This window comes from Rattus rattus, chromosome 4 (assembly GCF_011064425.1).
Source record: "Rattus rattus isolate New Zealand chromosome 4, Rrattus_CSIRO_v1, whole genome shotgun sequence".
Taxonomy (NCBI): Eukaryota; Metazoa; Chordata; class Mammalia; order Rodentia; family Muridae; genus Rattus; species Rattus rattus.
The window spans coordinates 147,849,594-148,126,375 of record NC_046157.1 but is presented as its reverse complement, the minus strand read 5'-3'; the positions used below and the strand labels follow the sequence as shown (position 1 = coordinate 148,126,375).

At 43.5% G+C, this 276,782-nt stretch overlaps 9 protein-coding genes and 1 pseudogene across 20 annotated transcripts; 4 read left to right on the top strand and 6 right to left on the bottom strand.

The window, feature by feature from the left end:
* Positions 1-3,936: 3,936 nt before the first annotated feature.
* On the bottom strand, positions 3,937-40,306 carry Ttll4 (tubulin tyrosine ligase like 4). Its single transcript, XM_032901365.1, has 20 exons — positions 40,063-40,306; positions 29,862-30,028; positions 23,637-25,208; positions 22,693-22,802; positions 22,272-22,335; positions 19,679-19,803; positions 19,155-19,265; positions 18,750-18,826; positions 17,696-17,887; positions 17,530-17,612; positions 17,237-17,365; positions 16,807-16,929; positions 16,426-16,524; positions 15,633-15,767; positions 14,964-15,110; positions 12,888-12,990; positions 12,110-12,320; positions 11,911-11,981; positions 11,449-11,534; positions 3,937-11,296 (listed from the first exon to the last, which is right to left on the bottom strand). The coding sequence occupies exons 3-20, from the start codon at positions 25,112-25,114 to the stop codon at positions 11,047-11,049; spliced, it is 3,594 nt and encodes a 1,197-aa protein (XP_032757256.1). The 5' UTR covers positions 25,115-25,208; positions 29,862-30,028; positions 40,063-40,306; the 3' UTR covers positions 3,937-11,046.
* Positions 40,307-58,286: 17,980 nt separating this feature from the next.
* Positions 58,287-86,203, bottom strand: Stk36 (serine/threonine kinase 36). The gene is made up of 27 exons (XM_032901364.1): positions 86,024-86,203; positions 85,445-85,617; positions 84,296-84,436; positions 84,106-84,183; positions 81,549-81,679; positions 80,703-80,952; positions 79,166-79,259; positions 78,756-78,925; positions 78,430-78,617; positions 77,637-77,736; positions 75,385-75,528; positions 71,709-71,888; positions 70,650-70,747; positions 70,059-70,164; positions 68,359-68,509; positions 67,858-67,985; positions 67,356-67,460; positions 66,601-66,699; positions 66,418-66,506; positions 65,977-66,040; positions 65,702-65,812; positions 63,697-63,771; positions 62,155-62,326; positions 61,851-61,998; positions 61,516-61,663; positions 60,243-60,989; positions 58,287-59,260 (listed from the first exon to the last, which is right to left on the bottom strand). The coding sequence occupies exons 2-27, from the start codon at positions 85,526-85,528 to the stop codon at positions 59,117-59,119; spliced, it is 3,945 nt and encodes a 1,314-aa protein (XP_032757255.1). The 5' UTR covers positions 85,529-85,617; positions 86,024-86,203; the 3' UTR covers positions 58,287-59,116.
* A 47-nt stretch (positions 86,204-86,250) lies between these two features.
* On the top strand, positions 86,251-93,174 carry Rnf25 (ring finger protein 25). Of its 3 annotated transcripts, none has more exons than XM_032901361.1 (10): positions 86,251-86,312; positions 88,771-88,845; positions 89,097-89,196; positions 89,289-89,356; positions 89,462-89,531; positions 90,784-90,855; positions 90,952-91,083; positions 91,399-91,491; positions 92,221-92,355; positions 92,520-93,174. In XM_032901361.1, the coding sequence occupies exons 1-10, from the start codon at positions 86,272-86,274 to the stop codon at positions 93,096-93,098; spliced, it is 1,365 nt and encodes a 454-aa protein (XP_032757252.1). In that variant the 5' UTR covers positions 86,251-86,271; the 3' UTR covers positions 93,099-93,174. The 3 variants fall into 3 exon arrangements, with proteins under 3 accessions (XP_032757252.1, XP_032757253.1, XP_032757254.1); XM_032901362.1 differs by having other exon boundaries at positions 91,402-91,491; positions 92,520-93,170; XM_032901363.1 differs by lacking the exon at positions 86,251-86,312 and adding an exon at positions 86,319-86,452 and having other exon boundaries at positions 92,520-93,170.
* Positions 93,175-94,150: 976 nt separating this feature from the next.
* LOC116899506 (mitochondrial chaperone BCS1) lies at positions 94,151-98,113 on the bottom strand. Of its 2 annotated transcripts, none has more exons than XM_032901357.1 (9): positions 97,725-98,113; positions 96,485-96,877; positions 96,264-96,403; positions 95,899-96,093; positions 95,624-95,687; positions 95,243-95,412; positions 94,636-94,753; positions 94,264-94,522; positions 94,151-94,231 (listed from the first exon to the last, which is right to left on the bottom strand). In XM_032901357.1, exons 2-8 carry the CDS (start codon positions 96,802-96,804, stop codon positions 94,273-94,275), a joined length of 1,257 nt encoding a protein of 418 aa, XP_032757248.1. In that variant the 5' UTR covers positions 96,805-96,877; positions 97,725-98,113; the 3' UTR covers positions 94,151-94,231; positions 94,264-94,272. The 2 variants fall into 2 exon arrangements, with proteins under 2 accessions (XP_032757248.1, XP_032757249.1); XM_032901358.1 differs by lacking the exon at positions 97,725-98,113 and adding an exon at positions 97,509-97,717.
* Positions 98,114-98,183: 70 nt separating this feature from the next.
* Positions 98,184-119,599, top strand: Znf142 (zinc finger protein 142). Of its 8 annotated transcripts, none has more exons than XM_032901353.1 (10): positions 98,184-98,349; positions 98,611-98,739; positions 100,657-100,970; positions 105,687-106,286; positions 107,583-107,747; positions 109,580-110,404; positions 112,423-112,600; positions 113,729-116,660; positions 117,553-117,658; positions 118,677-119,599. In XM_032901353.1, exons 3-10 carry the CDS (start codon positions 100,685-100,687, stop codon positions 119,144-119,146), a joined length of 5,562 nt encoding a protein of 1,853 aa, XP_032757244.1. In that variant the 5' UTR covers positions 98,184-98,349; positions 98,611-98,739; positions 100,657-100,684; the 3' UTR covers positions 119,147-119,599. The 8 variants fall into 8 exon arrangements, with proteins under 8 accessions (XP_032757244.1, XP_032757243.1, XP_032757242.1 ...); XM_032901352.1 differs by having other exon boundaries at positions 98,580-98,739; XM_032901351.1 differs by having other exon boundaries at positions 98,184-98,405.
* Positions 119,600-120,049: 450 nt separating this feature from the next.
* Plcd4 (phospholipase C delta 4) lies at positions 120,050-144,888 on the bottom strand. The gene is made up of 18 exons (XM_032901360.1): positions 144,658-144,888; positions 140,395-140,450; positions 139,993-140,151; positions 138,625-138,853; positions 136,845-136,974; positions 135,535-135,766; positions 131,060-131,261; positions 129,849-129,993; positions 128,671-128,823; positions 125,656-125,832; positions 124,085-124,180; positions 123,792-123,960; positions 123,185-123,301; positions 122,237-122,409; positions 121,507-121,642; positions 120,830-120,979; positions 120,644-120,751; positions 120,050-120,278 (listed from the first exon to the last, which is right to left on the bottom strand). Exons 2-17 carry the CDS (start codon positions 140,414-140,416, stop codon positions 120,645-120,647), a joined length of 2,397 nt encoding a protein of 798 aa, XP_032757251.1. The 5' UTR covers positions 140,417-140,450; positions 144,658-144,888; the 3' UTR covers positions 120,050-120,278; position 120,644.
* Positions 144,889-152,585: 7,697 nt separating this feature from the next.
* Positions 152,586-176,638, bottom strand: Cnot9 (CCR4-NOT transcription complex subunit 9). Of its 2 annotated transcripts, none has more exons than XM_032901348.1 (8): positions 176,203-176,638; positions 166,348-166,527; positions 164,993-165,108; positions 161,715-161,824; positions 160,726-160,835; positions 156,807-156,905; positions 156,222-156,313; positions 152,586-154,793 (listed from the first exon to the last, which is right to left on the bottom strand). In XM_032901348.1, the coding sequence occupies exons 1-8, from the start codon at positions 176,224-176,226 to the stop codon at positions 154,625-154,627; spliced, it is 900 nt and encodes a 299-aa protein (XP_032757239.1). In that variant the 5' UTR covers positions 176,227-176,638; the 3' UTR covers positions 152,586-154,624. The 2 variants fall into 2 exon arrangements, with proteins under 2 accessions (XP_032757239.1, XP_032757238.1); XM_032901347.1 differs by having other exon boundaries at positions 153,995-154,796; positions 176,203-176,637.
* Positions 176,639-176,824: 186 nt separating this feature from the next.
* Positions 176,825-238,490, top strand: Usp37 (ubiquitin specific peptidase 37). Its single transcript, XM_032901345.1, is given in 27 exon segments — positions 176,825-177,005; positions 182,877-183,021; positions 185,283-185,350; positions 187,165-187,388; positions 190,738-190,909; positions 195,070-195,170; positions 195,990-196,168; positions 196,710-196,784; positions 203,100-203,197; positions 204,692-204,776; positions 206,105-206,135; positions 206,137-206,267; positions 206,831-206,962; positions 207,099-207,222; positions 207,784-207,974; positions 210,550-210,667; positions 211,923-212,002; positions 217,088-217,252; positions 219,018-219,083; positions 222,488-222,629; positions 224,485-224,740; positions 225,719-225,885; positions 227,379-227,439; positions 233,563-233,678; positions 236,016-236,085; positions 237,079-237,217; positions 237,720-238,490. Coding segments are annotated over 24 exon segments (2,943 nt in total). The 5' UTR covers positions 176,825-177,005; positions 182,877-183,021; positions 185,283-185,350; positions 187,165-187,232; the 3' UTR covers positions 237,808-238,490.
* On the top strand, positions 229,445-229,742 carry LOC116899502 (annotated as a pseudogene).
* A 3,191-nt stretch (positions 238,491-241,681) lies between the features above and the next one.
* Positions 241,682-270,073, bottom strand: Vil1 (villin 1). Its single transcript, XM_032901344.1, has 20 exons — positions 269,869-270,073; positions 263,984-264,069; positions 263,178-263,252; positions 260,455-260,651; positions 259,343-259,451; positions 259,112-259,222; positions 257,599-257,801; positions 257,421-257,499; positions 257,166-257,264; positions 256,172-256,325; positions 255,496-255,596; positions 255,269-255,406; positions 253,938-254,096; positions 252,893-253,072; positions 252,259-252,404; positions 251,992-252,136; positions 251,351-251,539; positions 248,718-248,786; positions 246,842-246,982; positions 241,682-242,463 (listed from the first exon to the last, which is right to left on the bottom strand). The coding sequence occupies exons 2-20, from the start codon at positions 264,056-264,058 to the stop codon at positions 242,350-242,352; spliced, it is 2,484 nt and encodes an 827-aa protein (XP_032757235.1). The 5' UTR covers positions 264,059-264,069; positions 269,869-270,073; the 3' UTR covers positions 241,682-242,349.
* Positions 270,074-276,782: the final 6,709 nt, after the last annotated feature.

The window sequence follows — 276,782 nt, the reverse complement described above, 5'->3', positions numbered from 1 at the left end:
TATTTATTTATTTATTTATTTATTTATTTATTTATTTATTTAGTTTTTAAAAAATACATTTACTGGCCATTTTTAGGTTTTGGGAGTTTGTATATTCTAGATATCAATTTTCTACATATGAGTAGTTTTCCATTTTGCAGGATGTCTTTTCATTCTTTTTCCTTTGCTGTTCAAAAGCTTTTTAATTTTGCGATTCTACTTGTCAATCTTATTATTTCTTGGACTATTGGAGTCCTTTTCAGAAAGTTCTTACTTTGTTATGCCTTAATGATACACACCTTTAATCTCAGCACTAGGGAGGTAGAAGCAAGCAGATTTCTGAGTTCCAGGCCAGCCTGGTCTACAAAGCAAGTTCTAGGACAGCCAGGTCTACATAGACAAAAAAACCCTGTTGAAAGGAAGGAAAAGGAAGGAAGGAAGGGAGGGAGGGAGGGAGGGAGGGAGGGAGGGAGGGAGAAAGGAAGGAAAGAAGAAAGAAAAGAAGGAAGGGAAAAAGGAAAAAGGTCCTTGTCTCTGTCATTTCTGAAGAAAAAAATTTAACTTATGTGTATGGGCATGTAGCTGCTTGTATGTATGTATACATACCTACAATGTGCACTACACCTGTACAGCTCTCAGAGGCCAGAAGAGGGTATCAAGTGCCCTGGAATTTGAATTTACAGACTTTAGCAAGCTACCACATAGATGCTGGGAACTGCCCTTAGGTCCTCTGCAAGAGCAGCAAGCTGTGCAAAGTGCTGAGTCATCTCTCCAGCCCTGTGTCCATTTCTGTATAGAAGGCAACAGGGATCTTGCTCCATTCTTCTACTTACAGTTGTCCTGTTATCTGGACTGTTTGGTGAAGAGTCTTGTCTTTTCTCCAAACATCTCTTTGGTATCTTTCTGAACATCTTGTGTATGCAGTCACATGATTTTATTTCTAGGTTCTCTAATCTATTATGGTGATTTATATGGTTTTGGGTTGTTTTCATTGGAATTTGTAGATCACTTTAGGTACTAGTCATCTTTATGATGTTAATTCTACCGGGCTTTAAGAATGGGAGGTCTTTCCATCCTCTAGTGTCTTCAACCTTTCTGCATTTTAAAGTTTTCATTGTAGAGATCTTCCTTTGAAGAGACTGTACTCCAATGTGTATTTTGACATCTTTAAAAGGGGTGTGTGTGCACGTGCTATAAGTGCATGGTTGTATCTGGGTCTTCCATTCAATTCCATTGATCTCCATGTAGGTGCATGGGTTGTCTGGGTCTCCTATTCAATTCCATTGATCTCCATGTTTATTTCTGTGCCTGTTATCAGACTATTTTTGTTAGTTTACTCAAGCTGGACCCAAGACACATAGCTTCTGTGACTTTTCTGTACTTTTCTTTCCTACCTCAACTCTACAACCCAAATGATTCTTCTAGTCTTAGGAGCAGTGGTTCTCAATCTTCCTAACACTGAGACCCTTTAATACAGCTCCTCGAACTGTGATGACCTCCAACCATAAAATTATTTTTGTTGCTGCTTCATAACTGTAATTTTGCTACTGTTATGAATCCTAATATAAATATCTGATATGCAGGATATCTGATATGTGACCCACAGGTTGACAACCACTGATTTAGATAGAGCAAGGGAAACAGGTTGTCAATAATCTAATAGTTTGTAGGGCTTATTGAAAGAATCTGCACGAGGCCAGGACTCTACGGACCAAGTTCTGAGCACAAAGGAGGGGCAGAGGGCAGGGAATGAGAGACAAAGACAGGAGATAGAGGACAAGGGAGAAGGGGAAGGGAATGAGGGTGATGGGGAAGGAGTATTTGTTCTGGAAAGGGACAAAGGAGTGTGTCTGGATAGAGAGGAGACAGACATGGCTTATAGGAGAATGGTTTATAAAGGTAAAGAGGGAAACCCTGCGTAAGGATGGGGTGTTTAATTTTGATTTGGTATGTTGACTAGGTAAGCGAAAGGGGGGTTTGATTGTTGGACTTTGATATTTGGATCTTGGTAGTCAACATCAGGACTGGAAGTGGCCAAATAAGAGAAAATCTTGGCGCCTAGCTTTAGGAATGTAATCTAACAGGTTTGTAGCAAGGCAGAGGACTGGAGGGAAGGGCAAGGCCTGCCAGAGCCGTGTGTGACTCGTGCTTTGCTCGAGTTGGCCAGAGTCCCTTCATTTATTCTGCTCTAAATATCTCATTCTGCCATATGATCCACTTAAATGCAACATAACTCAAACACAAGGTCAATGCAGATGACATTTATTGGAATCAAGCCGCTATCATCAATTAGGGCCTCAGAACAGACTCGGGAGATAACTGCAACAAGGAGCCAGAATATCACAGAATATGAAAGCTGGCAATTCAAACATTTGTGCCAAGTTATTGTTACAATTCTGCACCAATCAGGATAGGAGTTGGCTCCTGGGCCTGGGAACATGAACTTGTTTAACTCTGCCAGCGAGAAGAAATCGTTTGAGATAGCTGGACTCAGACAACTGACTCCTAATGACAGAAGTTTCTCAGCTATTGGTAAGTCCCCAACTCCCCTAGGGCCTGGGACCTTAAACTTTGTTCCCCTTATATTTAGAGCACACTTCTTCTGCTTGTTCCCAACAGTTCTATGTCTGATCCTCAATTTTTACAAAACCAAGTTAACTATTTTTGTTAACAGCCATGTTAAGGACCCACATGTCTAAAGAGAATGCCATAAAATGTGCCAACCACTCACTGCACCCTCCGTGGCTGGGCCTGCAGGGGCAGACCAGGAGGGGAATGACAACTGGATTGTAAAACAAGATTAAAGATAATTAAAAAAAGAGTACAGATTACCCTTGATGAGAAGGCCTTAATGACATGCCTTAAATGTGTGGCACAGGGCTGAACAACAGGCATGATGGACTGATGGCACCCGAGCTTTGAAGTGTCATTTTGTCAATGACTTCTGGATTTTTATGAGGCTATCCTTTTAAGAGATTTGTAGAATACAGTCTGGACTCATGACTGGTAAACCAAGAAGTTTCCTATGGTTGAGAATTGTGTAGATAATAAGTCTTCCAAGACAAACTTAAAATCATAGTTTTTGTATGTAGAAATTGACTTGCTAAAGGTGCCTTTTTGTGTAACAATAAAAATAACTGTTAATGTTTAAAAAGAAACAAAGGAAGGAAGGAAGGAAGGACGGACGGACGGACACTGGGAATATGTTCTAAGCACTTAGGGATAAGGTTTCCTATCTTCTAGCTTGGAGGGTTTCGTTTTGTTTTTGAGGCAGGATTCCACTGAATAACACTAGTTGACCTAAAACTCTCTATGTAGACCAGGCTGGCCTCGAACTTACTGTGATTTTCCTGCCTCTACCTCTGCTGGGATGATAGGCATATGCCATAATGCCCAGCTAAGCTACCTATTTTGAAAACAGAAGAATTTACTAAAACAGGAGATACTGTATGGGGAGCTGAGGAAGCTCTGAATGTGTGTATTGTTAATATGGGCATAGCCATGTTAAGGACCCAATGTCTCAGTCAGACACTCCAGAACAACAAAACCTTCTAGTCTAGTGTGAATGTTGACAGTGTGTGCAAATACAAGTGTTTAGAGATGATTGACCAGTGTGTGTAAAACCCAGCAACTTCAGTGTCCTTCTCCCGGGTGTTTATAGTCTAAGACTATTCTCTGGTTGTTCCCCCACTCTATGCTGTACATTATAAACAAGCTGGGTTTCACCATCATGGTGTAGTCTGTGTGCTCTATCAGAGCCCACGTGAACCCAGTCTTTCTGCATCACTGTGTGTGTTTCCTCACTTGCCAGAGTCAGGTTGAAGGGTCAAGCCCTGGTGGATGCAGAGACACTGGGGAAAGCATGGGTTTCACTAAAATGCTGACAACATTTCATTAAGAAGAGACAAAAACAAGTCAGCCACTCTCGCATGACTGGAAGTATACATAGAAAGTTGGTAATGGTGATAAATCACACACTTTATTTTCCTTATACTTCCTGGTATGTTTAAATAAACTATTTTAGAATAAGAAAAAAAATTCTAACATCAAAGTACATGGAGCATGAAGTCTTTGCCAGTTTTACTTGTGATAAGATTAATGTTTGAAATACATAAAGAACTAAATGTTTGCTTTTTAATCAAACACCAATATCCCCAATGAGCTAATCAATAAATGGGCAAATAGACTGAACAGACTGTTCCCAAAAAGAATTACAAACAGTTGCATTACTACTTAATTAAAAATATTGATAGCCAATAAATACATCTTAAAAACTGTCCAGTATCGTACGATCATAAAGGCTGGACGTGAAGTTTCAGCATGTTGGCACCAGCAGGATAGGGCTGCATCCATGACACAGAAGGCAGTACGCCACTTTCTCCTAGCAGCTCACTAGAATCCAGGCATTATGGAGAGGCTATGCTTTGAGGAAGAAAAATGATTGCACAGAAATTAAAGCTATTTGACGAAGCCTCTGAGGTGTCAGCAGGAACGTGGAGGAGGAAAACAAGCTGTACAGAAGAACTGAGCGTGCACTTCATTCATCACCTGCTCACATACAGACACTCATCGGCCACTCTGGGTGCGATGAACCTGGAGGTTGTTACCAAGTTATCTCCACTTTGCTGTGAGAACATGACTGAAAGCGGAGCGCTCTCTGCGATCTTTGTTGTAATCCAAAGCTGTAATCGTAGTGTTCCTTGTATGGAAGTTGTTGGATATGCTGTCCAAGCATTGCTGAATGGGGCAAAGTATGATCTCAGCCATTCGCGATGCTGAACACTGTGTGGACACACTGCTGGAGCTGCTGCAGGCGTACCGAGGACAGCCTGCTGACTGAGTTGCTGAGAAGCGTACCAGCATTTTCACAAGAACGTGCTGTTTATTAGCTGTGCTGTTGGAAGACAGAGCAGTGTGCTTTTGATGCACAAAGTAAATCAAAAGTCACTGATCGTATTTACATATTTATCTTCTCTACAGGGATTATTTGATAAGCAGAGGCAGAATTCTTGTATAAGCTTTCCTTTTATACCAGAAGGATCTATAAAGACCAGGATAGTTTCATGACTTAAGCCACAGAGGGTTTTGAGGCATGATAATATGGAAGAAATCACAAATTCCCTGCAAGCTATTCAACTGGTAATGGATACCCTTGGAATTCCTTATTGCTAAAAGGAAATATTTTCAGTGTGGGACACCCCCCCCAATATGCCAATCATGGATATCTGGAGCAGTTTTTACTCTCAGTGTAAACTGTTTGGATATGACTGTGTAAAAATAAAAATTACATATTAGAAGTTAAAAAACTGTCCAGTATCCTTAACCATCAGGGAAACACAAAACTATGTTGAAATTGCATTTCTCCCAGTCAGACTGGCTATTAGTAAGAAAACAAATGCTATTGAAAATGTTGGGGAAAAGAACATTCACACAGATGGTAGGATGTAATTAGTGCAAACACTGTGGAAACGAAGTATGGGGTTTCCTCAGAAAGTGAAAACTAGAACTACCAAATGGCCCAATGGAATATATCTGGAGGACTCTGAACACACAGCACAGAGACCCTTACATCTCTGTGACGCACAGCACAGACAAGCACCACAGCCAGATACTGTCCATCAGCTGACAGATAATACACCACACGTACACATTAATATTTATTCATCTACAAGAATGCAGCTGTGTCATCTGCAGGACAATGGATCGAATAGGAGACCGTAATGTTAAGCAAAATAAGGCAAGCTCAGAAAGATAAACACCAAGGCTGGTGTGCTGGCACATACCTGTTAATTCCAGTACTCAGAAGGCTAAGTTAAGAGGACCGCTGTACACTCAAGGCCAGCCTGGGCTGTGAAACCAAACCAAACCAAGTGTTAAGGCTCAGTGGTTAAGAGCATGTCCAGCTGTAGCAGGGAAGCCAAGCGTGGTTCCCAGCACCCTATCATGACTCAGGACTGCCTGTAACTCTAGCTCCAAAGGGGTCTGACCTCTCTGGCTTCTGAGGACATCTGCCCACACAAATTAAAAATAAATGTTTTTTTTAAAAATGCCTTCCTTCACACACTCTTCTCACACTAGTGTATCCTTTATTCAAAGAGCACACACATCCACACAGTGACTGTCAGTGAAGAGGAAAGGGACATGGGAGATATAAACATATGATGAAAATGTCATGGCAAAGCCAATCATTTCCTACCACTAACACGTACTGGTAACAAAAATGAAGTGTCAACTTGTTTTACAAAGTCAACATTGGAGTCATGCTAAGTCAGATAAGCCAGATGCAAAAGATCACAATTCTACTTGTGTAGAACATCCAGAATCTGTGAACCTACAGAAACCGAAAGGTCAGTGATTACAAAGGGCAGGGAAAGGGGAGGGAAGGAGGAGCATTCGCTTAGGGGGTACTTTGCTTTCATGTTTAGAAAAATACTCTAGAACCAGGGGAAGTGAACGTTGTAGAATATAAACTTAATGAATACCACTGAAATGTACTTAAAATGCTAATTTAACACATCAGTTTTTCTTCAGTTATAAAACGAGGCCTACAATTGCACAGGTCTCATGTGCACAGTTCAGTGTTTTAATACTTGTGTTAACCCCAAAACCAACAGCCAAGGTATAGGGTTGCTATCACCCCACAAGGTTCCTCCTTGGCAACCGTCCAGATGTCAGTTAGCCACACAGTATGTCCTCCTATACCTGGCTTCTCTCAATGTTTTGGGTAGATGTGCTCTTTACAAATAACTGCAAGGGTTCAATTGTGACCAACGTCTTATGCTCACACAAGTCACATGTGCAAACTGCAATGGCTTTGTCCACTCCAAGTGGTCACAGCTGTCTTTCAATCTTAACTGTACTCCATTACTTCATTGTAACCATGGCTTTAATTTCTACATCAACAAAGTAGTAATGGCTGTGTGTGTGTGTGTGTGTGTGTGTGTGTGTGTGTGTGTGTGATTTGGGCCAGGAGTATGGCTCAGCAGTACACTTGTCTAATACTGTTTGAGACCCTGGGTTAGATGCCAGCACTGAAAATAAAAAAAAATTAAAGAAAATCAGCTTTATTTATAAAATTTATGTATAATACTCATTTCAACAGGACAATTTTGAGGTCTGCCAACTATATACAGTTGTTACCACAGCCACAATTAAGACAAAGAATATTCCCATGTGCCTCTTTACAGTCAATCCCTCCATCTCTACTCCCCCAGGAGTCCCTGCCTTCTATGAGAAGGTTTCCTCTTCTAAACTGGAACCTGCATATTCGCTTGCTTCTGGCTTCTCTCACTCCAGTTGTAGCATCGGTTTTTCCTTTCTGATGTTTAGACAGAATCTACTAAATAGTTTGTTCTTTCACTGATCGCTGGCAACATGGGCTGTTCTACTTTTTAGTGTTAAGTTTTACTTGTGCCTCTCTGGCAGCAGACAAGGTTCTAAACTCTTAAGCTAATTATCTCGATCAAATCTCTAGCTCTGATCTTCCACAGCTAGCAATCTTAGCACAGTTCTCCAGCCTCTGTGGGGGATTGGTTCTAGGACTTCTCAATCCCAAAGCACACAGATTTTTCAATTCCTTAGGTAAAATGGAGTTGCTGAAGTTTAACCTGCACACATCTTCCTGTGGACTTAAAAACTACCATACCCCACACAATGTAAACATTATGTAAATAGCTGTACAGTTTAGGAGCTCGCACAAGCCTGGTCCTATCTAACACAGCTACCACAGGCCTTCGCTCATTTGCAGAGCTGTCACAGCTCCGTCACAGAACCGCTAAGAGCACTGCGACCCCTGGTGCTGCTCCCGATACTCTGAGGAAATGGTTTGGGGGAATCACTTGATATTTTAGAATTTATTTGAAATCTGCACTGTGAGGCACTTTTAAAGATGTTGTACACACAATTTAATCCCTATAACTACATCTAAGACATGATATCCCTGGCTAATAAACTGAAACTTAGAGAGATGCATTTCTAACGTTGACTTCTGTGGTAATCCCTGGTATTCCAAATCTCAGTCCATTTTGATGACTAAAGCACAGATAGGTCTTAGAATGTCACATGGCTACTGATCCTGCTATGATCGTTCACTCACATAGGAAATTCTATGTCTGCTTGCTGCTTCCACTGAACTGAAGCTAATAGAGGGAAGTCAAATGAGTACACACTGGTTCCCAGGAACTACAGATGAATGTTCAAGGCTAAGCCCTGCTGGAGAGGCTTGGATCAAAATTCCCAATGACAAGATGCAGCTTGCTCAAAACCATTGTTTCCACGCCCAAAGCAAACTAGACATTTGTTAGAGCAGCAATCAGTGGGGTCCTTTGGCACTAACAAGAAGCCAACAGGGGAATCTCTCTAGCAGCCTATCTCATCTTATCCCAGATAACACATTCAGTAGGAGACGAAATCACTGTGTGAATTAGCCCCCATCACTGGCCCACAGAAGCCACCAAGAATGTTCTTTGGCTTCGGTAATGAGATGTCACTTTCAGCAAAAGAGCTGCCGCCCTCAAATGGGCCTCAAGTGACACAATCCCCTGCTATGTCCACATAGCAGTCCTTACAGTCTGTCATCTGTGCTGTTTTTGTCCTAGACACCCTTGTTCTTCTTTGCCAATCTAGGCTCTTGGGACAACCAAATTATTGACTCACACATGTCCTAGGATGCTGTAAAAATGAAGCCAGACAAGAGACCACACTGGAGTGAAATTTGAGGGATTAATGAAAACTGTGCTTCGGCAAGCTCTAGGTGAAGGTTGACAGTGAGGTACCTAGACACTGTTCTGGCCACTTCTGAGGTCTCCGTAGCTGTTCCTTCTTTAAAGGGACGGTTTTATCAGCCCACCTCTGCCTTCCCAGAGTGGCAGGAGTAAGGGCATGAGCTACCACACCCAGTTTCAAGGGGAGGTTTTTACATTGCTTGCACAGAACAATGTTTGGATGATAAACCAGCAAATTGGAAACTCCAATCCCCAGTACTTTGGCTTAGCTTACTAAACAACCCTGCAGGATTAGGTCTCATATTCCTATTATAAAGGAAAAGACTACCTCATTCCTTGTCTCAGGAGCCTTTTCTTCCCTTCCTCCAAAGGCTGGGTAACGTATCAACTTGGGAAAACAACTGATGCACCGATAAATGTGTTTTCAACTACTCTTCCAAATTTAAAACTTTCAAAAGCTATTACTTAAAAAAAAAAAAAAAAAAAAAAAGCCTCATTCACCCGAATGCTATCTATTGTTGACTAGCTAATGCTAAAACATTCATGTGAAATAACTTAAGATTTCACTCTCTTGAGAATAAAATGTGATATTCAAGTCCTACCTTTTCTCCCACTAGCAAAACAGATCCATCAGCCTTCAAATGTAACAAAGACTGAATACTGTGTATTTAGCTGAGCACAACAATATTCCCAGACAATCTGGCATTTTTGAGGCAAAGATTACAAGTCCCAGGCAAGCCTGTGTCATCTCAGAACTGCCGGTATACTGCTGTGTCTTGTCAGGGGTTCCCATATCCTCCCTCTGGTGGACTTCAGGCAGCTATACTGTGCTGGTCAAGGCTGGCCTTTCTTTCTCTGCAGCTGCAGAGTTGGAAACTGACTATGATGGGAGACTCTTGGAGGGCAGGCTAAGGAATTAAGAGTCACTTTCAAGGATTAAATCAGCTAAAAGAGGCCTCTTTGACACATGTGCACTGAAATACTGTAACCAGGACGAGAGGGTGTTAACTGCTCATGTCAGAACAGATTTTCTAGGATGGCTTAGGTTCCCACTGTGGTCTGGCTTTGAAGTCTTTATTATTGAGCAGGAAGTACTGGCTCGGACTTTGCTATCCGGAGTTCTTCACAACTGTCAACAGAGCATAGGACTGACTGCCTTGTTCACCTACTCTGTGGCCCTGAACCCAGTTAGGTCTCTCTTATACTATCCAGGGCTCCATGCCAACTGGCCAAGGACTTCAGGAGTCATGTGGAAAGAAGACTTCCGCTTTCTAAAACTCAGAAGCATGAGGGCAAGGCCAGCAAAGACAGCCAGCTTGGTGTACAAAGAGCAAATCTAGATACAGAGCCAATTGGCTTTTTGTATGCCCCTCTGCTGGGAACAGTAGACACAACTATAGGTCCCATGGAGGTGAGCGCTGCAGAACGCTAGGCTAAGGAAGACCATGGTAGCGAAACCTCTTCCATTCCAAACTGTCCCATCTTGGCCTTCTTGAGCTCCACTTCCCCACACTGAGGAGAACAGTAGTGCTTCAGGGGCCAGTGTCCTTGGAGATCTGTATGCACATTTCACTCAGTGTTTATTCAATGCTCAGTGTGGACTGAGTCTACGAGGGAGGTAGATGCAGCTGAGTATTAACTGTCAGAGATGAGAAGCCTGTCCTATAAGAGTAACTGTGCTGAAATCTACCTACCAAGGCACCAAACCCCTCAAAGCAAAAGAGACTACAAGATTTCCCCACATTGAGGAAAACACAGCTCATTCCACCTTCCTCTACATAGCAGCAACTAAAATTATGGTATGGAGGTCTCCCCAAGACCAGGAGGCCAGGAAATGGGTATAGCCTATCGTAGTTTCTCTTGCTAATCTGAAGAAGTCTGAAGGTTTCTAAAACTGTCTCTTCAAGACAAAGGTAAGTAGGGGACAGAAGGAAATCAGGACCTTCAAGGAATTCCTCTCAGTTACAGAACAAGAGACTTCTGTGTTTAGCATGTTTTCTCCTCTTGAGCTACAACTCAAGCCCTGTACCAGGGCCTCAAATAAATCACACATGGCTCTCAGTGTAGAAACCAAACCCTGCTTTATAAGGCTGCTTGGCTGTCACTGGCTTCTCTACTGAGATATGAGGTGCCAGCCCAACCAGGCAGTAAGGTGACAGAGGGTGAACCTTCCTCACCTTCTCCCCATCACCACCACCCCTCCAGCCTTCCAGATGCCCATATCTACAATAGAACCACTTCAAAAATACTCTGATGAGGGGCAAAGTGGAGGCGGGAGTAGAGGCTCAGGCTGGTCAGCAGGCTGGTTCCCTTGAGGTAGCTGAGTGCTCCCGTGTAGGACCAGTCATGGGCTCACAGCAGTCAGGAGGGAGTCAGCAATTGACTGGGAAGCAGAAGAAGCAGAAAGTCTGGAGCCCTGCCCAGAGTACTTGAGGACAGGCAACCCCTGGGCAGAGCGCTTGGACTGTCTGCTGGTGTTCTCACTGGTCTTTGAGGACAAAGTCTTCCTGGATATGGGGGACAGGCCAGCTTGACTCTTCTTGGGCTTAGATGTGGGCCCATCTTCGGAGTTTCCCTCGGAGCAACTTTTCTTTCTGAAGGGGAAAACACAGCTGAGGCTAAGACTAGCACAGCGTGGGAGGATATTGTGGTTGTAGATTCTGGAGAGTTTCTCTCCCTGTCCTGATCTGGGGAAAGAAGAGACTCCTCAACTTCATAAGCCTTCTCTTGCTGGACTAGTACTCACCTTGACTTGTTGTGATCCGATCTGCTGACAGCATTTGGTGTCCCATCACCCTTTGAGGCATTCATGAGCGATGTTGGCAGAGACCACTATAACAAAGGAAGCAGTGAGTGTAAGGGGCCAGGCTGAGTCCACGAAGGCATGCTCAGGGTCTTAGGACTCTTGCTTAGCTCTGTCACTCTCATCTGTGAACACAGGATCTCACCTGCTCTACACCACATCATGAATGGAATCATGTGAATAACTCTTGATTCTCTCTCCAAAGATCAGAAAGTTAAGGCTACTGACCACTTTTTGATCCTTCAAAGACAGGCACTGAGGGCATTCTGCCAGTAACTAACATTTTTGAAAGTGAGACAAAGAGGTGGGACTGGGAGAGAAGAAAGGAGGGTACCCAAAGGCCAACCATAACACACTACACTCAGGAGCTGAGAAAAAGCTGTGTTCCTGCACGGCATCACATACCAGTGGAGCGGAGTCAGAGACAACCCCCGTGTGGAAGCCTTTGTAGCACCAATTCCGAAGCAGATCTACTCCTGGACAAGATAAGCAGAGGCTGAGACTTAATGGGGAACAATCATTGCCCACCTTCTGTCATAGAAACCTATTTCTTGGCCTAATGGGATTTAAATATGGCCTCCTGTGGGCCAGAAAGGCGTATCACCTTTGAGCTTGTTTCCATGGTACTTCTGTTCCCACTGTGTGGTGAGAATGTTGAAATATCGTGGCTGCTCGAAAAAACGAAGATAGCGAGAAGAGATTCGGGAAGGAAAAATTCTTTCAAATTGACCACGACGAGAAAACTCATCTTCCATCTCCACCAAAACCCGAACGTCATCTGGTGTCAAGACATCCAGCACAGACGAATAGAAGTCCTGTGCCCCAAGGAATAGGGAGAAGGACAATGTGACAAACAATGAGAGACATGAGCCCTGAAACAAGCAGCTGGGGTAGGGAGGGAAGCTCTAGTGCTCTAAGTCTCTTGTGAGACTATAAGCAACACCTGATCTGAGGTATACGTGTGTCTAAAGCCAATGGACTGAGCTGCTGGAGAAAGACACTCTTGGCTAGATCCAAAGAACCATTTGGGCTGAGTGGAGTGTGTGTTGTTGAGTTAAGGATAGCACCCAGCAGCTCAGATTTGGCAGCCTGGCCCACCTCTCTCATACCCAGACCCTAGACCTGCTTTGAGAAACTCAAGCCTCCTAGGTCTGCAATGGCTCTTGGGAAGAAGTCCAAAGGGTTACAGGTTGATGGTTCTCACAAGAGCGAGCGAGCCAGGAAAACCACTGCTTTGCCAGAAAGATACACATGCTAACAAATGTCTGATATCACATCACCCCACTTCCTGGTAAGAAACTGTAGACAGGAAAGCTGATCTCCCTGAGTGTGGATGCTTCACTGAGGGCTGTTGGTAACTTGAGGGAAGATAAATTTCCTACCTGGTCAGGAATTTTCTGGGTCAGGTAATAGGCTTTCTTCATCTTTTGTGCAGTGAAGTGCTCTGGAGTCATTTGACATTTTTCTCTAGGAGAGCTTGGCAGACTAAGGCAGATGTAGACAAAAAACAAAAGACGGGTCAGCAGCTTCCTGTGCTGTGAAAACTCAAGAGGATCTAGTGCAAGACTCCTTTCCAAGCACAGATGAAGACACAAAGAGATACTTACTTGCCCCTTAACTACATCACTCTAAGTGTACTACACTCAGCTTGCTACACACAACTAAAGACCCACAATGACCCAAAGCGGCAAGGCTCACTAATCTGACAGAAGAAGCTGCAGTGAGCCCAATCATGGGATGCTGCAGTTAACACTCACTACAGACCAAGCGTGTAGAACCCTATGCAAGAGACTTCCTCTCTGGTACTTCAGTTTCATTATCCACATCACTATGATTACTATATCAATACACACACACACACACACACACACACACACACACACACACACACACACACAGAGTAACTTTTTAGTGAAACACACACACACACACACACACTGTAACTTTTTAGTGAAACACACACACACACACACACACACACACACACACACACACACACACACACACACACTGTAACTTTTTAGTGAAACATAGTCTATCCCTGAAACTCCAGATGGTTAGGAACTCACCAAGTAGTCCAAACCTAGCCTTGATTTCAGGTCAATCCTCCTGCCTTCTGATTTATGGGCCACTCAATGGCTACGGTCACTGAGATATGAAAATGGCTAGAAGGCCAGTGAGACGACTCAGTGGGTAAGGGTGCTTGCCACTAAGCTGATGACCTGAGTTCAACTTGGGGGACAAGGAAATTCTTTTTCTCAAAAGACAGGACCCAGCATTCCTTCAGTGTTGGAGAAAGACACTACTTGCTAAAAGAGTCATTCTCCTTCTCTCTAGCAAAGGGATCTACCGGCTCTTTCATTAACCTCTGACTGGTGCTTGCCAGGTCCGTTCTAGCCTCTAGTCTCATTCAGTTGTGCTCACAAGGCCCACCCAGGCTCACAAGCTCACTCTCCATGAGACCATAGGAACCTTTCCCCATCACTTCTCTCTGCTTCCCTGGGAGAGACAGCCTTGGCACTTCAGAATAAACTTCTCCCTTATACCAGGAGCAGCTTTTCTTTACTGAGCCCATTTTTATCCATCTGGGGCCAAAGCTCCATGAGTGGCTTAAGTGAGCTCCCTTCCAAAAGACTCACTGTGCTGAACCAAGCTGCTGACCTAAAGTATATACGGATCATCTGTTTCTGCTGGCTTTGCCTCATTTCAAACTCTAGAATCTACCTCTCCTCATCTCTTGGTTCCTCTATCTCCTAGAGCCTACTGCATGGCCACTATTGGTCAGCAGGTAAGTGCCACCCTGGGGCAGCCTGCTTTGTCTATTACTACAAAAGCCACACCAAGAGTACCAGAAGCTCCTCTCACTCCCACTGGGTCCCAGTCAAAAGGACAAAGAATGCCTTTCCTCTGTGACTTGGAGCATTGCTGCTCGACAAGGTTCCCATTCTGTTGGGGACGCCCCAGATAGAAATTCTTGTCCCAACAACACTTTATCCACCTCAGCTCAGCTAGTTGTCTCTCACCTCCCCCTAGAACTGCAGCTCTTGCTACAGTCCCACCTATGCCATCTCTTGCTCCCTGCTGTCTTTCCTTGAGTTCTCCTAGGCCTCTCCTTCCTTAGGCAGAGCTTCTCTAAGCCTAGGTCATCTGGGCAACTATGCTCTCAGTTGGAACCTAAAGAAATTCCCATCTGCAGAACTTTGTTTTATGACCCTCTCTCTCCTCAGATTGTAAACTACTTGCAATCAATACAGATCAATGGCCAAAGACTGTATGCTCCATTTCAAATTCTCTCATATGGCAACAACTGCAGGGTACTGATGTGGCGGTGGTGTATGGACAGACAGCAGAGGCAGATGGAGACCAACTGGAGAGAGGCTCCAGAACCCATTTCCTCCCCAAACCACACTGGGCTGCTCGTGCTACCATCGCAACCTCAGGGAAGGAGAGAAGCAGACCTGGTGCTGGAACCGCTGGAGCTGCTGGGGCTGCTGGAACTAGAGAGGATATCCTCCATGTTGGGCAGAACAAAGCCTGCCAGGTTCAGGAGATCTCGGATCATTTGGCCTTTGATGCTGATGTCCAGGGGAGAATTGGAATGGAGGCTTCAGGGCAAGAATGCAACACAGGGTCAAAGTAGCACTCCAGGATGATGTGGGCTTCTACACCCAAACCAGCGCTTCTTACAACCACAAAACTCCAAGATCCACATTTGTGGAACATCAACAAATAACCTCAGGTGTGTATGGTGGCTGGCACATGCCTTTAATCCCAACACTCAGGAGGCAGAGGCATGTGAATCTAAGTTTGAGGTCAGCCTAATCTAGAGTTCCAGGACAGCTAGAACTACACAGAAAAAAATGAATACCCTCAAAGACAACAAGTACCCTTATTCAACTTGGTGAACACACCTGTGCCCTTGGTTTGCTAGAAAATGGTAGGGATCAACAACTTTTAATAACCCTTCTCTAATCTTACAGATCCTTAATAGCAAAGAAAAACCCCAGTGAGTCAGTAAATATAGATCATGAAGGGACAATATATACCCTAATGAAGGAAAGACCTTCTTACGTCAACAAGACTATAATGATGAAAGATTCTACGGAGTAACTAAAAATACCACCTACCTTGGAGAAATGTTGACTTCTAGGACCCAGGGTTTAAGGTTTTCATCCAGCATGATGTCAAAACCAAAGAGCTCATGGCAGCTATAGGGGCGGCGCACATATAACTTCAGTAGGTTGGTCACATAAGGCTCTGACCTGCCGGTGAGGTGTCTTCAATTAGGAGAGCAGAAGCAACTTTCTCTTCCAAAGTGCCTCCTCAGAGCCAACATGGGGATACATGCATGCAATCCCACACTTGAAAGGTAGATGCAGAATGGTCAGGAGTTCAGGGCCAACTGTGGCAGTATCTGACCATCTTAACCACAAGCACTACCCCTTCCCACCCCAACAGTGGCTCTTTTTTTTTTTTTTTTTTTTTTTTCTTTTTTTTGAGCTGGGGACCGAACCCAGGGCCTTATGCCTTCCTTGAGATGCTTCTATAGGTTCATATATTTGAACAGTCGATCCCCAGTTGGTGGAACTTTTAGTGAAGGATTAGAAGGTGTGTCCCTAGGGGTGGGCTTTGATGTTTCTAAAGTTCAACCATTCCCAGTTAGCTCGCTCTGCCTTGTGCTAACTTCCTGGAATCTTAAGCCCCAAAGTAAATACTTCCATTTCTAAGTCGCCTTGGTCATGGTGTTTTATCGCATCAACAGAAAATAACTAACTTTCTAAGAAGACTTTAACTCTTCTTCTTCCTACCCCATCCTCAGAACTGAAACACAATGGGCACAGCATAGAGCACAGCAGAGAGGCAAGGAGAGAACATGAGGCTTCATGGAGCACCCCACATCTAAGCAGCACTGTGACTCACGAGATGATGGTTTTGACAACAACATCCTTTATCTTCTCCCAGATGGCATCACTATTAATTCCTTTCTGGCTCAGATAGTTCCACAAAGCCTTCAACGCCCTGCAGGTAAAGGGTAAGTAATTAATTGGTGTTATATCCTAAAAATGAGTGACGAGAAGAAAAAAAGGAGTAGGAGGCATACAGATACTTCCTTTGTATCTCACCAATGATATTTTGTAATAGGAAAGAGACACACGTGAATGCAAACAGACCAATTCTGAAGTGACAAGCACTTACATAACTTCCAGACTAATACTCAGCAACTGCCCCAAACCTCCCAAAGGCAAAGCCCTTCCCAGGTTCAAGATGGGAGTCTGTTAGGGACACAACTGCCCTCAGTACCATTTGTGGCCTTGGCATGCGGTCTCATCAGCATTGGCCTGGTACTCTGCATTCTTTTTATTGACACTGTAGTTGGTCAGGTGCATGAACTTGTTGCTAAGACTCTTCATGGAAGGGGAATACCTGCAAGTGAGAAGAACAGCAGAGCAAGACGGTGAGAACAGAGAAGCATCAGGCCAAGCGTCTCCCCAGGAAGGAGATAAAGGATAAGTGCACAAACACGTTCAGTTCCTGAAAGGCCAAGGTAAGGAAAAACAACTAATCATCTCCTCAGCAATCTCAGTCCTGCCGGAAAACTTTACCCATTTCCTAGCCTCCCACCCTCCCCGCTACTGACAAAAGCCACCTTCTTGTTAGTTTTGCTCAGTGTCCTCCTCCCAAGGAAAGGAAATCCCCAGTATCAGGGGAATGCCTCATCACCAGCACATACTTGCAACTGGCAAAGCGGACGAGTCCATCCGAAAAGAGGTAAATCCGTAGAGGATCATAAGAAGTCACGTAAACATAGATCCGAAGATCAAATTTGCTGCCACTAATGAGGTAGGGCTTGTGTAGATACCTATAGAAGGAAAGGCTAACTTTACTTCCAGCCAGATGACCCTAAACAGATGACAAAGGAAGGACTTTGGCTAGGAGGTCACAAGGTGCAACGCTATAAGAAGGTTATTCAGAGACCAACAAGACAGGAAGATGGAAAGAGGAATGTGAGCTAGATGGGCTCACCTCTGTACCAGGAGGGGCCTGCGCTTGGGGAGCTGACTCCATTTGTGAATGACCTGAATGCCAATGCCTCGAGCAGATGCTGGCTACAAGTCAAAGGGGCAGGAGATGAGATCTGCTGTCTCTCCACTCTCATCCCACCATCCACTTCTCCTTTTGCCTCACTTACTGGCTTCACAATCCACTTCTGGCGGCTGCTGCTCTCCCAGGCCTTGCGCAAGAGCTTGGAATCCTGGGGCAAGATAAAGGACTGAGGAAAGAAACTGAACTCCTTCTTGCCAAAACGGCTTTGCATGCGAGACAGGTTCCGCCACAGCCGGTCCTTCCTCCCAATCTGGAAGGAGCCTGGGAAGTGGTTTAGCTGCAGAAGGGACAGAAGGCAAGTAGAGGAAAAGAGGGAGAGAGCAGAGGTGAGACTGTGAGAGGAATAAAATAAGCCCCAGGTCATCATTTCAACATCTCCAGCAAATCATGTTCCTTTTTATCTTTTAACCACCACTGACACAAACTTACCTGGAAAGAGTGAACTGATTAAGAAATTGCTTCAACCAGGCTAACCTATGGGCATGTCTGTTGGGGCATTTTCGTGATTAACTATGGATGTGAGCGGGCCAGGCCTACCTTGGGTGGAGTCATCCCTAAGTAGGCAGCTCTGAGTTGCATAAGAAAACTATTGAGAATGAGCTGGTAAGCACTGTTTCTTTCTTCACAGTCTCTACTCGGCTCCTGCCTTGGCTTCACTCAGTGATGGACTATAAGCTGTAAGCCAAAGTAATCCTTTCTGCCCCAAACTGCTTTGGTCAGTGCTTTCTCACAGCACCAGAAAAGTAAACCAGGACAGACATGAGAGTCACCTTGAGTACAAAGGATAAAGCTGTTAAATATACTTCTGTGATAGGAAACCACCAGGCTACTAGGGAGTCTAGGAGCAGGAAGCCATACTGTTCTAACAGAACCATAGAATCCTCTTTACACATACCTAGCTTGGGGAGTAGAAGCAGTTAGCCATGGTAATGGGAAATACACCCAACTAAAAACAGACAATGCCTCTCAAAAAATGGACTGAAAAGCCTCTGAGTAGCAACAGGACCCACTGTAGCCTCTCTAGAACATTGCTCTGTAATTGTCCTCAGATAAGTGCTCTTCCCACACTACCCCTCACTACCCTAACAACACCCTCATGGTGGCCTAGCCCAAGGGACAGGCTTCTTGGAAACCCCCACCTTCTGATGCTCTCTAATGGATCGAAAACCAGGAGACTTCATGTGGTGACCCCAGCAGCCCAGCCAGTCATCATTTCCTGCAGAAGACAAAGGAGGTCCGTCTCACAGAACAGCTCAGACTTGGGACAAAACAAGACCTCCCCACTGTACCACCAAGCTGATTTAAGGGATTTAAGGTTACCATGGAGCTGCCCTACATGAGGCCTTAGGATCAAGACCAGAACAATGTTCCTCGGGCTCCCCATTCTGGGTAGCTGGGTGAGCCCAGAGGACTTTCAGAGCTACACCCTTCCATGAAGTTAAAAGCTTCAAGACAGGATCCTCACATACAACAGGACCTCTTCCTGTCCAAAACCCATTTGGCAGGGCAAGGGGGTCAGGCTCACAGTGTGGGGAGAAACTCACTCTTGCTGATTTTGAAGTGCGACCGTCCGATGGTCTGCTTGACAATGTTGGGGGTCACTGTACTCATCTTCCACCGAAGTAGCCTCCTCTGTTCCCAAGGCAGTTTCTCCACTGGGGAAAAGCAAGGCAGGATTGAAGGAGAAGAGCAAGAGTGTCACAGGAGGAGATAAAAAGATGGCACTGGTGCCCACACCCACCCTTTCCTGGGAAGGCAGATCACTACAAACTGTTCCAGGTCATGTTTTAGAGGAGTATACTTTATGGAGGGGCTGTGCAGGAGTGAGGAGCAAAAGAAAGGTTGGAAGGGTAAAGAAACTGGATAGAGGCCATGAGTTAAGCCAGAGAGATTAGAGACTGAGAAAGGCTAATGAAGGACAGAAGAGCAAAGTCCTCCACTGAACCTACGTCCCTGTGTGAACTGAGCACAGCCATTCTGGAGGGCTCTCCCACCTTGTCCCCTTCACCCAAGTTAGTTGGGATCCTCCTGCAAGGTCCTCTGGATTTTGTCATATGGTTATACTTACCTCTTTCATCCCGAGTCCCAAAATAGATGGTAGGGGATACGTTGGGGAAGAGACTGTAGATGAGGGCTGGCCGCACAACTTTCTCATGATTTGAAATGGATTTGGACATCAAATCCACACAGTTCCTGTAATGAAAAATAAACATGACAGAGAATGGGAAAGCATCAGCTTTGAGGTGCTAACAGGACTGCATGAAACTCTGAAAGCATAAGTGTTTGATATTCTGCAAACATGGACTCACACAGTGCTAGAGCTACCTATAGTTACATACACCGCTAAATGTCACCAAGAATCAGAGATTGCCAACACTCTATAGTTTACATACACCGCTAAATATCACCAAGAATCAAAGATTGCCAACACTCTATAGTTACATATACCTATAGTTATATACACCGCTAAATGTCACCAAGAATCAGAGATTGCCAACACTCTATAGTTACATATACCGCTAAATGTCACCAAGAATCAGAGATTGCCAACACCCTGACAGCATCTCCAATACACCCTGTGAGAAACCACAGGTCAGGGAAGACCCTGAAAGAATTCTGAAAGGGAGAGTCTAGGTGAAGACGAGAAGTCTGAGACACTACAACCCAGCAGAAGAGAGAGAGGAGGGCACTGAGAACTGAGAAGAGCACAGAAATGTTTTAAATGAGGAAAGAGCAACAGAAAGGTAATCAACAGCGTAATTTCTGCCTTGTCTTATGCTTTAGATCATGTGAAAAAAAATGTGGTCATGTCCTCTTCCACCCTGGACAAGAATCCTAGCAATGCTGGCACTGCAGGTCCAGATCTTACAGACAGAGGGAGAGGGACCCCGACTGGCCAGTGGGCTGTGGAGGCTGCACTGCTGAGCTAGCTCTCCACAAGCATCAGCTGTCAGTCAGATACAAGCCACTGGCCCAGACCATTTCTTTAAATAGCACTGAAAAATGGAGAGGTTTTCCTCTTTTTCCTTCTTCTTCTTTTTCTTTTTTTCAGAGTTGGGGACCGAACCCAGGGCCTTGCGCTTGCTAGGCAAGCACTCTACCACTGAGCTAAATCCCCAACCCTGAGGTTTTCCTCTTTACATTGAACAAATACGAGCCACAAATATTACTGCAAGATTAGTTTTCACCTTATTAACAACAACAACAACCCCACAACTTTTAAAGGCTGGGCATATTATCTTACTGGAAAGAGCCCTTGACTAACAGAGAAGGCCCTAACTAACTAAAAATGTTTGGTAATTTGGCTGGAGAGATGGCTCAGTGGTTAAAAGCACTGACTGGGGATTGGGTTCGGTCCCCAGCTCCGGAAAAAAAAAAAAAGCACTGACTGCTGTTCCAGAGTCCTGAGTTCAAGTCCCAGCAACCACATGGTGGCTCACAACCATCTGTAATGAGATCTGATGCCCTCTTCTGGTGTGTCTGAAGACAGCTACAGTGTACTTATATATAATGAATAAATCTGGACTCATGTTATGGGTGGTTTTGTTTTCTTTTCTGCCATTTTCCTAATACCTCTGCCTCTACCTTGCTGGTTTGGTGCTGTAGAGTCAGTCAATAAAGCTACTGCCACACAACATGTACAGAGACATGAGCAGTTTTATTCATGCTAACCCAGAGGCAGAGCGTTTTCTCAGCTATAGGTAAAGCAGACTGGATACAAAAAAAGCAGTACACTGGGGATGCCCTGACAAACAAGGCTAGATTTTAATTAAAAGTGAGAACAGATATTTTGCACGTGTGAGAGAGAGACAGAAAGGGAGGCGGGGGGGGGGGGAGAAAGAGAGAAAGAGCGCAAGCGCACACACGTTCAGAGGTTAAGAGCACTGACCACTCTTCCAGAGGCCCTGAGTTCAATTCCTAGCAACCACGTGGTGGCTCACAACCATCTGTAAATGAGATCTGACACCTTCTTCAAGTGTGTCTGAAGATAGCGACAGTGTATTCATACACATAAAATAAATAAATCTTTAAAAGCCAATTTTCATTCTTTAAGTATTTATAATGGGGTGTGTGTGTGTGTGTGTGTGTGTGTGTGTGTGTGTGTATGTTTGTGTGTGTGTGTGTGTGTATACATGACTGCCAATGTGCATTCAAGCCAGAGGACAGTAGAGGGACTTCTGGGGACCAAACTCCCACTGTCAGGCTTAGAAGCAAGCACCATTATGTGCTGAGCCACCATGTAGTCCAAATGTGTTTTAAAATGTCTAAAAGATCTATGTCCTTTTACAGAATGACATGCTTTCAATATCTCTTAACACAGCACTCCAAAGTATTTGCTCTACGAAAGGACTTAAATGAATGGGCATGATATTGCTCACCATTAATCACAGCCCGAGGGAGGCAGAGGCAGGCATATCTCTGTGAGCTCAAGGCTAGCCTAATCTACATAGTGAGTTCCAGCACAGCCAGGGCTATGCAGAGACCCTGTCTGAAACAAACAAAACAGACACTTAAACTATAGTTTCAACACAAAAAACAAGCAAACAAATAAGGAGCTTGATGAAGAGTGAATTAGGGTTGTCAGGGCCCGTTAGGAAAATATCGTTACAACCTCCAAGCCACAGAAATGAGCATCTGCCACAGAAGTGCATAGCACTCACCGAGATATTATTGCCACCGACTCGCTGGGGGACACAACGCTCAAAGAAGAGCACTCTGAGTCTCCTGTAGAGAAAACAGAGCAGTCATCACTGGAGGGCGGGCAGAGGCGGTGCTGCATGGGCACGCTCCTCTCCAAGCCCAGGCAGCTGACCATTCCTGTAACATCCCGAGCACTGCCCTACCTGAGGGAGCAAGGAGCATCCCTGCTCTGCACTGCATTCCTGGAACTTAACAGGAGAGGCGGTAAGACCAGTAGGACAACAGGGTAGAGACCAAAGTCCCTTCCCAATCCCCAGTTAGGCCCTCAAAGCAATTGACTGATGCAGGTGATAATGTCATCAAGCCTAGCACAGACTGTCATCCCTGCTCCCTAGTAGATGGTAAGCCCTACAGTTGGAAGCAAAAGGATTCCTTACTCACCTTCCTCTTCTTCATTCTCATCATGACTGCAGCTGTCTTCCAAACCATCTCCCAGTTCATCTTCTGAATCTTCAGGCTCCAGCTGGTTTGGCCTGAGGTCAGTAGCTGAACTGAAAGAAAAAAAATGCTGCCACCCAGGCCAACCCCTAAGAAGTCACTCTGAGTCCCATTCCTTCATTGTCTCCCAGTAACAGCCTCCTTATCACCAATGTGTTACCTCTTGCCTGGACCTCATAAACTACTGCTTAGGTCATCAGAACTTAGGTCTAGCCATAGTTCCTCAGCTTCACAACCTCATCTGCATATCACTATCTTCCATTTTCTTTGAAGTCTCTTAACAGTATATAATATAAAATTCTGCGTACAAAAGTTAACGAATATCTGGTAATTCACATGTTCTTGGGATGTTCAGTGGGCCTTGCTAGAAGGTTCTAGAAAAGTAACAAGACACAAGAGAAGGAACCAACTACATCTGTCTTCCAACTCTGAGTTGCTATCATCCCAGAAATGCCAGGAACCCAGTTTGGTTTGGAGTAAGTAGGAAAGTTAACAGACCCTAAGAAGTGGTACCTGGAACTCTTACTTCCCTCCTGGGAGAACCTAAACAGGAAGAGGCAAACTCTCCAAAGGGCCTATCAGTAAACATCTTCAGTAGATCAGCCGCAACTTCCCAACTCTACTGTTGCAGCAAAAAAGCAGCCAAAGGCAACAATAGATAAATAAGCAAAGGTGCTTCCCAGGCAAAACTTAATTTTAAAAAAGCAAGATTTAGTCTGCAAGCTAGTTTTCTAATCCCCACCTTACAATAAATCCCTACTTAAAAGTGAAAACTAAAACTTCTAGGACAGCTAAAAAATAAAGCCAACTCTCAGAGACACAGGGCATCAGTGTCTCCAGACTACACAGTACCGCTCCAAATAAACCAAAGAGAGGGTGCAACTTACCAATCACCCTTAGTACAAGAGTTCAGGTCCTTGGCTTCCTCAGGTTCCTTCTCAGGCTGGCCAAGATGGACAGAAGAAAGACGAGTGGCCACTTCAGCTACACCAAGAGGCTGGAGGGAAGAAGAAGGGGGAACAGGAGCTCTGTCTTCTCCAAGTAATTGGGGGTCAACTACAGACCCACAGGTAGGACTGGAGTTAAGCCCGTGAACATGTGAGGCAAGGAGGTGAATGCTGATCCTTTTGGTACAAAAGACTGTACTGTCCAACCCCAAGGTGTCTGAAGCACCAGGAAGGATCCCACTGTCTAATCCAATATCCTCCTGAGGAAACCGCTGGCCCATCAGAGGTTTCCACCGCCTGCTTCTGTTGAGAAGACCCCACTGGAAGCTGGGGTTCACAAAACAAGCCTGTTCAAACTGGTAGCCTTGCCGTGGCATCTTCTCAAAGCCTTTTGCAGCCAGCTTCCTCACAGCCTCAGTGAAGTGTACCTCTTTAGTAGCACTCTGGGAATCCGTGTTTTCATCCAGGCCACAGGGATGCGCCTCCCTCCTAAAGTTACTCTGACTGCACTGGGAAGAGGCAACACTGGCTGTGGATATGTTGAGGGTGCTAGGGGTAGATGGGGCCATAGGGGCAGTGACATCATCTAAGACGGTAGCAATGCTTTGGGGCACCTTATGGTCACCAGGTTGGGGTACACAGTCTCCGGTACCCCCTGAATGATGCCATGAGACAGGCTGGATCTTGGGTGAGGATACTGGCTTCAGGCCATCTGTGGCTTGTGATAAGGGCACTTTAGTGCTATTTGGCCTCATGAAGGAGTTGTTGTTCAGCATGGGCTTGTAGGAGGACAGTGGAGATGCAATCTTCCCTGAGATGGCAGAGGACAGGCTCTTCCTTGAAGGATTTTCCCCAGCTGCTGCCAGTGAGAGGTATGGATCAGTGGGTGAAGATGCCATGGGCTGGGCCATGGGGAAGACTGTAGAAGATGTGGCTTTATTGGCAGTGACACTGACAGGGAGACCCTTCTGAGGGAGAGAAAAAGATCTTTTCTCTGATGGGTTGGAACGCAAGCAGAAAGATTCCAGTTGCTGGTATGGTTTTTGCCTCACGTTGGTGCGGCGGTACAGCAGAGTATTGCTGAACAAGTCAGGGAGAGATTGCAGGTAACAGGGATTGCTGTGGCCTGCAATGACAGCTGTGGTCCCAGAGCTACATAAAGTGCTAGGGCAAAAGAAATAGGCTGGCTGGGATGGGACTCCCAAGAGACTGGTGCCCAGCCCTGCTGACAGTGTGCCTACGTGCTTCCTTTCGAGTTTCCAGATTGGCTTCACCTGCTGATGGGCCTGAGACCAGACTTTGACCTCCGAGGGTTTCTCAGATGGTGAAGCAGACACTGTGCCTGAGGGTTGTCTCTGCTTGAAGCTGTTTCCTCGGCGCAGGCCAATACTGTAGTGCTCTGTTCCTGCTGAGGCCATGAGGGGCCCACATCATAGCAGCATGGCCTCATGGCCTAGCTCAGGTAAGGTGCCACACACCTCTAGCACCAGCCTCATCCTTGAGTCCGTCAGCCTGCAGGGAGAGAAATGATTAGAAACACTGCCAGACTGTGAGGATGGGTCCAATGCTAGATAAGTAATAGGGTTTTCCTCAGCTTTACCAACCAGTCTTAGTCATCATTTGGGGCCCTGGGTGAAGAACACATTTTCAGGGAGCTTACAGTGGCCTTCCTGAGGCCTTCTTAAGATCAAATCTGGTTTTAAGAAGGACTAAGCCCGGGGTTGGGGATTTAGCTCAGTGGTAGAGCGCTTGCCTAGGAAGGCAAGGTTGGTCCCCAGTTCGGAAAAAAAAAAAAAAAAAAAAAGAGCCAAAAAAAAAAAAAAAAAAAAAAAAAGGACTAAGCCCTTAAAGGTCTACAAGCACAAGGCTACTCATGTATCCATACTCTCAGAAAGTTTGCCTCTCTTCAAAGAAATGTAGTTGTTAGTTGGATAGGATCAGGAACCATCCTCTGAGTGTGTAGGAGAGAGTGTGTGTGTAACTATCAAAGAAAAAAAAATAAAATAAAGTACATGGTTTTAAAAAAAAGAAAAAAAGTTATCTATCACTATCCCAGACTTGACCTTTTGTCCTTATAAGGCAGGTCTGAAAGCAGCAAAGATCAGTCTGCACTCCCTTCTTAACTGATTCGGAAAGCTCAAAGGCTGTTCAAGAACACATCTCTTTTGTTCTGTGCTTCAGCTCTCAACTATTTTTACCTTTACCTTAGGCCTGAAAGAAAGAACGAAACAAACAAACAAACAAGGAAGGAAAGAAAATTCAGACAGAAAGAGCAGACAGCAATTTCATCTCCTCAAGAATCTTGTCAACCATGTAGACTACTAAGTTCCAAACCATATATTGGTGGGACAACCAGGAATGCAGATGGAACTAATCATTAACACTACCTCACTTACAGGAACTTCATTCTCAGCAGCCATAATGGATTGAGAAATAAGGGAGCAAAAGAGAAAGGCAACAAGAGTGGAGCAGCTTTCACCCCAGGCCCCAGACTGTAGTTGGCTGCTCTCTGGGGTGGGGAACCTGCCTTGTATGTCTTCTCTTTCAATATTTCCTCTAAAACAGCGTTTGAACCAGTCTTGTTTCACAACAACTTCTTCAGTATGGAACTCTCTAAATAGACTCACAAAACATTATTGAGTTTTCAAAGCTGTAGGGAAAGGTGTCTACCTGCACAACCACACCCACAGGGAAATAACTCACACCTGCCTACTTAATTCTGATCATAGTACTACCATCCAAGAACCAAGTTCCTGTCTACAACTACTAGAAGGATACCAACGCAGAACCTGAAAAAAACCATGTGCTGTTGCCCTCAGGCAACAAATGTTGACCCACAGGCAGTCCTTTTCAAGCATACAAACAGGTACAACACAACAGAACAACAATAGTGAGTGGAAAAAACAATGTAAATGCTAAAAACAGTATTGAGGTCAATGTCCTCAAAAAGACAAGACAAAGTACACCTCCACACAAGTCCAAACATGGAAACAGCATATGAGGAACAATTACTCTGTACACGTACAATAGAGAGGCCTAACACTGAAGGAGTTGCACCTTACCGATGACTTTGTAAGACGTTGTGTGTGTGTATGAATACTGGGTACACTCAAAAGGCTAACAATTCAGCTCAGTCCTCTTTCAGGAACCCACATCTTACCCTATCAATGCAACATGATAGATACACCAACACAACAGGACACAGGAACTACAGAAATAAAACCCAAAAGCAACTAAGTGCCCTATAAAAGCAAACTAATGACTTCACATTCATCTCCATGCTTTGTAAGTTCTAGTGCAAGCTTTCATGAATGAAACATCTAAGAACACTCCATACATTTCTTACTAATACCACAGACAGTCCCACCTTCCTCCACAGCTGTCAGTCCGAACCACTGCATAACTTCCTCTCTGCATCCTACCAGGTAATTATGTGTGCAGGAACACTGAACACGTTGGCCTGACACTCAGACACCAGCTGGTTTGTTCTTTGTTATTTTTTGTTTGTTTTTTGACAGGGTCTCACGATACAGCTTTGGCAATTCTGAAACTCATTATGTAGACCAGAATAACCTCCAGCCCACAGATAATTTGTCTGCCTCTGCTTCCTAGATCAGAATTAAAGGTATATGCCACTATACCCAGATGGTTTGTGTTTTAAGAGCCTAAGGATAAACTCCCATCCCCTTAAAGTCTAAGGGTGGTTCTCTCCCGGACAATGTCAAGCTGGCAAGCCGGGTCAGCTCCATGGAGGTGAGTTCTCTTCTAACTGATGAAGGTGGGACCAGCACTTATGTCTCTGGAATGATCATTTTCACTCCTCCTCCTCTTCTCTCATAAGGGTGTGTAGGGTAACAACCGGGGGAAGGCCATGTATCTTTAATTGTATGCAAGGGCCAGGGAGGTGAGATGGTTTCTTTAACCATGACCAAGAGTTCCACAACTCATAAAAGATGTTGGTTAATGCGGCAGTGTATGAAGAGCCAGACAAAGACATATCTGCCATGTATATACTTTGCAGACAGTAGCACCATGAACACACAGTAAATAGTACCAGTCCACAACAGTATCACAGAGGTGCCTCAATATGGTTTTAGTTCACAAGCAGTTCCTGGCTCAAACAAGCAAATGGTATTTGCTAAAAGCAACTTCTCTTTGTGGAAATTCCTAATGAAACCAAAGCTCAGTGTCATGGGAAGCAGACATTTAGTGGTAATATTCAAGCAGCCCATGTCCTCCACCACTGCCACAGGTCACATTTTCTCATGTGATGTGCAATGCCCAGAGGAATGTGATCTCAAACTTAAAAAAGCCTGAGACAGTCCAAATCCTAATAATTTGAGGAAATAAAATTATTTCCAAATCAGTTTGAAAAGTTTCCAAATAGTTTCAAACGTTAACACACTAAAAAGGCTGAGTTCTAGCTGGGAATGGTCTTGTACACCTTTAATCCCAGCACCCAAGAAAGCAGAGGTAGAGCTCTGTGAGTTAAGGACAGCCTAGTGTCTATACAGTGAGTTCCAAGACACGCAGGCCCTACACAGAGATCCTGTCTCAAAACAAAATAACAAAGGCTGATGAGTTCTGTCATCTGGTCAAAATCCATATAGGCAAATAACACCTGGTGCCCAGACCAGACAGACAGCAAATACTCTCACAAGATAGCTTTCTACTGGGTCAAACCGATCTCTGATGTATTCTCTTGACTTCAGCACACTCTTAAATTTTTAAGTATACCATGGAGACATCCTCCATGTATCTTTCTGTATGCTTTTAGATTCAGGGGACGGACTGACTTTCTCCCAAGCAAAACTTCAGGATGAGCTACCAAAAGAAAAAGAACAGGGAGGAAAGCCATGCACAGACTATTGGTGGAAATCTTATTTCACAATACCCAATTTAGCTGGGTGTGGTAGTGGCACACCTTTAATACCTGGATTCAGGAGGCAGGCTGCTCTGAGTTCAAGGATAGCCTGGCCTACATACTGAATTTTAAACCAGCTGAGCCATATAGTCTCAAAACAAAGACAAATACCCAGTATAGACAGGCATGGTGTGAGTGTCTTTAAACTCAGCTCTTGGGAGGCAGAGCCAGGCAGAGCTCTGTAAATTCCAGGACAGCTAGGACTACATAGTGAGATCCTGTCTCAAAAAAAAAAAAAAAACCAACAAACAACTTAGCCTGCACATGGTATACATACACACATGTGGGCAAACTCATACACATAAAAGTGTTTTAAGATTAGTCAACTTAAATTTCATAAAAGCAAATTAAGCAAAATTAAGCAAATTAAAAAGAAATTAAATTAAAAATTAAATTTTCTAAGGCTAAAGAGATGGTTTAGTGGTTAATAGCACTGGCTACTCTTTCAGAAAATCCAAGTTCAATTCCCAATACCCGAATGATCGCTCACATCCATCTATACCCCACTTCCAGGGGATCTGTTGTGTTCTTCTGGTCTCCATTGGCATCAGCCACACACGGATGTACATGCAGGCAAAACAGTCATATATATATAATTTTAAAAAGAATTTTTCATAAACTCTGTTATTTTCACTTAATTTGCATACTTTTACACCCCCCCCAAAACCTAAAGACAGGCAAAGGCATACTTATTGTTTCTGTCTATAACCATAGGATCCAACATTGCCTGATCCTCCAATCAGCACCTTACTTAGGAAGCCAATAAGTGATCTCACCTGAAAAATAGCAGTTTAAATAATCTAACATTTTTAAAGAGTCAATAAAATCACATGATTCTTGTCCCTATATATTATTGTTGAGGAGCTCAGTGATCTAAGAGGAAGAGGGTGTACAAACACTGATCAGAGCTACACTCTTCAGAGTTCAAGTTTAAAAGAAAACAAGTCTGTTTTTGTGGCTAAGCTCCTCCAGAGAGGTCCAAACAGGAAACTGCCCATCTGAAAGGAAAGAAGTTTATCAAGAGCACAGTGGTAGTCCAGGAAAGGATTCTTGGACAGCTCTCAGGGCATCTGAATCTACTTGTGTAAATCCACAGCATACCCCCTTGTTAGTGGCAAGTCATCCTGGGCAGAGGAATGGGGTGAAGGATTGAGCAGGGGAATGTTAAGGGGGGTATTATCTGACAATTTACTTCAAAACACCTGCTTTGTTTGACATTTGCAAACAAAAACATGCATTACTTGTATGAAGTTTCCCGAGTCTCCAGGGCACTCTTCCTCTTCCCAACCTCGCTGCATCAGCAGCCACCACCTCACAGGAGCGCCTGCCAAGCGCTAGTCAGCAGTTCATTAGGTCCAGGGCTCAGCAATTAATCACTTTCAATGCAGGGCCTCACAGTTGCAGTATTCTGGGAAAGACAGGAGAGAGGAAATACCATAACCCCACTGAGCAGTTATGTGAGAAAATTCACATGAGACACAATGAAGCACAGTGTACCAACTAGAATGACCCATAACCATAACCATAACCCTAGCATTAGAGAAGCAAAGGGTTGTGAATGTTAGACTAGCACAGTATCTGACCCACAATAAATAACAGTAGCATGGTAGTTATTATTTTTATGTTGATATCTGTCCCTTTTTTGATTTTGCTTTGTTTTTGTTGACTAGACACAAGCTAGAATCATCCGAGAAGAGGGAGCCTCAACTGACAAAACGCCTCCACCAGCCTGGCCATAGGCAATTCTGTGGGGCACGTTCTTAATTATGATGTGGGAGGATCTAGCCCACTGTGGGCAAGTGGTTCTGGGCTGTGAAAGAAAGGCAGTTGAGCGAGCCATGGAGCACAAGCCAAGTTAGTAAGCACCATTCCACTATGGTCTCTATCTCAGTTCTTGCCTCTGGTTCCTGTTTTGAGTTCTTGTCTTGACTTCTCTGCAGGATGGACTACAGCTTAAGATGAAATAAACCCTATCAGCCCTTAAGCTGCTCTTGTTCATGGTATTTTATCACAGCAATCTAAGGCTAACTAGGGCAGTACCCAAAGATCCCATCTTTCCTCTCAGTCTTTTTATAAGCTGCCATGAAAGGAGAAAAATACAAGAAAGAGGTAATAATTATTCCACTAGAAATTTCAAAATCAACTAGGACAAGTTATGTTCCCTTATGTTAATCCCAAGTACTTGGAAGGGAGGCTGAGTTAGGATGAAGGTCTCAAGTTCTAGACCAGGCTGGGATATGTAGTAAGGTCAGTCTAGACTAAAAAGGTGAGACTGTCACAAAACAGTGACAGTGGCTGATTCTAGTGTCAGGAAAAGCAAGGGACGGGCTAGAACATTTGGTTCCACCAGAAAAGGAAAGAAAAAGGTAAATCAAAAAGTGGTACTATTCTACAGTTGACAGGAACATCAAAAGATCCCAGAACACCCATCAAACTAATAGTGAGACAATGGGTGCTTTCCTGGGAACACTGGGAAGGAAGCAAGGAGGGCTACTTGTCAGAGTTAGTCAACTCTGTCCTGGAAGGCAAAAGGAAGTCAAATACAAACTGAAAAGGGACAAATAATTTTTTGGGCAGTAGAAATAGAACTAAGAAATCAGAGCAACACAATGATTCAGAGGGTAAAGGTTCGCTACCAAGCTTGAAGACCACCTGAGTTCAAACCCATAACCCACATGAAAGGAAAAGAATCAACTCCTACAAGTTGTCCTGATTTCCACACACACATCATAGAACATGCTCACTTGCACATGCACATGAACAAAATAAATGTAAATAATAATAGAAAGTCTATAAGTATGTCTATAAAGAAGATATCTAAAAAATACCGGGGTTGGGGATTTAGCTCAGTGGTAGAGCGCTGTTTAGGAAGCACAAGGCCCTGGGTTGGGTCCCCAGCTCCAAAAAAAAGAACAAAAAAAAAAAAAAAAAAAGCCCAAGAAATCAACAAAAGAAAATCTACTAGAATGAAGAAGCAAGTTTAGTAAGGCTAGAGGGTACAAGACTGATACACAAAGACAACTTAAAATTTTAAAATTCATTATGCATGTGTGTGTGTATGTGCACTTGTGTGTATGAAGACACATGTATTCAACAACCTGTGTATGGAAGTCAGCTTCTACCTTGTTCAAAACAAGAGCTCTTGGATTTTGTTGCCTATGTCAGATATCTGCAAACTCCCAGGGAGTCTCTGTCTCTGCTTCCTACCTCCCTGTAGGAACTGGAATTGCAGAAACCTGAGCTATTGCATCTGGCTTTCTTGTGAATTCTGCAGACTGAAACTTACATTTCAAGTTCACACTTGAATGGCAAGTGCTTTTACCCACTGAGCCATTTCCCCAGGCCCAGAGGGGGAGGGGAAGAAAAAAAAAATCAAATAAAACCCTCAGCCTCACCCCATGCAGCTCCTTGTTGACCACCATTGCTAAACCTGTGATTGTTTGTATATGCTCAGACCAGTGAGTGTCACTATCAGAAGGTGTGGCCCTGTTGGAGTAGGTGTGTCACTGTGGGTGTGGGCTTTAAGACCCTAGGCCTAGGTACCTGGAAGTCAGTATTCTGCTAGCAGCCTTCAGATGAAGATTTAGAACTCTCAGTTCCTTCACCATGCCTGCCTGGATGCTGCCATGCTCCCACCTTGATGATAATGGACTGAACCTCTGAACCTCTAAGCTAGCCCCAATTAAATGTTGTCCTTATAAGAGTTGCCTTGGTCATAGTGTCTGTTCACAGCAGTAAAACTCTGACTAAGACAACCTGCCTGCTTTCTTGTACTCAAAAAGCACTGCTATTCCTTCCTCTTCTCCATTTATCTCCTCCTGGCAGTTGCCAAGACTTACAGCTTGCCTGTCCAGTTTTTCTCTCAAACACTAATGGGGGGATCAGTTGGTAGAGTGCCTGCCTAGAGTGCAAGAAACCCTAGGTTCAATTTGCAGTATCACATAGCACAGTGGCCCTTACCTGTAGGTAGTCTGAGATGGGGGTAGGAGGATCTGGAGTTCAAGATTAATTTCAGGGCTGAGAAGTTGGCTCAACTGTTAAATAAAAGTACTTCTTGGAAGACCTGTGTTCCATTACCAGAATCTACACAGCAGCTTATAACTATAACTCCAGTCCCAGGATAGCCCATACCCTCTCCTGACCAATTCTGGGTACTAGGCATGTACATGGCCCCCGTACACACACACACAGGCAAAACAATCATACACAAAAACTAATTAATAAATCTAAACAATTTTAAAATGTTATTCTCTGTTCAAGGCCAATGTGGGTACATCAGACTCTGTAAGAACCAAACCAAACCAATCCAAGACTGACCATAGTTATGAGTGTGAGCACTTAGCTAATGCACAGTCCCCAGCTGTAATCTCTGGTGTCATGCACACAAATGAACAGTTTCATCTACAGTATCCTCAAAAAGAATTAAGTCACCTAGGTTCTTTTTGGGTTTTATGGTTTCTTTTAGGTCTTGCTGTGCTGCTCAGGCTAGGTTCAATCTCCTGGGCTCAAGCTGATCTTCTGCCCTACTCTCCTAAGAAAAGAATACCACTATGCCGAGACTTAGGAATAACTTTAACAATAAAAAAAAGTATAGGTCTATACAATAAAAAATACAGGAACTGTTAAAAAGAAAATAGATGTAAACATACAAAACATACAAAGATATAACATGTTCATAAATCAGAAGTCTTTCTATGAAGTTGGCAATTCTTTCTGATAGAGTAAATGCAATTCTTATCAAAATTTCAAAAAGTTTTCCTGAAGAAACTGACAAGCAGATATGAAAATCTGTCTCAAATATAACAGATCTAGGAGACAGAACAGCTAGGAGACGTACTCTGCCTGTTTCACAATCTAGAACAAGGCCACATCAGTGTTAATAATAGACATGTAGGCCAACAGTACACAACAGAGTCTAGAAGTAAACTACAATTCAGTCAGTTAAAAGTTGCCTCAGCAATTTCCTGAAGAAAGGCATTGTGTTCTACCCAATGGTATTGAAGCAACAGGATGTTAAAATACACTCTACACCTAAAGTAGGATTAACTGAGGAATCCACCTGTCTTGCTCTAAGGGTACAGAACGAGGTCACATGGCCACATGAAAAGTCTCCTAAATCTGCCTGCCAGTGGACTTGCAAAATCTGGTTCAAGGCAAAACTTAACAGAAGCACTTTCTGAGGCCAGTCAACATGCTATGGGTTTGGGGTCTTCACTGCTGTCATTAAACCCGATTCTCCATGGAAACCTCACTGCCCACAAAACCCAAGTCTTGTCTAGAGATACCAGATATTGTCTAACATAGTTGAAAAGCAGGAACCTGAGTGGGGAGTTCAAGGGTTTCTATACCCACTGTCATTCAAAAGGGGAACAACTTACCTTGTAATCTGTTTGAAAGTGGATGGGAATGTTGGCCTTTAGGCAAGTCACTCTGAAGGACAAGAAAGCCAATGACACCAGAATGAAGCCATCTTTTTCCCGCCCCATTAAACTTTAATAAACTAAAAATCCAAACCATGTGGTGACAATGGCATGAAATTTCAGCATTCTTGGATTTGAGGCCTGGGTTACATGGTGAATGAACTATCCTTAAACAAAGTATCTAGAGGAAAGGGAGGGTCTCAGCCTAGGGACAGGCAACACAGAAATTTCCAACCCTTCTAGAGTAATGAGGATTTCACCCTGACTTCTGCTGACTCTCTTCCACTCAATCCATCACCAAGTGCTTCCAACTTCAAAGCTGTTTTTTAAATCTGCTATTCCCCATCTCCAGTCATTACCTTAATAAGCCACCATCATCTGTCACCAGCTGAATTCTATTTCTACACTCAGCCTCCTTACAATCTTTTTTTTTTGTGCTAGTGTGTGTGCACCCAAGTACATATGCCACAGTACTAATGTGAGGTGAGAGGACAACCTCAGGTGTTGGGTCTCACATCCTCCCGTGTAAGGCAGTATTTTTCTACTATGCATACTGGCTGGTCCATGACCTTCTAAGTATCTCTTGTTTGTGTCCTATCTCCTCATAGGAGCACTGGGATTACAGATGCTTGTGTTAACCATCTAGTTGTTACATGGGTTTTGAGGACTCAAAGCCAGGTCCTCACTTGCCAACTGAGCTATATCTTCCCAGTCCTGTCCCATGTCCACTCCCCCATCCCCACCCTGTTGTCCCCATCCTCCATGGCTCACAGTGCTCTTTTTAAAATACAGCTTAAAGCCAGATATTCCTGAGTCTGCCAGGCCTGATAGTGCACACCTGTAATCCTAATTACTCAAGGATGATCACAGGTTCAAGGATTCCAGGAGTTACAGAGTGAATGCAAAGCCAATTTCGGCAACTTCTTGAAAGACTACTTCCAAATAAAAATTAGTGCTGGGATGAAGCCTAGTGATTAACCCTTAGTTACCGGTTATTAGTGAAGCCATAGGTTCAATCCCAAATCATTCTTTCTCACAGACAACAGACAGACACACAGACACAGACACACACACAATCTATTCTGTTCTGTACAATCTGTAGGGATACTTGCCCTGTTTCCTATGGCAAAGAACCTATGCTCGACCCATCAACTCTCTAGGGGTTAGTCCCAGCTAAACTTAGACAAGCACCTATTTCTACAGAAAAGAATTATTCATTACATACTGATTAAATCACTCTCTTGGATGTGGCACTGAGATCTGCAGTTTCCTTTACCTCCTCCATCTAGATGTTTCTGTAGGTCACCTAGGAAATTTGGGACACTGGAAATGGCTCATCATTTATATACAAGGTCCCTGATGGAATCACTTGATGAAATGCAACTTATGTGGTACTGAACAGACAGGGATCAGACCCACTTCCTCTGACAAAATCCTAAGCTAAATCCTAAGCTCTAGCTCCCTAAAGTAACTTGGAGAAGTAATGAATTTAATAATGTTTGTGGGATTTATTTTAATTTGTCATTACATGTATGTGTTAGGTATACGTTTGAGCATGTGCACATCAGTGCAGGTACCTTTGGAAGCACCTGGAGCTGAAGTTACAGGCAGTTGTGAGCCACCCAATATGGGTGCTGGGAAGTGGAGGCAGGTCCTCTGCACTTAGGTTATAGGCTTTAGGCCTAGGCAAATGGATTTCTGAAAGATACAGAGAAAGATCAAACTCCAGCTTTAAAGAAAGGGAAGGTGAAATCTCAGGCAGTTTGGAGGAGCACAGTGCAACAAGGTGAACTGAAAGAGTAAACCAAGAAAGATACAGGTTATAACAGCCAGACTAGAGAGGGTAACACTACTCTTGGGTCTCCTTAGAATCTGACAAGTGAAACCAGTAAAGGCTTTCTATCGCCAGGTGACTAGCTCTTTCTGAAGCTTTGGTTTTTATCAGTTTCCACAGGCACCTCCTACTTCCTCAGGTGAACAGAGGTCCTCAAAAAGTGATCACAGAACCTGAGGGAGCCCTGAGACTCTTTCAGAAGTTGTGCTAGGTCAGAACTGCTTGTATACCAGAAATAAAAGGGCATTTGCCTTTTTCACTGTGCTGACGTTTCCACTGATGGTGTAAGGAAAGTATCCATCCATGAGGAAAGTCACTGGCACCTAGGCCCAACTTAAGACAATGGCAGCTTCCATTCTTCCACAGGATGTTTTAACTGGCTACACAGTGAAAGAATGCCAATTTTACTGCATAACACGAATACGTTTTAAATTTTTACAAAATTTCCTATGTGACAAAATGAGCGATGGGGTCTGAGGGTCTAGCTCTCAGACAGCACTTGCCCAGCAAGTTGCAAACTCTAGCTTCAATCCCCAGCACCTGAGTGGAGGAGGAAACGCGCATGCAAGACACTCTAGTGGAGCACAGGGGCCCGAGCCTGTAATCCTAGCACTTCCAAGGTAAAGGCACAGGTAGGTCAAGGTTATTCTCAACCACAAACAGTTCCAGGACAGCTTGGACTACAGAGACTCTCATCTCAAATAAAACAAAACACAATTACAGCTCCATAAAGACAACTGTCTCTAAGCAAAGCACTTGTGTGACTGAACTGTAAGATTTTTCAGTGGAACACCATGTTTACTTGAAAGAAAAAGTGGAAGTGAAGTAAGTGATGAAGTCCTTCAGACTTTGGTATCTGGCACCCATTTCTGGAAAATGAAACAAAGGAAAGCCTGTCACTTCAAGTAAAACAGCTGACAGTACTTACTGCCAATAAGAAAACTTCCAAGAGAAAACCAGAATTTTGGCAAAACAGTATCTGCCACTCAAAGAGTGACTGCTTTTCTAGAAATTGTAATGCTGATACAAATGTGACTTTTTATTTTACTTTATATAGAATTTTAACATTCACTTATCCATTCTGAGTTTGTGGGAGTGTCACAGCATCATTGTGGAGGCCAGAGGACAAACTCATGATTCTTCTCCCTATTACGTGGGTTCCAAAGACTGAACTTAGGTCATGAGAATTGGCAGCAAGTGCCTTTAGCTGATGAGCCCACCTCAGTGGGCCACTTAGGTGTCTTCAGGCAAGCTCTTGCTATGTAGTACAGGCTGACTCAAATTCATAGCCCTCTTGCCCCAGCCCCCCAAATGCTGGGATTAATGGGTCTAGTGGTACCATCATCATGCCTACCTTCAAATATGATTTTTTTTATATTGTATGAAATATTTTTTATATTTTATTTAGTAGAGCTGTATAACATAGTCATTGCCTACCACACGTTGTCACAGAGTCAGGAATACATACAAGCCTACCAGCATGGTGGTGTACACCCATGGTAATACCACACTTTTTTGAGACTGATCCAGGAAAATCTTAAAATTCTGGAAAAATCTGGGCTACCCAGTGAAACCGCAACTCTAAACAAGCAAATAACAAAGCTCAATGAGCGAAGCTGATCCTTCTTTTTTATGACGCCACAGCACAGTACCTACAAACTTGAGTGCTGTGGGCCCTCTTCTAACCATCTAAGGCTAAATTATCTCTTTTCATATTTCTGCTGTTTTATGTATTTAAATATTTTGTCTGAATGTATGTCTGTGCACAACAGGATGCAATGCCCAAAGAGGCCAGGAAAACTGTGAACAGCAATGAGCTTGGTTTCTGGAAGGACAGCTGGTAATCTTAACCACACTAGTCCCTAAATCTTAACTCAAAACTGAACTTATCAAAATAGAGTGAATGCAGAAATAAGTATGAAAATCCAGTTATCATCTCGTAATAGACGATAAAAACCACACCCGGTTCTATTCTTCTTAACATTTTCATTTAAAAACATATACTATCCATAATGTGTTAATAATAGATCTACTATTTTTTCCAAATGAAGTAATATTTCAGTTCCTATAATATGGTAAGCTTGAGATATACCTTCTACATTTAAAAAAAAAAATCAGTACTGTGTAATATTGGAACAAGCCTGTAATCCCAGCACTTGAGAGGCAGAAATAGGTGGAGGCCTCTGTGTTGTAGAGGGTTTTTTCCCCCCTGTATTTCTGCTGTGAGCATGTTTCCTCAGCCTCAATAAATGTCTTCCTCTAACTGGTTTTCTTTTTGTGGTGCTTGGGACTTCTCTGCTGCTACCTGTTGTACTTCAGATTTTCCCTGCCTTTTAATTCTTTAACTGGCAGAGAAAATGAACCAATCAAAAACCCTAACTATCATTTCTATACTCTCACTTGGCTCTAGTCTGAAATCTTTCCTGATCAATCTACCTACCACCCTTTCTGTACTCTTAAACACAAACCTGATATTATTTTCCTGCTTTTTTAACCTTTACATAGAATATACCCATCTCTTCCCCTAAGAATTTTTTAAATTATATATTCCAAGCTGGACTAATAAACAGCCAGGACTACATGGAGAGAACCTGTCTCAAAAAACAAACAAGCAAAAAGAAAAAGAAAAAGAAAAAAAGAATCATAGCTGGGAGGTGATAACATACAGCTTTAATCCCAGCATTCAGGAAGGAAGCAGAGGCAGGTGGATTTCTGAGTTCAGAGGAGTTCCAGGTCAGTCAGGGCTACACAGAGAAAACCTGTCTAGAAACAAAATGAGAGAGGGGGGGAGCAAAATACTTTTGCTCAAGTTTTACTTAAAATAAGTTTTAAAATCCCATGGTCCCACAGGAACCTTCCAGGTCTGGACTATATAGTTTGGTGGTAGTGATTGCCTAGTATAATAAGGCAAAGGGTTCAACCCCTAGTACCTTAAAAAGACAGAAAGGGTGGGGCATGCAGAGGCAGGTGGATCTACAGAGTGAATTCCACGACAGCCAGGGCTACACAGAGAAACCCTATCTCAGAAAAAGAAAGTCACTTGGAAACTACAAGTCAGGAAATAGATTCATTTAAACTTAAAGTGAAGTCTTGGGCCCTAATATACCCAGCTCACAGAATGGTGTCCAACAAACACAACTGAGCTCCGATCTCAATTCAGGTCATGCTGTATCTTTTCTAAAGCAACTTTGTAACTGGAATATCTTCCCATTTCTTCACTCTCAGAGAACATTAGATAACTTTCAAGGCCAGGCTTAGAATCCAAACAGTAAGTAGCTAGTAACATTCCCCACAACAAAGGCAATAAGTTTTAATGCAAATAATCCCAGATTTGCAACAACCCAAAGCATTAGGGTCCAGTGGTACCTTCTCTCAAAGGTTCCTCCAGATTACTGCTGATAGGCCACATCAATAGGCGCTGAAATTGAGATTTGGAATATCCAAAACGACTCCATAAAGGAAGGGTTTCAATTACTGATTAAAACATTTCCAAAATTCAGAACCAGAATGTGAAGACTGGAAGTGGGGTGACGTATTTTTCCTAACAAATCTCGATTAAGAGCTTCACTGCTATCACAGCACATACAACAGTATGGCAAATGCTTACTTGCTTAAAAATCTCTCGTTCTGTAAACTCTCGAAAACACGTTTGTCTTGCTCACCAATGTACCCTCCCTAGGAACCTTAACTTACATAGTGGCTCCGCTCGTTACCTATTTGTCGATGTTTATAAAAACTAACTGATTAAATAAAAAAAAGGGGGGGGGAAGGCCGGATAAATGAGTTAAATTAGGATCTCAGCTTCTGATAGACTCTGGGATGTAGGAAAGTGTGTATGGATAATTCAGAGTGAGGTCGGGGGAAAGCAGGCCTTGAAAAGAGCCTGGATTTCAACTCAAGTCAGAATTTAAACCGCAGCGCGGCGGGAAAGAGGGCACGCTGAAACCAAGACCCAGTAGGCTGTGGGGCTCGGGCCGCCCGAGGAGAAGCCAACGAAGTTCTCCCCGCGTGGAGGCTGCCGAGAAGGATTCCGGAGCGAGTCCGGGAGGAGGCCGCGGCCTCGGTCTCACCGGAGAAAGGCAAGGTGGCGAACCGGAAGCGGGGCTGGGGGCCCGTGCCATGGGCTGGGGCCGAGGCACGCGGGAGCGGCCGACAAGGGTCGGACGCCAACTCTGCGGCCACACTCACCTAGGGTACCCCTGCGTCACCGTGGCTGGACGTCGGCTCCGCGCCGCTTCCTCGAGGCGCCTGCTGGGCGAGCGGGCGACCTCAGGTGTCCCTAGCAACCAGGCTCCGCCACGCGACCCACGCTCTGCCGCTTTCTGCCCGGCAAAGAGCGCGCCCCCAGCGGACAGACGCAAGGCCAGAAAGGGATGGGCGGGGGAAGGCCCGAGGGAAGCGCGCGGAATCCGAGCTCTTGCGCTACCTAGAGAATGGGGGAAGGGGGAGGGATTTTAAAGATGGGGGGGGAAGTGCAAGGAATTTGCGCATGCGCAAACTTGTCAGCATGATGGAACTCTGAGAGCGGAATTCTGGGAGCTGTAGTCCTGTAAGTAAAGGCTCTCTCCGTTCTGTGAATCCACGATTCATTCTACCTAACCACTGTGGACTCTCTGACCATGCCGCGCCCAGACTCTATTAAAGAACTCCCACTAAAATTCCATGAGTTTGAGAATGGTAAGAGGAGATGGCTCAAGGCACTTTAAATCTCTCCCACTCACCTTTCCCTAAATCCAACCATGGAGCGGGATGAGACAAAGCGAGACCTAACTACAACTACCAGCTTTATGAGCTTCGAGTGAGAAACTTTACTAAAGTGTGAGTCCTTTCATTATCTCTGCACGCAGAGTAGATCCGCCTGTTTCAGATGTTGCTGGATCTACTGAATTTAGAGAACCATAAAGACAGCTGGATGGCAAAAGGATCTTTCTCAAACAAGCTAGGATAATCAACGATAAAAGTAACCTGATGAGGCCTGGGCACTCCTTTCATCCCACCATTCGGTTGGCTGAGGCAGGTAGATCCCTGAGTTATCAGGGCAGCCTGGTCTACAGAGTGCCTTCAGGACAGCTAGGGCTACACAGAGGAAAAACTAGCTCGATGAAAACAGTTTGAACCATAGCAAAATCCTTAAGCAACGGTCATTGACGAATGTTGAACTATGAAAGGATTACTTATCAATTTTAGATCAGGAAATCTAGGGCAATTGTCTAGTTTGTCTCCTGATAAGATTTGGATTACACAGTAGTATTCATGAAGTATGGCTTATTTTACAAAACGTTAAATTTTAACAATTTAAAAGCTGAATCTAATCAAATATTGGCTCTAACTTCAGTATATAGGGTATTAAAAAAACAATTGAGTAATGCTATAGAATCAGATAAATTCAGAATATGAGCCAATATACAGTATAAATGAACTTTTTTAGACAAAATGGGGGAGATAGAACTGAAGAAAAAGTCACTTGAACATAGCCACCCGCCACACGCACACGTGCACACACACAAACACTTTTTCTTTTAAAGAAGGGAGAGAAATGTTTTAGGTGATAAGATGTTAAGAGGTCAGCTAGATGACTCAGTAGATAAAGGTGCTTACCACCAATCCTGAAGATCTAAGTTTGATCCTGAGTACTCACACGGTGGAAAGAGAGAAGGAACCTCACAAAGTTGTCGTCTGACCTCCAGGGCTGACACATTTGTAGTAACTTTTTATGAAAGCCACAGGAAATTAAATTAAGAATACGTTTTGGTGATATAGGAAATTGTTTTCTGAGAAGCACAGACAGTCTGAAGGTATAAGTGACATAGTACTAGAGGTTTGCTAGTTTTAAATGCAGAAAGGGAAAGGGGAGGGTAACTTAGTCTGTAAAAATATGTTGAACAAGTATGAAAAACTAAATTCAGTCTGGGTGTGTTGGCACATTCTTTTAATCCCAGCACTTGAGGGGCAGAAGCAGGTTGATCTCTGGGAGTTTCAGGCAAGCCTAGTCTACGGAGTAAACATTAAGTTCTTATCTCCATCACCCACCTAAAAAGGTGGGCACAATTTTGCAGGCCTCTTGCAAGATATTTGATCACACAATGAACCCCAATAATGTGTTATTTACTGAAAATACCTGTTTCTAGTTGAGCTGTGGCTCAGCCCTTAACACACACCTTCAATCCCTCTGACTGGAATACCCACATGCCCTTAGTACTGGCATTTAATTCCAAATAATAAAGGTACAATTAGTTTGTAGGAGGAAGCACCCATGTTCGTGATGTCTAATTGAGTGGCAAATAAAGTGATGGCTCAGAGAAAATTTTGACTGAATAGGGTATGCCCAACTCTCACAGGAAGAGAGAAGAAAAGGAAGCTACTTAAGGGAGCAGCAGCTACTTAAAGAAAAAAGAGGAGAGAGGTGGTTTTACTGGATAATAATGGAGAGACAGGGTGCAAAAGGAGAACAAGCTAGACAGACACAGGTGGAGACAGAATGAGGCAGAGAATGAGACGGAGCCGGAAGATTAGAGCAGAGAGTTTGAGGCCAAGCAGAGCAAAAGGTCAGAGGCTGAGAGGAACCAGATTGAATCAGTCACCTTGAAGAGGAGTCTTGAGCCAGGACAGCTGAGTTGACCATCCGGCCAGAGATCAGAAAGGACAAGAAAGGGTGAGCTTCTTCAGCAGCAAGCATCAGAGGCTGAAAACATTGTAGTGCTAGATTCGATCGCATTCGTTAGATGCTTCCAGAACGAGGCCTCGGTTAGCAGATGGAGGCAGTGAGACTTGGAGATGACAATTTTTACAGGAGAATAAAAGATACTTTTACTGGGCCTGTAACCCCAGTGCTTGGAAGGCAGAGAGACAGGAGGATTCCTTCAACTTGCCGCCAGTCCATCCAGCTTATCGGTAGGCTTTAGGTTCAGTGATAGACCCTATCTCAAAAATGAAGATTCACAGTGCTAGAGGAAGCTGCTCCGTACAGAGTACACATGTACACACATAAAAGTGAAAATAACCAATGAAGTGCTATAGGACAGTCAAGGGATATATAGCTCAGTGGTAGAATGTTTGCCTAGAGAATATGCATGAGGTGATGGATTCAATTCCCATCACAAAAACAAACAAACAGCTGGTCATGGTGGCATACACTTTTAATCACACCACTCCAGAGGCCAGCATGGTCTAAATAGAGAATTCCAGGTAATCTAGAATTACCTTGTGACTTTCTGCTTCAATACATACATACACATATACATACATACATACATACATACATACATACATACATACATACATACAAAAAACCCCAATACCTACAGAAAACATACCTTAGTAATAAGGAACACAATTATCATTTAGGTTATAGATTCTAATATATTTTCCATGAAAGGGAACCAAGCCTCTTTGGAGAAGAGAATGACTCTAGGCTCCAGCAGGAAATATATGAGCTTAAAAATCTCTTGTCATCAGAGAAAGAAGCCTTACATATGGCCACACACACACACACACACACACACACACACACACACACACACTCCACAATGATAGGAAGAAGTATGTCCCTGAAGTTAATTGAAGGAGCTCCCAACAGACAAATTAAGGAACAAAATAAAGCAATACTACTTCCTAATCCAAGTAGTTGTGTCCATGGAATCATTTGGTACCATAACAGAAAGGACAAATCTATAGAGAAGAGATCTATGCATGTAGACCCTCTATCCTGAAGAAGGGAGGGGCAAATACATTGTTTTATAGTGGAGAAATCTGATGAACTAAGTTAAATATGGGGTTGTCTGCCTATAATCCCAGCACATGGGAGGCTGAAGTGGAAGGATTGTCTGAGGCCAATTTGGGATACATGGCAAGTTCCATGATGATTAGAGCAATATAATGAGACCATGTCTTAAAAATAAAATCACACCAAATACTTCAACTGGTTGATCAAGGTCAGCATCAAGACATGAATCATGTTAATTGAATGTACTTTGAGCTGGTGTGGTGGCACACGCCTTTAATCCCATCACTTAGGAGGCAGAGGCAGGCAGATCTCTAGGAGTTCAAGGCCTGGTCTACAGAGTGAGTTTTAGGACAGCCAGAGGCTACACAGAGAAGCCATGTCTTGAATCATACCCACCCCCCCACACACATACACCTTCAAAAGAAAGAAAGAAACAAAGAAAGCAAACAAGCAAAAGAAAATGTACTTTGGATATTGCTGTGATAAAAAAAATTACACTATAAATTGGGCATTCTGTGTTTGCTGTCTTATGTGACACTGGCTTCTGGTTTGTATATGTGTGTATTTATGTGGGAGTGACAGTAAGCATAGGTGACGATCAGAGTCTGGTGTGATGGCTGAGCTTGGTTGTCAACTTGACTGGAATCAGGAAACGAAAATCAGAAAATGTAAACTCGAAGTCCCTGTGTGGGACTTTCTTGATGAGATTACTTGAATCGTAAAGTCCCTCCTGAATGTGTGCAGCTCAGATAAAGGCCAAGGAAGAAGAAAAACTGCCTTTTTTCTGCTCTTCTCTGCTCTTGCTGGAAAGTTCATCGATCCTGATACTACACTCTTTTACTGATATTAAAACCAGCTTCCTCAGGCTTCCAACGTAGACCAAAGGCCAGTAGCTCTCCAGGAATCTTCCAGATCTTTACACCACATTGGGACCCCTGAGACACCCTGCCTCATGACTGAAAAAGTAAAGGATTTCAAGTTCTCTCTTGTGAGGCAGCCATTGTTGGATTACCCAGACCATATTGTGTGAGCCAGTGTATAAGTCCTTTTTGATACATGCATATTGTTCCTTTACAGCAGTGGTTCTCAAGCTTCCTATTGCTTCAATACTTCCTACCTGTGTTGTGGTGACCCACAATCATAAAATTATTTTCATTGACAGTTTGTAACTGTAATTTTGCTACTGTTATGAATTGTAATGTAAATAGATGATATGCTGGATATCTAATATGCAACCACTCTAGAAAGGTCTGTTTGACCCCTAAAGGGATGGAAATCCACAGTTTGAGAACCAACTGCTTTAGAGATCGCTGTCTACTCCAGAAACCACAAAGAAGCAAGGTCTAAGGAAGAGGGTGGAAAGGATAATAGTACACATGACACATGAAAGCAGAAAGGTGGAGATGCAGAGATGGCTCAGTGGTTAGGAACACTGACTGCTCTTCCAGAGGTCCTGAGTTCAATTCCCAGCAACCACATGGTGGCTCACAACCATCTGTAAAGAGATCTGATGCCCTCTTCTGGTGTGTCTGAAGACAGCTACAGTGTACTTATATATAATAAATAAATAAATCTTTAAAAAAAAAAAAAGAAAGAAAAGAAAGCAGAAAGGTGACTATGGGGATGGAAGGCTACAGGGGTGGCATGGGAGAGAGGACAGGAAACAGAGCAACCGGAACAAAGTATCTATGAAAATGCTGTAGTGAAGCCTGCTGTTCTGTATGATAAATATGCAAATTAATCCAGGAATGAAGGCACATGCCTGCTCAAGAGACGGAGGCTAGAAGACGCTGGATTCCAGGAGTTTGAGCCCCATATTAATAATAATATTTTTAAGTGCTTCTTCGTTATTTGATATTTCTCTTTTGAGAATTCTGTTTAGATCTGTACCCCATTTTTTTCAGTTGAATTATTTAGTTTGTTGATGTGTTGTTTCTTGAGTCCTTTATGTTTTGGAAAGCAGCCCTCTATCAGATGTGGAGTTGGTGAACATCTTTTCCCATTCTATGGACTGCTGTTTGGTCTATTGACAGTGTGCTGTGCCTTATAGAAGCTTTTCAGTTCCATGATGTTCCGTTTATTAATTGTTGATTTTATTTTCTGTGCTATTGGTGTTCTGTTCAGGAGTTGAGATCAGAGATGGTGATACCTCCGGATGTTCTTTTTTGTATTGTATTGTTTTATCTATCCAATGAAATGCTCAAAATCCTTAACCATCAGGGAAATGCAAAGCAAACAACTTTGAGAGTCCATCGTTCACCTGTCAGAATAACCAAGATCAAACACACAAGTGACAGCTCATGCTGGCAAGGATGTGGAGCCGGGGAAACACTTCTCCACTGCTGGTGGGAGGACAAACGTGTACGGCCACTTTGGAAATCAATATGGCAGTTTCTCAGAAAATTCGGAATCAACATACCTCAAGACCTAGCCATGCAACTCCTGGGCATATACCCAAAGGAGGCTCCATCCTACCACAAGGACACTTGCTCAACTGTGTTCATAGCAGCTTTATTCATAACAGAAACTGGAAATGTCCCTCAACTGAAGAATGGATTTTTTAAAATGTAGTACATTTGAACAATGGAGTATTACTCAGTTGTTAAAACAAATGACATCATGAGTTTTGCTGGCAAATGGATGGAACTATTAAAAAAAAACGTCCTGAGTGAGTTAACACAGAATCAGAAAGACAAACATGGTGTGTATTCACTTATAAGTAAATATTAGCTGTAAAGGAGAGGAAAACCATGCCACAGTCCACAGACCCAGAATAGCTTAGTAACAAGGAGGGTTTAAGGAGAGACACAAGGATCTCCCTGGGAGGGGAAATAGAATAGATTTTCAAATGCTCTTGAAAAAGATTGGGGTGGGGGAGCTGACAATTCTCTTGTGTTAGAGAAGATTGCAGAGTTGGCTAAGCATTTAGAGTTTTTTTTTTTTTTAAAGATTTATTCATTTATTATATATAAGTACACTGTAGCTGTCTTCAGATACACCAGAAGAGGGCATCGGATCTCTTTACAGATGGTTGTGAGCCACCATGTGGTCACTGGGAATTGAACTCAGGACCGCTGGAAGAGTAGTCGGGTGCTCTTAACCGCTGAGCCATCTCTCCAGCCCGCATTTAGAGTTTGTGAACAGAGTTAGAAGTGCTTGGGAAGTAAAAAGAGCCAGTGGGACAACAACAGGGTTGTCTTGAGGTCTGAAAGTGGCAATGTACCGTGCGATGAAAAAGGGAAGCAGATAAGCTGAAAGGTAAACTGCCACCTCACCACGCTCCACACACAGCAGGAAATGGTGCAGGTACAACCAGATAGTGTTCAGCTGAGCGTACAGTAGAGTATCTGCTTGGGCCTACGACACGAACCTTCAGCCTTCCCAGTCTTTGTACAGCAATGCCTGCTAATGATGCGGTCCCGCCTATAATGAGCTGACCTGGCATCTGATAGAAATGCTAGATCCAAAGGATTTTAAAGAGGATATGGTGGTGTATGGCTCACACTCTCCATTTGTTAAAGAAATGTTAGATACTTGGGCTATGGAGAATAGGGCTATCTCCATTGGAGGGATTGGTGTCAGATGTTCTAGAAGCTGGACAACAATTACAGTGGTTATCGTGGTGGAGGCACAAAGCCACAAAAATATAACGACACACCATAGTGAGGGGAATAAATGTTACTAAAGACTAACAAACTGATCAGTGAAGGACTTTATGCTGATTTACAAGAACAAATCCCATCTCATGATGGTGTAATTGAACAATGTTGTGTTGCAGCTTTAAGAGCCTAGGATATGATTAAGGAGTCAGGGGGAAAGTCCACCTCATTTATGAAGGTAATACAGGGACCTACAGAAGCACTCACTAATTTCTTACAGGGATTGGGTTCAACTGTGAATAGAGCCATATTAGACCCTGAAACCAGACAGTCATTGATAGAAATACTGGTCTTTGAAAACATGAATACTGAATGTAAGAGATTGGGGAGCCCCAATAGACCAATGGGTAAGAGAGAGAACTGGTATTGCTTTTCAGGAGCATCATCCTAATATCATAGGGCAAGTCATAGCTATATATAAGTCCTAGAAATCAAAATGCTGGGCTGGAGAGATGGGTCATTGGTTAAGAGCACTGACTACTCTTCCAGAGGTCCTGAGTTCAATTCCCAGTGGCCACATAATGGCTCACAACCATCTGTAATGGGATCCGACACCCTCTTCTGGTGTGTCTGGAGATAGAAATCAAACATGTCTGATGCTTTTATTGTGGTGAATTTGGCCATTTCCGAAGAGATTGTAAGACTAGAAGATTCAGAGCTCAAAATAGCAGGTACATTGACTCTAGAGAATATGGTATTCATAAAAGAGAACAAGCAGGTTCTATAGACCACAAAGGTTTCCAGGGTATTGTAGCCACTGTGGAAAGGACAAACATTGGTCAAAGGATTTCTGGTCCAAGAAAGACATTCAAGGTAACCTTTTGCCGTGGGGACATGAACAAAGAAACCTATCAGCTCGAGCTCCCACAGTAAACAATATGAACCATCTTCTTTTGGTCAGCCAGAAGACATTAAGCAGGCAAGAAAATCAAACATCAGTATTTCTGATCCTATAAATGCTACAGAAAGGAGTGCAGCTTTGGATCTGGCCACAGAAACACCTCTTAACAAATACCAAAACCATGAATGTTACAAATTAACTACTGATGTGTATGGTCCTTTACCCTCAGGAACAGTGAGAATAATCTTGGGAAGGAATGGGTTAACTTCTCAAGGATTTACCGTGCATCCTGGTATAGTAGATGGAGATAGCAAGGAGGAAATTAAAATCATGGCGTATGTGGTAAAGGAGATGCAAACTGATGCAGGGGATAGAATTGCTCAACTGTTGTTGTTTCCTTACATCAAGGACAATGCTGCTCCAGTAGAAAGGACAGGAGCTTTTGGGAGTAGTGGAAAACATGTGTTCTGGCAAACAATGGTTAATGATCAGAGACCCAAAATTAATGGGTATAAATGAATGGTGTTGACATGAACAGTTTGGTAGAGACAGGGTCTGATGTTAGTATACTTTCCCAAAGTCTTGGAATCCAGATTGGCCACTTTAGAAGATTTACACAATTTGTAGGAATTGATAATTATGAGGAATAAGACAAAGTATCTGATGGATTACCTGTGTGGGATCAGAAGGGCAAACAGAAAAGCTGAGACCTTAGGCAGCTGGCATACCCATAAACTTATGAGGAAGGGATCTTTTACAACAATGGGGTATGTTTGATATTCCTGCAATTCTACAGACAGCAAATGAGGAAATTAAGTGTGATGTGATAGATGCTCCTGGGGAAGGTATTGATACAAGTGATGGTGAAGAATCACGAGCTGTGCCCATGTTCCAAAACCAGGACATCACAGGTATTGAATTCCCAAATTTATAAAAGGGGCCATTGCTGAATACCAACAACTTTGCCCCTAAAACGGTTATCAAACAGATCTGTATGGTAATAGCAGTGGCCCATAACGAAAGAAAAATTGCAGACACTTGAATGACTATTACAAGAGCAACTGGAGGCTCAACATATAGAAGAGTCTACCAGCCCGTGGAATTCCCCTGTATTTCTTGTTTAAAAGAAAAAAAATCAGGAAAATGGAGGATGATAACGAACTTAAGGGCTGTTAACAAAGTAATTCAACCAATGGGCCCTTTACAGTCTGGACTTTGTTTACCATCTTTGTTACCAAGGTCTATAATAATAATTGACTTGATAGATTGCTTTATCACAGTGCCCTTGCATGAGCAAGATAGGGAAAGGTTTGCTTTCTTAGTACCTCCTTCAAATGATAGTCAACCACTAAAGAGATACCACTGGAAGGTAATTCCACAGGAAATGTTAAATAGTCCAACTTTATGTCAGTATTTTGCACCACACCCATTAGAAATAATTCATAAGAAATTCCCTCAATCTATCATTTATCATTAATGAATGACAAGTTTGCTGATTCTGACAAAGACATTTTAAAGAATATGTTTAAGGTAACACAAAGAATTCTGCCATGCTGGGAGTTACCAATTGTTTCAGGAAAAAATTACAAAGAGGAGATTCACCTAGTTTTGGGGTTTTGATTTTATTTTATTTTTTCACTAATAATGGGACTAACTCATCGTTTATGGTCCCTTTATGGGAAAAAAATTTTAGGGTGAGCTAAACCAAACACAATCAAGGCATAAAATACTAAGACAATGCTGTTTAAATTTCCAAAGGTGTTAGTTATTCATTATATGGATGATATTTTACTGGTTGATTCAGAAAAAAATGTTTGATGAAATAGAGAATTTTGCCTTGTTGGCGATTACAAATTGCTCCTGAAAAAAATACAAAGAGGAGAGTCTATTAATTATAAGACAGGTTTACAAAAATTCATTGCTGAATTAAATCAGCATATATACTTTAAGGAATGGAAGTCAGGGAATGTGTTGCATTGGAGAAAAGGAGGAAACAGAAGGTTATGGATTCCTTCAAAATTAATTAAGATTAGATTTGACCAAGGGAGGCCTCCTGACAATCTTGGCTGCTGACATGGATGAGACCAAGAACAAGAAGACAGGTGACAGTGAATGCTGATTCCTCACCCAGAAACTGCTCAGGAGACTAGCTGAAACACGAATGTCTCTGCAAAGCCAAAGAATCGTTTTGGTCCTCATGACTTATTACATGCCATACTTTCATATGACATGGATGGAAATTTATAATACAGTTTGGTTATGCAGTCCAAATGGACTTATAAAGTTACCAGATGCCTTTCACCTGCTCAAGCATAGAGCATAGAATCATCATTAGCTGATTGGTGCACACAGCTCATTCCATATATGTGTTAATGAAGAAATGCCCTTACAATATTACCTTTAAAAGTTTGTGTTTTCAAAGCAAAAACAGACCAGACACCAACTAAATCAAAGCAAGTAGCCTCAGATGGTCCAGCTCACACAGACTGCTTCAGCCAGGACCTCAGTTAAGCCCTGCACTTTCCTGTCCCACAGAGCAGCAAGTGAAACAGCCCGCTCTCCCAGGGCTTGGCCAATCTCCAAATTTTCTTAGGGTCCCAGAAGATGTCTTCACTTCCAGACAGCAGGAAGCAATTTAAAGAAAATGACACACTCATTCCCAGAAGTGGGATGGATGGACGGTTTGTGTCTTTTAGTGGATAATGGATATTAGTTGTCATTTAGGGGGGTTGGTGTAAGTTGTTTTTGTTCTTGGTCAGGGAGGAAACAAAGTAAACAAGGTTAGATTCAGGGATCTCTTTCTATCTTTTTCTCTCCTGTATCCTTGGTTCTTTTCTATCTAGCATTAGGGGAAAGGGGGGATGAAAGGACAAAGCGGAGGTGAAGGGGTATGATGAAAAGAAGGGTGGATTATTACATCTACTTTGAGACTAAGAAAGCAATGAGTCTCATATTTTAGATTGATTTGAAACTTTTTTTAAAATATTTTTTTATTATTTTTATTTATTTGAGTACACACTAGCTGTCTTCAGACGCACCATAAGAAGGCATCAGATCTCATTACAGATGGTTGTGAGCCACCATGTGGTTGCTGGGAATTAAACTCAGGTCCTCTGGAAGAGCAGTCGGAGCTCTTAACCGCTGAGCCATCTCTCCAGCCCGATTTGAAACTTTTATATGATGATAGGAATAGAGTTGCTGCAACATACTGTATATATGATTCAATTATTGCTCAAAATATATATGCTTGTGCAACTCATTTAAATACATAGCATAAAGGTCTAATCCCATAAAACCTACTGTTGTAAACTGTTTAGGATAATTAGGGACTATAGGTCAGTATCTAGTCGCATGTATAGAATCAAACTTGTAGTCATGTTAGGTACCAGTTTAGTTAATTACTAGAATAAGCTTTATTTAGCCTCCTGTATATGTTTTCAAAGTTAAACCGAGAGTATACAGCTAGAAACAACATTTCTTTATTTAGATATACTTTAGATGGATAAGTGGTCCTCAAAGACTTCAGAGATCTGGAGAATATGTAAGATGCTTTAATAATAAAAGGGTTTTCTGACAGACATGTTAGCTCCTGGCAACACCTTTCTACTCTGAAGATGATGGGCACCAAAGAAACCTCCAGCTGGAGTTTGCTTCAAATGTGCCAAAGCTGGCCATTGGGCAAAAAAACTACCGCTTATATTGACTGCTAACAGCATGCTGTCCAAACTGTGGGCATCAGGACACAAGGACACAGGGAAGTAATTGACTCACTTTCCCGAGATGAAGTGTGACAGTCCTTCAAAATTAACTGCTTCACAGATCTGTCAGATCTTCTGGTCCTGACAGCCAAAGATGGATACCACAACACAGAGAAGCCCTGGGTGACTCTCTCTCTCTCCTCTCTCTCTCTCTCTCTCTCTCTCTCTCTCTCTCTCTCTCTCTCTCTCTCTCTCTCTCTCTCTCTCTGTGTGTGTGTGTGTGTGTGTGTGTCTGTGTGTGTGTGTGTGTGTGTGTGTGTGTGTGTGTGTGTGTGTAAAGTGCATGCCCACCACAGCACTGCTGTAGGTTAGAGGACAGCTCTCAGTAGTCAGTTCTCTCCTGCCATCTTGTGCCTGCCGTCTTGTGGGATTCCTGGATTGAACTCAGGCGGCCAGACCTCTACCTGCTACTCTCCCCTGTGACAAAATGTTAGCATGAACCTGGACAAAGGGTGGGCTGAAGTTCCCTGCACTATTCTTATTTTCCTTTGACTTTCAGATTAGTTTGAATGGGTTTTTCTCAACTACGAGGGTGACAATTTTAAAAAAGAAATGCACAGTGCAGTCCAGTACAGAAAAAATGCTCGACAGTTCACTGTGTAAGCTCATGCACGGGTCAGGGACTGACGGTGTCACTTTCTCTAGTTCTGTGTCTGAAAAGTAAGCCTTCTTCCACTCCTGAAAAAGTTAAAACACTCATTCACACAAAACCAACACCGGTGCAAATTCCTCAGCCTTTCAGACATTCTCCAAATTCCACACTGTCAGACCATTTACTCCAACCTTCAGCACTATGTCAGCCTTCAAGCAACAATTGCTGGATAAAGGAGCTGTTGATATTGCTAAACGTTTACGACATGTGCTCCCAAAGACAAGGAACCCATTCTCTTACTGTTTCCTTATAGTCAATTATTTTTCATCAAATTTGTATATAATAAAGCCGATAAATGATTTCAAGCTTGTATTTGGTGAACTATCTGAATATAAGAATATTTTGTAGATCCTTTATGGAAAAAAAATAGGCTTTAAAATTCATCTAATTGAGTTGTTTGCCAAAGGTGCTTCACAGGATCCCCCAAACAACTGTTACCAAGACTATAGGTGGTTCTCTGCAAACTGACGGCCCCGTTGCTGAAGACAGCACCCTCATAACTAGTTGAAGGTGAAGATATGGAGCTGTACTTAGAGCCTTCATCCCTATATTCCTACACATTTGTTATAGGAAGGTACTCAGCACACTATCAAAAGGGAACTACAAACACAGAGCCAGTCACAAACCCTCTATCTACATACGACAGAGCAGCAGTGGCACAAAGCTCATTGGAAAAACCAACCAATATCTGATCTGACATAGGCCCACTCAATGAGACGGAGCAGCTCAGACCTGACTAGGTAACCAAGAATCTGAGACTAAATATCTCAGGGATTCAGGGCAAAACTCAAAATAATACTGGTCTTAAAAAATATGGTGATAAAATGACCCCTAATGACATTCTGCTATACTTTTAGATCAGTGTCTTGTTCAACCATCATGGGAGAAGTTTCCCCCTGCAGCAGATGGGAACAGTACAGAGACATTACGCAGAGAGTGAGAATCCTTGCAACACTCAGTACTAAATGGGGTGTCTCCATCAAATCCCTCCCCTCAGAGCTCTGGGAACCCTGAGGAACAGAGGGCAGAAAGAGTGTAAGATCCAGAGGGGATGGAGGACACCAAGAGAACAAGAACCTTTAACTCAACAGGAGCCCAGCTCATATGAACTCACAGGGCCCAAAGCAGCAAGCCCAGGGTCTGCGTGGGTCTACACCAGGTCCTCCGAGCTTATACTATGGTTTCTAGTTTACTGGTTTTATAGGATCCTGAGCATGTGAATGAGTGGGCTTCTGGCTTCTGTGATTTCTTTTACTTTTACTTCTGTTGATTGACTTCAATGTGATAGTTTTTGTTTCATCTTATTACATTTTGTTGAATGAATGAATGTAAACCTAGCTACCAGGATAAAGGTTAACAATGGAGCTGTCGGGCTGGAGAGCTGGCTCAGCGGTTAAGAGCACTGACTGCTCTTCCAGAGTTCAAATCCCAGCAACCACATGGTGGCTCACAACCATCTGTAATGGGGTCTGATGTCCTCTCTGGTGTGTCTGAAGACAGCTACAGTGTACTCACATACATTAAATAAACAAATTAAAAAAACAAAAACAAAAACAAACAAACAAACAAAAAACAATGGAGCTGTCATTTATACCTGCTGGGAGAAGGAAAATTAGGTTCTTCCAATGAAATGACACTGGGCATATCAACCACTCCAGGGTGGGTCTAACATGCAATAGCTGTTGATTGACTAACAAAAATGTGGGCTCTTTATTTTGGGGGGTGTGTGTGTGTGTGAATGTGTGTATATGTGTGTGAATGTGTGTATGTGTGTGTGTATGTATGTGTGTGTGAATGTATGTGTGTGTGTGTGAATGTGTGTGTGTGTGTGTGTGAATGTGTGTGTGTGTGAGTGTGTGTGTGTGTACGTACTTTGGTTACAGTTTGGTGTTTTGTTGATGTTTTTGCTTTTTGGATGATGTATATTGTTTTCTGGGTTTTGAGCATTTTATTATATCAGGTTTCTGGTTTGTTCATTTGAGAAAGAACTTAAAGTCAGGTGAGTATGGAGGAGGAGAGGATCTGGAAGGACTTGGGGGAGGAGACAAATAGGATCAAAATATAAACCTAAAAATTCTTTTAAATAATAAAAATACTGTCTTTGTGAGCTGGCTGGATAACTCACTTGGTAGAGTACTTATTCAGCATGCATGAAGCCCTGGATTGGATGCCTGCTACCAAATATTATGTGGTAGCCCATGTCTGTAATCCCAGAACTCAGGAGATGGAAGCAGGAAAATCAAGTTCAGCCTGGGCTATGAGATTCTGTGTAAAACAAAACAAAACAAAACCAAGAAAACAACAACAAAAAACAACATACACATATGGGTTGGAAGGATGACTCAAAGGTTAAGAACACTAATGGCTCTTCCAGACTATCTGAGTTTGTTTCCTGCCACCCACTCTGTGGCTTACACCTGCCTGCAACTCCAATTCCAGGGTATCTAACCTCTGCAGACTTCAACATCCATGTAGTGCATATAAAGTCTTGCAAGAAACATACCACGTAAGTAACAAATGAATCTTAGATGAAAAAAAATACAGCTGGGCAGCGGTGGTGCATGCCCTTAGTACCAGCACTCAGGGAGGCAGAAGCAGACAGATCTTTGAGTTCAAGGTCACCATGGTCTATAGAGCGAGTTCCAGGACAGCCAAAGCTACACTGAGAAAAGCAAACTAATTAAAAAAAACTTGCCCACTCAGAGATGTCTTAGAGGAACACAAAGGTGGGTTCTGATCTGAACATAGACATGTCAGTCTGAAGAATGAAATTTTCAAAAGATATATATATATTTTTTTTTTTTTGGTTCTTTTTTTTGGAGCTGGGGACCGAACCCAGGGCCTTGCGCTTCCTAGGCAAGTGCTCTACCACTAAGCTAAATCCCCAACCCCTCAAAAGATATTTCTAATGACATCATTTAACTAGATTAAGTGGCCAATAGCCAAGATTCAACAACCGATATATTTCCATATTTTAAAAGTGAGAGGTTGATAAGAGAGTGAAGTGTTTACTGCACAAGGATGAGGAAGGGCCTGAGTTCAATTCCCAGCACCTACAAAAATGCAGTAGGTAGTGGCATGTGCTTGTAATACCAGCAATAGAGAGGCTGAGATGGGAAGCTTGCTGGCTGGCTGTCCTAGCCTAGTTAGTGAACCCCAGTCCTAGAGACAGACTTTTTATGGGGGACAAAGAGAAAATATAGGGTCTGGGGAGGTGGCTCAATGGGTAAAGTGTTTGCTGTGCAAGCATGAGGACCTGAGTTTGGATCCCCGGCACCCCACATATAAGCTAGGTACTACAGTGCACATCTGTAATCCCAGCACTCCCAAGATGGAGAGAGGCAGATCTCGGAGCTTGCTGGGCAGTCATTCTAGCAGAAATGTAAAGCTCTGGGCTCAGTGAGAGAGACTCTACCCTAAATATAAGGTGAAGTAACAATCGAGGGAGACAGCCCAATGTCAACCTCTATCCAGCCTCTCTGCAAAACCATCTGTGTAGGTGAAGCCACACACATGCACACACACAAAACACACAGAAGGAAGTATGGACGAGTGCGATAGTGCTGTGACCCCAGGTCTTGGGAGGTAGAAGCAGGAAGATCAGGAGTCCAAGTCCAGCTGTGCCTATATATTGAGTTTGAGGTAATAGGAGACCCTGTCTCTCAACGAGAGAGGGGCATGAATGCATATGTGAATCCTGTTCCAGTAATAAATATATATAATATATATATATATATATAATTAATCTGGCTTTGAACTTAAAATTCTTCTGACTTTTCTTCTTAGAGATGGGGTTACCCCCACCTCTACCTCCTTTGACTTGTTTTGAAAATCTCTAACCAAAAGACTTACTGTGTCCAAAGTTAGAATCTCGCCACCACCACTCCGCTGGTGCCTTCCTTTCAGTCATTCAATTTCAGTTTCACCCTTCCAATTACTCAGGCCGAAACCTTGAGATTATCCTTCTCTACTTAATCCCACGTCCAGTCAGCCAAGACATTGTTTGCCTTATGTAAAAAACTTGTGTAAAATCTGACTACTTTATCGATAGACCCAGTTCAGATGCCATTCTCTACATTTAATCCCAGCACTTGGGAGGCAGAGAGAGGCACACAGACTTCTTCGAGTTGGAAGCTTACTTAGTCTTCATATTGAGTTCCAAGCCAGGGAAGGCGTAATAAGACTTTATTTCAAAAATTAAAAAGATACCATCGTCTGTCACCCAGACTATTTCCTCATGGCCCACCCTGCCTCCCACTGTTTTTTTTAAAGAGTCTCACTGAACCTGAGCTCTTTTTGATTGGCAGGCCAGCAAAGCCAGAGAACCTGCCCATCTCTACCCCCACAGTGCTCAGATTACAGCAGATAGCACTATGACCAGCTGTTTTATGTGAAGCAAGCACTTTACACATAGCCATTTCTCCAACCCTCGGAGTAAGCCTTCCCTCACTCCCTTTTTTAAGAGCATGAGGTAAATCTTATTGCTCTTCCATGATGAACCTTCCCATCCATCCCAAAAGCATTTAGAAAAACTCTCAACCCTGCAAGGCATACAAGGTCTGCAGCATCTGCCCATCACTACCTTCCTGCCCTCCCTACTTCTCTTTCCTGAGACAGGGCCTTACTATATAGTCTAAGCTGGCTTCGAATTCACAATCCTGTTTCAGACTACCTAGTGATGGAGGTTCATGCTTTTATTTCAGAGCACTTTTTAATCACCTTCCTATACAGTTTATTTACGTAGCTTACTCTGTGAGATTGGCTCTTGCTATGTTGCTCAGGCTGGTCTTAGACTCCCGAGAGCGTGGTCTTCCTGCCTCAGCCTCTTCAGTTGCAGCCATTCCACTCAGCTTCACTCCACTTATTTTAACAGCTTTCCCAGTTTCCAGCCAGAATGGAAACTCTGTATCAGGCATCACGTGCAGTTCTATCTCTAGTGGCACACAGGAAGGGTGTGTGTGTGTGTGTGTTTGTGTGTGTGTGTGGGGTGTGTGTGTGTGTGTGTGTGTGTGTGTGTGTGTGTGTGTATGAATTAAAAGAAAATATGGGCTAGGTAGTGGCAGTATACACCTTTAATGCCAGCTCTCAGAGGGCAGAGGCAAGTCAATCTCTTGAGTTCAAGGCCAGCCTGGGCTACAGAGTACATTCCAGGAAGCCAGAGCTACACAGAGAAACTCTATCTCAAAAAATAACAAAAATTATATATATACATATATTATATACATATTACACAATATATATGTGTATATACATATATAAAACATACATACATATATAATATACATTATATTATATATAGAGAGTGAGAAATTAAGAACGGTCTTAGAGAAATCTTTCTTTTGATGAGACATAACTAAATACAGTAGATAATGAAAATCTCCTTATAAAATACAGATAATTTTACTCATCTTTCATTTCTTACAATCTTTAGTTAAGGAAGGACAGAAAGACACCTTTCTTCTCCCTCCCATTAGCTGGACACTGAACCCAGAATACCTCATACATAGGCAGCAAGCACTCATCGCTGAGCCACTCCAAGAGGAGTCTCCCCTTTTACTGGATGGAGAATTCAGGGACCTGGAAGCTTGTCTCAGTCAAGCTTCTAATACACATGCAGTTAGATTTTTACTAATGTGTCTACCAAACATCCTTTCCGGTAAATTGGTTACATTTGATTCTAACTAAGAGGAATGTCAAACACTTTTTTCTGGTAAACGACAGTCTCCATAAATAGCCGTTCTTTCAAATCAGCTAGGATTCCATACACATTGACACTGCCTTAAATGTTAAAATGACTGTATTCTCACAGTACCTTGATTTACCTCTGTTTATCCCCACTCTTCTCTGTATCAGTTCCACTGGCCTTACCTTGAAAGGTATAAACAATTCTCTAAACCAAGATCTTGTGTGAACAGGGTACAGGGCTTCCAGTGTCAGAGAAGTTAGAAAAGGGCCCAAGCCTCCCAACACCTTACCTTGGGAGCTTCAGTTAGGGTGAGGCACAATTTTCACTAAGTGTTTATAAACAATTTATATATGTGTGTATATATCATATAAATATATACATATGTACACACACACATATATATGGAAATATACATTATACACACACACAAACCACTCGTGGAAGGAAAGTGGGCTAAGGGCTGAGGAACCCCTCAACAACAGGGGTGATGACATTTATCCCCATGGGAGACAGCTGAAATAGAGACCAGTGTACTTAAGGCAAAAACAGCAAGGCAGATTACAGGAGATCCAGAAAGGAGGAGGTCCAGCAAGGTAGAGGTGGTTTTTTCCTAAGGCCTGGGTGGATGGCATGGTCCTGGGGTTAAGGGCTCATTACTGGAAGAGAGATCCCCGCATGAAGACAAAAGGGATTTTCTCTGGCACCAACAGTGATGGAGTTTACTGATTCAAGTCATTATGAATCTAGGGAGGAAGGAGCTTTAATAAAATCTCTTCTAGTTTCTCACTTGCAGGGGAGTCGGCAGCTTAGCACTCTTTCTCAGTCGCTTCAGCTCTTGGCTGAGTTAGAAGCTTGGGTAGGAGAAAAAGGAAGATTTGCAACAGTAGGATAGTGACGGCTGGAGGGGACCCCAGGCATCGGGGTCATGTGCTGTGGGTCGGCCTCAGGAGGTGGATAAGCTTCCTGCAGTGTCTGGCAGAGGTAGGCCTGCTATTGCTGCTTGGCAGTAACTGATGCCCCAAAGACAGCAAGGTTAATTTCTCACTGGCACCCAGCGACACCAGCACCTGCAGGTTAAAGCAAATGACAGAACATGACAGAAGGGTGAGAAATGGTGGTGTTGGCACATGCAAAGGACTCCCCTTTAACTAAGAAACGGGAAAATGAGCCTTTTATGGATTTGGAATAGGCTAATCAAGACAAGAAATCTCAAGGGCTATGACTCAACAACACCCAGGTATTTATTTCTACTCTCTTTGGGTACTGGCCATAAAATCAATGCACTAAGTGACCCATTCACCTGTCCCCAGTCAGGGGTTAAGGAAAGCAGTAATAACAGACAGTAAGCCAGAACCTCTGCTTCCCAGTGGGTCCTTCATCTCCCACCATTTCATTGTTTCCTCACATGGACCGCCAGAAAGATTTTTAGTGTTAGTATCGTCCTGTCAAATGCCTGTGGGTCTAATGATACCACACTGACCAAGTCTACTCTGTGATAGCTCAGATGTGTGAATCCCACTGGGTTCTTTAGAGACTCAACATTAAGTAGAAGCAAAACACCATCATATTTCATAAGAATAGGCTCTAGACCCCGACTCAGGAGTTCAGAAGCCCTGTCCCATCTGAGAGCATGTAACTGTGACATGTTACTAAATTAGCTCTGCTTCCGTTTCCTGCAAAATGGGGGGAAGAAAAGCTTAACCTAGACAATAAAGGTAAAAGGCCGAGCTCTGGGCTAAGAACAAGAACAGTTGGCAGCTTCACGGCCTCAGCATCTCCTGGTTTCCCCATCTCCCTTCTCTTTTGTGTCTGGAAGAGAGAAGTTATGGCTCTTGGGGTCTCAGGCAAGCCATAGCCCACTGGAGCCTTCCAGATTCCTTCCCTCCTCTAGGGTACGTTAGGAAACCCATCTCCGATGCACTGTCTTTGAGCTTCTTACACCCTGAGGAAATATTTTGCATTTCTAGGGGTCCTCACAAACTACACAGGAAATGCTGTGTGAACTTCAGGGCCTTTGATCACCATGGCTCATAATCCCCCTGGCTTTACCTGATGAATACAGGGCTCTTGTCGGAGGCTCCGGAGGGCAATAAGGGCAGCCTCTTTGACAGTTGGCTGAGGGTCTCCACACGCCATTTCTAGGAGCCGCTGGGGTACTTGGCACTTTAATAGCTCCTTGCCCAATCCTTCAGGTCCCAGATTGCCTAGAGCTGATGCAGCATTGCGCCGGATAGCATCCTGAGCATCTCCCAGCAGCTGGGTCATACTGGGCACTGCAGCTGCCAAGGCAGGTCCCAAGGGACCAGCCTGGTAGGCTGCATTGCCCACAGCAAAGCTGGCACTGCGTCGCACGGCAGGGTCCTTGTCTCCAAGCCCTAGCAGCAGAAGGTTGAGAAGTCCTGACTGGCTCTGTAGTGCCCCACGTAGGGCCATGCTGTGTTGTAATAAATGTCCCAGGAGCCTGTAAGTACGGACCCGCACAGCGTTCTCTGAGTGGCCTAGGAGGCTGCGCAGTGGCCGATAGGATTCATCAGAGCCAGACAGGAGCTCCTGGATAAAGGACAAGTGGTTGGGGGATAGAATCCGGGTTGTGTGTGTCAGCAGGGACAGGAGGTCAGAGACCATGAGGGGCTGGTCACACAGGAGAACAACAGAGAGGAATGAGACGATGGCTCTAGAAGAGGTGGCTACTGTGTTCACAAACTGCTTGAGAGAGGTGGGATCCATGAGGGCCAGGCGTGTAAGGAGGCCAATGGGCAGCTCTGCTTGGAACAATGGAAGGTGGTGGCAGCAGACCTGGAAGAAATGAGAGTTCAGGAGAGGGAGAGGTATACTGCAATGACAAAGGCGAGACAAAAGCTGGCAGATAGACTCGCCAAGCCAAGGAAAGAAACCTACGAGACAGCGGAGCCTTGCCCCATAGCATAAAACATGAAACCCACTTGGAACCCAAGAGCAGATCCTTTCTACACTTATACCTGGCTCGGCAAAGGCACAATTTCTTCCTCCAAAGATGCAAGGTATAATGCTAGAGTGGCAGGACAGTAATTCCTGACTAAGGAACTGAGCTCCAGTACCTGGCCTCACTATTGAGTTCTAAAAGAACCAGAGGGGAGACCAATGAACACGGGGAGTCATTATCTCAGAGCCAGCTGCAGGCCATGTCTGGGTCTGAGGGCTGCCTCCACTGCAACACTTCAGTCAAGCTAGATGCCCTGTTCCCTGAGGGCCTAGGGGAGTCCTAGAGCTATTAAGATGTGAGTTAGAAGACACAACATTGGCCATCTTCCTTTCCCACCTTCATACCTGCAAAACCACATACCTGCAGCAGGTAGACTGCAACTTCTGAGGCCCTGAGGTCAGCCAAGATGCCTCTGAGGAGGTCAGCATCCACATCCAGGGCGAAGGGGAAGCAGAGCAGCTTGCACACAGAGAGCACCACAACGGGGAGAAACTCAGACCCCTGAGGCCTAGGAAGGAAAACAGACTCACCCTTTAAGATGCTGCCTCTCTCACTGCAGTTCCACTTTCCCATCTCGGCAACTCCTTAGGTCCCAGCCTAGTCCTTGCCCCACCTCTAGCTTTCTGCTCCTCTCCTGCCCTCACGTCCTCCTCCCCTTACAGCCTGACTCTACTGTTTTTCTAGTTCAGACTCACGCCTGGCTCAGGCGGTGCAAGAAGCTGGGTGAAAGCAGGTGCTTCAGGGTCAGCATGAGGACACTGCCATGCTGGGACAGGTGGCTCAGGCATAACTGGGGCTCCTGGGTGAAGATGGCCATTGCCAGGCTCAGCAAGGCTGCCATGCCTGAAAAGAACAGAGGATGCAAACAAGCAAGAGTCCCAGATGCCCCTGATCACCCAAAGCTCCCACAGAAGCACTTAACTGTAGGATAACCCAGTTCTAAGCTGCCTCCTTTTGGAAAGGAGCCTATGAAAACATAGCTATGGTAAGAGAAGACACCTTGGGGTGAAATCAGTGTCCAGTCTGGCTCTAGGCTGGGTGGACTTGATAGTGACAGGTCATCTTCCTGGGCAGACACCTCCTCAGATAGTCTCAGAGCCATGGAAAAGCGGTGCCACAGAATGGTCCACACCTCTGAACCTGCCACGTCCCTGATCAGGCCAGGCTTCCCCTGTTAGAGAGGAGGATGTGCAGAAGGCAGGGCTCCAAATGCCTTTTTGTTATTTCTGTCCCAGACACAGAGTCATAGAAACCATTCCTTTGGTTTCCCCACCTAATATTTTCTTTTCTTTTTTTCTTTTTTTTCTTTTCTTTTTTTCGGAGCTGGGGACCGAACCCAGGGCCTTGCGCTTGCTAGGCAAGTGCTCTACCACTGAGCTAAATCCCCAACCCCCCCACCTAATATTTTCATATTTTACTTCCATTCCTTTCTCATTTTCCATTTATCTTTCTTCTCTCCCTCTTTCCTTTCCTTCTTTTTAGAAAATAGCATCTCAGCTGGGCAGGTGGATCTGAGGCCAGCCTGGTCTACTGAGTGAGTACCAGCACAGTCAGGGCTACACAGAGAATCCCTATCTCAAACAAAACAAAACAAAACAAAACAAAACACAAAGAAAGAAAGAAAGAAAGAAAGAAAGAAAGAAAGAAAGAAAGAAAGAAAGAAAGAAAGAAAAAAGAAAGAAAGATAAATTATGTATAATACTATGTATTCAGGCTGCCCTCAAACTTATGATCCTCCTGCCTCAGATCCTCAAACCCTAGGAGTGTAAGTCCACCACCTTGCCCAGCTTATGTTCCTACGAGGTCATAACTTAACCCGACCTCTCAACCTATGTCTGTGCCTATTGAAAACCAAGAAATTAGCCTGTCCAGACATGCTCATGTAAGGCCAAGTGTATAAGGCTTATTTTTTTTTTTTTTTGGAGCTGGGGACCGAATCCAGGCCCTTGCGCTTGCTAGGCAAGTGCTCTACCACTGAGCTAAATCCCCAACCCCATGTATAAGGCTTATTAAAAACACTTTTTGGGGCTGGGGATTTAGCTCAGTGGTAAGCGCTACCTAAAGGCATAAGACCCTGGGTTCGGGTCCCCAACTCAAAAAAAAAAAAAAAAAAAAAAAAAAAAAAAACACTTTTGTTTCTGTTGAAACAGGATCTTAGGTACTTCAGGCTAGCCTCAGTTAACTTACTATATGGCCAAGGCTGGCCTAGAACTTGTTGACCCTCCTACCTTGGAGTGAATAAGAATTTTCATCTAAATAATAATAATAATAATAATAATAATAATAATAATAATAATAATACCCCCACAAATCCCAAACCCCGAGAAGCTGCTTTTCTCCCACTGGATCCCTAGGGATGTGGCTGTGCAGCTCACTTCAGAGGCTCTGTTGAGGGCAGGGGCCATTTTCCGGCAGTTAACAGTTAACAGCAGTATGAGAGGGCAGGCAAGCATGCTTGCTTCTTCACGTCTACATTCTAGTGACTCCAACTCCACCTAGGTCCTCTCCCTGCTTCTTCTCAGTCTCATGGCACATCTGTACCTGTGTAAGGAGCTGAAGCAGAAGAACGAGGAGGCCATCATAGAAGCCACAACTACATGGTGGAGTCAGCCGGACCTGTTGGAGGGAGGTAAGAGGAACACAGATGTTCAAGAGGGATGAGGTAGGAACCCAGACCAGGCTCCCAGCACCTACATGAGTAGAAAAACCTCTTTCTTAGCCTGGCAGAATGGGACAAGTTTTGGAATCTTGGGTTTCGCCTATTCCTTCATGTTCCTAAAGACATACAGTCTAGTAGGATAATCTTTTGGGTCCAAAAACAATTCTAGTTTAGGAAGACGTGTGCTAAACAAGAAGTTGTTTACACAGGAGAATAAATGTGCCTAACAGCACCTTTAGAGGCAGAGACATATCCACCATTTTAAAGGCAGGGCTGGAATGTAGCTCAATGGTAGAACATTTGCAAAGGTTGTGCCAGGCCCTGAATTCAATCTCCAGCACTCCAGAATAAGTAGATAAAAATGTAAGGTCAGACAAGGGACGGTGGCAGTAGGAAGGAAGACACCATAAGATGTACAGAGCACAGTACAAAAGCAGGTAGGTGTTGGGGATTTAGCTCAGTGGTAGAGCGCTTGCCTAGAAAGCGCAAGGCCCTGGGTTCGGTCCCCAGCTCTGAAAAAAAAGAAAAAAAAAAAAAGCAGGTAGGCATAAATGTTCACAGTGCATTCCAGAAGTGATTAACAATCTTTGGAGCCCACTGGCATCAGATAGGCCATGGTAGACTATACTGCAGTGGTCTACAGAGTCTGAAGCATTTCCTATAAGCAGAGGGAAGCCAATAAAGACTTGCACAGCACAACTTTTGCTCCTGAATTAGCAATATTTTATAAAATCTTGTATCCACTTCTTGATTCACAGAATTTACAATAGTGTAAAACACTCAACACACGGTTGGTTCTGTGTTCAGAGCCACTGATTGAATGGATGGCACTATTTTCTCCTTAGAAAGCTCACTCTGGTGGCAGTGAAGAGAACAAACAATAGGGGCAGAGCCCTTGAGTCAGCAAGAGACTAGAGAGAGATAGCACAGGTGGGCAGTTGGGAGGGGCACAGAGCGACAAGATGGAGTCAACCCAAAGGCAGAATGCTGGACCTGGGGAGCCATCTAAGGAGGTAATGGGGAGGAAGAGCTTCTGGGTAAATGTTAGTGCTTTAGCTAGTGACACAACCCCTCTGAAGGCCAACTTCATCAAAGGAAGCAGCTATTACTATATTTGCTCTCTCTAATCTTCCAAGCGTGTTGTGGGAGATGTGTTATATAAGTGAGAAAGTGCAAAAAGTTCTACATATACAAGGACACAAGTTATATAAATATGAAGTCTCTCCTTTTTCCAAAATGACGGAAGAGTTTGAAAGGGGTCAGGCAATGCTGGTGCATGCCTTCAACCACAGCACTCGGGAGGCAGAGGCAGGAAGATCTCTGTGAGTTCAAGGCCAGCATGGTTCTCAAAGTGAGTTCCAGGACAGCCATGGCTATACAGAGAAACCCTGTCTCAAAACCCAAAAACCAAAATCCAAAAACCAAAACCAACACAAACTAAAACAAAGAGTTCCAAAGGGCCTGAAAGGAAACGAAAAAACAAAACAGTAGCCTGAGTTCCTGAAGAACGCACTACCCCATGTTAGTTACGGAGAAAGAGCAGAACACTGCAGCAAGAGGTGAGTCCAGGAAGGACTTCAGCCACAGGAGCATGAGCTCCTGGAGGGGACCAAAGCAGGCAGGGAACCTCTTACCCAGGTACCTGGGCAGCTTCCTTTACTTCCCCCTTCCCTGCCTCCATCTTTGGAACTACTGAAAACTTAGAAAAGAAGCACTGACCAACCCAGGCCCAGAGCAAACCACTGTCTGGAGGCGAAGGTGAAGAAGAGAGGCTTCTTGACTCATTTTCCATCCTGTAGTTTCCATTGGGATTACCAGATATTGTCTGTCCTCACGAGGGCTGCCCTGGTGCTGGACTCAGGAAACATGTCTTCCCCAATGCCTTACCTCTGCAGGGGCAGACAAGGCATGTGCAGCTGCAGCTATCCATTCCCGGGGCTGGAGGTCAAAGGGCACCCCTTGCTGACCAAGCTGTCCTAAGAGACAGGCTGCTGCATTCTGTGAGAAAGGTAGAGGAAAAGAAGGGACAGCTGAACCTGAATGGTGTCCAGGACATGAAGAAGATGTTGCAACTTGCTGAAACAGTTGCAAATAGAAGGATGGCTGCCTGCTCCCAAAAGGGTCAGATGAAGGGCAAAGACGGGAGAATGCTGAGAACTCACCACAAGAGAGACGATGTGTGAGTGGGTGAAGAGAGTAGCGACCTCACTGCCCAGCTTCTCCATCCTGGAACAGAGAGATGCACCACAGGTTACAATGGGCTGGGAAGGTCCCTTCCTCTTCCTTGTACTGCACACTCCACTCATGCTGCTGTCTTTCTCCAAAGTCAAAAGGTGATGAGAGGGGTTGGGGTTTAGCTCAGTGGTAGAGCACTTGCCTAGGAAGCGCCAGGCCCTAGGGTTGGTCCCCAGCTCCAAAAAAAGAACCAAAAAAAAAAAAAAAAAAAAAAAAAAAAAAGGTGATGAGAAAGAATCCAGGCCTGTTCTTCATAGAGAAATGCCCTTCTAGGAAAAGGATAAAGGGTGCCATTCCCTGTATGTCAGGGTTAGCTTTGTGGGAGGAAGACTTCAGCTGAGAGTGAGAGACCTGACTTTATGACTCACCCTGAAGGCAGATCTTGGAGCCGAAAGACAAGAAGGGACAGGAGGTAAAGTGCCACCTCAGTGGACTCTTCCCAGTCTGCTACTTTCACCTGCAAAGGAAGCCTAAGGTGTCAGAACAATTTCTGGGTGAGATGGGACCACCATGAGACAGGCAACCATGTTGGTATCACACTAGCTTCTTACCTTGCCCTGGACTAACATGAGCAGCGACTCCAAGGCCAGAGGCTCTTGTCCCAGAATATGGCACAGGCGCTCACTAATATAGCAGCAGGAGTAGAGAACCTAGAGAGGCCAGGAGGAGGCTGTCAGTGGTCCTACGGTGGAAGGTTCAACTGAAAAGCAGGCAAGCCTCTCAGTGGAGCTAGTGTCCACATGTGGGGTTTGAGACCATTTTGCTGTCAATATGGCCGGAGAAAGAAGAGCCTAAGTAAAGCACACCTCGGAGTATTTCTAAAGCAGGGAAAACCCGCCCTGAATGTGCCTGGTGCCATCCCACAGGCTGGGGCCTGCACAGAATGAAAGGGGAAAAGAAAACCAGACACCACACACCACAGGTATTCTTCTCTCTGCTTCTGGATGGCAGCGTGTGAACTACTCTGCTGTTCCCAACCATGCCTCCCACAAAACCTTTCTCCTCTATGAGTTCTGGGGGGCCCAGAACTCACTATATAGACCAGGCGGGCAGGCTGGCCTCAAACCCACAGAGATGGCCTCCCTCTGCCTCCTGAGTGCTGGAAATTAAAGGCAAGCATCACCATGCCCACTATGGATAATCAATCAATCCCTCTCTCTCCATCTCCCTCTTCTTCCCTCCTTCCCTCCCTCTCCTACTCCTCCTTTCTCTCTCTCCTTCCTTCCCTTTCTCTTGCCTCCCCTCCCTTCCCAGAAATTAGAAGAAATCTGAGGTATTGGGAATCTAAGCTGTGGGAAGGAAGTACCTTGAGAAGGTGGAGGCATAGGATATGGTGCCGCAGACCAGAGATGAGGGATGGCCTCAGTTGGCTGCTGTCCTCGGTTAGCTGGTTGGCCAAATGCCAAGAGACCTATGGAGACATATTTGACTCCATCTTGTCTCCCTTACTGTTTCGTTCCTCACATTTCTTCAGCTGGCCAGGACTCTCAGACTCGTGCTGGCTCTTTTTGGGTTCACTAGGAGTCTCAGACCCCATTCCATTCCCAGTCTCCATGGCCCGTGGGGAACTGAATCCTGCCCTAGTTTGGTTTAAATGGCCTTATCGCCTGGGCAGTTACTGCTGGGCCAGGTGGCCAATGCTCTGCAATTCTAGCCATGCCGAGTTGAACAAGAGGCCCAGACCGGCATGGGAGTGTCTGTTTCTAGAAATCCTGAGCATTACTTTTCAGTCTCTCAGCGGAAACTTTGGTCAGCCTTCCCAGTTCCCATGTTGTGGGAAGAAAGCACCAAGAATTTGGAGCTCAGACCTGCTCCTTGGCGTCCCAACAGCTGGGCAACCCCACAGGGGCAGTGCACATGGCTGCCAGGGCAGAAGAGATGGCTCCGGGTACATCTTCACTCTGCTCCCGCAGTGGCTGGCTCACTTGTGGGGCTCCTGTGGAGAAAGGCAAGGTGTACTGGTAAAGTCTGGTTGTTTCTCACACATTCAAATTTTTAGGATATTTTTGCTGTGTCTTGCTTTGTCTTTTGGCTTTTGGAGGCAGGGTCTCGGTATGTCTGGGGCAAGCCTTAAACTATGAAGCTGAAGATAACTCTGAAGTTGATCCTCCTGCATCTACCTCTAGATGGTGGAGCTATGTAGCACCAAGCCCAAGGCTTCATGCACAGTAGGCAAGCCCTCTACTTAATGAGCTGCACCCCTAACTCCAATTCATGGTTTTTGAGCACCTGTGAAGTACCAAGCACCATTCCAGATGGTGGAAGCAGGAAGGACTTAGCCAGGCCTATAGGACAAGGAAGCTGGATACCTGGTGGTGTGTGGAAAGGGAGTTGTGGAACCGTTAGGCCGTGAAGGAGCCCGTCCAACACAGCACGCTGTGTGGTCAACAAGCTGGCGTAAAAGGCTTTGGAGATGGCCCGGCTGTTCCCATCCACGGCCTCACACAGGACAGCAAAGCACTGAAGGAGAGAAGGGCAGAGTCAGCAGCAGGGCTTCAGAAAACTGACCGGGCTTTAATGAAACCGGGACTACCCCAGGAACCTGGGAAAGGGGTTAAGAGCCCTGGAGAAAGATGTCTGACCTAAGACTTCCTCCCATGGAAAACACATCAACTGCCTTCCTGTTTGACGAACAGTCCTTCCCTCTCCTTCCCCCTCCCACGTCTACACATATGCTCTGTGTACTGGGATTCAATCCTTGCTCTCTTACATTCGTCTAATTAATCCTTCTATTTTCTCATCAGCATCCTCCTAGATGACATTTCTAAAATGTGGAACATGAGTATAACAATTCAGAAATTCAGGAAGGACGATTATTCCAGATACCTCATTAAACCCAGTATTCAAATGACATGACAAATGCTGGCCAATGGTGACTTACTTTTTCTACACATTCAGAACTTTCTGACTCAAAAGGAAGAGGAATAGGAAGCTAGAATCTCAGACTAGAAAAGGGGATAGATCACTAACTGGGGTAGAAAATTAGCCACAGCTATGATCCCAACTGCTGATTTCAACAACAACCATACAGCCATTTTCCTTGGCCACAAGTGTTTGTATCTTCTGGACCTGTGATAACTCAGCGGCCTTCTCATTCAGTGTCCTCCATTCTCCTGTCCTTAACTCAGGGTCTGAGAGGGAGAACTTGAGTAGTTCATGAGTCTGAGCACAAACAAGGCTGGAGAACACTAGGTGGTCTGCAAGATGCCTCATCTCTTTCGGTTATTGTTGTTTTGTTTGTTTTGGAGATAGGGTCTTACTATGTAGCCCTGGCTGTCTCAACTATATGTAGAGACCAGGCTATCTCTGAACTCAGAGAGCTCCGCCTGCCTTCCGAGTGCAGAGATTACAGGCATGCACCACTATGCCTGGTTTTCTAAATTTTAATTGTTTTTTTTTTTGAGACACTTATATTTGTGGACCTTGATAAATGCCAAACTACTTAACGACTCTGTAATTTAGGGATGGTGTTCTTTCTACCTAGAACGGCCTATCTCCTTCCCTGCCCCACCACCTGGCTCAGCTGCTATGCATTCCTGAAATGTTCGCACGCATGCCTTCCTCCTCCACAGCTTGAGGACTTCTACACAGCACCAATGGCATCTTCTTCAGTGGCACTTCTGCACTGTACACTGAGTTCCATAGGCTCTTCACTTTCCCTACTTGACTTTTTGTTTTGCTTTGCTTTGGTTCTTTACTTTTTTTAAGACATGATTTCTCTAAGTAGCCTTGGCTGTCCTGGAACTCATGATGTGGACCAGGCTAGCCTTGAACTCAGAGACCTCTGCCTGCCTCCGCCTCCCAAATGCTGGAACTAAAGACACATGCCACACTGCCCAGCCTTCTCGACTATCTTTAGTATGGTCAAGGCGGGGACTCTCTTACTCATGTGGTATATGGCACATGGTGAGAAGTCAACGTTTGTGGTATTGATGAAATCATAAGACGGGCTGGGAGAAATGCAGAAAAAGGCAGGAAAGACAGAAATCTGGAGGCGAGAGAAGATTACCATGAGGCTATCCCTTCGAAATGTCGGCTCGGAATCATCTGGTTGGGCCAACAGCTTCCCCAACAAGTCCAAAAAGAGGCTGGCAGCCTCCTGAAACACCTGTAGGCTGGGGAAGAATGAACCCATGGCATCTTCCCATCCTCCCACTAAAGCTCGGATATGGATGTGTCAAATGGGTCAGGTCTGGAAAGGTAGGAATCTCTGCCAAGGAATGCATCAGAATGTTTCTCCTTTCAACTCTGCTAACATACACACACGCGCACGCACACACACACGCACACACACGCACACGCACACACACGCACACGCACACCCCTCACATACACCACTCAAGCCCCTCTCAGCTGTGTTCATATCTCAATCCTCCCACTGAGGCCCATCTGCACTGGGTAACTGCCGACTCCTAGAGTCTTGGGGAAAAGCTATAATAAATATCTCAAGGTCCTCATGAGGACCAACTAGATTCTGAAGGCTACTCAGCTAATCACTAACCCTGACCCACATCTCCACTCCACGCTTGGCCTCCTAATAAGGGGGAGGAAATGGGGTAGACATTGAAGCCAGACGGAGAGAAAGCTTCTGTTCTCCCACCTGTCACCTGTCTGGCTCCTCTCCAGATTGAAGGTGCATGAAAAGTAGGCCTGAACCACAGACACCAGTTCCCGTAAGAAGGCCCCGTACCAAGGTTGCTGTGAAGAAAGGGGAGAAAGGGAAACATGAGGAATGGAGACCAAGAGCAGAAAAAGCATCAACAAAGCATTCAAGGTGGAAAGGGATGGGACGGAGGAAGCCAAGAGTGTCAGTTAACTGGTCACAGACATCTGGAGATGTTGGAGGGGAAGACGGGCTACTTTCCATTAAACTGTCCTTTTCAGTTCCTTACCAGAGTCTGACACTCAGCAGAGAGGGAGCATCCCGGCTGCCTGCTGCCATGGTCTGCCTTGCCACCCCCTCAAACTGGGGGATTAGTGGGGTTGTTCTCTGAGCTCATCCATGGCAGAACTCAATGCAGGGAAGTAGAGGTTTGGCCCCAAACACACTGAGCCTTGATCCTAGCTCTCCACTTGTCATGTGGCCATGTGTAGTGACTGCAGGAGTTAATTTCTGAACTTCAATGTCCTGGTTTGAAAATCAGGTAATAAAGCCCAAGTCCCACCTTCTGAAACAACTATTCTAAATCCTGGGAGATTATCCATTTTCTATTATTATACTTCTTTTTTATAAAGATTTATTTATTTATTTATTATGTATAAGTACACTGTAGCTGTTTTCAGACACACCAGAAGAGGACATCAGGATTATCCATTTTCTAAAGCTCTGGCTTTCTCTTCGGGTATCTGGCCTCAAATCTGCTGTGTTGTCAAACGGCAACCATGGGCTGGAGCTGAGAAGAAGCCCCGTTTAGGGTGGGGATGTCTATCATCCTCCCTACAACTTAGACAGCCATACACCTACACTCCACCTACTCCACTGACTGATACTGCTTGCTTAGCCCCAGAAGGCATCAGAATCTGCAAGTGATGGTCTTGTCATTAGTAAAAGGAGGACAGAAAACAAGAGGCCATCAGACCAAGCAGACGGCAGCTCCAAGGAGAGGAGCCAAGGCAAAGAACCACCTCTTGTCTTCAGAGGCTGCTGGGCTGTGTGTACCTGCTGGATACTGCTGCTCTCCTGGCTGTACCTAAGAAGACTGAGAGGCAGCTCGGGCAGTCCCACCTCCTGGCAGAAGGAATACAAGAGCACGGAGTCACTGCAGCTGGACAGGAGACTGCTCAGGATGCGGAGTGCAGGAAGGAAGTGGGAAGCACCATCCAGGACGCCTTTCAGGATCTGGGGGACAGGAGAGAAAGAAGACAGCAATTGGTATAATTATACGGAAAGGAAGAAGAGTCACAAAGACTGAATGTCTCCAAGGAGGTGGCATGGGTTGGCAAGGAGTGGGCTGAGTTTGCATTCCTTCTTGGAGGAGTCGAAAAGCCAAGGAAGAACAACACAACCACAGGGGAGTTGCACTAGAGATGACAATGGCAGCTCACCTGGCACAGAACATCAGTGACCAAGGGGCAGGAGACTCAAGATCTGTACACCAGGCCTAGGACCATTGTTGTCTGTTCCCTCCCTTGTCCAGCCCTTCACCTCAAAGACCCCCACACAGGCAGGCATGCGCGCGTGCGCACACACACACACACACACACACACACACACACACACTCACTTCTGAAAAGTAAAAACAACAGACATGAAACAATGTTATTTAACTCTAGAGAAACAAGACATCATTCAGTTCTAGATCAAGGACTGCCAACATTCCACAAGCCAAATTTAGCCCACCACGTGTGTGTGTGCAGCCTGCACCGTGAGGATAGGATCACACTTTAAATGGGTACTCTTCAAAAGAGTAATGCTAACATCTCATAGTTTGTTGTCACTGTTCTCAATTCTGGGATTTATTCTCCCATTTCACAGAATGTGAAAAAAAGAACTAATCACTTAAAGACAGGGAAAAATGTATCTCTATAGATCAGAGCCCAGTCACAGATCAAAAGCTGGGTTTTCATGAAGTCTTATCCCAGAAGCCAAAGACTTTCTGTTTTCCAAGAGACAGGCTGCGTCAGCAAGATGGTTCAGTGGGTAACTGCTTGCCACACAAGACTGATGACCTGAAGTTGATGTTCAGAACCCACACAAAGATAAAATAGAGAACCAACTCCACAAAGCTGCCCTCTGACCTCTACGCATACCATAGCATGTGCCCCCAAACTCATTAATAATAACTGGTTAATTTCTAAACAATCTCATGATGTTGCTCAGCTTGGCCTCCATCTCCCAGGCTCAAGAAACCACCTGCACACACCTTTAATTTCAGCAGAGGCAGGTGGATCTCGTGAATTTGGGGTTAGCCTTGTAGAGAGACCCTGTCTCAAAAAAAATGGTGGTGGAGGGAAAGAGAGAAAGAGAGAGAGAAGAGAAGAGGAGAGGAGAGGAGAGGGAGAGGAGAGGAGAGGAGAGGAGAGGAGAGGAGGAGGAGAGGAGAGAGAGAGAAGAGGAGACAGCATATGCTTAGCCTCCCAAGCTCCCCGGTTAGAAGAAAACACTACTTCCCACTTTAGTAATGCGCCAACAATAGGAGGACAATTGTTAGATCCAAGAAATAAGAGCAGGTACCAACATTATTCAGTGGTGAAAGAAGAATTTTTTAAAAATCACACAAAGAGATGAACTTAGATCTTATTTCATGATCTACACAAACATCAACTCAAAACGGGCCGAAGACCTTAATGGCTAAAGGTATTTGGCATTTGGAAAGTTTTCAAGATCTTGGGTTTGGAGGATTTTTTTTTTTCAAAACAGGGTCTCTCTGTGTAGCTCTGGCTGTCCTGGAACTTGATCTATAGACCAGGCTGGCCTCAAACTCAGAAATTCACCTGCCTCTGCTTCCCAAGTGCTGGGATTAAAGGTATGTGCCACCACTGCTCAATGGATGGAGGATCTTTCTTATTCAGAAATGCAAGGGGTTGGGGATTTAGCTCAGCGGTAGAGCGCTTGCCTAGCAAGTGCCAGGCCCTGTTGGGCCCCAGCTCGAAAAAAAAGAAAAAGGAAAAAGAAAAAAAAAAAAAAAAAGGCACAAGAAATGCAAAAGTATAATTCACAAAAGAATAAATCCTGATAATCTAATAAAATCAAACTTCAAACTCCTGTCAACCATGGTGATACATGCCTCCTAGAACCCAGCGTCAAAGAGACAGAGGAAGGAGGGCAGATTCTGAGTTTGAGGTCTGAGCATGGGCTACATGGGAAGTTTCTGCTCAGTTCAGCTACATGGAAAGACCTCCCCAATCCCAGAAAATAAGAAATACATATTTGAAATATGTCATCTGAGAACAAAAAGATAAATCATGGACTAGGATTTGCAAATAAATCACTTATCTGATAAAATCATGTATCCAGAATATGAGAACTTTTATAACTCAATAAGAAGACAAAAAAAAGCAATTTTTAAAAATGATCAAAAGAAAGCTGGGCAGTGGTGGTGCAGACCTTTAATCCCAGCTCTAGGGAGCAGCAGAGGTAGATCTTTGTGAGTTTAAGGCCAGCCTGGTCTACAGGAGTTCCAGGAAAGCCAAGGCTGTCTCAAAAAAAAAAACAAAAAAAACAAAAACAAAAAAAAAAAAAAAACAAAAAATTAAATTTTTAATTTTAAAAAGAACAAAGAATTATGGTGAATGCTTTTAAGCCAGCACTTAGGAGGCTAAGCAGGTGGATCTCTGAGTTCAAGCCTGGCCTATACAGTGAGTTCAAGGTTAGCCAGCACTACAAAAACTCTGTTTCAAAAAAAAAAAGTCTGAAAGATGCACAAGCAGACAAAGAAAAGCATTTAAAAGTGTTCCGCATTCATCACAGTGGGATTCAAATTAAACACTGAAGTGTTAAGATTTTTAAACTTATTTTATTTCGCATATATGAGTGCTTGCCTGCATGTAAGCCTGTGTTCACATCCCCAGCGCCTGTGTGAAAAGCTGGGTACAGCAGCATGGCTCTCGAATCAGAGCTGAGGAGAGTCAAGAGGATTCCGAGGCTGGCTGACCAGCCGGTCTACTGGACTGGTGAGCCCTGCTGCAGTAAACGTTCATCTCAAAACAAACACAAGGCAGAGTGTGACAGAGAAAGAAGCCTGACACTGACCTCCACGTGCACAGGTACACACCTGTATTTATACACCGGTACATATGACAAACGGATTAACAAGAGGGAAATAAACAGAACCCACACTTTTCTAAGTTTCTGGGAGGGAAGGTTTTGGAGATGCAAAGATGGAAGGAGGAGCCTAACTTTTAATGCTAATTAATGCTAATTAAAATGTTGCCCCTGACAAACAAACAAACATCCAAACTCAGTCATCCCATTAGATATCTTTGGTATAAAATACTGTATGCTGGTGTAATATTTTAACTTTATCAATAATAATTTTATGGAACTATGGTTATTCCACTCTATAAAAAGAGCCTCCATGTTGCCTCTTGGCTCATGACGCCTATGGTATTTGCTATGAAAAAGTTCACTGATCCCTGTTCTAGACAGATGTTTTTCCCTTCAGAACGAGGCTGTAAAGGATTCATTCATAGGCTGAACATAATCATATGAAGGTGCGTGATGCCATGGCTCGCTAGATTTTGGTCTCATAGGCACATCTATGCATAGATGCACCTTCATTCTAACCTTCTCCTTGAAATAGCTGGAAAAGGACAGCCCCTGTCTCCTTCCGACAAGATGTCATCTCTGACATCTGACCATCCCAACCTCTTGCACAGAACCTTCTGCTTGTTACCTGCTCGCCAGTCCCGCGCAGCTGACTCTGGATACGCTGGCAGAAGTCAGGATTACACAGCAGGGTGAGGGGGGACTTCAGCTGCACAGGCACTGGCTCCATAGTCTCGAGTAAGCGTTGCCATTCGTCATCACTGTCTGGCTCCTGGGCATGGGGGGAGGAGGGAGAGGTCAAGAGGAGTAAGTGTGAGGTCATAGCTCTCAACCTGAAATTAGAAACTGGGAGGCTTATGAAGTAGCACGAAGCAGCCAGTGGCTCCTTCAGCATAGCTGTGTATCTCCAGACACTGTCAAAGAAGACACAATGGGCAGTATTTAAGGGGTCTTGAAAAATCCTTTGTGGAGCACTGGGGTATGTGCACAAGGAACTACCTAGAGAGGTGTCCAGTGCACCATGGCTGATAATGACAAAATATTAGGAAGCCAGTTAAGAAGGGAATGACAAACCATGGTCTGTCTCTGTTAGGAACTAGGACGTCACTGATAGATCATAGGACTTGAAGATGTACCTTGCATAGGATTTCTACATAGGCTGAACATAATCATGAAAAAATAATTTGAAGAACACCGCAAAATAACTTGTTCATGTATTGTTCTGGCTGGGCATACTTCTCCCAAAGTTTCGAGTTTAAAGTCCTAGTCCTGACATGGTAGCATCTAGAGATCCTGAGACCGTCAAGAGAGGAAGCCTAGTGGAAGGTGCTTAGGACAACTGGATGCCACCACGCAGAAGGCATTAAGATCTCCCTTCTCCTGGACCCTCTGTTCTATAGTATGATCTGAATGGAAGGCCTTGCATATCCAAGAGAAGAGGTAAGCAGCATGCACTCTCCCACTCTAGACAGGAACAAAGTACTTTTCCTGGGACCCTGGTTAGGTTTTGAAAGATTTTTTTTTTTTTTTGTTCACTTTGGTTTGTTTTTTTGAGACAGAGTTTCTGTGTATCCCTGACTGCTGTGCAACGCCCTCTGTAGCCCAGGCTGGCTTTGAACTCACAGATTAGCCAGCCTCTGCCTCCCCAGTGCTGGGATTAAAGGCATGCACCACCACCACTTGGCTCAAAGGAAGATTATTATAAAACCTTGGAGCTGGCCGCACCCGGCATCCCTGGCTTCTAGGTTGAGATATAATCCTTCTTCCATGGGCCCTGCTGTGGTGGTATTATTAGCAACGCCGCCGCCATCCTCAGGAGAGCTGAATCTTGCTCCTGAGTCTAAAACCTACAAAGGATGTGGCACTCAAGGCATCTTAGAAGCATAGAGAACGAGCCTGCCAACAAGGTTCACTTCAGACCGCCCAGCCTCAGAACGGAATTTCTGTCCATTATAAATTACCAGGCTCTGGTATTCTGTTTTGGCAGCACAAAATAGACAGAGACAAGTGTAAGGATATAAGGGAACTCTATAGTCCCATAATTATCATTATTGTCTTTTAATGTGTTTGCTTGCATGTATGTCTATGCATCATGCACATGCCTGATGCCTGAGGAGGTCAGAGAAGGTATTGGATTGGTTGTGAGCCAGCTACTACACCGGTAGCAGGAATCGAACCAGGGGCTTCTGCAAGAGCAAGTGCTCTTAACTGCTGAGCCACCTTTTCAGCCCCATGATACAAGCTGAAATTATTTCAAAATATAAAAATTAGAACTCTACCATAGACACAAAAGGTTGAAGAAGAAATACGTGTTATGATGTAGAATCGAGGCCTAAAATAGATCATATGGTAACAGAGGCACAATGTAAGGCAACACACACAGGATAATGCAGAGAGCGCCAAACAGCACATGTACATGTATGTACATGTAAGTACATCTATATACATGTATGTACATGAACGTGCATGTGCGTACATGTAAGTACATATGTGTGACAGTAAGAAAGCTTGATGCTGGAAAGGAGATTAGTAAGGGAGCCATCTTTGGAATGTGTACAGTTCAACAGAGACCTTCGTTCTGGTTTTGGTTTTTTAAGAAAAGGTTATATTATATAGCCCAGGCTAGCTGGATATTCCTAGGCTCAGGAAATTCTCTTCTCTTATCTTCCTGAAGGAGGATCCTCTCATCCTTCCAAAACCTGGAACTATAGGGAATGTGCTAACATCTACCTTAGGACCTCCACCTTTATCTGTGCATTCTGATTTTTGAGAACTACGTGTTCACAAGATATGCCAACAAGGTTCTCTTTAGCACTAAGGGAGCTTATGCTTACAGCTCATATTGTTCGAGAAATCATGCATGTAGACCTAATGCCCCACCTCGTTTTCAGGATCCACTGCATCGGTGCTCCGCCGACCCATCGTCTCTGGCCTCAGCTCGGGGAAGGCTTGTTCACACTCCAAGGTGATGTGGTTTTCCCTGCCAAACAAGCCTGGGAGTAAGACAACTTCCGGATCTGTGAGGCTTAAGGCTCACTGCTCTGTACCTCCCTCCAGGCTCAGGAAAAGGCCTAGAGGAACCAGTTGTACACATAGATAGAGGTTGTTTCTTAGAGGGTTATGGGATATGGACAGTACAGTATGTGTTAACATCCACACACAGATTCTTGACTGCCCTCCCAGTCTGATCTACTCTCAAGTAGATTTGTGTTTTATTCTATGACTTTCCATTCAAATAATCTTCCCTTTTGGGAAGAAGTAGTCTTTGTCCTTTCAAAGTACAACTGAGACATAGAGACAAATCCTCAAATTTTCTGAATCAAGAAAGAATTAGAGGGGCTGGAGAGATGGCTCAGCGGTTAAGAGCACTGACTGCTCTTCCAGAGGTCATGAGTTCAAATTCCAGCAACCACGAGGGTGGCTCACAACCATCTGTAATGAGATCTGATGCCCTCTTCTGGTGTGTCAGAACCCAAGAACCTAGGACTCTTACTTCCAAAGCCCTATCTATCTATCTATCTATCTATCTATCTATCTATCTATCTATCTATCTATCTATCTATCTTTAGGCCATGGCTAACGACAGAGCCATTTCACACTCACTGTGATCGTTGCCAGAGTTCTGCTGAGAATCTCACACACGCACACACACAAGTTGCTTTACCCTTCTCACCGAGGTGTAGGGGGTGCTTCTCCAGCCCCCCAGTCTTCCCAGTTGTTCTTCATTTCTGAAGCCAGTATGCCAGCCAAGAGGCTTGATTCCTGAGGAGTGGCCTTTAGACCAGGCACAGGGGCTGTGCTGGGTGTCACCTTGCTGAGCCTAGCTTCTTGATCAAGGGTGGATCCTGTATTTTGGTCTTCCTAGGGTTGGGTAGGAGACAAGAGAACTATTTAGGCTCTTCAGATCTTTTTGCTAATTCCCTAAAAGTCGTATCTTCCCCTTCCCACTCCCCAAACTCTAGCCTGCCCCTGTTATATATTTTCCTCGGACCCACACACCTTCTGCTTGGCTTCTTCAGCCATGCGTTTACAGGCCTGGCGCAGGATGCGGGACTGGCTACCCTTGGGTGCCAGTCGATGGGCCTGTTCATCCTTTAGGACCTGAAGTTCTGGGGGTAGGCGACTAGTAAATGGGGTGCCCAAGTTGGAGCCTGCTGGTTCGGTTATTACTGCATAGAGGGAAGAGAAGACATAATTGTTCTGGGGCTGCAGTCATCGAGTCTACTTGGCAAGGGACATCAGTGTCTCTAGGCCTCTGTGGGAAAAGGCTATGTTGACAAATAAACGAAAAGCAGGAATGGTAAAGGCATAAGGAGTAAAGTCCAAGTTGGGAGAGGAAAGAGGTGTGGCATCCAGAGAGCAGGGAGGGAAGAAACTGGGCCAGGGCCCCGGGAACCCTGATGACTCACTGGTGACACGGCCGGCAATAAAGGGGTGATGTAAGAGGTCTGGCCAGGACAGACGCTGCCGGGGGTCCTTAGTGAGCAGCCCCTGCAAGAAGTTCTGTGGAGAGAAATCAAACTTTACCAGCCCTTCTCTCCAGGCTCTCCCTAACCTCTCAGCAGTACTGATGAGCCAACTCGTGCATCAAACACAACCTTAACAAGGCTCCCTGTAGGATCCCAGACAGACCACTGCCTTCATCTCCTAGGGGGCCGTGACTGCTATCCACAGACATTCCATAATCCACGAGTAAAAACAAATCTCTGTGCACTATCAACTCTGGGGAGTAGGGAGGAAAATCTGGAAGAGGTGATGCTGCTTGAACTGTCTTCTTCAGAAAGCAAACATCACAGTCCTGGATGGTCTGTGGATGGATGTGAACAGTTGCATGTATGTACGGCTAAACACACATACTCGTACACAAACAAGCAATGGTTCAAGGATGTATAGGGAACACTCAAACACAGAAATCTTTCAGTGAATTTTCAGATCAGGGAGGGACAGAAAGGGTCTATGTGTTAGGATGAAACCCTTAATTAGATGCGGAGCAAGAAGGGAAGGTAGGAGCTGGAGGATGGCTGGGTGCTTGAGAGCACTCACTGCTCTTCTTCCAGAGGATGGGCGTTGGGTTCCCAGTGCCCACATCACACAGCTCACAACTGCCTGTAGCTCCAGGAGATCTGACCCCTGTAGCCTCTGTGGGCACCTGCACTAATAGACACGCACTTAAATAAAAGTAAATCTTTTAAGAAAGAATAATTTAAAAAATAAAACTAAATACATAAGCCAAAACAGAAGAGAATGTGCTAATAGGCTGTGAGCACCATGCTAAGACACGGTGACTGGAGCAATCGCAGCTGTCACTGAAGGCCCCTGCAAAGCTGCCTGAAGAGGAACGAATGTCCTAGTGTACGTCCCTCAGCTAAAGCTCCTTTATTTAACTTGTTTTAAAGTTATTTGAGCACCATCCATCTTAGATAAGTCAGAGGAAACTCATAATGAGATTCATTCTGGGAGAAGCGTGTACTTAACTCCTGCTGAGGCCCGCAGCCTTGCCCTTTCTCCCCCCACCAACCTGCTAGGACACGGCTGTGAAGAACAGGTAGGTCCCACTTCCTGTCACCCATCCCTAATCGCCAGCCACTTTAGCCACTGCAGAGCACTAAAAACAGCGTGGGGAGCACCTGCATTGCATCTGACACTGTCTCTGATAGGGGATCAGAGGGACTGAGGAATGTAACAGCCCAGTAGCTCTTCTCTCCTCGTGGCTTGAAATGACTTCCTACGGTGGTAAAGCACAGCCTGCTGGCATAGGCTGCAGGAGCTATCATCCTTAAATCCAGCAGACCTTAGAACACACTCTTACAATAGCCTCCAAGGACTGTGCACCTGCAGTAGAAAAGCAAAGCTGTTTGGCCTGTGCCAACTTTGGGAAGTAGGTTTTGGAAAGGGGGTAGGAAGAGAGGAGGGCAGGTTTCTGATATAGACGTCATCTCCCGTTACCTTGAAGCAGGAAGTAATGGTGGAGGGCCAGCGCACAGGGTCCTTGAGAATGAGGCTAACCAGTTGAAAGATGCTGGTGGTGTAGAAGGGAGGTGTGCCTACAGCCAGCTCATACAGGATGCAGCCTACAGACCAGAGGTCTGCCGTGTGGTCATATGGTCGCTCCTCCACCAGTTCTGGAGACATATAGAGTGGTGTGCCTTTGATTGAGGTCAGCACCATGGTGTTGGTGCTCATAGCTCGGGCAAATCTGCAGAGGTGACAGGATGGAAATACAGAAAAAGAAGATCACCGCGACCTACTCACATCTGGAAAATCACACCTGGGGACAGGTACCTGTCATCATGCCTGATGACCAGAATTCCACCCCCAGGACCCACATGGTAGGAGGGAAGTGACTCCTACAAGTTGTCTTCTGACCTCTGCAAGCATGCCATGGAGCATGAGTCCCCACATCTCCATACTACAACAAATAATAAATGTCATAAAAATATTTTTAAAAAGAAAATTAAGCTGGGCAGTGGTGGTGCATGACTTTAATTCCGGCACTTGGGAGGCAGAGGTGGGTGGATCTCTGGGTTTGAGGCTAGCCTGGTCTACAGAGTGAGTTCCATAATGAGTTCTTAAAAAAAAAAAAGAAAGAAAGAAAGAATAGAAAAAAAAATCTGGCCATTTACTACATGTTAGCTATGGGATAAGCTGAACCAAAGGAGACACACACAGTACCTTCAATTAGTTCCAAAGGCCCAGCCTCCAGCTCTGGCTCTAACCTGAGGCTTCTTAAGCCCAGCAGAGAGTCTAGGACTCCCTGAAGGAGAAGCATAGACGGAAGCTCAGAAACCCTACCCAAAGTCACAGAGTTTGATGCCACCGCCCTTGGCGAGAAGAATGTTCTGAGGTTTCATGTCTCGGTGTAGGATGCGGTGGGAATGCAGATAGTACAGGGCTGACACCAACTGGGCGGCAATGGCCTGAACCTAGGGGTCAGACAAGTGAAAGAGAAGGTCAGAGGACAGAGTCAGCTGACAAGCCAAAGACTTCCGGAGCCGAGGCTAGTTTGGTTTTCTGTTCTCTTCTCTTCTGGAACCTCATGGTTCCTATAGCCTCCTTGGTTTCCGTTCCCCTTAATTCATCCTTTTATCTGCTCATTCATTTATTCAAGGAGAATCTATTGTATTTCTCTTATTGGCTGTGTGACCATGAACAAATTCTTCTGTGCTTTCCCAGAGTCACCATCTAGAAGGTGAGAATAACACAGCACGTACCGCCCAGGGCTAGTGTATAGACTAACGGAGGTAAAGCACGTACAGCAATGCTCAGAATGGGCCTGGCATGAAGGAAATGCACATTAACCGTTTTAAATAAGGGAAACTTCCTCTCAAGATACACGAACACTCAAACACGGCAAACGAGCCAGTAAGGTTTTTTATTTGGTTGGGTTTGGTTGAGTCTCATAGACCCCAAGCCGGCCTAGAACTTGCTATGTAACTGAGGATGACTTTGAGCTTCTGATCCGCTTGCCTCTACCTCAGCAGTGCTGAGACTGTATGTATGTGCCACCAAGTCCAGTTTTATGTGTACTGGGAATCCAGCCCAGGGCATAATGCATGCTGGGTAAGTACTCTACCAACTGAGCTACACCGTCCCAGTATAAGGTGACTGCTTACAGTGAGGAGATTTCTGGGGTTGGAGGGCACCTACTTGTGAAGAGTATAAAGAAATGTCTAGAGTGATTGTAGGGACACTCCTCAAACAATTCCCACTGCCAGCCTCTTTGTCCTAAGGGCGAATCCTAACCTAACAGTAATCTTCTCTCACCACTCTAAAACTGGCCTTCCTTCCTTAAAGGCATAGTAACCATGACTGACATCTACAGTATTAATAATAGCTATTTCTCATTTTGATGAACTAAACCACTAATCCCCAAATAGCCTTACAAGGTAGGTATTATTATTATTGTCATTTTACCAATGGAGAAACTAAGCACAAAGACATAAGAGTAATTTGCCCGTGGGGACCCAGCTAGTGAGGGGCAAAGTTAAGATTTATTTATACCCAGATATTGTGGCTCCAGGGTTTAAATACTTTACTCCCACACTATACTGCCTGCAGATATAGCTAGAGTCTTGCACTCTATTTTTTTTTAAGATTTATTTTATTGTATATGGGTACACCGTCACTGTCTTCAGACACACCAGAAGAGTGCATTGTATCCAATAATGGATGGTTGTAAGCCATCATGTGGTTACTGGGAATTGAACTCAGGACCTCTGGAAGAGCAGTCAGTGATCTCAACCACTGAGCCATCTCTCCAGCCCAAGTCTTGTACTCTTCAGAAAATGGCTGGTGAGACGGCTCCGTGGGTAAAGGCATTTGATGCCAAGCCCAGTGATCTCAGTTCAATCCCTGGGACCCGCAGGGTGGAAGGAGACTCTGACTCCTACAGTTATCCTCTTATCTGTGTGCTCTGGTCTGCATGTATATGCACATACCTCCCCCTACATACACTACACCACACACACACACACACACACACACACACACACACGCACACACACACACACACACACACACAAAATAAAATGGAATAAAAAACATTTTTAAGAAGAACTGTCAGGGGCTGGAGAGATGGTTCAGTGGTTAAGAGCACTGACTGCTCTACTAGAGGTCGTGAGTTCAATTCCCAGCAACCAGTTGGTGGCTCACAACCAATAAGGGGGATCTGATGCCCTCTTCTGGCCTGCAGGTGTCCATACAGCAGAGCACTCATACAGTAATAAAATTTAAAAAAAAAGAATTGTCAGAGCTGAGAGGATGGTTCCACTGGTGAAATGGCCACCGCACAAGCATGAGGACTTGAGTTTGGGTTCTTAGCATTTGCCTTAAAAGCTGGGCCTGGTCTCCCACACCTATAACCCTGATGTTTTGGGGAGAGGGTAACTATAGGCAGGTCCCTAGAGCTTGCTGGCCAGTCAGCCCAGCCAATCATCAACAGTCTTCAGGCTTAATAAGAGATCGACTTGGGTTGGGGATTTAGCTCAGTGGTAGAGCACTTGCCTAGGAAGCGCAAGGCCCTGGGTTCGGTCCTCAGCTCCAAAAAAAAAAAAAAGAGATTGACTTTCAAAATATTGAGAGCAACTGAAGAAGACTCTAACCTCTGGACTCTACATGCATGCACATGTGTGAGCACATGCACCTACACATATGTGCACATACACTATAAAGAGAAAGACATACATAATACATACATACACAGACAGACATACACACACACACACACACACACAGACACACACACACACACACACACACGCAAATAAACCTTGACGGCCTCAGCTTGCATCCTAGCTCCTCACCGAGACAGAGATCCAAAGTGTGGGAACATTTGAGCCAGGAAGCATACCTGCTCTTCAGGAAGTTTTCCATCATCTTCCAGAATCTGAAAGAGCTCTCCCTCAGCATAGTCTGTCACCACCACCACCTGTGAGGAGAAGGCAGCATAGCACTGACAGAACAGTCATGCACTCTTGGGATGGGAAATGCCTGGTCTCCTCGGGCATGGAGAGAGGCAACCCAATACCATCAAAACATACCTCCTTGTCAGTCTCGAAGCTGTCAAGCATATGCACAATGTTGGGATGCCACAGACCCCGCATGATTTCAATCTCTCGTTGCAGATTCCTCAGCTCTTTCTCTGAGCGCCCCAGTTTGGGGATGAACTTCAAGGCCACCACCTGTCAGTGGCAAAGCGAAGAGTCAAGGCCTAACTACACCATCAAGAAGTGCAAGAACCTCTCATGCCAGCTGAGCTGCCTGAGACACTCTCCATTCTGTCAGGCTGCCTCTAACAGGCGCTGGGTGAGGCATCCAGCTTGCATGAGCTATCACACATGCTGGGGCGGGCTTTGGTGTTACAGCCGTCTGTGAGTCATTTCTGCTCCTGTGGGTAAACCCTCATTTATACTTGTTTAAGTAACCCCAATAAAACACACATTCTCTCCCCCTCCCCTCTCTCTCTCTCTCTCTCTCTCTCTCTCTCTCTCTCTCTGTGTGCGTGTGTGTGCGTGTGTGTGTGTGTGTGTGTGTGTGTGTGTGTGTGTGTGTGTGTAAATACTTCAAGCTTTATCTCAGAGTGCCATGATTCAAGACTTTATACTTCTGGACCAACTCTTAGTATGAATGCAAACACATACTTACTCTCCCACCTCCACTTTCCCCCCTAGGGGACTATGGATTTACTCTGGCTTTGTCAACCCATCACTGGGGGAAACAGTTACTGGCAAATAGATCCCTTTGATGGGACCCTGGCAGAGGTTTTCTGACATAAGCAAAGGACTCAGGTGAGATGTGGAGGAAGGAGAAAGAAGATGGAGAGATGGGAGACCAGACTTCAAGGGGTCATCTCCGTAGGTCATACAAAGGACAGTTATAATTTTTGTCATCCAGTAGATGTCAGGCATCATATTAAGTGATTAAGTGTAAAGTACATTTAATCCTCAGACCCTATCAATCTTCCCCCAGTGTACAGTTTGGGGAAACTGAAACATGGAATGGTTAGGTAGTTTGCCCCTAGTTCTAAGGCTGGGATTTGACTCCAAGAAATCAAATTTCAGAGCCTATATACCCTAGAAGTATGCTGGAGTCAGGGTCTAGAAATATACACCGTGTAGCCCTTCTGTCCCAAGTCTTTACTGGACAAGTGGGTCACCAAATTCCACTTAAAAGATATCCTTGTTCACTACCTGAGCACTGTATTTTTTCCGGCCCTTATACACTCTCCCAAAAGAGCCTTCTCCAATCATCTCCAAAACGTGGTACTTTTCCATGGCAAGGGTTTCAGGGTCTCTCAGAAGGTAGAAAGAAGACGGTGACGAAGAGCTATAGATCCAGGGATGGTTCCACACATCTGGGAGGCCTGGCCCACAACATGGGAGAAAGATACACGTTATCAGCCTTGCTTTCTCCTGTTTTTCACAATAACCAAGGCCTCGAATACATAACCAGGGTGGAAAGATGATCAGGTCTTAGAATGTCTCGGGCACCCCCACCCAGGCTAGGTGACCGGCGTCCCCTTTCCCCTCTCCAGCAATGCTCACCAACATGCTCCTTTTTTGCTCTCCCAAGTCCCTGATATCCTCAGCTGGCCCAGCAACACCACTCCGATCCTGACCCGAGGTCCCCTACCTTGCCCCCAGCCTAGATGCTCCAAACTGCCCAGACTGAGGGCTGGTGGCCCTGGGCCTCTAGCCGGGTCCCTCCCAGCTGCCTGCGTTACTTTTCTCCATTCCGTTGTAGCCCTCATTAGTTTCCCACACTCTTACCAGTTTTACTCCCTGGAACTGGTCAGAAGTTTAGAGGACAAAGCTCTCAGAGGCGTGTGACAGATGCGAACCGCCCATTAGCACTTTCTAGGGCACTTCTGTCGTTTGGCTAGCAGACCCCACAAAGGATCTAGAGTCTTCAGTTGCCTAGAAACGGCGCCAGCTTTCTTTTACTCCGCCCCGCCCTAGTTTTCCGCCTCTAACTTCCCAAAAGGTGTTTCCGGTTCCGGCCAAGAGCCGGAGAAGACATGGCGGCGTCTGCGTCTTCAGCTGCCGGGGAAGAGGACTGGTAACTTTGGGTCATAGGTTTTGGCTGGCTGCCTGGATCTGGTGCTGGGAGCTAGCAACAGCTTCGGACCGTCCGAACCACGGGCATAAAGGGTGGATCATAGGGAGAGGGATGGAAGAGACCCTGACATCCTTTCGTAGGCGAGCTACTGAACCGGGAACGGAGGGTGGAGGGACGCCGATCTGAGAAGGGACTGGGTCTACAGCGGCCTGGCCGCTGGGCCCACGCCTTATCGACCCCATTGCCCCCTCTACGGGCCTACCCCGCCCCACTTCTCCCTGATGTGATTTTCTGGGCACTGGAGGATGGTTGCTCATCACACCTCCCGCCTCTAGGAACGGACGCATTCCTCGTGCCCCTAGGATCCTGCCCCATGGACCAGACCATTTCTGCCTATGCGTTTTTCAATCTTCCCATATAACCAACAGCACTAATAACTACTGTCAGAAAAGCCTTACTCCCCTCATAAGATCTCCTACTCACTCGAGCATTCTTAATAAGAAACCAAAAACCTTTAAGGATTTTGGATTTTGGACATAAGATAAAAACGTGCTCACTTCGTATTTAATTAGCTTGATGTGATGCCGACCAAACCAGCTAGCTCAGTGTCAGCTATTAAAAAAAAGTGGGTGTGGCATTACCTCATAGAGTACTTGGGAGGGTCACTGTGGATTTGTAATATGCATAAGCCTGCATCTCATTAATTGCCTAAGTATAAGACTGCGAGAGACTAAGGTAGCCCAAAGGACATCTGAGTTGAGGCCTTACACTGTTAGTATTAGGACAGCCTACTGTTGACCCCCATCTGTAACCTCTGACCTTATTTACTCTATATCTTACATCCAAGACTCAGGTGACCTAAGGTGGGCAAAGTACTGAAGGAAGTCTTACCTGCAGCTGCACCTCAGTGTTCTGTTGGTTTAGGGAGCCCAGCCAGACTAGTGCTTTTCAATGTTGGGAGGGACTTCTAACATATGAAGGGACACCTGAGCCATGACACAGTAGTCTATAGCAGCCAGAATGTCTTATTTTTTTTTTAAAGATTCTTTTTTTTTAAATTTATTCATTTATTATATATATAAGTACGCTGTAGCTGTCTTCAGATACACCAGAAGAGGGCACCGGATCTCTTTACAGATGGTTGTGAGCCACCATGTGATTGCTGGGAATTGAACTCATGACCTCTGGAAGAGCAGTCAGGTGCTCTTAACCACTGAGTCATCTCTCCAGCCCGAATGTCTTATTTTTAATTTGTAAAATAATAAGTTTTATATTTTAAGGTTTCTGCCTAAGGCTTAAGAATGCTAATAGTAACCATTACTGATAGAGGTGATAGTGGGGTGCACGCCCTCTCGGTGGAGAGGAACTGTGTAAGAAAGCAGATACAGATATATATATATATATATATATATATATATCATTCACCTGGGTAGCGCTGTGGACAATCACTCTTCCTCGATGTCATAACCGCTGTTTTCTCTATGTTTAAATGTGAGCCCACTGATTAATATCAGGACCACGAACCCTGTCTTAGCCATGATGATCAGGACTAACTACACATCCCGGATCATGTGTATACTCAGGGTCTCTTTTTCCTTTTAAAGGGGGGGGTCACTTAAACTAGATACTATGTCTTAGACATTGTGCACTTTTTTTTTTTTTTTTTTTTTTTTTTTTCGAGCTGGGGACCCAACCCAGGGCCTTGTGCTTCCTAGGCAAGCTCTCTACCGCTGAGCTAAATCCCCAACCCCCATTGTGCACTTTATATAACCAAATCATTTATTCCTCTCGTAGTAGCCCTAGTGAGTATGCTGTATTATCACTAGGTGGTAGACAGTGTAACTCAGGCTTCTAAAAAAAGTAACCTGACCACATAGCTTGGTAAATAGTTTCTGCTCTACTATTTGCTACAAGGCCTATGACTCTTCTAATGCAGTATAGCTTTTATATTACCTAGACCTGTTTAACTTGCTATGTCCTTTTGAGGATGTTTACACTGACTGGTGCTGGCAAGGTATTGGCTGTAGCCAGAACACTGGGATCTGTGCTATACAGTAATATAGGTGGGCAGAAATAGTATTGATAGCCTTGTTAATGAATGAATGTCAAATATGCAGGTCAGAGGGAAACCCACTAAAGGATAACCTACGCTGTAGAAATGTAAGCAGGGAGCCAGAACCTGCCTCTGATTGGTCCCATTCCTCCTGGGTTACGGTTTGGTTAGTTTTAATTCCTCTGGGAATGTGTTTTCTCAAGTTGGCAGTGTGATCTCCAAAACTTTAATTCCCATGCTTTCTACCTGGCTTGAAGAAACACTTCCCAGTTTTAAAGAATAATTTGGCCAGAGAATGTATTCAGGCAGATTTTTTTTTTTTAAAAAAAAGTCAGTCTTCATCAGCCTTGGCAGCTTCAGTAGGGAGAACTGCAATGGTGATTCGGTCTCCCCGTTACTCTCCAGGGTCCTTCCCTCTGAAGTTGAAGTATTAGAATCTATCTATCTGGATGAACTACAGGTGATGAAAGGGAACGGCAGGTACGTATTGAGCAATGGGCGGGCAGGGGTCTCAGTCGTGAGAGAATTCTGCACAGAATCTGGACTTAGGGTACTCTGAGCCTTGCCTCAGAGGTAAAGTTTATCTACTATTCCTTTAAGCCTTCCTCCCCCAGTCCAGAGAAACAAGTCCAATGTGCATTCCTCTACTGCTTTACTCTCTCACACCCTCCTCCCTAGCTTTCAAGCCCCTGCCTAGTCACATCCTGCGTCTTCACTTCATCCACCTGCAGATCACCATGGGAGATCTTCATCACTCTGCACCCTGCCACCGCAGAGGTCCAGGATTCGCAGTTTGTCTGCTTTACTCTGGTTCTTCAGGTCCCCGTGCAGGTGAGGCGGCCTCTGCACAGTAGTCAAGGGAGGAAGGGGAGAGCCCCCAGCGTGCATCACATTCATGACTGTTCGTTGCTTTTCTGCATCAGTATCCCCACGAGGTGCCCCAGATCTCCATCCGTAACCCCCGAGGACTTTCAGATGAGCAGATCCACAAGTAAGTTGGGCTAGTTAGAACAGGGACAATTCAAAATTCAGCTCAGCCAGCTGAAGGAAGGGTGTGGATTTCATATTGGCTTCTTCTTGTTTTTTTTTCCCCCAGGATCTCACAGGCCCTGGGCCATGTGGCCAAGGAGGGACTAGGCACTGCCATGCTCTACGAACTCATCGAGGTAAAGTGTGATGGCCTGGTAAAATATCCTTCCTTTCAGACAACATTATATCTGTAGGCAGTACATTTAGTCTTTGTTTGCACAAGGCCTCAATTAGTCTAGAAAGATAATTCCTATGTCTCAAAAAAAAAAAAATGTAGTTCGAGTAGTTCTCTTATAGTTGTCAGTTCCCTTTCTCTTTTTGTTTGTTTATTTATTTATTTTTGGTCTCAGGGTTTCTACTGCTGTGTTAAAAATACCATGATCAAAAGTAATTTAGGGACGAAAGCATTTATTTCATCTTATGCTTCCAGGAACAGTCCATGACTGGGGAAGTCAGAGTAGTAATTCCAGGCAGGAACCTGGAGACAGAAGAAGCCATGAAAGGGTGCTACTTACTGGCTTGTTCTTGCTCAAACTGCTCTCTTATAGCACCCAGGACCATCAACCGAAGGGATGCCCCACCCACAATGGGCTGAGCCCTTCTCCGTCACTCATTAATTAAGAAAATGCCTCACATTTTGCTAGGCATCTGCCATAGGCTATGGCTTGCCTACAGGCCATTTTTATGGAGGTTTTTTCTCAGTTTTGGTTCTTCACAGATGATTCTAGCTAACCAAGGCAGGGTCTCACTCTGTAGCTCTGGCCAGCCTGAGAGAGCCATCTGCCTCTGCCTCCCAACTGCTGGGATTAAAGGTGTGTATCCCCAAGCCCTCATTTTCTCTGCTTCAGTTTCAGTACTTTTCCTTTTTTCTATACCAAGGTCCAAACCTAAGGTTTTACATACATTGGACAAGTGCTCTTGTACTGAGCTATATCCATACCATGTTTAAACCTTTTTAATTCTGAGAATGAGTCACAAAGTGGTCAAGCAGGCCTTGAACTTGTGACATCCTGTTTCTGTCTCCTGGGTAGTTGGTATTATATGCTAAGCCAAGGCATAGTGGCACACATTTGCTATCCTACCGCTTGGGAGGTGGAAGCGAGAGAATCCATAAGTTCAAAGCACCTTTAGCTAAAATTCAAGGATGGCTTGGGCTACATCAGACCCTATCTTTAGAAAAGAGAAAGAAAACTGTGTAAGCTGTGCTTAGTGAGAGAAGTAATTGACTTAGATTTTGAAACCAGGAAGGTCAAATGAGGCAGCGCAGAAGAGGGATCCTTGCAAGTAAAACATTACCAGGATAGGAGCCAGCTAGTCCTGGAAGAAGTATCTGGGATGTGTTCACAGTCTCCTGCCTCCATGTTTCAGCAACATCTTCTCTCCTTTCAGAAAGGGAAGGAGATTCTCACAGATAACAACATTCCCCATGGACAGTGTGTCATCTGCCTCTATGGTTTCCAGGTGGGTTTCTCAGCTGGGATCTGGGATAAGGTTGAGCAGACTGGGAAGGGCTCGTGAGTGGTCACTAATGCAGGACCTGCGTCTGTCTTCCCACAGGAAAAGGAGGCTTTTACCAAGACACCGTGTTATCACTACTTTCACTGCCACTGCCTTGCCAGGTACATCCAACACATGGAACAAGAGCTGAATACACAGGAACAGGAGCAACAGCATGTTGTCACCAAGCAGGTAGACATCACCAGACCCACTCTCTCACTCGGTACCCATAGACCTCATCTCCATCTCCAGCCCTCTACTTTGGTGTCCTTTCATCTTTTTAGTTCTAGATACCTTTGAGATTAATTCTTACCCGTGTCCAGAAAGAAAGGCATCCTTGTGTGGACTGACACATTGCATGAAGCCTTGCATTTCCAGACCTCTCCCTAGGCAGCCCTTTTCTCCTCTGTTCTACCTCATTGCTAAGCAGCTAACGCTTATGCCCTTTGGTCCCAGCCCTCGGGCTGGCTGACAGGGAGCAGGATGTGATTTCTCCTCTTGTTTTAGAAGGCAGTCGGTGTGCAGTGTCCTGTGTGCAGGGAGCCCCTTGTGTATGATCTTGCCTCGCTGAAAGCAGCCCCTGAACCCCAACAACCCATGGTAAGGGTTTTCCTTCTGCTCTAAGCCAGGCATTCTCTAAGGAGAGAGAAGTGGCATCTTGTCTCTGCTGAGTTCTCTGTGGAGTTGGGTTTGACTTGCTTAACAGTACTCTGCAAAGCCACAGCCCCCACCAAGAGTCTAAGGCTTCAGAAGCCCAACTCTGAGGAACAAAACCAAGAACTGAGTATTGGGAATGTGGCTCATTTGGAAGTGCACCTTACCTAGCACACAGAAAGCCTTAGGTTTGATCCCCAGCAGTGGCACTAAAAAACCTGGTATATGGTAATGCACTCACACAATCATGGCACTCAGGAAGGATAAACAGTTCAAGGTCATGCTTGGCTATATGGTGAGTTTGAGACCATTCTGAGCTATATGAACCTCTTGTCTAAAACAAAACAAAAAACCAGGAACCTGGACTGGAGAGAGGGCTCAGCGGTTAAGAGCACCCGACTGCTCTTCCAGAGGTCATGAGTTCAATTCCCAGCAACCACATGGTGGCTCACAACCATCTGTAAAGAGATCTGATGCCCTCTTCTGGTGTGTCTGAAGACAGCTACGGTGTACTTATATATAATAAATGAATAAATCTTTAAAAAAAAAAAAAAAAAAGCCAGGAACCTTGTGCAGCTCCCTAGGACGATCCTAGAAGAGTTAGGGTTCAAGTCATCTGTCTGCTTTCTCATTTTGTTTCTTTTCCTCCTGCCCTTTTGCTTCCTTTCCTATAAGGAGCTATACCAACCCAGTGCAGAGAGCTTGCGCCAACAGGAAGAACTCAAACGGCTGTATCAGAGGCAACAGGAAAAGGGTGGCATCATTGACCTGGAGGCTGAACGGAACCGATACTTCATTAGCCTTCAGCAGGTGAGGAAAGGCTCCCCCTTGGCCTCAGATGTCTCCAGAGTTCTTAGGAATGCCATGGCCCTAGGGTGTGCTTTTTTCTGCTAGCAAGGTTGTGGTTGATGATGGTTGCTGATAGTGGAGAGGGGTCCCCCTTGATGCATCACCTCTGCCTCTCTTCTCTCCAGCCTCCTGCTGCTCTTGAACCTGAGTCAGTAGTAGATGTCTCCAGAGGACCCCAACCACCTAATACCCTTTCTGCAGAACAATCTACTTCCCTAGCTGCCCAATCAACTCTGCCAACTCCTCTACCCATGGCTACCCAGTATGTTTATGAGAAGACTTCGGGGGCTGGGCCAAATCAACAGAGGCTGGGTGAGACCCAGAAATCCATGCTAGATCCTCCACGACCTGGTCGTGGCTCCTGGCGACAGTATGATCGGAGGCACCCAAAAGGAGGGGAGTGCTGCGCCCCAAAAGGTACCAGTGAAATCCAAGAACTGCCACCTCCTGAGAAGCCTCTCAAGGAGACTGTGGACTTAAAGGCAGAACCCCGTAACAAAGGCCTCACAGGTCATCCTCAGGAGAAGGGACCTGGTAGCTGGCAGGGCCCCTCAGCTCGCAGGACTCGGGACTGTGCTCGATGGGAACGCTCCAAAAACCGTACACCAGGTTCTTCCTATCCCCATCTACCCCGGGGCCAGGGAGCATACCGGTCTGGTACTCGCAGGGAGCCCCTGGGCTTGGAATCTGAGGAAGGTTCCTAGCAGTACTGTTGGGGGACAGGGAACTAGGGTGGGAGGGAGGCAATAAAGAGATTTGACCTTTGCTTAACAGCAGCTAGCTTATGTGGTATGGCTCTTTGTGGTAGGGGCTCCTGCCTTTCTTGTAAGGCTGTCCACCAGAGACACTAGGGTAAAAAGGCTCTTCCCTGCCAGTGTGGTCAGTTTTGAAAAGAAGACATTTGTGCAGAATACTTAAGTAACACAGCAAATAATTCCATCCATTCCCACATTTGCACACATGCATTGTTCAGCTGACTGGCTGGTTGTTTTGAGATAAGGTACCATGTAGCCCAGACTAGCCTCAAGCTTTATCTAGTTGAAGAACTCCAGATCTTTCTGTCTCTATCTCCTGAGTGGTAGGATTCCAGGCCATTGCCATCATGGCCAGTTTGTACACACCAGGCAAGCATTCTACCAGCTGAGCTCCATCCCAAGCACTTCTGTTGTTTTAAGGGGAAAGTCTCACTGTGGTGTTAGGTTGGTCTTAGGATTTTTTTTTTTAAAGAATTATTTATTTTATGTGTAGGAGTATGCCATCACTGTCTTCAAACACACCAGAAGAGGGCATCAGATCCCATTCCAGATGGTTGTGAGCCACCATGTGGTTGCTGGGAATTGAACTCAGGACCTCTGGAAGAACAGTCAGTGCTTCTAACTGCTGAGCCATCTCTCCAGCCCCGATCTTAAGATTTAACACTCTTACTACCTTAGCTTCCCAAGTTTTAGAATTAAAAGTGCGTACCACATGCATACCTTTAATCCCAGCACTCAAGAGTCAGAGTCAGGCAGATCTTCTACCTGGCTTATAGAACAAGTTCCAGGACAGCCAGGACTATACAAAGAACTCTGTTTTGAAAACAAAATAAACAAACAAACGGGGGTGGGGGAATGTGTGCCACAACACCAGGCAACAGTGTATCTTACTTGGGTGGCCTTTCATGATTGCATCTACTTTTCCCAATGGCGCTCCTTCTCCTTTCCCTCGCTCAGGCCATGGCCCCACCACTGGTAGATGTAGATCTTGTAGGCACCTGCTATGGCAACTCCTGTTTTATTCTCAATTACAAACACAGCAATGGGAAGAAGAAGGTCACAAACCAGATTCGTGTGACAGGTACTTATGGATTCTGTTGAGAGCAGATAGTGGCCTGGTGGGTCACCTCAGAGATTCGACATTGTGAATGGCCCCCATGGGGTCATTTTTATACAGCATGAAGTAGCCTTGCACCTGGGCAGGACTAATCTGGGATGTAGCTTTAAGGACATGTTCAGCAAAATTCTCAGCCAAAGAAGGCGCTTGCCCTGGATAGAACCTCTGGAACATCTGGGTCAGCTGCCAGTGTGAGCAGTAGCCCACATACTCCTTCAGATCTACTCGCCCAGGACGTATCAGGGCAGGATCCAGCCTAAGGAAAAGCAGAGTCACAGCCAACAGTCCTGCTAGCTCCTGAGACAGTCTCCTCAATCCCCCAACTCTCCTGAGGTGTACAAGTGGAGCTTTGCCTTCCTGTCTCCTTACCTGTCAATGTGGTTAGTGGTCATGAACACAATTCGAGCCTCGGTAGAGGCTACACCATCCAAAGCATTAAGCAGTCCGCTGAAGGTGAGGCGACCTAATCCTTGGTACTTTACAGGGTCTAGAGGATGACAGGGATGTGAAAGGTCATGGCTCAGTTAAAATCCCCTTCAAGAGGCTGATAAGTAGGGAGCCCCAAATCCCCTTCAGCTCCCTACTTATCAGCCTCTTGTTGCTGACTTAGGCCTCCAAAAATGTTTCTTGTTGACTTCTGACCCTCGGTGTCTTAAATAACTACTTTCCTGGGTCAGGAACATAGCTCTGTGGTTAAAACAAATAAGCAGCTACACTAGTCTGAAGACCCAAGTTTGATCTCAGAATCCAAGTAAAAAGCTGGATGCAGTGGCTTCCAGTGGCACATATGTAAACACTAAGGCATGTTGAAGGCAGAGACAGGAGTATGGCAACAAGAGAGACAAACGGTACATGGTGAGAACTGACTTCAAAACGTTCTCTGACCTCCACCCACGTGTGCCTACACATGTGCTTGCACACAGATGCACACTACACTAAAAACAAAAGACTCCCCATCCCCAGCATCCTCACTCACTCTCCACGGCCAAGTCTCTACTGAGAAAAGCAGCATCTACATCTTCCAGGAGCACCAGGCTCTGCTGGGGTACTACGCTTAGTAGATGGTTGAGCCGGTCGTCCGAGAGGCTAGAGTCTGTGAGACTTAGCAGGCAGATGCTGTGTTCCAGTTCTCCAGCCAGAGCTGTTCTGTGGACAATGACAGGGAAGGAGGTCCTAGGTAGCCTGAAGAGTCCTAGGAGGTAGGCCACACAGGCCTGCGTTTCCTATACCCACTTGATGCACACCTAGGGATCTCATGTTTACCCTGATTCTTGGTTCCCAGATTCATTTCTAATGATTTCAGTCCAGTTTTTCTGCAAAGGCTGTTTTTCAGAGTCAAGAGAATTTGACTACTCACATAAAACTGCTCTTTCCACAACCAGGGGGCCCATAAAGAAGGTAGCCACGTCTGTAGGGGATGCCTAGGGATATAACCAGGATAAACAAGACCTAAAGTGAATCATGTACTCTGGCCCGGGTGTCCACATTTACCCTCAGCAATGCTCCCTATCAGTGGTCCTAGTATCAGAAAAAGATACCCTCATAGACAAGTTTTCTTTCCCTTCACCTGAGCTAGACTATTCTGTAACTTCATCTGGCTACAGCCTCACCAAGATTCCAGCTGCCACTTACCTCTGTCAATGTACCACTTGGGATTATCAATAAATTCTCGGATATCTTTAACAATTCGGTCAGCCAGACCCTGCTGTAGGACTACAGAATCCAGTGGCCGCCTCCGGCGTGGATAACCGAAGGTTCGCCATTCAGAACCCACAGCTGTGTACATCACAGTCTTCCCTTCCTCCTGCTGCAGAGCCAGGGCTCGCGCTGGGAGCAAGGAAACAAAACAGTAAGTCTCTTGAGCACAGCTGATTCTTCAATTAGGTAGAGCTCTGACCTGTACCCTTTTCCCAAGGACTTGGATCCTTATTCCTCCTCTCCAAGCAGCAGATGCCCAACCTCCCCATTCCTGAAAGCCTGCCTGTGCCATCTCACACCTTCCTCCAGGATGTTGAAGAAAACCTTTCGATCAGTGCCCAGGGCCGTGAAGGTGACAGATTCCCAAGGAGTCCCCGTTTGCAAGTCCACCATCTGCATTTCTCGATTTCGCTCTACCCGGATCCATTTTCCCTGATACCTGGATAAAATTGTCAAAGTGGCCTGATTTCTTCCATTAATCCACCCTCTCCTCAGAGCTCTTCCTAACTTCCAGTCTTACCAAATGAAGTGGTTTCCAGGGCTGGGGATGAATTCAAACTTGGTGGAGATTCGGCCACTTTCATGCTGAAGGTATGAGGTCTCAACACTGAGGTGCTGAGTGCGGGTGCTGTGCCGGGTAAGCCAGCTAAGCAACCAGGCATAGCTTCTGTCTCTAGCAGGGACTTCCAGTGTGATCATGTAATGGCGACGGAATGCCACTAGACCCAACTGGGCTCCTTTCCGGGCCATAGCCAGAGCTGTACCCACACCTACCAGCCCAAATCCAGCCCCAAAGTAGGGATTGTCTTTGAGGGCCAGAACAAAGTCTGTAAATGGCATCTTGAAAGGAAAAAACACAGATGCTCACGGGCTCTGAGGCACTGTCAAAACCTAGAGATGGAGAACAGCAGAACTGGAAGAAAGCATAAGACTAGTTTAGAAACCAGACCGATCAAACTTGCTCCGCTCCCTCCCACAGAAGCAAGATGGACGGCTCAGCAGAACTTTGTTTCAGTGTCCTTTTGTGGAGTGGGAATGGTGTTGGAATTCCAGGGTAAAACCCCACCATTTTGCTCTTCAGGTAGACTTTTTGCCAGGAGAGATTCTCAACTCCAAAAAGCAATGGAACCAGCTCCACACCAGGATATTAGAAAGGGAAGACTTTGGTCCCCGGCAAGAGCAGAGATAGAAGGGTCCCCACTGAATGGAATCAGCAAAGGTGATTTCTCCATTGATCCGTCAATGACCACATACATGCCTTATCATCAGAAACGCCTTTCAAATATTCTCTCCGTCATACTCCATTCCCAATGTCCTGTACAGACTATTACTTCTCACCTAAACTATTTCATGCAAGTTATTTTGGTTCTTGAGGTGATGTCTGAATGGACCTTTAGTGCCTGCATCATCCTGCCACCAAACCCAGACCCGCTACAATTCTGTCACTTGTACTCCAGCTCCCTCCCATTGGGTTCTGTGACTTGCTCCCATTGGATTCGAATAGGACAGCTGATATGCAGGGATGTCCACATTAGGATGCCTACCTTTACTAGCACCTCGACAGATATGCAAATCACTATCTACCTCCGGCTCACTTAGTTCTGTTGGTATCTTCTTTATTCCAGGCATTCTTTTTAATTGAGATCTTATAGGCTACTTCTTCCACGGGGCCTTTTTCAAATTCAACCCAATAAGATGTGACTAAGCCTAACTAAGATAATGCCCAAGGGGTTGGGGGGAGCAAATTATTTCCGGCACACCTCTCCTGCAACGCTCCTCCACCGCCACTCTGTCCTCCGTCTGGCACGCCGGGACACCGGTGAATTGACAGCCGTGACCTCCGCTAAGGCTCAGAGCCGAGATCCAGAATTCCAAAGCACTTTTGCATGGAGAGCCACTGACGAAGATCTCCTGGCCTCCGGCTACTGACCCTGACACACAGCGGCTGACTCCCGGACACCCTACACAACCCAGCCCGCGCTCCCAGGAACGTGGTCGGGAGAAATCTGTCACTCCGCCCCCTTACTTTCATGACTCTCTGGCCCTCAGACTCGATGGTTTCGCCAGTCCGTACTCGGAATAAGCGCCTCTAGGCCCGCCCCCGAATGCCGAATCTACTTCCTGCCACACCCACCACGAGGTCCTTGCCACTCTTCCCTGAAATTCTCGATGGTTCCGCTTTGGCGCTTCAGCGCTGGGGTACTCAAGGACACAGAGGGGAAACCATAGAGTAGCACGGGCCTCGAAGAGAGACAGAGTGACCGCCACACGTCAGATTCCCAGAGGCGCCTGGGCCGGGGGCGGTCGCATCAAAGGCCCCTGAGGAGCCACGCCAGTTCCAGTCGGACCATAGAGATGCAGCTCCCGCCAGCCCTGGGGTAGAAGGTGAGAGAGCGGCTGTCGGCGGGAACCAGGGGAAGTGCGGACGCTGCGAGCTGGAGGTAAAAGTTTCTCTAGCCCCAGCTTGAATAGGCCTTGGAGGTGGGAAGCCGTGGGAGGAGGTGCTGAGGGGAGCGCGTCGATGAGAGGGGCTCGGGCGCATCTCTGCTGCACTTGGGCGCCTCAGTCGCGTCACAGCTCCGGGCCCCGCCCGGGTATCCGCTGCCTCTCCTCAGGACCATAATCGTGACGATGCATCATCCCAAGCCTTGCAGGTTTCAAAACGCCTTTCTTTTCCGCTGGATCTCGTGACTTGGCTGTCGCCGCCTCCACTTTACAGATAGGAAAGCTGAGGCCCAGAGAAGCGAGGCAAGTGCATCTGTTCAAGGCCACACGGTGAGTCCAAGCCCAGAGGCGCGTGGGAACTGAGGTGCTTACGCAGGGGCGCCTTCTGTGTTCCTTTTTTTCTCCGGTGTCAAAGAAAGCGCGTTACTTTTTTCTGGCTCACTCCTACCTCCTTTGCCTCGTCTTCCTGGGGCCATGTGATAGACTGGAAGACTGGCCAGAGCAGCAATAATAAGTAGTCGGTGGAGGCTGTGATTTCCAAAAAGCCAAGTGGCCTTCCCTGCCACCTTCTGAATTCCTGTCTGTACTTTTGCTATTTGGTTTTTTAAAGATTTGTTTATTTTATGTACGTGAGTACACTGTTGCTTTCTTCAGGCACACCAGAAAAGGGCATCGGATCCTAATAACAGATTAAGCCACCATGTGGTTAGTGGGAATTGAATCCAGGACCTCTGGAAGAGCAGTCAGTGCTCTTAACCGCTGAGCCATCTCTCCAACCCTCTTGTTTTTAAGTGGATGGATTCTGCAGAATAAGGAATAGCCACTCTCCCCTGGCTCTTACTCAACTTCGGTGACCCAGTTTTGTTTTTTGAAACAGGGCCTCACTGTGTAGCTCTGTCCTGGAACTCACTATGTGTTTGTTCCAAGCTGGCCTCAAACTCACAGACACCTGCCTGTGTCTGCCTCCTGAGTCCTGGGAATTTAAAAGATTGTCTCGGGGCTGGGGATTTAGCTCAGTGGTAGAGCGCTTACCTAGGAAGCGCAAGGCCCTGGGTTCGGTCCCCAGCTCCGAAAAAAAGAGAACCAAAAAAAAAAAAAAAAGATTGTCTCATTTATTTCAGCCATGTTTAACAGGGTATACAGTTTAATTCTTTTTTTTTCTCAGTTGTGTTAGTGAATTGGAAATTTACCTTGCATTTGAGGAACCACTGGCTTGATACCTTGGTTTAAAATATCTGGGTTTATTGCAACTCGGCTGATCCACTAAAATTTTTATTTTGTCTGACTTACCTAGCTTATTGGTGCTTAGTGTTGGTTGAAGTGAAAAATTTCAATGGACTACTCAACGCTCCATATCCAGCACTTGGGATATATAATAGCTCATCTGTACAGTGCTCGCCTTAGCATGCACAAAGCCCTGGGTTTGATCTTCAGCAACACATTAAAAGAAAAGTGTGAAACTAGAGAAATGGCTCAGTGGTTAAGAGTAAAAGATGTTCTTCCTGAGGGCCTGAGTTCAGTTTTCAGCCCCCTAATCAGGTGTCTGATGACCACCCCAGCTTCAGAGGATCCACCACTGTTTTCTGGACAGCTGAGCTATATATCTAGGAAAGGAGGTTGATATGGAGACAACAGCAATGCGGTGTGGTTTCTAATAGAACTACACACAGAGGCGGTCAGGCCCCAGAAAAGAGAAAATTCAGAATGTTAGGAAGCATCCAAAGCAGAAACGTTTATTTGCTTCAGGAGTATTTGATTAGCTAGGCAAGAGATTTCCGTGGGTTGAATGGGAGAGGCAAGAAAGTAGAAGGGTCTGTAATTCAGGAGGGTCAGAGAATGGCAAATCATCTGGTTAGGAGGGCAGAATGGGAGGGATGTCTGGGAAGATAGGTCAGTGAGGACCATAAGTGAAGGGATATTATAGCTAGACTGAGGAATAATGAGGTCATCAGGTAGTAAGAGAGAGAGCCTCCAACCCACTCAGCTTTGTTGCAAGGGTCACTTAGCAAAAAACAGAACCTGTAATCTTTAATGTCAGCCTCAGCTTGTTGGCTCTCTACTGATTTTATTCTCATATTTTTGTGTTGAATGTCGTTTTGAGAAGATTTAGAATAATAAAGTGTGGCATGTTGCTATAAAAGGAAATGCCTAAATGTGTGAGGCCAACTTAAGACAAATTAAGAGTTCTAACCGTGTGTGTGTGTGTGTGTGTGTGTGTGTGTGTGTGTGTGTTTTCTGGTTTGTCAGCATTTAGGAGGCCACAGCACACAAATCAATGATAATGACGGACCCAGTGTTGGCATCCCAGCTGACTAACGGCACTGGGGAGATGGATGGATTATGCTCTGAACTACTGTTGATTCCCCCACCTCTCTCAAACCGTGGAATCCTGGGCCCTGTCCAGAATACCTGTGCTTCTGGGGAGCCTGCATCTTTGCCTGCTGACCCAGGCTGTCTGCTGGTTGAGGCCACAGCTACTGAAGAGGGTCCAGGGAACATGGAGATCATTGTGGAAGCAGTAGCTGGAACTCTGTCCCCAGGAGCTCCTGGAGAGACCTCAGGTACAAACTAGTTGCTACCAGGCCAGTGGGACACACAGCCTTGAGGCTTTTTGTCTGTGCTATTTTGGTCCTTCTCTTTGAATGTGATGAGAACACAAGTAACATGCTATTTTTATACCCTGAGATGTTATAATTTGGTTTGCAGTTGGTGCATGTTGATGGATGGCTGGCAAGGTATGTGCAGCCTTGTAACAAACTTTTGGCAAAGTTTATCCCAAAAGAGCTTTGTGTCTCCTGGGCAGTAATCCAGAACAAGAAACCTTTTTGACGCCTCTGCCAATTTGGCTTGTCTTTGCTCTTATGGTCCTTGGGGAGGCTTTCTTCCATGCTGACCCTCAGCCAGCCAAGGATTGGGCCAAAGGCCCAGCCTCTTCAACCATCCTGAGTTTGGCAGGACTTTCTAGAAGAAACTGTTTCCTTGCTCTAGTTTCCTGTGTATAGCATACACCCAGGGCATGCTGAGAGGTGGGCATATGACTTATTCCAGTGGGAAGTTCTCTTTATCCTCTGTACATCTACAACTTTCATTTTTTGCAAACTCCGTGTTTTAACTGCTGTCTCTCAGTTACAGTGTTAAACTTTGTCTTCTGACAGTATAGGATAATAGCAAAGGATGCTGGGGAAATTAGGTAATTAGACCATGTGAGAATTCTAAACTTTTCTCCGGGGGGTAAAGAGAGAGGACCTGAACACACTGTGTGGTGGTTTGCACTTTTAATCCCAGTACTTGGGAGACAGAGGGTAGCTGAGTACAAGACCAGCCAGTGCTACATAGTGGGACCCTGTCTCAAAAAAAAGAGAGAGACATTTTAACATAAGCAAGTTAAGAGGTCTGGGAAGGGGGCTGGGGATTTAGCTCAGTGGTAGAGCGCTTACCTAGGAAGCGCAAGGCCCTGGGTTCGGTCCCCAGCTCCGAAAAAAAAAAAAAGAACCAAAAAAAAAAAAAAGAGGTCTGGGAAGATGCCTCAGTGAGTAAGGACATTTGCCACTAAGCAGGATGACCTGTGTTTAGTCCCTAGAGCCCATGAGGTGAAAAAAAGAGAACTGACTCCTACAAGTTGTCCTCTGACCTCCACACATGTGCATGCATGTGTATACAAATTTTATATAAATGAATTTTTTTTAAGGTAAAAAATTTTTAAAAGCCAGTATTTTTAAATTTTGAGTTCATTGTTTTTGGTTTTAGTTTAGTTTTGTTTTGTTTTTTAAACTAGATGTGGTGTTACTCACCTCTAATTCCAGGATTGAGGGGGATTTCTGCATGTTCTGAGACAGATATCTACATAATGAATTTTAGGCAAGCCAGGGCTACACAGAAAGATCTCTTGAGAAGAGAGAGAATGAGTGAATGAATGAATGAATGAATGACTATATGCAGTTCACAAAGAAGAAATAAAAAGAAACAGTAGTCCTATAGAAGAATGCTTAAATTCAAATAGTTATAAAATAGAAGCTATTTTTGCTTCTCAATTTTGGTAAAAACTGTCTTTATTTTTTTTAACTCCTAGAGTTGGGGCTGGAGAGATGGCACAGTGGTTGAGACCATTGGCTGCTCTTGCAGAGGACCCAGCATTCACATCACAGACAAAACACTAATCAATGCTCATAAAATAGAAATAAATTAACTTTTTTTTTAAAAAGTGTACATACTTTAAAAATGCCCAGAGTTGAGGAGAGGCTATATAAGGATATATAATCTTGCAACTCTGGGGTTTGTTTTTTATACACTCTTACTAGCTCTAGCTGATTTGGTAGGAAATTTGCTATATAGACTAGATTTGCATAGAACAAAGATCTGCCTCTGGGGTGTGAACCCAGATTATTGTATATAGTAGCTAATGGTTATACTACTACTAAGCTGCATCTGCAACCCAAATTAAGCTTTTGAAGATCAGTTAAGCTTTGTAGAAAATTTTACAATATGCACGTTCTGTCATAGTAATTCCACTTCAGAACCATCTCTTACAGGAAAACCCACATGCAAGGGATGGGGTGTTATTGACATCGTTGTTGTCGTCATCGTTGTTGTTGTTGGGAACATCTTAGTGGTCCATGAGGCAGAATTTCATTTAGATTTATCAGTGCTATGAAGTGCTACAAACAGGTTGAAAAGATAGAGTAGATTTAATATGTAGTCACATAAAAATAACTTGGATAAGTGAGTGAGTGTTATAGAAATTATTTAATCCAGGCCCAAGGTTTTTACCCTGCCTTAGCTATTTAAGTTCCCAGATGAAAGACACATGCAACCTTTATAAGGTTGCAATAAGCCTTAAACAATACAGTAGCTGATACGCTATTAGAATCTACTTTCCTGTTGCTAACCCTGAGTTATTACTATTTTTCATTTTGGCTGTTCTTAACTCCAATTGGCCAGCCCAGAGAGTCATGTTCTCTTGACTCCTAACCCATGGCAGCTTCTTCTTCCTCCTCTCCTGCATTTTCTTCCTCCTTCCTCCTCATGGTCCCTCTCCGATCCCAAGCCTGGGAAGACCTAGACCTCACCTATGTCTCTTCTGCACAGCTGTGGTTGTTGGCATCTTTACCAATCGGAAATAACTTGGGGTGTCTCTGGGGCAACCATTCTTGGAGACCCAAAATTAGCATTAAAATACAAGGAGCATTAGGCCAACACACTACAAGTGTCCTGGTCTGCATCAGTAATCCCAGCATTCCTTTAATCCTAGTCCTCAGGAAACAGGCTGAAGGATCTAGAATTTGAGACTAGCCTAAGCTACATAAACTAGCATGGGTACATGTCAAAACCCTGTCTCATGCTTCTGTACAATGGTTTACCAGACAAAAGTGTTTGCCTGACAACCTGAATTTCATTCTTAGAACCATGTAGAAAGTGTATATGTATGAGATGGCTTGGATCTATAACCCAACACTCCTTTGAGAGATGAGAGGTACAGAGAGGAGACTCATCCAGAATCTGGGAAGCTCAGATACACATCATGGGGGTAGAAGCAACAAGAGACCTTGCCTCAAAAACAAAAGTAGAAAAAAACTAAACTCCCAAGAAGTTGTTCCTTGCCCTTGATACATTACCATGGCACACATATATACAAATACCTAAATAAAGAGGTAAATGTAATTTTTTAAAAAAGACTCTGTCTCAAACAAACAAAAAGCCCAACAACTTTATCCTAAAGCAAGTGAACAGGGGTTGGAGAGGATAGTTTGAAAACGACAGTCAGATGTGGTAATGCACACCTTTAACCCCAGTACTCCAGAAGCAGGGGCAAGCAAATCTCTGAGGCCAAGGCCCTTCTCATCTACATAGCACATTCCAAGACAGCCAGACTCCTGTCTCACTGCCCCTCTCAGTAAAACAGTGACTAACAAGAGAGAGCAAGCAGCCGGCAGGATACAGTGTAAGCCACACTGCCCTGCGCTTGGGCTGAGGTTCTGCCGATAATGAGTGTGGTCTTAACTTTGTGGAGTTCCAAGTTGCCCTTTTCAGAGCAGCTGGAAGACTAAATCTTACCATCCTCAAGATCTGCTCACTCCTTTAAAAATTAGCAGTTATTATATCTAGCTCTTCTGAAAAAGTTTTTTTTTTTTTTTTAATTTTTGTCTGGATTTTTCTTTATAGACTTTGACACTTATTCCTTAGCTTTTTGATATTCATGTGTGTCTGTTTTGCCTCCATGTATGTCCATGTGTGCCTGATGCCTGTGAAGGCCAGAAGAACGTAACAGGTTCCCCTGGAACTGGAGCTCAGACAGTTGTGGATGACGGGATTTAATCTGTCCTCTGGAAGAACAGCCAATACTCTTCACACTGAGCCATCTCTCCAGCATAACATGTCATTTATATTGGACATTTTTCCTAGTCTGTCATTGTTCTCTTGAAACTTTCTAAATTTTATTTTGGCAAAATATGCCTTTCATAATCTATATTAGATATTTTTCTAGTCTGATATTCTCTTGAAAGTTTCTCATTCTTATTTTATTTCTAATTTTTATTTGCCATTGTGTATGTATGTGTGGTGTGTATGTATGTGTGGTGTGTATATATGTTTGTGTGTGTGCACATATATGCTCTTTCGTAGATGACAGATCAGTATTGGGGATCTTCCTCAGTTGCTCTCTACATTTTTATTTTCCTTTACATCTTATTTAGTTCTGGTGTGTGTGGGGAGGGGGGCGGGCGGGGTATGGACTTCAGTTCCAGTTCTCTGCTTCTACCATGTGGGTTCTGAGGATTGAATGCAGGTCGTTAGGTTTGGTGGCAAATGTCTTCTCAGCAGCCCCTCCCCCCTTTTTTGAGACAGGGTCTCTTACTGTACCTGGACAACTCACCGGTTTGCTTAGGCCACCCGACCAATAAGCTCTACAATCTGCCTGTCATTGCACCCTCAGTGCTGGGGATCCAAACTCAAGTATTCATGCTTATATGGTAGGCAATTTATAGACTTTGCCCCCTAAATGTGCTTTCTGGATTTTATTGTTTGTTGATTCATTAACACACTTACTAAGCACTCATCTTGCCAAATATTTCACCAGACATGAGAAATCCAAAGACATGCCAGATACCAGACAGGTTATCCCTGACCTATAGGCTTATTATAGCCTAGTACAGAGCCAGACTTGAAGTCTGTCTGTATTCCATGACTAGAAAAGATTCACCTACGTTTCTACTAGTGACTAACTCCTTCAAGTCTTGTTCCATCTGATTCTGTGCCTTTCTCTGTCGGTCCTCTGCCTGCAGGTGTCCTGGTAAAGGTGGTGGAGGTATACTTCTGTGAGCGCTGTGAACAGAGCTTTGCAGAGCCTACTCTGCTCTCCCTGCACCAGTGCACTGAGACCCATATTCAGGCTGTGCAGGACCTCTCTAGTCCCCCATGCTCTGTAGAGCTGCCCCCCAGCAACCTCACCCTCCATGGCCCTCTACAGGACCCCAGCCTGCCAGATAGCCCCCTGCTATGTCCTGTATGTAGACAAGAGTTTGTCCAACCCCAGGCCTTGAAGAGCCACTTCAAGATTCACCGGGTCACTCCCAACATGTTCTCCTGCCCAGAGTCTGGCTGTGTGTTCTCTGCTGAAGATCGAAAGGGTCTGCAGCATCACCTGAGACAGACCCACAAGGCAGTTCCTGTGCCCTGTTCATTCCGGGGCTGCTCCCTGCTTTTTGGGAGTCAGCAGGGAATGGAGCTGCATCGGCAGGCCCATTACCCTTTCCACTGCAGCCATTGCAGCTTCATGGGCTCCAACGTCAAACTCTTCCGGCAGCATCAACGGAGCCATGGAGCCAGTACACGGGGAGAACTTTCTGCTGTTCAGGGCCTTCCATCCCAGGAGCTACTGCCAGGTAGGTGGCCAGGGTCCAATAGTCCCATGCCTGAAATGTAGCCATAGTTGATTTCTTTTTTTTTTTTTTCTTTTTTTTGGAGCTGGGGACCGAACCCAGGGCCTTGCGCTCGCTAGGCAGGCGCTCTACCGCTGAGCTAAATCCCCAACCCCCATAGTTGATTTCTTATGAGACATTTGTTTTCAGTATGACTGTTCCATGAATATGACAGAATGTAGTTAGTGACTTGAGAATGGAATTACTGGGGTGATATAGAAAGACTCTAGAAAACTTAACCAGTATAGAATACATGGGACAAAAGGAATTCAGTGTTTATGACAAGGAATGCAATTTGTCTTATGCAACGTATAATCTGAAATTATTTTAGGAATATCCCCCATTGATTGATTTCAGACCCTAAGGGTGTGCCTGTCATTGACTGTTACTGCTAGTAAAATGTGAGTGGTTTTAGATTGCCTTTAGAATGAGTGAAACTAGAATTGGATGAAATGGTGCCTGTCTGTAATCCTAGCACTGCAGAGGGTTAGAAATTCAAGATCAGCTTCAACTATATAGCAAATTCCAAGTCAACTTAGACTATATGTAATTATGTCTCGAATAAATAAACCATGTGAGAGTGGGTAGAAAGGAACAGGATTATTTTTAAAAGAAATCTCGGGAAGAGTGGTACTTTATTAATTTCTCCTTTTAGTCTCAAAACAACAGAACCAGCATGAGCTGAATGTAGGATCAGGGAACAGAGATGACAGACTATGAGACCTTGACTTGCCGGGCCTCCTTTTTATTCTAATATCTAGAAAGAGATGACCTTTCAGGGGCAAGGTGTAAGCCTGAAGTCTAAATTAGACTCCTCAGAAGAACTATGAGCAGTCAGGGTGCCGTGAACTATGCAGCCTTTAGCTCTGGAGACCTGGGCCAAGGAAATACATTCTAGTCTTTTCTGCCTCTTACCTCTCCCCACTTCTGAGTAACCTCAAAGTTCTGACATTAAAGGAGTCAGAGGTTTTTAGACTAGGTTTTTACTCTTGCTCCTCATATCCCTGTCTTGAATAAGAGTACATACACTTACTTAGCATCCAAGGTCCTTTCCTGCTAAAAAGAGAGAAGGGTAATCTACTTGCCAGTAAATAAAGTACCAGCATTCAGTACTGTCCTTGCCCCTTGTGGACTAAGTTTTTTTTTGGTTCTTTTTTTCGGAGCTGGGGACCGAACCCAGGGCCTTGCGCTTCCTAGGCAAGCGCTCTACCGCTGAGCTAAATCCCCAACTCCTGTGGACTAAGTTTTATGTGTTCCCAGCTGCCAAACTGCCTCCAGGAGACAGAGAACCTTCTGAGGAAGCAGGTGCGCCTTTGCCTGGGCGGGAGTCAGCTGAAGAAGAGGATGTAGAGGAGGAGGAGAATGTTGCCCAAAAAGACTCCCAGAAAGTCTTGGATAAAAGCCAAGGGGCTCAGCAGTTGGAAGGTAATAACATCACTAAGATTGAAGCTCTTCATGGTAGAGAGGAGTGGATACTGAGGAACCTGGCATTTAGGCTCTGGGGTTTGGATTTCTGAGCTTCAGTTCAGATCAATGTATGTTTGTTTGTTTGTTTGTATGTATGTATGTATGTATGTATCTATCTATCTATCTATCTATCTATCTATCTAGTGTAGATAAGCACACTGTAGCTGTCTTCAGGCACACCAGTAGAGTGCATTGGATCCCATTACAGATGGTAGAGCACCATCTGGTTGCTGGGAATTGACCTCTGGAAGAGCAGTCAGTGCTCTTAACCACTGAGCCATTTCTTCCCCCTACATGTATTCTTTCTGTTCTACTTAGACTCAAAAGTTAAGATTAGGGCTAGGGAAGTAACAATAGAGTAATCCTTAACGTGTGTGAGTCCTTAGGTTTAATCTCAAGGACTTAAAAACCACAACAAAGTCTAGTAGGCATTGATAAATAGGTTAATAGTGGTATGGGGCAGTTGTAAATACAATTTATTCTTGTAGGCAAGATTTTCTCAGCCAGTGTCTTAGTTAGGGTTTCTGTTACTATGATGAAACACTTTGACCAAAAGCAAATTGGGGCTGAAAGAGTTTATTGAGCATACACTTCCATACACTGTTCATCATTGAAGTCAGGAAAGGAGTTCAGAACAAGTCAGGCACCTGTAGGTAGGAGCTTATGCAGAGGACATGGAAGGGTGCTACTTACTGGCTTGTTCAGCCTGCTTTCTTATAGAACTCAGGACCACAAGCCCAGGAGTGGCACTACCCACATCCTCCATCAATCACTAAGAAAATTTGCCTTATAAGCTTGCCCCCAGCCCAATTTTATGAAGGCATTTTCTTAATTGAGATTCTCCCCTCATTGCTGACTTTAACTTGTGTCCCATTAACAAAAAACTATCCTATAGAGACAGGGACCTCTTTAGCAGGGAAAAGGAGTTCTGTTCATAGTATAGATAGTACAGGTTATTGATGATGTACCTGTTTTGTTTAACTTCCTAAGACTTTTTTTCTGAATCTTCGCTTCCACTTTAGAACTCAATAGAAACAATTCATTCCACAGAGATTATATTTATCTCTGGTAAATAAAGAGGTTCTGACTGTATTTATTACCGTCTCTCAATTATCTAGAGCTTGGTGAGCCAGTGTGTGGGAGTGTATTTTCTTTTGCTTACTCACTTGAGGCTCTTTCCTTCTCACCAGCCCTGCTGATAAAGCTGTATAAAGCAAGGGCAGCAAGAATAAGAAAGCTCGGGGGTTGGGGATTTGGGGATTTGGGGATTTGGCCCTGGGTTCGGTCCCCAGCTCCGAAAAAAAAAGAAAAAAGAAGAAGAATAAGAAAGCTCTGTGCAAATTCTCTTGTGCAGTAGTTAGGAATAGGCTAGAGAGATGGCTCAGTGGCTAAGAGCACTGACTGCTCTTCCAGAGATCCTGAGTTTAATTCCCAGCAACCACATGGTGGCTCACAACCATCTGTAATGGGATCCAATGCCCTCTTCTGGTGTGTCTGAAGAAAGGGACAGTGTACCCACATATATAAAATAATTTTTAAAAAAAAGTTAGGAATAGTGGGTGACTTGGGAAAACACTTGAACCAGGCCACAAGAAGGTATGGGTAGTTCTTGTGGTCCTGTTTCTCTTAATAGAGGAGTCTCTTACCTCCTTTTGAAACTCTTGTGTTTGGTTTTCATGATGAGAAAGGCCGCATGATATTTGTATCTGGGCAAACTGGCTTCTATTGTCTGTCATTAGCTAATGAACTATCAGAGAGTCTGACTCCTAACTCTGCATTCTCTTTCATAGGGCATGTGGCTTCAGGCACTGAGTCTCTCTTCAAGACACACATGTGCCCAGAATGCAAACGCTGCTTTAAGAAGCGGACCCATTTGGTAGAGCACCTACATCTGCACTTCCCAGACCCGAGCCTCCAGTGTCCTAACTGCCAGAAGTTCTTCACCAGCAAGAGCAAACTCAAGACACATCTGCTGCGGGAGCTGGGTGAGAAGGCCCATCGATGTCCTCTGTGCCACTATAGTGCAGTGGAGAGAAATGCACTTAACCGTCACATGGCCAGCATGCACGAGGATATTTCCAACTTCTACTCAGACACCTATGCCTGTCCTGTCTGCCGTGAGGAATTCCGCCTCAGCCAAGCACTCAAGGAGCACCTCAAGAGCCACACAGCAGCAGCTGCAGCAGAACCTCTAACCCTACACTGCTTTCAGGAGGGCTGCTTGTATGTAGCTCCCGACCGTAAGGCCTTTCTGAAGCACCTAAAGGAAACCCACGGAGTGCGGGCTGTGGAGTGCCGCCATCACTCTTGTCCCATGCTCTTTGCCACAGCCGAAGCCATGGAAGCCCACCACAAGAGTCATTATGCTTTCCACTGTCCCCACTGTGACTTTGCCTGCTCCAATAAGCACTTGTTCCGTAAACACAAGAAGCAAGGTCACCCAGGCAGTGAAGAACTACGGTGCACCTTCTGCCCCTTTGCCACCTTCAACCCAGTAGCCTACCAGGACCACGTTGGCAAGATGCACGCTCATGAGAAGATCCACCAGTGCTCTGAATGTAACTTTGCCACTGCCCACAAAAGGGTGCTTATCCGACACATGTTGCTTCATACTGGTGAGATGGCTTCCATCCTTATAATGGTGGTTAAGGTGATGGTTGGCACGAGCTTTTGCTGTGTACTACGTATCACACGAAGGGCAATGCTTACTGTGCTTCGTTTGACTCAAATGAGGCATAAGTTGACTGTCATTTAACAATAGTCAAGCTATCATCTGAATCCAGGTAGTATGATTTCTGAACCCGTGTTCTAACACTGGACTATCATTCCTTACGCTTGTCCAGTTATAGCTACCCCTAATCAAGTGCAGATAGGTGAATATTCAGCCTTTATAGTAAGGAGTTCTAGACCAGAACAGATAACTTCCTTCATAATTCAAGTTTTAGGACAGTCTGTTGGAGCAGGACAGGGGAGAATAATCAACCATCCATATACATTGTGAGACTTCTAGTGCCCTGAAAATTGTACTTGGTTGTTTTGGGGGGTTTTGGGTTGTTTTTGTTGTTGTTGTTGTTGTTGTTTTTGTTTTGTTTTGTTTTATTTTATTTTTTTTTAAACTCAGGATCTCTGGGAGAGTATCACTGCTCTTAACCACTGAGCCATCTCTCCAGCTGCTGCAATTAGACTTTTAATTGATGGCTAGTTTTACTGAAGCCTAGATGGCAGCTAAGTCAGGCCTTCTGCTACAGCGTCATCTCTATGATTGGTGCAAACTTCTAAGAATTGATGGGCTATTAAACCAGTTTCTACAGAAACTGATTAGTAGAATACTCTTTAGACAGTTCTATCGAAGCTATCATTGACCCCATTGAACAGTTCATTTCTGTGCACAGTTTAGTCACAGTCTCTAGTTCCCAAGGCCTTTTCCTAAAATCTCTACCTGTGTCATGTTACATAGTTTATAGCGTTCTTCCTGTTTCATCCTTTACAATCTCATAGTCAAGGCAGGAAAAGATAAGGGACAGAAATTAGGAAGTAAATTTTGGTCTACAGTAAGGCCATAGAGAGCTTTGTTGCCTGCCCTTTAGCATACAGAAGTGGCAGAAGGGTAAGGAGGTCTTGAAGGAGCACAGTCACTAGCCTGAAGGGTAAGGAGGTCTTGAAGGAGCACAGTCACTAGCCTGAAGGGTAAGGAGGTCTTGAAGGAGCACAGTCACTAGCCTGAAGGGTAAGGAGGTCTTGAAGGAGCACAGTCACTAGCCTCTTGGTGCCAGGTGTGGAGCAAGTACTGGGACTGCTTGTCCTTGAGTGCTCACTGTCACTGATGACTTTGGTATGTCTTATTTATATTTATTTATTCATTTATTTTTGGGTTGTTTTTTTTTTTTTTAAACAGGTGTTCTCTGTCTCCCTAGCTGACCTGAAACTTGCTCTGTAGACCAGGCTGTCCTCGAACTCAGAGATTTGCCTGCCTCTGCCTCCTGTGTGTTGGAACTAAAGGTGTGCGCCATCACTGCTGGGCAGTTATGTCTTCTTTAATACATCAACCATGTGAGATCTATATTGTGTTGCTCCCTTTCTGGAAATAAGATTAACAGGCTGCCCGAGGCCTGGTAGATTTCTCTGTGTCTTGATTTTTCCCACCTATAAAGTAGTGGTAATAATAGCACCTTCGTAGTTTTATTATGAAGACTCAGAGGAGGCACTTTATACAATGCTCAGGCACATAGTGAGAATTGTATAAATGCTGGCTGTTCATACATATTACTCTATTGGAATCTAGAGTCCTAGTTCTGTTTCTTCTCTTGTTTTAACCTATACTCAGGAAATAAGGAATTAAGTTACAGGTGCCAACTACCTTTCCAAAACAAAAAAAAAGTCACAGGTAGACTTTAATCTTACAAAGCTTACTCAGTGCTTACTTTCTTCCTCTCTTCTTTGGTATAGGACTTGGAGGAACTGTCTTGAGACAGTTCTAGTATAGCCTTGTTTCTTGTGGAGTTTGCTATATACCTGGTAGTACATAAAACTTTTGATCCTGCCTGGCATCATAGCAAACTTGCTGGAAGAGATGATATGGCCACTGTCAGTCTCTCTCTCTGACCTGTGTTCTTTCCCCTACACACAATATAAGGAGAGAAACCTCACAAATGTGAGCTCTGTGACTTCACCTGCCGAGACGTTAGCTACCTATCCAAGCACATGCTGACCCACTCCAACACCAAGGATTACATGTGTACTGAATGTGGCTATGTCACCAAGTGGAAGCACTACCTGAGTGTGCACATGCGGAAACATGCAGGGGATCTCAGGTAAGAGCACACACGTTTCCATCCCTGTCCCAGAAACATTATGCTAGTTAGCTCTTGCATCAGGCTTCTGGCCCCATTGCTTTCTCCATTCTAACACCGTTCTCTGATACTGTCATCTTAGCTCCATCACCATCAGGTGAGCCCTGCATATCAAGAGCATTCTGGGCCAGGAGAAGGAAAATGGAGATCAAAGTGTCACTTGGGAGCTGAGGAGATGGCTCAGTCAGTAAAGTGCTTGCCTGCAATCATGACAGTTTGAAGAGTTCAATCCTCAGAACCTGCATTTTAAAAAAAAGTATTATTTGAGTTCTTAGAATTTGGTCTCAGGGGGCTGGAAAGATGGCTCAGTGGTTAAGAGCACTGACTGCTCTTCCAGAGGTCCTGAGTTCAAATCCCAGCAACCACATGGTGGCTCACAACCATCTGTAATGGGATCTGATGCCCTCCTCTGGTATGTCTGAAGACAGTGACAGTGTACTCATATACATATAATAAATAAATAAAATCTTTAAAAAAAAAAAAGAATTTGGTCTCAGGAAAATGGATCTACACATTTAAATGGCACCAAATGGCCACTTTAAGATCTCTAACCTGAAAAAAAAAAAAGATCTCTAACCTGTGGACACAACTGCCTAGGGCTTGGTCTATAGCTTTTTTGCCTCCGCTGGAGATTGACAGCAAAGCACAAAAACCTGCCCCATGGGCTGTTGCTGTACCAGTTCCTTGGAATTCATGTGGATAATGCCACCCTGCACACCTGCCCCACTCTACTCAAGATTACCTTCCTGTAGAAAGTAGTTTAGGAACTCGGGTAGGACACTTCTAGCATGCACAAAGCCCTGATGGAGTTCAATCCCCAGCACCTCGTCAGGGTTGCGCGTGGGAGCAATCTAGAGAACAGCTCTGAAGCTTAGGTATCTCTGCCCATCACTTCCTTTGGGACCTTTAGGCAGGCTCTTCACTTCAGTGCCTTGGCCTCACCTGTTTCACAGGATGGTGAAAGGTTGTTTAAATCAGAAGGTTCATATGCAGCATAGAGTGCAGACCCAGGCCCAAAGTATTTAGTCAGTGACTGTTACCTGTTATGATTTATTGTTATGATTGACTCTTCTTTGTCCTTCTTCCCAGATACCAGTGCAACCAGTGCTCCTACCGCTGCCATCGGGCTGATCAGCTAAGCAGCCACAAACTACGGCACCAGGGCAAGTCCCTCATGTGTGAGGTGTGTGCCTTTGCCTGCAAGCGGAAGTATGAGCTTCAGAAGCACATGGCTTCTCAGCACCACCCTGGCACACCTGCCCCACTCTACCCCTGCCGCTATTGTAGCTATCAGAGCCGCCACAAGCAGGCCCTCCTGAGCCATGAGAACTGCAAGCATACCCATCTCCGTGAGTTTCACTGTGCCCTCTGTGACTACCGTACCTTTAGCAACACCACACTCTTCTTCCACAAGCGTAAGGTCCATGGCTACATGCCAGGGGACCAGGTTTGGCAGTTCTGCAATGCCAGCCAAGAGTTGGAGGGGGCCAGGCAGTGCCTGGCACCTCCTTCAGACTCAGGACCTTCAAGCCAGCTATCGGCTCAGCCTGAGAAAGAAGACCATGAACATGAGATTGGGGCCAGCTCCATTGTGGACCAGGCCCTGCCAGAGACAAATGAGGAGGCCAGCACCAAAAGACAAGATGGCATTGAGGCTCCCCAAGAGGATGACCAGGTTGGCAGCCCCAGCCTGGGGGAGGTGGAAGAGGGTGGCTGCACACTACACTTGGAGGCCCTGAGAGTAGAACTAGAACCTGAGGCAGAGCCACCACCCCTTGAAGAGTTCACTGAAACAGCTGCTGTGGAGTTCAGGCCTCTAGAGCCCTCAGGACCCCTCGGAACAGACAGACCGGGTGGCCTGGCAGAGCCTCAACTGCCCGGCTTTGACAGTGCTGGGACCCCTGCCTTTGACAGTGCTGGGACTCCTGCATTGGTTGCTGAGGAAGAGCCTCTTCTGGAGAAGCTAGCCTCTGAACCTCCCAGAAATCCCCTAATCTCTGAGGAAGCGCCTAACACATTCAAGGCAACTCTGACTGCCGAAACTGTACCGTTGCCTCAGGTTCCTGAGTCAGAGTCACTACTTAAGGCCATGAGGAGACAGGACAAAGAACAAGCAGAAGCATTAGTGCTAGAGGGCCGGGTGCAAATGGTAGTGATCCAGGGAGAAGGAAGAGCCTTCCGCTGCCCACACTGTCCTTTTATCACTCGCCGGGAAAAAGCCCTAACTCTGCACTCCAAATCAGGGTGCCAAGGTCGCCGAGAGCCCCTGCTGTGCCCCGAGTGTGGAGCTAGCTTTAAGCAACAGCGTGGCCTCAGCACCCATATGTTGAAGAAATGCCCTGTTCTTCTCAGAAAGAACAAGTCTTTGGCTTTGCCCAAACCTGTCTCTCCCACTCTACATCCTGAGCTCCCAAGTGGCCAAGCCTCACAGGATGCTGAAAGTAGGAAGCCCCCACCTTCACCATCAAAGGTAGAGCTCTCGATTTCAAAAGATGCTTCTTCTGAGCTCCCTGGGGAGCCAGGAGTAGAGGAACATCTTCCTACACCCTCTGACTTTCCAACCTCTCCACCAGGAAACTCCTTGCCCACAGGGACCTCTGAGAAGTTCTACTTTGAGCAAGGCAAGTTTCACTGCAACTCGTGCACGTTTCTTTGTTCTCGACTCTCCTCCATTACCTCCCATGTGACTGAAGGCTGCAGAGGGGCACATAGCCAGGGAAGAAAGCGTGGGCGCCCCCAGACCCATACTGTTGTGCTGCCTCTTAACAGTGGGGACTCTACCCTCCTGAATACTGGGCGTACAGACTCCAGCCCTGGTGATAGGGACACAGCTGTGGTTCAGAAGCAAAAGGGCGCCCTCTACTCCTGCCCCACATGTCCCTTTAGCTGTCAGCAGGAACGGACCCTGAAGACTCACCAGACACAGGGCTGCCCCCTCGAGCCTGGAGATCTGCACTGTGGTCTCTGCCCATTCACTGCTCCTGCTCCTGCTGCACTGAGGCTCCATCAAAAGCGGAGGCATCCCACTGCATCCCCAGCCTCTGGCCCGCGGCCCCTTCTGCAGTGTGGGGACTGTGGCTTTACCTGCAAGCAAAGCCGGTGCCTTCAGCAGCATCGGAGGCTCAAGCATGAGGGTGTGAAGCCACATCAGTGCCCTTTCTGTGACTTTTCTACTACTAGACGCTACCGGTTAGAGGCCCACCAGTCTCGACACACAGGTGTTGGCCGCATCCCTTGCAGCTCCTGCCCTCAGACATTTGGTACCAACTCCAAGCTGCGTTTGCACCAACTACGAGTCCATGACAAAACACCCACCCACTTCTGTCCACTCTGTGACTATAGTGGTTACCTTCGTCATGACATCACTCGCCATGTCAACAGCTGTCACCAGGGTACCCCATCCTTTTCCTGCTCTCAGTGTGAGGCCCAGTTTAGCTCAGAAACAGCACTCAAGCAGCATGCTTTGCGACGACACCCAGAACCAACACCTTCCTCTGGCTGTCCTGTAGATGTCACTGAGGGCCCGTTACACTGTTCCCACTGTGGCCTGCTCTGCCCCAGTCCTGCCAGCCTTCGAGGACACACCCGAAAACAGCACCCAAGGCTGGAGTGTGGGGCCTGCCAGGAGTCCTTCCCTAGCCGGCCAGCACTAGATGAACATCGGAGGCAACATCATTTCAGCCATCGCTGCCAGCTCTGCAGCTTTGCCGCCCGGGAGCGAGTAGGCCTGGTGAAACACTACCTGGAACAGCACGAGGAGACTTCAACAGCACCCTCAGATGGGGATGCTGGCCAGCCCTCTCTTTGCTGCCCCTTTTGTGACTTTGCCTGTCGCCATCAGTTGGTGCTTGATCATCATGTAAAGGGACATGGAGGTACCCGGCTCTACAAGTGTACTGACTGTGCCTATAGCACCAAAAATAGGCAGAAGATTACCTGGCACAGTCGCATTCACACTGGGGAAAAGCCTTACCGCTGTCACCTCTGTTCCTATGCCTGTGCTGACCCTTCTCGACTCAAGGTAAGGTCAAGGACCACATGATAGGAACTGCAAGGAGTGTAGGCCTTGGATTCTGATCTGTGTGTGTGTGTGTGTGTGTGTGTGTGTGTGTGTGTGTGTGTGTGTGTGTGTGAGAGAGAGAGAGAGAGAGAGAGAGAGAGAGAGAGAGAGAGAGAGAGAGAGAGAGGGCGTGCCTAATGCCTACAAAGCAAGAGGAGGGTTTCAGACCCTCTAGAACAGAGGTAAGAACAGTTGTGAGCTGCCGTTTGGATTTTGGAAACTGAATCCTGGTCCTGTGGAAGAGCAACCAGTGTTCTTTAATTGCTAAGCACTGGATTCTGTAACACATAATTCAGTTGTGACTCTGAATAGGTTCCTTAACTTCTCAAAACTTAGATTCTTCATCTGTAAAAGGGATAAACACAACTTTATGAGCTTTTGTAAAGATAAATTCAATAATTGCCATACAGTGCTTTGGGAATAATCTGGGTAGTAATAGCTAACATGTATTAAGCACTTAAAATTTCCCAGCACTGCAATTTTAATCCTTTAAAAATTCAAGTTGGGTCCCTGGGTAGGGAACTCAGGGATAAGAATGCTTGCCTAATAATATACACAGGCGTTGGGATTAGTCATCCATATCATATGTATACACACAGACAGATGCTTGCACTATTTCCCGTGTTAAAGATTATTAGACAGAATTAGGGGTTGGCTTACCCAGTAACACAGCTAGTAAGAAACAACTGGGGTTGGGGATTTAGCTCAGTGGTAGAGCGCTTGCCTAGGGGCGCAAGGCCCTGAGTTCAGTCCCCAGCTCCGAAAAAAAAACCAAAAAAAAAAAACAACTGAAACCTAAGGAGAAGCACCCTATTGTATGGGGAATAAACATCTGCATTCGATCTTCCTTCAGTACCACATGCGGATCCATAAGGAGGAACGGAAGTACCTGTGCCCCGAGTGTGGGTACAAGTGCAAGTGGGTCAACCAACTCAAATACCACATGACCAAGCACACAGGTGAGTGTGTGAGTTCACTGTCCTGCTTAAAGGATTCCCTGTTCTCTAGAAAACCTGACCTCCCTGAGATGTTGGATATCCTCACTCATTCAGAGCCTACATCAGTTTTCTTTGACACTGAGAATAGTGGGTACACTAGAAGAACAAATACTAGAAATGGTTCCCCAGCCCATTGAATAGAAACCAAAGAGCGGGTAAACCTGAAAACCTGGGCAAGTGTATTTCCAAAACTTCGCCTGTGAACACGTTCACACACATAGAGGGTCACACATGGAGAACCTCCAACTCAATTTTCAGTAACTACTGAGAGATACTTGGTTTCTATGTGGATATGGTAGAAAGATTGTGAGTGAGGAGAAAGGTGATTTTCTTTTAAGATTTATTTTTTTATGTGCACTGGTGTTTTGACTGCATATTTGTGTGAGAGTGCCAGATCCCCTGGAACTGGAGTTACACATATGAGTGCTGGGAATCGAACCCTGCTCCTCCGGAAAAGCAGCCAGTGCTCTTAACCCCTGAATCATCTTTCTAGCCCCAAGTTCCCTATCGATGTGTCTTTTGCTCTCTAGCATATAGAATCCACTACAGAGAACTGTAAAGGATTGATGACTGGGTACCTTCAATTACAGCATGTCATTTCCGCAATGTGGGAGTATCTTTACCTCTTCCTTCTTTGAATATTTTCTCAATTTTTTTTTTTTAAGTTTGGTAAGAAAATGTCTAAATGGAGTCTTGAGTCTTTAAATTTTGTAGTATCATATGACCGAGGAAGGGTTAGAGTTTCCCGTTTAATAACCTGTCATTGTTGAATATTCTTCACTGTTAGGTAGGCTAGTTAGTTACAAGTCCAGTTACAAGCCGTCAGCATCCATTGGAACCTGTGTGTTAGGTGTACCTGGGACAGAATGGTATGGTGATTAGCTTGTTGCTGTGTTGCTTATATCCAAGTATCATACTGATTTATGATTCACTGACCCTGTTCTTCTCTCTTCCATGGTGATTTGTGCTTGTCCTATAGGACTGAAGCCATACCAATGTCCTGAGTGTGAGTACTGCACCAACCGTGCTGATGCGCTTCGTGTACACCGGGAGACACGGCACAAAGAGGCACGGGCTTTCATGTGTGAGCAGTGTGGCAAGGCATTCAAGACACGCTTCCTGCTGCGCACCCACCTCCGAAAGCACAGTGAGGCCAAACCCTATGTTTGCAATGTTTGCCACCGTGCTTTCCGCTGGGCTGCTGGACTGCGACATCATGCTCTTACCCATACTGACCGCCACCCGTTCTTCTGCCGCCTCTGCAGCTACAAGGCCAAGCAAAAGTTCCAGGTGGTCAAGCATGTGCGTAGGCACCACCCCGACCAGGCTGACCCCAACCAAGGTGTTGGCAAAGACCCTACCACTCCCACGGTGCATCTACATGATGTGAAACTGGAAGATCCCAGCCCTCCGGCTCCTCCTGCTCCCCCTACTGGACCTGAGGGCTGAGCCCCTTCCCCATCTCTGGTATAGGAAAAAGATACAGGCCAAGATATGCAAACTGTAACTATAGCTAGCCTGAGGAACTCAGGGCGTGAGGGAGGACTGGCTTTGGGATGTCAGTGTGGCTGGAACACACTCTCTACCCTTGGGACTCTAGCCTTTGAAATGAACAGTTATATAAAAGATAGGCTTGGACTAAACTGTTGATTTCTTCTTGAGTAGCGTTATGGTTTGACCTGTGACTGAATCTCCAGTGACCACCATTGTTGGATCAGAGGCCCTGGCTATAAGGGCTTTGTTTTGTTTTTGTTTTTTTTTTCACTCCATCATCTCTTTCCTTTTTACTGCTTCAAATCCTATTTTCTTTCACCATTTTCTAAAGAGTTGTACCTAATTGCATGTGTCCTTGCGCCTAATGCTCTGTAAAGCATGTAAACAGAAGCTTACCAGTTTAACAGACTTGTCTGGATCCCTGTCCTATGGTCCCTAGGTTGTCATCTCCTCCTGAGCCTCTGTCCTTTGTCTCTTCCACCTCAAAGCAGCTCTAAAACAGACTTAGGTTACCTGTGCAGGCTCTTTCTTCCCTTGCTCTTAGATTCAAGCTCTTATTTGTCACAAGAGGATTCCCACCCGTTCAGCTTCCCCCCAGAAGCAGCTTTAAACAGCAGTCGGAGAACTGGCGCAGCAGCAGCAGCAGCAGCGAGTACAGGCATTGAGGCCGTGTAAAGGCCTAACCAGGGAAGGCTATACACCTTCTCTGCTTTTGCCGCATTCCTTATAGGCTTCTCTTCCATTCCCATTTGCAGCACAAAGAGGAGAGCCATTAGAAACTCTGTTTCTCTGCACCACAAGGCTCCCCTCCGTACTTCCCCTTCTTGCCCAACAATGACAGACCATACAGAAGCCAAGTTGGACAGAGAAGCTCTATTTAGACCAGCTAAGGAGCAGCAGTCCAGTGGGGACTCGGCTGTGCACTGTTCTCTAGAGTCATAGTTCTGGGTCAGGATTCTTCCTCAACCTTCACCTGGGAACCTTGGTCCGCCACTGATCCTTTGGCCGGCTCTGGATGCTGAGGAAGTTGTAGGTTGGAAAAGAGTGCATCTGTAGATTGTTCTGCTTCAAGACCCTCCCTGTGTTTCTAGTCAGAGATGATAGGAAAGATTAACAGAGAACCTGAGAATGGAACTAAGCCTAGGGCAAGAATAAGGGGTGAACTCTAGCACAGAGTGCGCAAAAGGGAAGGGCAGGAAAGACTAGATGAAAGATTAAGATTTGCTTAATGAGGGCAAGGTATGCTGGTCAGAGCAGCTCAAGTCTTTAATGCTAGCACTCTGGAGGCATTGTCAGATGGACCTGAATTTGGGGCCTGGAGTATATACAGTGAGTTCCAGGACAGTCTAGGCTACATAGTAAGACCCTGTCTCGGGGTGGGGCAGGGGGGCAGTTTTGTACCTTGCCATCTAAAGCCAGCTTATCTATCCACCCTTGCTGTGGAACACCCACCTCAGAGCTCATCCATATCCAGGTCTTCTTGCATGCAGGTGTGCACAAAGATGGAGGCTGGATGGAGGCTAGTGCCGTCTTTGGAGAGCAAGGATACATGTCGGTAGCCTAGAAACGGGCAGAAGAATTGGATCAGGAAGGGAACCACAGTTGGGATATTGGCCAAGAGTCTAAGGTTTGTCTCACCATGTTTCATGCAGGTCCAAGGCAGGGTGTATTGGCCTATAAAGTTATTTCGGGATGTCCTGCTATAATCCTTTACCACAAAACGCAGCATAGCAAGTTCAGGCACCTGGACTTGGAAATAGAATGTCTCCCCCCAGTATGGATTAATACCTGAAATGGAGAGAGGAATAAAGAAACAGACTGACCGTCTTCATTAGGCCCATATGCAATTGCTTTCCCCGCATATCCCTGCATTCTCATTTAATCTGGATGCCAGTCACTATTTTACAAGTGAAGACACAGGTGTGATATACAGAAGCAGGGGCTAAAGAAATGGCCCAGAAGTTAAAAGCACTTGCTCCTTTTCCAGAGGGCCTGAGTTTGGTTCCCAAAACCCATGTCTGATGGATGAATCACAGCTGCCTATAGCCCGGTCCAGGGAATCTGATGCCCTCTTTTGTTCTGTGCACACACAGGTGGTGCACACACATACACATAAATAAAAAGAAATCTTTACAAATTAAAAGCATAAGAACTTTTTCCAATTCATAAGCCTGTGAGGAGGGCCAGGATTCCCTGGGTGGTTTTACTTTGTCTCCCATGAGGGTACACAGTCACATGGACTGTACCAAATGACCAAATGGAGGACAAAATAGAAAGGAATCTGGATGGATACTTCCCCATGCCCAGTCTCTCACCATTGTTCTCCACATAGCTGGTCTCTTGCTGCTTTGTGTCTTCAGGAACACCATAGAGCTCTACTCTCACCAGTGGATCCACAACGGTTGTCTCTTTGGTTTTGTCCACTTTGGGGAGTCTTTGACCACTGATCACCTGCAACCAGGACACGAACTTCAATGAGTCCTCATGAGTCCGTGCTTAGCCCAGCCTTCCCTCACCCAGCCCTCACACCTTTGAGAAGACAGGACTTGCACTATAGGTTCATAGTTTGCAAAATCTTGCATAGATAGTGTATTCTAGTTTCCCATCTACAGTTTTAAAGGCTTGAAAGTAGGCACACCAATTACAATTTTCTATAGTTCTTACTGCGCACCAGGAATTGTAAGCACCTTTTAACTGATAGTCCTCACAACCCTTTGAGGCAGGTTATAATTACCCCTATCATACAGATGACTTTACTGAGTGTTACAAGTTAAGGAACTTGGCCAATGTTGCACCACTAGAAAGTGATTTGAAACTAGTCAGTTGGCTTCAAAGTCTTCAATTGAGCCAGGGTTTCTTCCCTCTTATGATTTGAGACAGTTTCACTATTAGCTCTGGTCTGGGATTAAAGGTGTATGCTACCACTCCTGGTGGAGAATTTTCAACCAATTACACTCCTCTCACATTGAGCCACCCCACCCACTGTCATACACATACACACTTGTATTTCAGCTATTCCAGGTTCTTCTCAACAATTTGTCATACCTGGACTACAAGGATCTGGGCTTTATAAAGACTAACGGGCTTCATGGGATTGAAGGAACTCTGGGTATCTCTCAGGAATTCTGGCTTCAGCACATAGCCAGAGCCCCCATTCTGGCGGAAGAGCCCATCACAGATGTCCATTGCACTTCCTGCAGTCTGCATGTTCATGGCCACTGAGAATCCCAGGGGGAGAAAGAAAACATCACCTTGGGAGCCGCGTATGATGATACATACTTGTAAACCCAGCACTCAAGAGGCAGAGGCAGGAGGACTCCCACAAGGTCAATACCACCCTATTCTACACATCAAGCCCCAGCCAGGGCTGTATACCCTGTTTCTCCTCCCTCTCCCTGCTTCCTTGCTTCCCCTCCACCTCCTACTCTCACTTTCATATACACACACACATACACACCTAGGTATGTTTGTATTACATGCATGCACACACATCCTCCTTGGCCTTCTTAACCCCCTTTTCAGGGGGATTAGAAGGTAGTAGGTATAAGGATGCCTGCTGGAGTTAGGATGCACACTTAGAAGACTGAGGAAAGAGGACAGAGTTTGAACCCAGCTTAGGCTATAGAACAGAGCATGGTCCTCAAATCAGTGTCTGCTGCAAACATTCCAATAGATAGGACCATGTTTCGCACCTTTTTATTTCCCTTAGTACTCCTATAAAACATGCCCCCTAGGCTCAGTGGTTAAGAGCACTGACTGCTCTTCCAGGGGTCCTGAGTTCAATTCCCAGCAACCACATGGTGGCTCACAACCACTGGTAACAGATTCTGGTGTATCTCAAGACAGCTACAATGTACTCATATACATTAAATAAATAAAATGTTAAAAAAAAAAAAAAAAAAATCCCCTAACCTCCACTGCCATTTCTCTAGAATTTACCTCCCATCAGCTGATTCTCCACTCCCTTCCTCCCCGTCCCTGCTGCCTCCTCACCCATTTGGCAGCCGACATTCCAGTGTTCCTGGGGGTTAAAGTTCGATGAATCTGTCCTCAGACCACTGGGGTACACACGGCATAGCTGTCTGGCATTGTGCTGTACAAACTCGTTGCCTGTAAGGGTATAGAGAAGGGGATGGAAATTCTGTCTCTAAGGTGGGTTCTCCTGCTTCCCTGGTCCCAAGGACTCTTTCTACTTACTTCACTATTCTTAAAATCAGGCTGCCTCCAGAAAGGTGACCACCTCCCCAACATTTTTTTTTTTTTTGCTCACTCTTCATAAATCTTTTGTGGGTTGATAACTTAGTGAAGTGCTTGCCTAGTGGGCATAAAGCCCTGGGTTTGCACCCGGGCACTGCGAAAACTGGCAATGGTGGTGCACAGGATAATTCCAGAACTTGGAAGACAGAGACAAAAGGATCAGAAGTTCAAGGTGATCCTTAACTACAGAGCAAGTTCAAGGTCAGACTGGGGTATATGAGACTATCTTAAGCCTGCTCTAAGTTTCTGAACTCCATCTCTCTATTGCTTCCTTGTTCTGTTTCTTGGGATTTACTTCCCTGCCTGCTAGACCTGAAGTGACCCATCCCACTTTTCTCCTGACCTGCCTCCCTGATGAGGTTCTTGGCCTTGGACTCAGAAAAGGATGAAATGTCGTAGATGTGGTAGTTTTCTTTGGAGTGAGTGAAGCTGCAGAAGGGAACAGTCCTCAAGTAGACAACCAGGGCAGATAGGGCTGGGCATAGGATGGTTGTGGAACTCTGGAGAAGAAACTGGACAGGGAGAAAGTATTGAATTTGGCATGGTCTGGAGAGAGAGAGAGAGAGAGAAGAAGCTAGTGGCCATCCAACCTAAGCCTCTGCCCACTGCCTCCCCACTGTCCCCCTCCTGCCTCACCTTCTTTGGCAAGAGAATGGACTCAGGAATGGAACTAGGAGCCTGGGCCAAAACATGAGCACAGATAAGCAGACAAGACATCGGACACTTCATAACCTGGGGGTGAGGATGGGAATAGAGGCAATCTGCATATACTGCACAGATCAGTTTCAGTTCTGAATTTGGAATGTCATTTCTATGCTACATCTGGGGTAAAGAGTCTTTACTATCCGTAAACAAAGAGGCATCAGTCTCCCTGCCTCTCTTAAAAACAAATGAACAATAATCATCTTCGGTCAAAATGTATACGATCCTTGCATGATGATGCATGCCTTTAATCCCAGCACTCAAGAGTCAGAGGCAGGTAGATCTCTATGAGTTTGAGCCTAGCTTGGTCTTGACAATGAGTTTCAGGTAACCCAAGGATATGTATTGAGACTGCCTCAAAAGACAAAACAAACCAAAAAGCACATGAATCCAGTCAGAGCCGTCAAAGAATGATGGTCACAAAATCCACACTGTAAGAATCTGAGGACCCCAGAGTGTTATCTTTGGATTTATCTCCTTAATTCCCATCGTCATCCCTACATATGACAACAGACTTAAACACCACAGCCTCAGAACAGGCTAAGTCATAAGTCAGCTGCGTAAGCCATGCAAGTGCACAAGACAGAGAAATGCAGACATCACTCTTGGACCCTGGAGGTCCCACCAACACTACCTTTTCTCACTTGGCCTCCCCCCTATTTGGATTGCTTCTCCTCAAATGTATCCTTTCCAGAACATTTTCTCTAACTAATCCATTATAGATGACTCTGAAATCACAGCATTCAGTGGTCCAGAAACTTCTATTCAGGCAATAAAATAGCTATACACACACATACAGAGAGAGAGAGAGACAGAGACAGAGACAGAGACAGAGACAGAGACAGAGAGACAGAGAGAGACAGAGAGAGACAGAGAGAGACAGAGACAGAGAGAGAGAGACAGAGAGAGAGAGACAGAGACAGAGTGACAGAAAGACAGACAGAGGCAAAGAGAAACAGAGACAGAGGGACAGAGACAGGCGAGTGTCATTCAGATTTGCCTTTAAGGAGTTTGTGAAAAACCAAGTTTTGTCCAGAGTCACTTAAAACCCTTCATCTCTCCCTGCTGTCCTTGTCTTCTTTCTTGAACTTGCCTCTCTACCCATCAGAAACTATCTATTTACCCTACCTGAAACACCCCATGCCACTTGGACCCAGGAGAGAGCCAAGCAAGGGTTTCAACTAGAGAGGTTCTACATTTGTCCATTTTGAATAAGAAGCTTTGGTCTAAGATTTCGTGATCCAGGACGTTGGGAAGCCACCACAATGCTTGTGTAGATTGCAGCAGATGGCGCACAGTGTTGCTGTAGATGGCATAATGCATAGTGATTCAGTAGAGGCCTCTCTCCTCTGTGGCTCTCCACCCTGGCTAGCTCTAGACTTTTCAGAAACAGGACCTAGCTTGTAATGCATGCTGACCAAACGTCATTCCAAAACAAACAAACAAAAAAAACAAACTAAACCAAACAAAAGAAACAACAACAACAAAACTTAGTCCTGATTCACCTTCTTCTTGTTCTTGCTCTTGGTCCCAGAGGCCTGCTCCTGCGAGTCAAGCTCAGTGGAGGCTGGGTCCAGATCTGACCCCTCATCTTTCTCCAGCTCTTCTTCCTCCTTGTCAGACTCAACAACCTCAATTGTTCTCAACTTCTTTCCTTTTACCAAGATCTTCCTCCGAAGCTGCTAGAGGACAAAAACAGAGACATGTCTACTTGTCTGTTCAAGTTCCTCCTGAAAAATAAGTGGAGCTCTCACCATCTCAGAGACAGAAGAAAAACGTGGGCTGTCAGAAGTTTCCTAGACAGGAATTGATTCCTTAAAACACTTGGTGGAGTCACTTATGTTCAAACAAATGGATGATGTTTCTATCCATGTGAAAAAAAAAAAAGAATCAATAGGCCCCCCTCACACTGTGCACACTGAAATCCCCTTAAAGATTTGCATATATGAAGGGCATAGGAGTATGAAGAGAGACAGTTTTTTGAATAGTCATGTAGTAGAAGAGTCTTTAGAGAAGACATGAATTGAGAGGTGGTCTCTCGAGCTGTAGTTCCAGCACTTTGAAGGCCTAGGCAGGCAGGACTAGATGCTAAGAAGTGGCAAGCATGCTAGCACACACTCAAAAAACTCAGAGCAACAACAAAAGCAGAAGCCCTTCTTTTCAATGTTTGCCTTTATGAATCATCTCACTGTGGAGTTGCTTGTAGTTATTTCTCTTCTGTTGGTTGCATTTGGTATTTTTTTCTAGAGAGTAGTTTGGCAATAATAATCAAAATTGTTAAAATGCAATCTCTCTGTGTGTGTGTGTGTGTGTGTGTGTGTGTGTGTGTGTGTGTGTGTGTTTTGAGCAAAGGTATCATATAGCATAGGCTGGCTTTCAGCTCACAACATACTAGAGACGGGTCTTGAACTCCTGACCCTCCTGATCCCACCTCCCGGATACTGGAATCACAACATTTGGCTAAAATGTAAACTCTTTGGCCAACACCTTTACATACTATAATACCACCACCAATGTCCTATCTAGAATGCAAACACTTTAACCCAGCAATTCAAAGAAAGACTGAATAGGGTTGGGGAGTTAGCTCAGTGGTAGAGCGCTTACCTAGCAAGCACAAGGCCCTGCGTTCGGTCCCCAGCTCCGAAAAAAAGAAACACACACACACACACACACACACACACACACACACACACACACAGAAAGACTGAATAGATCAAGCACATGGACAAGATAAAAAATTAAGAACCCAAGTGTCTGCTAAGTGTGGAACTGAATAAATGACAGCCTTACATTGCGTCAGCGTAGAACAGCACACTGAAGAGCTAGAGAGGAAAAGATAGTGCTGGGGATGCAGTTCAGGGGATAGTGTGCTTGCCACTATGCACACGCCTCTGGCTCAACCATCTGTGGTGGCACACACCAAGTCATCCCAGTACTGGGAAGTGGAGAAAGGAGGATGAGATGTTCACAGGTAACCTGGGCTACATTAGACCCTGTCTCAAAAGAAAAAATGTTGGACAGTGTGGGCTCACCACTTGAGTGGCAAAAACAGGCTAGCCTGATCTACAGATTGAGTTTCAGGACAGTCAGGGCTGTGCAGAGAATCCCTGTCTCAAAAGAGGTGGAGGGGGAGGAAAATATATTCATGAAAACATACATATGATATGAAACTTAAAAATATTAACAATAATCCCATTCATGGTTTGTTTTTTGTTTTTTTGTTTTTTTTTTTTGAGCTGGGGACCGAACCCAGGGCCTTGCGCTTCCTAGGCAAGTGCTCTACCACTGAGCTAAATCCCCAACCCTCATGGTTTTTCTAATATGAATTTGTACATATATAGACATGCTTGTGCACATGACACACACACACACACACACACACACACACGTTTATTTAAGCGTTTAAAAAAAATCTGAAGGAGCTGAAAAAAGGTGGCTCACTTAGGCCAAGTACTTCCCCAACATGTACAAGGCTCTGAGTCTGCACCCCAGCATATCATAATCGGGTGTTGCAGCACAGACTTGTACTTGGGACACAAAGGCAGGAAGAACAGAGGTTCAAGGAAAGGTCATTCTTGGCTATATGTAACAAGTTTAAGACCAGCCTAGGCCTCATGAGAACCTGTCTCAAGGAGGAAGAGAGTCAGGAGAAGAGGAAGGAGGAGGGGAAGGAGGAGAAGGGAGGAGGGGAAGGAGGAGAAGGGAAGAAGGGAAGGAGGAAAAGGGAGGAGGGGAAGGAGGAGAAGGGAGGAGGAGGGGAAGGAGGAAATGGAGGTATTGGTAACAGCTTGAAGTGCAGCCCAGTGGTACAGCTTAGCATCAGTGAAGTTTAGAGATGAGTGAAAATAAATCCACTGGGCCAGCAAGATGGCTCAGTGAGTAGAGGCACTTGCCAAAAGCCTGGTGACCACAGTTTGATCTCCATGACCACATAGTAGATGGAGAGAACCCTTCCTGTTGATCTCCACACTTGTGTTTTGCCATGGCACATATACCACTACCACTCCTGCCTCAAAACAAAACAAACAAACAAACAAACAAATGCGATGTTCTCGAAAAACCTATTGATATATAATGCTATTGACGTATAATGCTATGGAAGTGGCTAGAATAATAATGGGGGAGATTTCCCTTTCTCTATATTGCTTGTAAAGTCTTATGAATTATAAGCTATCAAGAAATATTAAGGGTTTGGGACGTAGCTTAGTTAGTAGAGTGCTTTCCTAGAGTACAAAAGACCCTGGGCTTGATCCCCAGCACCACAGAAACTAGGCATGGTAGTGCATGCCTAAAACCTCAGTACTTGGAAGGTGAAGAGAGGAAGGTCAGGAGTTCAAAGCCAGCCTTGGCTACATGAGATCTTGTCTCCAAAAACAAATAAACAAACAAAAAGAAAACAAAACCCCTCATCAACAGGTAAGATGGCCCATCTAAAGATAGGAGGAGACAGGAATGTAGAAGGAGCCATGGTGAGATTGTGAAAGACATAGTAGGGCCTGGCTGGGCCACAGAGTCCCTACCTCTGGCGAGGGCATTATATCAATCAGTTGTTGCTCTAGGGTGGTACTCAGCAGCTGCTCTCCCAGGATCGCAATCAGATGTTGTGCCATGGTCTTCTGCTGTTCCCAAGTGCAGTGGTTATCCAGAGATAAGATGAGTGGGTAGTCTGACGACTGGCAGAGAGGAGGGGTTGAGACACTCAACTATAAACTCCTATAACCTCCTACTCCAAATCCTGGATCCCTAGGCCTCCACTTGTAAGCTCCAATGAATTACTGATTGCTAAACTCCCACAACCCCATTATAGGATTCTGTGAGAACTTGATAAATCTCAGGTCCATTCCTTGGGACATAGTCACATATAAGGGACACTGCTGAGACCCTAAGTCTTATGCCAAATCTGATCTAAGTCATTCTGAGGCCTTTTGAGTTTTCAGTCTCAGTGTGGATGTCAGATTATTCCTTTAGTTATGATCTCATCATCTGTAGATTCCTATTGTCCCCCAGCCCAACTCACCCATGTTTCTGTTCCTGCCCCCATCCTCCCCTACATAGGTAAAAGACAGTTTAACTAATTGCTAGTATGAGTACTGTATGAATACTAATTACCAGTAACAAATGCAACACTTATAGTAATCCTTTAATATTTGTACTATGCTTTAGAGTTAAAAACTTCTTTTATCGGGGCTGGAGAGATGGCTCAGTGGTTAAGAGCACTGACTGCTCTTCCAGAGGTCCTGAGTTCAATTCCCAGCAACCACATGGTGGCTCACAACCATCTGTAATGGAATCTGATGCCCTTTTCTGGTGTGTCTGAAGACAGTATACTCACATACATAAAATAATAAATAAATAAATATTTAAAAAAACTTCTTTTATCAATTGGGCAGTGGTGGCCCACACCACTTGGGAGGCAGAGGCAGGTGGATCTGAGTTTAAGGTCAGCCTGGTCTACATAAGTGAGTTCCAGGACAGCTACGGCTACACAGTGAAACCCTGTCTTAAAAAAGCAAACAAACAAACATGCAAACTATATATTATATATAATATATTATATAAAATAAAATAACAAAAAAACCCTTTCTTTGTCTGTATCACACTGCCTGCATTGTTCATCTGCCCTTCCAACCCTCACCAGTTACATTTTCCCCCAACCTTCTTGTCTTTTTTAGTGTTATTCCCAACCTTGGGCTACTACCTGGAAGGCATATTCTGCTAATGTTGCCAAAACATCTTTGAACAGGATACGAGAGGTCAGTGTACGCCCATGATAAACAACGGGCTCTCCGTCAGGTCCGTCCCATGTATCCACCTCCACACAGCGGCATCCCCGTTTCAAGGCCCTGCAAGAATCCCAAACCCCCAGAGGCAGGAGAAGTCACAGTGTGATCTCCCTAAAGAGCCGCCTCTCACTTCTCTGGAAAGCACCCTGCTCTCTAGCACTTTCCTAAACAGAGCACTTTGAGTGCTATTTCTCTACAGAGGCATCTCAGTCCACTGGGCCATGGCTTCAGCTCCCATCTATCTCTGCCTAGGCCCAGTTTGTAATCTTACACATTACCTCACAACATTTCCACTATTGTAATTCTCTCCAATCCAGGCATGTGCCCCCCCCCAACAGAACTGAACCCAGGCTGCCATACGTGCCTTACAATGTGTACCCTTTAAGCTACCCAGTCGCTCAGTCGCCAGTGCTATAGTGCTGTCTGACTATTCGGTCCCATCATGACTAATCACAATAATGGCAACCACCACTTATTAGCTACTGACTGATAGTTTGTGCCCTTTAGTCTTCTTAAGAACCCTGACAGAATGGGCTCCGTAATCATCTAGATTTCCCAGAGAAACGTACAGAGGTTAATTAGCCCCCAGAACACCAAGAGAACTAGAATTTGACCCAAAGTGGATTGACTCCAGAGTGGATTTAACTCTACCGGACATTGCCTTTCCTTGAAGGCAATGGTTCTCAACTTGTGGTTCGTGACCCCTTTGGCAAACTTCTGTCTCCAAAAAGTTACATTATGATTCATAACAGTAGCAAGATTACAGCTATGGAGTAGCAACAAAAATAATTCTACTGTTGGGAGACACCAGAGCACGAGGAGCTGGATTAAAGGGTCGAAGCATTAGGAAGGCTGAGAACCACTGCTTTAAAGCATCCCAAGTACTAACCCAAAACAAGCATCAGGGCTCCTAAGTTCTCAATTTTCCCAGCTTGTGGCAAGAAGAAGGATCCATTTATTCATAGGATTTCATCACCATTCTGCTAATGTCCAAGATGCTCTCCAAGTGCCTCAGGGATCCAGGGATCCTAAGGTCCTAAGCTGTATCTCAGCCTCTGTTATCTACCCCTTAGCTTCCCACACGCAGTCCGTCTCATGGGTAGGTCCCCCTCATACCGCCACGTACCGTATGTATCCTTCAACGCTGCTCTGGCCACAAAACTGGTCACCCAGTAGGTAGGTGTTGTGAGAGGAGTTGATGTAGTAGTGACTCAGAGGCTGAGTCATATCCTGATAGATAGGGAGGCAGTCGGGGTTGAAGATGTTTCCATCCGCTGAGCAGAGGTAGCTGAGGAAGCCATCCTTGCTCAGCACACGTAGCAATCTGCCTAGGGTGTGGAGTGGGGGCCACGAGAGTGAGAAGCTCTAAGTAAGAGGTCCAGCATACACACAAGCCTATTCTCCAGGCCCCTCCCTTGGGGTCCCATCTAAGGGTAGGTGCCTATTCCCAGTCAGCAGATCCCAAATGTGCCACTTGTTGTATCTCCCATTTACAATGTTCCTTCTTAGGTTGGTGGCTCAGTCTCTGCAAAGGAGAGAGGGGATTAGGGGGTTGGGGGGAGCTCTGCAAGGAGGGACTGGGAGTGAAGGCAGCATTTGGGATGTAAAGAAAAATAATTAGTTAATTTAAAAAAAAAGTTCTGGGGCTGGAGAGATGGCTCAGTGATTAAGAGCACTGACTGCTCTTCTAGAGGTCCTGAGTTCAAATCCCAGCAACCATATGGTGGCTCACAACCATCTTAATGAGATTTGATGCCCTCCTTCTGGTGTGTCTGAAGACAGTTACAGTGTACTTATGTATAATAAATCTTAAAAAAAAAAAAAAAAAGTCCCTTCTCATAGGCTGTTCCCCAGCTACCTAGCCCCTCCCCCATCTCTCTCTTTAGGACAGAATCTCCCTAGGTAGTTCTAACCAGTGTAGAACTGTATGTGGACTAGGCTTGCCTCAAACACACAGAGTGCTAAGTGTAGTGGTGAATACTTTTAATCTCAGCCCTCGGGAGACAGAGGAAGGAGGATCGCTGAGCTCTAGGCTAGCCTTGTCTACATAGTGAGTTCTGAGTGAGTTCCAAGACAGCCAGAGCTACGTTGTGAGACTCTTGTCTTGGAAACAGAACACCAGCCACACAGAGATCTTTCTGCCTCTCCTGGAATTGAAGGCATGTGCCACAAGGCTCTCGAGCTCACTTCACTCTCTCTCACTCCTGTTTTTCACTTTGTGTTCGTGTATGATGTGGGTGAATGGGGTACTTGTGCTAGGGCACATGTCTGAAGGTCAGAGGGCAATTGGCCAGAATCTCCTCCCCTCTAGCAGCATGTGGGTCCACAGGCTCAAGCTCAGGTCATTAAGCTTGGCAACGAGTGCTCTGTCCACTGAGTCACATTGCCAACTCTTCTGAGTGATTTCCTTTTATAAATAACATTTCTATCACTAAAAAAAGGTTTTGCAGGACTTGGTGGTGCACACCTATAATTCCACCACTTGAGGCAGAGGCCATGGGATTTTGACTGGATTCAAGGTAGTCTTGGTCACATCACGAGGTCCTATCTTTTTTCTTTTTTCTTTCTTTTTTTCTTTTTTGATGGACTTGGTGGGGTATTATTGTGGGTTTCTTTTAATGTGCTAGCTATTTTATTTTTTTTTTCTTTTTTCTTTTTTCGGAGCTGGGGACCGAACCCAGGGCCTTGCACTTGCTAGGCAAGCGCTCTACCACTGAGCTAAATCCCCAACCCCTACTTTTATTTTTTTACAGCCCACTCATTATTCCTATCCCAGTCCACCCTCCCACAGTTCCAAATCCCATTCCTCCTCCCTCCTGTCTCTATGATGTCTCTACCCTCTCACCCCCAAAATCAAGTCCTGTCTTAAAAAACTAACAGACCAAATAGTCTAGTCCAGTGTTATCCAACAGAACTGTTTTTGACTGTGAGAATGCTCTATTCTGCTGTTAGACACAGCAGCCCTTAGATATATGTATTTTTGAGCACTTGATTTTAGTCCATTTAAAGGTACGTAGTTTTTGGAGTATGTTCATAATTTGACAGCACAGAATCCAGTCTCAAGGCCTAAGTATAATAAATCTAGAAAAGTTATTAGCATCATGACCAAAGTGCTTGTGCCTTCTTCCTTGGGCCGTGCAGCTCCAGGACCTGACTTGTGACGAGGTGTTTGGAGGGACATTTATCACTATCTTCTTAGGCTATGCTCTTGCTGAGGAATGGTCCTTGACTCCTTCCGTGGGCCCCACTGTTCTAAGTATGGACTTCATCTATAACAACAATGACTAGCAGCTATGGGCGGGCACTCGCCCCTAAGAGAGTGGTAGCAGTTTGGAAGTCTCAGTTGAAGGCCCCACTTTTCAACACGATGCTTTGGAATTCAGTTCTCAACCTGCGCACATCAGAGGATGCCTCTGGCTCATAGCAGGGGTAATTGATGTAATCCATCCTGCTCTGGGAACAGAAGATCCATTTTTTTCTTTTGCTCTTCAGTTTTATTTTCTGCCTGGCATGGTTGTACACACTTGTTTGGGGGGTTTTGTTTTGAGACAGGTTTCTCTGTGTAACCCCGACTGTCCTGGAACTTACTCTGTAGACCAGGCTGTCCTCCAGCTCAGGGACCCACCTACTTCTGCCTCCCAAGTGCTGGGATCAAAGGTGTGCACCTCCACCATAGCCCAGCTTACTTTATCATTTCCTTCCTTCTTCCTTTTTTCCTTTCTTTCTTTCCTTTTATTAAAAAAAAATTAATTTATTTTATATATGAGTACTCTCATCTACAGGCCAGAAGAGGGCATCAGATCCCTTTATAAATGGTTGTGAGCCACCATGTGGTTGAACCATGGGACTTGAACTCAGGACCTCTGGAAGAGCAGTCAGTGCTCTTAACTGCTGAGCCAGCTCACCAGCCCCAACTTTATCATTTTCATAAGAGACACTATTTGAAGGATGACGGGGCTTTGGATCCCAGCTTCATTCTCATTGGCTGCTGGCTTCTAGAAAATTATTTAATCTCTCTTTTATTTGTACCTTATTTTGTTTGTATATGTGTATGAGTGTGGTGTGAGCACATACGTGTATGAGTGTGTATGTGGAGGTCAGAGGAGAATATCAAATGTACTGTTTCATCATATTCTACCTTATTTATTGAACAAGGTCTCTCACTGAACCTGAAACTAGGGTGACAGTTAGCAAACCCTGTTGACTCCCATCTCTTCCCTCCATTCCACATCACTGAGGTCACAGGCACAGGACTGGCTTTTTTTTTTTTTTTAAGATTTATTTATTTTATGTGTATGAGTGCCCTATATGCATGTACACCTGCATACCAGAAGAGGGCATCAGATCACATTATAGGCGGTTGTGAGCCATCATGGGGTTTCTGGGACTTGAACTCTTAACTCTTTTTTTTTTTTTTTTTTAAAGATTTATTTATTTATTTTATGTACAGCATTCTGTCTGCATATGTGACTGCAGGCCAGAAGAGGGCACCAGATCTCATTACAGATGGTTGTGAGCCACCATGTGGTTGCTGGGAATTGAACTCAGGACCTCTGGAAGAGCAGTCAGCGCTCTTAAGCACTGAGCCATCTCTCCAGCCCTAGGCCTGGCTTTTTACATGGATGTTAGGATCTGAACTCAGGTTACCATGCTTGCACAGCAAATGCTCTTACTCACTGAGCTACCTCCCCAGCTCCCCATTTGATCTTTCTAAAGCTCTACTATATATACTAAAACTTAAGAGTAGAGCCCATCTTATCAGGAAGGCTAAAACAAGATGTTAGCACGTTGCAGGATATTCGGTGAAATCCCGATAGATTGGGTGTTTTCTATTTTTCAAAGTTGCCGTGAGGACTAAATTAAGTGAAGAATGTGGAAGTGTTTTGTAAATAATTTACAATGGAGATAAACTTCTCGAGCTCTAAAGAGAATGGAGGGATGGAAGTGAGTCCCCCAAGAGGAAAGTAGAGGAGAGTAATATTTTAGTTGTACTTATCAAATGCCAGTTACTTGGCCTCATGACTGCCCCAGGCCTAAGCTGATTGGATTCCTGATTTAAGAGCTTAAGGACTCAAGACCAACTTTAAGAACTTCCAGGGGGTTGGGGGTTTAGCTCAGTGGTAGAGCGCTTGCCTACGAAGCGCAAGGCCCTGGGTTCAGTCCCCAGCTCCGGAAAAAAAAAGAACCAAAAAAAAAAAAAAAAAAGAACTTCCAGGAAGCTAACTTTTAAAAGGAGTGACAGCCATGAAGCACAGGGCAAAAGAATTGTTGTGTAGGGAGGAGTTGGGAGGGAGGGATCAAGTGCTTCCTTCTTCCACTGATGACAAAGCTGATAAGGTGATGTGATGTGAAATGTGAGCTTAGGGAAGGGACAGGACCTCAAGCTCTTCCTCCTAAGGAATAAAGGTCTATCTGTGTCTTAACTGACAGGGAAGGCCTGCCCTACTTTAAGTGATGTGGTTCAGTGAGATGATTGGGGAGGAGTCTAGGAGAGGGGTGGACTCAGCCCTTCCCTACAGTAGGAGAAAACGCTGTGTCTGGGTCTTTGTTTAGCACCCCTTCCCCAGTCCTATGTCTAACATCTACACACTCAGTTCTTACCATTCTCAGAAGGCTCATAGCGGTCAATGAGTTTCAGAGCAAGGTCAGAGGAATGGTCGCTTTCTTTCTGTTCCTCTCTAAGGAAATCTACAAATTCTAGCAAGGTCAGCTTCTGTTTGTCAGATGAAAAGTTCTCAAATAGTTCTTCAATCTCAGTGCGCTTAGTCAGGGCCTTATAGAACTGTACAAATTCTTCTGAATCCAGAGTATTAGATTGGGAAACATCTGCTTCCTGCAAGAGATTTAGCCAAGCATGGATAACTCTGAGAAATTCTCTGAGAAATTGAATGATCTTCATTTTTTCTCTAGGGTTGTATGGTCAAGTTTCAGGAATCTCTCTCTTCTCTCTCTCTCTCTCTCTCTCTCTCTCTCTCTCTCTCTCTCTGTGTGTGTGTGTGTGTGTGTGTGTGTGTGTGTGTGTGTGTGTGTGTGTGTCTGTTTCTGTTACTGTCTCTCTCTAGGGAGTAGCCCCTAACACACACACACACACACACACACACACACACACACACACACACACACCCCATGATGTGCCTGGTTTTTTACACAGATGCTGGAGTAGAATTAGAATCCCATTCTTACATGGCAATCACTTTAACAACAGAGTCATCTTCCTAGGTACTGTAAGGGTCACCTTAACATATGTTTATAAAACTCTCAGAGTTCCTGACACTTCACATGATTACAAGTCACTCTAGTAAATAAAAGACAAAGTTGGGCTGGAGAGATGGCTCAGCGATTAAGAGCCTCGACTGCTCTTCCAGAGGTCCTGAGTTCAATTCCCAGCAACCACATGGTGGCTTACAACCATCTGTAAAGAGATTCGATACCCTTTTCTGGTGTATCTGAAGACAGCTACAGTGTACTTATATATAATAAATGAATAAAAAAAAGGACAAAGTTTTACCCCTGTCATTTAATGTGAGATGGAATTTTTGGTTTGCTTAGTTTTTTGAGACAGGCTTCCTCTATGTAGCCCTGGCTGTCCTAAAACTTGCTCTGTAGACTAGGCTGGCCTTGAACTAAGAGATCTGCTTGCCTCTGCCTCCCAAGTGCTGGGACTGAAGGCATATACCGACATGCCCAGATCTTAACTTAATGTTATTTTTCTTTTCTAGAGATTATGATTTATCCTCCCAACAAGACTGAATGGCCAGAACCTCATTCCCCACACAGGTCCTCACATAGGTCCCACTGAACTTATTACGGTAGTGGAATACACAGGAGTCAAGAAATGAATGCTACTAGGTGGGGTAGATCTCTACTAGAGACCTTCTCGCTCCTGCAAACCCTCCCCAGCAAGCACGCACCTGAAAAAGACTGAAGGCATATTCTTCATCCATTTCCACATTCATCAGAAGCAGCAGCCGTTGAACTTCTCTGAAACTCATCCGGCTGTCCTGGTTTCTGTCTGCTTGTTGGAACCATTCTCTCAACATTCCAGCTCTGAGTCAAGGCAAAAACTTGGTGTGTGCAGTGCATCTGTGCGGGGTGTGTGTGTGTGTGTGTGTGTGTGTGTGTGTGTGTGTTCGTTCATTGAACCCCTCCTCCTGTCTTTGTTGTCAGTTTCTCTCCCAAGCCACTTCATTCTCCACATAGCTTCTAGAATAATCTCTCCTGAACATAAATCTATCTTGTCACTGGATGGCCTAGGTGCCCGCAGAGACCTACCTCCCTGTTGTCTATAGAAAGAAACAAATTCTAACACAGAAGTTAAGATCCCCCTACCCTTGTCATCCGGCCCAGTCCAGCCTTTTTTCTCATTGTATCTTTCTTTGTCCTTTTGCCAGACTCAGTAGCTCCAACCTGCTTCCTCAATCTCCCTTCCCTGAACCCTTTATTTATGCTATCCTCTTCCCACACTTCTTCAGGCTTACACTGTACTACTTTCCTTTCTTTCTTCCTTTGTCAGGGTCCCAGGTAGCCAAGAAAGACTTTGACCTTCTGATCCTCTTCCTTCTGCCTCCTGGGTACTAGGATTACAGGCACATGTTACCATGGCAACAGTGCTGGGCTCAAACCCAGGGCTTCTCACATGCTAGGGGGAAGCACTTCACCAACAGAGCTACATCTCTGGTCCAAAATCACATGCTATTTCCTCTCTGGCACTTTCTCAGAACACTCTTCGGTACAATCGAGTATTTCTCTAATTTAGTACTTAAACTATTTACACAAATCAATTCTTTCCACTAACTAAAGTAAAATATATGGTCTTCTTGATCTTGATGTCACTAAAACTAGGTACAATGATGGATACAACCTGGCTAATGGGTGCTAAATGAATGTACATGCATGAAGTAATGTGCACTATAGAAACCTTTTTTACAGGGCTGGAGAGATGGCTCAAAGGTTAAGAGCACTGACTGCTGTTCCAGAGTCCTGAGTTCAATTCCCAGCAACCACATGGTGGCTCACAACCATCTGTAATGGGATCTGATGCCCTCTTCTGATGTGTCTGAAGACAGCTACAGTGTACTCACATACATGAAAATAAATAATATTTTTTTTACGTGTATTGGAGGGTTTGCAAGCCAATGTGCGTGTGGCGGGGGAAGGTATCAGGGAGGTCTCGGAGGACAAGGTGCAAGAGTAAGTTCTCCTACCACGTGGGCTCCATGGATTGAGTTCAGGTTGTCAGGCTTGGTGATAAGCACCTTCTCTCACTGACTTCATCTAGGAATCTTTTTTTTTTCTTTTTTTCAGAGCTGGGGACCGAACCCAGGGCCTTGCGCTTCGTAGGCAAGCGCTCTACCACTGAGCTAAATCCCCAACCCCTTCATCTAGGAATCTGGAAGTGAGTCTACACCACTGCACCCTCTAGGAGCTCCTTCCCACACCTGTGGTAGTGAATGCTTGCTACTAGGATGTCTGTTTAGTTCACAGGAGCAGCACTTTGCTTGCCCTTCTTCCTCTCATTGCCCCTCCTATCCTGGGTTCTCAGTCTCATTCTTAGGCTCTGACTGGCAGACATCTCTCGTTCAGAATCATCAGCTCTACACAGGCCCGCTTGGGTTCATTTCTGCACCCTTTCCATATTCCCTTGGTTCTTCAGTAACCCCTGCCCGCACCCTAGCTCCATCGAGTTGATACTGATCCAGCTGCTCCTGGTAGTTCATGCTGGCGACGAGATCCACCAACAGCTGGAGTCCTCGCATCCAAGTCTGGGCCTCTTCAACACTGTTGGCCACTAGGTCCAGGTTGGGGCGGCGCCCATTAAAGACAATGGTGAAGCCTTGCTCCAGGGGGAACTCTTCCACCAGACAGCGCAACAGCTCAGAATCCTGGCCCTTACGGATCCTCTCCACATCAGAGATTGAAACTGCCAGAAAAGAAGCAGGTGGGAGCGTTGAGGAGTCTGACGCACAACAGGGGAAAGGAATGCGAACTAGGACTCCCTTCTCTACGGAGACACAGAGAGGAGGAACCTGAGCTTCTAAAGGTTGGATCCTAAAGGACACTCGGATGGAGACCCAGTGGTTCAGGAGTTTGTGGACTCCACATTTTCTTAGGCAGCACAGCAAGGAGGTTCAGCTAGATGTGGCAAGACCTGACTCCCAGTCACCAGCTGACGGTGTGAAGACCCAAACTTAACCCCTTAAGTGTCCACATCTTAAAGAATGGACAGTCCCGTTCTTGGCAGGAGAGCTAGTGGGGCTGACAATTCCACTTGTAAAATAGGCACACCAGAAGAGGATAGTGCTTGCTTATGTTTAAGGGGAGTTAGAGGAATTCTTCCAGTCTCTACCTCAGCTCCAAATGGTGTGGCTCATGAGTATTGATTATGCCTCTAGAGCAGGCTCTTTATTCTGTGACCAAGTGTTTAAAGGTAGCATAATGAGCTTGGCCAGCAGGGTTGGCATGATATTGGGCTGCATTTTATGCTTTGAAATATTTTTTTTTTCTTTTCTTTTTCTCGGAGCTGGGGACCAAACCCAGGGCCTTGCGCTTGCCAGGCAAGTGCTCTACCACTGAGCCAAATCCCCAACCCCATATGCTTTGAAATATTATAATGGCTAACGTTTATGAAATCCATCGAGGTTTCCTGTTGGATGCTTCACATATTAGCTCGGCAGGTCTCTATAATTTAGAGGTAGGTGCAGGTTAGCCCCCATTTTGTAGATGAGAAACTTTAGTTCACTTAAGTAATTTGTCCAAAGCAACTCAACCAGAAAGTGGTCTAACCAGGATTTTAATCCAGACGGGGTGATGTCATATCACAGTCATAATAACCATGGGGATCTATCATGTGTCAGGGCTCTTCTAAGCCCCTTCTTTACAATAACTGATTTAATCCATTACAGTCTTACAGAGGCAAAAGATGTTTGTCATCTTGTATAGAGCCACACAAGTGGGCCTGCACAATCACAAGATCCTGGTCTCTCCTCTGCCTTCAAACTTAGGGATTCCTAGGAGACCTGCCCACCCAGATCCCCACCCACAGCTATCGAGGTCACTCACAAGTGGGCTTGGGTATGCTTTCAAGGTGCCGCCCTTGCCAGACCGTCATGCCGTCATCCTGAAGTCTGAAGTATCTTAGCTTCTTCCAGCTTTTGGTCCTCACCTTGCGCATCTTCATTCCTTTTTGCATCAGCAGCAGGTCCTTATTAGTGGTCAGTACTGAGCAAAGAAAAGCAGGGACGGGGTTGGGGATTTAGCTCAGCGGTAGAGCGCTTGCCTAGCAAGTGCAAGGCCCTGGGTTCAGTCCTCAGCTCCGGTAAAAAAAAAAAAGAAAAGAAAAGCAGGGACTTATTTACCCAGTGGGAAGACTAGGGGGTCCAGAGGAGCACTGGATCCAGGGTCTAATCTCCTCCCACCCCCTGGGCTTTCCTCCAAGACCTCTTCCCATGCAGGGGTACTCACGCTTTTGAATCTGAGATGCCATCCCCCACTGCTCCACCAGCTGGTGCCAGAGTCACCTAAAGGAACAAGGAGCAGCAAAGGGCTTTGGGTGAATCCTGGAGTTAAAGAGAAGGAGAAAGAAACCCAGGGATCTCCTCAGTGGCATGTATCAGGCACTTCAGCTCATCTATAGCTATTTGCAGTTCTGAGTTTGCTGACCCTGAGGCTCAGCTAGGCTAAGAAACCTGTACGCAGGTTGGAGTTTAAAATACAGACATCTATCTTCGTTAACTAGTTCCCATGGCTATCTGCAGGAAGGGATGAAGCAGGGCATGTTCCAAACACTCTCTTGCTACCCTACACTCCTTGGGTAACATGGCTCATTCCCCACGTCCTTGTTGTTAGAGTCTGCCATCTTGCTGCCGACCTTCATGAGAACCTAGAATCTGTCCACATCCTAGCTGTCTCTCCTCCAGATAGGACTTTTCCATTATTCTCTCCCTAGACCCCTGTCTATGCACTCGTGTACATGTGCCAAGTTGCTAAAGAGCTGGGGCAGAATCTTTTTTTCTTTCTTTCTTTGAGACAGAGTCTCGTGTAGCCATGGCTGGCTTTGAACTCCTGATTCTCCTGCTCCCACCTTTTGGGGGATCACAGATGTGAGTCACCATGCCCAGCATCAGGTTCAGCTCCTGATGAGCTTGTGCTGAAACTGACGAATCTCAAAGTGTGAGTGAGAGACCTACACTTAAACAGAAATGTGCTGTAAATGCTCATTTAAAGTTTATACTTTTGACAGTGATAAACGTGTGAAAGAAAACTTCAAAATTCTGGGAAGTAGCTGGCTCTGGTGAAACATGCCTGTAATCCCAACAGCTTAAGGCTAGCCTCGGCCACTTAGTAAGTTTTTGGTCAACCTGGGTTATATGAGACCTGTCTCACAGGAACAAAAAAGGGAAAAAATATCTCAAATCTGTAAAGTGATCCTTCAGTCAGCATTCCATTAAATCATCATGCAGTTTTAGGCTAGAGAGATGGTGCAGCCTTCAAGAGCACTGGCGGCTCTTCCAGAGAGTCCAGGTTCAATTCCAACACTGATACAGTGGCTCACAACTATCTGTAACTCCAATTCCAAAAGATCCAACATCTTCTTCTGGCTTCAGTGGTGCATAGACATGCATTCAGGAAAAATACCCATATACACAAAACCAATAAACTTTACATTCTCATTCAGTCCAACTCCTAAACTTTTACAGGTGAATAAGAGAATAATCTAAGATGTGATGAGACCTGTGTAGTCACACAGCATATAAGAACACGCACATAAGAACCCTAACTGGTTTTTTTTGTTTGTTTGTTTGTTTGTTTGTTTGTTTTGAGATAGGGTCTCTCTTTGTAGCCCTGGCTCTTCTAGAATTCCCTCTGTAGACCAAGCTGGCCTCAAACTCACAGAGATTCCCCCGTCACCTCTCTGTCTCTCAATTGCTGGGGTTAAAGATGTGTGTCACTCTGCCCTGCTTTTCTGTCCATCTTTGATAAGAAGACCTATAAAGTCACCTAGTTAGGACTAACTCCTTTTGAGACAAAGTCTCTCTTTATAGTCCTGGCTGTTCTGGAACTCACTCTGTAGACCAGGCTGGCCTTGAACTTAGAGATCTGCCTGCCTCTGCCTCCCAAGCGCTGAGGTTGTGCAGTCACCCTAAGATTACAGGAGTCACAGAGGAGAATGTACTTTCTCTGGCTTAAAGACCTAGAGAGGGTTCCCTAGAGGGGTAGAGGAGTGAGGGGCAAAGGAGAGAAACAGCTGTGACAGTTTTAGGAGAAGTGAGTATGTGCTCCTAGCTAAGAGCCCTCTGGATGGAAGAAGGGTTCCAAAGAGCTCCTTCAGGGACAGGAAACATCTTTTTCCCAGGTTTGGAGGCACTATTTGGAATCTTCATACAACTTAAAACCGCTGTATGAAGACCAGAGGACAAAGTTAAGGTCACCCTTAACTTCCTTGGCTGCTCAGACCATAGTGGGCTGAGGGTGACCTGAGACCGCAGCTTCCAGCTTGTAGATACAGGACTCTGTAGTTGGTCTTGGGATTGGAAGAAGACAGAATTACCTTCTCTGTTCCTGTGTCCAGGACCTTACATGTCCTGGAACATGGGAAACCTGAGACTAGAGCCCAGGATCCAAAAACAGTTTCCCAAACCAGCCTTAAAAAATGACTTTGCCCCTTTTTTCCCTATCTAATCTGTCTCCCCACTCAAGAGCAGTGGCATTAACTTGTATCTATGAGGGGTACAGTCAGGAATGTCAGCAGCACCTCGGGGAAGCCACAGCATACGAGACCTGAGCTTCATGGAGGAGACTGAAGACCAGAAAGACTGGCTGTCTTGTCAGGGTCCTTCAGTGACACAAACTGCAATAGATTACAGCTCTCTCTACAACTGGTGCAGAGTTCGCCAACTCTTCCCTTAGAAAGGGCGTTCTCCAGAAGGCGTGTTGAAAGAAGGCCTGGGATCAGTGAGGGACATCCATGATCTTTCTCTCCACTCCATCATCTTCCGAGTCCCCTACATCCCACCAAACAACTTCCTTTTCTTCCCGTTGGCTTGCCTTTCCCATCCCATGCCTGAATCTTTCTTTTCCTTTCTTCCTAGCTCACTCCTTTCTCTCTCACCAGCCTCTCTGCTCACTCAAGTCAAGCTTTTTGCGTTCTCTTCTTCTTAACCTTCTCCTCCTCCTCTTTCTCCATTACCCTTTCCTTCCGTTCCCTTCCTTTATCTCCACTAACTCCCAATAGCCCTGGTTCTCAGCCCCTTTAAGGATTTTGAGTCTACAGTCTGGGAGAGAGGGCACTTTCATTTGGACACTCAGTAACATGCCTCTCCTTTCAGCCTCACTTTCCCCCGTATCCTAGGAGACTGACTAAACAAAGTGCCCAAAGAATGTGTTAGAACCTGAATGTTCCAGGGCTTGGTGTTCCCGCTGGTGTCTGAAAGGAAGGATGGTTACAACGGATGCAGGTGCAGTGGGGAGGGAAGAAAGAGGGCTTGGGAGAGGGGAACACAAAGGATAAAATTCTAAAAGTAAGAGAGATTGGGTCAGCTGGACACGATGGTAATCTTAACATGTGGGAACAGAAGGATCAGGCATTCAAGGATCATCCTTGGCTACATAGGAAGTTTGAGGGTGACCTGGGTCCAGGGTGGGGGGAGATGAGCACATATACATGTATTTGGGATCTTTGAGGATACAGATAATTGCGTTGCTGATCCCAAACACAGACTTTTCTAGTACTAGTGGCCCAGTATTACAGAGCAAGCAAGACTTGGTCCTGGACTTCCAAGTGGCTTTATATGACCCTCAGATAGAGTTTGAAGCGTCAGCGCCAGGTGCCAATGATATTATAGTAGGAAGTCAGGGTATCTCGAATTTCTTTCTGGGAGGCAGGAAGGAAGAGAGCTATTTTGTCTATGTTCTCTCTTCTGAAAAGGGTTATGGCTAACCTGTTTCGTATAAAGTAGATAGAATGGCTCTGCTCACAGGTCATAACCCTTAGAATGTTAGAACTTGAAGGCCCTCTCAAGTCCAGAGACTTAAGCCTAGATCGATTATCTCCAGGAGAGTGTCTTAGAACCTGCCAGATTCTGATGTCTAAGAATGAGGAGAGCATATTTAGTGGGCAACCTGATCATCAGTCCCGGTTCAAAGGCAACCCTGGGGGGCCCTAAATTCTATTACAGATCAAACAATTGTCTGTGGCTTTAAGGTCCCATGGCATACAACCTGCTAGTGTACCTGCTAGAACTTGCCTTGGCTTGTTAAGCAGGCAAAAACCAGAGCACAGAATGAACTCAAATCCTGACTCTTTCCAACGTTGTCTTAAAATTATCTCTTTATTACGAGGAGTTCTGAAGTCTCATGAGTTTTGGACAGCCTTCATTTGTTACCCTCAACAGTCTGTTAATGCATCTTCATTGATGAGAATCTATTCTAATTCCGCCCCCTGTCTTACTGGGGTGGATTCACCTCTGAGAAGTGGCTAGGGTCAGCACTCGTGGCCCTGGACAGCTAAGAGGTTTCTCTATAAAAGGGTAATTGACACAGCTGGGAAGAAAATAGTTTTTAAGAGTCAGAGAAGATAAACTGAAGAAAACCAGGGAGGGAGATCTGTGGAGCCTCGGGGTGGGAAAAAGAGCCTAGTTTAACCTAATACAGGCATCTGCAGGGCTGAGTTAGGATTCACGCAGCACTCAGTTTGGCCAGAGGTTTATTAGAGCTCAGGGTCCTTACCGTGGGTAGGATAGTAATCCTGTGTCTGTGAGCGTCGTCTCCCGAGCTCCGCAATGCTCTCCACTGAGAATGAGAAGACTCCTTTTCTCCTTTGCACTTGACTGCTTCTACCCTGCTGCAGTTTGCCGGCTGTAACTGGCAGAGTTACAGCCAGAGAGGAGTGGAGTGGGGAGAGGTGTGAGCGCTTTCCTAGGTCCAGCCTATCTAACTCTTAAAGGCCCAGGGCACTGGTCAACAGGAGGAGTTGTGGGGGTGGAGTGACAGAAAAGGATTAAGGGAATGGATTGAGGTTAACAGCAACACATCTCCAGGGAGAAGGAGCCTGGCTGCCTTTTATCTTGATGCCTCCCCACCTGGACCCCTCACTGACCCCGATCTCACAATTGTTCTCAAAGTGAAAGCCAGGCCTGTCTATTGCAGTGCTCTGTGAATCACTGCTTTTCATTCTGGTCAGAGTCTGTGTGGAATACCACTGTTTTTGCCCTCATTTCATCTGGCTGCTCTCCATGGTGTCGCTTTCCATCAGCTTTCCATCAGCTTGCTCCTGTGTTTCTGCATCCTGCCTTGCAAGGGCAATCAATTCCGAGTCTGTAAAAATATGGGAGCTGAGCAAGACAGGGAGAAGGGAAGAAAGAGCAGTCTGAACGGACAGTATCTGTGCACATGTGTGAAACAGCTTGTGTATATATGCTGGGTGCTTTTGTTTGTTTGTTTGTTTGTTTGTTTGTTTGAGACAGGGTGTCTTGTGGTCCAGACTAACCTTGAATTTGATATGTTCTTAAACTTGGTTTGTAGCTGGGATGACCTTATAGATCCTCCTGCCTCCAGCTCTTGAGTGGAGAGACTCAGGCGTGTACCACTGTGCCCAGTTTAAATGGTGATGTGGATGAAACCCAGATCTCTGTGTATATGCCAACTAAATTATATCCTCAGCCCCCCCCCACACACCATAATGTCTTTCTTCTCTCTTGTAAACATTTGTTCAGTGCCAGGATATGTATGTATGTATGTATGTATGTATGTATGTATGTATGTATGAGGTTAGAGTCTTGCTATGTAGCCCAGCTGGCCTTGAACTCACAGCCCCACTCCCTCTTCATTCTGGCCACCCATAATAAAGGTATGGGTAGAGATTAAGAAAGCTCACAATATTCAGATCAGAGGCCTCTTTTAGGGAAGGGCATACCCATGCTCCCGTGTAATCTATCTTTCTTCCCAAGTGCCTTTCTGTTTTGTACTTAAAAATCAATGTTAAAAACATCTTTTAATAAATTACAACTTTGTAACAACAACAACAACAACAAAAGCAGAGCAAAGTGGAGAGAGAGGACACTCATAAAGGAACGAGCTCCTTTCAAATGAATAGGTAGCTGGCACAGAAACCAAGATGGAGGAAATGGAACCAAATTAGGAGAGGAAAAAAGGTGTTACTATGATCCCATACTTCACAAATAAAAATTAAGGTACTAGAAGTTTCTACAGTACTCTAGACTATGTGTTGGCAGTAAGGACAACTGGCCCTTGCCCACTCCCAAGCACCACAGCTGGGCTCAGCTTTTGTTTTGCCTCAGGAAGATTGTGAAGTGTGGCTTTTCTGACCCAGTGGATGGCAGTTAAGGCAGTTATGGGCATAGGGCACAATATGGAACTCCTGTGAAGTTCTTTTGCAGTGGTATATTTTGGTCACAAGTCCAGAGGGAACTAGCTTCGTAAGATGGACGTGACTTTTGAGTGTGCTGAGTTCTGGCTGCCTTTTATAGTTCCCTCAAATACCTCTCAGCTGCCTGATAGTCTGCCATTAGTGATTATTGATAGCTAAATTTGAAGTTCCATTAAAATAAAATCCTCTAAGTGATGACTACAAAAGCCAAGATGGAGATTACTTTAGGAAGGCATTGTGGGAGAATGGCTGCAGAGCTGGGCTTGACCTATTTTTAGTCTTGAGTACTAACAGGGGTAAGGGAGAGTCCTTCATTAAAATTTAATTTTCTGTCATGCATTTACTGTAGGTCTATATTGTTTCTGTTGTATTTTACAATGTAAGAGATTTAAACTTCTGCAATTTCTTTTTTTGTGAGATGGGAGTATCCTTATGTTGCTCAGGCTGGTCTTGAACTTGTGGCTCAAGGAGGTCCCCTCCCCCAAGTCCCTCATCTCAGCCTCCAAAAAATGCTAGGACTATGTATATGCGAACCACCATGCCTGCAGCCCCTGAAGGCTTAGTGGCTTTACTTAATTAATCCAGAGAGTGGGTTTACTGTCCCTTTGTTTGTTTGTTTGTTTTACTGACAGGTTTGTTGTCTTTTCTTTTTTTTAAAGATAGGACCAATGATAGTGTAGTCAAGGCTGCTCCTGAAGCTGGGGATGACTTTGAATTCCAGAACCTTCTGAATGGGATCATAGGTGTGCACCACTTCCCCTGTTAGAGCAAGCTTTGGTAGCAGAAAGCACAGTCTGAAGGGAAGGTAGACATTAAAAGGGAAGTCATTCCTGAGGAGCAGGAAGAATAAGGACATCGAGTGATAAGCCATCAATTTCAGATTTGATTAGTGGAGGTCCCATCCCTACTTGCCTGGCATTATAATCTCCTTTGTCAATCTCCCTCCTCCACCCAAATCCTCCTCTAACTCAGGACTAGATACTCTTTCCCTCTTCCCCATCAACTCAGTGCTACCCAAGCTCCCTGGTGATGTAGGGAAGAAGGCTCTTTTACCCTTTAGATTTTCTGGGAGAGTACAGGTCTCAAATACTTGTCTCTGCATTCTTACCAATACACCACTACTCCTCAGCTTGTGTTCTGACTTGGGAATAGAGTATGTGAGATTTCACAAGATTGGTTTGGTTCCCAAGAATGCTTGGGAAGGGGCTCGGAGAGATGGCTCAGTAGGGAAAGGCAAGGACTTGCTGCCAGTTTCAATCTCTTGACTTTGATACCCAAGATTCACATCATGGGAAGAGAGAACTTCTAAAGCTGACTTCTAACTTCACATGCTCAAGCACATGCGATCTCGCACACACACACACACACACACACACACACACACACATTGGATAAACGTAAAATAAATAAATAGAATTGTTGGATGGAAACACCTGGAAAGAACGTAGGAATCTGAATTGATCCAAGAGGCAGCAGACAAGGCTTTGGCACAGGAACTATTCAACTGCTTTGGTAATCCTATGTCTGCAAAGATCCTGGCCCTTCCCCCACAGTTTTCTATTATTAACAGTTCCAGAAACCTGATCAGGGCAGCAGCAGCAGAGGGACTCTCTGGGAAACATGCCCAGGAAAGGCCTGGAAGCCATAAATTGAAATGAAGTAGCAGGTGCGATAGGGAGACCCAAACATGTTCTGAGTCTTCCAGCCATGTCTGCCCAGATGCCCTTCTTGGCACAAACTTTTCTGCTGCTCAGGGCATTCAGGTTGGGGAATTTGGGTCCCCTTCCCCAACCTACTCAACTGAACTCAGATTTCTAAAATAAAACATCTTTTTGTGCTTAAAAAGATAACTCAAGATATTAGATTGCAGGACTGGAGAGGTGGCTCAATGGTGAGGTGGGAGGTGGAGAGAGGAGAATTCCCCAGAAGTTCATGGGCCAGCTGGCCTGGTGAGCACAGAACAAACAAAACCCTGCCTTAAACAAGGTGGATGGTGAGAACCGATGCTAGAGATTGTCCTCTGACCTCCACACCTGTGCTCACACTCATGCACATGAACACACACACACACACACACACACACACACTCTACATGTCCGGGGGACATTTTGAGAGTCCATCTGCGAAACCACTGTGGAACTACCTGTAGAACTAGAAGTCAGTGTACATAATTAGACCAGAGAATGTATAACCATTTCTCTAGGCCAACAAAACGATGCCTCAGCTCTGTCATTTTATTAAGTGGAGGGTGGAAGCTGTTGAGAGTACAAAACCAAATCCCAGAGAACCAGATGATAGCTGGGAAAATAAATGGTATGGGATACAATATTCCAAACGGATTCAAATCTTCAAAAAAAAAAAAGACATAAAAATTACGCACATTGTATTTTTTATCAGAGTCCTGTCTACAAAAAGAAACCTGGAAGGAAAAAGGCTAATTGCATTTTTATTCAAGATGACCTTGGCTGTTTTCGTAAACTTTTAGAATCAACTTGTCAGTTTTCACAATAATATGCCTGGTGTAACTTGAAGTAGCTAACATCCTAAAGCTATTGCTCTCCCACCCACAGGGTGGTGTGCATTTTCTCCCATTCATGTTCCCTTTTTGAAAAATTTTAAAATAATTTGTCTCTATTTTATGCGCATTGGTGTTTTGTCTGCATGTATGTCTGTGTGAGGGTGTTGGATCCCTGGAATTGGAGTTGTAGCTGTGAGCTGCCATATAGGTGCTGGAAGTTGATCCTAGGTCCTTTGGAAGGGCAGCCGATGGTCTTAACTGCTAAGCCATTTCTCCAGGCCCCAACTCATCTTTCAAAGAATGTTCACTTTTCAAAGATTCCTATGTCATTTGATGTCCTTGTAGGTATAATTTTTTCTTTTTGTTCATTTAAAAAACTTAAATTTATCATTTTAAATTATGTATAGTATTTTAATTATGCGGAACATTTGATTCTCTGGAACTTGAGTTAAGGGCCGTTAGCTGATGTGTGGGTGTGGGAGTTGAGTCCAGGTTCTCTGCAAAAGCAACAGTATTGTTTCTTATATCGATGGTGGTGTATGTCTTTAATTTCAGCATTTGGGAGGAAAAAGTCAGGTGGATCTCTGAGTTCAAGGCCAGCTCAGACTATAGAACTAGTTCCAGGACAACCAAGGCTACACCGAGAGACCATTTCAGAAAACATGCACACACATATAACATTTTTACTTTATGGGTATGAATGTTTTGCCTGTATGTATGTCTGTGTATGTATGTGCTTGGTGCCTCAGGATGTCAGTTCTCCTGGACCTGAAGTTACAGATAGTTGAGGGACACCACATGGATGCTGGGAAATCAAACCAAGATTCTTTGGAAGCCAGAGTTCTTAACCACTGAACCATCTCTCCATCCTTCAACAAATAATCTTAACTGTTTGTTGAGCCATCTCTATAACTTCATTTGAGATATAGGTGGCCTCAAAATACCTGTGTAGTTCAGAATGACTTGGAACTTCTGATTCTGCCTTTATTCCTTGTAAGCTAGGATTACAGGCGTGTGCCACCACATCCAGTTTCTTCTATGTATAATTTTTATAGCCAGAACTCCTTTTCTAAAGTCTTATTATGCATGTGAATGTTCTGTCTGTCTGTATACCATGTTCATGTCTGTGTGTTCTAGGAGGCCACCTCCTTTTTTTTTTTTTCCTTTTTTTAAAGCCACACTGGTTGGGGACTGATAACGGAGGCATGAGACTGGACATCCTAGTTCCTTTCCTCGTCTCAGGAAGAATAACTTTCTTTTTCTTTTGAGACAGGGACTCAAGTAACAGAGATGGACCTGTGAGTTCATGGAGCTCCTGACTCTATCTCCTTAGTGTTGGGAATCACAGGCATGCGCTTGGCTTGTGGAGAAAGATTTCAACATTTTCTTGAGAAATCTGCTATAGGATTTTTGTTGATGCTTTTTATGAAGATTGGCCTTTGTAGGTACTGAGGATGACTCTGAACTTCTGAACCTCCTGCCACCTTTTCCTGAACGCTGAGTTTACAACTGTGTGTAACTCCAGCATTGTTGTATTATTATTTTTGAGATAGGGTCTCACTGTGTAGCCCAGGTTGGCTTTGAACTCGGAGATCTGCCGACCTCTGCCTCCTGAGTGCTGGGATTTAAAGGCATGTGCTATGCTATAATTTAAAACAATCATGGATAGGTGTTACATGTTGTGTTCTTCATCTAGATGATTTGCTTCTGCTGTGAACCACATTGACTGGCTTTCACATATTGAATCAACCTATTATTTCTGCAATGAACTGGTTACATTTTTTTCCTTTTTTTTTTTTTTTCTTTTCAGAGCTGGGGACCGAACCCAGGGCCTTGCGCTTGCTAGGCAAGCCCTCTACCACTGAGCTAAATCCCCAACCCCGAACTGGTTACAATTTAAAAAATTATTTTACTTTTGAGTTTTTCTTAGATAGGGTTCCTCTGTATAACAGACCTGGCTGTCTTAGAACTCACTCTGTAGACCAAGCTGGCTTTGAACAGAGACACACCTGACTCTGTCTCCCGAGTGCTAGTATTAAAGGTGTGTGCCACCAAGCCTGGCTATATTTCTATTCATTGCTGGATTTGATTATTTTGTCTGCAAATTTCTTTCCTGTGGTGCCAAGGCCTGAAGTATGTGCTCTATCAGTGAGATGCACCCTGTGCTTCCTTATTTCTCAGCTAAAATTCTTATTTAAGTAGATGAGTGATTTGCTTACATGTATTATCTGTGTACCACTTGCATGCCTATGTCTGCAGAGGCCAGAAATGGGTGTCAGACCACTCTGGAAATGGAGCTACACACACTTGGGAATCATATCCAAGTCCTCTTGAAGTTCCGCCAATGTTCTTAACCACAGAGCCATCTCTCCAGCCTTACTGTGCAGTTTTTGAAACAGGGTCTCATTCTGTAGCCAATAATCTAGAACGTATGAAGACATGGCTGGCCTTGAACTCAGAGCAATGGCAGTTGTCTCAGCTCCCAACTGCCATTACAGGCACCAGACACTGTACCCAGCTTCCTATTTTCATTTACTGGGTACAGTAAGTAGCATATGCCCATAAACCCAGGCTGGGTTTGGGAAGCTGGGGATGTTGAGGACTAGACTGAGCTAAATGTGATCCCTTGAATTTTGTCTACATTCATGGCAGAAGTTAGTCTGTTTTTTAGGATGTTCCTGACAGGATTTTAGTAGCTAGGTGCTGGTGCTGCAAAAATGAACTGAGATCTATGTCTTTGTTCTGTTCCTAACATTACCCCACCGACAATTCAGTCACTGTTTATGTGTACACCCGCACTTGCATGTAGGCTGACACTGGGTGACTCCTTTAAAATACTGTCTGGTTATAAGGGTGCTATGCCATGGTCCATGTGTGAGGCAGAGACACAAATGTATGGAGTCTCTTCTATCTTTACATGGATTCTGGGGAAACTCATGGAGATTCACCTGGCTCTGCTCTCTGAGTGCACTAACCAACCCTGGCTTCTATCACTGTGTTTGAGAGAGGACCTCACTGAAGCCAAAGAAACTGGGTTGACTGGCTGGCCACAAGTCCCTGTGTGTTTTCTTGTCTCTGTGTGCTGGTATACACACACCCCTTTGTTTGTTTGGGTAATAGGGAATTTGAACTCAGGTCTCCACACGCTTGCATGGCAAGCGAGCTTTCTACCCAGTGAGACACATCCCAGTCCCTCCATGGTTCTTGCTAACAGCTTTGTCCTTTTTTTCCTGGCCTTTTGAGCAGCAACAATAGCAAGGAGATCCTATATTGACAGAAAGTCCTCTCTGAAATCTGCAGATGCCTCTCCTTGCCCTGTCCATCAGAGCAATACATGCTCTCTAAGGTCCTTAAAGGAAGCTGGAAATGGGCTCACTGTGCCCTACCAAGCCAGGCATAAGATCAATTCTGAAAATGTCCTCTATCATAATAAATGTAAGCACTATCTCTTTACTTACAGAAATCTCTCCTACTCACAGGCACAGAAGCCAGGAGTGAGGTTCTGCCTGTGCAAGAGACACTTTATCAGGTAAGGGCCACTATCCTAGACACCAAAGAGCTTTCACGGTCAGCTATAGCCTTTTAGCCACCTAAAAATCTATCCAGCAAAGGAACCATCATTGTCCTCTTAGCAGCGAAGTCTGTGTGTGTAAGCAGACAGGGTAGAGGCAGGCCTAACAATGATCACCAGATTGAAGTGCCTAGATATTTCTATGTTGGCAGAATAAACTCCAATTAAAAGAAAAAAAATTTTTTTTAAAAAACCAGAGCATGTTTTATTTTAATCCTGTTTTGAGGGTGAGGGATGGAAAACACAAAATAAAGGGAGGAGCCTCTTTATATAGTACATATAACATCAGGACCAACCACAGGAATTAAGACCCATTGCACTCCTCCTCATTCAACTCCTATGTAGGTCCAAGGCCAGCTGAGGACAGATGGGACATGAATTAAGACACCATTGGCACAGTAACATGGCCAGTGCACCGAAAGATGGAGACAATGTCCCAGGGAGCAAGGCTCCAAGTCTCAGCTGCTTCCCCAGTGAGGCGGAATGAGAGACTTCAGCTCATCAGGAAGGCGGATTTCAAAAATCAGGGTACCCTAGTGAACTTTCCAGATCACAGCTGCAGAGTGAGTCGAGACATTTATCAGGCAATGCTGTTCTTTGCTTTCTAAGACTTTCCTTCTTCAGCCTTGAGGCCATGGTCTCCTCTTCAATTTGGAAGGCAGGGGAATAAATGCTTATTCTACCCTCCCTAAATCTAGCACTTTCTTGGCTCTAAAGACAGAAGCCAACAAACAAGACTGGCTCCCTGTGTGAAAGTCAGCTTAAAGAGCCCTTGGTTTGGCACTATTGCCTCTGCAAAGGTTTCTATGAGCATCTGTCCCTTTATAGCCTCTTCAAATTTAATACAGACATCTTCCAAGTGTGTGAGACATGGGCTGAAGATTTGGGCTCTCTCTAGAGTTGGATTAATAATCCCATCTTTGGGATGAGGATGAGAAAACAAAGGTTGACAGTGGAAGGATCTCAGAAAGGCAGTTTACAGTAACAGGTTAAGTCAAGCCCATGGAGATGGAAAGGGAACTCTGACACTATCAACAAGTAAAAAACATTCCAGTGGTAACCCTGTAGTTTCCATAGACCAAAGAAAGTGTTAAAGGAAGAGGGGACTGAGACAGCAGAGTCCAGCTGTTTGTTTTAACTCTGAAGAAACTCATTCAGCTAATACTGCTTCAAGTATAATCATGAGGAGAGATGGCACTACTGAAACTCACACTAGAAGAACGGGGTCAGGGAGCCTACCATTTGGATCTAGGTGCTTGCTCCATTTGAGAAGACACCTGGAAATTATCTGTGAAGACTTGAACCTGAAGAACTGCCATCCCTCCACCCCAGTACAATTCTCTTTTAAGGAAGGTTGGGTAAATTAAGACGCCTGCTTTAAGTCTAAGTGGTAGGAAAGGGGCAAGCGCTGAGATTTGGGTGGGCTAGCAGCCGAAGCCAGAGCCAAAGTGAATGTCCTCACAGCAGCCAGGCTTGCGAGGGAAACAACAGGGGCAGAGGGGAATGGTTGGTAGTGTTCTTGCTTGGCTTTGGCTTTCCTCTTCCCCTGCCTCCCATTCCACCCAACAGCCTGATAGCGCCGTCGGTCTGCCCGAGGGGATGCAATGCCCAGACCAACTTTTATTGAGCTTATGCAGCTAAGAGACGTGTAAACAGTGCCAACTGACAAAGTTTTGCTGAAAACTACAGCTTGTGTCCATTAAACACATCTCTCTCTTTTGAGATTAAAAACAAAAATCCAAAGTAAACAAATACTGTGCGAGAGAGAATTAAGAGACACACCTTGAGTCGTCCAGGAAGGCAAAGTTTTTTTTTTTTTTTAAAAAAAAAAAAAAGCCACATGGTTTGGTCCCAGGTGCTCTCCATGCCTACAGTGTTACTGTGATTACCACCTCTCCTCTCTCTACCAGTGGCTAGGCAGAGGTTGGGGAGCAGGGTCATCTTGGGCATGCTGCAAATACAGCATTTGCTGGTGTTGACACCCTCCTGGGGCTGTGGTAGCAGACTGCTGTCAGGAGCCCAATTCCTGGGAGCAGTAGGGGATCCAGGACCTCCAGTCAGCCCACACACCTCAGTGGGGTACCTTGCCCCTTTTCTCCAGTACAGTTCAGCATTGAGGTTGTCTATTCCCAGTCGGCAATAAAACCTGAGCTGTTTTCCTCATAGGTTCCACCCTTACTCCCCAACGTAGGGGAGTAGTGAGAGGGAATGTCGAGGATCACTGAGGGGGCAGGGGAATTCCCCGGGGATCGGTGACTTGGCCCTCCTGCAGGTTCTTCACCAGTTGTGCAAGCCAGCGTTTGGTGGTGGTGTCATCTTTTAGCACCTGGGCAAAGGTTGTGTCCTTCAGCTGGTCAGGGAGGCACTGTCTGAGTGCTTCACGTGCCCTACATCAGAAACAAACAAACCAACCAGAAAGACAACAAATAAGCCCACATTTGGGGGCTGGGAAGACCCCCTTTCTTAGATATAAACATGCAACTTCCTAGGAATCTATAGCTATCAAGCTATACCAAGAAACCATTAGAATTCCTTAAAGTAGGTGCTGTGTAGTCCACAAATATTTTCACCACACCCCAATGCAGAATTTCATGCAAAAGCAAAATGGAAAAATATGATGCAATAGTTCATTTCACTCCAAACTTTGTTCTGATTTATTGATAAATATTGTCGAAATACCATTAGATATAGTTTGAGAAATGAAATTATTTAAAAAATTGTATACTAACAGCAGATATGACCTTATTTGTATGATAAACTGATTTTAATTTTACACTAACACCAGTTATGGCTTTACAGAAATGTTTCAACTTTGTATTTGAAACCTTAATAAAAAAATAGTAAAAACTATGGTAGCAGTTTTTAATCTAGAAGCCTAAAATAAGCAAATACCAACTCTATACAGAGCTGTTCTACACAGTTTCAGCTCTTAGACTCAAACAGGTGTAATTTCTAATAAGTATATTGCAAACTGGTGGGGGGGTATAAAAAAAAAAAGGACAAAATGATCAAAGAATAGCTAGGGCTCAAATAACTCCAGTGGTTACAGACCAGTTCACATTAGTCAAGCCACTTGATTCTTAGGAACTCAGAAAGCACTCCATTATGTGGCTTAGCAGAATCTGAACATGTAGCTTTCATCATAAATTATGTATTAACAGGAGAAAAGGTCAAACATTTCTGAAGTGCATTACATCTATCTACAAAGTACACGACTGTGGCAGAGTTCTTGAACCTACCAAGAAAAAGTAATGAGCTCCACAGTTTACAGGAAGCAGAGAACTGCAAGCTAAAAAAGCCTCTAGGCTACAGGACTTTGCAGAGACCTTAAAGTGTACTCTGAGTACTTGGAGTAGCCATAGAAAGCCCAAACCGCACTAGCCTCCCTTGAAATTGCTTGGGCTTTTGGGAATTTCAGGGTAGAACAGAGTTACAACGGGAAGATCTAACTAGTGCACTTTAAACAAAGTTTTATTTATTTTATGTATATGAGTACACTGTAGCTGTCTTCAGACACACCAGAAGAGGGCATCGGATCTCATTACAGATGGTTGTGAGCCACCATGTGGTTGCTGGGATTTGAACTCAGGACCTCTGGAAGAGCAGTCAGTGCTCTTAACCACTGAGCCATCTCTCCAGCCCACTAGTGCACTTTAAAGTCAGAATTTTAGATTTTAACAGGAACTTAAGTTTTTCTTAGGTAAACTAAAGTTATATGGGTTCCAATACTCAAGACAGAGGGTCTGAGCCGTAACATTAGAATCCATTCATGAGACTATTTCTCCCAAATCTTGTGAATCCTGTTAAATCTTTACCTGGGATTATCTGAGAGTCGAAGGTAACATCTTACTACATGCTTCAGCAGACGGGCAGATGGTTCTTTGGATAGCTGCAGGACCATTTTACCCTGTTTTACCCAAAACAAATGTGGGGGAAAGTCACAAAATAATTTGAACTGACACCAGAAATCAGATCATCTAAGAATCATTATAAAGTTCTTGAGATTTTTTTTTTCGTTTTTGAGACAGGGTCTCTATATGTGGCCTTGGCTAGTTAAGCACTCCCTATATAGATCAGGTTGGACTTGAACTCACAGAGATCTGCCTGCCTCTGCCTCTAGAGTTCTGGGACTAAAGACATATAGTATCACTCCAGCTAGTATTTTGGGGATAGGACACTACTTCTTCAGTTGGCTGGTGAGAAACCCACGCTGCTGCTTCAAGTCCACATTCATCCTTTTGCCTCCCTCTGCCTTATAGATATTGGAATGACAGGCATATATCACCATATCTGGCCAGAACAGTTATTTCTAGTTAGAAGACTAAGTTTTCGACCAGTTACAAAATGACTAAGCTTTGTGATCAAAATAAACCGCAAAGAGAGCAAAGGAAAGAACTCACCAAGATCATGGCAACATGGGAAAAACGCTCATATGTCTGACATATATAAGCCAGACCAGTGTCATCTAAGAGGATCTTCTGGAGGATGAATGTGGCAACCTGGAGTAAAACAAAGGTGAAGAGCTGGTCAGACTCGTCATTTAAGGGACCACCCCTTACACACCTAGGCACACTCAGCACTCAAAGTATGCAGCAAGCAGAGTCCCCTGCACATTTTATATAACTTTATCAAGCATCATACAATCAGAACAAATATCGTACTGAGCAGTAACTATGTCAGTTTTTTTTCTAAGGCTACTTATAGGCTTTGGTTTTCCTACTGAGTCCACAAAGTACATACCATTATTCTCATTTTATTTTTACTTTTTTTTTTTCTTTTGGAGCTGGGGACCGAACCCAGGGCTTTGCGCTTGCTAGGCAAGCGCTCTACCACTGAGCTAAATCCCCAACCCCTTTTATTTTTAATCCCCCCCTCCCCGGAGCTGGGGACCAACCCAGGGCCTTGCGCTCGCTGGCAAGCGCTCTACCGCTGAGCTAAATCCCCAACCCCCTCATTTTATATAAAAGGGAAAGCCCTAGATAATTACCAGGAGGATCGCACAAAATTTGAGGCCAGTCTTGGCTGCACAGTGAATATCAAACCAACTTAGAACAGGCTCAACTGCCCCCTTCCTGCCCTGCCCAAAGCTCCTATTTTACATCAGACGATCGTTATTTTGGGGAAAAAGGTTTGAGACAGGGTCTTACTCTGTAGCCATGGCTAGCTAGCCTCAAACTCACAGAAGTGCCCTTGCCTCAGCCTCCTAAGTGTTGGAATTACAGGCCGGAGTCACAATAGCAGACAATTAGGATAATGATTACCTTTCTTTGGTGACATCAGAAGAGCTGTTGTTATTGTTCCATTGAGGTATAACAATGCATATACCTCACTGTATATATGAGGTACTACAGGACAAATAATATATTCTCAAGATGGCTAAATCTAATCAAACCCAAGAGTGCTGTCTCATATGTACAAAAGGGTCTTTACAGACATGATTAGGGGTCTTGAGCCAGAGAGATTACCCACATAAGTCCTGAGACTCACTAACATTCTAAAAGAGATGGAAATTTAACCACAAAGAAAGGACTACAAGAGAATCCGATGTGAACATGCTTGACTGATTGCAGAAGGGAACCACGTCAACAGAACACAAAGAACGTAACTGTAGAAGTGAAATGGCATGTAAAAAGACACCCCTTTATGCCTCTAGAGGAACCCGGGCCCTGTTCTACCTGGCTTGATTTTAGCTTATTGAAACTGACTTGTGGCTTCTAGAACTGAGAATAAAATTTATAAATTAAGACATCACTTAGTTCTGCTAATTTGTCATGACAGCAATAGGCAACTAAACCAAACCACAGCAAAGAACAAATTCACTAATAGAGTATTACTTGGTGAGCTTTCAGTCTGTATTCCGTATTTGTACACCACAGCAGCTTAAAACACAGAATATTTCCAGCAACTCAATTTTGGCATTGCCTTGTATCTTTTCCCAGTTAATACGGATCCACTGGTCCATCTCTCTAGCCCTTTTACTTGTTTTTGAGCTTCACCTAGGTGGAGTAACAGTAAAAATTCACAGGCTGGTTTCTTTGCTTAATACAATTAGAACCATCAGATCATACTTTTTTAATGTAGTTATTTATGACCAAACAACTTTTCTTTTTTTCCTTTTTTAAAAAAAGATTTATTTATATGAGTACACTGTAGCTGTCTTCAGACACACCAGAAGAGGGCATCAGATCCCATTTCAGATGGTTGTGAACCACCATGTGGTTGCTGGGAATTGAACTCAGGATCTCTGGAAAAATAGTCAGTGCTCTTAACCGCTGAGCCATCTCTCCATCCCAACAACTTTTTAATCTTTAAAAACAGAAATGTTATAAACATTCTAGTATGTATTTTGACATACATAAGAGCTCTTCTCTTGAGAACATACCTGGTGTGAGACTGTGGAGTCACTCAGCAGGCTTATGTCGAGTTTAGTGGATAATGCTTGGTTCCTAAATAGTTACATTTTATATTTACTTAGCAGGGCTTAAATCAACCAACCAACTAGTCACCTTAGTGAGATGGCCCCATGGGTAAGGACACTTGCCCTTGAAAACCCAAGTTCAATAACCAAGGTCACATGCTAGAAGGAGATACAACTCCCACAGACTGTCTTCAACCCTTCACATGTATGCTTTAATATGTGCACATACAAATAAAAACACAAACAAACAACCAGCCGATCAACTAACCCACCTATCCAACTAAACTTTACCACCCTGGAAAAGCATTCATAGTAGGTCTAGGATTAGAGTTAGACATCAGCATTTATTAAAGGTGTCTGTCTGTCTGCCTGAGTATGTGTGCTGTAATGCTGCAGGTCTGTGCAGAAGCCAGAGGATGTCAGATGCTCTTCTCTATCACTTCTTGCCTACTACTTCCAGGCGGGGACTCTACCCGAACCTGGGGTTTGTGGTTCTCTGTAGTCTGGAAGCCAGCTACCCCTAGCATCCTCCTATCTCTATCTGCTAGAGCCAGGGTATAGGTGTGCATAGGATGTAGCTTGCTACATCTGGTACATGGGCACTGAAATATGAACTCCAGTTGCCATGATTATGCAGCAAGTGTTCTTAACTACTAAGCCATTTTTTTTCCAGACTCATATTTTAAAAGATTTGTCTATTTTTATATGTACAGGTGATTTGCCTTCATCTATGTCTGTACACCATGTGCAAGCAATGCTGGGAAGGAAGGGGGGGCATTGGATCCCCTGAGACTGGAGTTATAGGTGGTTGTGAGCCACTACACAGGTGATGGGGATTGAACTTGGGTCTTCTGGAAAAATAGGAGTTAACCACTGAACCTTCTCTCCAGGCTCACACCTGTATTTTAAAATTATTTCCCAGGTTATTACATCATAACAGCCTCAACTGAGGACCTTTATTTCAACACGTGACTACTATGGTCAAACTGTTTTAATTGTTGCACAAAAAAATTAAATACAAGCCTGGTTCTGTGTTGCAAGTCCATATCCCAGTTCTCTGGAGTCTGAGACAGAAGGATTGTTCCAAATTTGAAAGAGAATGAGTTTATGTACACTATATGTACAGAGGCTGGTGGTCTTGGGTGCTTTAAGAAAGCTGAGCAAGCTATGTGGAGCAAGCCAGCAGCAGCACGCCTCTATGGCCTCTGCATCAGTTCTTGCCTTGACTTCATGCTCTGACTTCCCTGGACTACAAGCTGTAAGATGAAACAAACTCTTTCAACCAAGTTACTTTTTTTTTTTTTTTTTTCCGGAGCTGGAGACCGAACCCAGGGCCTTGCGCTTGCTAGGCAAGTGCTCTACCACTTAGCCAAATCCCCAGCCCCAAAAAGCTTGGTTTTTTTTTTTTTTTTTTTGTTTTTTTTTTTCGGAGTGGGGGACCGAACCCAGGGCCTTGCGCTTCTTAGGCAAGCGCTCTACCACTGAGCTAAATCCCCAACCCCTCAACCAAGTTACTTTTAATCATTATCTTTATTACAGCAACGGAAACCCTACCTAAGATACTGTGTAAGCCTGATGACCCAAGTTTGACCCCCAGAGTCCACATAAAGAGCCAGATGTGGTGGCTTGCACCTGTAGTCCCAGCACTCCTACAGTGAAACGGGAAGCAGAGACAGAAGTGCCCAAAAGTCCGTGCACCAGCTCAAGTGAGAGTCAACTCCCCAAAGTTGTCTTTATCTCCACAGGAGGGCATAGCAGTTACACCCACACAAATAAATATACTTACAAATAAAGTAAACATTTTAAAGGTGAAAAACCTGAAGAGGCACAAAAGGGTTCTAGAGCCACAAAGCAGCAGCTCCAGAGCCAAAACGATGGTGACTCTCACTTAAAGCACATACCGTTTTAGACAGTTCACTTCCAGATTCCATGATGCGCAAACACAAAGGGATGATTTCTGTTGTCAATAAAAAGTTGATTACTTCTTGCTCATCTGTTTTAACCAAGGCCCCTAAAGAAAATATGGACAAGCAAAGTTATTTTTAAAAAAGGATTTATTATATTTACTCCATATTGTTCATCAAAAGCAAGTAATAGGACATAGACTGCAGTTTCTGTGTCAGGGAATCCATTTCATATCCATTTAAAAAAAAAGCAAAAAAGTCAGATGTAGTGAGTCATGAGTGTAATCCCAGCATTGGGAAGGCTAAGGCAAGAAGATATTGTTGAATTCAGGTCCAATCTGAGCTACAAAGAATTACAAGACAGAGAGAAGGGGGTTTGGGCGAAGGTGAGGGAGGGGGAGAGAGAGACAGACAGAGAGAAATCCATTTTTTATGCATAAAAAAACAACAAGCTTTAAAACAGAAAAAAATTTTATTGAATTAAGTTCTTGCCAGACATGATACTCTGTATAATTTGAAGCTAAAGTCAGATCTTGATTTCTGATTCTCACAGCTTTGCTAACAATATTAAGAATGATGCTTGCTAAGTTTCTAAGCACTTACTAGCAAACAGATGAGGTCAAAGACAAAAAATGAACAAGCTATAAGAAGTGAACCAAACACACAACTTAGACCACTATTATCAGTAAGAATTTTAGGCTTACGAAATGTCCCTGGTAACTTAATAGGATATCAATGCCATTCAGTTGGTAGCGTGCTTGCCTAGAATGCATAAAACTCTGGGTTTGACCCCTAGCTTCACATTAAAAACCATATCAAGTATGATGAAGTATGCTTGTAATCCCAGCACTTTGGAGGGGAGGTTAAAGGATAAAAGAATTTAAAAATTCAAAGGTACCCTCAGCTACATAGTAAGCCTGAGGCCAACCAGGGATACATAAGACCACGTCTCAAGAAAACAAACAAAAACAAAAAAAATAACTTACCAATAACTCCAAGGCTGGTGAGCCGAAGATATTCAAAGGGACGAGTTTTGCTGACTGTGTGCAAAAAGGGGTACAAAAAGAGTGGGATGTGTGCTGCAAGAAAAGCTGACCTGAAAGAAAAAACAACCACAGTCATGACCCAGAACTGATGTCTAAGTCTGAGACAATATGTGAGATTGCCAGGGTGAGGAATCTTTAGGAAGAACCTCCCTGGCTTTTAGTTGACCAACGCTGTTAACGTATAACTGTCCCCTAGGAGACGTGTTGATATTTGGAGATATTATCTGTCAGAAGTGAGAGATGTTGACAGCTACTTAGCATCCAGCCACAGAAGCCAGCCATGTCTACACTGCTGAGAAGGGCACCTTCTTGCCCTCACTGAACATCATAAAGACTCAGCACAAAGTATCAATGTAGAACAGCAACCCAAGTTAGAATGAATAAACAGTACAATTTACTTTTAATCTGCACTAAATGTCTTAAAAACTGATAACTCAAAAGTAATCTAAAAACCCACCCCCCCCCCAAAAAAAACCAAAAAGACAACCAAACAAACAAAATCCCAAAAGTCAAGCCATAAATGCTAAGGCAATGTGTTGCTGAACATCTACACATAAACCCTAGCACTCATGGGCCTGCCTACAACAGGAGAATCATGATCATGAATCTGGGACTAGCCTAGAGACACTGTCTCCCAAAAAAAAAAAAAAAAAAAAAAAAAAAAAAAATGGGCGAAAGCTATTTTAGTGCTAAAGAGATTCTTCAGGAGGCTGAAAAGATGGCTCTTGGTGATTAAGAGATTAATTTGCCGGGATCTGAGTTCAATTCTCATATCTATTTTCCCACAGTTTACCTCTGCCTCTGGCACTTTCTAACTGCAGGAGGATCTACCAGGTTCTGCAAGCACCCAGACAGGAGTGGCAGTTGGGCAAATGTGTATGTCCTTGAGCACACATGCACGTACACATACACACAAAGGAGGTCATTTTTCTATAAACTTCTTACTTAATTTATAAGTGAATACTGATTTCATAGACAAAGTCAGTTAAAAGCTTATTTTAAAACAAGATATCAGAGTGGCTTTAAACTTACTATGTAGCTGATAGTGACTTCCCAAGTGATGAGATTATAGTCAGATCCAACAATGTCCAGCTACTTTGCTGTGCTTAAAGACACTTTCACTTTTTTGTTAGGCAAACCAAATATCTTGAAAGCATTTCAACTTGTAGTTGTCAGGCAACTAATATAGAAAGTTATCTATTATTATTTATGTACTTCTTTTAAGTGCACATAACTATTCTCTTCTTGGATTATGAGACTGGGAAAGTCTCACTACATTAAGTAGCCCAGACTGCCTTGAATTTGCAGTAATCTGCCTGCCTCTGCCTTCCCAGTGGTGGAATTATAAGTCTGTGCCACGATGCCCATCTAAGATAAATTTCTTAGCAGCTTTTTGAAGTTTGACAGGTCAGTACTAACTAAACACCCAGACTTTATAGGGAAACTAGACAAAAAGAAGGCAATTAGAAGCTGCAGAAGAGTGTGTGTGTGTGTTGGTAGGAGTGGTGCAGTCATGCCCATTTCTTCTTCCTCCATCCGAGTCCTGGGGATGGAACTCAGGCTGTCAAGTTTAGAGGCAAGCTGCTTCTTCTTCTTCTTTTTTTTTTTTAAGATTTATTTATTTATTATATATAAGTACATTGTAGCTATCTTCAGATACACCAGAAGAGGGCATCAGATCTCTTTACAGATGGTTGTGAGCCACCATGTGGTTGCTGGGAATTGAACTCATGACCTCTGGAAGAGCAGTCGGGTGCTCTTAACCGCTGAGCCATCTCTCCAGCCCTAGAGGTAAGCTTCTTTACTCGATGACCCATCTCATTGGCCTCAAAGCAGATTCTTAAACAGGATTTTCTCTACCTTTTCACATATGACAATATAGCAAAAAAGTTTTACCTTGCATGTCAATTCCCATTTATATCACAGAGGCTGCCTGGAATTCTAAACTAAGAAGGGCTTAAGAAAGGTGTAATGGTGCACACCTTTAATCCCAGCTCTGGGGAAGCACAGGCGGGTGGATATTGGTGAATTTGAGACCAGCTAGGGTCCCCAGACAGCCAGAGCTACATAGTGACACCTTGTTTCAAACAAACATAAACAAAAAAGCTTTAGAAAAAATTTTCGCAAATCTGAATTTTGTGAGAAAAAGTGCTTAAAAATATTTACCGAGTTCCTATTATATGATATGTACCATGAAACAATTGTGACCCAGTGCCTACCATGATTTAGAAAAGAGAAGTGCCCATGTACCTAGCATATATTATCTTTCCTGTGATATAACCATTGTTCTTTAAAACTTTGCTGCCGTAAGATGACTGATTTAAGTAAACATAAAATAATCACTTAATTTTGTTTTTTTTGGGACAGGGCCTCCCATCTTAGCCTCCTAAGCACTGGAATTCTAAGTATAGACAACCATGGGAGGATTAAAGCTCTAGTTTTGTATTTGGGGTTAAATCACTGACAGAAAATATTCTTTAAGATAGTTAAGCAAAATCTTTCCTCTCAGAACATAGCAAATCACTAAATTAGCAAACTGTTCTATGTTGTTAAAGGTATGGAATTGTATTTTGCTTCATTTTAAAACATGTCATACTTAATTCAAATATGTAACCAGAAACTAAAAACAGCTATCAGACTTAATGTCAACAGTCAGAAAAACAAGAAAAAGGTGGGTATGTATGGTGGTACATGCCTATAATCCCAGCACGTGGGAGACAGAGGTGGAAGGATTGACAGTTTAAGGCAAAAGACAGTGTTGGGGTAGGGGGTGGGGCGGCAGCAGCGGCAGGAGTATCTCTGTGAGTTCAAAGCCAGCCTGGTCTACAGAGTAAGATACATGACAGCCAGGGCTTCACAGAGAACCCTGTCTCAAAAACACCCCCCCCCAAAAAAAAAGAAAAAGAAAACAAAAGAAATCAAGCAACCTTCCCCACTAATACCTACCAACTCCAAAGCCAACTGATAAAACATTACAAACAAAAAAAGCCGAGACATATAGAAAGTATATTAAAAATATCCAATACACTAAAAACTGTAAAAAAAAAAGTCATTGCCATGAATGAGTTTTTAAAAAAAAAAAAAAAAGAGTTCTGAAGACTGAAATCCATACATTACATTGTGTCTCCTTTCTCTGATCATTTAGCAAAGATATATAAGTTCCTATAAAATACTCACCCACCCCCATTAATTTACCAACACGCTCACAAAGCATTTACCTGGTCTCTGGGTGTGAGGCCACACACTGTAGCAATGCTAGAGCATTGCAAACTCTGTTAGATTGGTGTGCTGTCAAGGTTGGAGGGTTGATAGATGGATAAATATTTACAATTTCCTGAAAAATGCAAAGAATCCCAGACAGCAATTAATCACAAATTACCAGTGTCACAGCAAAGTATCTTTAATTCCTGCAGAAATGAAATTATTTTTCCATTACGAGCATACTAAACTAAATAGGCAAGACCTTTTCCTATGTGTCTCTAGGAATACCGGGTCTCCCATACTCCCCTACACTTTGCAGTTAGTCTTCATGTATGTTGGTGTTTTGCCTGCATGTGTGTCTGTGACCAGAGAGAGGGTATCAGAGTTAAAGTTGGTTGTAAACCACAATGTAGGTGCTGGGAATCAAAGTCCAGGACTTGTGGAAGAGTAGCCAGTGTTTTTTACCATTGCATTGAACCATCTCTCCAGAACCTATAGCCAATTGAGGGACCCTTATTTTTGTAATTTTAAGAAGTTGCATTCTACTTCATTTTTTTTTTCCTATTCAAAAACTTTCTTTTATTGGATATTTTTTAATTTACATTTCAAATGTTATTCCCTTTCACGGTTTCCTGGATAAGTCCCCTATCCCCTCCCTCTCCCCTTCTTCTATAAGGGTATTCCCCTCCTCATCCACCCCCCTTGCATTCTACTTTATAATGAGACCCATGTTGAATATAGTTCTGTTTATTTTAGCTGCAAATCCTTTCATAACACTAATAGATTCTTGGCTACATGTGTTAGGAATAGCAATATGAATTTACCAAACAGACTTGAAAGATTATTAATAATTTGAGGAGAAACTTTAGATTCATATCTCTCCTTGTACCCAGAGATTAAACTCAAATTGTCTGGCTTGGCAGCAGGTAAATGATCCACCTTACCAGATGCATCTATTTATTCTTTAACACACACACAAACACATCTTTAATCCTATACAATCCTACACCTTAATCTCAACAATTTTCTCCCTTAGACCATTATCTACGGTTCTCATACTATTTCTATATCCTTCCCAGCTATAACAGATCTACCCCAATGTATTTCTAAAAGCCATTTCTCAATGTAGCTCTTAGATTTCACCTGTTAAACACACATTTAAGGTCTGCCTCTCAGATCAACTAAATTCAATCTTCTAGGGAGAACCCCCAAATGCATTTAACAAATACCTCTGACTTCTTAAAAATGGGATCCTACAAATGTTAATATTCAAACAACCATTCTCAAGTCTTCAAAAATCATTTGAGCCCAAGAATAGAAAAACCCCAGTGTGGCAGACATGACTGAATTCCTACTGTGGCTACAGACCCACCTGTAAAAGTGCTGCAATAGTACCGAATGAATGCCACAGCATGGGCGCAAGGTCAGGGACAGACTCTCGCTTCTTGCTCAGCTCCAGCAAAGCATTTTCCCTTGTCTCAGGACTGGACAGTTCATTGATCCACTGATAGATCTTCTCTCTGTCCACCTGGGCCAGTGCAGTAGGCACAGGCTTTAGGGGAAAACAAGAAAACAAATGTCAACTTAGTACAACTTAATCAAGTCTTATCCTTTAGTAGTGCTTTATAAAGATGTATATTTGTAAATTATAGGAGCCTCATTAAACACATATATTTGATGCGAAGTGACTCAACCTGTTTGACCATTACGAGCCCATGTTTAGGAGGTTATATTATAGGTGTACTTGGGCTGTACTGAAAAATATACTAGGATGCTTACTATTGTGAAAGTAAAAGAACTAACAAACAGCTATCAGTAAGAGATGGTGTAAGTATAGTGTGGTACATCTTTTTTTAATCTTTATTAACTTGAGTATTTCTTATTTACATTTCGATTGTTATTCCCTAACTCCTCCCCCTCCCCTTCTATATGGGTGTTCCCCTCCCCATCCTCCCCCCCAGTGTGGTACATCTTTAGAATGGAATATTATGTTTGAAAGAATGTGGAGGGGTTGGGGATTTAACTCAAGAGAAGACGCATAGCCTAAGAAGCGCAAAGCCCTGGGTTCGCTCCCCAACACAGAAAAAAAGAAACAAAAAAAAAAAAAAAAGAATGTGGATTTTGGGACTTTGATTTGGAAAGCAGTGAAATACTTTAAATGGGGCTTAATGGGCCATCCTAGTAGGAATATGGAAGACTTTCTTGCTGGGAGTAATTTGAACTGTGCTAACCTGGCCCAAGAGGATTCAGAGGAGAATTCTAGTATGTGGTAGAAAGACTGTTTCTGTGGTACTTTGGTGAAGAATGTGGCTACTTTTTGCCATTGTCTGAAGAGTCTGCCTGAGGCTGAGGTGAAGAGACTCAGATTAATTGCATCGATAAATGAAGTTTCAGAAATGCCTAGCAGAAACTTTGTTCTTTGGAGAAGTCTCCTGAAGAGCTTTTTGAACAAGCACAGTAAACTTAGAAAGGAAAAATATAAAACATATGGTTTGAGTATTAAAGGGGTACCAGGAAGTAAAATAGAGCTAAATCCTGTTTTCAAGAAGATAACGGGTTAGGGATTTAGCTCAGTGAAAGGCCCTGGGTTCGGTCCCCAGATCCAAAAAAAAAAAAAAAAAAAAAAAAAAGAAAAAAAAAAAAAAAGAAGAAGATAACAAATTAAGGAAGTGGGACTTTGTGGCAAAATTCTACCCAGCTAAATTTAGATCCAGGCACACCTTTAATTCCAGGAGTTAGGTATGCAATAGTTCAAGGTCAACCCATAGAGCAAGATCCAGGACAGCCAAGCTTAGGCAGTGAAGGAGTTGGAAAACAGAAAGCTAGTGACAATGTAATAGAACAAGCTCCTGCAAGCAGCAGAATTCGGCACCTTTGGCTTTATGACTCTGGCTTTAAAGAGTCCAGAACAGAAGGGACGACTGGGACAACTGATGCTGATTATCTGGAGCTAAGAAATAATCGGTGATTAAGAAGAGATGAGCGGGGTTGGGGATTTAGCTCAGTGGTAGAGCGCTTGCCTAGCAAGCACAAGGCCCTGGGTTCGGTCCCCAGCTCCGAGGGGGGGGAAAAAAAAAAAGAGAGATGAGCATCACTGAGATGAAATCTTCTGGGAAGTGTTTTCTGAGAGCACAAAGAAGCTGTGTTCCAAAGATTAGCCAAGGTTGTACCCTCTGCTGCAGCTATACTTGTTTTGTTTTGTTTTGTTTTTTGTTTTGTTGAGAGCTGGGTTCCAGAGATGCCAAGGTTGTACTTCATGCTGTGGCTGGACTTGGTAATCTGTAAGAGTTACCTAGGTGGTACTGGTTTTGAAGGCATGAAGGAGTCATGAAGAGCAGCTGAGGCTCGGCATTGTGAGAAGCCATGGAAGGCCATTGGTGAAGGTGCAGACTCAGTTGTAGGTGACAGCCAGGACTGAAGGAGTCATGCAAAGGATTTGAGGCTTGGCACCACGAAGAGAGCCTATGAGAGGCTACTGATGAAGCCTAGCTGCAGTGGAAGAACCCAGTGTATTGGAGACACCAGTATCATGGGATGATCACCAAGAACAGCAGCAACAGTGGAGTGGATCAACCTGAGCTTAGAGTGCTACAGAAGGCAGAGGTGAAGCAGTGATGGAGGAGTCCAGAAGATCATATGTGGATCCCGGACATTGAAACAAGAAGCTGTAACATTGAAGTTGTCTTTGAGATCCCAAGATGTTTGAGATGCTAGAGCCATGGGCTATCTGCCCAGGAAAGCTGCTAATGGGGAATGGAACCAGCCTAGGAGAAAGAAGTTTGTTGCATTCAACAAAGATGAAGTTGGAGATCTAAACACCACTTTGACATTAGACATGGAGATGCAGAGTTTGGAGTTTGCCCTGCTGGTTTTCTGTCTTGTTTTGGAGTTTACGGTTAAGTGATTAAATGAATTTCAGAAGAGACCTTGAACTTTGGACTTTTAACATTGTTGAGATTGCTATAGACTATGGGGACTTTGGAAGTTGGACTAAATGTTTTTTATTATGCTATGGCTAGATATGGCCCCCATAGATTCATATGCTTCAGCAAGCCTATGGGGGCCAGGGAGTGGAATGTCATGGGTTTGTATATGCTTGGCTCTGGAAGAGGCACTATTAGAAAGTGTGGCCCTGTGGGAGTAGGTATGTCACTGTGGTTGTGGGCTTTAAGATCCTCATCTGCCTGGAAGTGAATATTCTGCTAGCAGCCTTCAAATAAAGAGGTAGAATGCTCAGCTCTGCCTGCACCATGCCTGCTTGGATGCTGTCATGCTCCTGCCTTAATGATAATGGACTGAGCCTCTAAACCTATAAGCCAGCCCCAATTAAATGTTGTCCTTATGGGTTGCCTTGGTCATGGTGTTGTTCACAGCCGTAAAACCCTGACTAAGACAGGCATTATATCTATCTGCATATGGGTCTAAGCAACGCATATATGCAATGCTTGAAACCAAAAGGGCGTCAGATCTTCTGGAACAAGAGTTAACAAACATTTTGTAAGTTGCTATGTTAGTGTTAGGAATTGAACCTCGGTCCTCTGGAAAAGCAGCAACTGCTCTTAACTGTTGAGCCATCTGTCTAGTTTCCACATGGTCTTACTGTTAGGCACTATTTAATAACACCTATTCTTATTATTAAAAAATATTTATTTTATTTATGTGTATGTGAGTCTGTATATGCATATAGCAGAGGTCAGAAAAAGGTAGCCCTCAGATGTGGGGGTTTTTAATAGGACTCAAACTTCAGTTCTGTCAGTATAAATTCTTAGGTGCTGAATCATCTCTTCAGATCCCAGATCTTCATTTCATAGATGAGGGAATTATGATAGAGAAGTTGTTTAAAATTTAAATGGCAACCAGGCTCGCCTATAATTTCAAAACGGGAGGCAGAGGGAGGTAGATTGTTGCAAATTTGAGATGCCTTGTCTATGCAGCCAAGTTCCAGGCTACCTACAGATAAGACTGTATTAAAACAAAAAACCTTAACACAGGTTGTCCAGCAAGAGCTCAGACCCTTAACCTCTTTGCTAATGTTGCTTATTATCTGCCTGGAAAGCAGATCTGATTTAAAAATGATGCTCTTTCTTTTTTAGGGTTATAGGTGTTATGTCCACCTGCATAGAGCCTGATGACACTATTTTAATCATTTTAATAGTGCATTAGACATATAATTAATAAAACTTTCAAACATCATGTTTAGTTCAACAAATTCTAAAAGAAAATCTAGTATCAAGAATGCCATTGATGTTAGGAGAAATTCTCTATAAACAAGATTACAAAACACTTAATATACATTTTCATGTGAGACTCTGTAAAACATTTTTACATAATTCATTACATGACAATATAACTCAGACAGGACATTAAATTAGTGGTACTTATACACACAAACAAAGTAAATAAAATAAAAATTAAAAACATAGGCTAGAGAGATGGATCAGCCATTAAGAGCATTGACTTTAGAGCAGTTAAGAGCTCTTCCAGACAACATGGTTTCAATTCCCAGCACCCACATGTCAGCTCACAACTTTTAACTCCTATTTCAGGGGATCCAACACCTCACATAGACATACATAAAGTCAAAACATGAAGTACATAAAATAAAAATAAATTAAAACATTAAAACAAAAAAACCCCATAAATTATCTTAACTTCCAAGTAATTAAATATAACCGTAAATGAAAACATCCTAAACAGGGAGCCTGAAGTGGCTTAAGACCCAGTTTAAGACAGGCAAGGTGGCCTTAGGAGGCAGAGGCAGGTGGATCTGGTTCAAGTTCAAGGCCAGCTTGGCCTACATAACAAGCTCCAGGACAGCCAGGGCTACATTGAGCCCCAAACTGAAATAAACTGAACACCTCCCAAAAATTCCAGTTTACCCCCACCCCAAAATCCAGCTCAGCTATCTATAGAATTTCGTGGCCTATAATAAATCATTCAATTCTTTTTTTTTTTTTTTACAAATATTTATTTTTATTTCATGTGCATTGATAATCATTCAATTCTGTCATGGGTATTAACTACCAGCTTCAGGCAGTTTAAAAAAAAAAGTATCTTAGAAATTATTTCGTTCTGTTGTAAGAAACATCAACTTCATATAAGTATAATTTACATACAATAAAAGTACACCCATTTTAAATTCATATTTCACTGAATTTTGATGAACTTAAATATCTCAATGACCATATTATGATATAGGTTACTTTTATTATCCCCCAAAAGCTCTCCAAGGGCCTTATTCATTCAGTAAGCCCATAATCTGGTCTAGATAACCAGATATTTTCTGCTGCTGTAGATGAGGCCTGTGCTTTCTAGTAATTACTTTTAGGTGATATGGTTCATTCACTTTATCCTAAGAAACAGGTTAATAAAAGATTAACATGTTTAAGGTCACATAGTGAATGTTTGACAGAGCTCAATTTATCTAAAACCACTTTTCAGTATCCCCATCTAGTCTATGTGATAGAAACTCCCTCTTCAAAACAAAACTTTACTACTGTTACATTATAGTCTATTAACAGTTGGATTTGCATAGTGAGTTCAACTATTAATACATATTCAATCACAAAATCATCTGAGAAATTTAGACTATTAATTACCATCCTCAATACTCAGACTAAGATTAAAACAGGTAACTCAATCGTCACAATCCACCTTTCATTAGCATGCTACTTATTTACACAGTACGAGTGCAGCTATGGAATAGACATATGTGGGGCTGACGTATACACAGAAAAAGGTTTCTCACTGAACCTGGTGCTAGGCTGGTAATTAGCAAACCCTAGTGATTCTTCTGCCCGTAACGTTGGAGCTCTGGGCTTACAGACATATAGTCACAGCTGGCTTTTTATGTGAGTACTGGGGACTTGAATTCAGGTTCTTATGCTTTAAGCTCTTGCTTGGTTAACTTTCTCCCCTTGTTCACTTTATTAATTTTGTAAATAACCCTTCATTGTTTTCTGTTTGTATAAAATGGAAAAAACAAATTTTGTTTTGATGATGATGTTAGGATGTATTTCATAAGGGCAGGACCATACTCTATTATAACTCAACTACCTCAGTATCTTTTGTGACTGTCTCTTTAATAAATAATACCCTCCATTCATTGTCCTTTAATAGTACTTCTAATTTTCGTGCTAAAGGGATGATTTCCTTGCTCCCCCACTGTGTGTGTGTGTGTGTGTGTGTGTGTGTGTGTGTGTGTGTGTGCGTTTTCACGCTCAGCAGATCACTTGCCTAGTATGTATGGGGCCCTAAACTCAATTGACAGCAACACAATTGACAGCAACACACACACACACACACACACACACACACACACACACACACACGTGAAAAAAATAAGTAACTTTAGGGCTGGGGAGATGGTTCAGTCAGTAATGTGTTTGCCATGAAAGTACGGAGTCTGAGTTTAATTCCTGAAATCCACCTAAAAAGCTGGCTGTGGTTGCCCATGCAATTCCAATACTGTAGAAGCAGACAGATTACTGACGTGTACTGACCCTCCAACTTAGTCAATCCTGCAAGATCCTGGTCAGAGACCCCATTTTCACTACCACTCCAGAGGAACAACTCTCAAAGTTGACCTCTGGTCTCCAGACATGTACACCCACACATAAACACACATACACTAGTTTTTATTATTAAGCAAAAAATCAAGCATCTTCTCAAAAGGTTATTGTGGGAATTGTGCATGTAATACTCCTTCTCAATTCCTAGCAAATTGTGTATTTTTTCTGCTCAGATCAAAATAACATAACAGTTTGGATTGTGTACCTAGGGGATGATGAAGAAATTGGCTCAAGGGCTGGAGAGATGGCTCAGTGGTTAAGAGCACTGACTGCTCTTCCAAAGGTCCTGAGTTCAGATCCCAGCAACCACATGGTGGCTCACGACCATGTGTAATGGGATCTGAGGCCCTCTACTTGTGTGTCTGAAGACAGCTAAAGTGTACTCACATATAATAAATAAATAAATTAAAAAATTAAATAAATTAATAAATTTTAAAAAAAGAAAAAAAGAAATTGGCTCAAATTTTTATTCTTCAGTCTTGTCCCTTATCAATTATCCTAATGAATGTCTAGTGCAAAAGAAATTGTCAGAGCTGCCATGTGGGTCAAGCAGCGTAACAAATGTTTTTAAATTTATGTATGGCACTGTACATGTAGTTTGAAGAACTAGATAAGACCTTTTTAAGTAGTGTACCACAGGTTTTTGTTTGTTTTGCTTTTTGAAACAGGGTCTATGTAGCCCTGGCTGTCCTTGCACGTGAAGAGATCTGCCTGCTCCTGACTCCTGATCACCAAGTTTGGGACCAAAGGCATATACCATTGTGGTAGCTGGCTTACTGTGCCACAGTTTTAACAGCTATTCAAATAATGCATTAGGCAGGAAAGAAAAAAGACAAAAGACAAAAGACCAAAAAAAAAACCAAAAAACCAAAAAAACAAAAAACAAAAACCCAAAACCACAAAGGAAAATGAAACTCTGGGCAGAGAGGAGACTGGTACTGAAGCACGCATGCTCAGACGCTAAGATCCACCATCTAACTCTGAGGAACTCCCTTACCACCAACGCCACCTTTCAACTTGCTGCTTCTCAAATCATATGTATAACTGGGGAAGAAGGAACAAAAGAAGCTAGGGGCTTCTGTCCAGTTGTTGCCTGTCAGTTGACTGCCATCTGCCTCCCTTCATGGCTGCTCCTAGACCTTGGCAAAGTGAGGACAAAAAGAGGACCAGGAATTTCATTTGGGCACCAACCAGACCAATGTCAAAACTAAGGGTAACAGAAACCTTGAGATATTGACAAAACGTATGGAGAAGATTAAAAGACTAGATTCTCATGATTAACATAATCATAGGAACAACTAGAAAACAAAGCATAGGCTGCCCAGTGGCGTCTGGAAACTCCTGGTCCACAGCATTAGAAAGCTTGCAGTGTTCCTTTGTACAAATCTTACTGTGCTGAGATTGCTCAGCGTTTCCTCTAAGAACTGCAAAACCACTACAGAAAAAAACAACACAGCTGGCCATCAGTTATCAATCAGGCTGTGCAATGAAGGAAATTCATACGTGGCTTACATATATTCTTTATTTGTGCTTATATAAACGCACACCTCCCCGTATGGAAACTATAGTCCCCTAATTAAGAACTTGAACAAGGGGGCTAGAGAGATGGGTCATTGGTTAAGAGCACTGACTACTCTTCCAGAGGTCCTGAGTTCAATTCCCAGCAACCATATGGTGGCTGACAACCATCTGTAATGGCATCTGACACTCTCTTCTGCTGTGTCTGAAGACAGAGACAGTGTACACATAAAATAAATAAACCTTTAAAAAAACAGAACTTGAACAGTTAGAAACAGGATATAAAATATCACTTGCTTTGAAATGGTCTAAAATGCTTCATAGACCAAGCTGCCATTGAATGCAGAGATCTGCCTGCCTCTGCTTCCCTGTGTGCTGGGATTAAAAACATGTCATGCCAATCAGACTGTTCACTTTTGGGAGGAGTCTCTGGAGACTGAACCCGGAATGTCACAAATGCTAGATCAAATATTCTGCTATAATTACTATCTCCAACCATCTCTCTCTCTCTCTTTTTTTTTTTTAAGATTTATTTATTATAAGTATACTGTAGCTGTCTTCAGATACATGGACATCAGATCCCATTACAGATGGTTGTGAGCCACTATGTGGTTGCTGGGATTTGAACTCAGGTCCTCTGGAAGAGCAGTCAGTGCTCTTGGTTTTCTTTTTTTTCGGAGCTGGGGACCGAACCCAGGGCCTTGAGCTTGCTAGGCAAGTGCTCTACCACTGAGCTAAATCCCCAACCCCGCAGTCAGTGCTTTTAACCACTGAGCCATCTCTCCAGCCCCTCCAACCATCTTTTAAAAAGATGTTTTCTGAGATTTAAAAAAATTGCCAGGCTGATCTTGAACTTGTGGTCTGTTTGTCTGAGCTGTTATTACAGATGTGCTGCCACCACATTCTGGAGAATGTTTATCTTTTCTTTTTGGTCAGGATATCACTATGCTAGCATGCTAGTCTGGAACTCTCCATATAGACCAGGCTGGCCTCAAAATTCACAAATTCACTTGCCTCTGCCTCCCAAGCACGGCTGTCCTAAATATTTCATTTTATACTTGAAGTTAAGGTAGTTTTTCATGTTTTATTTAGTCATTACATCATGTTATCTTATAATGTAATCCTAGTAGATTGTTTTCCTGATAACATTTCCCCTTGGTGAAAGTGAAACTGGCAAGTGTTCTTAAACTATGCTGCTTCCGGTTGTGGGAGTAGCTATTCAGGTCAGCAATATTTGAGTGCTTACCTTGTAGTAGGAACTGTCCCAGTGGTGGTGAAAACAAGTAAACACGACTCACCAAATACCTGCCCCTGACTTCCAGGAGACAACCCACATGTAAAAATAAATAAAAAATCCCATAACTAAAACTGGGATCAGTGCTCTTTATGAGAAAATATTGGGGTTACAAACTACTATGAAGATGGTCGGATAAAGTCACTCTGGGGTAGACTTGTGTGCATGTATGGAGGCAGAGTCCTAAGAAATACAATCCAGGTAGAGAATATGCAACAGAAAAGTTAATAAACTTTTTGGTCCGAGCTTAGGGAGCAAGTGACAAAAATCAAGCCCATAAACGTGACTAAGGACCATATCATACAGGACTTGTAGGTCAAGGAGTCTAATTTCTCTAAATTTAACCGAAAGTCATAGTATGACTTTAGGGAAGTGTAATACATGATTCGCTTTTCTTGGAAGGATAAAACGAGAGGCGCGAGGAAGGCTTTAAATGCAGAGAACCTTAAGTCAGATAGTCTTTGGCTTTCCTCATGCAAAGTGGCTTGAGCTAGAAGCCTATTTCTAACCACTGAGATCTGCCTAGGCGAGGAGAAATGGGATCACGGGACGCCCAGCACACAACCGGCAACCAGAAACTGACGCCGAGCGCAAAAGAATCAATGAATGGCCTGCTGAGGCAGCGCGGGGCGCGGGACCAGGCCTCGGCGCCGGAAAAGAACGCAAGAGGCCGCGCGCCAGGCCAGGAGAGGGGTCTTGAGGGGATAGCGGGGTCCGGCTCCGCCACGGTCTGCGTGTGGAGACTCCCGGACCTTGGGACTAGGGGCAGAAGCAGCTAGACTCGGGGCCCAAATCTGGGAACTAGAAAATGGGCTGAGACGGACATCCGGGCGCAACCACTCACCGCTGCCGTTGCCAGGCTGTGCATGTTGGGAGCGGGCGCCGCTCTATTTCTTCCGCTGGACGCGCCGGACCCGCGTCCCAGCTTTAGCGGCTCTGCAGCCGAAGATGAAGAGCCGCCATCCGTCTCCGGCTCGCTCCTCCCCCTTCGCAGCCCTTTGACCTCTCACCTCCGACCCTCCGCCCACACAGCCCTTTCCCGCCTCCTGGACCTCGGCCTAGCAAATAGTCCCAAAGTATGTCCCTTGAACCTTCAGGTTCAGGATCAAAATGACGTCTGCAAACTACTGGTCCTCGTATCCCCCCGGCATCGCAAGTATATCCCCTAAGAAACGTGAACTCTGACTTTCCTCCTAAGGCCAGAGAAGGGCGGGAAAAGGCCAGCAGTCTTGGAAGGACAAAAACTGCGCATGCTCAAGCAGGCTGAGCGAGAGGAAAATGGTGGGAGGTCCAAAGTTGGTAAAGTGGAGAGTACGCATGTGTATTACAGTACAGTCACGACAGGGGCGGGGCCGCCCGGGTTAGGGGCTGGGCTTAGTAAGGGGCGGAGCGAATGCTTGAGGGGCGGGACTTGCGCGCTTATGCGCACGCGCCTGGACTGGTTGCGTCGAGAGTGCGTGCGTCCGTACGTGTTTGCGTCTAGTCACAGTTCCCGCCATCAGAGGGTTTAGGTGTGCTAGGGGAGAGACCGGCCTCGCTGTCTGGGACTACGGGAGCCCTTTCCTTCCGAACCTCTTGGCCCCTCCCCCTCCGCGGGAACTTTATGCTTCCGGCATGTTTGTCCGGAGCTGGGACCCTCTGGCACAGGTAAGGCGAGCCAGGACAGCTTCTGAATTGAGCCGTTTTCCTCGGCACCCCCCCACCCTGTGCGGTCCGCCCACTCGGCGTCCACTTCAGAGTTCGCCGGGCTGCTTCTCAGCCCGCCCCGGGTCCTTGGACTCTCCCTATGCCTACAGGTGCCCCATTCGAGTATTTCCTTTTTACTTTCTTTCTCTTTTAACGAAGTCCGTACTGTCACTTGCTTTCTGCATCCTAAACCTGGCTCCTCTTCACCAGGGTTCAGGTGGTCTCAGCTTGCCTCCTTGCAGGGCCTGCTGTCTTTACAGGTGACTTTGTTGCCACATATTCATCAAGACCTTGGATACGGTACTCACTCGCCCTCTTGACCATTCTTTACTTTCCTACTCCCCTTAAACATTACTCGCTAAAAGGGAGTGTAATTTTTGTCGTGCTTTGGTTGCTACCCGTATCTAGCCATGACACTGACGATGTCCAGTTTACCAATTTTAAATCAAGATCTGGCGAAAAATAGAAAAGTAATTGGTAATAAAGTTCCGTGTCGTTGGAAAGTTGTACTGTAGTGTTCAGATTTTCTTTTGGCGAGTTACGGTATCTAATGAGTCTATATTGAAAGAGCTAATCTAAGAGGGAATTGTTAAGAGGGCATTTGGATTTATTGGGTTAGGTATTAGAGGAGGATTCTGGACCAGACAGATAGACACTATTGTGCTTGTATGGTACGTTTGTGATTTGTCATGTTAATATGTGGATGAATATCCAAAAGAATAGTGTTGCATACTGGCAAAAGGTAAAGGAGGGACTGAAAAACCCAAGGACAGATGTAATCAGTTGTCTTGATAAAAAATTTTGGCACGGTAAAATAATTTAGTTTTGGACTAGGGTTCTCTTCTCTTGCTCTCCAAGCTTTAAATTCTACTATATGTTGATAAATTGAGGATTTTTATTTTCAGCTCCATATTCAAATAGCTGACTGCTTAACATCTCAATCTGATTTTTTTCCCTTAGGAATTTCAAATATGACATTTTAAAAAACTAGAGTCTGGATTTCTCTCTGTACCCAAATTCTCTTTTTTTCCAGTGTCCACTACCACAAGTGACGTGCTCATTTTGATGCTGTATATCCATTTGTTTAGTTACACTGGGTAGAAACTTAAGAGGCAGTCTTGATTTCTTCATCCTATGTGTTCATATCCTTTCCAAGTTCTGTTTTACTTCAATATGTGTTTTGCATCTATTTCTGGTCATCTTCACTTTCATTTTTCTAGTTCAAACCACATTCTTTTTCATATGGACTTGATCTCCCTTGCACTTATTCTCACCGGTAAAATAGGAATAAGAGTTCTTATCTTAGCTGGGCAGTGGGAGGTAGGGGCAGATGGATCTCTGAGTTCAAGTCCAACATGGACTACTGAGTGAGTTCCAGGACAGCCAGAGCTACGCAGAAAAACCCTGTCTCTAAACACCCACCCTGCCCCCAAAAAAGTTCTCACCTTAGTGGATTATTATGAGTGTTATAACTTGGTAAAGCATTGACATACAGAAACTGGCAAGTAAGAATTAATTATTATTGTAAGTATGAGTTAAAAAAACACTTCTTTTCTATCTGATCTCCCTGGGTTTGGTTTTGTTTTGTTTGTTTTCTCTTCTTCCCAAACTCATCACTCTATTTATCCATTCACTCAAATAACATATAATTTCTTTGCTTGAAACCCTTCAGTGACTTTCCCATTGCCAAGGTGCTTATTACTTTACGATAAAATTTAAAATCATGTTCTGGGGATATAGTTCAATTGCTGGAGTGCTTGCCTAGCATGCACGAATCCCTGGATTTGCACTCCGGCACCACAGAGACAGGAGGATCAGAAATTCAAGGTCCTCAAATACATTGGCGTAGGCTATAGACCCCCCTTACCCCCAAGGAAAACATTTCAGAATCACAAGATTTTACATAACCTGGTTCTTTTTTTTTTTTTTTTTTTTTGGTTCTTTTTTTTTTTTTTTTTTTTGGTTCTTTTTTCGGAGCTGGGACCGAACCTTGGGGCCTTGGCCCTAGGCAAGCTCTACCACTGAGCTAAATCCCCAACACCCATAACCTGGTTCTTAACTATTTCTCTCTTCCTTTCTTTTAACTAACCTGCAGCCACACTGACTTAATTTATGTAGACACACAATGTTTCTGGTTTAGGATTTTTGCATATACACTACTCTGTTTATCTGGATTGTTCCAGCATAGTGCCACCATCCTTCAATCAACTTATGCCTTAATTTTCAATTTTAAGTAATACTTTCTCAGAGAAGTCTTGATTTTTTTTTTTCCTCTACTCTCAACCCCCAAGTTGGATAAAAGCTAATTTAGGCAGAACCCTGTCCTGCAAATACAACTGACCTCTTATACAGACACACATACACAATACAACACAATGTAAAAATTAAAAGAAAAGAAAAAAAGCAACTCACTTTCACATTCATTTCTCAAGAATTGGTTAAATGCTTCAAATTGGAAGTTGCATAAGCTCGTGATGATGTAAAGTGTAAGATGCTGTAAAACCATCTTGTTTTGAAAGCATCAAGGGGGCTGGAGAGATGGCTCAGTGGTTAAGAGCACTGACTGTTCTGCCAGAGGTCCTGAATTCAAATCCCAGCAACCACATATTGGTTCACAATAAAAAAAAAAAAAAAAGAAAGAAAGAAAGCATCAGTTTTCGGATATTCTTCTCAGATGAGTTATTCTGCAAAGGCCACATCAAAAGGAAACAAGTAGGAATATGGATCAGCTGTAGGGTACTTGGTTAGCATGTTGGAAGCCTGGATGCTATTTGAAAATGAGCAGGGGACAAAGAACAAGCAAAGGTCTACAGTTAAGGATTTTTTTCTTATTCCTGTGTGAATCAGGAACAGGATTGTGTGAAATCATTCTGATTTCTAATCTTTTGTAAATTAGAGATAAATCTTATTTAGATACAAAAATTTTCTTTCCACTATGACATGAACTTTGTATACCTATTGTATGTAATTTTTAAAATTATATTATTGGTATGATGTCTGTATACATGTTCATGCAAACATGTAAATTTGGGTGCATGTGTACCATGGCATGTATGTTGATGTGGTCAGAAGACATCTTTCAGGAGTCCGTTCAATTGGATCCAGGGGTCAAACTCATGTTATCAGGCTTGAGTAACTAGTGCCTTTTCCAATTGGGTAATTCTTTACAGGTTCTGTTTTATGATTTGTTAGGAAAGAAAGTCCTCAAAAATCTGTAGTTTATATATTTTAGCAACAGGTTAAATTGAAACTAGTAAAGATGAGGGTTTTTTGAGACTGGGTTTCTCTCTGTAGAGCAGGCTGGCCTCAAACTTAATAGAGATCCGCCTACCTCTGCTCCCAAGTGCTGGGATAAAAGGCGTGTGCCACCGTGCCTCCCCTTCAGCCACTTCAGGCTCCCAGTTCAGGATGTGTTCATTTACGGTGGCATTTAGTTACTTGCAAGATGAGGTTTCTACAAATAGATAAAAAGAGTTCTTGGTAGATAAGGAAATCAATATTAAAGTTTAATAACATGTTTTAGGGCTTTAAGAATTTATACTGAAAACAATAAAACAGTAAAGTGTTATAGATGTCAGACACAAGCATGGTTTTATTTTCTAGTTTGTAATGAGCAAGTAAAAAGGTTTACAATGGAGTTAATAGTATTAGTAACAGGTACTTAGCACTTACTGTTTGTTTTGTTGGACTATACTAGGAGTGTGCCTTAGTTCTTGTGGTCATGTGTCATATGCCTCCCTAATTAGGGAGAAAGCTATAAAAACAACTAGTGTAGACTTTAGTTCCTAAGGAATAAAAAGAATGGTTCTTTAGAAAGACTTTGTAGAAAAGGATTCATTGATGGGAAAAATAAATCCTTAGAGAATAGTGTCTAGGAAGTGACTCAGAATTCATTGATGAGGATGAACTGTGGTAGTGGTTAAGATTTTGGCTTCTAGCCAGGTGTAGTGGTAAGTGCCTGTAATCCCAGCTCTTGAAGAGTGGAAGTAGGAGGAACAGTAGTCAGCCTCTACTTACATAGCAACCCTGTAGAGAGGGTTTCAACCCCAAAACCAAAAAAAAAAAAAAAAAGAGCAGGGTTTGGGCTTTACTTTTTCTCTTGCTGACTATCTTTTCTTTTCTTTCTTAATCTTTCTTTTTTAAAGATTTATTTACTTTTATGTCTTTTTCCTGCACATATGTATGTAAACCACATCTGTGGCTGGGCCTGTGGAGGTGAGAAGAGAGTGTCCGATCGCCTGAAGTTGGAGTTGCAGGTGGTTGTGAGCCAGCAAGTGGATGCTGGGAATTGAAACTAGACCATCTTCAAGAACAACAAATGACCTTGACTACTGAGACATTTCTCTAGCAACCTGCATAAATTCCCCCCCCCCTTTTTTTTTTTTTTTTTTTTTGGAGAGGGGGTGGTTTGAGGTTTATGCAGCACCAGCTGTCCTAGGACTGACTCTGTGGACTGGGATGGCCTTGAAAGTGCTTGATATTATACTTAGCACTATGCTTAGTTGACGCATGGCACTTACTTCGTGGAGTGGTGGCAAAAAAAAAAAAAATTAGAATTTTAATTAGTTAATCAACTTAATTATTTTGAAATTGGTTCTTGTGGAGTCCAGGCTGACCTTAAAACTCACTGTGTGTCTGAAGATGAACTTTGAACTGCTCTTCCTGCTTCTACTTTCCAAGTGCTGGGATTAGAGGCAGGCCAGTTAACCAGGTGCTAAGGATCCAATCTAGGGTTTCCTACAACACCATACCAATTGAGCCATATCCCTATCCCAAAGTGATGAATATCTAAATTAGGGAAGCACTTTTTAAAAGATGGGGTTTAAAAGATGTTGAATAGGTGAGACTTGCCTGAATCTGGGCTGGAGAGATGGCTCAGTGGCTAAGAGCACTGACTGCTCTTCTGGGGGTCCCAAGTTCAATTCCTAGCAACCATGGTGACTCACAACCATCTGTAATGAGATCTCATGCCCTCTTCTGGTGTGTCCAAAAGACAGCTACAGTGCACTTATATACATTAAATAAATAATATTAAAGAAAAAAGACTTGCCTGAGTCATGAGGAAAAGGATGAACATAGGGAAATCAGGCCTAGCATGGTGGCACAGGCTTTTAGTCTAGCACTCTGATGGCAGAGGCAGGTGGACCTCTGAATTTGAAGCCAGCCTGGTCTAAAAAGTAAGTCCAGTACAGCCTGGCACACAGAGAAACCCTGTCTCAAAAACCAAACCAACTTAAAACAAAAACAGGGAAATGGAGGGACAGTAGCTGATCAGGCACCATGTCATTCACATTTGTTTCTCCTGCTACACTGTCTTCTAACTGGAGTAAATCAGTGGATTTTGTCCAAATGAGCAGATGAGTTAAAAGTTGATATTGTTGTATTCAGGTTTGTGGAAGAATTTCAGAGAAAATTAGGCTTAGAGGGACTTAAAGTTAAAGATTTTTTTTTTCTTGAGAGCTTTCCAAAAGGTAAGTAAAGACCCTTTTCCCACCTTTAAAAACTATAGCTCAACACACCTTAGAAGCAGCCTTTAGGACAGTTATGATGTAACAATGTTTCTAAAGTCAACAAAGGGTGTACTTTTTCACTGACTGAGTTTCAAAATCTAGTAGCCATAAATAAAAGCAAGACATAAGGTGATGGACTTGGAGGTTCTTCCTACAATTCCTCATTCTCTACTGCAGGCACATTCCTATTTTGGGAGGGGTGGAGAATCTTGCATTATATTTTAAATATTTTCAGTAAGTAGTCTTTATGTACATGATTTGTTTTCTTGAGTTTTAATTTCATATGTTGAAATTTTTTAAAGCACACTTATATTTTCTTTAGCTGAGTTGATGACTCCTGGAGGGACCACTGGTAGAGCTGAAGAATATGAATAGTTTCTCAAGAAAAGTACATTGCTTTTGGCACAAGAAGCAGAATAACTGTGAATTATTATCACGTGGACTTTTTCAGTAAAAATCACTGAAAAGTAAGTTGTTTTTGTTTTGGTTCTATGTTTTCAGTATTATGCAAATAGGCAAGAATTGGCAATTTTTTTATGGTCACTATGTAATTATACTTTTAACGCCTCCAATATGTGTGAATTTAAGTAAGAGTTCAAGCAATCTTTGATTCCTGTTGACAGAAAGTTTAGCTATTGTTAGGCACAGTGGTTTACTTATAGGTGAGGGGCTAAGACAGAATTGTTGAGTTTGAAGGTAGCCTGTACTGTACAGTGAGTTCTAGACCAAACTGATACCATGTAATGCCCTGTCTCAAAAAAAAATTATTTTTTTTCTTTTAAAATTGTTTTTACACGTACTTCAGACTGAAAAAGAAACTCTTAAGCAAGTAGGGCAAGCTCTGATAACTTGTTGAGTGTTCAGAAATGGTTGTTCATCCATTTAGTACAAAAACAGGTACTGAGCATATTTAGTTTTGCTGTACTTATTCTCTACGTATCTTTCAGTTTTTTCATTAGAAGAAAACAAAGTTTGTTGAAGTGATTAAGAAAAAATTCAACACAAAGTTATGAAGTAAAAATTTTATACTCATAGCCAAAATTTGCATTTAGAATTGGATTTTTAAAATTCCTTGTATATTTTAGTGAACATGAAATTTTACCTATCAGTTTTATTTAATAATGATTTTTTTTAATAAGGTAAACCAAGATAATTGTGGTTTATTTTATTTTATTTTTTCTTTTTCTTTTTCTCAGAGCTGGGGACCGAACCCAGGGCCTTGCGTTTGCTAGGCAAGCACTCTACCACTGAGTTAAATCCCCAACCCCATAATTGTGGTTTATATTCCCTTTTGGTGCCCTAACTGATAATGAGATAGAAAGATGAAAGAATTTGTTAAGACATAAAACTTTTTAAAGAGAGAAATATAAGGAAAGATGAAAAAAACTTATGAGATGTAAAACTGTTTTGAGATGGACTTCCTGTATATCTTTGATCCATACTTGTTGTATAACTTAGACTGGCCTTAAGTCCACAGTTATCTTCCAAGTGATGGGACTACAGGTACTAACCACCATGCCCAGCTTGTTCATCATTTTTGAACACTGATACCTAATGAAATTAAAGAATGTATTCCCTAGCTTCAAATAATATAGATAGAAACAAAGGTATAAATAGCGTTTATAATACAGTGTCAAAAGTGTCTTCATAAGCACAAAGTATATAGGAATATAATAGGAATAAGGATTTAAATGAATAGCCTCAGAGTGGTTATGAAGAAGAAAACCAGCGAAAAGTAGTCAGGAAGCTTATAGAGGGTAACATCTATGTTGAGACTTGATTGTAGAACCAAGAGAAGGAATGAAGGCAGATTGGGGAAGGGAGAATACATGAAAACATAGACATGACCACAGTATGTAAAGATTCAGTGTCATGAGAATACATGGCTTTGGGAAAATCTTTTGAGTTGAGAAGGCTGGATTGAGGGGACACTTCCTGGGAGTGGGTAATCTGGCCTAGATCATGAGGCTTTGATGTCATGTTAATGAACTTGTATTTTATTTTGAGAAGAGTGAAAGGTCATTCAATAATACAAGATGGAGAGTGATTCTATTTGATTTGTAGTTTACTTAGAAAGTTGCCTGAGGGCTGGAGAGATAGCTCAGTGGTTAAGAGCACTGACTATTTTTCCAGAGGTCCTGAGTTCAATTCCCAGCAACCACATGGTGGCACACAACCATCTGGAATGGGATCTGATGCCCTCTCCATGTGTGTCAGAGGAGATCAACATTGTAATCATACAAATGACATATATAAAATGTTGGTTTTTTTCTTTAATGTTGCCTGAAAAGGCATGTGGAATTAGAATTCATAGAATTCTGACCTTCCATTTCTAGTCCAATACTAAGATATCATACAATAAAGCCAGAGCTAGTGTTTCTGCCTTGGGAAGCTGGTGTAGGAGAGGAAAAATGTATCCTTTCTAATCCTGATAGACAAAATGGAAAAAACTCAAGGACTTGACAAACAATAGAGCCAGCAACAATTGCTAAAATGTATTACAAGTGTAGGTTGCTTGTTTAGCTTTCTGTAGGGTTATTAGTTTGAACAAAATGGCACATGACTAGGCAAGCCTATATAAATAATACGTTTTATTACTTTGAATTTATATATTTAGTTAATTGCTAATATTTAAATGTGGCCACAGTGGCACTCAGAAATTTTTGAGGATGTGAATAAAGAGCATTGACCTCTCAAAATGTTTTGAAATGTCTTTTTTAATTCCTAGTTACTTTCTGTGCAATAACTATAGGCTTTGAACTAGAGGACCCCAGACTAGTCGTCTCCTGCCTGCAGGTGAGTTATGTTTGATTTGTAATTTTTGAACATAAATTAGAATCTTTTGCTTACAATATAAAATAAGTTTTATATAAAGTTCATTTTCATGAAGAAGGAAAAGATAGATGGCAGATTTGGTTCGTGTGCTAGTAGATTTGATAGCACTTGTTACATGTTTTATCTCCTGAGTCATTTCTTTTACCTACCTAGCCACTACAAATGGTTGATTTGTAACTTGTGTCAACATGTGATTTATTGAGGTCTTTGGAAAAAGAGATACTATAGAGAAGGAATAATTCAGCTTGGACACTAACTCTATAAATATTAATAGTACTATCAGCTGAGTATATGTGTTATTTCATCCCCCCAATATTATGTTGCTTGCTGTTGCATTTTATGGTTGACAGCACTAATGTCAGAGAAAGAGATTGCAAGTTAGTGACAGAATTGATTCCCAATTTATAGACCTAATATAATATGTGTTTTTTTTGGGGTTTTTTTTCTCTTTTTTTTTCGGAGCTGGGGACCAAACCCAGGGCCTTGAGCTTGCCAGGCAAGCGCTCTACCACTGAGCTAAATCCCCAACCCCATAATATATATTTTATGCTATCTTTTCTGTGTTTTCCAGTTGAGCTATCTAGGCAGTAACAGTGTTCAATTGATGTTTAATTTATAAACTTATAAGCAAAAATTCATTTTAAAGATACTGTTTTAGGATTTGAAAATACATAAAACATTTGATTTAACAATTTTAGGTATTTGCACATTTATATATACAGTGCTGTTTGGTAACATTTCCTGTTAGTATAATTTCACTTGCTGACTTTTTGCAAAGCTAGTTGAGGAGTATTAGATATCCTATTAATGATTGCTATAAGTCACTTACAAGTATTAGAAGTTCATTCAAGGGGTTGGGAAGATGATTCTGTGGGCAAAGTACTCAAATTCAAACCTGGTGACCTGAAATTGAATTCCCAGAACCCACTCAAAAACTGGACAGAGTGCATACATACCCGCAATGCAATGCACTCTTGCAGGGGATAGGCAGAGACAGAATTGTAGGAGGTTTATGAGTTCACTAGCCTGCGGGATGCAGCAGTGAACAGTGGTCTCGGACGATTGCTGTGCATGTATGCCTCTACTCAAGCACATACGTCATACACACACGGAAGAGAAAAAAATAATTCATTCTGGAAACTTGAATATTTGTCCAAAGTTAAATTGCTTTATAGGAACAGTAATGCTGAATATTGGGTTAGGGAAGGAGGAAGAAGAGGAGGGGGAGGAAGAAGATAATGATGATGTTGTTGTAGATTAAATGATTTCTTTTCCCTAATATAATTCTGGATGTTGAACTACTTTGTTTATTCCTAATTTTTAAAATTCATTTGACAATATGGTGTACATGTGAATTACTACTGACTAAATTATGTTGGGGTGAAACTCCAGATTTTAAGGAATGGAGTCAGTGAAGTTGATTTTTTAACTTAAATTTAAATTCAAACTCTCTTATGTAAAAAGAAAAGAATGAGTACTTTAATGGTAAAGTCACCTAAATTGTGAATGGAATCTTTATTTCTAATTGCCATTATCAGCTAATTTATGAATGATGCAGGATATAAATACAGTTGCTAATAGATACAAAGAAGCATGTACAGAAGAAATCAAAGATGGTTAAATTCCACCTGCCTTAGCTGTCTGTATTATTTGTGTTCTTCAACTGATCAGGACCTTTGAGTATGAGGATACAGAGATGAAAGAGATTTATTGAAATGGAAAACTATATAAGATGATTCATTAAGTATTAATCACTTGTAATTTTTTTCCTTTAGAATTCGTCAGGTGAACATATATTTTTGCTTTTTAATTTGGTTAAAAGCAATTTATTTTTAAAGAAAATATGTCTCCTCTGAAGATATATGGTCCTATCAGAATTCGAAGTATGCAGACTGGGATTACAAAGTGGAAAGAAGGATCCTTTGAAATTGTGGACAAAGACAGTAAAGTCAGCCTGGTAGTTCACTACAACACTGGAGGAATTCCAAGAGTGTTTCAGGTATAACAGATTTTGATTTGGACTGGTTCCTTAGTGAAATCATTTAGTAAATGACCTCACTGTGTCATAGTTACAGTAATGTGGCCCTGCAAGACTTCCTACTTCCAGGACACTAGAACTTTTATGAACCTGTTTTATAAATTACTCAATAGTGTTGTTGGGTTTAAAACAGAATAGAAAGTAGTCACCATTGTTGCAATGAAAACTAGTGGGAAAGAATTTAGAGAGGTTTATGTACTGACTATTTAGCTATTTCAAATCTATATTAACGGCTGTGAACAGCGATGCATATCTATAATACTAACACTTAAGAAGTAGGGGCAGGAAGATCAGCAGTTCAGTGCTATTTTGGGCCACATAACAAGTATGAGGCTAGCCTGGATTATATGAAACCCTGTCACAAAAAATCACATGGCATGGAACTGTGAGCTAAAATCCACCCCCATTCTCACCCCCCCCAAATTAAAATAATGATAACAACAATAAACAAAACCTTATTAGACCAGCTTTCATAGCACACTCCTATGACCTCAGCACTTTGGAGACTGAGCTAGTAGTACTTGTAATGCAAGGCCAGCCTGGACTACAGAGGTAGAACTTGACTCAGATGAAATTGGACACTTATCACAAAGTGATAGGGCCATGAGAACCTGTCTAGGGAAACTTGGGAGCTAAATGTGAACTCAGTGGTTGCACTTGTGTAGTGTACTCAGAACCTTGGATTCAATTAATAACGTCTCTCACACACATCAGGGTGATCTGAGTTGATTCCCCCTTTTCTTTGAAGTAATTGCTAGATTCATATAATGGGATTTTTTTAATGTCTTTTAAAATTTAGTATCTATGTCTTAAATAATCCCATCACATGTCATAGATTTTAATGAATGGTTGTTCAAGTCATCTTTATAGCTTTTTTTTTTTGACTTTGCTTAAAACTTGTATAATTTTTTTATCTTTATTAAGTTGAGTATTTCTTATTTACATTTCGATTGTTATTCATCTTTATAGCTTTATAGTTTGTTTTTTATGTTTTGGGTTGGTTTTTTGTTTTTGTTTTTAAGATTTATTTATTTATGTTATGTATGAACGCTGTATCTGCATGTTAACCTGCATGCCAGAAGAGGGCATCAGAACTCATTAGAGATGGTTGTAAGCCTCCATGTGGTTACATGTGGGGACCTCTGGAAGAGTAGCTGGTGCTCTTAACTGCTGAGACATTTATCCAGCCCCCTTGCAGTAACACAGTATAACTTCTAACTGTAAAAATTTGAAGGTTCTCTTACTTACCACTATCTTTGAAACATAAGGTGACTTAGTGGGTAACAGCACCTGCCACCAAACTTTGTGTGCTGAATTTGTTCCAAAGAGAGTGTCAGTTCCCACAAGTTACCTGTTGACCTACACATATATGCTATGACATGTTCACACCATACATATATATATACACATATACATACATATGTACACACAAAAAATTTAATAAAAAATTTAAATAGTTACTCTTTATTTTCTGAACTACTCTTGTAGAGCAAAGGGCTACTGCTATTTGTGTGAGTTGAATTTAAGAACACATCTTTGCATGAGAACATATTTTGATAATCCCAGCATTTGGGAATCTCATACAAGAGAATCACAACTGCAGGCCTGGTCTACATGGTGAATTTGAGACCAGTTTGAGGTACATAGTAAAACTATGTCTAAAAAAACAATACACAAACAAACAAAAAACAGGATCTGGAGAGGTGGTTCAGTGATTAAAAGCACTGACTGCTCTTGCAGAAGACATGGGTTCAGTTCCTATCACTAACATAGCATCTTACAACTGGCAGTAATTCCAGTTCCAAGGTATCCAGTGCCCTCTTCTGGCCTCTGCAGCACTAGGCATTCACATAGTATGCATGCATACATGTGGGCAAACAGTCATATTTTAAAAGTCAATAAGCTCTTTTTTTAAAAAATCCAAAAACCTATCATATCTTATGCACATAAAGAAACTATATTCATCATGCCTTGGCAGCTGTTCAAGAGGACTTGGATCCAACTCCTAGTACCCACATGGTTGTTCACAACTGTAACTTCCATTCCAAGGCTTCCAATACCTTTATCTGGTCTCTGAGGCCACCAGGCAAGAAACATATGTGAAGGCAGAATACCCATACACATAAAAATAAAATGCAGACTAAAAATTTATACTTATTAGTTTTTAAAGAAATATATGTTAAGCTTTATGCTTGTTTTATTGAATAAATTTTTCCATTTTTTTTATACTTTTGAACTGTGAAAGTAAGTTGTTTATGCTTTTGTGTATCACATACATTCTGTTTAGGTATGGTGATACATACTTGTAACTCCAGTGCTCAGGATGTGGAGTTGGGAAGAACCAAGGCGAGACTAGTCTTTACTATATAGTGGGTTCAAGACCAGCCTAAGTTATATAGTGACATTGTCAAAACAAAGACCAGAGATTGCTGAGAGGGTAAAAGTACATACCAACCAATTACCATAGGCTGTCTGTCCTCTGACATTCATTGGCATGCTGTTGTAACCGCCCTTTCCCTAGTACTCACAAAATGAAAAAAATGTCATAAAAAATTGGTTTGAAAGGCTAAATGTGACCTGTGCATGATGGCATGTATATTTAATTCCATTACTCAGGAGGGCAGAGACTTGGTAGTTAAGAGCATTGCAAGTTTAGAGGTCAGCCTGGTCTACATAGTGAGTTCCAGGCCAAGTACACTATATAGTGGGACCCCATTATTTTTAAAGGTTCAGTGGTTAAAAGCACATACTTTGGGGGCTGGAGAGATCGGCTAAGAGCACTAACTGCTCTTCCAGAGGTCCTGAATTCAATTTCCAGCAACCACATGGTGGCTCACAACCATCTGTAATGGAATCTGATACCCTCTTCTGACATGTTTAATGACAGTTATAGTATATTCATATAAATATAATAAATCTTTTTTTAAAAAAGCATATACTTTCCTTGCTATAGACCCAGTTCAATTCCTAGTAGTCATGTGGAACAGCTGATGATTGCCTGGAATTCTAGCCTCAGAGAATGCAATGCCTCTGGCTTCCATAGATGCCAGTACATGCCAAACTCAGACACATGCATCCTTATAATTAAACATAGAATAAATCTTTTTTATGAAAGTTATATATTTGAGTTAAATTTATCAAGGAAGAGGAACTCCTTTTGGAGGAAGGGAGAAAGGTAAATTGACGTATGAAGGTTAGCAGTTCTTAGACAACTTTATTATAATTTGTTGAGTATTTTAGAGGAAAAGATAATTTTTCTTTTTTCTTTTCCTTTTCCTTTTTCTTTTTCTTTTTCTTTTTCTTTTTCTAGCTAAGTCATAACATTAAAAATGTGGTACTACGACCCAGTGGAACAAAACAAAGTCGCCTAATGTTGACTCTACAAGATAACAGCTTCTTGTCTATTGACAAAGTACCAAGTAAGGATGCAGAGGAAATGAGGTTGTTCCTAGATGCAGTCCACCAAAACAGACTTCATGCAGGTAAGCACCAGTCATGTCGTGAGTCTGACATGACTAACAGTACTAACAGTACTAAAGGAAGGGCTGGGTATGGGCTCACTCGGTAGTTTTGCCTAGCATGTATTCGGCTCTGGAGTCGATCCCTAACAGCTCAGTACATAGAAAGCAAGCATGGTGGGCATGCATGTAATCCCAACACTTGAGTAGAGGAAAAAGGATCCAGTTCAAGATTATCCTTAGCGGGCTGGAGAGATGGCTCAGTGGTTAAGAGCACTAACTGCTCTTCCAGAGGTCCTGAGTTCAAATCCCAGCAACCACATGATGGCTCACAACCATCCATAATGGGATCTGATGCCCTTTTCTGGTTTGTCTCAAGACAGCAATGGTGTACTCATATACGTTAAATAAATAAATCTTGGGGTTGGGGATTTAGCTCAGTGGTAGAGCGCTTGCCTAGCAAGCTCAAGGCCCTGGGTTCGGTCCTCAGCTCCAGAAAAAAATAAAATAAATAAATAAATCTTTAAAAAAAAAAAAAGATTATCCTTAGCAACATGAGCTATATGAGATTATGTGAGCTCAGACCAGCCTAAGAAGACGAAGAATATGATCACTGCACACCAGTATTCCTGATGGAAAAATCCTCAGCTAAGTACTATTGGACTGAGTTAAGTGGAATAATACAAGAATTATGTTAAATTGATTCCTGGAATGTTAGAATAGTGCAGTATGAAAATCAGTCTATATAATGTAAACATTAACATAAAGAAGGACAAAAAACCCATCTCATTTGATATTTAAAAAATTACAAAATTTAATATTCTTTGACAATAAATACTCTAAAAAAAACAATGGGTAGAAGAAAACTATTTTAGTGTGGTAAAGGATTTGAATGTTAAGCCCACAGCTAATCCACTTAAGAGAAAATCTGAAAGACTTTTCTCTAAAATCAATAGCAGTATAAGGATGTCTGTTCCTGCCACTTCTGTTCAATATAGCATTTGAAATCTTGCCAGAGCAACTGGGCAATGAAGAAATAAAGGGGTGTTCAAATTGAAAAGAAGGAAGTAACTGCTTGGTGATTACCTTCCTCTTAGTTTTATTTTGAAGTGTAGAACATGAGCAGAGTGGAGGTGTAGCTCTAGTGAAACAGGCAGTTAGCAGGTACAAGGCCCTGTGCTCCTCTGTCCCGCCCCAGAGAGTGAAGATGGAGCAGTGTGAGCTTTCTCATCTTTAGTTGATGTATTAGCACACCACTCTTGTAAAATAAGGGGTTTGTTGGTTCCTGTTTAGTAGTCATTTGTTCATACCACCAATCTTTTTTTTTTTTTTTTTTCCGGAGCTGGGGACCAAACCCAGGGCCTTGCGCTTGCTAGGCAAGTGCTCTACCACTGAGCTAAAACCCCAACCCCTTCATACCACCAATCTTGAACCACATTAACATCAGTATATACAATACTGAGTTCCAGTAAGGTGAGATGGCAAATGCCTGCTGTCCTGGCACCTAGGAAACTAAGGCTAAGGGACCTTGTTTAAAAATAGTATGTTAACTTTGCTGAAGAAAGGACAGAAGAGAAAGAACAGGAGGGATGTGTACAATATACTTGTAATATTACTTCAGAGCCAGTTGGAGTGAGTTTGAAGCCAGCCTGGACTACATAGCAAAATCCTATCTCAAAAAAGCATTTGAATATAGCACTGTTTAAATCTTGCACATTGGGAACTAATCTATATTTCTGTTTTGCTTTTGTCTACCATACCCATCGTATTAGTTGAATCACAGTCCTAAGAATTAAGTGTGAACTGGGTGGTTATGGTACCTTTGATCTCATTTTGAAGTGGGTGAGGAAGTTCAAGGCCAAGACAGCTAGTGCTACACAGAGAGACTCTCAAATTTTTTTAAAAAGTAGTAATAATGCGTTTTTTAAAAATGTGTGTCGCTAACCGTGTCTTTAAATGCATTGAGAGGTAAGCATTTTATACTCACTGGATATCCAAGAGTCTTTCTCATGCTAAGCAAATACTCTTATCACTAAGCTACAATTCTTGCTCAATTTATTTTTATTTCGAGATAGGGTCAGGCTAAGGTGCCTCTGCTGGCTTTGAACTTTCTTTCTTTTTTTTTTAAAGACATTTATTTATTCTATATAAGTACACTGTAGCAGAAGAGGACATCAGAGCCCATTACAGGTGGTTGCTGGGATTTGAACTCAGGACCTCTGGAAGAGCAGTCCATGCTCTTTATTGCTGAGCCATCTCTCCAGCCCCGGCTTTGAACTTTCTTACCTGAGCCTACCACATACCTTGGATTATAGGCATGTACCATACACCCAGGCTTTCTAAAGAATGAGTCCCAATAAATGCATGTTAGAGAATTAATAAATCAATGCTGTAATTTGCTGTGGGTATCTAATGTACTCTTTGATTTTGGCTAAATCATCTTAATTTTTAGGTTCAGTGGCCTTGATGCATAACAACACACATTACAAGGATTAGTATTGGATAGTATTAGATAGTATTTTACAAATACCTTGAAAAATCCAGCTGGGCATGGTGACACATATCTGTCACCTCTTTATTGATGAAGTGGGGACAGGACCATTGCAAGTTAAAGGCCAGGCTAAGCTACAGATGAGATAGTAAGTGCTGACCACCCCGGACTGTTGAGCAATACTCCCTTTCCACCCTTTCCACAATAATAGTACAGGAGATAAAACAAGAAGAAAGGAGTTATAAAATATGTACTGGAGCAGAAAAGAATTAACATTGGTAGCATTATCTGTGTACAAGATAAATTGTTAAGTACTTAAGAAATAACACTAGATACTTTTCTTTCATCTAAGCAAAGTTTGAATCATAGTTTTGAATTTTAAAAAAAAATGTGATTTAAGGAGAAGAGTGAATTCTAACAATCTCTGGATGGAAAAGATGATTGGTAGCTTATACTCTAGCATTTAGATGATCTCCATGACAAAGGAAAAATATTAGCTAGAGTGATGTCACAGAGTAATTTCTTTTTGAGGTTCTAGGGATTGAACCCAGAGCCTCACAGATGCTAGGCAAGCCTTCAATTGTGGAGTCACACATAATAACATGTTAATATCATTAACATTTTGAAATAGGGTTTTGATAATCTGTGCAGGTTCTCCCCAAACTTGTCTCCCACATAACATAATGTTAATGTTAATATGAAACAAAAACCCACTCTATAAACTAATAAGAGAAAGAACTCAGGAGGGAATTTGAAAAATGCAAAAAATGAATTCATGATGTAAATGAACCTTAAGTATGAAAAAAAATGCTCAGATTCATACTTAAACTCGATTTCCTTTTTAGATTTATTCACTTTATGTGTGCGTGTTTTGCCCACATATATATATATATATATATATATATATATATATATATATATGTACAACTTGTGTGCTTAGTGCCTGTGGAGGTCACAAGAAAGCATTGGATCTCCTGGAATAGGAATTACTGATGGTTGTGAACACAGTGTTTGTGCTGGGCATCAAACTGAGGTTCTCTGCAAGAGCAGCAAGTGTTCTTACCCACGGAGACAGTTATTCCTAAACACTGATTTGGGTAGCTGGTGAAGAAAGCAAGATACCAAGTTCATATTTGTAGAGTACCTTGAGCTTTTGAAAACAAATAAGGATTTTTATTTTGCAGTAGAAATTATTCTACTTGGTAATTTTTTTAACTAAAATCTTTTTAGCTACATTTATTTATTTTGTGGATATGTGTGTGAACTCATTCACCATGTGCACATATGTGAAGAGTTGGTTTTCTCTTTCCATCATATAGGTTCCTAAAGTGGTTTAAGCTTGGTGACATGTACCTACACAAACACACAAATAATACAAAATAAACAAAAGGCAATTTTTTAAAATAAAAACTAAAATTGTTTCTGACATTTTGACATTGGTATAAGTATTCATACTTAAGTTACAGTGATACATATTTTTTCCATAGTATTAATTGTAAAATACTATGTTTCAGAATTTCTAACATTTTTCTTTTTGTCTTGTAAATTTTTACACTATTAAATGGTGTCACCTTTTTATGGTCTTTATTATTTTTCTGGAGCTTTTATTCCTAAATGTTGCTATGTATATACTCTGTCAGAAAAAGTGAGTATTTTTGCTAAGTTACATGGTTTATTAATTTTTGTCCACCAGCTATGAAATCTTCTCAAGGTTCTGGTAGTTTTGGAACTATTCTGGGCAGCAGGACCTCTCAGAAGGAAACTAACAGACAGCTTTCTTACTCAGACAATCAGGTATGTTCATTTAATCATCCTAGCTTTTTAAAGAATTGATTAGCACAGATATACTAAGTATCCCCCATAATATGGACTTTAGATGATCTCTTGTGTAGCAGTGTCACAGTGGTACATTAGCATACCTGATTTCTTATCACTTTGTTCTTATAAGCAGTTTCTTAAATCTTATCCCAATTTTACCTTTTTATTGTTTTGGTTAGTTTTATGTTTTGAGACAGGTTTCTCTGTGTAGCCCTGACTCAAGGAACTAGTTCTGTAGACCAACTAGTGAGTTCTAGGCTATCTGGGACTACAGAGCAAGATTCTTTCTCAAAATCATAAACTACAAGAAAATGAATGTCAGACTCAGTTTCTCATACTTGACTGTATCATAGAATCTCCTAGAGATCTTTTATAAATATATTCATAGGTGCTGAGCTCAGTGGTAGTGCTGGGTGTCACACACAGTGAGTCTTATACAAAAAGATTGGACTAGAAATAAATACCTAGTTGTATTTTTCTTTTTTAATTCTCCATAAAAATTGTTGCTCTGAAAAAATTAAAAATGACCTGGTGATGCAGCTCAGTTTCTAGAAGACTTGTTTAGCATGTATGAAACCCTGGATTTGCCCCTTGGAATCACATAAGCCAGGTATAGTGGTGCATGTCTGTAATCTTAATACTTAGGAAGTAGTAGGTGGAGGACTGGTTCTAGATAGGCCATCCTCTGCTAAACTTGACAATTTTGAGGTTGTCCTGGAGTTTATATGTGATCCTGTCTCAAATATGTTTTCACTTAAGTCAAAGATTTAACTGTCTCACATTTTATTCTTACAGGCCTCTTCAAAAAGAGGAAGTTTAGAAACTAAAGATGAAATTCCATTTCGAAAAGTTCTTGGCAGTCCTGGTAGAGGACCGATTAAGACTGTAACCGGAGGTGGAATGGCTGTTACCCGGACTATTCCTTCTTTGACGCTGACATCAACACCCCTTAGAACAGGATTATTAGAAAACCGGTAGGAGAGATTTTATTAGTCCTTCAGAACCTATTTATAAATGTCTTTTATGATTTTGAGGAATTGAGGAAGAAAGCAACAAGTAGAGAACACAGTTTTCGTGTATGATTACAAGTGTTTGTCATCAGTTTAGTCAGTGACATGTAGTGTAAGAATCAGGCTATTGTTTTTCTATCTTTGAACATGTTTTTAATTTTTTGTCTGGATGTAGGTGGATGTGTGTGTATAGATACATGTGCACATTTGTACGTGTGTATGAAAACTATGAGACAACTTTGGGGGTCATTCCTCAGATGCTGTCTACCCCTTTTTTGTGATAGGACTTCTCCCTGGCTTAGAGCTTATTAGCAAGCCCCATGAACTGTCCCAGCACTGGTGTCATAATCGCATACCCTTCAATCCAGCTTTTATATGGGTCTTGTGCTTGCATGTTAAGTGCTTTACTAAGGGAAATTTTCTTCCCAGCCCTTGTTTATAGTTTTTGCTGGTTTGAATTATGACTTTGTAAAAGTAGTCTTTTTTTAAAATCTGTTCTCCACAGCACTGAAAAGAGGAAAAGAATGTTGTCTGGTTCAGAGCTGACCGAAGATTATCCTAAGGAAAATGATTCATCATCGTAAGTTGCTTTAAGACCCTTTGCGGCCCTTGACCAGTGCTTCTTACATAACTGTTAAACCTCCCAGGGGGCGTGTCCAGCAGCATTCACTGTGTGATCATTCCTATTGTAAAGTGCCTTGGTGATGCTGGAGCAGAGGCTTCATCGGGGCTCTAGCTCTCCTCATTCTGTTGCACAACTCCAATCCTGCCTTTTGTTGCACTGAGAGAAAGAACAGAGCTGAAGAACTTAAAATAAATAGTTCTTTTGTTCTTTGGGTTTCTTGTTTACCTTTGTTTTCGAGACAAGGTCTTGATAAGTATGTACTGGCCTTGAGCTCATCAGCCTCCTGTGTGCTGAGATTACAAGTGTACGTCACTATGCCCAGCTCAACAAATGTTTTTTGTTGGGCCAATGTTTTAGTGTAGCCTTCCTCCCTGTAAAATGAATATATTATTCTAGATAACCCGTATAAAAGACATACAATCCAGTTATTTTCTTTACAAGCTGTAAGCCGAGACTGGGCAGGTTTAGAGCTATTCTAACTTATTCCCCAGTCATAATGTCCCTTGTTACTTGCTGTTTTTCCTGGCCATGTGTTCATGGTCCATCTCCTCTCATGGCAGCCTCCTCCTCCATGTCCTCTCTTCTCCTCTTCCTGCAGTGCCATCACTCAGTCCTCAAGTCCCACCTCTCTCGCGCCACTGCCCAATTACAGGTTTTAGCCTTTTATTGACCACTTAAATTGGGAGCAAGGTTTACATAGCATCACTTGGTATATGTGAGGATGTACTTTATGTCAGAAGCATATGTTTAGAATCAGTATCTAGAACTAAAATCCAAGCAGCACCAAACAAACCCACACATTTTCCCCTTTTTGACTAAATAAAAAGGCTCATTCTTATAATAATAAACAGTATACAGTAGGAGTAAATTATGAAACAGTTATAAAAACTATTAGGTAATAGTTATATTCAAAATATCTAATACATTTATATTTGGCAACTTAAAGTATTTTTATCATTTAGCCCATCTTCATGACTTCAACGTTCTGCATAAACCATTTTATATCCTAACCTGTATAACTAGCCTAAAAACATCTTCTTAGACCTAGAACATTATCTTAACTCCTCAACAACTTAAGCTTATAGTAATACTATGACTGTCTAGTCTTCAACCCCATCAGAGGCCTGAGAATATGAAGGAAGCACAGGGACACAACTTCCCTGAAAATTATAAAAATGTCAGAGACAGCTGACTGCCTAGATAGCCTCCAATATTCTGTAAAATACTGGAGTATAATCTTCTGCCTTCTGCCCAGAATATCTGAGAGACCTTTTGTGAAGCAGGAATTATGAAGGAATTGCTTACCCTGCTTTGGCAGTGCTTGGCAGTTGACTTCCCTGTATCTGTTTGTCCTTTCTGGACAGTATTCTGTCTGCAGATGAAGTTAGGCCATTTTCTTTGCCCAGTGGCTAGCTTACCACAAGTGAAGCCCTCTCCAAATAGAGAACCTTCAATGTCCATCATCTTCTTTCAAGTCAAATGGGGTTCTGCCAGGAACTGACATAAAAACATATTTAAATGCCATATTCTGTAAGTCTCTGTGACTTTTGAAGACCATTTATCTATTCTTAACATATCTGAACAAGCAAACGTTCCTTTCTTGAGCTACGTATTATCTGTTCAACCCAGTATGTATATTTCTGTGATCATCTAGACTAGTATCTGACATGACTGTGAGTTTGACTGTCTATTAACTTGAATTTCTTTTCTTCTCTTTTTTAGATGTATGTTTTATTGTGTATACAGTGTTCTGCCTTCATGTATGCCTACGGGCCAGAAGAGGGCATCAGATCACATTATGGATGATTGTGAGCCACCATGTGGTTGCTGGGAATTGAACTCAGGACCTCTGGGAGAACACTCAGTGCTTTTAGCCTCTGAGCCATCTCTCCAGCCCTCTACCTTGTATTTCTTAATCATCCGTAGTAGTTTGCGATCACGCTATTTAAAAGGACTAGTGCTTTACATTGTGATTTTAAGGATTATATAGGAGCAATATCTCATAGAAATTAAAAACATACATGTGTTACATGTAACAAAAAAAACTTAAATTTTTGTAGTGGTGTATAATAGTCTAAACCAATGTAACCTTTAAATTTGTATCAGCATATAGAATTTTGTACCAATATAACAAAATATAACCCCAATTTCATATCAAAATACAAAGATCTAAACCCTAAGATTATGACTATAAATGTTTTTTGGTCTAAGAGTAGATTCAGTAATTACCCCTTTTTCTTTTTATTATTCCTATAATACTCCTATATCTTCCCCCCTTTTTCTTCTCAACCCTCTTCTCCTTACATAAGAATGAAGGATAGAGAAAAGGAAAGAGAAAAAAGAAATCCCTGAATTTAATCCCCCTATTTCATTTCCTCCTTGTTCAAGACCATAACTAGTTGTAACTGTTCCATTAAATGACGACACACATCCAATGTCTAATAAATGAGCAGAATTCCTCCACCCCACCTCTTTGGAAAGGGACAGAGTTTTCTTTAAATTGCTTCCTGCTGATTTGGGGGTGTAGTTATTTTGGGGGGGCCCAAGGAAAATTGGAAAAAATTTAAGTCATAAGAAAGCCAGCTCTAATAGTTATCATCCAGTTCCTGTATGCTGAGAAAGCTGAGGATTAAATGATGTCCTGATTGGATCCGTCTGTGAGGCTGGACCTAAAGAGCTGGCTGTTTTGAAATTGTCCTGGAAGCAAGTCTTTATTAGAAGTAGTATTGATGTAGTCTGGATAGGATCACGTAGGAAGCTGGAACAGTAAGTGTACCATCTCAGCATCCCTGAGGGTATAATTTTGGTTTTCAGAGGTATCACAACACCTCCCTTTCATTCTGGTGAGTGAGTGAAAGACATCAAGAAGCTATTCCCTGCCTCCAAATTCATTTGTTGAAGTCTTCATCCCAAAGTTGGTTTTGGAGCTAGGACAGTTTTGAAGTTAGATGAGATCAAAAGGGTCTTAAGGGTGTAGCTCTGATTCAGAAGGACTAAGGCCAGGAATAGATGTCCAAATCTCTTCTATGCACACTGGCCATATGATGACGGAGTGAAAAGGCAGCCATCCACAAGACATGGAGAGGGATCAACAGAAACTGAGTCTGCTGACTCCATGACCCTATACCTAACAGCATCCACACTGAGAAAGTCAACTGGTGTTGCAGCTTTGTTATGACAATCCAGGTGGGGAGTGTAAACTGTTAGGTTTTCTTTTGGTGTATTTTTCAGAGACAATGTTAAATTCCTGGTACTGGCCTAAAAATCTCTGTAAACTTGGCCTAAAAGCAAACAACATTTATTCCTTCACAGCTGAGGTTGTCAGGCTTGGTATTAAGTGTCTTCACCCACCGAGACATCTCTGCTCATTTATAGTCTTTTCTAGGGTGGAAGGATTTTGGTAAAATCATTTGCATCAAAGTGACAAATTGTTTTTCATAAGAGTAGGCTCAGTCAAATTCACCACCAGTTTCTGCTGTTGTCCAGTTAGGATATAACAGCAGTGGCAATAGCTGAATTTTGATGAGGGAAAGTCCATAGATTCTATCTCTGTCACTATAGTTCTAGCAGAAAAGTTAGAATAATTGATGACAGAGGTTGGCTGAGTTGACCCAAGTTACCCTAATGCTCTGAGAGGTCGTTTCAGGCATTTTCCTGGTAAAAATTAGTATATGAAAAGGCATCTTTTTATACACATCTCCATATATTTCTCTCTTGTATCATTTCTTCCTAATCTTTTGCTTTTAATCATGCATCTAAATCCCTTTGCTGAAAGCTAGTGATGATCATTCATGACTCTGTCCACACAGAGCCAGTCATGAGCTATGTTCCTTACTACTCATCTCCTCACCCTTATCTTTCAACATAATCCTTTTCTCAGGTTGTGATTTTCATTTTGTACTAGTGTCCAGATCAGGTCTAGGTTTATTATCACTCTTTCCATTGGTCATAGGAAGTCATCTGCCCAATCTCAGTATGTTTAATTCCAGGTGTGGTAGGTTGCTTCTGTGTCCCTTTGACCTTAGAACTTTAGTGCAGTAGCACCAGTTCTTGATGCCTCTCTTAACATAATCCCTTAATGACTAGTAATCACTTGTCATTATAGTGCTCATTCTCTTGGAGGGCCTAGTAGTCTGAAAGAGTAACATACCTTACCTCACAGATAACTTAGAACTTTTTGTTGCAGACAGGATGATGTTGTTCTAAAATCCTAAGGTAACTTTAGGATTTTATTCCTCTAGGCCAGTGACTCCACACAATGGTCTTAACTGAGCCTGCCATCTTCTCTCTTTAACAAATCAATACTCATAGTAGCAGCAAGTCAGTGTTGTAATCTTCATGGCTACATTTTACCTCATATCCCTTGTATCAGTTACCTATTACTGTATAACATGTTGTTCCATATAGTGTCTTTAAATTATAGCCTAAAAAGTATTGTTGCCCAGGCGTGGTGGTGCACATTGTTAATCCTTGAATCCTCGTATTCAAAAGGCAAAGCCAGGTGGAGCTCTGTATTCAAGGCCACATAGTCTACATAGTGAGTACTAGGACAGCAGGGCTGTGTAAAAAGAGCCTGTTTCAAAAAACAAACAAACCAACAACAAAAAGCATTGCTTATAAATTATAGTCACTTCAGCTTACTTGAACTTGACTTAACAAGTTTCATGTAGACCCTTTGATGTTTCCCATGAATCTGTGGTCAGTAAGTGGCTTGGGAAGTTTTGAATAGCCTTACTTACTCATGGCTGACCCTGGAGCTGCTATCAGCTGGAGTAATTAGACCATGTGTCTTCCACCATCTGGAAAGCAAGCCTGTACTTATTCATATAGCAGCAGCTGAATTCAAAGGAATTAGAAATCTGAAAGACATTTTTGGGCTTAGGATCAGCACTCACAAATACTTCTGTTTTGTTCTTTCAGGAAAAGAAAATTAATTATAAGGGCAAGTTCAAGACACAAGGCTCTTACGTAGCCCAAGCTGGTCTCAAACTTACTATGGAGCTCAGGCTGTCTTGAACTCCTGACCTTCTTGCCTCCACCTCCTGAGTGCAAGGATTAGCTGTATTTCATAGTGACAGGTTGTAGGCTGAAGATGTGATATAGAGACACAAAAATGGAGTCAGAGTGAATATGGGCAGAGCAACAGCCTTATCTGTTACAAGCTTAATTTATGACAATTCTCTTAAATTAGAAATTTCAATCAAAACTTGGAGATTTTATTTATGTAGACACTGCTTTCAGATACTTGGAAACTATAGGGAGGAATTGAGGTTTAAAATTCCTAACTTTGGGGTTGGGGATTTAGCTCAGGGGTAGAGCCCTTGCCAAGGAAGCGCAAGGCCCTGGGTTCGGCCCCCAGCTCCAAAAAAAAAAACAAAAAAAAAAAAAAAAATCCTAACTTTGAGTCTGGTGTGATGGCACACGCCTTTGTTGTTTTGTTTTTTATTTCAGTACAGAGTTTCTTTGTGTGTAGCTAGCTATAGCTCTCCTGGAACTTGTTTTGTATACCAGGCTAGCCTAAAGCTCACAGACATCCACCTGCCTCTGCCTCCTACAGGTTGGAATTAAAGGAATCTTAAGCTGGATGTGGTGGTTTATCCCTATAATCCCAGCACTTGTGAGGCAGAGGCAGGTGGATCTGTGAATTGAAGGCCAGCCTGGTCTACAGAACCAGTTCGGAGACAGCCAGGACTACATAGAGAGGGCCTATCTCAAAGAAGAAAGTCTTAACTTTGTATTCATGCACTTAAACTTACTAAACACTACAAGTTGAAATGTTGATATTTTCTAAGTAGCATTTCAAATTATATGTGACATAACATTTTTTAAACGTTTATTTTTTAAAACTACAAAGCATTAATACTAGATAGTTGACATCTTTAATTGTTCTTGTCTCGGATAGTTTTAAATTTTATTACTTTGCATATGCACATATCATGTGTTACATGTGGAGAACAACTTGCAGGATATGGTTCTTTTCCTTCTCTGTGGGATCCTAGGATCATACTTAGATCATCAGGCTTTTGTGGCAAGCTTTTTATTTGATGAGCTGTCTGGCCAGCCCCCTGATCTTCCTTTTAGCCAAGAAAAATCTGTATCTTGCCTCCTTTAATTATATTAAAATATTCCTTTATTTTTGCTTAACTTGCTAGAGTCATAGTTTATATTGGTTCTTGACTTAATGAAATGTTATTCATAGTTCTTAATTCACTGAGAATTAAGAATATCTTTATACAGTCCCAATATTGATTTTAGAATTGTTAACTGTAGGAACAACAAAGCTATGACAGACCCTTCAAGAAAATACTTAAGCAGCAGTAGAGAAAAGCAGCTGAGTTTGAAACAGGCAGAAGAAAATCGAACACCGGGTAAGTTTTGGTCTTTAATTATGATCTCATTTTTATTTATATGATAGATTATATTAAACTAGCACATTTCTTATACATTGTTCATGAATAGTATTATTAGGCACTAACTTATACCAATAACTGACAAGAGTATTTTAAAGAAGGCTGACAAGATATCTCAATGAGTTAAAATACTTTCCACTAAGCCTGAAGAATTTAACTCAGTGACCCACATGGTGGAAGGAGAAAACTGACTTTGGAAAGTTATCTTCTGACTTCCACATATGTGCTGTGTTGTGTGCTTACAAACACACATACACACTCTGAATGTAAATAAATAAGGACTGTTATCCAGTCATAATGTTAGACACCTATAAGCTCAGCACTCAGAATGTAGAAGCTGGGGAACCAAGAGTTCAGAGGCTAGCCTCAGCTACAAAGTGAGTTTAACACTAGCTGAGGATATATGAAACTGTCTCTCAAAAAAACAGCAGTAAGTGGTATGGTAACTCATACCTTTAATTCCAGCACTGTCTTCCCCCACCCCACCCAAAAAAATTCCAGATTTTACTTTCTTTTTCCTCTTATTTCAGTGTGTAGAATTTTAGTGTTAAAGTGCTAGGACATAGACTGATCAGAGACTTACAGTTGAATTAAGGCTGATCAGTGTTGCTCCTTATCATTGGGATTCCTACAGGAGAAGTATACCAGTATAAGCCTTTTTTCTGAAATACTGAAACTTACACCATATTATTAGCACTTGTTTGTTTAAAGTGCTTATAATCAACCAGCAATTAGCAAACATAAGTAGTAAATACATAAACCATCTCATTAGTATACAAATTGCTGTTATCTTTAATAAATAATAAAATTATATATATGTTAATTTTTTAAAATAAACTTATAATTTACTATCAGTAATTGAGTTATTTACCTATGGTCCTGAGGAATTGCTGAAGCAAATAAGGAAGTCTTAAGAATTTCTGCTTGGCTGGGCAGTGGTGGTGCAGTCATTTAATCCCAGCAGTCAGGAGGCAAAGATAGGCAGATCTCTTGAGTTCTAGGACAGCCAGAGCTACACAGAAAAACACTGTCTGGAAAAAAAACAAAACAAAACAAAAAAAGAACTTCTGCTTTATAAGTAATAAAAAGCTAAGTTGTGGAGACCAATCAGTAGGCCCCGCACAGAAGACACAGGGTAGGAGGGCACCTCTTGGGGAAAAGGGGGTGTTGGCAGTAAAGGTGAGAAAGTAAGAACAAGGGGGGGGGGTCAAATGACTTCAGTTTATGCACGTATAAAACTCAAAGGAAAAAGAGGGAAAGGGATTTGAAGCTAGAAAAGGACCTTGAACAGCTTTGAGGCAGAGGAACACTGCTTTGCTATTGTAACTTTCCTCACAGTATTGATCTCTGGGATTGGCATATATTAAGAATAGAGTTAAATATAAATTGTGTAATCTTATTAGATACACTTGTGGTTGAATTAGGCATTAAGTGTTTGTTCATGTGTTGTAGGGCTTTTACCTTTGCAGTCATCCTCATTTTATGGGAGCAGAACTGGATCAAAGGACTACTCTTCTGGTGGCACTAACCTGGACAGGTATGCATCAGTTACAGAATGCAGAGCATAGAAGTTGAAGGGCTCTCCCTCTTCAGAATCTTGAGTGGTGAAACAGGCTGTTCTTTATACTCTTAGCTAATGTAGTTTAAGCATAGCAGAGTCAATTCATGACACTTTAGGTAGAAAGTACTCAAGAAATGTATATTTTAGTTTTATCTATTTTGAAATGTGTCCAAAAATGATAAATTGAGATCTGGAAAGATTTATACTGATGCTACTCGTGTTGACTGATGTTACAATAGTCTTTAACCATTGCATTTTCTGTCAGGACAACTAGGACTACACAAAGAAACCCTATTCCAAAGAACAACAAAACCAAACAAAAAGACACACATGAGTAAAATAGTACTTTAAAAAGAAAGCAGGTTGACATTTGCAGCAAAAGAAATAGTTAGATGTTAGTAATAGAGTAATTATAACCCAGGGATATAGACAAAGAATGTTATATTTGTCCAGCATGATGATACATTTCTGCAATCTAAGTGCCCTGTATACAGAGGCAGGCCAATTTCAATGAGTCCAAGGCCAGCCTGGTCTACATAAAAAGGCTAGGCAGGAATGTTTAGTGACACCCTGGGGGAAAAAATATAGACACACCATTTAGAGAAACATAAAAAATGGTTCGACTTCAGGTGTTATTAGGAATGCAAGTCAAAATAGCAACAAAGTCACCTCCTGCCTACTGGTAAAGATTAAAACTTGTAATAATAAATAAGAGAAATGTGAGGAGACAAATGTTACCATTCACGTAAATAAAAATTGCTTTAACCTTTTTGGAAAACAATCAAAATATATAGGAGAATTTTAAATACCCCTAATATTTCTGTCTCCAAGCATAAACTTTTAACATCTTTCTTTTAAAAATTAAATATTTTCTCTGGTATGATTTGAAGTAGTGAAGATATACTGCCTGAATTTGTCCAAGACTAGGTAAACTGACGTGACATTACAAAGTGCATGGAAGAGAACTGGAAAGGGAAACTGGTTTTTCTCAAGCCATTAGCTTGGATCATGCAATTTATAGGGTGAATAGGAAACAACTTAAGCTTCATGTTTTGTTTTTGTTTGTCTTTATTAACAGTTACCGAATGAATGTAAGGCATGTGCACAAGGCTCTTGTCTTAAGTTTTCTGTCTAAACTTACTTAGAATTTTTGTCATAAGTGCCCAATGTTACTAGTATTTCTCTAAAGTTTGACACTTTTTTCCCTTAGACATTGATTTCTCTGGCTCTGCTAGAGGGAAAGGATAGTAATGAATATTTTTATTTTCCTTTTTTTTTTTTTTTTTTTTTTTTTTTTTTTTTAGGTGTAATATTTCAAACCAGACTCCTTCTGCCAAAAAGAAGCTTGGGGTTTCTTCCTCAGCCAACTCCCCTATCTGTTAAAAAAAAACTGAGGTGTAACCAGGATTACACAGGCTGGAACAAACCTAGAGCGCCCCTTTCCTCTCATCAACAGCAGCTGCAGGGGTTGGTAAACTTTCTTTCTTACAAAGTAATTCAATTGAGTTATTCTCCATTTGTTGTGGATAGCAAATAAGAAAGAATTCATATTATAGTTGTAAAATATTTAGAAATTAGGTCACTTATCAAAAGATTTATCGTGGCTATAAACAATAAATCCATTATCTAGTCTCCAGTTTTCAGCCCTTGAAAATGTGTTTCTCTGTCTGTCATCTCTCTAATAACATCTTAAAGGAAACTGACTATTCTCCAACTCTGTATATTTTGGCCTACTGTTGAGTTACTTTCATCATTTTATATACATTTTTCAACACAAAGATGAGATCATAGTGTGGTAATCAATAATAGTGAGTACTCAAGCTAAACCCAGGTGCTTTCGAAAAGCTGCTAGGATTATAGGTAAGCAGCATGACACTTGTGTTCTTAGAAATGCATGCTTCCCTGTTCCCCACGTTTTCCATACTGAATCAGAAACAGTCCAATTGTATGTAGTTTTAATAAGCCCTGATGCAAAATGGAGAAACCTTTATGCTTGCTGAACATACTTCAAACACTTCTTTCCTTTCCAGATTCTCCAATTTGGGAAATACATGCTATATGAATGCTATCTTACAATCTCTGTTTTCACTCCAGTCATTTGCAAATGATTTACTTAAACAAAGTATCCCATGGAAGAAAATTCCACTCAATGCACTTATCAGGTAATGTTACATATTTACTGAATAACTTCATTGATTTTTTTTTTTTTTAATATTAGGATTTGGGGCAGTTATGTGTTGTTAGTAATATGCCACTGAATATTTTTAAAATATGCTAATCTTGTCTCTTATTTGTCAGACGCTTTGCAAACCTGCTTATTAAAAAAGATATTTCTAATTCAGAGACCAAAAAAGAACTACTTAAGAAGGTTAAAAATGCTATTTCAGCTACTGCAGAGAGATTCTCTGGCTATGTCCAAAATGTGAGTATTTAATTTTAAATGTTTTAGATATACAAAATTGAAATTAGCTTTTCATTTAGTTTTTAAATTATTATTTGTGTAATGTGGTCACCTTGGATGGTAAAACCTAAGGCGTTACAATAACTTTCAATATGATTCTTATATGCATTTTATTCTTTTTGATTGGTTGGTTAGTTTGATTGGTCTCTGAAACAGTATCTCACATAGCCCAGGCCAGTCTTAAACATGATAGACTTATACATTTATAGCCAAGAATAATTGAAATGCTGGTCCTCCTGCCTCCCCCTCCCAGCTGTAGGAAGAGTTGAGTCATTTTCTTAGGACACTCATGAATTTTTAAGTCAGTTGCTGGGGTTTGAACCCTAGGATTCAAACATGCTGGGCAATTGCTCTTCTACTGAGCTAAATCTCCAACACTCTTCACTTATGTTTATTCAAAAGATAGAAGTATTCCAAATCCTTATCAGAACAAGACTGGCCTTGTTCAGGTGTTTTATAAATCACAGTTGTGTAAGTCACGGTTTTGCTTTGCTCTGATGGCAGATATTATCATTTTCTTAGGATGCTCATGAATTTTTAAGTCAGTGCTTAGATCAGCTGAAGGAAGATATGGAAAAACTGAATAAAACTTGGAAGACAGAACCTGTCCTTGGAGAAGAAAATTCACCAGATACATCAGCTACCAAAGTGTTCACTTGCCCTGTTATTACAAACTTGGAATTTGAGGTTCAGCACTCCATTATCTGTAAAGCGTACGTAATCTCTAAGCAAACTTTCCCCCTTCCTTAGTCCTTTATGGCAAGTGACAAAAATTTTCCCTGTCACAACTAAAACTTATTTTCCTTTCTTTTTCATGGGGAAAATACAAACCCATGAATTCTACCAAAACTTTTTTTTTTGTTTTGTTTTGTTTTTGCTTTTTTTCCCCCAGCCTTTCATTCTTTTGGGTTTAGATTTTGAAACAAACTTTAACCGTGTAGCCCAAGTTGGTCTAGAACTTGGCACTGTCCTGTCTTGGCCTCAAAGTGCTGCCTGATATGATTTATCACACCTTTCAGACTGGCCTGTAACTCAGATTTCACCACATCCAGTAGGGTTTGTTTTTTTTTTTTTTAATTCTATTTATTTTTATTTTGTGTGCATTGGTGTTCTGCCTGAATGTATAATCTGTGTGAGGATGCCAGATCCCCTGGAACTGGAGTTAAAAACAGTTAGGAGCTGTCATTTGGGTGATGGAAACTGAGCTCAGGTCCTCTGGAAGAGCAGCAGCCAGTTCTCTTAATGGCCCAGCTATCTTTTCTGCCCTGGTTACTAGGCATTTTTGCAGCAAGCTTTATTACCCATTGACCCATCTTTCTGGTTCCTTAGTCTGTAACAATAATTGAAATAGTTTTTGAAACACTTTTTGTTGTTAGTTTTATGAGAGATAGTGTTTTACCATGTAGATCACACTGACCTTGAACTCAAGATCTGCCTGCTTCTGTTTCTAAGTGTTGAGATTAAAGGAATGCACACATAACCAGCTGCAATACACTTTTGTTTTAACTCAATAGTTAATGGTTAATTGATTGGTGGATTGCTTTTCATTTATTTCTGTTTTAAAATTACCTATGTTTGGCTGGCTGGCCTAGAGTTTGCTTTACTCTTCTTCCTCTTCCTCCTCCTCTTCTTTTTTGGGTAATTAGGAGGTGTGAGGTGAGGCTTGAGACAGGGGTTCTTTGTGTAGCCTTCAGTGTCCTGGAAGTAGCTCCATGGACCAAGCTGGCCTCAAATTCACAGATATTTGTCTGCCTTTGGCTCCAGAGTGGTGGGATTAATCACCACACCTGGCTGATTTTTTTCTTTTTCTTTTTTTTTTTTTTTTAAAAGGCAGGATGTTGCTGTGTTGCTCAGGTTAGCCTCAAACTTTTCAGAGTCTGACTCAAAATATAAAAGGTGTGATCCACTAGACTTGGCTGGAAACAGTTTTTTGTTCTTTGGTTTTAAATTATTTAAGTGTTTTTATTTTATATATCTGAGTGGTTTGCCTGCATGTATATATAGGCAGAGGTCAAAAGAACTCGAGTTATGGATGACTGATTGTAAGCAGTAGTATGGGTTCTTGCTGGTAATGAAACCTGAAAACTAGGCCCACTCTTCAGCCCTCAGAAGAAAACTTTTTGTTTCTTGTGGTGTTGTTGTTTTTCTTTTTTTAAAAAAAGATTTATTGGGGTTGGGGATTTAGCTCAGTGGTAGAGTAAGGCCCTGGGTTTGGTCCCCAGCTCCGCGAAAAAAAGAAAAAAAAAATTATTTATTTGTATGTATTTGAGTACACTGTCGCTGTCTTCAGACACACCAGAAGAGGGCATCAGATCACATTACAGATGGTTGTGAGCCACCATGTGGTTGCTGGGAATTGAACTCAGGACCTCTGGAAAAGTAGTCAGTGCTCTTAACCACCGAGCCATCTCTCTAGCTTTGTTGTTGTTTTTCAAGACAGGGTTTCTCTGTGTACCCTGGCTGTCCTAGAACTCAGTTCAAGACCAGGCTGACCTCAAATTCACAGAAATAGGCCTGTCTCAGTCTCCTGTTTTTTTAAGGTAATTTTAGCTCAATGCTCTTCATTTGTCTTTTTGGTACTTTTAACATTATTCAATTTGGAGCCACAGTAACTTTCTGCCACAATTAAAAACCAGAGTCACAAGAATATGTTTTTTTCGGGGCTGGAGAGATGGCTCAGTGGTTAAGAGCACTGACTGCTCTTCCAGAGGTCCTGAGTTCAATTCCCAGCAACCACATGGTGGCTCACAACCATCTGTAATGGGATCAGATGCCCTCTTCTGGTGTATCTGAAGACAGCTACAGTGTACTTACATATAATAAGTGAATAAATCTTAAAAAAAAAAAAAAAAAAATATGTTTTCCATTCAATAAATACTTACTGAGTGCCTCTCACAGGCAGGGTTCTAAGGTGATCTTTGCCTTTCTATGTCCTTTGAGTGTTTAGACTCCATGATGACTATGAGCTGTTACTTCTCTGGATAAGACTTTATCTGAGTACAGAAATTTTCCTAATATAATCAAGACTACTAACCTTACCCTTGAATTATTTTTTTACAGGAGATAATATGTATATAGGCAAATCCCACAATCCCTTTAAATCTAGAGATAGCAGCAGAAGATATCTTAGTAGAAATCAGAGAGATACGCTTCTGTCTGAAAGTTATAAAGATCGTATTTTGCTACTTGTGTATGTTGGACCATAAGCTCTGTAGGGGAAGAAAGTATCAAGTATATTTGTGTTTGTATATTTCCAATTCTACACTAAATCTCCTCTCATCCTTACAGATGTGGAGAAACTATTCCCAAAAGAGAACAGTTTAATGATCTCTCCATTGACCTTCCTCGGAGGAAAAAACCACTCCCTCCTCGTTCAATTCAAGATTCTCTTGATCTTTTCTTTAGGGTAATATCTTTGAAATATTCATATAACTCAGTTTTGTATTTTATAGATAATTGTATTTGAGGTTGAGGCTTTGTCAAGACATTAGAGTTTTGACTAAATTTTTAGGAAAAACTAATGAAAGAATTTTATAAATGCTATTTATATATAAATTTTGAATAGACTTGATTGCAGCTCTTAAAGAAGAGTAAGTATCTTCTCTTAAATATCTTTTCATGTCTAGGTGACTGGTAATTGTTTAGACAACCTTAGCGGCTGCTTTTTGTTTGTGCATAAGTATGCATATGAAGCATTTGAATGGCCTTTGCTACAACCTGGCAACGTGAATTAAACTTCACGATGCTGTATGAGTTGTTGTGAGCCAAGGAATATGAAGATTCTTTTTTCTTAGTTTGTGTGACCTAGTAGGAACAAGAAGAATCAGGTTTACTCAGAGCTGTAGATGAGAGTGTGTGTGTGTGCACCTGTCGGGGGGAGTTGTTTTCTGGGGTGTAGTCAGGCTTTTTCTGTCACAGCTTAGAACTGGTAGGAATTAGCTTTATCTATATTGATGGTCTTTGCTTTGTTACAGCAAATTGGCAGGATTTCCTTCCTCTATCTTAGTAAAAATTCTGTCCTTTAAGTACTAACTGTTCAGCTTCTTCAAAAGATAACTACTCTGTCTCTGCAGTTCTACACGTTCTCTCCACTCTTCCTGTTATTATCATACACTGAAGATTTTTCTATGTATCTGTATCTCCCCTTTTTAAGGATTTCTTGTTTCAGTTTTCTCTAGGTAATGATATCCAAACTTTGGTCCTTTTAGAGCAGTTGTTCTTAGTGGGCTGTCACCAGAAGATTGAGGTCCATTGTAAGAAAGAGGTAGAGTTACACCTAACAGACCAGGAACTTCGCCTAACCTGAAGGTGATCTTATCTCTGCTATAGCCAACTGTTAAAGTCTGGATTTACTCTTGGCAGTGGTTCTTGTGTGTCCATGTTGAAAAATTGAGGTCTGCTTCATTAGAGTCTAGTTACTATCATAAATTTAGATGCTTCTTTGGTGAAGAAGGTATTAGGAATTCTGAAAATAGAAGACATGATATCATAAATAACTTTGAAAGATTAGGTATTATTTTAGTAATTCTGTGGCTCAAGACAGCATTTAAACAGGTTGATAGTTGTCATTCCACTGAAATAGAGTGAGACTAAAGATTATTTGTATTTAGTGGGTTAGTGCCAATTCAACATCACCCTTATTTTCTCTAATCTTTTTATAGGCAGAAGAACTTGAATACTCCTGTGAAAAGTGTGGTGGAAAGTGTGCTCTTGTCAGGCACAAATTTATCAGGCTGCCCAGGTAAATCTGATTGCCTTTTAAAGGTATATGCTCCTAAACCAGTGGAAAGACAGTGGTTGCCCCATCTGTACAAGGGCTTAGATTTGATTCCTAAACCCAATAAGCAAGCAACATATTTGAGTGACGCTTAACATTATGAATTAAATGTCAGAAAAACTTACCTAGAAAAAGAGGAGGGGCTAGAGAGACAGTTCAGTAATGGGATGCATCAACTACTCTTGCAGAGGGCCTGGGCTTGTTGCCTAGAACCCATGTTGTAGCTCTCAGCCATCCAGATTCAGTTCCAAGGGATTGAAAACCCAGACATACACGCAGGCAAAATGCCTATACACATAAAAAACTAAAATTTAAAAGAAAATTTGGAATGCTGTGGATAAAGTGGTTTTTGAGTCTCACGAAGATGGCAAAAAGAGAATGCAGTTAGTGGGGTTGGGGATTTAGCTCAGTGGTAGAGCGCTTGCCTAGCAAGCGCAAGGCCCTGGGTTCGGTCCCCAGCTCCGGAAAAAAGGAAAAAAAGGAAAAAAAAGAGAATGCGTTAGTAACACTAGCTCTAGAATTTTCTCTCAGTAATATTGTAAGTTAGATAGTTTGAGTATCCCTTCTGAAATGCTTGAGCCAAGAGTGTCTTATATTTTGTAATATTTGCTTATATGTAATGAAATCTCAGGGTTGGGATGTGTACATTTTAATGTCCCTGTTTTTTTAACCTATATCTTCTCACATAAAGTAGGCATGGAATTTTTCATTATAACATTGTGTAAGTTCCAATAAAAGTTTCAGATTTGTAGTATATGTGATTTTGAATTTTTAGGTTAGAGATGTCAGTTTTTGGTTCTTTTTTTTCGGAGCTGGGGACCGAACCCAGGGCCTTGCGCTTCCTAGGCAAGCGCTCTACCACTGAGCTAAATCCCCAACCGAGATGTCAGTTTTGTCAATTGTATCTCTCTTTTATGAATCAGGTAAAATCTGCTACAAACATACATACATACATACATATATACATACATATATATATATATATATACATACACACACATACACATATATATATACACACACACCCACATAAATACATAGTGGGAGCAGCTTACTTCATTTTTCCTATTTCTTTTTCAAAGGATTTTATAAGTTAGTAGATTTCCTATAATCATAAGATTAATTTTCTGCCTTGAATGAAACTAATTTATATTATGTTAATATTATGTGAACATAAGCTAGTTGTAGAAATTATGATGTGATTATAAGATATCTTTTAAAGCTTTCCAAGATTAGATCTCTGCTACAAACAAGATGGTTATTAGCATTAAATATTTATGTGGTATTCTGTCCGTACCAGAAAGCTTTACTTTCTTTTATTATCTTCAGTTTTCTGTAAATGTAGTTTCTGGAACTCTGGGCCTCAGGGGAAAGCTCTTTTACATTCTATCGTGCATTCCTTTCTCAAAAATAAGTTTTCTGAGAAATTACTGTATAAGTTGCAGTGGGGTGTTTTTTTTTGTTGTTGTTGTTTTTTGTTGTTGTTGTTTTCAAAATTCAAGAGACTGTGAATGCTATGAGGCAATAAGAAAGAAAAAAGAAATTTGAAGACAAAGCATTGGTTACTCCTGTCACTAACTGTATGCAGTTGGAATTACTGAGGTGGTACTGGAGCGATGGCTCAGCAGTTAGAGCACTGCTGCTCTTCCAGACAGTTTGGGTTCAATTCCCAGCACCCACGTGCATTCATTGTTTTGTTTTGTTTTGTTTTATATATATATATACATACATACATACATACATACATACACATATATACATATATATATATACATATACATATATGTGTGTGTGTGTGTGTGTGTGTGTGTGTGTGTATATATGATCTCTCTATGCTTCCCTTGCTGTCCTGGAAGACCTGAAGTCCTGTCCTGTAGACCAGGCTGGACTCTTTAACAGAGATCTGCCTGCCTCTAAATGCTGGGATGGCCATCAACCCAACCCACATGGTGGCTTAAAACTGCCTGTAGCTCCATTATCAAGGAATCTGATTCCCCTTTCTGACTCCTCTGGCACCAGGCACACAGGTGATACAGAGACATAACATGCAGGGAAAACATCCATGCACATAAAATTAAAAGTCAAATTAACCAAGCAGTGGTGGTGTACGCCTTTAATCCCAGCACTCAGGAGGCAGGAACAGGTGGGTCTCTGTGACTCTGAGGCCAGCCTGGTCTACAGATCGAGTTCCAGGACAGCCAGGACTACACAGTGAAACCCTGTCTTCGGGTTGGCGGGAGGACTAAGAAAAAGAAATATTTGTCCCCAATACTATACTTGAATTGTGTTAATTTGTTCTAAACTTATTATATGAAATAGATGCCTCTGAATCTTAAATACTAGTTATCAGCCTTCCAAACCACTGTCTACTTTTATGGTTTGGGGGGTTGGGGGGTTGGGGGGTAAGGCGGGACGGGCAGCTCTGGGTCTAGGCCTTGGTTTGGTTTTTAATCTTACTCTGTTGCCCAGACTGTGTTTCCCAGACTGGTCTTCAGTTTGCAGCAATCCTCCTGTCTTTGTCTCCCAGCGCTGGAATTGCAGCCATGCATGACTAGGTCTAGTTACCTGTTTTATCTTTCTGTTGTTGGAATTGAATCCAGGCCTCTCACTGGCTAAGCACTCTGCCTTGTGCTGCCTCCCCAGCCTTCATTATGGAAAGGCCTGATGTCTTGGTGACTTTTACTCTGTCTCATCTTCCTATACCAGTGGTTTGGATGATTCTATTCTTTTCATGTTGCCTTTATTCTGGTCCTTTGAAGTTTTAGTTAAATATTCTAGAGTTTGGCGTCAGTTTTAGGCTCTAACAACTGTAAATCTTTTTACACTGTAAATTAGGAGGTCATGAATTCTAGCTTTTGTGGGGAAGGGTGTACTGGAGATCTAGCACAGGGTGTTATACACTGGAGGTAAGCATTCTACATGAGCTATACCACAGTCTTTTTAAGTTTTTGTCTTGAGGGAGGATCTCAATAAGTCATTAAGATGGATCTTGAACTCATAGTTCTTCTGCTTCAGCCTTCTGAATTGTAGAATTAGAGCCCTATCCCATATAAAGAAAAATGTAACCAACTTCAACTTGCAAATTGTTTAGTTTGTGCCTTCTATGATAGCAGCCTGTACAGAAAGAATAGGTACAGTTTTCTAAAGGGGAGACAGTTATCCAAAATGGAGTTTAAATATAAGATTTTGAGTTTCAAATTTTGAAGTATGCCAGGCAGTGAAGGCACACACCTTTAATCCTAGCAATCGGAGGCAGAAACAGGCAGATCTCTGCGTTCAAGGCCACCTTGGACTACAGGGTAAGTTCTAGGATAGTTATGGCCTCATAGAGAAACCCTGACTCAGAAAAATACAAAACAAAACAAAAAAAAAAAAAAAAAAAGTTCTTACGGGCTTTGAAATATGTTTAATACATCAGGCAGAAGGTAGATGAAATTAGATGACGGTTACCTTGCAGTGGTAATAAAAAAAAAGTGTTTCTAAAGAGCTAAAAGCCTTTTTAGACTCAGACTAGATGCCCATGCAAATGCATATTAATGCTTTTGTTAGTGGGGAAGTTTTTGGGTTTTTTTTCCCCCTTAGTTTTCTCTAGAGAAAGTGCTTCTAAAATAAGAGAAGTAGGGCCAGCAAAGTGGTTCAAAGGATCAAGGTGCTTGCCCCAAGACCCAGTGTTAAAAGGGGAGAAGAGACTCACAGATACCGGTGTTCTACATGGGCACCATGGAAACACACACACACACACACACACACACACACACACACACACACACACGATAAATAAGTATTGTAAAATAAGAGAATAATCTTGAGGGCTAGAAAGTTAGCCCAGTTAGAGATTGCTTACCTAGCATGGAGGAAACCTTAAATTTAATCCCAGGCACTGTATAAAACCTTACAGTGAAACACACCTGTAATCCCATGTCTCTTAACACTTAGCAGTTGGAACTAGAAGGACTGCAAGTTTAGTATTGCCCTTAGTGAAGCCAGCCTGGGCCACATGAGATCCTATCTTCAGAATATATAAAAATAACTAATCTTGTAATACTAAGGAATTGGCTGGTGTCTTAATCATAGCATGTGGGAATCTAGGACAGGAGAATTACCATGAGTTTAAAGCCAGCCAAGACTGTAGTAAATTCCACAGCTGGCTGGAATATAGAGAAGTCTGGATGTGAAGCCATATCCCTATAATCTCAACATTCAGGAGGCAGAGTCAGAAGGGTTGTCACAGTTCACAACCAAACCAGTTGGTTTGCATTGGAAGTTCTAGGCAAGCCAGGGCTATATGTTAAGATCCTATCAAAAAACTGTCTTGAAATAGTGTTGGTCACCATTATGCATAAGGGTTACTATGTAATATTTAGTCTAATAGACATTTTACCATATAATCATATATGTTATTTTAAATGTGTAACAGTCAAGTAAATAAGGTTAACCAAAGACTGATAGACATATTTAAAATTTTAATTCTTTTGCCTACTGTGTGTTTATTGATGGGGGATTTTCCTAGGAGCTTCATACATAGTTGATCTAAACTTCATTAAATCACTGGATCCACGATTTTTATTTGTGTCTATCCTAACACCTTCAAACATGGCAAATATTTAGAAAATGTTCCTTAAAATGTTTAGTTTGGCGTGTGTGTGTGTGTGTGTGTGTGTGTGTGTGTGTGTGTGTGTGTGTGTGTGTGTGTGTGTGTGTGTGTGTGGGTAGGTAGGTAGGTAGGTAGGGGCTGTTTGAGACTGTGTGTGTGTGTGTGTGTGTGTGTGTGTGTGTGTGTGTGTGTGGAGGCTGTTTGCTGTTTGAGACAGGTCTGCTTATGTAGTAATGGCTGACCTGGAATGCTGAGTGCACACCAGGTTGTCCTTGAGTTTATAGAGGTTCACCTGCCTCTGCCTCCCAAATGCTAGGAGTAAAGGCTTGGCTGTCAACACCCAGCATGACCAAATGCATTCTATAAGTGAAAATTTGTCATGATTAGAGTGATTACATAAGAAAGATATCTGTGTTCCACATGAATTAGTAGAGTCATTCTCTTCTGTTTTTCAGGGTCCTCATTCTTCATTTGAAACGATACAGCTTCAATGTGGCTCTCTCGCTTAACAACAAGATAGGACAACAAGTCATCATTCCAAGATACCTGACCCTGTCATCACACTGCACTGAAAATACAAAACCACCTTTTACTCTTGGGTGGAGTGCACATATGGCAATGTAAGAGACCACGCTTCCTACCTTTGCTTTTGAAATATAGTATTCCAGAGATTAACCAAACTAGATAACAACCCTCAGGAAAAGAAATCAACCCAAAAGGAGATTTTCATTCTTTATTATTTTGGAGCTTTAATATTAAAATGTTATCTGATAGAAGTAATTGGGGGAAAAATGCTTACACAAAAGTTTTCCAAATTTAATAGATTCCTCTCGTAATATATTTTTTGAGGGAGTATTGCTACTCTTAGAATACCAAAACCAAAAAAAAAAAAAAAAAAAAAAAAAGGGCCATTTGGTATTCTTGAGAATATATGTAAAATGTGGTGATTTATTTCTGTGTTCTTCTCTACAAGTTCTTTCTTTTTTTTTTTTTTTTTTTTTTTTTTTTTTTTTTGGAGCTGGGGACCGAACTCAGGGCCTTGCGCTTGCTAGGCAAGCGCTCTACCACTGAGCTAAATCCCAGCCCCCTCTACAAGTTCTGTTTCAGTAGATCTGAATAGGGCTTGGGAATCAATGTCCTTAATAAATGCCTCAGCTCTTTGGAACATGCTAATTTGAGAATCAAATGTTACACTATAGCTCCCCCCCCCCAAAAAAAATTTTTGGTTGTAAATTATGCCCAATATGAATAACTTCAGAGAGTCCCAGAAATGTTTTCGAGAAAAAGAAGTTCCCTCTGCTTGAGATTTGTCTTTGTCCTCATGCATGTTTGGACCTTAGTACTTCTGAATGTGATGCTTTCCTGCCCGCGTGCTCCACTTGGAACCCTATGCTGTAGATAGTTTTCATACTTGAACAGTAATTCAGGAGAATCATAAAGTCCTAGAGCTGTAAGAGTGAAAATAATTTTTGAGAATTTTTTTCAAATCCTTGATTTCACTGAGGTAATTAATTAAAAAGGCCAAACCTTGCTGGGTATTGTAGCATATGCCTATAATTTCAGCCTAAAGCAGAAAGAATCCTTCAAGACCAGTTTAGGCTATGTAGAAAGTTTGTGGCCACCTTGAGTTACATAATACTCTGTTTCCAAAAAGAACAAGGAAGGACAGTTTCTTGGCTAGAGTTAACATTACAGAAAATAAATGGAGCACTTCCCAAAATTAATTGATGTAATTTCATAAGGTATGTTTCTCTTGGGTTTATAAATTACATCATGTAAGTTTACATACTGAAGTCCTCAATAGTCTACTAGCAAACCATGTGTCTAAAGAGTCTTTAGTGTTTGTAATTTGTTTTCTTTCTGCTTTTATTTGAAGAGAATGTTTTTACTTAGTGCAAACCGCCCTCTGCTGGTAGAGCTGTTAGGCCCTCTGACTATATTACATATCTTGTGATGAATGATCTGAAAGGAAGCTGACTATATTTTAATGCAGTTTTAGTGGCGTTAAGACCTTGGAATGTTCAGCTTATCTGTGGGAAAATCTGCTCTGACTATTAAGTGTAGTAGTATATTCAATGCTCTCCATCTAGGAAATCTCAATAAACTGAGAGCTACTATTTTATTGCTCAAAAATAAAGAAATAAGATGGTTTTCCCCTAAGTTCTTCTCGTGTGTTATACTTGACTTCAATTGCAAAGCTGTTTATTTTGATAATTAGAGCAAGGAGAGCCGGAGGTGGTATGGTTTGCATTATTTTAAAATATTATTTGCTTTTCAGGAGGGGTCAGAAGAGACTTGTAGTGTAGAATAATTAACTTTACCAGTTAAATATCTACCTTTAATGATACAATTGTATACATTATATATTCTCCAATTTTCTGATAGTTCTAGACCATTGAGAGCCTGTCAAATGGTGAATTCCTGCATTACCAGTCCTTCTGCACCTTCAAAGTGAGTTCTTTTTCTTATGGACACAAATTTTGTCTTTCTAGTGTGGCCCACCCCCTTTTCTTCATTTCTTTTGCATGCCAGTTGCTCAGCATTGCTCATGCTTGGGGATGTCTTTGAGTCTGGCTTAGATAGGACCTGGGCACACATTTTAGCAATCAAAAAGCATCGCAAGATTTTGTTTTTAAATTTCTTAAAATATCTTTGCTAATAAGTGATGTTTTTATCCTAAAACTCTGAAGAACTGAGTGTAAGGTTTAAAAGGATGAAATAACTCCTGTCTGAAGCACCCTTCCTCACAGGTAGACACAGACAGAAACCCACGTGTAGTTAGCTCCTCTCTTTGACGCTGACAGGGAGAATTCTGAACAGAAACAGGAACTAAGCACTAGAATGCAACTGTTAAAGTGTTTTATATTTTTTAAAGACCAAATTGTACTTCCTTTAAGAATTCACTTGAAATTCTTTTTATTTTATTAAGATTTATATATTTATTATATATATGTACACACCAGAAGAGGACATCAGATCTCATTACAGATGGTTGTGAGCCACCATGTGGTTGCTGGGATTTGAACTCAGGACCTCTGGAAGAGCAGTCAGTGCTCTTAATCACTGAGCCATCTCTTCAGCCCTCACTGAAAATTCTTGATTAGACCTTTTTCCCCTAAAAATTTCATATCCCAAAGTTGTTTTTTGGTTTTTTGTTTTTAGGAAAAACACAGTTTTGTTCTTTAAATGCTTGTTTGGGATTTGTGTAACCATAAAATGACATTTAGGATATTTTCCCTTCTGTTACCATTTTTTAGTACAATAAAACCAGATGATTAACATGAGTTGAAATCTGGACTGGTACCATTATGAATACTCTTGCCTGCTCTCCAGATACAATGAACAATACCATTTCCTGCTTAGAAAGTAAGCAAATGGAGGCTAGTGAGCACTGGCTGCTCTTCCAATGGCCAGGGTTCAATTCCCAGCACCCATATGGCAGCTCACACCTGCCTGGATCTCCAGTTCCAGGGGATCCAACACCTTCACACAGACAAATATACAGGCAAAATACCAAGGCACAAAAAGTAAAAATAAGCTTTAAAATAATTTTTTTTAAGTAAGTGATTCATTTACAGTACAAACAGTTTTCACTGTTATAGGCAAGTTGCCGTCTGTAAACATTGTACTGTATTTTATGTGTCAGATCACAGTGGTTGCAAGAAACAGATGGTTTCATTGGATATATTGTACCTTGGCATAGCCATCTGTTTTACTGGGATGAGAATTTGAAAGTTGGTTAATAAAAGGTGAATAGTATCTATAAGACCCATCATGCAAATCAAATTTAAACAAAGCTGAATTCTAGACACTATACATTGGTTCTTCTGTTCTTTGTCAAATTTCACCATGATAAAAACATCTCAGGTATCACTTTCCCTTCAACAAAGTATTGATAAAAAGCATGTCAAAGTTTGCTTGATGAGCATGAGTCAAAAATAAATTAAGAAAGCTAATTAGAGCTGGCTATGGTAGCATACATCTATAATCCCAGCACCTGGGAGGTAAAGGCAGAAGGTTCAGGAATTGAAGACAGCCTGGGCTCTGTGAGACTATGAACCATTGGTGGGGGCCTAAGTTGGCAAATTCTAAGTTATATTGAAGACCTGCCTTTGTGAAGCTCTTGGGAGTCTTCAGTTTTGATGCTAGCCACTGGCTTCTTCTCTACATTTCCAGGCTGTGCTCTTGATTTTTACTGCACTCTCCTTTTTTCTTGGTGTCATGCCTTATGTCTTTACAATTTTCATATTTAAGTTAATTGTAGTTTTCAGTTTTTACTTTGTTCACTATAGAATATTAGTTTAACTTCCATCAAAGAAATCCTTCTTTGATGTAGTAACAGCTTATCAAGTATCACTGAACAATATTGTCTCCCATAAATGAATTTTAATGAGACCGAAGCTTGCCTTTTTAACCATTTATCTCTTAAAATTTTAACCATATTGGAAGGAATTTTCTAAACTACATGAATGCTTTTCTCCCTCCCCTCTCTGTTTTGTGGTTTTTGCTTGTTTGTTTTTTGATTTGGGGGTTCTGTTTGGATACAGTTTCTCAGTGTAGCCCTAACTGTCCTGGAACTCATTTTGTAGACCAGGCTAGCCTGGAGCTCATAGCTTTGCATGTCTGCCTCCTTAGTGCCGCTATTAAAGGCATGTGCCACCCCACCTCAGTTGTTAAAAGTACTTTCTGCTCTTCCCAGAGCCTTGGAGTTCAGATCCCAGCACCCGTGTCAAACAGATTACAACCTAGCTTCAGGGGTCTGGCACGTCCTTCTCGAGGCCTCCAGTACTCCAGTACTCCTCCAGTACTTCCACAAATAAGTGCACCCAGACCTAGAGCATACTGACACGTGGACATACATGCCTATATTTACAGAATCTTTTTACAAAGGAAAAGTGAACCCACATTCCAAGTGTCATACTACACAGGGTATTGTTTTTTACTTTCAGACGAAATCTTGCTGTAGAACCCAGGCTGGTCTCACATGCAGTTCTATTGCCTCAGCCTCCCTAGTGCTGCCAAAACAATGCTCACTGCAGTGCCCGGCTTTGCTGTGTTGAAGATGGTACTCTTTGTCTTTGTGTTAAGCGGCTTAGTTCTTTCTGCCCCTGCCCGCCCTTTGTAATTATCTACCCTTATTTCATAACTCATTTCTTGCAAATTTGCTACAGTATTTACCATATATCATGTCCTAATATATAGGATTTAGAACTGCTTTTCTCAGGAGTTTTTTTGTTGTTTTCTGGTTTAGGAATGTCTATTCTAGGAGGTAGACAGGTTGAGAATTCTCATCTCAAAATACTAAAATAAGTGGATTGTTACTGTCATTTTAAAAGTGCATAGAACATAATATAAAAGATCAAAAAGTAGCTCTCATGTGCTTATGTCAAAAATATGGTGGTGCAGGCCTTGAATCACACTTGAGCACTTGAGAGGCATAGGTAGGCGATCTCTGTGAGTTTGAGGCCAGCCTAGTCTATATACCATGAGAGTTCTAGGGCAGCCAAGGCTATGTAGGGAGACTCTAAAAGAAATGTACTGATTAGTTGCTATACCTTAATGGACTCAGTAGAATACTTTATAAAGATGATAACAAACTACATTTGGAATTGGTCATTAAAAGAAAAAGGCACAGAGTTTGCAGGTGATACACAGTAGCATAAGCATTTTCAAGCTATGGCTCTTGAGGAGAGTGTCAAAGTAACACATACATATACTTTTTTGACTGGTCATTTTCCTCTGTTAAATAGTTTTTTATAATGGAAAAGCTTTTTGTTTTGGTGTTTATACATCAAAAGCAAGCAAACAAAAAAAGACAAGTATTTATCAGACATTTTTTTTATGTATAATTACAGGAAATTTACCTTCAAATCCAAGAGCTCCTTGACATCATGCCTTGATTCTGACAGTGAGGATGAACTTAAACGCTCTGTGGCCCTCAGTCAGAGACTTTGTGATTTGCCAGGCAATGAACAGTACCAGGAAGATGTGGAAAAAGTAAGTAATGATTTGTCAAAACATCTGACAGTGTTCTGTTTAGTTTAGCTATCCAAACAAATGCCTCAGCAAATTAAAGAAATTGACAAAGTAGATCTCAAACATAATGCCTGTTTCAGACACTAGCTGTGTAAGAGTACTTTTCCTAGATACAACAAAAAAACAAAAACCAAGTTTTGTCTGAGCATAATAGTGCATGCTTATCCCAGACAAAGGAGAATTGGGCAGAATTCCAGCTTCAAGGCCAGCCTGATCTGCATAACAAGACACTAGCTCCAAAAATAGTAGTCTGTTTTAAAGAAATTAATGTTACTGGGGATTTGGCCAGTGTTGAAGTACTCGGCTAGCATGTTTCAGGTTCTGGGTTCAATCTCCAATTCCTCACAAAAGGGCAAGGTGACATCAGCAACTCTCAGAACAACTTCCACATTCTGTTTCATCTCTTTGCTTATTTTGGTAGCTGTTGTTTTGAGGAGAATATCATAATGTTTTATATGAAAAGAGCAACTACAAAATGTAATCTTTAAATAAGAATCGTGAAAACATGGCTGCGTTGTCTGTTACAATCCTCAAAAAGTAAGCTTTTCCAGGTGTTGGCCTCATTCTGTAGAACTACGGGAGCTACTTGCGTTCTATGTTGTCCCATCTTACAGCAGAGCTGAAGGATTGTGACTTGACTGTGAAAGATTCGAGAATCCTCCTAGAATAAAAGTTACTCCATATATTTTATGACTTATATAAGCTCATGTAGCTTTTGTTTTTCTTATTTTAGACAATATTGCTAGGTGATAAATGCCTTTAGTCCCAGTACTTAGGAGGCAGAAGCAAGTGAATGTCTGTGAGTCTGGTTCATGTAATAGTTCCAGGCCAGTCAGGGCTATATAATCTGACTCTGACTTAATTTAAAAAAAAGAAAAGGCCACCCAGCATTTAAAATAGAATATTCAGGGTAGTAAACATAATGTTTACATATATATCTGGGCCAAAATACCTAGTACTTATTATCTTTCACTAATCTTTTGATTTTGGGGTCTTTGGGTTTTTTGTTTTGTTTTGTTTGGTTTGGTTGGATTTTTGTTTGTTTGTTTTGTTTTGTTTTTTGAGACAGAATTTCATGTTATAGCCCAGGCTGGCCTAGAACTTACAGCAGTTTTCTTGGCTCTGCCTCCTAAGTGCTAGGATTACAGACATACACCACCATACCCAGTTGACTTACTGTTTGGAGTAACTTTATTTTAGCAGTGTTTACCTTCCAAATTTCTATAAAGGGTATACTTTGCACCTGTCATAATCAAGCAAAACTGTTGGGTTTGGAGTTGAAGCTCAGTTGGTAAAGTGCTTGCCTGGTGTACATGAAGCTGTGGGTGTGAACAACAAATTCAGTTCCACACTCTTTATTTTTTTTATTTTTTTTTTTTTTTTTTTTTATTTTTTTATTTTTTTCGGAGCTGGGGACTGAACCCAGGGCCTTGCGCTTGCTAGGCAAGCGCTCTACCACTGAGCTAAATCCCCAACCCCCACACTCTTTATTTTTAAAGTAAGTGTGTGTGTGTGTGTGTGTGTGTGTGTGTGTGTGTGTGTGTGTGTGTGTGTGTGTGTGGGGGTGGGAAGATTGCTCTTGAAAGCAGAAGACAGTCAGACTTGTGAACTGAGAACTAAACTTGATCCTCTGCAAGAGCAGTATGAACTCCTGGCTGATCAGCCATCTTTCCAGCCTTCCAATTCCCACTTTAAACTCTAGGGTATATTAGATTCAGTGTTGAACATTAGCTATATTGATTAACATTTGTATTGGTAGACATTGGGTATATTAATGGATACTTTGCCTTCTTGTAAAAGTAATTCTCTTCTATAGGATTTGAAATTGTGCAGATTAGATCCTGGGAAGTCCGAATTGGAGAACTCAGGATTTGACAGAATGAGTGAGGAAGAGGTGCTGGCAGCTGTGTTAGAGATAAGCAGGAGAGAAGCCTCGCCGGTACTCAGCCCTGAAGATGATGATAAGCCAACCAGCAGTCCCGACACTGGGTTTGCAGAAGATGATATTCCAGAGATGCCTGAAAATCCAGACGCTATGGAAATTGAGAAACCCAAAGCAATCACTGAGCCAGGTAAGGTTCATCAAGATAAGCATCTTTACACAAAATATGTTGTTCCAGAGCCTTTACTGACAAGAGTTTCTAAATAATCCAAGCCCTCACTTTTGGGAATGGAATTCATAGAGTGATATCACAAAATTATTTTCTAGACTTTGTGGAGTCAATGTGTCTTCGATTTCGAATTACTTTATATGTAAATAAAATAGTAGTGTATACTCAGGTTGACAAAAACCAAAAGGCTGATGGGGTTTTATTTCCTCTTAATGCAATGTGTTCCCCTGCTCTTGTTAGTCACTGTGTAATAAGTATCACTTGGTCATATTCATTCTTTGTTCTCAGAACCATTCTGTGGGTCAGTACTCCTGAATCAAGGGCATTCTCCGCTGCCCTAGAATATTTGACAGTATCTTTCATTTTTGGTTATCACAGTAGAGAGTAATGAACTGCTTCTGGCATGAGCATTTCTATATCCATAGATGAGAGGAATCTTAATACCTGTCAGGTGACTCAGTAAAGATCTCCTATCCCTGATAGAGTCTGGGGAATCCTGCTAAAATTTACAGCATACACGCTTCTCCATTTCCCACTCCCCAAAAGGCCTCATCAGCACCCCGTGCAAATTATTAATGATACTGAGGCTGAATAACCCTGATATAGATGTGGTAAAATGAAATTGTTAGTCCCAAAAAGTTCTAAGGCTGGGAGTGTAGTAGTTTGTTTAGTAGCCGGGTGTCTACTAAAGACTCTGGGTGTGGTTCCCTAGCATCCCCAAACAGTCATGATGGTGCATACCAGTTATCCCAGCAAGGAGGTGTAGATGGGAGTTAACGTCTAGGCCATCCTCAGATACATAGCAAGTTCTAGGCCTGCCTGAGCTGTTAGATTGTAACCTGCAGTGTTAATGAGGGCGAGGTAATTACTCTCAACAGGAGGTGTCACGAGAGTCCACAAATTTCAGGTTTTCTCCAAAATAATGTTCTGCTTCTTTAGGTCCTGCTAGTTTTACTGAGATAACAAAAGACTGTGATGAGAATAAAGAAAACAAAACTCCAGAAGGTTCTCAGGGAGAGGTTGATTGGCTCCAGCAGTATGACATAGAGCGGGAAAGAGAGGAGCAGGAGCTGCAACAAGCCCTGGCCCAGAGCCTTCAAGAACAAGTAAGACGCTGTCTGATGCTGCTTCCTCTCTGCTTCCTAGAGATCATCACAATGACCCATGTGTTAATCATTGACTATGTGTCAGTCGTTTCTCCTAGTTATTTACATGCAGTTAGATATTAGGAAAAATTATTTGGACTTGTTTTGGATTGGAACAGTTTTTAAATTAGGGTTTTCGTTATGAAAATGGATTTTTCTTTACTTTAATCTAGATCTAAAAGGCTTCCCTGGAGATTGTAATAAACAGCCAAGGTTGAGAAGAGTGCCTTAAAATCTCATAATCAGTTCTTCTCACCTTTATTTATAAACAGTGCTGCTGTACGTACAGTACAGTAGATATGTGCATGTGGTGCTGGAGACGGGGCCCAGGGCCTTATCCATGCTACACAAGGATTTTACTACTGAATTTCATCCCCAATCATAAAGGCAGCTAAACATTTTTATTTATTTATGTTTTTTCTTTTTTTTGTTTTGAGTCAGGGTTTCTCTGTGTAGCCCTTTCTGTCCTAGAACATGCTCTGTAGACCAGGTTGACCTTGAACCCAGAAATGCATCTGCCTCAGCCTCCCCTTAGGATTAAAGGTGTGTTCTACCACTGCCCAGCCTGTTTATATTTTTTCCCAAGAATACCTTTACTATTTCAGAAAAATGACAGTCGAGGTTCTTTATTTGGTATTGCTACCAAACATGTCTTGTAGATCTGGTTTCTTTAGTTAGGATAAAGTATTAAAAATGACTCTTTAGCCTATGGAGATGCTGTTCATTCTACTGTCACACACAGGGCGTGAGTGTCTCCTAGATGAAAGTGGTTCAGCATCCTCTCAGGGGAGCAAGCCACCTGTGTTCTACACTACATACAATTAGTTATTGAAAAAGGAAAAGTGTATTCATTGTAGGTTGTTTGAAATCAGCATTGTAGCAGTGTTTACATCTGCATCGTAAAAAGTGATAAATGGTAAGTCCAGGGAAAAGAAAGTAAGTTGTTTGCTAGGTGTGAATTATGTGTCAAGCATTTTTTTAAAGGTCTGTTTTTATGTGTATGATTCTACTGTTGCTCTCTTCAGACACACCAGAAGAGGGCATCAGATCCCATTTCTGATAGGTGTGAGCCACCATGTGGTTGTTGGGAATTGAACTCAGGACCTCTGGAAGAGCAGTAAGCACTCTTAACCGCTGAGCCATCTCTCCAGCCCTGTACCTAGAATTTTATATATTTTAAAAAAAAAATTATGCCACACAGTCACACTGGATGATTTTAGGTTGGCAAGCCTAATGTTATTGACAAGAGGAAATAAAAACCCCAATGTTATGTTTTAAGAGGACAGTGTTGAAAAAGAAACAAGCTTCCATTCCACCTTCCACATAGGTCATAGTTCAAATACCTGTAAAGCTAGAGAAAGCATGGTGAGCAAGTGCTCCCAGAGCAGCGTGTTGTGCCTTCATTGGCTTATCTAAGGAGCACCTCCATAAACACTTGTTCTTGTTCTGTGTAGGAGGCTTGGGAACAAAAAGAAGATGATGACCTCAAAAGGGCTACAGAGTTAAGTCTTCAAGGTATGGAGAGGAGTTTAATTACATTTTTAAACGGGAAAGTGTATTAATACATAGAAGAACATTTTAAACATATATATATATATGTATATGTAAACATATATATATATGAGACTGACAAAGTCTTGTTTAACCTAAGATATCTTTGGAACTCTGTAGCTAAGGATGGCCTGGATGGCCTTAAACTGATCCCCTGCAGAGTGCGGAGATCACATGCAGGGCCTGTGTGTGCGAGGTACACTCTGCCAACTAAGCTCTTTTGCTTATGATTTTTGTTTAGTTTGTTTTGTTTTGTTTTGTTTTTCTTTCTTTTTTCTTTTTTTGGGAGCTGGGGACAGAACCCAGGGCCTTGCGCTTGCTAGGCAAGCGCTCTACCACTGAGCTAAATCCCCAACCCCTTGTTTAGTTTTTTAAATGTAGTAACAGATTTATAGTATTTCTGTTAGAGTGTGTGTGTGTGTCTGTGTCTGTGTCTCTGTGTCTCTGTGTGTGTGTGTGTGTGTGTGTGTGTGTGTGTGTGTGTGTGTGTAATTTTTTTTTAAACTGGAGCTGGAGAGATAGCTCAATGGTTAAGTGAACTGGTTCCTCATCCAGAGGTCCCAGGTTTGATTTCCAACATCCATATAATGTCTTATATCTATCTATCTATCTATCTATCTATCTATCTATCTATCTATATATATATATATATATATATATATGTCTTTATAACTCTAGTTGTATAGAAAACAGCACCCCTTTGATGTCCATGGGCACCAGACATGCACATAGTACCTAAATACGTGCAGGCAAAAGACCCTATTATATTACAAATAAATCTAAAAGTATATGCATGTAGTTTAAAAGCTATTTTACTATCTATACCTATATCAAAATAACATTTTTTTTAATCTCGAAAGGCAAAATATCTGTTTAATAGAAGATTTATAGTTCCATTACTAAGATTTTTACAATATATGGCTTCAATCCAATTGACTTCTCCAGCAGTTCACTCTCAGGAAATCAGTTGAGAGAGCCAAGAGAAAGGACTCAGTAGCATAAGATTTACATACAGAGGTATGGAGAGATAGTCCAGTGGGTAAGAGGACTTGCTGTACAAACATGGGGACTTGAGTTTGGATCCCTTACTTATATATATTTAAAAAAAGAAAAAGCCTGCTCACAGATATGCTGTAATCCCAGTACCATGTAGTGGGGAGGAGCTACGAAAGTGCCAGGATGACTAGAGCTGGCCGCCTGCCTATCTCTAGGTTCAGAGAAAGAGACCCTCTTTCACAGGAAGCAGGCAGAGAACAATAGAATAGGATACATAGTCACACTTAAAATGCATTTAAATTTTTAGAAACTCACGAATGGTCATGTTATTTAGCAGAATATTTGGAATGAGTACTGAAGTATAAAGAGATCTTGGATGGCTCTTCACTTCTGTTAAACTGCCTTTGGTTTTTCTCCCATTCTCAGAAACAGATTGAGATAGAACACACTTGGGTAGTATAAAAATGAGTGATCCTGACTGATCTGAAAAGCAGAGTATAGAGGCAAGCACTGGCAGCACTGTAGTTAGGACAAAGTTACAGACACAAAACTACGATTCTCAGGCATTCTGCCTTCAGGGCCACCTGGGGATGGGGTCCACAACTAGCTATGCAAGAATGATCTTAACTGAACCTCCTACATATACCTCCCAAGTGCTAGGAATGGGGTCCTGTAGCACACCACCTGGTTTCACTTTTGTAGTTTTGTTTTGTTATTTTTAAGACGGTCTCACTATAAAGCTGTGGCTGGCCCTCGAATGAACTCTGTGGCCCAAATGGTCCTCCATCTCACAGAGACCCACCTGCCTCTGCCTCTGCCTCTGCCTCTGCCTCTGCCATGTAGGATTAAAGGGATGTGCCACTATGCCTGGTTCCAGTTGTGTGTTGACTCCCACAACACTCCCCAGCTTTCTTAAGAAAGAGTCATGATGGAGCTTGTGGATGGCATCAGTGTGAGCGTGCAGTCTTGTGAACTTTGACAATGGCCAAGAACAAACTAAAAGGGCAGAAGTCCAGGAATGTATTTCATATAGCCAGCCACAAAACTTTGAAGGCTAAAAACAAGGCAAAACCAGTTACTTCTAATCTTAAGAAGATAAACATTATGAATCATGAGTCAATAGAATGAACAGAGCTTTTGTAAATATACAGAAAGAACTTGCAAACTTTTCAAAAAGCCTTTCTCTTAAGTCTGTGCAGAAAGAGCTGAAGCACCGTGAAAAAGAACCAGCTAACGTTGACGAAGTGACATGACTAATGGCTCAGTTGTAATACAGTGACAGTGTATCACATTTCCCCAAAGATCAATAAATTCAATGTTTCATACAAGAAAAAAAAAAAAAAGAAAGTCATGATTTAAATATTTTGGAGTTCTTACAAGTTCCATTCATTCTTAGTATTTTGACTAAATATAGAATTCCTAATTTGCAGTCATAAAAGTACTCTTCCTAACTTCATGCCACTGGTTTAATGACGTGTTATTTTCAAGGTTGCTATCTCAAAAGTGTAAAAGCCTTTCGTTATCCTTGTTTGTCCCTTGAAGCTTGTAACTCCACTCATTGTTTCTGTCATGCCTCCAGGTGGGTCTGTGTCACTCATAGCTTTTATACCCTTAATCTTAAGCTAGGAATTTGTGTCCTTTAATTCTTAGAAATTTTAATTGCCCCTTCTAGTTTCCTTTCTTTTCTGAGATAAGGTGTCATATAGCACAACTGGTCTTAAATTCCTGACCCTTCTGTCTCCCCATCCCAAATGCTGGAATTCCATGCATATAATCCCATGCCTTGTGATTCTCTCATGCTTTCTAATGCGTTTTTGTCATTTTGGTTTGCACTCTGGGAAGCTTCTTCAGCCTTCTCTACCTGCACACTTCTGAGTTTCTACCTCTGCCATCTGTTAATTATCAAGAGATGTTTTGTTTTATGGCTGTTCTTTTATGCCTTATTATTTGGTTCACTGGAATAATAATATCTGAACTATGATTTATTTATGGCCACAGTTGGCTTAATGTTTTCTCTTCTCTGAGTAGATTGTTTGTTTTAGCTTGCTCTGGCCTACATATTTGGTCTGTGTAGTCCTTGTTAAAAGCTTGTTCATGTATCCACTAATCCTTACTGTTTATCATTAAGATGAGGGAGCTAACGAGATCATTGTAACCTGTAAGCACATGAACAGATCAAGTTTTAAATCTCTCTCTAATCTAAGCTGGCCTTGAGCTCACAGCAGTCAACATCCCAAGTATTGGAGTGAGCCACTCACTATTCCTGCTGCTTTCGTGGCTATTCAAGTGCCTGGGGTATTTTCAGTTTCTTACCTTTGGTTCTAGAGTGTTCTAAGCCAAATATAATAACAGAGCCAGAGACATGAGTCACTTTCCTCATTCAGTATGCATCCATCATGACGTCATCTGTGCTCCACATCCCTTAATCTCTTCAGAGAACAGCTCTAGAATTCTGTTGTCGTTTAGCACTGTATAGTTAAGGAGATGGAATGTTTTCTTTTCCATTCTTTGGTGTTCGTGCCTTTTAAATGTCCCTCTGCTGTGATTTTTTTTTTTTTTTACTTTGTTATAAGCAAAGAACTAGCTATTTACAAATTCTTTATGCAGAACCATTAATGAAAATGGCTTATATACAGAATTTGTATGTTTTGGATAAAATTTAAGAGCTAAAGTTGAATTTCCATCTTTGTTATATTTCAAAAACTCATTTTTTTTTTAAATGTGAAATTATTAGCTTTTCTGTGGTCTCCTTTTGTTTTGTCTTGTTTTGTTTTTGAGATAGTCTCACTATGTAGCCCTGACTAGCCTGGAGTTCTCTTTGTAAATCGGGTTGGCCTTGAACTCACAGAGATCTGTGTACCTCTCTGCCTCTTATATACTGGGGTTAGAAGCTTGCCTGGTTTGGCCTCTTTTCCGGGATGGAAGCTTCAGGAAATGAACTTGGATTATCTGTATAATTATGTATCCTTTTTCAGTTTATTCATTTATGTTTAGATGTCCTTTTGGGGGTTGTTGTTTGGTTTGTTGGTTTGAGTTGGTTTTGGTTTTTGAAGACAGAATTAATCTGTGTATCATTGGATGTTTTAGACCAGGCTGACCTCAAATTCACAGAGATCTGCTTGCCTCTACCTCCCAAATTCAGGGGTTAAAGCTGCGCCATCGCCACCTCCACCCAGCTACCTTTTAAGTATATATGAGTGTTTTGCCTGCATATATGTATGTACACCACGTGTGTGCCTGTGGACGTCAATTTTCTGTGTTTATGATAAAATACCACCACCAAGGTAACTTATTAAAGAAAACATTTTATTTGACTTAAGGTTTCAGAGTGTTAGAATCCATGATGGAGGAACAAAGACAGGGCAGCAGGAAGAGTTGAGAGCTCACATCTTAACCACAGCCATGAGGCAGAGAACAAGCAACACACTTCAAATGGCACCTCAAAACCTAGCCCCAAGGATGCACCTCTTCCAAGACCACACCTCCTAATCCTTTCCAAAGTAGGATTCCAACAACTAGGGACCAAGTATTTAAACATATGAGCCTATGGTTGCCATAGGCTCATTCAAACCGCCACTTCGGGGCTGGGGATTTAGCTCAGTGGTAGAGCACTTGCCTAGGAAGCGCAAGGCCCTGGGTTCGGTCCCCAGCTTCGAAAAAAAGAACCAAAAAAAAAAAAAAATGTTCAAACCGCCACTTCACTCCACGCTATAATGTTGACTGGCTTGATCTTGGGCAGGCAGTCAGTCATAGCTGCTTTGAGTTCATAAGTAGAGTGGCCTGACATGTCCAGTTACTGTCTCATTCCAATCCTCCTGACCTCTGTCTTTCAATTCCTTCTTTTGTGGTGGTCCCTGAGCCTTAGGAGCAGATAGTGTGGTATAGATGACTCTTTGTCCTTTGGCTATTTGTGAGTTTCTGTGTTAACCACTGTCTACTGCACATAGAAACTCTAGTGAGGGTTGATAGCTGCACTAATTAGTGGGCACACAGATTCAGAGGGCAATTTAATACTTTGTCCATTTAGCAAAATAACAGTAGTAAATTTATCCCTTGAGTCTCTAAGCTCCCCAGCCATTGTTTCTTAGTGAGATTCATAGTACCTAGTATGAGTTTCTTTCTGTGAAGTAGGCCTTAAATCCAGTTAGAAGTAGTTGGATACAACCACAGCATTTGTTCCACTACTGTGCCCATGGGCATATCTTGCTATGCTAGTTGTTTGTGTATTTGTGTATTTATGGACTCACAACTGGGTAAAACCGTTGATGACTCTTTCCCCAGCATCTTCTGATAAACTAGGTGAAGGCATACTTGAAATCACAGTGCCAGGGAGGTGAAGACAGTCTCACCAGAACCCATCCTAGTAAGAGACCTTGTCTTTAAAAATCCAGGTAGAGGGGCTGGAGAGATGGCTCAGTGATTAAGAACACTCTGGCTGCTCTTCCAGAGGTTCCACATTCAATTCACAATCATGTGTAACTCTAATTCCAGGAGATCTCTTACTCATTTCTGGCCTCCAAGGGTAGCAGACGTGCATGTGATGCATAGATAATATGTACAGATGAAACACCCATGCACATAAAAGTTAATTAACAACGAACAAAGCAGGGCAGGTGGCTCCTAAGGAACAACGCCAGGTACATGCACAGTCACCTGAACTTACGCAGACACACAGCAAACAAGAAAAGGGGCACTTCTTCCATAGATCCCTACATTTACAGTTACTTCCTAGGGTGCCTGAGTGAACCCGGTTAATAGAATATTTTGTTTTCTTAGGATGATGAGATAAATATTTGAAGCTAGGTTTTTAGTTTGTTTTGGGTTTTTGTTTGTTTGTTTGTTTTGTTGTTTGTTTGTTTGTTTGTTTGTTTTGGTTTTTGTTTTAAGACATGGCCTTGTTTTATAGTCCAGAGTACCCTCTATAAAAAAGTGCTATAGAGATCTGTAAAACTCAGTCTTCAGCCTTTCTTCTGCCTGGTGTTAGGATTGCAGTTGGACACCCTCAAGTCTAGCTCTGTCTTGAGCTATTCTTCCCAGTCATCCTATGTCTGTTCTAAGAACTTTTACAAGACCCATCTTTCTGTTCTTCAGAGTTTAACAACTCTTTTCTGGATTCCCTGGGCTCAGATGAGGACTCTGGAAACGAGGATGTTTTTGATATGGAGTACACAGAAGCTGAAGCCGAGGAACTGAAAAGAAATGCTGAGGTATGGTTGCTGACACTGCAGGTGTCCCCTCTGCTCCTTCTCTTTAGAGACTCTCTTCAGTATACCACAGCTTCTGCCCCTCAGCCGCTGTCAACTCATCTTCATCTTCTCTTTTGCTCTTTATTTCCTTCAGACAAAACAGAAATACATCCTGACTGTCTGATGTTCTTCTTAGATAAGAACATGTATATCCATATAAATGGAGACATAGATATATTACATTATCTCTAGTTTTACCAAGTAACTACTAATGCATCTAATGAAAACTGTTTATTCGGTTAATTCTGTAATAATAAACATATTGGTGTACCCTCCTACACTTTTTGGTTTTTTTTTTTTTTTTAGACAGGGTTTCTCTTTGTAGTCCTAACTATCCTGGAACTTAGCTTCAAACTCACAGAGATCACCTGGTGCTGCCTCCCAAGTGCTGGGATTAAAAGTACGCTATCATGTCCAGCATCCTTTTCTTTTTGCAAATGATTGCTTTTCCCCAAAAAAGACTGATTACTTGGGATTCTACTCTTCTAGCACACACCTATTATTGGCAACTAGTAATTTATTATTTTGTCATTCCCACTTTCATAGATGTTTAAAAATGTTATAACTTAAGCAATGTTTTGTTCTGCTTGTTAAATACTATTTGCTTGACTTAATGGCTCATGCCTATAATCTCAGCACTTGGGAGGCTGAGGCAAGAAGATCCACCAAGAAGAGTTCAAGGCCAGCCTGGACTACAGAATAAGATCCTGTGTCCAGAGGGGAGAAAAGATTATTTACAATTTTTTTAACTTTATTTTATGTTTCTGTTTGTTTTTATTTATGGTGTGTGTATGTGTTCTGTCTGTATATGGAGCCTATATACCAAAAGACGGCATCAGATTCCATTACAGATGGTTGTGAGCCACCTTGTGGTTGGTAGGAATTAAAACCCGAGTCCTCTAGAAGAGCAGCCAGTGCTCTTAATCGCTGAGCCATCTTTCCATCCCCTTATTTGTTTTTTTTAAATGAAGTCTCCTGTAGTTCAGACCATGAACCAGCTATGTGCCAAGGATAACCTTCTGACCCTAACACCTGTACCTCCTGAGTATTCCCACTATAGGCTTGTGTCACCATGTTCTGTCTATGCAGTGCTATACTGAACCCAGGGCTTCATTAGGCCAAATAAACAGTCTACTAGCCGAGCAGCATCTCCAGTCCGAGCACTTTATTCTAATGTCTGTCGTCCTTTAAATGAACATACTACTTAGGTAATTTTTAACTAACACTGAACGTTTAAATTAGTTTTGTTGGTGGTGGTAGTTTTTTTTGTTTTTTGAAAAGATTTTTGCTATATAATACAGTCCAAGGTGGACTAGAAATCTGATCCTTCTGCTGAGTACTAAGGTTAGAAACATGCTTCCACACAACTTCCATTTTTGATTATAATAGTGTTTTCAGCAACTGTGTGATTATAGTGTTCTCCACATTTCAAATTTCCTATTTAAGATAAACTTCCCAGAGTAAAATAATTCATCAAAATTTATGAATTGCTAATCGTTTTTGCTTGTTTTTTTCAAGACAGGGTTTCTCTGAATATCCCTGCCTGTGCTGAAACTTGCTCTATAAACCAATCAGGCTGGCCTTGAACTCAGAGATCTGTCTGCCTCTGTCTCCCAAGTGCTAGAATTAAAGGTGTATGCTACCACTACCAGGCACTAATAGCTTTTATTTCCTAATAGCTGTATTCCATCTTCAGGTTTGACTTTATTGTATATTCTACAGTGTATAAATTTCACTTTTAATTTTTTATTTTATTGATTACTTTAATACAGTATTTAAAATGTAGAAAAAGTCAACTTATTGTATATATGCTAACCTCATTATAATATTGCAGTGAGTGATTTAATATACATAAAGTATACCTTTCTTGAAGATTTTAGGCATGTGCACGCACGCACACACTCATGTGCATTCGCATGTGCTCGTGTGTGCGTTCATGCAAACTGTCAAGGGCAGAAGCAGGCCTCAGCTCCCCTGGAGCCAGAGTTTTATAGGCAGTTGTGGTACCTATATGGGTGCTGGGAACTGAACTTGAGTTCTACATAAGTACAGGATACTCTTGACTTTTAAGCTATTTCTCCAGTCCCAAGTATATTCCTTTCTTTTAAGTTTTTTTTTGGCATAGTTCCTGGAGATAGGAGTCATACACTAAGGTTTATAAACTGTAACCACTGAAGTGTTTACTGACTTTTACTACACTGTGCACTCAAGATTATCTATATCACCTTTTATTAATGTAAAGTCATTATTTTACTTTTATCCAAATGAAGGGTTACATCCACTTACTTGTGTTTTCAGACAGGAAATCTTCCTCACTCCTATCGGCTCATCAGTGTTGTCAGTCACATTGGGAGCACCTCTTCTTCAGGTAAATGGACACCGTGTGTTAGTATTTGCTTGTCTTTATTAGGTTTAGGTTGACGACTGTAAGGAAAAGTCAGAGACTAAGGATGTAATTGATAAAGTGCTTGCCTACTAGCATGCAGGACTTCATCTCCACTACTGTATAAATTTGAAAGTGGGATACATATCTGTGAGCCCAGCATTCATAAAGTGGAGGCAAGATGATCAGAAGTTCAGGGCCAGTCTGAAACCTCATCTATAAAAAGATAAGGAAACTTTAAATATTCCCTTAAACCCTGTGTGTGGATTATGTAAGTTGGTGTGACTATTTTGGTTTTTCTGTTCATAAATGATGATAAATATTCTCCTGAGCAAATATATTTTTTAGAAAGTTATCTACCTGGGGAAATGATTCCGTGGATAAAGTACTTGGCTTCCAAGCATGAGGGCTAGAATTTGGATTTCAGCATCCATATGAAAATCCAATGGCCTATCTGGAATCCTAGCCTCATATAAGCTGGCTAGCTAGCTACATAAGTGAATCTAGAAAATTCTGGGTTTAACAAGACACCCAACCACAGTAAATAAAGAGGGAAGTGATTGAGGAAGACACATGTATACACATATGCAAAAAATAAAAGTAAGACGCTGTTCTCTGGGTTTGGTACATTTCTGTAATACACTGAACACTTGAGAAGCAGCATGGTTTATTTTTTAAAAAAGGCAAAAAGAAAAACCTCAAGGCCTTGTGAACCACATAAGTGAGTGCAAGGTTAACCAAGCTTCCTAAAGACACCCTGTCTAAAATGGCCAAGAGCTGAAATGAAACTCTGTTGCAGAGTACATACACACAACCTATCACTTTAATTTTCTGTATGTATTTTTAAATGAATTTGAGAAATATTGCTGAAGCTGATAATAATGGGGCCATGACTTGTTTCTCTTTCTCAAACTTCTGATAACTGAGAAAAAGGTTTATTTTGGAAAAACTGTAATTTTCTGACTTTATTTGTTTCAGGTCATTACATTAGTGATGTGTATGACATTAAGAAACAGGCATGGTTCACTTACAATGACTTGGAGGTCTCTAAAATCCAAGAGGCTGCCGTGCAGAGTGATCGAGATCGCAGCGGCTATATTTTCTTCTATATGCACAAGTAAGAACCCCAGCAGATGGCAGAACAGGCTGGGGCCATCCAGACTCTGCTCCCAGCACTTTATAGCTGGGGGCTTTGGAGTTTCCTGTCTTTGCCTATGGTTTATCTCTTGATAGTTCTCAAAACCCCCAAATATTTTCTCTGCTCACATTATCATCTAATAAGAATATCTGAGGATTACACTTATAGTGGTTGTTCTGTGGTAGGATCTATCTTATAAGCTGGTCTTCAGTTCTCTCAGTGAGGTCTGATCATGTGAATAGGAACTGCACAGAGTTCTTACCAAAGCTAACTGCTGGCAATGTCCTCATTCTCAGAAATCAGCTCTCAGGGCTAAGATGCTCAAACAAGTAAACTGCTAAGTTAACAAAACCTCAGTGCCAAGCAGGATTATGCAATTTCATCAATATCCATGTCCTGGTTTGATTTGCTTTGGTTTTTCCCTCACCTGTATTTCTCTCTTCTCATTGAATTCTGATTTTTGTGGTTCTTTTTCTTTTAGGGAAATCTTTGATGAGTTGCTGGAGACAGAAAAAACCTCTCAGGCACTTAGCATGGAGGTGGGGAGAGCTGCTCGTCAGGCCTCGTGAGGAGAATCTCGTGGGCGGCGGCATGAGCTGCACATCTGTCACTGCCACCCTCCTCATCACTGTCCTCTGCCCCAAGAGAATTGGAACTCTACTTGATGCAGGAGCAACAGCAGCTCAGGGCCAAACCAAAAGAAGCTTCAGTCATGTGCACCGCTCCATGCTGTTTTATGGAAACCTTGGTCTCATCTATAGCTGATTATCCTCTTTTTCTCCTACAAGAGTGCCGCTTCCTTTTGTGTTAGGAATGAATACATGCTGTAAATATATATGTACATACCCACACACATATATTGAATGAATGGAGCCTTAAAGAGCTAGGATGAGCCACCGGAAGTGTAGTATTCCTGCTCACAATGAATGCTGCAGCATTTGGCGGAGAAATCAAAGTGTCCAAGCACATTCATCTGAGGAGGTCTGAGGATGCACATAGCGTTTGGCTTTTAACTTTTGGGTTTTTGTTTTGTTTTGTTTTTCATTTTGAGTAGCTTCACTCAAGTCCAACCTTTCATGTTTGTTGTAGGTAAAGCTCACTGGAAAGCTAGTTACACTAAAAACAGTTCTATTTTCCTTGCAAGAGGCATTTCTGTAGCCTGATTTGAGTTTTATTTTTCTTTTGATTTTATGATTCTCATGCTGTTTACATGCAGTTTCCAAAATGGATTGTTGGTGCTTCAGAATGTCATAGTCCCACTTGCTGTTTGTTATGCTCTCGGCACTTTGTTTCAGATGCTTCCACACAGTGTGTTCTTCGTACTCTTCCGTGGAGTGGTAGTGGTAAAGCTTTTGTTTTCTTTTGTGTAGTTTTCCCATGGAACACGCACGACCCCAAAGGATTACAGCCGGAGTTGTGAAGGGTTCAGAGACTGCTCATCTGGGACTCTGACAGGACACTCAGGGCAGGGAAGAACACTAGTCTCTGACCTGCAGGCACAGGGAGAGAGGGGCATGCTACTTTTCACAGTGCAGGCTCTGGACCACTAAAACTAAGAGTAAACACTGTTGCAAGGGTTAAATGAGTAGCCAGAGGGGATTCCAGGAGCTATCAGTCAAAGGTGCCTAGTATATCTCTTACTTGTTAGTGCTCTGAGTGTGACCAAGTGTCAGTGTAGTGGCCAGTGCTGCAAAAGTCACTCTGCTCACATGACCTGCCTGGTTAAGCAGCTAATGAAACCATAAAATGAACCTGAGGGAATTGTCAGCTCAAGTATCATTGCACAGACCTTAGCAAAATGAAGCCTGCATTCATTTTTTCCCGTTTTTTCATTCTTTTATTATTAATGGGAGGGTTGCTGTGAATTCTAAGTTAGGTATGAAACCATATTAGATTTTCAGAGGATGTTAAAAACCCATCATTGAAGATGCAACATCTTTTCTGGAAGAGTGTATTCAGAGAGCTCCAGCCTGAATCTTGGGACTTGGGTATATTCTCACTTAATCACCTCTTCTAAAGCTCTGAATCGCTGGAGTGTGCCTCGGTGCTTTGACTACTGATAAACTCTGACTCCTACCATCTACACACATAGTGACTGTTCCAGAGTGGCCCAGGTAGGCTGTGCAGTAGTTTAAAACAGAGGGAAGTATTTGTGTCTAAAACTAACCTTAACCTGTGCTGTCTCACTTGTAGCAGAAGCCTGGCTTTGTCTGGTTTTGCTTGAAAGTGACTGGTTATCTCGAATGGTTGATGATCGTGTGCTTTAGCAAGTTCTCTCTCTTCTCTGCACTGGAGAACTTCAAGCTGTTGAAATGATGGGGAGTTTATTTGTTTTTGTTTTTTGGGGTTTTTTTTTTTTTTGTTTTTGTTTTTGTTTTTTTAAAGGCTCTGCATTGAGGTGTGGAGGACAGTAGAAATGATGCCCTGGGCCTAGACTTTTTTAGCTGCTCTGACAGCTTCTGTTCCTATTGACTTAGAAGTCTGCTTGACACAGAGCCTGATTTGTTTTGACTCTCATGTCTTGGGCAGGACTTGTTAGTTACAAATAGGTTATTCCTTGCAAATTTAGGACTTAAGTTTTATGCCCAGTTCATACAATGACCTGTCGACCTCCCCTGCTCCCTTCTTTCCTTTAACTTGACGGCTTGGCTCCAAATGGCAATCTCACCTAGACTTTATTATAGGGTACTGGTTGGTCTAAGGTGGCTGTGTCTATTTTAAAATTATGAGTAAATGATATGTTCCTTTTTTTTTTTTTTTAATACTGTGAACAAAGAATTGGGAGATAGAACAGTTAACATGTTGGGCTGGGAAGGGACAAAGTATTAGATAGGAACAGAGGGTGTCCATTCCCTTCAGTCAGCATAATAACCTTCCTGTGTAAAATGCCAAATGTATGGTTATGTTACTTTAAATGACTGAACTGGAATTTTATAGCAATTAGTACTCTATGCAATCTTGTCATCTTAGCCAAAACTGGAAGAGAAAATAAGCTAAAAAGTTGATTTTACACACACACACACACACACACACAGTGTTATGCAGAGTTAAAAAGCTGCATGTGAATATTATCTTAGTAGCCAAGACTATCATTTAGGTCTGTGGGGAGGCTGTTTGCTTGCTTCATAGATGTGTGTACACACACACACTCATAAGCTTTGTCCCAGCAGGAAGAGTCAGCGAATCCATGAATTGTTTACTTTCTGATTCCAAATTGGTTTCTTACTTTTCTGTGGTCAGGTTTAATTAACCTAGACAGCTCAGCAGAGCAGACATCGCAAGCGTGGATGTGTGTATGTGTAGATGTGTGTATATTTTAAGATGTAGTAACTTACAAATCAGTTAACTCTGGGTGCAAATATTGAACTTCACATTTTTTTATTTTTCTTCTAGATGAAGTAAAAAACTCCTAGGGAAAGGCTCCAGTAGTTCAAACCTCAGCATAGTGACTTTGAGTTTTTCCCTGCACACCACAGACTCGTATGCAGGTCTCTAACCAGATCTGTGCTCATGTGAACCTTGCACTCATGTGAACTGTGTATATATAGGGACACTTTCAGAAACTGGGCCCAACACACATGAGAGTGGCATAAAGTGTCTGCTCTTCTGCCTGCTTTACAGTAACATCTCTGCAAACACACGAAAACAGGTCTCTGCCTTCCAACACCTTTGTAATGCATTACTTAAGATTCTGTCTATATTGTCTTATCATCTGGAGAACTATTTTATTGAAAACCTCTAGTTTCTTGGCCACAGGAGTTTTGTAACAGAGGTACTCTGTATGTTGCCACAGTAGACTTGGTGGTTGCTTTAGTTACTAGATCTGAGCAGTCTCTCATTTGTACACGATTGTAAATTGCATCCTTTCCATGAGTGCTGTGTACCTAAGGTCTGAAGGTTGTAATTAGGTGTTCCCATATGAATAAACATTTTAGTAACAGTGGACTTAAACGTCCCAGATAGGAGATAGTCCTCAAGCCTGAGAGGAAGCTGGATGAGGGTCAGTAGTCATGATCCAGGTGTATCCAGCCAGATCAAGAACAAAGGACGGTTGTCTGAACTACTCAGCTAGAATAAAGAGTGGGCAAGAAGGAGACCATTGTAGTGTGTGCACCTGTCCCCATGCTTCCTTTACTCTTCACGGTTCCTCCTCACCCTCCCTGGCCCTTTGGTGGGGGTTCTTCATGCCTGGGGGTGGGCTGGAACAGAAGTGAGGTTCCTGCACTTTGCTGATTGAGCCGCTCCCAGGTTTGCTGGCAGCTTTGGCCACGTTGTGAGGTGGCTGTTTTCCTTGTGTTCAGAGTGACTTGAGTTCTGAGGATTGATGTTTGTGTGGAACGGCGCTTTGTCTGTGTTTTAGCAGAGCTGTTCCTCTCATCCTTTAAGATTTTTCCCCCTGGTTTTGTTTTCTTTTTAAATTATACAAATGACTTTTTTTTGGTATGTGTGTGAGAAAGACATTAAAGCCTTTATTAATCTCATATTAGTTTGACTTATTTATTTAAAGGGACATGTTCCTGGGGACACTGGATAACCAGTTGTTCTAAGAGAAAATCACCTTCTGTTGGCTTCTGATTGGACTTCATGTAGCCAACCCATGATCCTGGTGTTGTCATTTGAGGAGTCTGTGAAGCTTTACAAAGGCTTCTGAGTTACAGCTTGTAAGCCCAGCCTTGGCCTTAGCTTCCCCTTTTGAGTATGAAAGAGGATGAGACAACACCTGATTCTCAGTACTTCCTTGTAGGCTTTAGCTTTCAAAGAACAGGTCCCTCAGCAATGAGGAAAGACTTCTCTGTGGGAATGACTTCAAACTGCCAAATACTCCCAACTCCCTGCTGTGAGGGATAAACTGAGAGAAAAGCCCAGGTGCTATGTCTCCTGGAGTACTCAGCTGCTCTAAGGAAAGAAAACTCTAGAACAAGACTCCACTGGGCTGTGGCATATTTCTAAAGGAATGGGCAGATTACTATTATAAACAGAAGGAACTTTCACACTGTGGTTCACAGATACAATTGGACATTTTCAACTGGCACAGGACTAAAGCCAGTAATGGGGGGTGGGGGGGAGGCTTGAAGACAGGGTAGGAGCTGCTGGACGCTGAGCTTCAGTTCTCAAAACAGTCCTTTCTCCTTCTTGAGGTTTTGTTGCTTCCATCGAGGCAGTGCAGAGAAGGCAGCTGGAGTCATCCCCAAAGCCTTAGTGAAATCTTCAGTGGACAGGTGCTCCTAGGAGAGAATCAGAGGGCAGAGGTCACAGCAGTCTTCCCCTGGGTTTGCTCAAGATGAGTCATACAGATGTGGTATATGATCAAACGGAGGAGAAACAAAAACTGAGACCATCAGGAGCCAGGGGATGGGAGGAGGAGGAAGTGTGACATGAATAAATGTCCATGCTGCCATGGTAGGCTTGAGGTCAAATCTCAGATCTTGGCTTGTGTAAGGAATTTCTGTTCTTTCCAGACTCCTCTATGAAGTAGGAGTTTAGGTGGGCCTGGAACCCAGGCTGGGCCTTGAGCTCCTGGACCTCCCGTTCCCACCTCCCAGTTGCTAAGATCACAGTCATGTTCTGCCAGGAATGGTTTTTATGCTACACAGTTCAAACCCAGGCCATATTCTTAGCCCAAAATGGAAGCTGCTGCTTCCTTTGAGCTAGGATATCATTGTATAGCCTTGGCTTGCCCAGAACTCGTTTTATATTCCAGGCTGGCCTTGAACTCCTAGAGATGAATTTGCTTCTACCTTCTGAGTACTTGAGATTAAAAGAGATTACACCACCACACTTGGCTCAGGCATGTTTCTTTTTCTTGATTTTTTGTTTGTTGGGGGTTTTTGGTTGGTTTGGTTTTAGTTTTTGGATTTTCTGGCCCCCGGGAGTACCATATGCACATGGTACACATACATTCAAGCAAAACACCCATACACATGAAACTAAGAAATAAGGTTCAAAGGCTGGGGAAAAGGATATGGTGGCATACTTCTGTAACTCAGAACTTGGAAGATAGTCAGGAGAGCTCAGAGCTTCCCCACCTGCCTGCCAACTATGTGGAAAGCCTAGTTTCAGTCTTAGACTGTTCTGAAGCGGAGTTGCTCCAGGGGACATTTCTCTACTTCTAGAGTGGCTGCATTGAGTGGCTTCGTAACAAACACTAGATGGGTTTCAAGTTCAGGTGGGTATGGCATTCCAGTTCCCTACCCTGCCATTAGACTTGTCTCCCAGGCCTGGGCCGTTGCTCCGCAAGGGCAGTTTGGGAATGGTGTAAATGAGGATATATCAGTACCAAGTCTATTACTAGAACCCTATATGTCACAACTGTGGCTGCTGTGACAGACTAAGCTCTGCACATGGATCCATGACACCCATACCTATCCTCACCCCAACCACCAGCCCCTGGGCCCAGGAAGGCTGACTTCTCAACTGTGTCCAGACTGCTAGACTCTGACCCCAGCTGGAGGGCAGAGACTGCCCATCACATTGAACCTGTATCTTTCATTGCCCTGCTCTTAAGCCCTGCAGGCCTGCCAGCTGATTACCAGCCTCACCCATGCTCATATCTGCCTCCCAGAGGTTGACTCACCAACACTACCTACCATTACCCTGTTGCGGCCGCCAAGACCCACCATTCCGTTCTTGTCAATAATAGCTCACCTGTAGAGTTTGAGGGAGCCAAAGATGTCTGAAATCTTAGAATGCCCATTTGGCGCTGAGCTCATCTTTCTCACAGGATGCATATAATATCCATGATTGAAAAAATAAAAGCATGGGCTCGGTGGATGGCTCAGAGGTTAAGATTATTGCTGCTCTTGCAGAGAACACAAGTTCAATTCCAGCAGCCACATGAAGGCGCTCAACCATCTGTAACTCATTTACAGGGGATTTGGTGCATTTTTCTGACCTCTGTAGATGTGGTACACATACAAACATGTAGACAAAATACTTATAAGATAGAGGTGAAGGTGGGCTGGGATTTAGCTCAGCGGTGAGCGCTTACCTAGGAAGCGCAAGGCCCTGGGTTCGGTCCCCAGCTCCGAAAAAAAAAAAAAAAAAAAAAAAAAAAAAAGATAGGGGGGAAGGGTTGGGGATCTCAGTGGTAGAGCGCTTGCCTAGGAAGCGCAAGGCCCTGGGTTCGGTCCCCAGCTCCGAAAAAAAAGAACCAAAAAAAAAAAAAATTTGAGTCTGGGTATAGCCCAAGCTGATCTTGAATTCACTAAGTAGCTCAGGCTAGGTTCAAACTAGAAATGATCCTCCTGCCTCAGCTTCCCAAGGGCTGAGTGTGTGTGTCACCATGCCCCATTGTTTGAAAACTTTTCTGTACACCAGAGCATGAAACAAGCTTCTGGGTCTACAGAGCATCATAGAGCTACAGTAAGGACATAGGTGCCTTGCTTTCTAGACCCACAGGGAAAAGCCAGGGGACAGTGCATGATGGGAAAAGCCAGGGGACAATGCATGATGGGAGTAGCCAGAGACAGTGCATGATGGGAGAAGCCAGGGGACAGAGAATGATGGGAGAAGCCAGGGGACAGTGCATGATGGGAAAAGCCAGGGGACAGTGAATGATGGGAGAAGCCAGGGGACAGTGAATGATGAGTAGCCAGGGGACAGTGAATGATGGGAGTAGCCAGGGGACAGTGAATGATGGGAGTAGCCAGGGGACAGTGCATGATGGTGCCCTTAGAGGCAAAAGGCAGGAAGGGCGTGACATCAAACTTAGGATGATCCTCCTGCCTCTGCCTCCTAAGTACTTGAATTACAGGAATATGTCACCATGCCCAGCTCAAAATGTGGTTTTATATGGATGATGTGTGTGGGCACAAGTATACACCTGCGAAAGTGTGTGTGATGCGTGTCAGCCTTAACCTTCCACCTTGTTGGAAACAGGTTCTCATACTGTTCACTGCTGTGCACACCAGACTAGCTGGTCCTTTCAAAGGGATTGCATAACAGATATTTACATTTTCATTCATAACATCAAATTTACAGCGAGGGAGTAGTGATGAAATCATTTTATGGTTGGGGATCACCCCAACATAAGGAACTGTGTTAAGGGGTCACAGCGTTAGGAAGGTTGAGAACCATTGCTTCAAATGACAGAGAAACACTGAGCTTAGTTTGGTTCAGGTTTCTATCTTGGGAATGACACAAATTTCCCTCCTTCATAGTCCTAATCCAGTAACGTATGAATGTCACCAATGTTCCTCCAAGCTTGCAGAGCCCTCTACTTTAGCCATCACATACTTTAGGCTCACTGTTCTTCTCCATCCTAGCAACAAGTCTCCTAATGGGTCTCCTGGCTGCTCTTTGCCATCTGTTAATCTTATTTTTCACTGTGCAGCCAAAGGAGCTTTTAAAAGTGGAAGCCTCAGTCCTGATGTAATAGCAATAGCCTTTCATCTCAGTACTTGGGGAACGAAAAAAAGAGGACTAGTAGAGACCCTGCCTCAAAATAAGAAAAAGTAAAAGAAAACAACAACAACAACAAAGGCTGGAGAGATGGCTCAGTGTTAAGAGCACCGACTGCCTTTGCAGAGAACCAGGATTCAATTCCTAGGTGTTACACTGGGCAGCTCACAATCACCTGGAACTCCAACGCCAGGAGATCCAATGCCTCTAGCCTCCACGGGTGCCTGCACCTATTTGCACACATGCACACACACTCATAGAAATAATTAAAAATAAAACTAATTTAAGTAACAAAACCAGGCATGGTGGTGCACACCTTTAATCCCAGTGCCCAAGAAGTAGAGTCAGGAAATTTCTCTTACTTTCAAGCCAGCCTGGTCTACATAATTAGTTCCAGGGCATGGAGAGACCCTGTCTCAAAGAAACAAAAATAAAATAACAAAAGCAAGGGACTGGAGAGATGGCTCAGTGGTTAAGAGCACTGGCTGCTCTTCCAGAGGACCTGGGTTTGATTCCCAGCAGCCATGTGGCCACTCAAAACCATCTGTAACTCCAGCTCCAGGGGCTCTGACAACCTTTCCACAGACATAAATGCAGGCAAAACACCAATGCACATAAAATTAAATTAAAAATAGATGTAATAACGCATGTTATAGGCAGAAATAGGAGGATTACTGCAAGTTCAAGGCCAGCTTAGTCTACGTAGCAAGTTCCGATTCAGCCAGGGCTACAAAGGGAGACTCTATCTCTAACAAAGAAAATTTAACTTAAGCTTCAAGAGATGAATATCTAAGCTTTCACTGCTTCAGCCACAAAAGGTCCCCAAAGGCCCGCCCAGCTTAGCTTGTCCCACCAGTGTCTGTCCCTAACTCCTGTGCTCACTCCCTGAACCTCTTGCCTTCTATCTTACTGCTGCTTCTCCAAGAAAAACTCACTTTGTTCCCATAACTGGGGTTCCTATAAACTTTCAGAAAACAATCTCTAACTCACAAGGCTCCTCCTGACACACATACACACACACACAATGAGCAGTGTAATTGGACTTCTATGCCCTGCTCCCAGGGATATAAACGCCCATGAAAGTGTTTTGTTCACCAAGGAGTCTCCAGTACCCAGCTGTCTGAGGACCTCAGATACTCTGAGGTCAATTAGGTTTTCCAATAAAATGGACTGGTCCTTGTGCTGTGGGTGTACCCAACTTACCTCCTTCCTGGTGGGGTCCACACCCTCAGGGAGCTCCTCCACAGGCTTGTTTACCAGCTGCTCCAGAGGAAAGATGGGCAAGGGCCCAGAACTGAAGCTGGTATTGGCAGTGAAAACGTCCACTTTGGGGCTCATAACCTCCTAGGAAAGAAGGCAACCACAGGTTACTTCAGCAGCCATGTGACTACATCCTGTGCTTCTGTGATCTTTGTTCTAGGGTACCATCTTCAGGAGGTCCGTCCTGGTTCTCCCCTTGCCCTCTTGCCCTCTTGCCCTCTTACACACACACAGAGAGAGAGAGAGAGAGAGAGAGGACAGCATGCACGTACCCACCCACTCAGTAAAACGAACACATCTTCCTAGGTTGGACCCAAAAGCTAATTTTGTTTTGTTTTGTTTTGTTTTGTTTTTTGGAGCTGGGGACCGAACCCAGGGCCTTGCGCTTCCTAGGCAAGCGCTCTACCACTGAGCTAAATCCCCAACCCCAAAAGCTAATGTTTTATATAGCCTAGTAGCCTGCATCTAACCTAAGTCAGTTGGGAAAAGATGACTATTGGATCAATGACTAACTTCTCCATAGCTTCCCCTGGAATGTGACATCTAATTTATCTAGGACATTTGTGACCCTTTCTCTCATAGCTGTTGTAAAACTGTCATCTATAAATTCATCACTTGGCCTCAAACTAGCTTTCCTTTTTAAACACTGCCCTATCCACCAGAAAGACTAAGCACCATAGTGTTTTCAGCCTGTGATTAGAGGATTACCCTCACGTGCAGAAGTTGCTCTTGGGTTCTGATTGTGTTTCTGAAGAGCTAGCCCTGTCTTGTTTCTTCTGTAGGCCTGTAACCTTCTCAAAGGACAGTTTTGAGTTCACAGCCTCATATCCCAAGCCTACATAATACTAAACATATCTTTAGTGAGTAACAGAGAGACTGAAGGAGTGACAATCATTCTGCCTGGAAAAGTGTTCCTAACGACGGTGCCTAGAGACATCACTGGTTCCCCAGGGGCAAACAGGCCATGGCTTACGTTCCTCAGACCACCTAAGCTTTTCATTTAAAGCATGCAGAACCTGGAGCTGAGGAGACAGCTCAAGGGATAGATACCTGCTGTGCAAACATTAAGACTGAAGTTTAGGGGTTGGGGATTTAGCTCAGTGGTAGAGCGCTTGCCTAGGAAGCGCAAGGCCCTGGGTTCGGTCCCCAGCTCCAAAAAAAAAAAAGAACCAAAAAAAAAAAAAAAACTGAAGTTTAGATCCCTGTCACACACACACAGCCAGGCTGAGTGGCAGTCCACCTGTAATAGCACACTTCAGAAGCAAAGACAGGGAATCCCAGAGCAAGTCAGCCACTAGACCAGCTGAATTGGAAGGCTCTGGATTTGCAAAAATACCCTGCCTCAGTGAATAAGGTGGAGAGCAATGAGGGAAGATACCCCCACGTCAGCCCCTGTCCTCCACATAGGAGTGAGCACGCACAGTGAACAAGTAAAACCACGCATGCTCCTAAGAGCCAACCCAAAATGCAGCCTTGACATCTGCTAACTTTATTTCTGGCTTTGACTTGTTTGTTTGAGTCTAGGTATTTCTACATACTCCTCCTGCCTCTGTCTCCTCAGTTCTGCAATTATAGTCACACACCTAGTTTATTCCAAGAAAAAAAATCTGCATTTTAATATGCTGCCTCATAGGTGCTAAAACTGGGGACTCCGTTTCACTATGACATGGAGTTATATGCTATTACACAGCAAGGACTTCCACAAGAAAAGGGAGGAGACTGAGGTGGGGTATAAGACGCTGATGTCTTCTAACATGTCAGCTCCCACGAATAGGACCACCTTCGGGCCATTCAGAGCCACCCGTGCCACCGTACTTACATCAGCAATCTGGCTCCAGTCCCCAGAGTTTCCCAGCTCGGCCTTGAGGTCATCATAAGATTTGGTGTTCTGCAAATAAAGTACGTAACAGATCAGACCCCGTTCTCACCAGAAGAGATAAGAGACTGTTTTCTTTCAAGAGTAGAAAAAGGTTGATCTGAGACCGGTGCGGAGATGGGCAGGGGACCGCGGCGGCTCAGAGTAAGCAGGTGAGCAAGGTGGTCCTAAGGATGATGGAGATCGGAGAGAGAGTGTAAGGCCAAAGCGGTCACATGAGAAGAAAGGCAGGGCAGGCTGATGAGTCTGTCTTTGCTCGCCCAGATAGGGCAATAGAAACAAATGTGCTTCCCTGACCCTCTGGGAGGCTGGGCAGACAGCCATAGGCACCACTGACATACTGCCCACCTGGATGGACTCTGGGAAGCTTGGGGGATCTGATATACTTAAGGGGAGCCCCAGCAGAAGACAGGGAAGCGAGAGAGAGTTTTAGAAGCCTCCACTATACACAGACCCAAAGCTTAACCCCCAGAGTGGCACATCGGAATTCCCTGAGTAAATTATGATTCCTGAGGGAAGAATGAGGTAGAGAAGGAAGCAGACACAAGGTGAGGGGAGGCCTGTCTGGACTGCTAAGCTGGAGGGTTAGAATGACTGAGGCTCAGTGGATAAAGGGTGCTTGCCTCCCAAGCATGAGGACTGGGGTTCAGATCCCTGGCTCTCACACAAAGCTGAGTAGGTATTGCAGTTTGCCGTGGATAACTGCAGCCTCTTAGCTCCTCAGAGAGTAGAAACAGGGGCCCCACTCCAGGGGCGAGCTGACTAGCTGGACTACATGAACCTATGAGGTTTGGAAGGAAATCCTGCCTCACTAGTCAAAATCGAGAATGATCAAAGAAGACACCGTGATAGAAACCTTGGGCCTCTACATGCATGCCTACACACATGCACATGTGACAGACACACATCACACATGCATACACGGCAGGGTGAGGGGTGGGGGAAGACTTGCTTAATCCATCCTGACGATGAAACAGCCTATCAACAAGAGTCAAAAGTAAAGAAAAAAGGAGAGGGAACAGCAGATTTGAGGAAACTAAGTTCTCTGCCCAAACTTGTCTGCTCTGCCAATTTCAAACCTCCAGAGCCACAAGCCTGGGGTGGGGAACAGGCGGCAGGGGAGCGGGTGCCCCTGGAGACCTGGTGCCCAGTAAGGACCACATGGATGGCCCACTTTGCTTAGAATTTAGAGCCAGGGCGAGTTCGTCTGTCCTTTAGAGCAGCAGTGTGTTGGTACAGAGGACTCTCCAGGGTAGCCTTAAAGACGTTCCTAAGGAAGGGCTGTCCCCGGACGCTGTCCTCACACACTTGGTGCCGTCACCTGCGGCTGCTGAGCACAGCTACGCAAAGTAAAGAACTGGATCTTGAATTTCAATTCTGATCAATTTCCTACAGTTTTGCATAGCACAGAAACAGGGCGCTGGACTTCCCCCCACAGCCCTGTGTATGTGAGGGGAAGAAGGTGCCAGGCTCTGTTCGTGCTCAGCACTGCACCTCTAAGCTATACCTCAGTCTTTGTTTCGTTTGCTTTAGGTTTTTTGCTATGTAGTTCAGGCTGGCCTCGAACTTGAGACCCTTCTATCTCTGCTTTCAAGTTCTAAGAACATAGGCATGCCTTATCTACTGTGCCTACAAACATTAGGTGTTTTGTTTTGTTGGTGGTTTGTTGTTAAACAGTCTTATTCCAGGACTACACCTTTAATCCAAGCACTCTGGAGGCAGAGGTGAGTTGGAGGCCAGCCTGATGTACAAAAGTGAGTTCCAGGACAGTCAGGGCTACACAGAGAACCCTGTGTCAAAAACACAACAAGGGGCTGGAGAGATGGCTCAGCGGTTAAGAGCACTGACTGCGGGCTGGAGAGATGGCTCAGTGGTTAAGAGCACTGACTGCTCTTCCAGAGGTCCTGAGTTCAATTCCCAGCAACCACATGGTGGCTCACGAACATCTGTAATGAGATCTGATGCCCTCTTCTGGTGTGCCTGAGGACAGCAACAGTGTACTCATAAATAAAAAAAAAAAAAATCTTTAAAAAAAAAAAAAAAAAGAGCACTGACTGCTCTTCCAGAGGTCCTGAGCTCAATTCCCAGCAACCACATGGTGGCTCACAACCATCTGTAATGGGATCTGATGCCCTCTTCTGGTGTGTCTGAAGACAGCGACAGTGTACTCATTTACATAAAGTAAATAAGTAAATCTAAAAAAAATTTAAAACAATAATAATAACAAAGACAGGGTTTCAGCTAGCCCAGGCTATCCTCAAACTTGCTTTGTAGCCAAGGATGGGCTTAAATTTCTGCTTCTCCTGCCTCTACCTCCCACAGGCTTGTACCATCATGCCTAATCACTATTTTTTTTTTATTCTTTCCCTCTCCCTGCCCAGGGTGCTTACTGGTGTCACTGTAGCCTTACTTCGTGTTTTAAACACCCAAAACCATTTGACAAAATACCAAAGGTGGGGGTTGGGGGAGAGAAGGCTGGTAGGATCTGGACCAGGGCCTCCCTTTGAGATGTGCCCTGAAGCAACCTGGAGGGAGGGTGTGCTGAGTCTTCAGGACTGGCCGGACTAGCTACTCACACTCCACTTGAAGGGATCCCAGGCCAGGAACCAGCCTGTGAAGGTGGGGGGCTCGTGCCCCTGCTTCACCACAATGATAGGGGTCTCAGGGTCTCTGTTTCCGGGGTGGGTCTTGAGGTATTCCTGTGCAGTTGTAGCTGCAGCCTTCTTCTCTTCCTCGTTGGCGTGTTTCCCTATCCAGAAGAAGACCTGTGGAGAGCCCCACAGTCCCTCAGTCCTTCCTGCATGGTCATCGGCTCAGCCATTCTCCATGCCTTCAGGCTCTGCCTTGACTCATCCCTGATGCCTAGCTAGGAAGACCCGACACTACTCAGCTAATGACCTTAAGCAAGGCCAGATTTGGCCTTGACTTTACATCTGGCATATGAGACTGGTCCCATGCTGCTCCATAGATGGCTTGTGAATATGTGACATTTCTCTGCCACAGAGCCCAAGATGCCTGGCAACATTCCTGCTTCTATGGGAAATAAGTCATGGGATGTCCCTCTGTTTCTCCCTCCTTCCTTCTTAAAGAAGAAGGATGCCCCACCCAGAATGCCCCTCTGCAAGACCTTGGCATTTCCCTACCCTAAAGCTCCTGGGATCTCTTATGGTAGGAACCAAGGTAGAGGGAAAGGCAGTCCCCAGATCTCCTCTCCTACCTGGTCCCAGACATCCAATAGGAACACATCATCCTCTTCTAGGTCGTCCTGAGTGAAGTCAAAGATCTCTGTGGCCAGAAAGCGCCCGGTCTGGTTGGAGCACTCAAAGAGCCGAGGAGTGATGACTTGGTTTTCCTCCTTCAGCCTGTAGGATTGGCAGGAGGAGGTGTGGGGCAGAAACGTGAGAAACACAAGCACTAAAGACTCAGAAGGTCTCTCACACGGGGTGGGGGCAGGGGGGCAGGGATGGAGACGCTGGGACGGTACCTCTTGCTGTTGGCATAGGGCGCCTTCCCACCCAGAGCCATCCAGAAGTTGGCTGGCTCCTGCCCCTCGACCACCACTTGCTTCTCTGTCCGAGAGATGGTATCAGCCACCATCTTGGCCATCTCCCGCTCATCCCCACTGCAGCCCTGGGAAACGAGGGAGGTCCATCACGCCGGGAAGACCACCCTTGGTGCCACCCTCCACCTCACCCTTCTGCTACATTCAGCTGGAGCTCCCGAGTCCGAGAGTCCTTCGGCATCAGGGCTCCAGGCACATCTGCGAGGGCCAGTTCTTACTTTCTTCTACCCTTAACAGTCTGAAGACTAGCAGGGATGATGAGGGAATGTGCCTCCCTTAGACGGACAAAGACACAAGGCATCGAGAAAGTTGAAACAGGGGAGTACCTGCTGATGGATACCTCATATGAAAGGAACAGAACAGGCTGATTCCGAACAGTTGTAGAGAATGAGAGAGGCATAGAAATACCCGAGCTACGCAAGGGAGACTCTTAGGCTACCACAAGAGACCTGTAAGTGGGACCTGATCACTCAGAAGTCTTTGCCCTGATCTGTTCTGTGACTGAGAGACTCCTAAGGATCCACTGGAGTTGGGAGGCCCGTGGCCTCTCGCACACCTTTCCACACCACAGGTAGCAGCAGGACGGAGTCTTGAGTATGAAGACGTCATTGGAGTTGAGGGAGGTGGCCCGGGCTGTAACCTCAAAAGCCTTGGTGTTATCAGCACTGGTCCCTCGGACCTGAAACAGCCTTGTAGAGGGCACAGGCTCCACGTTGTTCTTTCGGGAGGTGCCTCCCTGCAGGCATAAGGGGAAGGCGGGAAGACAGGGTCAAGCATGAAGGGCACACAAAGATGTGGAGAGCACCCGAGAGGGAAAGGGGTGAAGAGCCGGCCCAAAGACATCTTGGATCTCGGCACTCTGCTGCTCAAAGGTTTTCAATGACTCCCAACTGCCTTGATGTAAAACCCAGGTACTCTGCTGGCCCTTAAAGGCCCATGAAATTCAAAATGAAGACACAAACTAACTTTGCGTTCTCTTTCCTTTTCTAAACCCTCAGGGAATCTTCTGTGCCCCTGCACTGTAAGCCCCCATTTTACCTCCAGAGAGCTCTCTAGTTTCCCCCCAAATGTCTAGACGTCCTCTGAATTCCTCATGAATCCTCTGCCTGCTCCCTGCTTACTATGTCCTACCTGCCCTCCCCCCATCGAACTCAATTTCCATCTCTGGCATTTAACTGCACAGTGCTCCAAGCTGGGAAGTCACCACTAGGGCAGAGCCCTATGACCGTCCCTGCCCAGCAAGTCATCTCTCCTGTCCTGTCTCGCTTCACTTCCTGAGCTGCAAAAGACTGTGTGCTTAGCTTTGCCACAAAGAGATCATTGCTTTAAACAGCTGCGCGAGAGGTCTAGTTCATTCAGCTGGGAAGGTACAGCAAAGCCTCCTTTCTCATGGAGCAGAGATCAAGAAGAGCAAATAACATTTGTACACATTGAAGGTTCCTTCCCTAAAACCCTAAAGCAAACATGCTACTTTCTCTTACCAAGTATAACCATGACAAGGGACCTCTCCTATGAGGAACAGGCTTTGCCCCAGCCTCATGCCCACCACACAACCCCTTCCCATCTCCCGATGATGCCATCTCTCAGCTCAGCAGCTGCACCTGATAAACCACCATGCGCCCCTTGAAGATAGACATGAGGTGCGGCGGCTCCTTGCCCATCGTGACCCGGATCTGCACTGGCTCGTCATTGTACTTCCGGTCCAGGTTGACAGCTTGGTAAGCCGAGGCTGCAATTTCATCCTGGCTGGCCTGGCTGCCCTGGGAATGAGTGAGAAGGGGCGATGGGGTGCTGAGTTTGACCTTCTCCCTCTGCCTCTGAAATATTCCACCCCGATTTTAAATTATTATACCTAAGAGTGTGTATGTGCGTGTTTACGTGTGTGGGCACGAGTCAGGCACGACACCTTTAAGCTCAGCCCTCGGGAGACAAAGGCAGGCATATTTCTGTGAGATTGAGGCCAGCCTGGTCTACAGAGAGAGACTACGTGCCCATCCATGGTGCAAGTGTTAAAGGTCAAAGACCTGCAGCTATGCTCTCCTCTCATGTGGGTTTCGGAGATGAATCCACATCAGACTTGGCAGCGAGAGCTTTTGTCCACTGAGCCATCTCTCTGTCCACCCATTTGTAAACATTTTTAAAATGGCTTTCCTTTTGAGTTGGAATCAGCTAGTGTGTTCCTACATATCCTGGCCCCTGCTACATAGAACAGTCCAGCATGGAATTCACAGAGATCAACCTGCCTCTGTCTCACGAGTGCTTGGACTAAAAGCATGCGTCCCTATACTAGGCCTCCCCAATTGTTATCATTTTTTTTTTTAAACTGGGTCTTACATAGCCTAAAGTGACCTTGAACTTCTGATCCTCCTTGCTTCAGCTGCTGAATGCTGGGATTAGAGGCATTTGCTACCGCACCAGGTTAGATGCAAGGCTGAGGACTGAACCTGAGGCTTTGCATATGTTAGGCAAGCACTGAGCTACATCCCAGCCATTCCTAAGTCTGGCCCGGCTAGTCCCATAATATACCCTTCCCTTCAAGCCCAGACTGAACACATCTAAAACCTAACCCCAAGGGACTGTGATTTGGACCCCAGCTCCAATTCTAATCCTTTCCCAGCCCAGCCTCACCTCGAACATATTATATTCTTTCTGCTCCAGCCTCAGAAAAATACCACATAACTCACTCCCTGCACCCACGTGTCTCACACAGAGTCCCCACTTAAGAGCAGGTAACAGGAATTAGAAAAGAGACTCAGAACCACAAGGAAAGAGCTGTGAATGGGAAAATCCAAAGGATTGATCTCAGAGCTAAAGCCAACCGAAGACGGGTAAAGCTGGAGGGAGTTTCCTGGAGGTGGGAGTTCAACCCATAGGTGATAACCCGGGTGGTAGAGAGCTAAGCAGATGTGCTGTAGGTGGGCAGGCACCTCACCTGCCAGATATACAGCAAGTAGTGCTCCTTCTCGCCTATGAGGTAGGTATAGAGCAGCAGGTAGCAGTCGCCACCGTAGAAATGGCCCAGCCACTTGGACTCCACAGGCACCAGCTCTAAGTCCTCGATGCGCCACACCTAGGACCAGAATCAGTCCTCGATGAGGTCCAGACTGGGTTCCGCCACCCCTTTCCCCACCAACCTGTCCTCCCCAGTCCCTCACTCACCTGCACTTCCCCACTCCCGTCATCCACCATTTTCTGCTGGGCAGCCACTTGAGGCCGTACGTGCATGGACAGAGCATCAAACTTCACCTGTTCCACCTTGGCTGGAGAGAGGAAGACACCAACTGTCACTAGCTGAGGTATCCTCCCTCACCACAGTCCTGAGTGCTGGCTGGTACTCCTAGGCCCACATGATAGAGGAAGAGACTAAACCAGAGACACTCAGCTATCTATCCAAGGTCACACAGCAGAGTAGCAGAGCTGTCACAGCCCCTAAGACCTGATCAGTGGCTCCCAGGCCACTGAGGGCAACTGAAGGGTCAAGAGCAGTGCTTTATTTAGTCCGACTCCCTGGAGCTTTCAGACTTCAAGCACGGCCTTGCCTCCCAGCTTAGCAGGAATCCCATGGTGATAGAGGCTCCACATTCTCCTTTCATTTGAACTCCTCCGCCCCCGCCAGCGTCTGCCCTCAGCAAATCTAGTCTGCCCGAGGTTTTTGGTTCCCAGGAAGCCTCAACCCCACTCCACATGAAAGACAAAAGTCATCTTTTAGCTCCCCTTCCCTTTGTGATAACTCGAGATGTTTTGTCCCCTGGGTTTTGTCCCACCAGGGAGCCAGGGTAAAATGTGTTTAAAAGAGGAGAATCAGGAAAGGAAGGAGAGAAGCCTGGGTTCTCACCCACAGAGCCCACTGTGTGGGTTTTGCCAAGGCCTGAGGTCCGATTGGGCACTGTCCACTTCTGGAAGAGCTGCTGGAAAATGGCGGACTCGGCCCCATCGTTCTGCACCTCAACCTGCGTGCTAGGTGGGTACTGCTTGGCTTTGATGAAGTTCTGGGAAAAGAAGAGGGTCATTGGAGACTACTACCTCCTGTCCCTAAATCTGTGTGTGTGCGTGACACACGCATGCACACACACCCCGCAAGCCAAAGCCTGGCCCGACCCCAACCAGATCCACCTAGCATCAATCCTGAACATGCCCATCTCCAATCCCAAAGCGGAGCCCAAACTTAACCATGCTAACCCTCTTCAATCAAGGTCAAACCTGATAATATCTCAACCCTGAATCCTGACCCTAGACCTAACTTGGAGCCCACCAGATCTGACTCCTTCCTAAACGCTAGCTCAAGTCTATTCTAGTACCCATTCTAATCCAACACTGACTCCAGAGCTGAGCCCTGGCATCAAGCCTACTGCCTTTTTGGAGGAAGACTAGCCATTCCCTTCTCTAAGCAAAGCTCTTGCATGGGGAAGTGACACCCAATATCGTGAAGGCCTAGATTTGGCTGGTGGTCAGCTCACTCACATGCTGAGAACCAGGAAGCTGGTGACATTATGGTCCTCAGCCCCCAACAACTGTGTCCTTTTGCTCCCATTTCTGACCTCCCAGAATATTCCTTGGACTCTGCCTGATGCTATGGCCTGGTCTGAATCCCCTTCTGCTGTGCTAGATCAGCTGTTCTCAACCTGAGGGTCCCAACCCTGTTGAGGTCGCATATCAGATATCCTGCATATCAGATATTTATTCGATTCATAATAGTAGCAAAATTACAGTTATGAAGTAGCAACGAAAATAATGTTATGGTTGGAGGGAACACCACAACATAAGCAACGATATAAAAGGGTCGCATAGTTAGGAAGGTGGAGAACCATTATGCTAGACCCTTTCCTTACCAAGGCCTGGTTCATGGCTCCGCTCCTCTCCTGGGCATTGGCATTTTTTCCCTTCCACACAAAGATCTTCAGGCCTCCCTGGTCCAGGATGTAACAGTCCTAGAGCCAATAGAGAAAAAAAAAAAATTGACCCTGTGGTGCTGGGGTTGGGGGAGGGGGAGAGGTAAGGCTGTGCCAGGTTCACCTCCACTAAATCTGCAGATAAATTAGCATTTTATAGGTGTCCCTTGCTTGGGGTCCTCCAGACCCTCTCACCTCATGACTGAGCAAGTCCTGTGTGAGTGGCCGAGTAGCAACTTCTCTAACCACCATTTTTCCTTCTGAATCAGACACACTGCAGAACAAAGGAAGGCATGGATAAGAGGCGCTGCTGGCTGAGCACCCTAGCCCAGGAAGTCCCCAGCACCCAGGAAGGCCCCGGGCCAGAACTCACTGGTACAGCTTGAGTGCAGCCTTAGCGGCTGGCTCCACCACTGAGTCAGAAATTGCGGCCTTCAGTTCCTTGCGTGGGCCCAGCACGTGGTTCATAATTGCCATCAGCTGTGGGGAGTCTCCTTCCTTCTCCCCATCCACCACGCCTACGTAGGTGCGTCCACCCCGCTCCTGGTCTCGGATCTCTTTGGCCAAGGTCATGCCCTGCAGAGATGCCACAGATGACGCATGACACAGACAGGGTAGTAATGTTCCCCACCCTGAACTCCGCTTGGCAAACTCCGCCCCATCCTGCAGATCTATAAGGGGTGGAGACAAGGCCTTTCAGGTGTGGGAAGCAACAGTTGGAAGCTATGGGAAAATAGGTCTCCTCATTGGGGGGGTTGGGGGTGCAGGGGTGTTTGCTATGGTCTTGCTGGGCCTGTAGTTGTGACATTGTTGGGAATTTATGGTTTCCCTTCATGGTTTTGTACGAGAGCTGAGCCTCAAAGATCACAGTACTCTACTTAGTCTGCCCGAGGTCACATGCTCACAGTACACACACAAGTTCACATGAGCATATCTATATACACAAATAATCACGTGCACACATAGTTCAGTTCCATGAAAGCTCACACAAGCGTGTATCTGCACGCATAGTCCCATGGGTGCCAGCTTTCATGTGTACACGCACTGTGGTTCACTTTTTTCCTTAGCCCAAGACCCCTCCCTTCGTGGGCCCTTTGGAGTCCCTGGGCTCTTGTGGTTAGCAACATCTGTGTGCTGCCGTCTCTAGCCTCGCTCTCATCTCGTAGGACCGACCCTCTTCAGACAGTCAAAAGTGCCCTCCGTTCTCCCCTTGAGGTCTTCCCTGTCTCAGGAACTAGGCCTCCGCTGTTGCTTACTGTTCTCAGGCATCCGGTTTTGCATCTTTGTCCCACACATAGTGAAGCCAGGATCCCACCCAGTCCCCTCCCCAGCTCGTTTCTACTCAGAAATCAGATAAGCGTCTACTCGGTGGGTAGAAGACCTAACTCCTTTTCACAATCTGCTGGCCACACATCCTGCCTATGAGACCTGTTCCCTGCTCAGCTTCCTCCTCCTGAGCCAATGGACAATACCAGCCACCTTCCTGCCCCAGGGACTTGGCCTCACCTCCCATCTGATCCCCAAAGCCTCCCTGTGTGCCCAGTACTGAACTTCTCCAGTAATCATTCCTCTGATTCTCCCTTTCCCTTATGGCTCTTTGACCAGATGGCCAGCTTCTGGGTAGAGCAAGGGCAAAGCTCTGCCCACCTCATCCACTTGGATACCCAAGGCTGAGAATGGGGCCTGTCACACTACGGAGACATATTCCACCATGTACATGAAGACTTAGGTCTACTCCTGTCCCCACAAGTACCAGAAAGAAGCCTGTGGGGTGAGGGTGGTTGCGGGGGTAGGGGGTTGAGGCTGACTAGGGCAGGTGATGCTGAGGCTACTGAAGCAGATGGGGCATGCCCAATGGCAGAAATGAGGCGCCCTGTCAGGGTTACCCGAAGTCTCTCCATGCGGTTACTCTCTGGCCCATTCCACTGGATGATAAGCTTCCCAAGGTCCAGCAGGAAGACATCCCCTCTGTTGAAACTCTTCCAGGACATTTCCACCTAGAGGGCATGGGGAAGTTCAGAGCCCATGGAGAGCCTACACATCAGCCTCGTCTCCAGCCACCCTCTCTTCCCTCTGCCCCATGCAGTTCTTAGCCAGGGTCCCAACTGGGGACCCACCTCTCCAGCCAGCACATTCCTCTTGCCCTTGACATGCAACAGTCGCTGGACATCACAGGAGTTCGTTTCTACGTGCTTCATGCCAGAAGCCACGCCCCCTTTCCGGATCCTGGGAAAGAAAGGAAACCATTGAGTGGGAGAGATGTGCCAATGTCCTGAGCTGTCTGGGGCCCTCTGGAGTCCCAACTGGGACAGCCACCTGCCATTTAGCCTGAGAGGGCAAAGGAAATACTTAGGGTTCAAACGTCAAGCTTACATTCGCCGTCAGTGTCCTACAAGGGCTTGGCTGGCCTGTAGCACGTTGTTGTACCTGACCCTGCATTGTACGTTTCCTGTCCCTTGCCCTAGCTCCCTGCCCTGCAGAGCGGTTTGCAAAAATAATCATAGTGATTTGGAGAGAAGAAAATGGGCATAATGCCAGACCCTGGCAACAGGACACTGAGGCAGAAGAAGGGAGAAATGCCACTCAGATGCCAGAGCGTAACCGTGGGCTGTGTTTCGAGCAGAAGAGAACAGTACAAAAAAGGAAAGGTAGGGACTATGGCTGACTGGAGAGCTTCCACCTCCTACAAGGCAAACGAAACTGCTGTGAGCAGGTGTCTCCATGAGGAAAGCAAGCTTTGGACTTTTCTAGAAAAAGTAGGTGTTTGTACTGTTAGTGAAAGGCCTGATTAGAGAAGAGGGAGCAGCCACCTGCCAGTCAGCCTGAGTGGGCGTGGCTTGCTGTAACAGCCTGAGGGCCTCAGGCCCTGAGCAGTCCCTGTAGACAAGAGCTGAGGTACAGAATTCACAGGCCAATGTCACAGTGTTTCAGAAGGGCCCAAGGGGTAAATCCAGCCAACGTAGACTCAGAGGAACGGGGCCAAGGTCAGAGCAACAGCAGATAAAAGGCTGAGGGGTGGAAAGGTGGAGAAAAATCACCAAAAATCATGTGAGCTCCCCAGAGCCCCCATAGCTTCGGGTATCTCATCTGGCCAGCTCACCTCCCACTGTGCAGAGTCTCTCTGTGAGCCTAAACGTCCCTGTCTCTTTAGCCCAGCCCCCATGTCCCAGTCCCCACTGCTGATGACCAGTCTTGGCGTCCTCCCAGACCCAGGTGTACCCCTCCCTACACAAGGCCTTGCTTGAAGTAGCTCCGGAAAGTGTCGCTCTCATGGCCTTGGACCTCACGGTGCTGGACAGCCCGGCCCTTCAGGTAGTCATCCATCTGTGTTGTGTAGATGGCAGCTGCCCCCTGCTCATCCTGGGACGAGTCCTGGCCAATCCAGTAGTGGATATCGTAGGAGAGGGTGCTGCCGGTCTTGTGGATCTGGGGGTGGGAGGCATCCGCGTAGTGAGACCTGGGTTCCCATGGTCTCCTGTCCTATTCTGCACCATCTGCCACACACTTGGACCCTGGGCCCCAGGTGAGCCTGCGGCAAGGAAGGCCTCTGGCCTGCTGCTGAGCCCCGAACTGTAGTCCAGCTCACTCTACCGACAGAGAACAACAGTTGCTGACTTTTCCCCTCTATGGACCTTGTTCTCATCTTGAAAATAACTCATGGGGGCTGATGCATGTGGGCTATCAGGTGGCTATACGGGCAAACAAATGAACTGCAATCATCCCTCAATGTCCGTGAGAGGTAGGGCCCCTGTGCTTCAGTACCTTCCGTAAAATGGTATGTGATATTTGTAAAATCTGAAAAGTCCTCCCTTATGCTTAAAGAAAGCATGCGTATATATGTACGTGTGTGTGCACACAAATATGCTGTGTGTGTTTAAGTGCCCTTATAGGCATACCCCGTGTGTGTGTGTGTGTGTGTGTGTGTGTGTGTGTGTGTGTAGGTCAGAGGACAACTTTTACAAGTTGGTTCTCTCCTTCTACTTCTTCAGGTTTTTTTTTTTTTTTTTTGGTTCTTTTTTTCGGAGCTGGGGACCGAACCCAGGGCCTTGCGCTTCCTAGGCAAGCGCTCTACCCCTGAGCTAAATCCCCAACCCCCTTCTTCAGGTTTTGAACTCAGCTTGTCAGGCACTTACACTTGCTTGGGATCCCTGGCTCATGAACGAACTTTTACTGTTTTTTTTTTTTTTTTAGGGGGCTGGGGACCAACCCAGGACCTTGCGCTTCCTAGGTAAGCGCTCTACCACTGAGCCAAATCCCCAACCCCACTGGTTTTTTTTTTTTAATTTTTTTTTTTTTTTTTTTTCTTCGATATTTTTTCTATTTATATTTCAAATGTTACCTCCTTTCCCTCTTCTCCCAAACCCCCTCGCCCCTTACTTTGTTTCTGATACAAGGCCTCATGTAGCTCAACTTGGGCAGGGACACTCTGGGATGGAGGATGGCTTCCCTCTGGGTTTCTTTTGTCCCCTCGGTGGAGCTGGGATTACAGGTTTGTATGCCAATGCACCCACTCGTAGGGTGAGGGATCGAACTCAGGGTACCCTGGATGCAAGGTCAGCAGTCTACCATTGGAGCTACATCTCAGATCTGTCTTACGTTTTACATCATCTCTGGATGATTCATCATACCTAAGAGAAGGCAGACACTGTCATGATAGATGCTATCCTGTACTGTTTATGGAATAATGACAAGAAAAAACTATTAACCATTCACTACAGGTCAATTACTTATTTCATATCTGTATTATATATATATGCATTGTGTGTGTGTGTGTGTGTGTGTGTGTGTGTGTGTGTGTGTGTGTGATCTCAGATCCCCCTGGAGGTGGAATTACAGGCCATTGTGAGCCAACCTACATGGGTGCTGTGCTGGGAACCGAACTTATGCACTCTTTTTTTTTTTTTACTTTTCTATTTTTCGGAGCTGGGGACTGAACCCAGGGCCTTGCTCTTGCTAGGCAAGCGCTCTACCACTGAGCTAAATCCCCAGCCCGAACTTATGAACTCTTAACTGAGGAACCATCTCTCCAGCACTCACGATGCAATTTTTCCCCATTTGCAGTTATTGATTTTGAGGCATTGCATCCACAGATGCCCTGTACCTGCCATGCACACAATTACCGTGAAATACATCACTGCTGTTTTCAGTCTGAGACAGGGCGTGGCTTTTCACTTTCAGTGAGGATGTAGTTAGTTGTTAAGTGTGCATCGTCAACATTGAGAACCAGGGTGGGCAAGAGGACCGACTCAGTGAGTAAAAGCGCTTGCAACCACATAGGACGCATGCAGAGGAGAAAGAGAACGGACTTCTGCAAATTACCTGTGCACCTAGGCATGTGTGCAACCAGGCACAGACATGTGCACGCACAGAGTCACAAAGTGAGTAAGTGTGATTTGAAACCCTTTACAAGTCAGGAGCAAATCGATATAAGAGCACAAATGTCTTTCGTAGTGTAGGTGGGTAAGCATCAGGAAGGAATATGAAGGTGACTGTGGGTTTCAGAGGGTGGGGGCAGGACCGGAAAAATGGCTCAGTAGGTAAGAGTGCCTGCCGCAGCAATGATGATGAGTTCAGTCCCTGAGGTGCATAAGATCTCCCCCTCCAAGTTGTCCTCTGAACTCCACACTGTTTCCATAGTACAAGCATGTGCGCACAAACATACACACATACCAAAAATACTATTGTTGTTATTGTTATTAATAATAAATACAAGGTGGACCAACTCAGAAGGTGCTCCAAGGCTGAATGAGTTTGTGGCTCTTGAGCCAGAAAGGACTTTTACAAAATTCCTAAGCCCTGTGGAGCCCCACAGCTGGACGCCTGGACACTCTTGCAAACACTGATTGACGAGGCCAAACCACCTCTCAGCACTGCCCCCAGCCTCTAGTTTCCTCCCTAATACCCAGCAGGCTTTGCTTTCTCTTCAGCCCCGCCCTGGCCTGACCCACTTACAGCCAGGACTACATAGCAGTCACCGTCAAAGAAGCTTCCAAAGGTGCTGGAAGGAACCGGCACCATCTGCATAGCCTGAGGAGAGAGAGAGAGAGAGAGAGGTCACAGCGGGCATGATGGCAAACCTGTAGTTCCACCTATCCAGGAGACCGAACAACAGGACTGCTTGGGTCTAGCCATTCAAGGCTGCTGTGGGCTGTGCTGATCACTAGGTTGCACTGTTTGGAATCAGTACGGTGGCCTCCCAGGAACAGGACACTAAATTGGGTTTTCTAAGGAGGAACGAACTGATCCAGGTCAGAAAGAGGTCACATGAGCTACCAGGACCACCAGGTGAGGAAGCTGATGTATAGCAGAAGGGAGCTGAGGGTGCAGGGTCCAACAAGGTTTGTCTGTAGTTAGAGGTAGAGTCCTTACTGGACGTGGTCCTGGGTTTTATCCACAGCATCACAAAATTAAAAATAAATAAATAAATAAAGTCAGGGTCCAGGCTTGAATAGTAGGGAAAGGGGTGGGGAAGGAAAAGTGGCAGGAGCTAGAGAGGAGGCAGGAGAGAAAGACAGGACCAGCAGGGACAAGGATGTAGAGGAAGGCTAAGGAGGAGGTGGAGAAAAGAGGTGAGGGAAGGGCACTGGGAGGAGCATGGGGAGGAGCATGGGGAGGAGCATGGGGAGGAGCATGGGTGGGCTGACTGCAAGAGCGTCAGCAGCTCCCTGCAGAGTACAGGGCAGAGCTGGAGGAGACTGGCAAGGCCAGGCTGCCTCCACCTTCCTGAGTCCCAGGACTCCCCTCCAGACAGAACTCACCTCTATCCTCCATATTTGTATTCCTGGAGTGGTGGTGTTGAGAGAGCCTTTGACTTGGGCAGTCAGTTTAGTCATGGTGGATGAGCCTGGAGGAGAAGGCATGTGAGAGCAATGGCCGTTGAGCCAGGAGTGCCCCAAGTCTCGGGTAGAGGCCACAGGTTTGAGGCCCAGAGGAGGAAGGGAAGCTGGCTTCCTACTGAAGATCCTGACCACTATAGTCCAGCCTCTACCCTAGCCACCCAGCTTTGATGATGATCCTCTCTTATTCAAACACCTACATTGGCTCTCTTAGTACCCGTTACATAGCCCAACACTTAAAACACACCCCTCCCTCCATGTTTTTGAAACAAGGTCTTGCTCTGTAGCCCAGGCTATCCCTGTTGCTAGCACATTCAGCTTAAGACTCTTGTTTAGCTTCAATCTCCCCCCACAACCCTCCTTATAGGCTTTTTGAGAGAAGATCTCATGTAGCCCAGGCTGGCCTTGAACTCACTATTTCAGATTACTTGATCTTATGCAAAGGAAACCAAACCAAACAAAAGAAAAGAAAACACAAAAAGACCCCTCCGTTGGTAAAGTGCTTGCTGTCTTCAGGATTTAAACAGTGACATATGCTTGAGATCCTAGCACTATGGAGGTAGAGACCAGCATATCCCTGGGTCTCCCCAGCTAGCCAGCTCAGATGTCCTGGTGAGCTGTAGGCCAGTGAGTAGTCCTGTCTGGGGAAAATAAGGGCATGGTGGCAGCAAGGGGCAGCAAGCGCAGCAGTGAGTGAAGGCTTGGTAACCTGAGGAGCCGAGTTCAATCCCTAGAGTGCACTCGGGCACACTAAATGAATATGATATTAACAAGATGGGTGTTATCTGAGGAATGGCACATCAGTTTGTTCTCTGGTCCCCCCACACAGGTATACACACATGTGAGCACCTACAGACACAAACATGCACATATGCAAATATACACGCAAATAAGAAAAACTAGAAAGTTGTCCTTGAAGCTCATGGTTATTCTGTTCACAGTAATGTCAAAAGTGGAACCACAGCCTGGTCTACAGAGTGAGCTCAGGACAGCCAAGACTACATAGAAAGACCCAATCTCAAAAAATAAAAAAAAGAAAAGAAAATGGTGTGAGGGGGTGGGACCACAAATTTCCATCAGTAAATGAAACAGAGGAGCACTATTAAGCCATAAGCTGATAAAATGGAGTATAGCAATGACATAGGCCCCAGCACACACTTCGCTAAGATAAAGGAACCAGTCATAAAACGAACACACAGCAAGCATCCCATTTACATGAACTGTTCAGACAGGCAAATCTATAGGGGCAGAGATGGTGGTTCCTAGGTCTGGGGGACGGGGAACAGGTCACTGGTAAGCACGGGGTTGCCCACTGGGATGACCAGAAAGTGCTGGAACTAGAGGGTGGAGAGAGCTACATAGCATTGTGAATATGTCAAGCGCCACAGATCACCTGACAAAGTGGGGACTGGGGCTGGAGCTCTGTGACAGAGAGCTTGTTTAGCATACACAAGGCCCCAAGTCCCACCCTTAACTCCTGAGTAGATAGATAGATAGATAGATAGATAGATAGATGATAGTTTGATTGATAGATAGATAGATGATAGTTTGATAGATAGATGATAGATAGTTTGATTGATAGATAGATGATAGATAGATGATAGATAGATAGATAGATAGATAGATAGATAGATAGATAGATAGATAGATAGATAGATAGATAGAATAAAATGTCTGGATGTAGTAATGAATGCCTATAAACCCTAACACTGGGGTTGAAGAGCTGACACAGAATAGGAGAATTTAGGGTCAAAGCAGCCTGGGCTATACTATAGATAGATAGATAGATAGATAGATAGATAGATAGATAGATAGATAGATAATCCATCTTGTGAGTACTTTACTATAATAATACAAAAGAAAGCATGCCTCTCCCTTACCAGCCCCAACAACATCCTCTAATCTCTGTGATTAAGCCCCAGAATATTGTTTGTTTGGGATAGGGTTTCCCTGTGTAGCCCCAGCTATCCTGGAACTCTGTAGACCAAACTGGCCTCCGACTCAGGGATCTGCCTCCCTCTGCCCTCAGAGTGCTGGGATCAAAGGCATGCACCACCATGCCCAGCTGTTGCCCAGATGTTCCTACAAGGGCAGGGGCAATTTCTGCCTGCCCAGTACTAAATCCCCAGCATTACACTGGGTGTGGTGCCGTAATCCTAGCACTCGGGTGGAGGCAGGGAGAGCAGGAGTTAAAGGTCATGTGTGGCTATGTAGCAAGCTTGAGGCCAGCTTGGGTTACAGAAGACGCTTTCTAATAATTAGGTGTCAGCAAAATGGCTCAATGGATAAAGACACTTGCCACCAGTCTGATAATTTGAGGTCAATCTCCAAGAACCCACACGGTGGAAAGAGAAAACAACACCCAAAACTTTTCTCTGATTTCTACATGTGTACTGTGGCATGCACATGCCCACACACATGCACAATCAGTCAATTAATTTTTTTAATTAATTAATTAAATCTCTCATATTTAGTACAATACCAGTTCTTGGTTACGTGAATGAGTGAAGGGGAAAAGGAAGTAAGAAGTAAGGAGAAAAGCAAAGTTTGGATGGGTGGTGGATGGATGGATGGATGGATGGATGGATGGATGGGTGGGTGGGTGGATGTATGGATGGATGGATGGATGGATGGATGGATGGATGGATGAGAGGGTGGATGGGTAGGTGGGTGGATGGATGGATGAATGGATGGATGGATGGATGGGTAGGTGGGTGGATGGATGGATGGATGGGAGGATGGATGGATGGATGGATGGATGGATGGATGGATGGAGGGAGGGTGGATGGGTGGGTGGGTGGACGGGTGGGTGGGTGGGTGGATGGATGGGAGGGTGGGTGGTGGATGGATGGATGGGTTGGTGGATGGATGGGTGGATGGATGGATAAATGAATGGATGGGTGGATGATTGGCAGAGAGAAACTGCTAGCCCTGCTAACCGGCCTCCATCTACTGAAAGAAGCCTCCATCCCAAGCTTTCCCTAGCTTTGCCTCTTTTTCTGTGTTGAACCTGTAGCTGTTTTTATTCTGATTTCGCTGATCAGAGTCGCCTGGGAGCTTTTTAAAAACTGCTGCTCAGAGCCTGCATCCCCAGAGGTTCTGATTTAATTAGACCAGAATAGGGCTTAGGGCTTGGATACTTTATTTCCGTCAGAGATGAGACCTGGGTCCTTTGAAAACTGGCTGGGAATCCCGGCATGAGGCACAGCGAGGAACACTGGCACCTGGTCATTCTCAACCCTCTCCACCACCCATTCTCTATGTGCCTGCCCCAGGCTGAGTAGGAGTCAGTCACCCTCTGTGACTGCTCCTTGGCCTAGTGACTAACAAGGGCAAAGTCAGGTATCCCACATTGACAGCCCCATCTCTCCAGCTAATCTCTCCTTGCACTTTGATTTTGAGTCATGTCTTGGATAATAAATGGCTCAGCCTTTACCTCTTGTAAACTCTCTGAGACCTGCAGGGTGGCTTATCTTGTGTTCTGCTCACTCTGATCAGCCTGCCCCTTGGTGATCTAGGCCACCAATCTATCTTGGGCAGCTTGCTGTGTTTGCAGAAGCCTTACAGGCCTGACTCTACCTGATACCCCTATTGGCATGGGCCCCAATATCAGATATTCCTTAGCATGAAGGGTCCCCACACACACACATACACTCACTCACTCCTGGTTTAGCAATTTAGGTACAAAGGACAGTATTTTCTGTTTAATTCTGGCCATCTTTGTTACTGTTACTCTTTCTCTAACGCTGTCTTTTGCACACTCTGGGTGAGGAATGTGGGCCATAGCTTGGTGAGCAAAGAACAGAAGTCTACCCAATGGACTGTTCTGGAGCAAACTGACAGCAAAATAAACTAATGTTAGACACAGGGATGTTTATTGACTGTTGGGGCGGGACAAAGGCTTGCTGCTTCTCTCTGAAGAAAAGTGAGATTCTTAAACCGAAAGGGGCACAGCCTCCTTAGGGCCAAGGTGGGCTGGCTGGTTCTGAGAGGCAGCCGGGCCAACCCCTTGGGTATCCTCAACTGCTTCTGCTTCGACCCATGTTGGTCAGAGCAGACACCTCTCCCTCACTCCAGAAGGACATCCCCAGCTCCCCAGTCTCCCCTAAACTTCAGGGAGGGTTGGAGGCTCTCACTCCTCAGTCTGCCAGCAAGGACCCTGGGGTAGATAGGTTCCTCAACTTGAACTCACTGGCTCTCCCCTGGTCCCCACCCTCTACAGCCCCATCCCTGGGAGGACACTTGTCACCCGGAGAACCGAAAGCCAGCTATGTGTACAGAATCTTGGACGGTTCCCCCCTCCTGTCCTCCTGTCCGCCTGTCCCAACTGTCTGTCCACCATCGCTCTGTCCACCAGCACACTCTTCCAAGCCTCTCTTCTGCCTTCTAGAACAGTAGTTCTACAGGCTGCTCCTGTCTTGGCTTTCCCACTTTCATTTTCTTCCAGGCTCAATCGGGACACTTCCTCCAGGAAGCCTTCCCAGAATTCTTAGGCTGGCAAGGAGTCTTTTCTCAGGGACTCACTGTGTCCCCAACTGAAACCTTTCTCATCCCTGACCACACAGTGACGAAAAGGCCTATTTATAAGTCTGAAGACCCCAAGCTCCACCACCTAGACAGACACAACCTAGACAGATGAATTTTGTTTGGTTTTGATTTTTTTTTTTTTTTTTTTTTTTTTTTAGGGTAGTGGTTTTGCTTCTTTTCTTATTTTAAAGACAACGTCTCCCTCTATAGCTCAGGTTGGCCTCAAACATAGCAAACATGCTTCGGCCTCTCAAGTGACTCCGATTATACACACTACACACATGAATGCTCACTCACGCCTGTAGCTACCAGTTCACAGCCCATAGTAGGAATCCAACTGGCATACACACTGACATTCAGAACTAGGGAGGGGAAGGAGCACCTATGGGCCTTAGACTTAGGATCTTCCTCTCTCCAGCTACCTAGCCTTCCATATCTACTGTCCTGTTGCTCTTGGAGTCCAACATTAGGGAATCCTGGGTGCTGCCACGGGTTTTAGTTCCAGCTTTTCACTGGACAGGAGTGTGGTAACACCATGGGTTAGGTCAGGCTTCCCTATACAAAGGATGCCCTCCTGCTAACCAGAACCTGGGAGCCCCTGGAGGGAGATACTCCCAACCTCCCAGTGACAAAAGGACTCCTGAGCATATGACCTTGGTCAGAGTGAGTCCCAAAATTCTGGGCAGGCTTGGCTTTCACTGACAGCTCTGATAAAATAGACCTCGGAGACTGGAAAGCAGAGGGGCCATTTCTAGGGCAGGGGTGATGACCAGGCCAGAGAGGGCCTAGGACCCTGTAGCCTCCAGCTTCTGCCTTTCCCCTCTCCTGGTGACTGCAGCTTACATCCCAGGATCCATCGGTGGGCCAAGGACCCAACCTCTCAAGAGTGTCAGGGGAATGGTGACACAAAGAAAGAAACCATTTCAGATGTGCAAGACATAGACAAAGAAATGAACCTCCAGAGAGAAGAAAGAAATGTTGCCAAGGAGACCAACTAATCCCAGCTTTCTCAGGACTGTCCTGAGATTTTAATTGTAAAAACTCTGAGTCCCAGGGAATCTGCACAGATGGACCCAACCTGAGGTAAAGGTGGGTTACAGGGAAGGAACTTCCTTCATTAAAGGCCCAAGACAGTCTGCTAGCTTCTTGCTTCTTTGAGAGTTCCGGAATACCTTACCTCACCCCTCCTCACTAACTTGTCCAGACTGCCAGGGAAAAGCAAGGACCCTGTCCCCTCCAACCACCTGTGGTCACCATGTGTCCCCACCCGATTGCCTTACCTGTCTGGAAGAGGCAGCCACCACCTGGGAGATCTTAGGAAGTTGTGGCAAGCTGGCTGCAGGAGACCGACCTTTGTCCTCACCCCCCCACCCCCAGGAACTTCCTTCACCATATAAGGGAAGATAGGGCCCCAGAGAGAATGGATGAGGGGGTGGGGAAGTAGGTGCCCAGGTCCCTGGGAGCCTAGAGCCCAGCAACAGCTTGACAGCCAGAGCTGTGCTCCGCCCTGGCTCTGCAGCTTCAGGGATGGGGTGCACTTCCGCCTAGGACCTGAGCTCTCCCTGCAGGTAGACATCTCCCACCAGGGCAGGCCACAGGTGCCCGGACCATTCTTCCTTCCCACCAACAGGGGGGAACTCAGCAGACCACCCTCCTGCCCTAGAAAAGTAGCCACGGGGTGGGGGGAGGGGATGGGGTGGGTGGGGGCGGGGATGGGGTGGGTGGGGCACGAGATGGGATGGGACAGGACTCCTGGTGCCTTGCAGCTGGAACTCAGCACCCAAGGCCAGAGTTCACACTTGGGGTTCCCTTGGGACAGGTGGGGCCCCTGGCACCTCTTCAGATCTCTTCTAGTCAGCATGACCCTCGCTCAGTGGGCACAAAGACCTTTCCAGTCCTCCTCCTTTCTGAGCCACAAACTCCCCTTTTATGAGTTGCCATAAACAAATGCCTTTGAACCCTGCTCTGCCGGAACCCTTCCTTCTCCCAGGAGCCAAGGGCCTCCTCCGCCCTGCCCGGGACCTGGGGATCTGCCTTGCTGCCCTCTGCTGTAGGTCTCTGGAAACTATGGCCTGCTTCCCCCTCCCTGCCTCTGGCCCCTGTAGAACTTCTGCCTCCTTAGAATCTTGGTTCCTTAGGAGGGCAAGATGAAGACGGTGTTTGAGGGCAGTCTTCCCTTGACCTCCCCAAGAGCTCTGGAGACTGAAAGTGTGTGTGTGCGGGCACGGGCGCGCATAGTCCGTGAGGACAGTAAACATACTGCAGGTGCTGTTTTGTTTAGAAATAATGTAGCACTCATTCTTGTGAATGGAAAGGAGTGCCTGTCCACCCAGTTACAAGCAAAGCGGAAAGGAAAAACTCCAGGATAGATAGTGACCCATGAGTCAGTGCCCATAATCTATTTGAAGTGTCTTAGCTCCTTCTCCAGTGTGTGTGTGTGTTGCACATGTCTTCTAGCAGCATGTGTATGCACACCAACACATACACCGTTAAAGTTTCCTTTTTTATTTATGTGTATATGGGGGTTTGCCTGCGTGTATGTCTTTATGCTGTGTATGTGGTGCCTGGGGAGGCCAGGGGAGGGTGTAGAATCCTCTGAAACTGTAGTTAGAGATGGTATTAGCCACCACATGGGTACTGGGGACTGAATCTAGGGCTTTAAGAACAGCAAGTGCTCTTGGCAGCTGAGCCATCTCTCCTGCCCAACGTATACCTTTTAAAAGAACTCACTAATTATCATTGTCATTATAACTCTTACGGTTGCATGCAGAGGTCAGAGACAACTTTCAGGAGTGGGTTCTCACCCGCCACTGTGGGTTCCGGGACTCAAGTCTTTTTCTGTCTTCTCATAGTACACGCCAAGGACAGCAAAGGTCACTCTAACCAATAGCTCAGGACTGGGTCTTCAAACTCTACCCAACTCTTGTCTTGCTAAATGTTTGCCATTAGACTATATCCATCATCAGCGTGGGTGTGGGCTCAGTGATACTTCAGCACAACACACACTTAATGTGTGCAAGGCCCTAAGTTCAGTTTCCATATTACACACACACACACACACACACACACACACACACACACACACACACACAGCGTTAAGAATTTCTAAAGGTGGGGCTGGAGGGGTGGCTCAGAAGTTAAGAGCATTGGTTGCTCTTCCAGGGGTGTCTGGGTTCAATTTCCAGCACCCATAGGCAGCTCCAGGGGATCCGATTCCCTCACACACACAGGCAAGACACCAGCGCACATAAAGGGGGGAAAAAACAGGGCCACGCTCTTTACCCCAACTGAAATTTATGATCCCCACACCCCACCCTCTCAAGTGCTGGGAATATAGGCATGTGTCACCAGATGCAACAGATATATATATATATATATATATATATATTTTTTTTTTTTTTTCCGGAGCTGGGGACCGAACCCCGGGCCTTGCGCTTGCTAGGCAAGCGCTCTACCACTGAGCTAAATCCCCAACCCCTGAGAAAATATATTTTTTTAGAAATTGAAAATTATCTTAGGCCCAGGGAGCTGGCCCCAGGGTTAAGGCCACTGGATGCTCTCGCAGAGGACCCAGCCTTGGTTCCCAGTGCCACATAACAACTCACAATGCTCTGTGACTTCACTTGCTGGGGATCTGATGTCCTCCTCTGATTTTGAGGGTACCAGACCCACGCGTGATTCATATGCATACATATATACACTCCAAACTCATGCACAGAAAATATGTAAATATGAAACAAATTGTTTTAAACAGCTAGAGAGGTAACTCAGTAGTAAACTATGTGCCTGAAATGTGAAAGGCCCTGGATGTTGTCCTCAGCCCAGAAATAAATACATGCATTTCTAATTTCTTGTTATGATAAATGTCAGCCTTATGGGAAATCAGAAGCAAGTGTAACAGTCATCTGTGGATTAAGGAGTTAGTGCGTTTGCCATGTGTATGAGCTGTGTGCAAAGATGTTGTGTAGGCAGCTTTCATTAACGAGCCCTGTTCTGCACCCAGTGTTCACTACACCGAGGGCAAGCACTTTCAGTTCTGTGGTTCGAAAGTGATCTTCATACCTGAGGGTCTGTGCCAGTATTTATAAAACCATCATGTATGTCTTCAGTCCAGAGTCCAGTTCCACTGATTATCTCCACTTGGACCTTATCAGCCTTTTTATATGGAATCAAATCAAGAAAAAGCATCCCCTCAGCACTTTTTAATCTAGGGAAGTCCTTTCTCCTTTCCCCATGACATTAGCTTACCTAGGTCAAGAGAATCGTCTTATAGGACATTTCCATTATGGATGGACCCCAATGACCCCAATTTTCTCTATGCTGCTGCTGCTGCTGCTGCTGCTGCTGCTGCTACTACTACTACTACTACTACTACTACTACTACTACTACTACTACTACTACTTTGGTTTTCTGAGACAGGGTTTCTCTGTGTAGCCCTGGCTGTCCTGGAACTACCTCTGTAGACCAGACTGGCTTCGAACTCACAGAGCTCTGCCTGCTTCTACCTCCTGAATGCTGGAATTAAAGGTGTCTGGCACCAACGCCCAACCTCCTTATGGTATTACTTATTCATGCTTAAAACAAAACAAAAAAAAACAAAACAAAACAAAACCGGAACAAAGGTTTCATGTAGCCCAAGCTGCCAAAAGCAAGAATGATCTTAAACTTCTTCTTTTATTTATTTATTTATTTATTTATTTATTTATTTATTTATTTATTATAAGTACACTGTCGCTGTCTTCAGACACACCAGAGGAGGGCATCAGATCCCATTACAAGAATGATCTTCTAGGAAGTGCAAGGCCCTGGGTTCAGTCCCCAGCTCCGAAAAAAAAAAAGAACCAAAAAAAAAAAAAAGGAATGATCTTAAACTTCTTATTTATTTATTTATTTATTTATTTATTATATATAAGTATGCTGTAGCTGTCTTCAGACACACCAGAAGAGGGCATCAGATCCCATTACAGATGGTTGTGAGCCACCATGTGGTTGCTGGGATTTGAACTCAGGACCTCAGGAAGAGCAGTCAGTGCTCTTAGCCGCTGAGCCATCTCTCTAGCCGCCCTTTTGTTTTTCCTTCGGAACTGAGGACCGAACCCTACCACTGAACTAAATCCCCAACGGATCTTAAACTTCTGATCCTCGTGTCTCTACCTCCCCCGTGCTGGGATCAGTGTGGTTGGTGCACCGAACCTACTTCCTTTAGAAGGTGCTGGTGTTAAACCTTCAGCTCTGTGCATGCTAGGCAAGCACTCTATTAAATGAGCTACCTTCCCAAGCCCTACTAATGCTTCCTCCTCCCCAAGGGTCGAAATTCAAATTTATTTATTATATTATAAAGACAGAATTTCTCTCAGTAGAGGGCTGACTTTGAACTCACAGTCCTCATGTGTCAGCCATGAAACATGTGCTGGCTTGCTTTAAAGAAATAAATGTTATGCCCTTGTGTCGGGTGTGGTGGTACATGCTATATTCTTAGCACTTCGGGGGGTAGAAGCAGAAAAATCAGAACTTCAAGGCCGTCCTCAGCTGCATAGTGAGTTCAAGGTCAGCTTGAGCTATATGAGATCCTGTCAACAACAGCAGCAGCAAACATGGAGTCTTAGGCATTATATTATGTTGTTCTCCTACCATTTCTTAAAGCCTAAAGCAGATTCCAGTTAAACATTTTTTTTCCCCCCGGAGCTGGGGACCGAACCCAGGGTCTTGCGCTTGCTAGGCAAGCCCTCTACCACTGAGCTAAATCCCCAACCCCTAAACATTTTCTTCAGAAATACTTTAGAGTTCTGCTTTCTCAAAGGAAACCGTTGTTTAGGATCACCAGGGAACTTTTGTAAGCTGAGATACCAATCCAGTAGGTCTTCGTGGGGCCAGAGGGTCTGGATCACTACCAAGTTCCCCGGGACTATTGATAAGGTTGGACCTTGTGTGAGTTTATTCATTCTCTCAGCACAGGCTCAAAGGTGATGACTCTGAACGGCGTCGGAAGACACTCCGGTGTCCAGCTATTCCAGTGTAAGCCATGTGAAGTGAAGGCCGTTGCCTGACTCACATCAGCAGGTTTCCCACTGTCAGCCAGGGACTGTCCCGGGCTCCGAGTATGTTCCTGTGCTTCCAGCTACTCAACTAGCTGAGGCAGGAGAATTGTGTGAGCGCTAGGCCAAACCTGGGTAACATGGGAAAACAAAGAAACAATAGGCAAACAGAAGTCACAAGTCATGATAGTTTGATACCAACACACAAATCCTTGATTTCTCAATTTCTACTTTTGTTTTTGAAAGATGTATTTATTTTATGTTTGTGAGTACACTGTAACTGTCTTCAGACACACCAGAAGAGGGCGTCAAATTCCATTACAGATGGCTGTGAGCCACCATGTGGTTGCTGGGAATTGAACTCAGGACCTCTGGAAGTGCAGTCAGCGTTCTTAACCGCTGAGCCCTCTCTCCAGCCCCCACTTTCTACTTCTTTAGCAATTGTCATTTTGTAGTTAATTTTAAAAAATTGCAGGGCTGATGGTGAAACAGATTTTGTGTACAGTAGGCTGATACTGAACTGACCCCTCCCTCAGACCTATTCTTTTCTTTTTCTTTTTTTTTCTTTTCTTAGATATTTTCTTTATTTACATTTCAAATGTTATCCCCTTTCCCAGTTTTCCCTCCAGAAACCCCCTATCCCATCCCCCCCTTCCTCAGACCTATTCTTTCTTTTCTTCCTGCCTCCCTTCCTTTTTGCTAAATGTAAAAAAAAAAAAAAAAAAAGGTCTTTATTTATTGAGGTGGGGGGTTAGCAAGACATGGTGTTCCAGGTTATAAAGTCCCATCCTATTGGCTTTCGTGACTATATAGAATTCTCGGGTGTAGCTAGTCTAAGGTCCCTTGCTGGTCAACACAGGTTGCTTCAAGTGTTTATTATAAGCTCTTGAACTCTTATAAATACTTGAGCTATCCTAAACAACTTACATGGTGCACGTTACAAACAGTATATGTTTTACACAGGGCAAATACTTACACGTAGAATCGTTCAGATGCAAATTGACCTATATTTGTGAGAAAAACAAACCAAACTATTTTTCAGCCCATTGTGGTGGGGCACACATGTGAACAGCACATGGGTGTGTGGGAGGCCAGAAAAGCAGAAGTTCAATGTTGGGACTGTGGGTGTCACCCAGCTAGTAAAGTGCCACCACCCATAAAGTCCCAGATCTGATCCTTATCAAATTATACAAACTTGACTAGGAGGTGGAAGCAGGCATGTAAAGCCAGGGCTGGGGAGAAGGCTCAGAGGCTAGGAGCACTGGTGCTCTCGCAGAGAACCATCTGTAACTCCAATTCTAGGGGATCCAACACCCTCTTCTGGCCTCTAGAGACACTGCATACATGTGGTACACATACATGTAGGTACAACATTCATACACACAATTTTTTAAATAAATAAAGCTACTAAATCCAAGGTCATTTTTGCCTACATAGTGAATATGAGGCCAGCCAAGGCTACATCGTGAGACCCTGTCTCAGGAAGCAACCAAACAAAAGGCCCAAACCAGGTTTGGTGAAATGGCTCAGGGGGTAAGACTTTGTTGAAAGGAGTTCAATCCCTGAGAACTCCTGCAAGGTATCCTCTGAACTCTACACGTGCACTTGAGCACACGCACACTAAATCAATTAATTAAAAAGAAACATGCAGGGGCTGGAGAGATGACTCAGTGGTTAAGTGCACTGGCTACTTTTCCAGAGGACCTGAGTTCAGTTCCCAGCACCCACATGGTATAGCTCACAACTGACTGTAACTCCAGTTCCAGTGGAGCTGACAGCCTCATACAGACATTCAGGCAAAACATCAATAAAGTAAAAATAAATAATGTCCAAAAGGACATGTTTTTAGCTCATTCTCCAAGGCGTTTACCGTTTTGCACTGTCAGCAGGGTTGTACTGAGTATCTGTAGCGGACAGAAGGGGGTGGGGCAAATTAGAGAATCTGCTCTATCCCAGGAACGGTTACAGGTATCTCTAAAGTTAGATGCAGACTCGCTCCCCTCCTCCTCCACCCCTGCCCAGAAGCAGATCAACCACACCTCCTGACCCATTCATTTTATCTCCTCCTCCCTCAGCCATCCTCCAGGTCAGTCTCTTCACTCCGCCATTGCCTGAGCTCAAGCCCTTTCATCTCCAGGGCTGTCTGTGTCCTCCCAGT

What these genes read in the sequence shown, in the direction of transcription:
- Ttll4 (XM_032901365.1), bottom strand. Translation starts at nt 25,114, where the DNA reads ATGGCCTCAGCAGGAACAGAGCACTACAGTATTGGCCTGCGCCGAGGA. An exon ending in TCGGTGGCAATAATATCTCG is followed by an intron (nt 19,804 to 22,271) that starts GTGAGTGCTATG and finishes TTTTCATTACAG; the next exon opens with GAACTGTGTGGATTTGATGT. An exon ending in GTCCGCTTTGCCAGTTGCAA is followed by an intron (nt 16,930 to 17,236) that starts GTATGTGCTGGT and finishes TCTCACTTGCAG; the next exon opens with GTATTCCCCTTCCATGAAGA.
- Stk36 (XM_032901364.1), bottom strand. Translation starts at nt 85,528, where the DNA reads ATGGAAAAGTACCACGTTTTGGAGATGATTGGAGAAGGCTCTTTTGGG. An exon ending in CACACATCGTCTCTCTTGTG is followed by an intron (nt 65,813 to 65,976) that starts GTGAGTTCTCAG and finishes CCTTTCTCACAG; the next exon opens with AATGCAGCAGCCTGTCTCTT. An exon ending in TTGCACCGCCTGAGCCAGGC is followed by an intron (nt 61,664 to 61,850) that starts GTGAGTCTGAAC and finishes TTTCCTTCCTAG; the next exon opens with GCCTCAGGGGTCTGAGTTTC.
- Rnf25 (XM_032901361.1), top strand. Translation starts at nt 86,272, where the DNA reads ATGGCGGCGTCTGCGTCTTCAGCTGCCGGGGAAGAGGACTG. An exon ending in GCTGCCGGGGAAGAGGACTG is followed by an intron (nt 86,313 to 88,770) that starts GTAACTTTGGGT and finishes GTTACTCTCCAG; the next exon opens with GGTCCTTCCCTCTGAAGTTG. An exon ending in TCAGATGAGCAGATCCACAA is followed by an intron (nt 89,357 to 89,461) that starts GTAAGTTGGGCT and finishes TTTTTCCCCCAG; the next exon opens with GATCTCACAGGCCCTGGGCC.
- LOC116899506 (XM_032901357.1), bottom strand. Translation starts at nt 96,804, where the DNA reads ATGCCATTTACAGACTTTGTTCTGGCCCTCAAAGACAATCCCTACTTT. An exon ending in CTTCAACATCCTGGAGGAAG is followed by an intron (nt 96,094 to 96,263) that starts GTGTGAGATGGC and finishes CCTTGCTCCCAG; the next exon opens with CGCGAGCCCTGGCTCTGCAG. An exon ending in ACCACTAACCACATTGACAG is followed by an intron (nt 94,523 to 94,635) that starts GTAAGGAGACAG and finishes GCTTTTCCTTAG; the next exon opens with GCTGGATCCTGCCCTGATAC.
- Znf142 (XM_032901353.1), top strand. Translation starts at nt 100,685, where the DNA reads ATGATAATGACGGACCCAGTGTTGGCATCCCAGCTGACTAACGGCACT. An exon ending in ATCCCAGGAGCTACTGCCAG is followed by an intron (nt 106,287 to 107,582) that starts GTAGGTGGCCAG and finishes ATGTGTTCCCAG; the next exon opens with CTGCCAAACTGCCTCCAGGA. An exon ending in ACACATGTTGCTTCATACTG is followed by an intron (nt 110,405 to 112,422) that starts GTGAGATGGCTT and finishes ACACAATATAAG; the next exon opens with GAGAGAAACCTCACAAATGT.
- Plcd4 (XM_032901360.1), bottom strand. Translation starts at nt 140,416, where the DNA reads ATGGCATCTCAGATTCAAAAGC. An exon ending in ATGCCTTCAGTCTTTTTCAG is followed by an intron (nt 135,767 to 136,844) that starts GTGCGTGCTTGC and finishes AATCTCTTGCAG; the next exon opens with GAAGCAGATGTTTCCCAATC. An exon ending in AGAGCAAGAACAAGAAGAAG is followed by an intron (nt 124,181 to 125,655) that starts GTGAATCAGGAC and finishes CCTCACCCCCAG; the next exon opens with GTTATGAAGTGTCCGATGTC.
- Cnot9 (XM_032901347.1), bottom strand. Translation starts at nt 176,226, where the DNA reads ATGCACAGCCTGGCAACGGCAGCG. An exon ending in CACCAGCCTTGGAGTTATTG is followed by an intron (nt 160,836 to 161,714) that starts GTAAGTTATTTT and finishes TATTTTCTTTAG; the next exon opens with GGGCCTTGGTTAAAACAGAT. An exon ending in CCCATGTTGCCATGATCTTG is followed by an intron (nt 156,314 to 156,806) that starts GTGAGTTCTTTC and finishes TGGGTAAAACAG; the next exon opens with GGTAAAATGGTCCTGCAGCT.
- Vil1 (XM_032901344.1), bottom strand. Translation starts at nt 264,058, where the DNA reads ATGACTAAACTGACTGCCCAAGTCAAAGGCTCTCTCAACACCACCACT. An exon ending in ACTTGCTGTATATCTGGCAG is followed by an intron (nt 254,097 to 255,268) that starts GTGAGGTGCCTG and finishes ACTCATTCCCAG; the next exon opens with GGCAGCCAGGCCAGCCAGGA. An exon ending in TGGACCCCACCAGGAAGGAG is followed by an intron (nt 242,464 to 246,841) that starts GTAAGTTGGGTA and finishes ATTCTCTCCTAG; the next exon opens with GAGCACCTGTCCACTGAAGA.